Here is a 288,358-nt window from a genome sequence, read left to right as displayed (position 1 = left end):
AAAGTTGTGCAAGAATAGAAAGCTTTACAATTAGGTGTTGTTATGGCTGAATATTATTATTCACAGACATGAATATTAATAATTTTTTTAATATTTTTTGCTAAAAGTGTGATTGCTGGATTGCTAAAGCCAACACAAAGTGTGTGCAAATTTTAAATCTCTAACATTAATATGAGGTGCTTTTTGGGGACTTTGAAATCAAATATGCTCTTTGGAGACTTTGAAATTAAAAGGACATATGTCGAGCAGTTGTTTTTAATTGCATAATAAAAGCATACCCTGATTGATATTGACTACAAGTGATGGCTCTTTTGATATTGCAAGGATGAAATAAATATTGAAGAATATAATACTTGACTCACCCAAACCCAAACTTGACCCCTAACCAAAATAATATTAGCAATATAAAACTTCAGACATAAATGTGGTAAGATTCTAGACCAACACCCCAACAAGTCCCAAATGCAAGGGGGTAGTGGTTTAACTTTAAAAAATGACCTACACTTAATGAGGCATTAATGATATCCCAGGCTGCATTCCATGGCAGGTGCACACCCAATATTTTTTCTAAAGAAATTCGTGTGCACACCTGATCAGTATATAGTGCACTCAAATTAAAAAAAAAAGCCAAATTGTGGCAGGATTTCCAACCTAACGTGTGTAAAAAACATATTTGCAGACCTGCACATTTTTTCTACATGGCATCAGCCGGCTAATATATCTGATCTAGATAATAGGATAAAGAACCTACAAACAACTTACCCCTTGCTGGTTACAGGATAAATGCAATCCAAATCAGCATGAGCCCTAATTGTCTCTAAAACACTTTTTTTTTTGAACAACTGATATAACTGCAGGTCTTATCTTTTAATGCATTTTAAAAGGAATTCTAATCTGTTGTTTGTAAGCTTGCCTCAAATGTGTTGTAAGATGATTAATCACCTGCCAATTTGGTAAACTTTATTTGTTTCAAGTTTTAATCAAATGGTCTTGGGCAGGTCAATACATGCAATGCCAGTTGCATATGTTTGCTCAAGCTTAATCAACTAAAAATTTCCAGGGCATTTTTTTAAAGCAGTGTTGACAACAAAACGTAACAGCTTATTGGAAACAGATTTTGCGATTTTGCATATGAAGGAAACGGTGAGCTCTCTTGTAATTTTGTTTGTTCTTTACTATAAAGTGCGTTTGGTCGTGCAATAAAACTACCAAGATATAATGAACATTTAGTCGGCTCATAACAAAGAATAACCCTTGATGTCTAAGATTAGAGCAGCAGGTTAACCTTTTACGTTTATGACATATACACATAGATGGGGCAAGAGTGCAAAAATATTGGTATACCAGTGTTCTTAAGTCTTTTTTGTAGGCCTCGTTATCTTTAAAGTACTTCGTGTTTACTGTGATAAACCTGAAAATAAATAAAAATAATTAAGAAAAAGTTTTAAGATTATACATATATTTTTTAAAAACTATTTTAAAGTTTAGGAACTGTTCGAAGCCACTAATTTTATACGGCAGGAAAGTTTGGTAGTTTTGTTTATTTCAGGCTTAGTTGATGACTTGACTGCATAATCTTTTTTTCTTTTAGCACTAGTGAAATTTGCACACTAATTGCTCGCGTAACTTTTTTTTTTCAGAATTCAGGCTGTCATAATACGCTCTACCCACCCACTTTCGGCGCGTATGGTTAACAGTAGAGATTGACCGATTCCTATACCCGTTTTTTTACACTTTTATCAACTGATGACCTATACTGCTACCATTTTTTTTATATATATCTTGGAAATGTCTATAACTTTAATTAATTGAAAATAAAATTCGCATTTGGGCTAAATAGATTTGCTTTACACAGAAACACAAACATAGAAAAACCAGGCCAAAGTTTTCGTTTTGTGAAAATTTTATGTGAAAAGTGTAGTTTAGGCCTTAAACGAAGAAGCATGGTCTGGTACATGATCGATATTCCCATGCTAATATCATACCTGTCTTTTTAACTGAAAAGGTGACTATGGTGATTGCTCGTCGGCCAACATAATCGCCAGCATTTTACCATACTGATCACAACAACATAACAAATATATTTAAACATCAAATGTTTTGTGCAAAACGGGCTAGGTTTTTTCTTTAAAAACATTTCATGAAAAAATTGTTTTTAATTTATTTGTTTAGGAAGCATAGTCCCACAAATCACGCAAAATTGGAGAAGCAGTGTTTTGTTGACAGTAATAATATATTATTGGTTGATTTACAACCTGCGACCACGTCAACCACCCTTCCTCCTCGTGCTGTCCGACGGAATCGGGGTAACGTCCTCGATTCTTCCGATTTTCATTCCAGATCTAGCAAAAGCACGAAGGGCAAAAAATTGGCATCAAATGCTCTTCACATTAAACTGAGAGCAACTGGCGGCACACGAACCAAGACTCCAGGACCCGGCGCACAAAGTGCCCTTCGTGCTCTTGCTAGATCTGGAATGAAAATCGGAAGAATCGAGGACGTTACCCCGATTCCGTCAGACAGCACGAGGAGGAAGGGTGGTCGACGTGGTCGCAGGTTGTAAATCAACCAACAAATAAATAAAATTTGGAAAAAAAAAAAAAATAATAATATATTAAAAATCGGTTTTATTTGTGTTTGCTTTTTAGATCGCTTAATACTTATATATGTTTATTAACCTAAGATGCCATTTTTGAATAAATTAAATTCCCTGAATGTGCCAAGTGGTTTCACCATTATTTTGGAAAAGTTGGTAATTGCAATTTTGCAAGAACAGCCATCCAATATTGTGGACTTTTCTGCAAAACTACTTGCTGACTTGGTGCTGGAAAGAAATGGTTAGTTAAAATATAAATGATCAAAATCTATATACAAATTTGTGACATATTGCTATTACCAAATACAAAAATAGAAACATGAATTTAATATTAATTTGTGTGCCAACTGATTTAAACATGTTTAAATATCAATATGCAAACATATGAAATGCATGGTTTTGTACACATTAAAATATATACATATTTAACACCATAAAACTCACTGTGATGTGAATAAAGTTTACAATCTAATAATTGTTATTCTTAAAACCTATATTTCTTGTTTTTAATTTATTTTTCTGTGTGGGCGGGTTATCATAGTGCAGTGGTTTCCAAACTTTTAGTGCAACGCATATTAAATATTGTGAAGATGTTATGACCCAACTCACAGACATGTAGTATACCATAGGCGCCGAACTTTCAAAAATCCAGGGCGTTTTTTAAAAATCAGTACAAAATGCTTACTTGTCACGAATCACTACCAAAACGTAACACTATTTGGGAAACCGGTTTAGGGCTTTTCTGTTTTATTATTGAAACAATCCGTTGTGTCTCTCGTAATTTTCTTCGTAACGAATGGCAAATACGCACTCTAAAATGATGAAGAGCAACATGTAGTGGCGATCTACTCATTTCACAACAAAGAAATGATTTAAACGATGATCTTTGTCAGTGAACAATATAATACGTCCGCGATTATTTATTTGCACTACTGAATAGCCAAACGTTTAAGTTATACTTGCGAACAAAGTGGTAACATAGATAAAAATGTGGCGATCGAAGCGAGCGCGAAATTTTTGTTGTCTGCCCGTATTTTTTTCGATTGCCTGCAAGATTTTTTACATAGGCTTCATCGTTGCGGTATCTTTAAAGTACTGAACGACAAATTTGTTTTATGTTGGTTGCGATAGGAAGCTTGTGCTTTGGCATTGAGCGACCTAGCGTCTTAGCAGGTTTTAAGACTTAGGAATTGTTACGTCACATGATGCAGTGTGTAAAATGGAGTTCGGCAACCTTTCTTTAGACGCGTGTCAATGCTAAGCCTAAAATATCTTGGCGGGCCCATATTAAATTTTAACTGTCGATTTAAAATGGGTCTAATTAAAATAAGAAAAAGCAGTTGAACTCTATTTAGAAGTGCGACTTGGTCAAATTCCAGGGCGTTTTGACGCCCTGCCAGAAATCCAGGGCGTCTAAAAACGCTATGCACACCCACGTTCGGCGCCCATGTAATATACAATTTAGGTTTGAATTTAGTCAATTCTTAGCAAGCAGTTTAAAATGGTTTGAAAAACATGTTGTTTTTTAACCAACTTGTGAACAAAATATGTATGAAATGCTCTAATCACGCAAAACACGAAACAAAATTGTGTTTATTTGGTTAAAATTGGCATAACTTTCATTTATTTAAAGCAGAGGTTCCCAACGTGGGTGGTACCGCCCCCTTGTGGGCGTTGGCGAGTTACAGCGGGGCGTTTGGGTCTGTTTCTAATTTGGGGGGCGCTGAATGCACATAAGGGGGCGTTACATAAAAGTGCTTATAGGCTAAATTTTATAAAAAGTTCACATAACAATAGTAACAAACAGGACTGTAGGTAACTGTTAACCTTAAATGGCAATTTTCGTACTGCGAACTTGTAGTAGTTTTCCGACCATTGTTACGTAATAATTGACTTTCTTACGTAAGGTTGTTGGTTGTGGTTGCGCTCACAGTTTTATACGCGGCAAAATGTTTGTATATTTAAAGCAGGGGTCGCCAACTTACGGCCCGCCACCTCTTTGACAACTAGACACGAGTCCATTTTAAATGCTTTTTGACTATTTTAACTGAGTACAGGCAAAAAGTTTTTCGCGCTTCGCGCGAATGATCTAGCTACGTCCAGTTTGTTTACGTTTTGATGCTGTCTTTGGAATAAATTAGCGCTTTTTTACCGTTGTGGACAATCGGAAAACGTATTCAAAAATATAAGACATATATTTTTAACGTTTTTTTATTTTTTTGGCAATGTAGTGAATACTGGCACGAAATTGAAAAGAAATGTTTGTATACACCAAAAAAATCGCGCTCGCTTCGCTCTCCAGGACTAAGGGAGCTTAGCAAACACTGAATTACACTCTCTATAAACACTAAGGTTATCACGTTTCCCCAAACTAGTTTTATAACACTTTTCATTAGTAGCATGAATAAAAAAAATCCGAGATCCGCCTGATTCACAGTTGTTCTGACATTCCAATAACGCAATTCTTAGTTAACATTTTGTGCGGCCCACAGAGGCCTTTTTGAATTTGATTGGTTCCCATGACAAAAAAGGTTGCCGACCCCTGATTTAAAGTACTGGTGCAGAAAGTTGAATTTTTCCTGGTAATGACATAACCTGGTGAATTAATGTATCCATAAATTCCTTTAGTGAATGTATGTTAGACAACCTAAAATGTTAGACAACCTAAAAAGACTGAAAGCTTATCAAAACGAAAGTGAAGACAATATGATGTTAGGCAACGATTATTATAATACTTTATAAATACTGTAAAGCAATATGAGGGGGACGATATGAAATAATATTGAGCCCAAGGGGGCACTAGTGTCAAAAAGGTTGGGAAACACTGATTTAAAGGATAAATAACACTTTAGGCTCATAAAATATATTTGCATAGTCCTTAAAATAATGACATTTTTGTTTAATTTAACAGAATGCACTTTGTAGCTTTATGGCCTTAAGAGTTAATGAATTTACTTCAAACACACAAAAACATAGTGAAAAACATATCGATGTGCACACAAAGCTCACCAAGCTTTAACCCTTTAGTTTTTTTATGGGTCGCTACCCATACTTTGGGAACTGTTGTCATAGTGGGTGCAACTGACTCACTGAGAAAGCATAGGACTGTGTGGTTATGTAACCTATGTTTCAGAAGGTTAAGCAAATAAGCACAACTTCTAATGAACTATGTGAAAGTGGTATGAACCTATCATTTTAGATACATTTGACTTAAAAGACATCATAAGTTATTGTTACAGTTTTGCCATATACTTGTGGGTCGTGTGATAGCAGTACATTCACTGTACTGTGTTTAAAAAATGGTGCGGCTAAGAGCATAAGTACAGAACTTTCAAAATTCAAGAGCGTTCTTCTTAAATCAGTAGAAAATGCAAAACTTATCAGTAATCACCAACAAAACGTAACAGTACTTGGCAAATAGATTTAGCGCTTCCGTATTTTATCATTGAAACAATGCGTTGTGTCTCTCGTAATTTTGTAAGAATAAATTGCAAATGCGTGCTCGAAAATGATGTAAGACAACATATAGTGGCAAACTTCTCATCTCACAAAAAATAAATGATATAACGTTTAATTTCTATAAAACTTGTTGGCAAAAAAAAGTTATTTCATCTTTACTTCTTCTGTTTTTATTAACTGTAAATATTTTTGGCTTGTCTAATGGACAGATGTTTTTGTTGCAAGGGAGGGGCGGAGGAATATGCCCGGGAGAGCATGAGTCTCTTTATTTGAAGTATTGCGCTTGCAATACTTCTGAAACATCAAATTTGTTTTATGCTGCTGGCAATTAGAAGCTTACGGTTTGGATGAGCGAAAGATAAAGACACAATGTGATTACCTAGATAAAGAAGTGCTACATATATCTATTCTTTTCCACACATTGAACACAAAAACTGCTCCATTTATTTGTATTTTCATCAGACTCTCCTAACATATTGCAATTTGTGACACTAATCTTCCTATACCACCAGTATGCCTAAGCCTACACAAGAAAGACGACAATTTGTGAAAAAAAAAACAGTTCTCCATGCACAAGCTATTCACATATATAGGCCATTCCTTTTTAATCCAGTGTTGAACAGCGACCCGACTATCCCAGTAACAAATAAAGCAGGGATACTTGGTGTAGCCGCCTTGATGTCCTAAGAGAAAGTTGACCATTTTTAAATCTATGCATATCTTCCAGTTATGCTCACTAAAAGAAATTCTTCAGGAGCATCATTACACTTTGGTAGATTGATATTGCTCCTTTAAAACGATTATGTGGCCATTTGGAACACAGGCAAACTTATTTCCGTTGTGAAGTAGCACACATTTCAAACTTTTTCGGAGCTGTCAATGAATAACCTTCATTCTTCTGGTTTATATTCAAGTAGACCCATAGATAAACAAAGTCCTTCAATATTATTACAATACAGAAAAAATCTTCTTAGGATAAAAACTGCTTTAACATTTCTCTTCTGACCCGGTAAAACATTATGTTTGTTGCTGAATCAAGAATGTTACGGAGGCGAGAAGACAGGACTTCAGACACTTCTTTAGATAAACCTAAATCACGAACTAGGTCGTTTAGCTGATCTTGAGTAAAAGGCTTCGGTTTACTTTGCATTTATGAAGATGCTGAAAAGTCGGTGTCACTGCAGTTGCTAGTATTGGCATCTTCGTCTTCCACTACATCCAACACCGCAGCTTTATCCGAAATCAAATCTGGCAGGGTCATAAAAACGGGAACAGGAATTTCAGGGCAGTGATCAACTGATCGTAAAGCAGAGTCAATATTGGGGTAGTAGCATGACTTCTTTTCGGTTCCAACCTGATACGTCATTCATGCAAAAATATCAATCATCATGGTGATTCTTAGGCTCAGTATGTTACTGCTTTATGGGAGAGAGAGAGAGTAATCTAAGCCCTGTTTCACCTCCCAAACGAGACATTTGTACCAGACATCTCAACATTAAGGCAAAATTAAATAGCTGCTTCACATGGCTTCAGCTTTTATTAACTCGTTGCTCACTAGCATACATTTTTCATGGTATATAGGTAAAAGCCATATCTCAAAAACTAGAGCCAACTCAGAAAAAGTAATGGCATTTTCGGACTCAGAGCCCCTCATATACCCCTAAATCGATCTAATATATCATGCCTTTTGAAAAAAAATTTTTTTGTTGGCCTGTGTATTGTGTAATGTATTAAAGTTAAAAAAAAAACAGGTTGACAGTTCTGTCTATTTAAGGCTCAGTTAATGGGCTGATGCAGATTTACCAGAGGAGGTTTTACTTTGATCAAATTCTAATTAGCCTGTAAGCTTTACCAGTTGACCTATATCAGTTTGGCAACCTTTTTCTAGACGCCTGCCAAAGCCAAACCTAAAATGTTTTGGTGCCCCGTATTGAATTTTAATTGACAATGTATCGTTTACAATAAAAAACGTTCTGCACATCTGTCTCGGCGTGGCTAAGAGTTTTTTTTACTTTTAAAAAAACATTTTGGGACGCGACTAAAAAAGTTTGCCGACCACTGGTGTAACCCAAGAACTATTGAAATCATTTTCAAGTCTCTACACCTTCCATTCGTTTGCCTATACAAGAAATTTAAACAGGAGTTTTATGTTTTTGCATTTATAAGTGTGTAGTGAGTTGTTCTTGCGTAGTCATAATCATAGGAGCTTGGCCAACTCTTCGATTTTGGTTGGTCTTTTAATTCAAGCTGAGTAAATGGATTTTGATAGGTTTGTTCTTTGCATTTCATATGTCTTGTTCACTTGGTTTGGTATCCACAGATTATAAACATTATATTTTAATACAAGGACCATGTTGTTTTTAAACATCTGGTGCATTCATTATGTTCTTCTTCTTGAGATTTCACTAATTTATGGCTTAACAAATGTCAACTAGAACACTCTTTAAAGCTAATTTTACTGAAAACTTTAAATATAATTTGCTAAAAATCAAGAACTGATGGAGAAAAATGGTTAAATTTTTGAATTCAACATCAAAAGTACATTAGAACCATAATCACTCGGTAACATTAAAATGTACATTGCACAATGTATTCCTTATAAAAACACCAAGGAGCCTAATGCCGAAAGGAGTAGTAGTGTTTTGAAACTAACAAATTGTGCATTTATTTTATTTTTTAAGTAAAATTCTTTACCCAAATTTTTAGTGATGTACCAACTTGCCTAACTGACTGACTAAAAGGGCTGATAACATGTGTTCCATTGACATATTTAAAGATGGACATATAGTATGCATCCATATAAAACGATTACCTTTTCAAAAAAACTGGTAAATACCCTACTACGCCTGATAGCGTGTGGCATAGCGCACACCTGTAGTGCATTAATTTTGATTACAAAAATCTATTCAAACTTCTATCTAAAATATTGTAGCTGAAAAAAGTTTGCAAACCCCATGGATTTGAGAAACCGTTTTTTAAATTTGTGAGTTAGTTTAAAGAATATTGCTATCTAAGTTCTCAACTTAATTCCTAACTGCAACCAAAATCCCACTTATAACTATGAGCTATCATGCCATTCAAAATAATATTTCTGGAAATTAACACTCCGTTTCAGTTTTGATCTAATGTGTACATGTTTGAAACATTTTACTTGACAAGATGTTCAGTTTTAAAGCCTCTAAGATGTGTAAGTTTCTTACACTTCCTTGTTACATTTGACTTCAAAACTGAGGAGCAGACCGTCAAAACACCCGTCCTTAACTTCTTAAGCTCTAGGCAGAGTAACTTCACTGAATTAATATTGCTCATTGAGTATATTCACAAATCTCAGTACACACGATAACATAACAGATCTAGTATAAAAGCCCCATCCAATTAAATTGCATAAAGTAGAATAAATTTGCCAAATGCTAATCCCAACGTTTGTGTATTGTGATGACACTGATGTAATACTTGGTTAAGTATTGGACTAAAATTGGTAAGGTTACATCGTTTGTAACAAAACCTATATTTTGCTTCTTCAATATAGTTTAAATATATATATGTTCATATGCGCCAATATAATTATGCCAGGCAGAATCTTGCCAGCCTTCTGGTGACCAGCATTTTAGGTAAAAATTCTTCGGTTTTTTAGTCAGGCCCCTAAAGTTAAATGCTGTGTTTGCCCAAGGAATGTATCAACCTAGCCATGTTTAGGTGATAAAGAAGGCTATTAATGAGTAATTTAGCTAAGAAAAAAATGCACCAAAGGAGCTACATAGATAATCTCTTTTGGGGTGAACTTGTGTGCAAACATGTAGCTCGACACCAAATTGAAAAGCTGAAAATAAATTCTTGGTTAAATTGGGAAAGTTTTTAATATAAATTGCTTGAAATAACAATATTTATAATCCAATTCAATAGAAATTGTTTGCCGAGGTTAGAATCACAGTGCCCGATTGCATTCCAGTACCTTCCCGCCAAAGATCGTTGGCACGAAATGCGTGTCCAAAAGTACGCCAGTGCTGTGTACAATGAAAAATAAGGCATTTTTTGGGTATATATCCTTTTATATTGCAAAATATTAGCATAAAATTTGGCAAAACAAATTATTGGTGTGAATCTTTGGCGTCCACAAATTATAAAATACAGTTGTGACATAGTGCAACATGCCTTAGTGTGCAAAGTGTCGTTGGGCTGAATAGATTTGATTAAAACAAAGATACAATCATGGCAAAACAAGCCCAAAGTTCTTGAATTTATTTTTAATTAAAACAGCCAAACATATGGTTTAAACCAGGGATGTCCAACCCGCAGCCCGCCTGATGTTTCTGTGCGGCCCACCACTTATTCTTACTTTCAGTAGCCTTTATTTAAAACAATTGTTTCGACTATCATCAAAACGTGTAGAACGCGCAGTATTTGATGTAGGCCTACTCTTATATTTTTTCTGAGACTATTCGCATTTCAACATCCACTAAACACTTGTGCACTCATCATTGTTAAGCAAGATGTGTGTTTTTGCAGGCCTTTTGAAGGAAATATATCAGCGCAAAGGTGTTATACAATAGCATAATACGGCATTTAGAAACTCAATTTTTTGCGCTTCGCGCGATAAGACCGACCAGGTTTTTTTTTAAGGTTTGGTTTGGGTGACCGCTAATTAGTTTTAAGAGACCGCAAGTGTTTCATTTAAATACCAAAAAATAGCCATATATATTTGCTTAAACGAATTATTTATTAGGCTACTGGCAGTGCACAATCACAGAACAAATTTTTCAGGTTCTATCTCATGCAACAAAACAGATTTTCCTGTCTTTTACACTCAAAATATGCCGCCTTAAATAATGCCAAAAAATATTCTCCCACCTACGAGAAGATTCAGTTAAGTTACGTCACAAACAATTGTTAAAACTAAACGTCAGGTTGAGTAAATACGTTTATGACATCATAAGCTTCATAATATTCAGTTTAAGTCGGAGAAGAGTCCAGAAGGAATAGAATTAACTCGAATCTAGGTTTCGCAAGAAAAGCAATTATTACCTTATTTCTGATTTCAAGGGTTACTTTAGGACAAACATTAATCTCTAAAGATGCGGTACAAACCTAGGCATTTAAACTACATACAATCAAGGCAACATAAAATGAATTATTCAACAAGGCACAGCTTAAATGATTGTGACAGCGACCAAACAGTCTGCCCAACACGGCCGCCAAGCAAGTTTGCATAATCAAACAAAGTGTGCTTGTTGGCTTGTGCTTGTTATGTTTCCACATGTAAAAAACTGATCATTATGCGCCATAAATCAGAAATAAACATTGACGAGTATCGAAGGTGCACTTCTTTTGTGAATAACTCTTTGATTCAGCTGTTAGCTGTACCTCCACTTATTCTTTTTTCCGGACATGAACTATTGATTGTAGGCTATATTCGTATTATCGACAAGACATAGCGAGAAACAACCATTACTTTTCTACTGTAGTTGCATGTCCAAATTTTGGTAAACCGCTGGAGAAATTTGGGGGACCGTTTCGGTCCCCCAAAACACCTTAAAAAAAATTGATTGACCGACATTTACTTGTATATTTACACATGAGTTCACTCTCGAAGAGCGGGTGTTTATAAGTTAAGTTTTTTATGACGTCACGATATGACGTAACTTACGACGTCACCCCATTAATTTTATAGGTTTTGCGGCCCATCGAAATTTTAAGTGGCAATGCGGCCACCTTCAGCTAAAAGGTTGGTCATCCCTGGTTTAAAGCTTAGGTGGAGAAGCATGGCCTGGTACATCAATATGCCCATTTGAATGTCATACCTGTATATTTAACAGGAATGGCGACAAGTGTGATTGCTTTTTAACTCAATATCGGAGTACTTGCCAAATCATAGTAAAACTACAAACACACAACATTCTATGATCATAATTGAGTACTTTTTAAATCTATATGCTTCTAGTACTGGATTTCCTCATTTTCTTCCTTTTTTGATGTATAAATACATTTTTTGGGCACCAATTTATTTTGCTTTCTGGCTAATTCTTCGGCCGTCATAGTCGCCAAGTCACCAGCATCCTGCCAGACACTCACCACACTGGCGAGTTTTGTTTTTTTTCAATTTTATTTCAATATCAACCCTGTATAAGTTAATGCATTTTTTTAGTTGTTTCTTACACAGTTGTCAAATTCCATTATCAAAACCAGTATGTGATATGATTGTAGAACTAAAATCTGAAATATGTTTATTTAGTATACAACAAAGGTTCCATGGTTACTAATTTGGACTTTAAACATCAAGCAAGTAATGAAGATGATGAGGTACTTATAAAACTTTTTATTACATTTCATCTTGGACTTATAAATTTCAATAAATTTACCACTTATATATTATGAGGTTTTGCCATCACAAAATAGCATTTACAAAAACAAAGCATTTATTTTTTTAAATCTATTGATAGTGTTTTAAGTATCATATGTTTTCGTGTCTAATTTTTTTAAGCAAATTTTTGCTTAAATTTTAATGTATTACAGTTAAGCCTGAGACCTTGAGGTCGTGGTAATGCACTAATTTGGACCTTTAGGTAAACTCCCGGTGTAGATAAATTGAAAATATTCGCTAAAAATTCACAAAAGATAACAAAAAATATGACATAGAATTAATAACACTTGACCCACCTTAACCCAAATGCTAACCCGAATCCTAACCCAAATAATTTGCAGTAATTTAATAATCATTTGAACGCTGGGAAAAAAAAGCCCAACTCGGGTAGGCATAAGATAGTTTCGCGTACATAGCATTGTTACTTCACAAATTTCAATTATTAAATCAACACACATTATTTGGGTTAGGGTGCTGGTTAGCGTTTTGGGTTGGTTGGATCAAGATCAAGTATGATTAAACGTAATCTTCTTATGCACATTTGTTAAGTCAACTTTGTGCACTGTCCAAGACACCAAAGTCTAAAAGTCAGACTTTTTTATCCTTTGGATGCTCTAATTGTTGCTTGAAAATGCACTAATTTATGATGGATAGGGTGTTTCAAATCTAGAATATGAAATCTAACATTACATATCCAAGTATGGTAATGGTGTTATTACTATTTTTTGTGGAGTTAACAGGTAAATAGTGCAATTCTGTTCTGCATATAAATACTGCTAGGATATTGTTTTAAATTTATGGTCCAAATGATACCTAATAAGCAACACCATATGTATGTCCATGTATTATGTAAAAATTCAATGTTTTTTGTTGCACTTTTAATAATTAATTAATGAGTGATCAACTAATTGTCTCAAAAGTAAAACTAATTTTCATACAATGGTTATTTTATGCAAGTGTTCACCAAAAAACACAGAAGCCTCACTGCTAAACAATGTTTAGAAAAATATTTTTTTATTTATTAGCAAAAAATATCAGGCTTGACCTAAGCTAACTGGGTATTTAAACAGTTTAATATATTAATCTATTACTGCGTATAGTAATAATTAAAAGGTAACGTTGTAGCATTGTCTCAGAAATGTAAGATATTTATTGTTTTTCATTATACTTTTATGCAGTCTTCCACCCAATGCAATGATATAAAACAATGTACTATTCACGATTCATTCATCCAATTTGCTCTTAAGTGTGTCATTTAAATGCTTTGTATTGAACAAGTAAATAAAGCTCTATTACTATTTAATTGTATGTTGCATGTGACTGTTATATATATATTTAATCCTTAATTTAGCAACTGTGTCAAACACTTATATTCCAGCGATGTTTTACATTCAAATTAATAATGATAAAGGTAGCAGTATGCCACTGTTCTGCTGATGAGACGTATTAACAGTTTTCTATTATCTGTGTTTGTTATAAAGGAATGTGATATTGAGGTTTAATTATATCATACAAAACAGTGAACATGTACATTTTCTGTAAACAAAGTTACTCAGTATCGTTTTGCTATTTTTATGTATTATTGAAATGATTTGGATACACCCCATGTTGAAAACCAAAACCTTTGTTTGGCACTAGGGATGTTCAAAGTAGAATCCAAAGGTATTCTAGAATAATAGGTTTCGAATCTAGAATAACGAATCCAGAATAGCGAATCCTAGTATATTTTTATTAAATTATTTAACCTAGATTTTGTTTGGGGAAGGGATTAATCTTAATCTACCCTACAGGGCCCACAATCACAACAATAAATCGCCCAAACAATTTTCTAACATGTGTACATTATAATAAAAAAACTCTCTCATATGTTTAACATTCTTAACAACTGTCATCTGAAGCTGTTCTGTAAACTGTAATATGTCAACTGTCCAGGTTGTGTCCAAAACTTATATTTTTGCCAATAGTGAGAAAATGTAACACTGCACACAGAAGTCTTAAGCAATTCGGTCCTGATTTTGAAAGCATTGTTAAGTCTTATTGCTTCTTTTTTGACTAACATGATCTGTTATGCAGTCAAATGATGTACTGCAAAGAATACAAAGTTAATATTGACATAACGAAATCTTGACAATTACGTTTTGTTTAACTGCATAACTTTCCTGAATATTGGCCTAAAGTTGACCTTAAATAACCCCATAGGGCATTTTGTGGACGGGCAGCACGTTTTGCAACGCTATGTTACTTTTGCATCTTAACGCATTTAGGGAAATTGCAAACTCCACACCAGACATTACACGTTAGCCGCTCGCCCAATAACGCTTGATTGACACTTAATTATTAGACGAACGTTAACGCGAGACGCGGTAATTGGTCGCCCGAAAAAACGCTGACACTTGCACTACGAGGTTGCATTTAAAGCAAGCACTATAAATTGGTCGCCGCAGCGACAGGCCAACTTACCACACCCGTTTGTACAATTAGGCGCAACAATCCGCGGTAAAACATTAAATTATATCGGTTCAAATTACCCGAAATAAATGGCAGAATTGGATTCAATATTCTACTTTGAGCATCCCTATTTGGCACACAAGCCAATAAAAATGAACAGCACAGCTGCAAACATATTTAGCCCACCGCTTACAAGGGAAAAACATTATGCAGGCCAAAATTTGATTTAATGGCGATCAGGGATACATACTGGGGGCGCTATGTGCCACCCCATCCGTCAGAAATCAGTGCAGTTCTAAGCAAAAAGAGCTACGACAATCAGTGCATTCAAAGGATCAAAAAGTCCGACTTTTAGACACGACAATCAGTGCATTCAAAGGATCAAAAAGTCCGACTTTTAGACTTTGACGTCTTGGACAATGCACTAATTTGCATTAAGAAATGTGCATAAGAAGATTAAGTTTAACAATACTTGACCCAACCAAACCCAAATGCTAACCAGCGCCCTAACCCAAATAATGTGCGATAATTTAATAATTATAACGCTTCAGGCCCCAATACCTCAATTTGTGACGTAATAATCTTAAATACAATGGACGAGAAACCATCTTATGCCCATCCGAGTATGGGCTTTTTTCCCCAGCATTTAAAGAATTATTAAAATAACGCACATTATTTGGGTTAGGATTCGGGTTAGGGTTTAGGTGGGTCAAGTGTTATTAATCCTATCTCATACTTTTTGTTATCTTTTCTGAACTTTTAATGAATATTTTCAATTTATCTACGCCGGGAGTTTACCTAAAGGTCCAAATCAGTGCATTGCCAGGACCTCAAGGTCTAAAAGTCTAGACTTTTCTGCCATTGGATGCCCTGATTTTCGTAGACCTTTTTGCTTAGAAATGCACTGATTTCTAACGGATCGGGTGTATGTGCAATGTGCATTGGCATGCATTTGATAGGTAGACATGGGATTTTATTGTACAGATGTTCAGTTTGGCATTTTATTTTAATTTATTTCTGGCCTTAACTGGATTTTGTTGTACTCCCGACTCCCGTATGACCCCAAACCCTTAAATTTTAACTCCAGCAAAATTAGCTGTGATCGGTCTCAAACAAACCGGAATGAAAAATCATTTCTAAAAATATAGTTTTTTTAATTTTATTATGTATAATTTTAAAGTTAACTTCATTGATAAAAATCATAAATACGCAAAATTGGTTTCTTAGCCTCCTTTTTAGCTTATTATTATCACATTTTTAATCAATTTAAAAATCATTTTTTTGTTTTTTGAGAATTAGCAACATATTGCATGCTAGATTTTTGGTCATACTGACGTCACAATTGTTTTGCATCTTTAGGAAAAAGTGAAATTCATTACATTGTAGAAATCCTAATATTGAAAGTAAAAGCAATAAAATTCAGTATAATTACTTTATTTATGGCGTAACAAATCTAATCAGTTCCAAAACAATTAAAAATGCTTGTGATAATTTAAGCTTAAATTGCAGAAAATAATTAGGTGTCTTTTTAGGAATGTTTTCGCAAAAGTAAAGCTATTATTAATACCAGGTTAAAGTGAGGATTAAAAATTTAAGATTAGACAAGATCAAACGAATTTTAAGTTAGTATTTACAATATTGTGTTAGTATTTAAAATACACCCACTATGTGCGATCAGGATTACATTTAATGATTATTTTAACATTTTACTAGAAAGTGAGATCTAAAAGTATACAAGCATGTCTGCCCCAACAAAAGATGATAATACATTGTTGTAGAGTAGGGTTGGCAAGCCTGTCAATTGACCGGTCAATTGACCACACTTTATTTGACCGGTCAAATACTTATATTGGATTTAAATGTTGTAAATTGTTTAAGAGTTGTTTTGTGATTTAAGTTTTTAATAATCTTGATTGTAATTTTTTTAAAGAATTCACATATAAAATGGTAGGGTTTACCTGATGCAAACACATGTTCTGTGGTAATCACAAAGTGTTTGTAATAGCAAAGTAGATTTATTTTGTTTAGAATAAATGCACGTGTATGATGAATCGCGTTTGTCATAAAAGAAAACACTAGTTCCAGTGGTGGGATTCAGCCGGTTCGCACCGGTTCTATAGAACCATCCCACGAAATTTTATGAGATCAGCAAACCGGTTAGCAGCATTACTGGTTACTGTCAACAGATTTTTGCATCTTATCTGATACTCCGAATTTTGAGATCCAAGTAGCTCACGTGTTTGTTTTTTTCATAATGTACAATGGTTAAGTTCTCAAGTAAAAGTTATACATTGTGTTAATTTTTTATAAGTATTGTTTTTTCTTTTGTGATTGTTTGTCTGAAAATCGAATTGCTACGTCATAAGTACAAGTCAAAAACGCTGCTTTTTAATGTGGCTGTTATATAGCAGTGATGGGATTCAGCTAGTTCGCACCATTTGCTGGAACCTGGGGTTGCACCCAGTTTTTGCAACTACTTTAATCTCAAGAATAGGTTGTTAGATAGTTTGGTTTATGAGAATGTGATAGGAAAAGAAGGTTGTCTTCATAAAACGTTCTGTAGTATATATAAAAATTATCTGTTTACTGCCTAAAATAAGACTTTTTGTAACAGGACTGGTTAAAAATGTGACTTTTGCGATAGAAACTGCTAACAATAAAAATGTTTCCCGCCACTGGGTATACCACAATCTTTTTTACTGATGCATTTATTTGTTGTAAAATTTCGTTAATTTGTTGGCTTTTACTTGGTGGAACTTGTTGGCTTTACTTGGTGGTTGTAGTAATGGTAATAGTTACTACAATACTGCTATAGTATTGCTTGCAAGATGGGCATTGTTTTGCAAAAATTCTTATTGATAATCAAAAACTAATTGTTTTTGTTTTGCAAACTATTGTACTTAAGCCAAAATGTTCATATATTTATTTAAAGTTAAAATCAACGTTTATTTTTAACTTTAATTGCATTTTGATAGCGCTATAGTATTTGACCAATATTTGACCTATTTGACGAGTATTTGACCGGTCAATTGACCGGATTTTATTTGACCGGTCAAATGCCCAACCCTATTGTAGAGTCTTTGTTGTACATGTCAAGTGAGAACAATAATATCATGATAAAGCAATTTGATTAAATTGTAGATACTGTTGTTATTCAGAAAGAAAAGTCATAGCTGAGATGTAAATAGTGAGATAACATAGTTTAGCTTGTTTTATTCATTTTAAGATAACCTTTTTCGTTTTTTCGTAAAGCACCATCCAATTCTATTCATTGTAAAAGTGTATTCACAACATGTGCTGTTGACCATATCGCCCATAACCCTACCTCTACTACAGAATGCTACTCGTTTCATTTTTAACTACTACACAACATTTAGATTGTGACAATGATGCTATATGCTGTCAAGATTACTCCTTCAGTCCTAGATTCGCCAAATGCTGTAAAACAAATTCCCAGATGGTACACTACTGTTCCTACCTTAAGAAATAGCTGCAGAGTATATAGTGAAGTTTTTTCATATATGACCAAATACCTGCTATTGTTTTCGATGTCTTGCAAACGAATACAATGGGCTATCCCAGAGGAATATGGTGAAACATATTTCTTAGCATAATTGGTGGTTTACATGCATAGAAAAAGTGTGTCGCACTTTGCTTTGGGACCTGTTAACTGACTCCGGGTGGATAGAAATCTTAGATGATTCCACAATATCCAGTTTTAGCTGAATCATTTTAAAAGCGAATAACATATCCACAACCAGGCATGTGCATCTAGTCATGGCAGCATCCCTATATTATTTATTGCAAGAAGCATATGTAAACGATGACGCCCACATGCCCATTTCCTTTTTCAAACATTCAAATCATTTAATAAATGAGAATGGAAACAAACAATGTTTCGATTATGTACGCAAGTTTTAATTGAACAAAAGAGTCTTTTTGAGCAAAACTCCCCATACGATCAAATAAGATTTGAGACAAAGTCTGATTTGAAAAGTATTATGTTTTTTTTCCAAATCCACATTTCACATTTCCCAATGTGTCCCAAATCTAGTTTTAAGAACATGCCTTTTCGAACAGTGGTTATCAATGTTATTATTCTGGCTGCTTTTTTGTGTAAAAAAAATTCAAATCAAAGAGCTGTGGATAGAATTTGGTGTTGGAAAGGAAAAACAGTTTATTCCTGCCTACTTGTTTTCCAATGTTATGACTAAAAAAATGCAATAGCTCACCTGTTTTCCATTAGTTTACAGGGTGTGACACCACAAAATAGAAATTGTTTTTTCGCTCATTATCCCAACCATCCTTCAAAATAACAGAAGAATAAATATGTGTGATCGAAAAGTTTGCCGCTCGTGTTTATTCAAAAGTGGCAACGCAACTGGAGTAACTGATTGAAGAAAATAAATGCTGCTCACAAAGGGGTTGTCTGTAGATAGATTACCTCATCATCAGCAGCTTTATTAGACCACAATAAAACCGCAACATATCAAGCTGGTTACATTTGGGGACAGTCAACTCCTCAGCAATTTTACCAGACGCTTCTCAATGGTTAAAAAAGATCAGTTGGTTCCATTTTGGACTGAATTGCCTTCAGCATATAAAACAAGTAAATGATCATTTGTGGATGCATCAAGGGCTGCTCACCTTTGTGCAAATGTAAAAAGTCTTGTTTAACGTTAAGACCAGTGTATTATTTACATGTTAATAGTTGTTTTAGGCGCAATTTCTTTTTATATATTTTTTTTTTTTTGCTTCTTTGATTATCACTTAGTTAGCCCTTATTTACTTCACACAGTTTTTCCTTTTTTGATCATTTAATTATATGAAATGGAGAAATCTTGATGTATCATGTAAAGTTGCCTTGGTTAATGGTTATAGCTTGCATGCGAATACAAACCAAAAGCACATAAGGGATTTTTAAATATTATAGTCTGCATTAAATGATCATATGTATTTTGTATGCTTAAATCATAAAACGAAAAATTTAACTTCTGCTCTGAGGTAATTTTGACACTATGTCTAATTTCGAAAACCGATGACGTCACTATGACATCATAATTCGACAATAGTTGTACAACAATTCCACAACACAAAAACGCAAAATAAAATCTATAAAAGTATTTTTGACAGGTTACTTATAGCCATACTACAGAAGTTTGCTTATCTTCACGATCACTACTAGCACAATATCACTATAGTTCAGGGATTGGCAACCTTTAGCCCGCGGGCCAGATCTGGCCCGCCAATGTAATTCATCTGGCATGCGCCTCTTTCAGAAACTAGACACAAGTCTATTTCAAATACTTATTTAACTACATAAATGCAAAACATTTTCGCATGTTGCTCGAGTGATCTTTCTACATCCGGTTTGTTTACGGTTTGATGCTGTCTTTTGAACAAAGAAAATGCCAGTATACCAAAACAAATCATGCTCCCTCCGCTCGTCAGGTGTGCCCTGACTTGAAAAGGTTGACAAACGCTGCACTAGACTAACTATTAAAGTTACCATGTTTCCATTATGTAGTTTTATTGCGCTTTTCATTAGTACCGGAGACCTTTCTGAGTTTAGTTTTGGCCCGCAACTATAAAGGATTTTCGACCCCTGCTATGTATGAATACCTGGTAAAAAAGTCTGATGTCAAACTATTTTAGATTAATATTTAGTTTCCATTCAGTGTTGCACAAATTGTTACATAATGACATTTAATATTATATATACTTCACAACTTGCAAACTGCATTGTTGTATAAATAGCTTAAGTGTAGAGCAGCTCTACTGACTCTTCTTTGATACTAGGTGATATATTAGAAATAAATTAAAAATGTTGCAGCAATATTTTAGATATAAGTGTCATATTATATCATATCCTGCTGTTTCTCGTTGTTTGGTATGTCCAAATATTAAATTTAAATAATGTGTCTAAATATAACCCGAGTCCGACTCCAGCCAAAAAATAAACCTGAGTCCCGAGGCCAACTTCGGTCACATGTACGAGTCCTGAGTCCGGCCCGGACTCTACAGCCTGTATTTCACCAATTTACGTAACTAAAATAATGTGAATTTTCAGCAATCCACCTATAGGGGTGTTGTGTAATTCATACATTCACTCACAATACATGGTTAGAAAATATTCCACCATATAATATTCCACCTTTACAATTTCCATTTGGCGGTTTAAAAAAATTTGTTTTAAAATTTGGTACTACGCATGTCGGAGACTCGGGTAGTTTTACAAGGTCTTACTCGAGTCCCGAGTCCGACTCTGACTCCGCAGCGTTGGTCGAAATACACTCAAGGTGTCGGAAAAGTGTTTTTTTATTAATTGATTTTTTTATTCTAAAACAATATATTTTAAATTATACACTAAGATTCCAATGAGCTTTCAAGGACCCCAAAACTAGGGTCACATCCATAGTCAAACAAATGCATCAGTTGCTGCTATCCTAAATATAATATAATAAATACCATTGTATAAAGTTTAGAGGGCTACGCTGCTGCTTTAGGAGTAACATTTTTACAACATATTAAACATTTTTCCGCAGACAAAGACAATATTGCAGAAGCCCATATCATTTGAAAGGCCTGCAGTTATTGTACAATCAGCATATAGAGGATATACAGTGAGAAAACAACTTAAAAAAAAATTGTAAGAAAAATTGTTTTGATTTTAATACAATATGGAGAGAAAATTTCTTTGAATATTTGTGAAATGTTCTCATTATTATTACCTGTTTACAATGTTTCAGTGTTTATCCAAGCAGGCGGCATGGATGCCGCATGAGTTTGCCCACACCTAAGGCTAGTTGTTTTTCTAGCCTGGCCTTGCTTGCAATTCTCATTAGGCTAAATGATTTCAGTAATAACTATCACAGATCTTAAAATAAGTTTTTTTTAATTATGATTTAATGTATTGCTTTAGTGTCTTGGCATCGTCAGTCATTTGTTTTCGAGGTTTTACTGATGACAAATGGAACATAAATCGGTTTATCAAAAAGACAACTAACAATAAAAATGACGTTGGATAGTTTTTGAGAATGTTGACCAAACAGTTTGGTCGATACAAAGTCAAAATAATCGCAAACAATTAACAAAGACCTAGAATATTTTAAAAATAGGAAATGGGATAAGAAAAATGCGAAAAACCAGGCCTAGGTGATTAGTTTTGTACTGTATATGTACTGATTCTATTTGAATAAGATTCATTCAAATTAACGAAAATAAGATATAGTAATATAATCTAAAAGTAATAAAAAAATGGCACAACTGAGAGGTATTTTATTAGAATTGAAGGAAATGAAAAGCAAGCTTGATTTGCTGGAAAAAGTCCAAGAAAGTGTAGAATTGATAAAAAACAGCACAAGTGAAACAAAAATCGAAGTAATGGAATTGAGAAATGATCTACAAATAGTGAAAAAAGAACTTGAACAACAAAAAAAAGCAAAACTAACGAAGATATCTACGTACATATGCTTATAAAATGGACAAATTAGAACAATATGGTAGGCGACAAAACACAAGAATTTATGGAATAGAAGAAACAAAAGATGATAGAGATGATGGAGAAGAAAACAAGCAATTCACATTGCGAAGAAGCTTTCAATAAACCTTACTTTAAATGAACTTGAAAGAGCACATAGAGTGGGGAAAAAGCGGGAAGGTAAAGATCGACCATAATTGTGAGATTTAACTCTTTCAAAAGACGACAAGAATTTATGCAAAAAAGGAAAAAACTTCAAAACAAAAAAGCTACATAAATGAAGATATGACAACAATCCGGTACAAGATCTTTCATAATTTGAAACAGGGGCGTATCCAGAAATTTAAAAAGGGGGGGGTCCCGAATATGTGATCGATTTTGGTAGATCCATGTACGGGACCACGCTAAATTACAAGCATGTCTTTGGCCACCTTCCATACTAAACGAAGATCGTTTTCCCGGGCGTTATTCGACTAGCATAACATAAAAACGCCAATTCAATAGTTCTAAAATCAGTGTTTTTAACCTTTTTAAGTGAGGGCACACCTGACGAGCGAAGCGAGCGCGATTTTTTTTTGGTATAACGGCATTTAATTTTATTGCAAGTTTGTCCGCGACGCACTTGGCAGCCCTCCATGGCGCAACGGTAAAGCAGCGCTGATCTAGTTCAAAAGATAGCATTAAAATGTAAACAAAACAGATGCAGAAAAGTCATTCAAAATTTTTCGCACTTACGTAGTTAAAATAGTCGAAAAGTATATGAATTGGTAAACTGCAAGAAACATCTGCACCGTCTAACTCGATATTATAAGCGAGAAAAGGCGGAGACCGCTTGATTTATTGTTGTTAATTGTCGAACACACACTTGCTAATCAGCCAACCTGAACAAATAACGAAATGCGAGAGAAAAAAAATATCCCACGTTTACGGTCGATCAAACAAACGAAAAACGGCGTTTTGCGCTCGATCTTCGTTTTGCATTAGCTTAAGACGCGTGAGTCGTGACCCAATTACATTAAAAAACTAGCAGCTTCGGACGGTGAGTTTAAACGTTGACAAAAACGAACAAAAAAACGATATTGTCACTCACGAAAAGGGGGGGGGGGGTCCGAACCCCCCAAACTGAACAAAAACAAGCATAAATTAGAAAAACTAATCAACCAGCTCAGCATAAAACCATCCTTTATTTTATTAACTGAAACCAGGCTATCTAACCAGAAATTGTATTTTAATACAAATATCGCCGGGGATCAAATGCACTTTAAACATCCCAATACTAATGCTGGTGGCATGTGCATCTATTCCCAAAGTAACATACCTGTAAAACAAAGGGAAGATTTACAAATCGTTATATACCTCTAGAATGTGAAAATTTATGGTTAGAAGTACGATCACATAACAAAAAAACTATTATTTCTGTAATCTACCGGCACCCTGAGCCTGACTTTTCAGCCTTTCAAAACGAATTTACAAAAAAAATCGAAATCCTAGAAAAACAAAATACAACATACTACATTGGAGGTGATTTCAATATTAATCTATTAAATACTAAAACAAATGCAATAAAAAAAAAAATACTCATAGATAAACCAACAAGGTTTGAACAACACTGTAAGCCATCACTTTTAGATCACTACTACACAAACGATATTGAAAGGCAAATATTACCAGTAATATTACAACGTGATGTATCAGACCACCTGCCAACAGTACTCATACTACCAGACCCACAACCAAATAGACAACAAATATATACAAAAAGGGATTTAAAAAATTTTAATGAAGAATATTTTCTAAATGAACTTCAACAATCCCTCGACAATAAATTCTACCAATTAGAAGATGATGTAACCTTAGAGGAAGAATTTATAATGTTTATAGATACATTTAAAAACATATTACGAAAACCTGCCCCTCTGCGACCCTTAACAAGAAGAGAAAAAAAAACTAAAATGCAAACCATGGATAACACCTGGCATACTAAAATCAATCAAAAGGAAAAACAAAATGTTTCACAAATACTACAAAACAAATGACACTGAATAGCTCAAGGCATACAAAATATACAATAACCAATTTACAAAAATAAAAACTATGTCAAAACAACTATTTTAACAAAACAAAATAAGCAATAAAAAAGACACAACAAAAATCTGGAAAGTAGTTAAAGAAATACTAAATAACAAAAAGCCTAAACAGGAAATAAAAAGTTTATTACTAAATAATGATAATGTTACAGATCCTCAAACAATTTCTAACATACTTAACAAATACTTTCAAACAGTTGGGGAAACACTGGCCAAACAAATTCCATCTTTAACCAATCAATTTACAAAATACCTAAAAAATCTACAACAAAACTCCTTTTTTTCTTTCGGCGACCACAAACTTTGAGGTCTCAAAGTACATTGCACTTTGAGACCAAAAAAAAGCAGAAGGACCATACGAAATACCAGTGAAATTTTTAAAACTGAGTTCAAAAGTCGTTGCGCCATACCTAATGTACCTGTTTAATAAGTGCATAACTTCTTTCTTTGTACCACCATGTTTAAAAAAGAGTCATATAACCCCAGTTCCGAAAGTAAAGTATTCCAATTTCCTTGCTGATTTTCGCCCAATAGCAATAACACCAGTACAAGGCAAAATATTGGAAAAGATTATTCTTTTTCAACTTACCAAATTCTTTACTGAAAACAATACAATTACACCAGATCCGTTTGGATTTGGCAAGAACCACTCAACCTCATTAGTAACTGCAGCCCTCTATGAAAACATACTACACCCATTAGATCAGGGTTTCCCAAACTGTGGTCCGCGACGACTGCACAGGTGGTCTGTGGCGATATGACAAGAAATTAAAAAGTCACACATATGCAAAAGTTAGTGAAACGAAGTTATAAGTGAGTAAAAAGTTTGTTGTAAGGCTAAGATGAGAAACGAAGTAAAGTTGTAGGATAATTTAGTTGTGTGACTATACTGCCATTGACTTAGTTGTTAAGTTCAGAAACTTAACTTTAATTGTATTGCGGTCCGAGAAAAAATAAATTACAAATAGTGGTCCGTGGTTCAAAAAAGTTTGGGAAACCGTGCATTAGATAATGGACAACATCACTGCACTGCATACATGGACATATCTAAAGCATTCAACAAGGTAAATCATTCAATACTACTCAAGAAGTTAAAATATTATGGAATAAGAGGGGGGCCTTTAAATCTTTTAGAAAGTTTTTTAACAAATCGCCTGACACAACAATCACCCGACAATGCAAATCACAATACTTACAAGTGAAATGTGGCTTACCACTAGTTTCTATCCTATGTCCAATATTAATCCAAATATACACAAATGATTTACCAAATGTCGCAGACATGTCATGTAAAATGTATGCTGATAATACCATATTTTATGCAGCCTCTTTCAAATCAAAGGACCTACAAAAACAAATACAACATTAAATAATTAAAGTAGATGATTGGATGAGGACAAATAAACTATCAATAAATTATTCCAAAACTCAATATGTAATAACACACAATAAAAACCTACAAATTGCAGAGTTTTCACTTCAAATAAATAATATAAAACTCCACAGAAGCAACTCAGTTAAATATTTAGGAATTATCATGGATGACAAAGTCAACTGGTCACAACACATTACAGCAGTATCATCCAAGATCTCACAGTCCATTGGGGTACTCTACAAAAGTAAATGATACCTAAATAAAAATACACTATTATTGTTATACTATGCCTTTATTCACTCCCACCTGCAATATGAAATAAATAAACTGGGGACATGCTAGCCAATCACACCTTCAGCATCTACAAGCACTCCAGAACAGAGCATTGAGAATCATATCTGGGATCAGCAATTACAGTCATATACATACAAAAACAATCTTCAAAGAAAACAAAATACTACAAATACAAGATATAACTCAACTGGAAATTTTTTAATTTATGCACCATTATAAAAATAATTTACTTCCAGCCTTATTTCAAATTTTTTTTAAAACCTATATCTGAGATCCATAAGCATAACACTAGACTAGAAGACGCCAATAATTATTTTGTTGAGAAAATACTTAGGATCTCGGGTCAAAAACAACTCAAATATATAGGACCTAAAATATGGGCCACCTTACGTGAAAAACAAAAAAATCTCACCTTTAAACATTTCCAATAGAGTGTGAAATCGCAACTGTTGCAAACTTAGTAAATTCAGCTTTATCATTTTCTTTCGATTTTGTTTATATTCTCACCTTGACAACTAAATGTAAACAACGGAGCAGACGCTGCCCAAGAAAACGAAGCAGACACCTGCACTTTTTGTTTTCAATTATTGTTACTTCCAACATTGCCACTAAATTTCTTTATTTTTGATCGGCAGCTTGACTCGATGACCAAAAGGTCTTTTCGCTGTCCTTGTGATATTCTTTCTGTTATTTTGTTTTTTGACGTTTGCAAAATTGCACAAAAATAAATTGAATCTGAATCTGTATAACGTTCTAATGTAGTTAATACGGCAAACATGTTGTTGGATCAGTGGTGAAAATAAGACACAATGGTCCAGATAGGGTTGTAAAGGGGTGGAAAGTTTCGGGAATTTTGGAAACTTTCCTGGAAACTTTCCGGGAATTTTGAAGGACCCTAAATAATGGGAATATTAAGAATTTTAAAAACCATATTAAAAACCGATCTTAAGCATTTCTAGACGAGCAGAAGGAGATGCTAACCGGCAGCAACTAGTACAGGGGGTCAGCAACCTTTTTATGGTCGCGGGCCTAAACCAAACTAGAAAGGTCTCTGTTGGCCGCACAATAAGTTAACTAAGAATTGTGTTATTAAAATGTTAAAACAACTGTAAATCAGGCGGGTATCGTTTTTTGCACTTAAAGATGTGTTTAATTACATTTAAGAAGGCAGTAAAGTGTTGGCGCAAAGCGCGAAAAAAAGCGTTTGTTTGTTGTAAAATTGGAGTTCACACGTTGTTATCCATACTACTAAGTGTAATAAAACTACTTTGAAGAAACGCGATAACTTTGTTGGTTAATCTAATTCAATATTTGCTAAGTTTTAAGTCTGGGCGTACCTGGCGAGCAAAGTGAGCGCGATTTTTTTTTGGTATACCGGTATTTCTTTATAAGTTTTTATTACACTGCCAAAAATAATAAAATGTTAAAAAAGGTCAAAAAATTTTAAATACGTTTTCCGTTTGTCCGTGACGCATTTGTCAGCTTTCCACGCCGCAACGGTAAAGCACTAATCTTTTGAAAAGACATTACAAAATGTAAACCAACCGGATGTATGAAGATCATTCGCGCGAAGCGAGAAAATTTTTGGCGCTTACATAGTTAAAATAGTCAAAAAGTATGTGAAATGGACTTGTGTCTATTTTGTCAAATAGGCGGCGGGCCGGTTGAATTACTTTGACGAGCCTGGCCGTAGGTTGCCGATCCCTGATCTAGTACAACAACTTTGTAACTCTCAAAACAACAAATGTTAAAGATTTAGCTAACGTAAGCTGAGGATATTTTGGCCCAGACCCGTCAGTGTTGCTTTTGTTTGTAAAAAAACAGATTGGTGATGATTCATTTTTGCAACCATGTGTTTGTATGTTCTGAAGTATTTTAGTTATACACAGTACTTTTAATCTAAACAGTATTAAGGCCGTTATTTTCCTGTTTCAATATCAAACTAAGATTGTTTTAAAAGTTTCCGAAAATTTCCGAAAATTCCTGTTAATTCCCAAAATTTCCATGGAAAGTTTCGTCTCTGAAAATTCCCGGGAATTTTGCAACCCTAGGTCCAGAACATTGTCTGGGCAAACGATTTGCTGCCAGAAGGGCTTTTCGGTAATTGATTAGTTTTGGAGAGGGCGTTCTAAATGTTTTTTACAGGTGCGTCGTACCCATAAGCACGCCATATCCTGTTTTTCAAAATGCCATCCCGTCTTTTCCTCCTTAAAAAGACAATATTTTGTCGTTCCGTGTTGACAGTAATTCCAAACTAAATTTTATTAAATATTAAACTGAATGACAATTTCAAAAAGCTCACTATTTTGTTTTTGTAATAAACGTTTTTGACTTATCAACCTTTCCGAATTTCCCCCTTATATAATTGTTTTGTGCCTTGTGTCCCCCTCAGATATTAACAAGGTGTTAATACCAAAAGCAATTTGGTAATTGTTCCTTATAAGTAGGGCAATTATTTTTTAACTTGTCAAAAAAAGTCAAATTTTGTCAAAATTTACATGTTAGGTCAAAATTTGTCAAAATTTTTTCAAGTCAAAATCGTTTGAAAAATGCTATTAAATCGTTTACAAAACTGAAAAAAACTACAGTCATCTTTTTGAACTTGACGTTCATTAAAATTTTTATCAAAATAATTTAGTTTTGACTTGTATTCAACGACGTTTTAAGTCTATATCTTCATTAGAGCAATATACGGTATAGCGAGCTGGCAAAATTAACCACTAAAAGCCTATAGGATATCGCATTAGGTATAGCTTGAACTTTGTTTTTGCTTTAAATAGTTTAGTATCTTTGATTTGGACAAATGTAATAAACAGTATAATAGGGTTTTTTCGCTTGTTTTTTGCAATTATTTTTTCAATTTTTATATTTCGATAACTAGGTTTATGTTAACTTTATGCAATTTTTTTCTGTTGTATTTCAACTGTTTACACAACATTTTTCTCAAATAACCAGCGTCTTGTTTTTCTTCGGCATTTTTATAGTTGTTTGTATTTTTGATATGCCAAAAATCTCAACAACCTTTTGAGAGTTCTGTATAATCCCAACAAAATATTAGATTTGTGAACCACCAATCGTCAGTAAAACATCTAAAACTTGTGTTGACCACGCCAGGACACTAATGCAGTAGTACAAACAGCAATAATGTTGTTTAAATCAATGTATTTGTATTAGGTCAAAATTTTGTTGAAAAACTGTATTTTTAGGTCAAAATTTTAATTCTTGAGGTCAAAATTTTCTATTTTTTATGTCAAAAAATCGCCCTACTTATAAAGCATTATGAAAATACCAAACTAAACCTTATCGCGCGAAGCGAGATAATTTTTTCTTTTATTTGGGTAAAGTTAACAAAAAATTAATTTAGGACACATGTAGTAAGCTCAGAAAAAATACACATTGCTGGTGCTCAGAATATTAGTTTTATCACTTAGATTATTTTCTCCTTTTTTAAAATTGTGTTAGAACATAGCTTTAAAGCTGCATAAAACATTATATATTGCATTGATCTTGTTTGAAATGGTGTTACTCACAATATGGCATGCGAAAACAAACCCTGGTGCCAGCCTCTTGTCATGGAGAAAAGATGTATGAAAAATATTCAAGGCACAAAACGTACAATGCTATGCACAAAGACTTTGAATTAAAATATTTCTACAAATTAGGACAAAAAATATAAAATGAAAAAGCACGAAAATTGTTTGCACTTACATGTTAAAAGATGCAAAAAATGTAGTTTTCTTTAAAGCCATGACCTTGTGTCCAACCTCTATGAACAACTTAGATCTCTGTCAATTGTGCCATATTACTCTGACCAAACACAGCCCAAATCGACCTTGAAAGTCCCAAATATAATTTAAAGGGGCCTAGACACAGAGATCTGTTAAAATTAGTAGCTCAAAAACTTGCAAATCGCAAAATCACAAACCATATTTCGCAGTTACTCAAGTAAACATGCACATGTAATTTTAAGATAAAGCATAGGACAGCATAAAGGCAGAACTAACACCTAGCATAACATGTAAGCAGAAAAATTGCTACACAAAATGGGAATATTTGTAGAAGTACTCCCCTGGCTAAGATCCACTGTTGTAAATAGATTTTTGGTGCAATTTTACTGTTTATTTTAATGTAATTGGTTGCTCAGTACAACTGTGATAAAATCGATTAGTCAAATTCAATAACATAATAATTTTAGTTGTCTGGTTATGTCCTAATCTTCTATTGGTGGATTGTAATTGCTTGAGATGTTCAAAGTAGAATATCGAATCCTTAGATTTGAATCCAAATGGGTTTGTAGCCAATTCTGCCGTTTGTTTCGGGTAATTGGAACCAATATAATTTAATGTCTCACCGCCGACTGTTGCGTCTAAATGTACAACACGAGTGGCAAGTTTAGATAAAGGCCTGTCACTGCGGTGACACATTTATAGTGCTTGCTTTAAATGTAGCCTTGTAGTGCAGTGTCAGCATTTTTTCGGGCGATCAATTTATAGTGCTTGCTTTAAATGTAGCCTTGTAGTGCAGTGTCAGCATTTTTTCGAGCGATCAATTAATTTGCATCTCGCGATAACCTTCGTCCAATTAAGTGTCAATCAAGCGTTATTGTGCGAGCGCCTAACGTGTAATACCTGGTGCAGAGTTTGCAATTTCCTCAACTGCGTTAGGTTGCAAAAGTAACATTTCCTAGTTAAACATGCTGGCCTTGGACGAAATGCACGACACTGCTACAGGGTTACTTAAGGTCAACTTCAAGCCAATATTCAACAAGGTTAGGCAGAGCGTTTGTTGCCAAGTAATGGTTATGGCAATTGTAATGTTGTATTCTTTGCAGTACATTGTTTGACTGCATAACATGTTAGTCAAAAAACATGTTAGTCAAAAAAGTAAAACTGACACAAAACAATGTTTCCACCCCTGATTGCTGTAGACCTTTTTGCTTAGAAATGAACTGATTTCTAACGGATCGGGTGATTTTCAAACAGGACAGAATTACTGAAGAGTTCATTGTGTAGTGCTGCATTGTATTCACTATATTGGCAAAATATTAAGTTTTGGCAACAACGTGGACATGTATTACAGTTTACACAAGTGCTTGTTAAACAATTAGGAAATTATTTTTTTATTACAATATACACAAGTTAGCAAATTGCTGTGGGATTTATTGCTGTGACTGTGGGCCATAGAGGTTAAAGAATTTAATAAAAATATACTAGGATTTAATATTCTGGATTTGTTTTTCTAGATTTGAAACCTAAAATTCTAAAATCCTCTGGGATTCTACTTTGAACATCCCTAGTAATAGCACATCTAACATTATACTTTGTTCATAAATTTTTCAAATTTATTTTATTGTTACCTTTGTTAACCATTTTGTTTTCTTCTTTTAGACATGATGAAAACGCTGCAAAAATAATCCAAAAGAAATATAGGAATTACAAATCAAAACAAAGGGGGAACAAGTCTGCACCATCCAAGGTATCAACTTATATACAAAACTTAACTAAACAGATTAAAGCTACCACAAAAGCAGCCAAATTAAACGATTACAAAAATGCTTTCAACTGTGCATTTCAAAATTAAAAAATGATATCACTACATGTAAAAGGGCACCTAATCATATAAGTAGTTCAATAGGTAAAGGAAAAGCAGTCACTTACAATTCAAATCAATCTAACATATTTTTTCTACAATTGGACAAAACATGGCAACGGAAATTGCAAATACTACAACTTCATTGAAATAATTTCTCAACAAACAAGTTCCAAACTATTTTTCTTTCTTGCCCCTAGATGACAATCAAGTTATTTGTTATAATAATCAGTTGTCTGAAAAAAGAAAACAGAACCGTGTGACATTTTTGCAAATATATTAAAGGCAGATGTCTATATAATATCACCAATCTTATGTAACTTATTTAAGAGATGCATGGAACTTGGTATTTTCTTTTAATGTCTGAAAAGGGCTGAAGTTGTCCAATGTTTAAATTCTCAATTAGTCACTAATTATCAACCAATTTCTTTATTGTCTATAACAGGTGTGGCTACCCTTTGTTTGATTGCGATCGCTTGAAATATTCTCAAAGAATCACGATTGACCACTTTGGTAATAAAAAAATGCCTTTTTAGTGTAATTAAATTTATATTTCCACCTATTAAACATGATCAGCGGTAAGATATTGCACTGAAAAGATGAGAAGAATGTTTCCCATTTACTTATTATTTCGTAAAGCGACAAACTCCGCTCAGCCTCATTCCAATCCAGCATTAAATTTGTTATGTCATAAAACGCTTCATTAGGCTTGCGCTGACACAACAATTGATCATTTTAATGTTTTGCATGTCCACAACAGTTCCTGTAATGACATAACCAGTATTTTTCCACATAATGAATCCTATAGGCAACTGGTATGATAAAAGATAGTAGCCTACGGACCAACACCTTCTATAACTACAATACTTGTGCTCAGTGTATTTTTTTAAGGTGTTTTGGGTTTCTCCAGCGGTTTCCCAAAATTTGGACTTGCAACTACAGTAGAAAAGTAATGGTTGTTTCTCGCTATGTCTTGTCGATAATACGAATATAGCCTACGATCAATAGTTCACGTCCGGAAAAAAGAATAAGTGGAGGTACAGCTAACAGCTGAATCAAAGAGTTATTCACAAAAGAAGTGCACCTTCAATATTCGTCAATGTTTATTTCTGATTTATGGCGCATAATGATCAATTTTTACGTGTGGAAACATAACAAGCAGAAGCCAACAAGCACACTTTGTTTGATTGTGCAGCAAACTTGTTTGGCGGCTGTGAAGGACACAAAGGAGACACATTTCTGCTTGAGAAAAAGCGCGTCACTAGGAGCACTGATTAATAAATTAGGACACTAAAAGGTTAACAAACTTAATATATTTTTTTTAAAAGATGTCTGTTTGGTAAAACCTGACAGAGATGTACAAGTGCCCATCCTTTTGGCCAGGGTTTCTGCAGCTAGGGTGCTGCGAACAATGTGTTTAATTTATTTTGATTGCCAACTTAACAAAATACATTTCTTGTTAGTTTCAACAAAAATCACCAGGCAAGCACCTTGGCTTACTCGGTCCATAAGGTTACCAAACACTGCATCGGAGTACACCACCAACACGCAATTCTTGAGCTTCAATAATACACCTGGAGGTTCCTAAACTTCCAAAGGTGCTTAATATCCCTAAATATCCCTTTCTACAAGGTTACCCTGGAGAAAAGCTGTTTTTTATATCAATAATATGTAGTGCCCAGTGTTTTCATTGTATTATAGTAGACATTACTCTTAAAGATGCTTTAGAGCCCATTTGGGATTCCTTCTGTAAACTTGCTAGGTTGTGCTCTTCAAGCCCTCTGGCAATCAAAGGTGCCTTTGGTAACAAACTGTTGTCAGTTTGTTTCATGTAACAAACCCAGTGAACCAAACCTGCTTTCAGACAACTGGTCCATCCTGTCTAAACACTGTCTGGGCCCCTTCCATTTTTTTTATCCTGTTGTTAAAATATAAGATCACCTTGCATATACTTGTTAAGAGTCATTTTTTTTTAACACTCCGCAGCAACCAAAGCCTTTCAAGCTTGGAGTGCTGAAATGTGGTCTCCAATTGTTGTACTTTGTTTGTCTTATCCACTGAGTGCTGAAAACTTATCTGTAAACACAGAAGGTAAGTTGGCATTACGACCAAACACAATTTGTGATGGGCTAAACCCATTTTGACAAGGCTTTGTCCCAATCACAAGCAATTTCTCCTCTCACTTTGTGTAGGATTTCAGTCTGAATTAGATTGTGGCATTTACATAGACCATTGCTTTAAGGTGAGTATGCCACTGTGGTTGTTACCTTTACATTGGAATGGCTGCACATCATGGAATATTGTTACTAAATTCACACCCATTGTTAATGAAAAAGTTTAGGCGCACCAAAGAGAATAAACTATAAGAAGGTGTTCTACTTTTTATAATTACTGCAACGCTAAGTAACGAAATCGTATCTATCATATGAAAATACCATAGATTATGTTGAACTTCTTGGAGATCTGTGGCTACCACATCATACACATCTTTCTGCCCACCTCTGACTATTGGTCTTGCAGCAGGATTCTTATAACACTTGCACACATCACACAATAGAACAACCTCCTTGATGAGACAGGACGTTCTTGGACTTTGACAGTTGGTATTTTCAGTAGCCTCTGCAGATTTTCGATTGAAGCGTGCCCAAACTGTGAATGTAAAAAATTTCAAAGCCAATGTTAAACACAAACTGTCTTTGAATAAGCTGTGTCTATCATTGCAGATTGAAATGTTTTTGCTAAAAAATGTATTTAAAACAACACCAAATTAATATTCTCTTCCTGTGTGTTTTCTGTAACATTTAACAAATATTTATCACTCTTATGTGGACATTGATTTGCCCTATGGATCTTGGAGTCCCCTATAACACATATCTAGAGTTTTACCAAATTTATCTATTCTAGGGGAGTCAATTTTTTTTTGTAAAACAGGTAGATGTGTTAAATTTATGCAGATTGCTTGTCATAGAATTTTTCTCTGGTTTCTTTATGGGATTGCAAGGTACACGAATCAAGAGGATTTGTAAAAATTTGTTCTAAATTTTTTTTTGTAGGACAACTGTTTAAATTCCAATATATAGTCTGCCATACTCATATTTTTAGTTTCAGCAAACCTTGTGAAATTTGTGTATCCCGAGTAGGCTTCACCAACTGTCTCCATTTAAAATGTGATGTCAAGGTAATGTATCAGTTGGTCCATTGTGTTTTCAGACTAAAGATCTTCATGTGTAAGTTGTGCAACAGCCTTTTCAGCCGTTGCCTAGTCCTAAACCTGGCTTTCCAACAGGCATTACAAGTTGCCACATTTTACATTTGTTTTTCCATGAGGATTATGGCGTATCTTTTTTTTTGAAAGTGTTGTTGCCATGATTTAAAATATATTAACCACCCTCTGCTACCATTAAAGGCTGATGTCGACTGAAGTCTTTATTAGTTAACAGCTTATAAGCACAATGATGGTTGTAACAACTTGGTTCCTTAATTTGAATAAATTTAAAAAAAATGAACCTTACCAACACTAATTATTAACAACACTTAAATGTAAAACTTCAACTTACACCGCGACAAAAATAGCTGTTAACACCAACAAAGTAACATCTGAAATGAAGGATACAAAGGAGACACGTTTCTGCTGGAGACAAAGTGCGCCTTTAGGCGCAGTGTTTAGTAAAATAAAACACCAAATGGTTAACACGTCCCTTCAGCCTGTAATATCTTTTCAAATTCGAGCATTGAAATTTAATATAAAGGGTCATTTTCTTTCCTCAGTAATCGCCATTTTTCGGAAAAACACTAATCCTTCAATTGAAAGATATACTGAATACACAAATAGCAAAATTTGTACATTTATTCAACAATAACAATCTTCCAATTAGGGATGTTCAAAGTAGAATCCCGGGGAACTCTAGAATATCAAGTTTGGAATCTAAAATAAAGAATCCAGAATATCGATCCTGGTATATTTTTTAATATTTGTTTAACTTCTATTTTGTTTAAGGGGTGGGAGATTAATCATAGTATACCCTACAGAGCTACAGCAACTGTAATTATTTGCAAAACACTTTGCTGACATGTGTATATTGTAAATAAAAACTTTCTAAACAACTGTCATTTGAATTAATTGTGTAAACTGTAATGAATTATTATATATATAAATAACAGAACAAAAATATGAAACATAAAACAAATACCAGGTTGTTACCAAAACATTATATTTTGCCCATATTGTGAGTACAATACAACACAGTAAACTCTTCAGGAATTCAGTCCTGTTTTTTAAAACATTGTAGTGTGTCACTTCTAGTTTGCTACAAACCTGAAATATTATGTAGTCAAATAATGTACTGCAAAGAATACATAATTACTATTGCCAGTAGTACTTAACCAATACTTGACAATTACGCTGTATGTAACCTCGCTGGATATTGGCTCAAAGTTGACCTATAGTAACCCTGTAGTGCATGGCATGTTTTAAGATGGAATGTTACTTTTGCAACTTAACACATTGAAGGAAATGGTGAACTCTACACCTGACATATGCCGCACTACATGGCTACGTTGAAAAGAGTAATTGTTTCGCAACTGCTGCAGGCCTTTATCCAAACTTGCCACTCGTATATATATACAATTAGGCGCAACCATCCAAAACGAAGAAATTATATTGGTTCCAAAAACTTCCAATAAGCCTGCATAAACGGCAGAATTGGATACAAATCAAATTTGGATTTAATCCAAGAATCGATATACTACTTTAAAGATCCCTACTCACAATGGAATCTAAAAATAACTATACTAAAATCACTGCAATGCATTATCACAACACAAGACCAGCATCTCTAAAGAATTATGTTTTTCCAAATGCTAGAACAAAAAAGTGCAGAAAACATTATATTACAGTGGGTTTTAAATATGGAAATGACCTGACAAAATGACATGGGATTGTGTGAAGGATGCACATGTATACCGGAAAAATATGTTATTCTGTTTGTTTGTAAACAGTTCACCACTCCTGGCTATTTGTTTTTAAATCCCATTAATTGAAATGATTGAACACACTTTTTGATTGATTGATTGATTGCTCTGTGCTTGATTGACTGATTCATCTATTTCAAATCTTCCTTTCTCTTTTCTACAATTTTGATGCCATGCATTGTTATCATCACAATGATACCTTTTTTATTTCACGAAGTATAATTTTATAATTTTTTTTAATAGTCCGCCATTCATTTGTTAGTTACAAAATTTATTATTTTTAGTTGAGTTATTGTTGCATTGCATTTGTTATTTCCCTGTTATGTTCTGCCTTAAATGGCTGAAATCCTTATGGCACAGCTGACTTGACGGTCTCTTGGGCCCTCGCTGTATTGGCCAAGATGAGAATGAGAAAGCAGTTTTGTATTTTGTTGGACATTTTGTTTATTATGTTTTCCTTATTCTTGGCAAAATAAATTACTAACTTTAGTATTTTAACTGTAATTTATATTTTGTCTATAAAAATAAATGACCAAAAACGATAATTATTTCACTTTTTATTTTGTTTTTCAGTTGGAGGCTAACATGACTGAACAAATGGATCATCGTAATTCATCTGCAGTGATAATACAATCCATGTACAAGGGTTATTTGACACGAAAAGAAATAAGACATCATAAGTAAGGGGTTTTAAACAGCACCTAGCATTACAAAAATATTTTTTTTAAATGTAGGTCTATTTAGAGTGTTAAAACTTTAATAAAACTGGTGACCTGATTAAATTTTTAAAATGCTCTATCTCAATTGTGGTTAAACTAAATTTAGGAATATATTAACCTATGGCCTTTTATTCACTATCACATAGTATGTTGTTCCATCCTTTTCTAAGTTTGAGGAAGCGTTATGTTGTAGTCAATGATTTAAATAATTATTGTGATTTTGAGTTGTAACCTAAAAGTTATAGTACGTATACCATTACATCTTACAAAGGCCAAACAATTCCATCAATTATCTGGCGAGATTTTAAAAGCACAATCTTACTATAAAGGTCTGTAAACAGACTGAAAACATTGAGGGTTTTGGGTTTTTCTTATAGCTTCACTATAAAATAAGTGACTTTCCAAAAAACAAAAAAAACAGGATAAATAATCATCTTAAGGTCTCAGTGTCTAACAGACTTAATGACTTTATAACCTGCTCTCATGTCAATCAATCATGTGTAAAAACATAATTCAAATTGCCTATGGGCTTCAAATGGGCTATTTTTTAATGGAAGGAGCTCACAAAAGCGGCCACGTTATTCCAAAGAGTTAAACAGAAAAATTTTGTCCGAGACAAAACAATGTGTTCTAGTGCGTTGAAATGGCGATCTCTATCTTGGTAGTATGTGTTTAGCTAAGTGTAGTGCACTGCCCAGTATTTGGCTGAACACAAAACACAACATTGTATTTGCCAATTTGTGTAAAGAGACCACATCTTGATGCCTTTTTCCTGTTTAGAATGACATAACTTCAGGCTGCTCATTGCCTTGTTTTGAGAGTTTATTTTTATTGTCAATATGATAGATGTTACTTACAAAAGGCTCAACTTTTTTCTTCTGTTGGAGACAATTTACGTTATGGAACTTTAATTGAACCTAACAGAAAATGGTAGTCGATCAAATGCTGCTTCATGTTACTCTATTGTGGGAAGTATTTAATCAACCCTTTTGAGACACAATTAAATTTTAATTAAATATCAAAAAATATAATTGTGCTATAAAGATTGCTCACAGTGCCAATTTCAGGTCTTTTTAATTATTAACCTATTTCAAAAACCTTGCTGTGACGGGATTCCATAGCTTAAATGTATATGTTAAATGGTTTACCTGAATCATCACAAACTACACCAATGTTAAATGAAAGTTTCTAAATAAAAGTGCAAAAATATGCAACCCTAAAGATCACTGTAGCTTCCACTCTGCTCATTGGAACACTGGCACAAATCCAGACTTGGCATTTGCAGCGACCGCCGGTAACATTTCGCTGCACGAACGGCGCGTGCTTGAAAAGTATCCACGGTCATAACATCTACCATCTCTGATAACTTCAACAAACCTCATGGAAACAGTAATGTGCAAGCCGGTAAAAAGATAACTTTCGAGCCGATTGAAAACGATATCAAAGCCGACAGGAAACGATATTACCGCATTACCAAAGAAGAAGCGAATGACCTCCCATCCCCAGACGTATCCAAGATAAATCAGACATACCAAGACATGTGCAACCTACTAATAAGCGCGGCCAAACAAACTGTTCCTTGTGGCTTCCTGAAGACCTACACGCCATGTTGGGACAAAGAGTGTTGTCGCCTTTACAGCTCCTTTCTAGGCGCCACTCTGGGTCCAAAGATGGACCAAGCGGCAACATCCCTACTTGCCTGCCTCAATAAAAACTGACGTACCCGATGGGCCGAGATGGTGGAGTCCATTGACCATACACACTCTACTCGCAAGGCATGAGGACGATAAACAAACTTACTGATCGGTTTACACCCTCCCCACAGAAATGCCCCATTTCAGCAAACGCAATCGCATCACAACTTGTGAGAAATGGAACCTTTGAACAAACGGACCGCAAATCCTCAAGACTTGTGGCCAAGGAAGTGTTGCCTTATGGAGGACCTGTAGTGTAGATTCTAACCTCTCAGGGGACTTCACTCCTGCAGAACTGTCTGTGGCCCTCAAACGCGTCAAGCCAGGAAAAGCCCAAGGCCCTGACAATATCTGTCCAGTGTTCAAATGCCGGAAGTGTACTGAGGGATTGGCTACGTGCCGTCTTTAATTTTTGTCTGCGACACCTCAGAATCATAAAGATCTGGAGAAAGGCAACAGTAATTGTGACCCTAAAGTCCACAGACGATACAAAGAGCTACCGCCTCATCCCTGCGTTCCCTTTAATATCCTCGAGCGCCTTATCCACTCCCGCGTCGAGCCATTTATCCACAACTTCCGTGCGAACAGGATGGCTTCAGACGTGGACGATCTAATGTGGATCAAGTCACAAACTCGCGCAAGATATCGAAGATTGTTTTGAGGCCAAAACAAAGGCTGGTGCCGTATTCCTTGATCTCACGGCAGCATATGATACGGTATGGCACTGCGGCCTCGTCTGCAAACTGCTGCGCACGCTTCAAGCACATGGTTCGCATCATGGAACTTGTACATAACCGTAGCTTCGTCCTCAAGACCAACTCTGGACAACGGAGCCGGTTACAACGCCTTAAAAACGGCGTTCCCCAAGGATCAGTCCTGGCTGCACTCCTTTGTAATGTCTATATCCACGACCTACCTGCCACAGGCTCTAAGAAATATGCATACGCGGACGATCTAGCTATTCTACATAGTGACAGAGAATGGCAGCGCTTGGATAGGACCCTCAGCCGGGTCCTGTCGCTTCTGTCCGACTACCTCCAAACTTGGAAACTTAGGCTTAGCGAGGGAAAACTGTGTCGGCGTCCTTTCACCTCAACAACTCGGAGGCCCATCGCCAGCTGAGTGTTCACATTAACCCCTAAATACCTCGGCGTACAGCTAGACAGATCACTCACGTACCGCCAACACCTAGAAACAATGCGTAAAAAGCTTACATCGCGCGTTGCGCTTGTCAGAAAGCTGACGGGCACTGGATGGGGAGCTAGCGCAGACTGCCCCCGCTGAAGTGCCTCAATGACGCCATGCGCATCATCTTTGGAAGCCTGCGCCCCACCCCAATAGAACAACTACCGCTACTATCGGGCATCCAACTCACAAAGCTACGTCGAAAAGCAGCCACTTTGTCGATCAGTCGTCATGCCCTAGACGAACGCCACCTGCTATACCCACAACTACTAGGGCCGGTTGACCGGCCTAGACTGAGGTCAAGACATCCTTTTGTACCGGCCGCTTGTAAACTGCTGCAAGACAGTTGGGACAAAAGTGTGGCCGAGTGGATGACTACCAAGTGGGAATAGGAGTGGGAAAGCAGAACCACCCCTCTTCATCCATACATTCCCAATCCTACCGCAAAGCCCCTAGGCTTTCGACTTAAGCGGCTAGCATGGATTAGCCTGAACAGACTGCGATCTGTGGTCGGCCCTTTAAATTATCTATGCATAAATGGGGCCTTGCTTCTTCTGCGGTGTGCGAGTGTGGCGCGAAGGAACAGACCGCTAACCACATTATTTCGGAATGCCCTATTTATCGACCTCCCAACGGGATAAACGGTCTGATTATTCTGGACTGCGATACTAAACGCTGGCTGGTTGAAAACTACCCAGACATATGAAACTGGAGACAAAAAACGTCCAAAAGAAAGAAGAATCAAAGATATTATTCAGATACTCATAAACCTCTTATGCGCACCTACATACAGTACGATTCTACGTCATGTCTGAAAATTTGAGAATTTTACGATGTACACTTTTTCTGTAAAGCTTCAGACAAAAATCAGTCTATAACATTTAACGGCAAAAACAAGATATGTCCCGAAAATAAATTTTCGGCCAATCTAACTAGACGGAGGTGCTGTGTTAGCGTACTGTTATGAATAGCGTTACTTATCAGGTTGCTTTCAATATTTTGTATTTGACTTTGGTTTGTGGTTTAGTATAAACGTTGCATGTGAAGCAAGCGGGTTAATTATGAATTCTCATTAATTGTCTTTGCCTGATGAATTAACCTCACTCCTTCAATCAGTATTGCTGTAGTCTGATGGCAAATCCACAGTTTTTGTTGGCTGGTGTTCAGCTGGCCTGGCAGCAAGCCGGTCACACCCGCTCAGTGTATTGACTAGACGAGACTGGTTATATTGATATAAGCTTTCGCATATCTAAGTTAAAGGTTTGCATGAAAGAGAAAAGGCGACACCAAAAAGCGGAAATGATTTATAACCCGGAGCCTTTTTGGCAGCCGGGAACTGCAACAATAACGCGTTCACACTGGTGAAATACTTTTATCTATAACGGAAATATGTGTCACACAAAAACATTTATCATATGTGAAAATGCCAAGCGGTTGGTTCGCAAGCGACGGGATGTTTTGGTAAAGGGATGCACGATTTACAAAATCGTCAATCATTACATTGTGAAGAACACAACTCAAATAAACGTCTTAAATACTCAATAAAACATCTTAAATGACCCCAGTCGCTACACATGTTCTATAGTTACCTTAACTTGTTTCTGCAAGCAAAAACAGATATAGGCCGAAAATTCCCGGCCTTAACTTATCTCAGATGGGATTTTCTTATACGTTAGTTTTATAAAGACTATTCCAATTTTTTTATAGAATCTTGCAATCGAAATATTCTATTTTTTATTAATTTTTATATTTACCGCTTTAAAATAAAAACCCTATTCCCAGAGACAGTGACAAACTGGCACTTGACGCCTAAAAGCTTTACCTTCAAGAAAACTTTTGAGCTTTTTCGACTTATGGTCCAATCTGGCGACATAGTTCACGAACGTCATATAAATGAAGCTTCTAGCAATGCTTCCCTGCGTTCTTTGATGGGTGAAACTTTATTACATGGCCTTGCCTCTTCATGTATTACCGCGACAATAAATTCAAATACGGCGAGGTATTTGGGGAATGATCGAAAATATATTTGATAAATAGAATTTACGTAGATATTAAGTTGTGCAGGCCTGGTGTTGATATGTTTGATTGGAGTAACATGCGAAACAGGTGCAAACAGAGAGGTGTACACTGCCTCCAGATTTCTCATTTAAATCTGCGGCGGTAAAATCTGTTGTTTAGTAAGAGCAATAAGTTATTTTAGTAGGATAAGCCTCTTTCTAGAAGGCAAGTCGCACGCGCCCGGTTTTACTAAGACGAGCCACTTCACACAATGAACGTTGCACGAGCGGGACAATAAAGCGCAGCAGGATGCAAGCCGCTTCGCGAGCTGAATAAAGAAGCCATATGAACGCAATCTGTATTGAAGTTTTTCTGCCGCTAGGTTGGAGTCGAGAGCTACAGAGAGATAAAACCATACGTCACAATATGTTAGGTTTTTTGTCCCCCAATCAAAGGCCCTCAGGGGTGTGGACTCCTAAACCTCCTATATGCACATACATGCCAATCTATGCATGTCTGAAAATTTGAAAGTTCTACGATGTCTACTTTTTTATAAAGCTTCGGATAAAAATCATGTTCTTCGATTCACCGCGAATGCAAACAAAACACATCCTGTGTTATATGGGCTGAAAATTTATTTTTTGGACATATCTTGACCTTGTTTTTTAGTTCTTAGCTATCTACTCGTATCTAGCGGTAGCAATAGGTCCAATTCAAGTTTCGTTTATATTCGCTTGTAATTTTTATTCGCTAGAAGCAACGAAGCGACTTGTATCATGCTGTGCGCTTTAACACCTGTTGTTCACGATCGAAAGGTTACGCAAATAATGCAACTAGAATCAGAAAAAAATGCCGTTTTTTGGTTTGAATTGGCAAAACTTTCGATATAAAAGGTGGCGTACTAGACAAACAAAAGAGTTATGGATATTACTCGAAGCAACAGATTTGTAGTCTGTTTTAACAGTGATTGCACGAACCAAAGCATGATAAAAAAAAAGTAAAATAATGTATTTTTAGAGTAAAGGTGGCAAGAATATAGCAAACCATATGCGTTGAAACCATTTTATGTTTGTTAGCCAAAATTTAATAACATGGCCGTACTCATTATCTACATAAAGTCTATTTATCAAATATTTTTCGAACATTCCACAAATACCTCGACGCATTTGAATTTATTGTCGCAGGAATACATAAATCGTCAAGACCATGTAATAAAGTTTAACATATCGTAGAACGCAGGGAAGCATTGCAAGAAGCTTCATTTATATCAGGAGCGGGCAACATACGGCCCGCGGGCCGGGTCCGGCTCGCGATGGGATTTTGAGCGGCCCGCAGACAGTTTCCGGTGTTACATGATAATGTGGCGCGTGGCAACAGTCTGCCGCAATCCCCCACTACTTGCTTACTACGTCAGATAATAGTGATTGTTAGCTATTTTTTAGTTATTTGTTTCGGGTTAAAATTAGAGGACTCCAGCCATAAGATCGAAATAAGAACAACATCAACGTCACACAGTTCAGAATAAGATCAAAATATGACTAATACCTAATAGTCGTAGCCTAATACCATCTAAATCAGAATAAGTTATAAACCCGTCGCAATAAGACCTAAATGACCAGAATCAGGCCTATAAAACATTTTACCTAACCCTAAACCCCATCCCTAAGTACATCACTAACTTCTCTAATAATGTCAATGTCAACTCTTACCCACCAATAACCCCAAAGAGGGCCAGAGAATCAGAGGCTAAAACAGCGGTGTCATAACGGCGTCCTTTAAACTATGGCGCCCAAAATTCGACACCACTACGACCGATGCCATACCCATGGCCCCGATCGTCCCATACCCTCTTCCTACAGTTTCAGGTGCTATTTAGGCCACATTCCCAAGAATTTAGGACTTATTCCGATAGATTTATGTCTTATTCAGATGATTAAGTTCTTATTCTGTCGTGGGTATTACTGCGTATTTGACTTTATTAAGTCGTTGGTGTTAATACTATGGCATTATTGATTTTTCTGCTTTAGGTTTTGTTGCTTCTTATTGTGTGTTCCCAAATTATATTTATAATTTACAATCAACATTTTCTCTTGGATTTTGCCAAGAAACGTAAAGTTGCAAATTTAACAAGGATTGGGTGCCTAAGTACCGGTACTCAAGTAGGCAAGAAAGCTGTATGTTTGCTGTGCGATGAAAGTCTTGCCGTGTGCGACAAAACATGTAGGCTATGGCAGTACAATTAATATAGCGATTAGGTATCCGGCCCGCAAAGTACTTCATTTCCAATACCAGGCCCGCCGACTTGAGAAGTTGCCCGCCCTTGATTTACATGGTGTTCGACAACTGTGTCGCCACATTTAACCGTGCATAGTCTTTACCAAACTAATTTAGATGAAAAAGAATCCCTTGGCAAACTACCGCTTTAGCATTCAAGCCAAGTTAAGGCGGAATGTTTCGGCCCATACCTGTTTGTGCTTGCCGAAACAAGTTAGGGAAACTATAGAACATTGCTCCGAAACCAGTTTTCCGCAAGACCATGTCAGGTGTGTCGCGATATTCTCGGAGATGTGTTACTTTTTTAATTTTTTTTTATCAATCGATTTAACTCGAAAAATTTAAATCTTATTAATGAAAATATTTTGACCTTGATATGTAACGACTTTGTCAGCAATAATTGCTTTACGATTCAGCATCGTGAATAAATTAACTTGTATCGCGGAAGTAATATATTGTTCCATGACAGAAATCAGTGCTTAGATCATTTCTTTGTTGTGAGTCCGTAAACGTTTTATACCACGTATTTGCTATGTGTTACTAAGAAAATTTTGAGAGACGAGAGACACATTGTGTTTCAATTATACGACACAGAAGCGCTAAATTGGTTTCCCATCAAGTACTGTTACGTTTTGTCGGTGATTACTGACAAGTAAACATTTTATACTGATATCAAAAAGACGCCCTGGATTCCGGCGCCTATCATTGGAAATTGGCAGTTTGTGATCGGATAATTAGTCTTGGTAGCTGTTTCGAAAAATTATTTGAGCTGAAAGTACAAAGCACCAATTTCTTTGAACGCTATAGTAAAGCTCTCTGTTCTGTAATCAGCAAGGAGGTACAATTTTCAGAACTTTGATCGGCTTCAGAAAGTTTAGGAGGTTTCAAAATCGCAAAATCAGAAGATAAAGGAATGTAATACGTACAATTTTCGGCGCCTTCGGTGCGTTTCATTATAAAATCGCTTATTTTCCTCTTGACTCCCTCGCATTTTTGCTGATGTTGTTAATCGACATATATTTCGTAGGTGTGCCGCCGAATTGCTTTAGCCCTGTTGGTGTGCCGCAAGTGAAAAAAGGTTGCGGAGCACTTCTATAGAACATGCAACGTATTTGCTAAACCACAAACCAAAGTGAAATTAATAGTATTTAACAGTAACCCTGGTAAATAACGCTATTTATAACGGCCCATTACCACTTAAAATGAAATGAAATTAAAACTAAACCTGAAAATATACCCCCGACAAAATATACAACAGTCGCAAACCCATCAAGTTGCATTGGTAATTGATTTACATCGTCGGTAGAACGCCAGTATAGTACCACTTAGGATTTAACTGGTAAACAATGCGTTTATTCCAGCGGTTTTCACTGAACCCATTTCACACACACTCAGTGGCAAACAGTCGATGGACGACCAGCGCCTTTGTTGTTTTATAATAGGCTACACGCAAAGGAAAAAAAAACATTACATGTTATAAAATTTTTGTTTACCGAATGTGTAGCGCCACGTAGTGCAATCTTTAAGGTTAAGACTTAGGTGTAAATGGTTCTTAAAAAAAAAAAAAAATTTTGACAGAGTTCGCAGAATATAGCTTTTATTACAGCAGTTTTACCGTTAAGCCATTTTTATTTCCAACGGGTTACGGGTTTGTCTGACGTGGGACGGGAGCTTTTTTTTCAAAAGGTTTTTATATCCGGCTATAAACAAAACTTATTCGAGAATTATGTTAAATTTCCGATTACCGAAAGTGTATCCTTTGTAAGCTAGTGCAGCTTAAAGAGGGATATATGTTGAAGGCCGTGTGTGTTAGGCTACAACCTCTTTATTGAACCTTTAACGTAAATAAAAAATAACGTAATATACAAATGAATTATTTTACTTTGTTTAACCACGCAAAATCCGGGTTTATTTGGCAAATTATCGCGCGTAAATAATTTTATAGAGCAGGCGTAATAATTTTATAGAGCCGGTACAACTACATTAGTCCTTCATCAGTTAGAAAATATAGTTAACCTGGGCAACGCCGGGTATTTCATCTAGTATCTCCTAAAGCAGGATTCGTTACTTATTGGCGTTGTACGCCAAGGTTCTTGCGAAAAAAAAACGGAATGCGAACGAGTTACACTGCTTTAAAGTTATGCGCGCGGGATTGTTACATTTAACTACGTGTGGACTATGGTGTATTTTAGCGCAGTGCTTGTCAACCTTTTTCGGAATGGTACACCCGTTTTACGTTTACTTAAAACTTATACACCCCAGTCCACGCAATACACCGAATCTGTAGTAATCCTAATCGGAATACGGATTAGCAGGGATACAAGTATGGGAAATCCGTAGCATTTCTTTATACAAAGCGTTGCTGATGTTGAATTTTTTCAGTCAGTTGTGCGAACCGAGGCAGTAGCCTTGTTTCGAGTGCTCCTATCATAAGCAGATAAACATCCTTGATATAATTTCTTTTTTGGTTTCAATTTCAACAAGAGCAGAAAATCTTTGCTCGCAAAGGTATGTCGTGGGAATACGAACAAGGATGGAAATCGCTTTTTCACTGAGATTTCGGTAGTTAGGAATGTTGAGAAGCGATACCAAAAATTCCACCCGATCTGTTAGAAATTAGTGCATCCAAGGGCAGTAAAGTCTGACTTTTAGACCTTGAGGTCCTGGCAATGCACTATTGGACCTTTAGGTAAACTCCCGGCGTAGATAAATCGACAATATTCGCTGTGTTTAAAAAAGATAAGAAAATGTGAGATACCTGAACTCAAACGCTAACATTTAATAATTATTAAAACGCTGGGGAAAAAGCCCAAACTCTGGGGGCAGAAGATGTCACACATTGATGTATTGGGACCTAAAGCGTTTATGAAATTATTAAATCAACGCACAATATTTGAGTTAGGGTGCTGGTTATCGTTTGGGTTCGGGTGGGTCTATTATTAAACTTCATCTTCTTATGCAGATTTCTTATGTCAAATTAGTGCATTGGTTATGACCTCAGAGTCTAAAAGTCAGACTTTTTGATCCTTTGGATGCCCTAATTGTCGTAGACCTTTTTGCTTAAAACTGCACTTCACTGATCGGGTGAAAAATAAGTATAGTTTTTAAATGTTTAAACTCTGCATTTCCAAATATGATCGTAGTTTAATAAGTTCACTGGTTAAGTAGCAAGTTACTCTTCCAAATGCGGCTCGCGGAACCAAAATATGTGGCCCGCGTGTGCTTTGGTTTTTGACCCGCACCACAAACATTCAGTTGCAGACTTTTGAAATTGCTTCAGGGCATCGTTGCAACCATATTTTGCTCTAGTCAATGGGTGGGCAATTGTTTTTAGCTGCGGGCCGCATGAGAAATTTAAAATGTTATGGCGAGCCGGGTCAAAAATGGATCTGAAATACACGCAACATGACGTCAGAAAGCTAACGAACTTGTTATATTACGTTTGGAGTTATGCGAAAATGTGCAATTTAAGTCGAATTTAAAGAAGGCCACAAGACGTCGCGCGAAGCGCGAAAAAATGTCGACTATGTTTGTTTTAAAATGAAAAGTTTAATTTAGATTTAGAGGGGGGCGTGAAGCATTAGGAACAGACAAAAATAGTACATTGGTTGATACATTGGTGTCTATCAAGTTGTGGGGCGCTTTGACTCAAAAGTTACGATTGTGTTACTTGCGGTATAACGGCCATATTGCAAATACGATATAAATCGCGAGAAACACACAACATCGCAATGACTAAATTAGGTTAACAAAAATATATTTTCAGAGTTTAGAAACGTTTGGTATTTCGCTCATATTTTCAAGATGGAATACTTTCGATGCGCTAAAAATATATAAGGATTTAGGCTAAGTTTGTTTAATTTTCGTTTGAGAGAGTGCCACAGCAGAGGACGCTATTTGTCTGTAAAGTTGCCGAAAATATACGAGAAAGCCACAAGAGATTTGCGCGAAGCGCGAAACCATTCCGTTTTAGTATTCAAAAAAGACTAAAATAGAATTTGGCTGGGTCACGACAAGATGCGTCCCTGGAAAAAGTGAGTGTTTACGATACAACACAACCAAACATGTAGAAACTCGTCTTTATTTTCGCTTAGCCTACGTATTTTAATGAAAATAAGCCGCGGGCCGGATTATACTGGTTGGCGAGACGGATCCGGCCCGCGGGCCGTATGTTGCCCAGGTCTGCTCTAATGTGTCACAAACTTTGAATTCAAGTATCCTTTAGTTACTATTTTGTGCTGGCAAACCTTAATCGTGTAAAGCAAAAACTTCAGATGCTTACTTTAACATCGTTTACGTCGTTTATGTCGAATAGCCACAAAGTCACGTCAAAACAACAGGTTACTGCAGGTCAAACTGGTCGCACGATATGATAATATAATAGGAATATTACCTCACAATGGTCAGCGAGAGGCAGCAAAGTAACGCAACTGCTATCAGATATCTATAGTCATCGGCCTATTGTCATGCTTTATCTGGTACACCCTGGGGTGTACGATACCCCTGGTTGAAAAGCACTGTTTTAGCGTACAGGTTTGTATTAATGAATATACTGTTGCTGCCAGGCATTATATTAATTATAAAGAAGGTTCTTCCGACAATTATTTATTCTGTAAAAAGTTTGTATTAACTTATCGATTTCTATTTTTCATATTTAACTATGTTTTTCCTAGAGCGTGAAAAACCTCTTCCCACCGTAATAACAGGGTTATAGATTGTTTTGGGGTTAAAGTAAAAAGATAAATAAATATAAAATACATTGTTGGGTGGAAGGAAGTTTGGATTTAGCGTGATTACGCAAACCTGAAAAATGTAATAAAACTATAATTGTTAACAAAAGTTAATTTTAAAACTACAAAAGATCTAAGTTAACAATATTTTTTAAAATTTACAATGTTTTTTAAATAATAAACTTTAATTTAAGGAAGGAACAAGCTGCTGCTCAAGTTATCCAGAATAAATACAGATATTACAAGGCACAGCAAACAAAAAATGAGGATATCAAGGTTTGTCACTAAATCTGCTAATCAATGTTGCACTGAATATGTTAAAAATGGAAATCACTTTGACCCTTGCAAGACAAACGTCGACCTTAATTCCTGATCAGTAACAGCAAAATAATCTAGCAAAGCTAGCAATTCAGGTCAGACACATTATCCAGATCTTAAAAGATATATATATATTTCGCCAACTAAGGCATCGTCAGTATACCTTAATTCGAATGAATCTCAATGTTGCACTGAATATGTTAAAAATGGAAATCACCTTGACCCATTCATTCGAATTAAGATATACTGACGATGCCTTAGTTGGCGAAATATATATATATCTTTTAAGATCTGGTTAATGTGTCTGACCTGAATTGCTAGCTTTGCTAGAATCTGCTAATCATTGAGATTTATCTATAAATATGAGATTTATCTATAACTTGACTTAGTTTGTCCGTCGGAAGGCGTTCTGTTCACGTTTTGCAAGAGACTAACAATAGAAAGGAAAACAAGATTTGCCGTAAGTCATATCAAGTGGCCTCGCTTCTTCAAAAAAGAACTAGACGAAATACCATTTTATTACCAGTTTAATTCTAACTGGTCAAGGCTACTGGCGTTGTCCCGGCGATGTTAAATAATTACCGAACCACTATGCACGATAATCCGCAAAGTCTAACTGTATATTGCGTGGTTAAACGAAATATAATAATCCACCATTCTATGGCCTCTTTGTCACTATTGCATTTCACCTTGTAACATATCCAATATCCATGTAAAATTGCTAGCCTCGTGTTATCCAATGATTACACAAAAAGAAAATGGCGATTACCCTGTAACCAAAAAGTAGCCTATCACTGCGTAACAAATTAGTTTAGTCTAGTTATTCAAGACAAACAAATAGAGATTTCATTGGGAATTCCCTTGTTAGTATGTCTAGCGCGCTTAAGTCGAGTATCAACTCAGACACAACATACAACATTTGCTCAGAGAGAACACAAAAAATTGAATTTGGTTAAATGTTAAAACCCAAATGCATTTTTTTTAAATCATCGGCTAATAACACGCGGCTGCGATAAACTTACACAGAGATGGTACATCACATATCAGGGATTAAGAGGTCACAACTGTTTCGCACAGCTTAATCGCTTTGATTAAAATCAGACCACGCTTGACGCTTGTGTTTTCCCTGTTAATAATGGCATTTTTTCCGGTCGCTCATTTATTTAGTCAATTTTAATCACAACACACAATACTACTTTATGTTAAATACCCTAATATTTTTTTAAATAATCTGCCATACCATGCGGCCTCAGCAAGCTTACCCAAAGATGGTACCACGCGAATTAGTGATTAAATGGTCACAGCGCGATCACGCCTGTGCTTTACTGACCTATTTCAGACACAAAACGCAAAACTGCTCTTTAGGTTATATGTTAATTTTTCATTTTTATGCACTGTTTTAACCAAATGCAAAAATTAATGGGAATTCACGGAAACAAAGAATAAGATCTTTAGAGCCACACAGATAAGTCAGATAATTAAACACGCCATGCCATTATTGCCTTTCACACAGGCTATAAGGTGTTACTCTGATTGTGGGGCGTCAAACAGATTTAGGGACGATCAGCGCCTTTGCTTTTCACAGTGTAGGCCTTTCGATCACCGCGTGAAGCCTAAAAACACATCACATGATTTGAAATTTAGTGATACGTAGTGCAAACGTAAAAGTAAAACGTTACGCCATTTGAAAAAATATTTTATTATTATTTATGCCTCTGACAAATCTTACGCTAGCCGTAGCATTAGTCTTTGGTTATATGCTGATTGTCACATTTATCTTTCATAGTCATGGGTGTAACACGAGCCTAGCAGTTTAACATGTTACATCGTAATGTTCAAGAGTGATTAAGATTCCACAGCATGATTGATTGTTTAATTTTTTTTTAACAGATTAAGTTTAGGTAGACTTCGTACATTATCGTGGTTATTGTTGGTGTATTTTTTTCATTTAGAATTAAACTGGTAAATACTCTATTAACTAGGACAACGCCGGGTATTTCTTACCTAGATATAACTTGCGTTCGTTTCTCCACGGGGGGTGCGCGAGACTTCTCAAAATACCACTTGACGTAACCGCGCAAAACTTTTTGTTCAGGTTTTTTATTCAAGGGCTATAACATGTGTCTAGATCAGTGGTTCTTAACCTTTTTTCTACCGCGACCCCTTTGGTAATTGCCCTGTGCCTTGCGCCCCCTTGGATATTATATAATTATCATACTAAAAGCAATTCGGTATATTACAATATATATTTTACCGCCAAAATTTAAATGCGCGAAATCCGGTGGTAATGTAAACCTCTAGCGTCTATTCTCTATGTTAACAACTGTTTCGCATGTTGTTCCTACTAAACATATTAACTAAATGTTGGTTAAGCTATAAGCCCTGTTAAACCTTTATTGTTGCTTTACATTAAATAAATTGATTAAATATGGAGGGTGTGTTGATGAAGGAAACGAAGAAAAGTATGCTTTTCTTCGAAAAACTTTTTGTTTTGAAACAAAATATACAATAACCGCAATCCCGCCTAAAAGTATTTGTTTAGCGTTTTTCTTAAACAAAATTGGGTTTATTTAGTTGAACCAACTCTGCTAATGACTGAAATAAGTCACCCTGTGTGATCACGTCGTTGTTTAAACTGATGTCGTACGCCATGGATCATTTGGCTTATTGGTCAATCCACATCTGTTTAATACCACTTTTTGCAGGACAAACATATTAATCATCTGTACTACTTGCGCAACGAGAAAGCTGTTATTCGAATACAAAGTTTGTACAGGGGTTACACAGTTCGAAAGAAAAAAAATACGGGTTAGTTATTAACTTTATTCATATATCACTCTAATTATAAAATAACATATTTTTAAAAGAAAGTTATATAATTGGCACTCGCTATTTATTTTTAAGTACAAAATTATACAAAATACCAAATCTATATCGCTATAGTTCTCTCATTTGTTTAGGTTCAATTAAGGACTGATTTGGCGATCGAGAAAGTGAAGATAACAAACTAGCAACTAAAATATCGAGACTTTAAAAAAGTAGTAGTACTAGCAATGTTATGTGTTCATTGTATTCTTGCAGTAATTAAATACGTTGTTTTAAATCAAAAAATTGTATGAAAATGTTTAACCTTTTATTTTGTTGTGTATTTGCTTCTATGTATTGTTATACCTTTTGCTTTTAGAAATACTTCACGAAATACATGGCGTTTACCAGGTTAAATAGGGTATTTGCCAGTGTAAACTATGTCGCCTAATACTTATGTGATAACAAAAGTGCTTGCACTGCTGGCATTGTCCACGTCGTCATTTTAACATAGTGTACGCTCTGATGGCACCTATTTCAATATGACCGAATGGGAACGCCGTATTGCGCAAACCAGTTACACATCGAAGAGCTTTGTCCTTTAAGGGACACTTTAATTAGAATGTACATGAAAAATACTTTTATTACATTTTTGGCATACATTCATCAATACTATGCGATTTTCTTAATTATTTGAATTTACGTAAGGCCGGAATATTACATGCTGTCTTCCAAAAGTTAGATAGATTAAGAAACCTTCCCCAAAAAAGGAATGACGTAGGTTAAGTTATAGAAAGTTTAATCAAAAGCTTTATTTTTTTAGTATGGTATCGTTTGGAAACCAATATCAGTTTACAATTTAACATAATTACTAATATAGGCTATCACGTTATTTAACTGTAGGTAATCCCTTTAATAGATATGTAAGTGCGGTAGGCCTAGTTTTTAAAAGGTAGATCCAGTGGTGGGATTCAGTCGGTTGGCACCGGTTGTACAGAACCGTCTCACGAAATTTTATGAGATCAGCGAACCGGTTAGCATTACTTCTTACTGTCAAAAGATTTTGCATCTTATCTTATACACCGATTTTCAAGTAGGCCTAACAGACATCATTGTGATAATTTTATAATTGTAATAATTTTCTTTTTGTGATTTTTTGTCTAAAAATAGAATTAATGCGTCATAAGTAGCATGCAACTTGCGTTGAGAAGACGACTGCTGCTTTTTTTAGACGGTTAGCAGTGATGAGATTCAGCAGGTTCAAAGAATATGCTGGACCCTGGAGTTGCACCCCGTTTTTGCAACTACTCTAACAGAACGGGCTAAAAAATGTGACTTTTGTGATAGAACCGGATGACAAAAAAATTGAATCCCACCACTATGGGAAGATCTGAAAAAGTTAGTATAATTATTACATAATAGAAATGCTATAAGATTTGTGCAGAAAAAAACATCCGATCCCGAGCCATATTATATAAGACATTAAAAAACTGAACATAAAAGCCAATCACAATGCAATGGATGTAGGCCTAATGCACATAACATTACAAATTTGCGCAAAAAAGTTTTTAGTTCCCCGACAAATCCGCCATTTTCCTCAACTTTCCACTCATTGGTCTAAATCTCTTCGAGCTGAGCTAGGCGTGAAATTGGGTTGGTAGGCCTACTACGGCTGCGTTGAGTCTATGGTTTACAAAAGTCACATGATTAATCAGCTTTTTATTGTTTTCTCCAGTTTTGCCTGATACATTAAGACTCGAAATACCTATTATTATATGATACTTTTATGATGGCTAATTCTTTTTTATCAGACATTTGTCATTCACCGTTCTTAAATAATTCTTTCAATGATGCAGTCAAAAACTAAAAAAAGTAAGATAGCGAATGAAAAAAAAATCATGTTCAATGGACAGACAAATATTTTGTAGCTGAAGTATTTGATAACATATTTTGTCTTGTATGCCAAAAAATAATTGCAGTAGCCTATGCAAGGAATACAATATAAAACGTTATTATGACGCAAAACATGAGTCTGATTATCAAAAATTAACTGAAGAGGAAAGAAAAACAAAAATAAGAAATTTGATGAAAGCAATTAGTTCACAACAAACAAATCTCAATAAGCATCTTGCTAAAACTGACAGGTACAAGAGTCAGTTACCTCCAGTGGTGGGATTTAGCCGATTCGCACCGGTTCTATAGAAACGTCGCACTGAAATGTTTGAGATCAGGGAACCGGTTAGCATGGAACACACAATAAGACCTAAAAAGCAACAATACCTAAAGCCAAAAAAATGTATAAAACCAAAGTATTTAGATCAACGACATAATAAGGGCAAATACGCAGTAGGCTAATATTCAGTACAGAATAAGATCAAAATCGTCTATATAAGAATTAAATCTGCCGGAATACGTCCTAAATGCATCGGAGTATGGCCTACATTGCCAAACTGTTGGTAGTGGGTTGGGACGATCGGGGGCCATCGGTCTGGCATCGGCCGTTTTGTTGACTACGTTTGGGCGCCCTAGTTTGACCGGCGCCGTCAGGGCGCCGCTGTTTTGACACCGGATTTTTGGTCCTGTTTGGGGTTATTGGTGAATAATGGGTAGGGTTAGAAAATGGGTTACTGCTGAAATTATTAGAGGAGTTAGTGATGTACTTAGGGGTGGGTTTGGAGTTTGGGGTTAGGTCAAGTGATGTTTAGGCCTGATTTTGACCCTTCTTTTTCCGACAGATTTAGGACTTATTCCGATTTAGACTGTACTATTACCATTAGGTATTATCCTGTTTTGGCCTTATTCCGAATTGTGTTTTATTCTGACGTTGGTGTTGTTCTTATCTCAGTCTTATAGCTGGAATCCGTATAATGCACCGAATTAAGTTGAAAAATGTTACATTTGCGTGTTATATCCCATTAATTTTGTTAGATCGGCATTCGAACGAAAAATAGCAACTATAGGTTTAGGCATTTTGTCAGGTAAGAGGCTATTTACCCGGATCACTAAGTGGGTAAATCGATATATGATTACAAGAAAGTGTATGCTTTCTCGAGTGTGCCAGGCAAATAGCCAAGAAACTTATTTAATTGCGTTAGAAAATTAATCCTGAAAATAATGCAATACCGCTAATCGGAAAATTAAAATAGCCAATTAGTTTATTAGTTTTTCTATAAATAGATATCTAAATATCGGAATATGTTTAAAATAAAACCTAGCATATTGTCTTACAGCTTATATACCTCTGTTTTTAACAGAATAAAAAAATATTTAAAATCCTGCTGTTGCCGGACTCCCTGCTATAAGATTTGCAAGATATCTTCACTGCATCAAATGCATTATTTAAAGGAAATTATAATTTAACAAAACAATTGTTCACCATTGTTTTTAAGCTACACTGTAAATGTGAAAAATAAACTTCCTTTATTTTAGTTTGAATTTCGGTGTTAATTTACATTTTTGAAAATGAGCCATTTTTAATAAAATTATGTGTTTATGTGAAATTATAACAAATGTTTGCAATTATTGTGATTTTGTAGTTATTTATAATAGCCTAATTTGTTTATTTCAGTTGAAGATTAAAACTTGCCAATATAAAAATACTTACCAAAGACTGTTAAGAATTGTAATTATGTGCTTGGAAAAGAAAAAACAATTTTATTTTTTATAAATTCCATTCTTTCACAAATAATAAAAACAATGCACAAAATAAATAATAAAAACAAAATGCAACACAAACATACAGAAAAAGAGGAAACCAAATGACTACAGAAGTGGTGTGGGATAAAATCAGTTGCAATAGACTTTGTTGACAACAAGCATAGCTGGCAAGGTAAACGCATAAAAATAGAAACTTCAGCTTGGTGTAGAACAGTGATTCCCAAACTTTTTTTCTCGCGTACCATTTTCAGCTTTTGCACAGTGTTCGTGTACCACCTAAGAACAGGTTAGAAATACATTGATTTAAATAGCTTATTGTTGTTTGAAGTACTGCATTAGTGTTTTGGCGTCTTCAACCACATGATTCCCAACACAAATCAGTATATTTTTCGGGTTTAAGTAAAACTCAAAAAAATACTTACAACAACTATAAAAATGTCAAAGAAAACAAGACGATGGTTATTTTATAAAAAAATGTGATGTAAACGGTTGAAATGCAACGTAAAAATAATTGCAGAAAATTAACAAAGACTTTTTTTTTTTGAAATAGGAAATGGATTAATTGCAAATTAGAAGCAGAAAAAGACAACAAATATTGTTCAAGCCGTTTGTCCAAATCAGAGAGGCCTGGGTGGTTAATTTGTAAACGATTTACTTCTCATATGTTAAACCAGCTAACAATTGGCGTTTTATTATTTTGAACAAGATAAGTGTTACGTCATAAACGTGCGAAACCTCAAATTAAAGGTAACTAAAACGCAACATTGCAAATTACACAATCTGAAAGTTTTAAAAGTTGGGAGTTTTCGCAAATTTATACGTATGCTGAAGTTAGTCGCGTACCACCTGAAAGACTCTCGCGTACCACCAGTGGTACGCGTACCACAGTTTGGGAACCACTGGTGTAGAAGAAAATTAACATTGACCTCATTTGATAATTGTTTCCTGGTGATAGGGTCTATACTATTTGTTCCATTACTTGATGCTTGCTTTGGTCACACCCTTTGCACGGGAGTGTTGTGCTGTGCAAGTTTCACTGAATTTAGCCTTTAAAGGGCAAACCTATGCCAATAACTATATAAGTCTTCAGAAAAAATATGCTGCAATGGTTGACTAAGAACAGAAGACACTGCGTGATTAACCTTCAGAGATCGTCCATAAATTCAGTTTCCAAAGTTGCTTCATTTTTAGACAAATTTCATATAAAAAATATTCACCCTATTATCAAGTTGTAAATCCATTGATTTATAATCCGGCTGTGAAAAGACGGGAAAGAAAAGTTTGCTTACAACACACACAAAGCTTTTATCCATTACCAAATTAACAAACCAATAATCAAGAGTCTATTCCAATGGACAACAGTGTTTTTTAACGCATTAGGTCTCCTCATTGCAGGCTATAAACCGGAACAGTTACTTTAAAATTTAAATGCTTGTTCAACCAATATTAAAAATCAAACATTTTCTTTATTTTCATTACACTTTACATTAGTTACTGATCTTATTATTTGCATAGTTTAAGAACGACAAATTATGATTCTGACACGACACGCTAATATCGATTATATTTCGGCCATTTTTTGGTAAATTTTATTTATTCTGATCTAAAATGTTTAGTTTGACCATAGAATACTAATTACATAGAAGGCTCACTGGGTCTCGTCACGCATGAGTAACACTGACACGATTTGTTAAAAACACGGGTTTCGGCGGCAATTATAGGTAGAGTATTCATGTCGTTTGTTGACCTGCGTATTTTATTCAGCGTTTCAGTTAATGCACGAACTTTTCTAATTATATCCATGTTTATTTTGTCAGTTTAATATAATTTAACATGACAAGTATTGGACTGACAAATGAGGTAATAGCCGAACTGCTTAACGTTACACCTGTGCGGTAACGAATCTGGAAACACACAATAAGACCTAAAAAGTAACAATACCTAAAGCCGAAAAATCTATAAAACTATAGTATTAAGACCAACCACATAATACAGCCAAATATGCAGTAATATCCAGTAAAGTATAAGATCAAAATCGTCTGAATCGTCGCGGTCACCTACACCTGTCACATAGTACCAAGCATACCAATACATCACTAATTCCTTAAAATTCGGTAAAATAATCACCAAATATTGCCATAAAGACAATTTTAAGATACCTCTCCCATAAGCCGTAATGCAAAATTTACGCACTTTTGGAACCTTTCAAGATGGCGTAATTGTCAACCACTAGTTTCTCTATCCAGGTTTCATAGAGATCAGTGACTATAGTTTCATAGAGATTAGTGATTGTCACTTGGGAAACAAGATGGCGTCCATGTCGCTATAACGAAGAGCGAGTTAACTGCGCAACTTGTGATTTCTATAGAGACTTTGAGTTTTTTAATATGGACAAATCCGAGAATTTTGATAATTAAATACCAGGCCAGTGCTGATAGAGCTTTTTCCACTTTTGTTAAAGGGAAAATGGCAAAAATTTCCCTGATTTCGCAACACAACATGCTTCCATCAATGAAACTGAAAAATAAATCTGCTAGTGCTACTACATAGGCGGAAGAGTTCTACGTTTCCTATATTACAAAACAGGCTTTAATTCTGAAATTGAAAGGAGAAAACCCCAGCAGTATTTAAAAATCGTTGGGGTACTGTCAGGGGCGGATCTAGGGGGGGGGGGGGGCGATATTGCCATGCCCATATATTTTTTACTTAATAGGCAGCTTATTTTCGCGGTTCCCTAGGTAGTATGGCCTATTTTCGCCAAAATAAGACATATTTTTAAGCTTTGTAGTGGTGTACGAGCTTATAGCGCCATATAATGTATATTTCAAAAAAAATGGTAAAAATCGTTTTGCGCACTCGCGCAAAGCGGCGTTTTTCAGATTTGCAGAGACGGCTTAAGTGACCGTAAGTTGACCGTAAGTTGACCTCGACTATATAATAACTAAATTAAATCCAAGTACAATTAAAAGCTTTTTTGTTGTTAATGCACATCTGTATCAGAACCAGCCTGCCAATATACTTCATAAAAAAACGTATTCAAAACATAATCGACAAATATTTTTTAACCATTTTTTTTAAATGTAACAAAAACTAGAAATTAAAAGAAATACCGGTATACTAAAAAAATCGCGCTCGCTTCGCTCGCCAGCTCTGCCCCAAATGGTTAACAAACACTAAAATAGATTAACTATCAAATTTATCGCGTTTTCTCAAAGTAGTTTTATTACACTTTTTTAATAGTAGTAGGGGGATGATGACGTGTGGACTCGAATTTTAAACCAAGCAACGCTTTTTTTAGCGAATTTGCGCCAAGACTTTACTGCCTCCTTAAAAGTAATTATAAACACGTTTTGAAAGTGCAAAATAATCCGAGGCCCACCTGATTCACAATTGTTATAAAGTTGTAATAACAGAGACCTTTCTGAGTTTGCTTTTGGCCCGCGACTACTATACACAAAGGTTGCCGACCCTTGTGTACGGATTTGAATAACTTATCCAATGTTAGGATTAACTCTGCATAGAGTTTTGCTCATTTCAGCAACCTTATTTGGCAAAAACCAACTACAGTAACTTAAAAATTGAGAGAAGTGTCATGGAAGAACCACAGCTGACCGCAGCAGACAATGCTATGGTTTTATTGCGACGTGGCCTCGGCGCTTTTTAGGTGGCATGTCCGGTTGCTCTCGCCTTTTTGGGAAAAAGCAAGTTGTGTAGACAATAGACATGGTAGCGTCTTTCAGCGATATTCTTCATACCGGGTCAAACTATAGGAAACCGGCCCACTGTAGAGGCTAACCTTATTACTTTTTCGTGCTTTCAAAAGGTCTATTTTTCACGTTATTTTGCAGGAGTTAGTTTATTCGGCCAGCCGATGTTATTTTTACCTGAATTATGACATCACGCAATGGTATACTTTTGTGACGTCATATCTGAAAAAATTGTGACGTCATATCTGAAAAAAATTCATGGCCCTCCCCAAACTGAAGATCCGCGCCTGGGTACTGTATAAATAATGTTGCAAAAAATGTTTTCGTGCAGTCCAAGTTAAATGTAAAATCCGTACTGAAGTTTTGCTTTCACAGAAAAAGTTAATTAAGAAATGTTTTCAAAAAATTGCTAGTTGATATCAACCAAACGCATTACTATGCTTTTTCAATCTTGTCTAATATTATTAAAAATATGTTCGGTCTGGGGCAACGGTGTCCAACCTGCGGCCGAATAAACATGTGTTGGGACCGTGTCCATGCTGGCAGGGCCGGATTAACCTAAAGGCTAATAAGAAAATTCGGCCCTCATTTTTTTAAGGTTAAAGTTTTGTAAGGCTGATAGTGATACAGATCCAGTACCGGTACAGTACAGGCGCCGCTGTTTTTGCATTGGAATTTTGGCCCTGTTTGAGATTATTGGTGGGTAATGGGTGGGGTTTGAAAATTGGTAAGGGTTAAAATTATTAGGGGAGTTAGTGATGTACTTAGGGGTGAGGTTTGAGGTTAAGTAAAGTGTTGTCTAGGCTAGGTCTTATTCTGACGGGTTTTGGACTTATTTCAATTTAGATTTTAGACGGTACTACGACTATTATGTATGGGTCCTATTTTGGTCTTATTCAGAAGTGTGTTTTATTGCGACGTTAATGTTGTTCTTATTTCGGTCTTATGGCTGGAGTCCCTTTTAAGCATAGATAGTGATGTTGTTAGAGGTTTAAATGTCGATGACATCATTCATAAGCTTGGTTCACACTAGACGCGTCTGGCGTTAACGTAAAACGTTTTTCAAATTTAGGCTGCGGAAGTTGAAACAGTTCAACTTTGAGACGCTTTCGGTTAGGAGCGATGAAATTTGCCGTTGAAGCTGGCAACCCTTTAAGTGGGAACTGAACGACGCTAGCGTTTTGCGCCAGACGCTATAAGCGAAACGCGTCTAGTGTGAACCCTGTAAGGCAAGGAAAATGTAATTTTAAATATAGGCTACATTGTAATAGGGGAGATGTGGGACCAGTGGATCATAGGAACCAGTGACTCTGGAGCTTTTTTACTCTTTTTATTTAAAAAATATATTTGAAGATTTGAGACAATAAAACGATTTTTAAGGCAAAAAAGTAAAATTATGTCATCTAATAGAATTTGTATTTTTTTCTAGAATCTAGAACAGGGTTTCTCAACCGTGGCCCTCCACCCCCTTGGGGGGCACGGAGAGCTCATTGGGAGCCCACGGGCATAACTTTCTAGCTAGGTCGTAGTTTGCAAAACCCAACTACACAAGTGTCTTTATTTATAAAGTTTGCCTGTTAACTTAAATTTGTGATTTTAAATATGACCTTTCGTGTAACTTATGTAACTCATTTTTCTGACACGTTCTTTGATTTACTCGCAAGTAAGGATGTTCAAAGTAGAATATTGTATCGTTTTATAACGTTTTATCGCAACGTTTTACAACTTATCCTACGTTTGCGAGTGGCAAGATTGGATAAAGTCCTGTTGCTGTTGGCGAAACAATTACTGTGTTGCTTTATATGCAGCCATATAGTGCGGCGTTAGAGTTTTTTCGGGCAGCCAATTACTTGACGATAACCTTCGCCTAATCTTTAAGTTTCCGTCAAATGCTGTTGGGCAAGCAACTAACTTGTAATGCCTGGTGCGGAGATTTCGCAATTTCCTTAAAGAGTTTGCGAAAGAACATTCGATCGTGAAACGCGCAAGGTATGCTACTGGGTTACTCAAGGTCAATTTTAAGGACAATATTCAGCTAGGTTATGCACAGCGTACAGCTAGGTTATGCACAGCGGAAAGGAATAATCTAGCCTAGTAGTGGGCCATGACGCTGTTTTCTGTGGGCCATAGAGCTCTGCATACAGCGATATCAGATATCAGGTCATTATGAACGAACACATAAGAGTCTGACAAATAAATGCCTAATGTTATGTTGGTGAAATTATTTCTTTTTACATTGTGTTAGATTTCTCGCCACCCAACGTGTGGTACGGATCTCGGGAAGGTTCTCTAAACGTCACAATCGCCTAGCTTACGTATTATTCATTGTTACGGCAATTGTTTTGTTTGCGAGCGGTAATTTTGCCTTGATTAGGACAGCGCTCCCACTGCTCCGCAACCGGTGTGCCGCGACGTTCCCGTAGGTGGGGGTTACTTGTGTTTCCAGGTACTTTTTAATCAGTCGAATTAACGCGAAAATGAATATCTCATAAATGTAAGTATTTTGACCTTATGCAATGTGCCAGGTGTAAATTTATCAACTTCAATAATATTTAAAACTTTTTTAAAACATATGTTACCTTCCATCGTCATAAATCGAATACTGACTTAACAAACAGGAACTCCCAGAAGTATAAAAATACAACAATTGCTTTCAAATTTTACACCAACGTGTAAAGCAGTGGTCGGCAAACTTTTTTTGTTGCTGCCCAAAGCACTCTTTTCAGAGCTACTGAAGGCCCACTACGTAAACCACTACGAAACAATTGCGGATTGAGGATATTTAATTTGAAGATTAAATATTACACGGCGCCTTGATGCCAAATTTTTTCGTTTATATATAATTAAAGTTGGCAAAAAATATAGTTCGGCTCTCAGGGCCACATTTGACACGTAGGCCGTAGGGCTTTCCAAGCTGAGCCAATTTAAAAATTCTATGCCACACCAACTTTTAAAACAAAGTGCATTGAATGTACGACTATCACGCAGCCCACAACTACATGATAACACTAAACTATTCAAAAGTAACTCGCGGCACACTAAAAATGGCTCTGCGGCCCACAGTTTGCCGACCACTGGTGTAAAGGGAGATTAACCATGCGCTCGAAAACAATATAATATCATTGCAAATATATTATTGGTATTTTGTGATAATATAATTATTGGGAGTTGTTTCGAAAAATGTCTGAAACTACAAAATACAAAGCACCAATGTCCGGTTTCATTTTCCAAATGCTATTAAAAGCCCTCTGTTTTTCGTCAACTATTGCAAAGGAGTATATTTTTTAGGACTTTGACTGGCTTCAGAAATTTTCAGAAAGTCTGTAAAACCGCAAATCAGAATATAAAGCAATGTAATACATAAAATATTCGGCGCCTTCGGCGCATTTCATTATAGACTGCTCCTTTCTCTATTGGCTGCCCATGATATTTGCTGCCCCGCTTTATATATTGAGCTACTCGCCTGGGCGGTCCCAAGCCACGCCATAAAGTATCGGGCGACGTAACACATTTGAAATAATGTACAAGCTTTATTAATTATATGGGCCGAAAATTTATTTTCGGGACATGTCTTGTTTTTGCCCGAAAATGTTTCAGACCGATTTTTGTCCGGAGCTTTATAGAAAAAGTATACATCGTAGAACTTTTAAATTTTCAGACATGGCGTAGAGTGGTATTAAGGTGCAATGTCGAGGTTTATGAGGCTGCACCCCTAGATGCCTTTGACTGGGGGGCAAAAACCTGAAATATTGCGTTTTAGCTCTCTGTAGCTAACGACTGCCATCTAGCAGAAGAAAAACTTCCATACAGAATTCGTTCATATTCGCCTGCTTTGTCCAGCTCGTGAAGTGACGAAGCGACTGAACGCCTGCTGCGCTTTATTGTCCCGCGCGTAAGACTTTCATTGTGCCGCGTCCAAAACTGGGCGCGTGCGACTTGCATTTTAAAAAGAGGCTTCCCTTTAGTAAAATTACAAAATGCTCTTAAGAAACAACATATGTTACCGCCGCGAATTTAAATGCGAAATCTGGTGACAATACACCACTCTCTCTTCCCAGTCGGAAATTTTTCCCCGTTTATCCCCGGGCCATCACGGAAAATATTTATATCCGGCTAAAGGTATATAACCCTGACAATAATCGGTGATATATGACATATTTTTCTGGGTTATTTCTGTCGAAGCTTCATAATCATCGGCGCTTCCCAGAATTTTGGTGATAAATGTGGTTTTCGTAACTTATTCGGCGATTACCATATTTTCTGGGAAAAATCGAACCTAACCACAAAGTTTTTTTTTTTACTTTGTAGACTCGCCTATTTTAACAGTTTCTTTGCTAAACCAAAATTTTAACCTATATCATACACATATGTAATAATGTTTTGGGGGTTACTATTTTTACTTGGGTATAAGTTAGCTGTTATAATCTTTATAGTTTTCTTGTTTAGGCAACATATTTAGCAAAGTTAAGAAGGTATATTTAGATATGCTGAAAAAAAAGATGTTAATTGATAAAATTTATTACATTAGTAAAGGTTAAGTTGCCTGAACACAAATCTTTTGGAAAAGTACTATTCGTACCAACGCTATACACATGGTTTCCTACTGAAGGCAACAATACTGGCTAGGTTACCCGCTGATTCAACTTCGCGCCGACCTTTACCCGCTCTGTCCTTGCAATTTATTATATTGCGTTTTTTTTTTATTTACAAACGGCGCGCATATTTTTGAACTCCAGACGTCCGATTGGCCGATATACGGATGACATCACAATCGAGTTTGAACGTTTATTGTTAAGACAATTGAAATCACAAATCAGTTGAAAGCTATAGGGCAGCTGAGTGTTAGACTTTTTCGTCAGTTGTTGTTTTCTTTTTTTACCTGCCCTAAAATTTTTACCTTAGCCCTAAAGATCAGGTTAGCTATCAAATATATGTTTAGGATAGTGTAGGCTAAGCTATATTTGAAGTTTTATATCAGAATAAAAAAATAAATTCATTGAATAAAATAACTTTTAGCAAGAACTAAATTTGTATCTAAACAAAGTAGGAAACAAGCTCCATTTTACATCTGTTGACAAGTTTATTTCTGTGGCAGGTGCACATCCCAGATTTTTTACGCAATCTAAAGTCACATCTAAATATTTGTATTAAGTGAGCATAAAATCCTGACTAAATACCTGGAAATCTTAAAAAAACTAAAGATATCGACATAAAGTGCCAATAAATACCAACACCAACATGGCCTCTGGGATTAAAAGCTGATAGATGTTAAAGATTTTCCTAATTGGGGCGGCTGCTTATCAAAATTTGCAGGTAAGTTAGTTAAATATCATACTGTATAAGGTGCATGTGATTTTTATTTATTATTTCATATGTTGGGCTCTAATGTTTTGCCAATAGTTTTTTTTTTAATTTTGTAAACGAATTATGTGTATTTTTGACTGATTTTAACTTAAAATAATTTTGACTTTTCAAAACATAATAATCGTCCTACTCATTAGTTACAAGCTAATGTTTTAGGTGTTCTCCTGTTCATAGGTCACAAAGACCAAACTGCATCTGTTATCGACTCTAAGGTGCAATAGACTGGGATGGTGACAGAGGTGCAAGAAGACAAGCCAATTCCATTGCTAATAAAGAAAACACAGAACCTGTGATGACCACTCCCTGCGAATCAAGTCCGATATAGCGAATCAAGTCCGATATATTGACTGACTCATTTTCAGAATCTATATTTCTGACAGTGAATAAATCATACAAATGGAACCTTCAGACAATTATTGATGTCTTTTTAAACTGCAGTTTGTTATTGCCTTGTACAGTTTCTATTTCTGTGTTTCTTTCCATATTTTTAACGTGCATGAATAAAAGCTCAATGTAAATTTACCCATGGTGTTTTGCAGATTTATAGTCGTAATTTGACAGGATGCCCAACCATATTTAAACCTTATGGCCATGACTGGGCCATGTACCTGCCGGTGTTGAATTTCCGTGCTTACATAACCGATTTATCACTGAACATATGTAGTTGGCCCTTGCAAGGCGAGGGGATAAAACAGGCATGGCACATGAATAATTTTCCGACTGGGTTTGCACCAGTTTAGCATGTTACCAATCCAACATATCAACACCAGGCCTACACAACTTAAAATTGTTTGTTGATATGTTGGAATAAAGCAGCATACGAAACAGGTGCAAATAGAAGATATTCTCCAAATATGTTTTTTCAAATATTCTCTAACTCGTATTTCATTTTATTGTCGCGGTAATACACAAAGAGGTAAGGCCGTGAATAAACTTTCACCCACCGTGCAATTAACGCAGGAAAGCATTGCGAGTAGGGATGTTCAAAGCAGAATATCGCCGATACATTTATAATGCTTTAAATGCGGAGTCAGTGCTTTTTCGGGCGACCAATTACTTCGCGATGAGCTTCGCCTAAAAATCAAGTGTCAATAGGGTGTATTTACCGCCGCAAATTTAAATGCGTAATCTTGAGGCAGTCTACGCCTCTCTGTTAGCATCTGTTGTGCATCTTGCTCCAACCAACATACCAACATCAGGCCTAAACATCTAGCAAAACTTTCGATTTAATAGTTTGCGTATTAGGCACATAGTGTTTTTCATATTGTTTGAAACTACAGATTTAAAGCCTGTTTTAACAGTGATTGCTCGGACCTAGCCATGGTAAAAATTTACCGAGTAAAAGTTTGCAAAAGTATAGCAAACCATTGGCGTTAAACCATTTTAAGTCTTTAAGAGAATGATAATATTTGCTTTTCAAACACGTAAGCTGGTCAAAATGTAATAAAATGGCCATACGCATTATCTACGTATACGTAAATTCAATTTATCAAATATATGTTTCGATCATTCCCCAAAAGCCATATTTAAACCCCTTTCGCATCAAACGCATATTTTAAGTGGGGAAGTTTTCGGCCCATATCTGTTTTTTCTTGCAGAAAAAAGTTAAGGAAAATGAAAAACAAAATATAAAATATAAAGTACACAATACAAAATATTAAAAAAAAAAAAATCAAAAAAAATTAAAATTAAAATAAAGTAAAAATTGAAAATAAACACTAAGCCCTGAAAATATACCCCCTGACAAAATATACAACAACCGCACCCCCGTCTAGTTTATTTTGTTATTGAAACTTGGTGCTTTTCATTAAGCGTTAATGGGCCAACGCCATTTTTTTACTAATTTAGTGGGCCATGAGCAAAAAAAGGTTGTAAACCCCTGATCTAGCCGAATGTAGTGACAAAACAAAGTCGAATACAAAAACTATCTCGGCGTTGCACAAAAACAAGCTTTGCACTGACAAACTAAGTTAGTTTAATTTAAAATGACTGATTTGTTAAATAATTATAAAGTAACTGCATTTATTCAACTTTTCTCTTCTTACATTTTGAGTTAAATGCTGTGGTATGTTGAAGGGTAGATTAAACTTCGCGTTACGACCTCTAAATCCTATTTTACGACGCAAATAAAACCTGCAGATAAAAAACGTCAAAAGTGACCCACTGGTCCCACATCTTCCCTACACTATGAGTCTATGACACTTAATTACACTTATTACATGTTTTTATATTATTTTTGTGTTATTTTGCAGTAAATAATTTCAATTTTTTCGTGTATGTATTTTTACTACATTTTGTAGCTTCGTTTGCAAATTAGGCCCTTTCCTGGTAAATAGCCTTAGGCCTAAAGTACTCTTAATCCGGCCCTGCGTGCTGGCATGCGTTAATGGTTGATATGCTAAATGCACGTTAGAATTTTTTTACGACTTTAGGGAGTGCAGTTAAATTTAGTGAGCTAATCTCTTTCGCTACATTGTCAGTGAACATGTTTCTTACGTGCGCTATAAAAACTTGATTTCATTGATTGATTGATGCACAAAGAAATCAGTGTAAGAAATATACCTGGCGCGATACTGTCTTTAGACATGTTCAAGGCCTTCGACACGGTAAACTGGGACTTCATATATACAGCCTTAGCTGCTTTCGGGTTCGGGGACAAGATTATTAAATTGATCGAAAGTTTTTACCAAAATCCTTCGTGCGTAATTGTCAACAACAACTTTTTATCAAAATCGTTTAACGTTGAACGTGGCGTACGCCAGGGAGACCCTCTCTCTCCAACTTTATTTGTCCTGTGCATTGAATGCCTTGCCACTGCGTTAAAACAGGGCCGCCAAAACGGCATAACAATAAATGGCAAAGAATTTAAAGTGTCCCTATTTGCTGACGACACTACAATATTTCTATCGGGTAGTGATCAGGATTTTACAGAAGTCTTTCGGATTATCGACGACTTCGGCGAATTGTCAGGCTGCAAGGTCAACATGTCCAAATCAAACGCCTTTTTTATCGGAACAAATCGTGAAAACTGTTACAAACCCATAGAACAAAGTGGACTTCTATGGCCATCAGGTACTATCAAATACTTAGGCGTTGAAATTCCCACTAGCTCGAGCAACGATGCCAAGCTAATTGAAAAAAATTTCACACCACTTCTGAAAAAAATTAAAATAGTATCAAATATTTGGTCCGCGAGGGGTCTCTCTCTTCTCGGAAAAATAACAGTTATCAAGACCCTCATGATTCCAATCTTAACCTTTAAAATGAGTGTTGTCCCGGTTAATATACCCAAATGCTTTATCTCAAAAGTTAAACGAATCCTCTTTACATTCTTATGGGGGTCCAAATGGGAGAGGGTGAAAAGAGAGACTTTGAGTGCGAGTATTGCAAATGGGGGGCAGGAATGATCAATATAGATAATTACTTGTTAGCCTTACATACGAAATGGATCTCTAAACTACTTGACGAAAACGCGGAAGCTGATTGGAAGCAAACCGAAGGCCCCTTTATCCAAGGTAACAGATTAGAAGCGCTTCTTAATGGGAACATATAGGAACAAACAATGCAATCACAAGGCGTATACTTCCTATGCGAACGTTACGTTGCGCAATAACGGCGTGCAAATAACTCTTGGAAATTATAGATCCAAAGTCAAACAGCCGTCCGGTTTGGCTAAACAAAAAAGTAAAATTCCGCTCAAATGTTTTTTTTATGCCATCACTTATAGATTCCAATATAATTTTTCACCAAGATTTATTGAATAGAAACGGCGAGTATCTACAATATGACACATTAGTAAATAAATTTAACTTTACACCTAACAACACAGATTTTGTCCAATTCATAAAATTAACATCGAGTCTCCCAGAAGAATGGTATTCGGGTAGCGCAACAACGTCCCATTCATATAGAACCCCAACATTAAAATTATTTATCCAGCAGTATAACTCCACCAAATCGGTTTACGAAAAAATACAAACAACAATTCTCTTTCCTCCAAAAGCTCAATTAAAATGGCACTGGACCTTAAATTGCGGGAGGGCACGTCTGCCATGGGAGAAAATTTACCGCAACCTCTACAATTCAACAATCGAAAACAAACTGAGAAGCTTTCAGATAAAGTTTAACTTGGGCTCAATTGTTACAAATGACTCCCTTTATTCGTTTGGTAAAACCGAATCTAACCAATGTACTTTTTGCAAAAAGGCCACGGAAACCCTGTACCACTTGTTTTAGTTGTGTCCTGTTACGTGTCTATACTGGGAAACCGTGAGTGCGTGGTTAAGTACTAAACTACGAATATCGTGTGTTTTTTCCCGCGAGCAATTACTCTTTGGAGTGCACAAAAACGAACCGTGCAAAATATTTGTGAATTGTGTCCTTTTATGTGCGCGATATGTTATTTATCAATGTAAATATGCCGACACTGTCCCGACTATGTTACGCTTTTTACTGTTGCTATCTTCTACGCAAACTTCCGAGCGATATTCGGCTTTAAAAAGAGGAAGTATGACAAAACACAAAAGTAAATGGTCGTTAGCTGCTTGAGAGCTTCACTATTTTGATTTGTTTTTCTTGTTCGTTTTTTTTCGCTATCTATTTCATTAAAAAAAAGAAATCAGTGTAAGAGATGTTTAACAATCTGAATGGTGATGTCATGTCATATAACGAAATAATAAGAAATGATGATACATATGTAACGACTGAGCAGGCGTGTTTTATTCGAGTTTTTGAGTAAAATTATGGCAAAACTATGGGACAGGTTGAGCTGTACGAATAAGCTTGTGTGAGTGCATCTTAAACTGGTATTGAGCAAATTGAGAGAGAATACATGGAGGAATAAATGGCCACACACACAAAAAGTTGTGTATTTTGTTAATACCGAAACACATTTCTGGTTATCAGATTGGCTAAAAGCAATGCGAGCAGGGGTGGATCCAGGGGCGGATTAAGGAGGGGGCTGCAGCCCAAGGCCCACCAAAAAAATAGGCCCACACTAGCAACTTAATAAAACCAATCGAAGTTATATTTGTAATACAGTTATATTCCAGAGATATCACCTCATCTTGTCTATTTTGATGCCATATCAGACCGCAAGCTTGTAACGTCAGTGCGTATTTGTTAATTCACACTTTAAGCTACTATGCGAAAACAATACTAAAACAAACCACAACGAGCTATACCAGGTTGTTACAATACCTGAAAATGAATGTTTTGAATATTAATTGCGTTTTTTTATCAGCATGTCGTAAAGGTAACAAGCCTTAGTAGGCCATGTTCAAATATTTTTTTTTATGCAGAGGAGTGTTACAAAAACATGTTAGAATGCGATGAAAGTATTAAAGATGGACTGATATTCAGATTTCATGCTAAATTACATATAAGACTAAGAGATGGAGAATTACAAAAGTGGTCGGGAAAAGCAAAAATCTAGAAAAAAGGCAGGACAAAATTGAATAAAGTTTTCGCAGAATCAAAGAAGGTGACCGACTTTTTTATGAAAAAAAAACGAAAATTTTAAATAAAAAATTAGGTCCAATAATGATTTACCTGATTTAATTCTTTTTTCACTTTAATACAGGTGGAAAACATCTTAATTGATATCGATTTTTTACTTCGGAGGCTTGTATTACCGGCTATCAATTCAAACGGCGTTGTAGGTACTAAGTCCTTATTTTGGTGTTAACAACTAAATAGCAAAAAATAAATTTTTATTGGATGTGCCTATTCACCTTAATCAAAAATTCATAATGGAACGGATAAAACTAGTCCGGCACTGCAGAACAGCAAAATGGCTTTAAATGGGGCATCAAATTTGCTTCAGTATCTAATGATTTTGTTCAAACATTAAGGTCCCGACATCAAGAATTTGATGCAAGAGGTAGAATATTGAATCGTTATATTACAGGAATTTTAAGAAAGGTGAAAATTAAAGTGCGTTGGTGAGCGAGAATAAATCTGAAAACACACCACTTGACAAACCGATCAGATTTAAAGAAGATTTGTTTTTGCGTTTTTAGTTTTTGCGTTTTTAGTTTTTGGCGGAACTAGATACCACGTCTAACCGTAATATTAAAGAGAGTGCTGAAACCTTGCTTCAGTATTACCCAGATGATCTGTAAAAAATTAATTAATTTTCTGCACTGCTAAAAGAACACCATTTTAATGTCGAAAGTAGAAAATAAGCTGTTTAGATTTATTAAGGAGAATGAGTTCATGTTCTGTGTTACGTGTTTATCAACACAGTAAACACATAAAATTGTTAATTGTCATAAGCATATAATCTCAAAGTTCCACTATCATTAGGAGTTATTACGAATTGTTAAATAGGTTTTAAGACGGCGATAATTCCAAAGTGTTTTTGTATTTCGAAATTAATGTAGTTATTATCTGTTCCTTTCTATCTTTTTCGTGTACATTACCAAGACTTTATTTCGGTCATTTAGACTTTAGAGCATACAATGTTAATGTACCCTGTGCGTGCGAGCAAATTCGCTGCCCGAAGCAATGGTCACTCGGGCGAGATAATTGGGCGCCCAGTGCCGTGTACTGTTTATTTAGCAATTTCCTGCTGGCCTCGTCTGCAGGTCTTTGAATGACTGGTGGACTTTGGTGTTTCTAAATTACCAACTTGGCCAGAAATAGAATTGAGCGTGATGACTTTGCTGAATTGTGTTGCTTTTTGTGCTATATATTTGAGAACGATTCGGTTCTAATATGCCAGTTTTGATTCGTGGTTATTGCAGTAACATGTTATGATTTGACAATAATATTGTAAGATAGATTTGTGTAATGCCGATATTAATGCTAACTCTTGTTTGTGATAGTTATTAACGCTCATCTTTTACACTTAACCCAATATATACTAAAGGGGTACATTTGTGGTGTTTGATTATTCCTAAGGACAGAATAGTATTTATAATTGCCCGGATAGGACTCACTCAGCGACTTTAGGTTTTGTTACTTATTAAACGAAAATAGGATAATATCATAAGTTCCTCAACATAACTAAAAAGTCGCTACAGTATGCGTTTCCTAAAGTATTTGATGTAAGAATGTATGTTTGTCTGATGATTACCAATTGTTCAGGCGAACGTTCATTTTCAAAAGATTCAAGAATCAAATGCGTTCGTCTATGGGCCAAAATAGGTTGCATTCCTTAGCTCTACTCTGTAATAAAAACGAGATTTTAGAGAAAAAAATAGACAGCGCTCAAGTTATTAACAGCTTTGCTTTATCTAAAGCTAAAAACATGTTAATTGAATCTGTTTGATAAGTTAATAAATCTTATCAATTAACATGAAGTTATTTCATGTTAATTGCGGTTGGAACAACCAACAGAGTGAAAAAAGATCAATAGGCCTCTGACTAATATACAGCCCCAAGTCCATAAAAACCCTAATCCGGCCCTGGGTGGATCCAGAAGGGGCACCTGGCCATGCACCCTAAAATATTTTTTTGGCAAATTTCTATGCAAATACAATTTTTTCGCGCTTCGCTCAAACTTCTATCTGTCTTTATTGTGTTTTAGTCCCTTTGAAGTAACTCCAGTAATATCAAAAGTGCTATGTATATCATGGCATATAGCACCGCATTACTAATAAAAAGGACATATATGCCTGTGTTTATAACAATATGCGAATCTTTTATGTGCCTAAGCCCATTTCGATTGAATTCAAAGTTTTGCCAAACCTTAACCTAATAAACGCATTGTTTTTTCGCGTTTCGCGCGATTAATCTGCATTTGCGTTCCATAGTTTCCCACGAGATCGTTAGACCAGTGGTCAACCTTTTTAATAAGCGACCCCAATTTGAACAAAATGAAATGAGAATTTATATTGCGACCCCATATTGTTTTCAGATATAAATACAAATATTTTAAATGATGCTGGAATTACGTAACACTTGCGAATATGCATAAATTATACACAATTCCAGAGAACTGTGGCTACACATTTGCAACAAAATGATTGCCTTTAGGAAGTTTTAGTTAACGTATGAAATTGAATTTTACACACGAGTAATTTGTTTCAACAATACGTCCAGCGTGATGGTTGCATAGTGTCCACTAGTGTTTGCAAATGCGGCTCCACTTTTGCAAGCATAATCGTCATACTCCACTTCCATACGATTACGATGTTTCGTTTTTAATATGCTCATTGCGCTGAACTCCGCTTCACAAATCCATGTGGTTAAAAATAGAATGAGTGCCTTAATAATATATTAGACCAGTGGTTCTTAACCTTTTTTCATCCGCGCCTTCCTTTGGTAATTTTCCGATGCCTTGCGCCCCCCTACGGAAAGCAATTTTTAAATTAAATATCACTGAGACAACATTAAACTGGTGAAGGGTATTGTTGGTCGCTTGAAGCGCGAAAAAAATGAGTTTTATTTGGTTGAATATAGGCTAAACCTTAACTCAGGAGGCTTTTCGCATTTGGCACAAAACAAATTGCTCATGCTCGACACAAGCTGATTTTGACAAACGTGTTGTGAGGGCATTGACTCCACAGTTGTAAGACTGCGATGTCGAGCGCAAAAATTAAACATTGCTTTATCGTATTTCAAAAGATGCGACGACACACAATAGAACAGCAATACTGCTAAAATATGGATAAAAAATAGTTCGAAAGGTGGATAACTTTTATTGTTTAACTGTAAGTAAAAAAACTGTAATTAAATAGGGCAGTTAAACCTTTGATGGTATGTGTATTACTAATAGACAGAAAACGTGCAATGGCACTTAAAGAGACTTGTGCTAAAAAAATAAACAAAACTAGAAAACGGAAGATTTGCGCGGAGCGCGAAAAAACCTTTTTGAGTAATTTACGATTCCGCTATCATAATTAGAATATAAAGTGCAATATTCGCTGCGCTGAATCAAAGAATTCTATTTTTTTAATTTCGCGTTATTTAGCTGCTCTTGAGAGCTTAAAACACCAATTTTATGTAGGAGGTGCACTCAGCAACGTTTATTAGTGTGACGTCGTTGCAAAGAAATACATAAATTGTACTAAATCCGCAGGAATATGGTGAGTTATCGCGACCCCATAAAACTTTTAGACGACCCCACTTGAGGTCGCGACCCACAGGTTGGAGACCACTGCGTTAGACAACAAAATGTTTAAGATTAATTATTTTATGACGCAACGATTTGAGTGGAGTCATCCCTAAAAAAATTCAGGCCGTGAGAAAAAATAAGACTGTCAATGCGGCCGTCAACAAATAAGACTGTCAATGCGGCCGTCAACAAAGCTTAAAGGTTGGGCACCCCTGGTCTAGGGGCCACCCGCTTTACACATCTGTTTGACAGATCTCAAGTGTTGAAGCGTAAAGTTAAAAAAAAAAAAAAAGGTCAGGGTGTATCATTTCGTCAGCAGTTGGATTCGTCACCAAAATCTACGGTTTGAGTGCTAATTTCAAACTACATAACTGCTTATAAAGCCACAGTATCCAGTTTAATTTTTCTTAGTTTCCGAATATGCTTATGGAGCTATGGATTTCAATTCTGGAATATAAAAAATGGAAACCTGGACAAAGGGCGACTCCTTGACGATGGGGTCCAGGCTTATGTATTACATTCTCCCGGCAAACAACCTGGTTTAAAGTTTATTATGCTCTTCAACAAAACAATATTATAAAAAACATATATAAAAATAACCTTTGTCCTTACAATTTTGAATTTACTAATTGTAGAAAAATATTTTAATTACACCAAACTTCCCTCAGAAATTACATTGCCAAGTATTGAACACTTCACGTCCCTTGTTACATTAGGTGCGAGAGCCCGTTGGCTAAATTCCCTTAAATTTGGATTTAAATTACAACCCTCTTGCCGGACTTGTCCAAAAAATACCTCGAAGACATCCTGGGATAGACGTCTCAGAATAACATATATTGCACCATTAGGCAAAGTAATTTTTGTAATAGCAACTAAGGATTTAGCAGTAAAAATAAACCCATTTTTGTTGCATTGGAAAGCCTCATTTTTCCTTGTTCTGGTGCCTTAAAACTTTTTCCATTCTGTTTTTTATCTTGCTTCCACGACTCTGTCCCATTTCCCCAAAATCACCTGCTCTAACCACTTTAATCTCCAGTCATTAACATCATAGAATGTCTGGTTGCAATTTGTTTTAATATAACTAGGTGCAATTTATTTTAACAAATAACCTATAATGACATTTATTACAGACATTAAAACTGATTAACCTACTGTATACTGTAGTTTTTAAAACATACAAACAAAAAAAGTGTGCATTTAACGTAAATTCCTAAATCATTGCTCACTATAAACGATTGATTTTCTAATATTAGGTTGCTACCAAGATCAACAAACCCCAAAAATTTAGATCAGGGGTCGGCAACCTACGGCCCGCGGGCCGGACCGAAGTATTTCATCCCGCCCGCCCGCCGTCTCTTTGACAAATTAGACAGGAGTCTATTTTAAATACTTTTTGACTATTTTAACTGCGTAACTGCGAAAAATTTTCGCGCTTCGCGCGAATGTTCATTATACCTCCGGTTTGTTCACGTTTTGATGCTGCCTTTTCAGCTATAGATCAGCAATTCTTTACCGTTGCGCCGCGGTAGGCTGCCAAGTGCGTAGCGCAAAATAGGAAAAAGTATTAAAGAATATTGGATATATATTTTTAAACTTTTTTTTTTTACTTTCGGCATTGTAATAAAAACTTAAATTTAGAAGAAATACCGGTATACCAAAATAAAAATCGCGCTCGCTTCGCTCGCCAGGTGCGTCTTGACGTTAAACAGTTAACAAACACTGAGCTAGATTAACTTTAAATGTTATTGCGTTCCCTCAAAGTAGTTTTATTACACTTTTCATTCGCTTTGCGTAAACAATTTACTGCCTCTGCAAATGTAATTAATCACGTTTTTAAGTGCAAAAAATATCCCAGGTCGCCTGATTCACAGTTGTTCTAATATGTTAATAACACAATTCTTATAGTTATCATTTTGTGCGGCCCGCAGAGACCTTTTTAAGTTTGGTTTGGCCCGCGATTGGAAAAAGGTTGCCGACCCCTGATTTAGATGATGAGGCTTGAAATACCAATTTCCTACAAACTCAAACTTTTACAATAAGCATCACTTGATGGCTGTAGTCATGTCAATATTGCCAGGTAGATGTAGGTTTTTCAAAATACCATCGTCATCAAAGCCAACATTTGGCCTTGTGGTATTTCTTTTGAAACATAACAAATAAATTAATAAATAAATATCTATGCATGTATGTATATATATGTATATCTACTTTTATATGTATATATAGCGACAGTTAAAAGATATCCGTATATATATATCAGTCATCTGTACATAAATTATATCCATGAACTATTATACATGAAAATCAGTTGTTTATCTATATTTGCGGAGTGTTCTTGAAGATGGAAGAACAAGAATGTCAGTTTCCTGAAGCATTTGGATGCTTTTAGTCCTTTAGCATAGATAAGTAGCCAATACCTATATGTGTAGCATTTAACATGCAATATTCACGATTTTGCCTAATTTGACGTCACTATCCAGCTGGCCGTTGTCCACTAACGCGTGCCTTAGAGCAGTGTTTCTCAACCGTGGCCCGCGGCCCCCCTGGGGGGGCACAGAGTGGTCATTGGGGGGCCACGGGCATAACTCTCTAGCTGGGTCGTAATCGTAATATTATAAAACCCAACTACCCAAGTGTCATTATGTTCAAAATTTTCCAGTTAACCTAAATTTGTGTTTTTTTATTGTGACTGTAATCATTTCTTGTACACGATCGTTGTATGATTTCTTCCTCGGAGCCTAAAATTCGAATCCGAATTGCAATCGAATCCAATTCTGTCGTTTATATCGGGTAAATGGAACTGATAAAATTTGTGCGTTTTATCGCGGAAAGTTATGCCATAGTCGCACATACGCGAGTGGCACGATTAACGCGAAAGTAAGTGCATTTATTCGTTAGACTTCGTTTAATGGCTAGAGTAATAAAACAAGAAAAACATTAAATACCGGTACCATACTTATTTTTTAAAAGCAGGGGGCCACTAGGGTTAAGAGGCTATCAAAGGGGGCCACGAAGCATAAAAGGTTGAGAACCACTGGTTTAGAGCGTTTGCAATTCATTATTTTTATTACGTCTTATAGACTAGCGGATTGAATCTTATTGTGTACTTCTGAGATAAATATACTCAACGAGCAGTCATCTAACGAGTGAACTGTCTCTGTCTAGAGTACAAAAAGTTAAGGACAGGTATTTTAGCAGCATGTTCCTATTGTAGAGTCAGATACAAAACGACGTGTAAGCCACTTACGCAGCCTTCGGCTCTCATCTCAAGAGCCAGCGTATTCTTACCCGTTACTACAGCCCTCCCATTCGCTAAACTGGTGACCTCCTCGTTATTCAGAAGATATCGAAGAGCCGATCACTGCAACTAACAAAAACTAGCAAATCTCAGAAAAGCATACAGACTAAAATTTCGACAACCAGAGAGAAGACAATCAATCGACTCTCCCCGAAAAAGAAACATCACCCTTCCAACAGTCCCAGGGTCGATCCTCTCGTGCGAACAGACCCCAGCACTCCTCAGCAATCCCGTGCATCGGCAGTGCGTGACGTCAAGACGGATTAACTTAACGAATTATTCGGACCAGGAGCGGAGCCAACATCGTACGATCTCACCCTCAGGGAAACGAGGACGTTCGATTTTCTTCACATCACAACTATTAAATTACTAAAATAAATAAGGTATTTTTGCTCTATATAGCTGATCGCAAGTCGAATTTTCAAATATATAAATTGACGAATCTTTTTGCAAAAGTATTTGTAAAGTAAATAAATCGCGCAAAAGCAATTAAAATAACTATTGTTTGCTGTGTGTTGTGTGCTTTGTATGTTGTGCGATGACTGTATATTTGTAGTCGCTGTTTATTACGCGCATCGCTGTTGCGGTAAGCTAATAGACTTTTGGCTATCACGAAAAGAGCATCGGGTTCTCGACATAATTTTATAGTTTGCATTAAGCAGAGAGATAGGGCGGTGAATAGTGATCGGCGAAGGGTCGTTATTTAGCTTGGGGATCAGAGTTACCCCACATTGCGCTTGACTTTGACTAATTTACCAGTTTATTCAATATACATCCAAGCATCGTAAAACAAGGATTTTATCTCTTTTCAAAAAAATTGATACAATTCTACCCGCAATCCATCAAGGCCCGGGGACTTACTCAGAGTTGATTGCCGCTAGAATTTCTTCACGCGTGATTGAGCGTTCGGTCGATTCTTTCTGTGTCGCGTCTAGCCTCGGAAGATGCATCGATAGGTGTACGCTGATTTGTGCCTTAGTATATTTAGAATCGCATCGTTTTTTATATAAATTGGCAAGTTCTTTTAAAATATCATTTTGCTTTGTTTGGATTTGATCACTTACTTTTAGGGTGGTGGTTGATTGATTTTTTTTGGACGTGGCATTTCTCTAAATTTAGAAGGTACTTGGAGTTTTTTTCACCCTTTTCTGCCCAGCGCGCTCTGCTTCTAATAATTGCATCTTGTGTACGTTTTTCTATCAAGTATCTAACTCCAGTTTTAACTCGGCCAACTTATCGCATTGAATCGTGTTGGATTGTTTTGTCTGCGTAAATTCCCGTTCTATGCCTTAAATCGCCCCTTCTAAATATTGCTGCTGTCTGTGGTTTGCTCGTTTTATTTTGGCCCCACGGATTACTGCTTTAAGTGCATCCCAGCGAATGTGTGTACTCACACCATGTTTAGGATTGTTGGCCTTTTAATGTTTTCGTTATTTAGCAACAGAGTTGTGTTTAGTTTCCAGTATCCTCTGCCACGAGGAGAACTCGAGACTGTCAACGAAAGGGTTATTCCCCCCTTGTTTATTTCAAAAACCATAGGCCGTATGTGTGCTGTTTCAATGTTTTATCACAACTAAGTCTAGTTAAAAACGTGTGGGCACGATCGCTCTGTGATGTAGGCTATGCCCGTTTTAAGGGTAAAAATAACTGGCCGTACTGATCCTCACCTAATGCCGGCCGGACAGCACACATCAAACGATAAAGCGATGATATGTCAATCAAATACTTTCGTGAACGTTTCAACGATATAAGTAAACTTTAAAGGTAGGCTACATTTGTCAAATGTAGAACAACTTCTGACACTTGTTCAAACGCTTGCCAATTCACGAGTCGTACATAAGCTGTTGAAGTTAAGGGAAGTTCTACACGGCGCTGAAAGGTAAAGTGATACATAAGCTATCGTTATACAATATTCCTACTGGACAGTGAATAGGTTTGATAAATTACATGTTTCTTAGGCGCTTTTCCTATCTGCAACCTTGTAACGCTGTAGCATAGCACAAGTAACGTTCTAAGAAAAAGTGTTCTCTCGATTTTAGGTAGCGATAAAGTAATGGTGCTTTTGTTTAAAATATTTTTATAACTATTTACTATTTGTTTAGCTTTTGACTTAGCCTTAAAATTGCAAGAATGTTTATTTAAAAACTGGTTTCAATATAGGCTATGTCAGGTTACGCATGTGGTGTTTCAAAACACGCAGCTGCGGTTCCTTATCTGAAAAACGCCATCCTTAGCTGCAAACCATGCAAACTATATTTGACCCACCTGTAACATTTTATTGTCAGTGCTATCTATAATAAGTATGTTGAGTATTTTGCATTTAATAATTAGTTTTATTTTTATTTTAGTCTGATAATTAATTATCTATCGATAAAGGTTCACAACACCAGACGAAAAAAAACGTACACTCTACTCACTGGGAAATGACATGGAGGATATCCGCTCCATTCGGTAAAAAAAGTTACCTCATTTTGAAAACATCTTTGTTGACGAAGCAGGGACTATACAGCTAGTTTAAAAAGAGAGTAGTTTAAACATGCTCGGGACTGGATGTTATCTGTTGTTGAAGATGTGTTACTTATCTGGTGCTAAATATTTGTAAACTATTATCGTTTGTTGAAAATAATTTGATTAGTATTTATTTTATCTACTATATATTTAAAGTGTTCTTTAGGTGCGTTTGTTTTTTTAGATAGATCAAATGTTTTTAGCCTGCTCCGATATGTTGTGTATTACAGTATTAATTGTAATTACCACAGGATTACATCCAATACTAGGTAAGTTGTTGAAACAAAATGTGTATTCTATATGTTTTTAATTTTAAAAATGGCTTATGTCCGATATTTAAGAAGGCCTAATTATCATTTTCTTTGTCTTTAGCGGTGCAGAACGCTACTCGATATGAATCAGTGTCATGTACTAGCGACTTGCTGCAACATATGTACCAATTTCCGACATATCGAGGAACAGCAACAAGCTTTACTACGACGGCTGGATCGGACCCAACTTTGTGTTCTGAAATCGCAATAGCTTCAAACAGAAAATATTTTGCTTTGAGCATGGGCGCTTGTTACATTCAAATAACTGGAATTTACAAGTACGTCTTGTATTACATTTTTTATTAAATTAGATAAACGCTTCTATGTATAGAACCTTATTGTTGTTGTAATTCGAGAAGTTACCCGTAAATCTTTTTTTAACGAAGTTACCACTCGGACGCGCCATTACTGTGCTCATTTGGAGGTTCAACTACAAATACCTATGAAAATCTGCTTTATGGTAAGAAAATAAATCGTTTATGTTAAAAAAGTCTTGTAAAGGATAATATTTCGTCGAAAAATAAAAACTCGTAAACCGCCGACAAATAAAGGTATAAACCAGGGTGGTCCACGGTTGACTGCATCGCGGGCCACAATATTTCTCGCCTATTCTTTGCGGGCCACATAAAGTAGGCTACATGCGTACCAGGAGCCGATCAACGTTTTTCGTTTGGTTGGGGCCGGAAATGTTTAAAGATAACGTCACAAAGTAGCACCGAAAGACAGATACGCTCCAGAAACTTGCTTCTGTCGTCGAACTTGTGCGCAAATAAAATCGAATGTTATGAGACGGGAAAAAATGGTGTGCGCGAAGCGCGAAAAATTTGCGTATTTGACAAAAATTTTAATTAGAAGACTGCATTTTATAAGGTTCGCGTAAAAGAGATGTTGCATACTACACAATCGCTAAATTACAAAGACGTTATCATTTTGCGCAAAAAGGTTTAATTAACCAGATCAATTTGGCTGAAATTGCATCTTGGAAAGGGTCACGGCGTTTAGTCTCAAGTCACGGTGAAAACTGTAAAACAATACTTTCTAGCAGCGCGATAAATTTTATCGTACATTTGCTTTAAAACGCAAATATAACTTATAAGTTCGCAAAACAGCGATTTTAGAAAGAAAGTTTCATATAGGACGCACTTCTCTCAAACCGGTCTAACACATCCCAAAAATTAGGTGTTTTTGCCACCCCCTGGATCCGAATTCGGTGAGCGAGATGAAACTGGTTTATTCAATGGTATAAACGGGAAAATGTGATCATAACCAAACAATTGCAGTATGCTTACTGTTCGTTGGATACTTAGATTTATTTGAATAAACCCTCAAAGGTATGCATTGCAATAATTCAATAGTGCTTTGCGGGCCACGAAATATGATGTCGCGGGGGATGTGGCCCGCGGGCCTGGGTTTGGACCACCCTGATATAAACAAGTGTTGTAAACATTTTGAAATGACTTAAGTCTACGACAAGTCATATGTAAATAAACTTAAGTCCAAGTAAAGTCGTTTTGAATAAATAACAAGTCAAGTCCCAGTCAAGTAATAACTAAAGCAAGTCAATTCCAAGCAAATGCTTATCATAAAAATTGCACGTTAAGCTATTAAAATTGGGTAAACTCGTCCGATTAGGAGCAATACCTTAACTAAAAAATGCCAAAAAGGCAATAGAAGGAAAGCAAATTGTTTTATGTGCAAAAATTAGGATAAATAACCCAATTTTACGAAAAAAAATTTTGTTGTGAAATGCGTCGACAGCTCAAACAAATTAATGTTTCCTATACCCTATTTTTTAGTGTTACATTTTACAGACGCTCTGAAAATTTCAACCCTTTACATTTAAGTATGTGGTTTTCAAACTGGGGGTCGGGATCGTCTGGGGAATAGCAGAAGCATAGCTCAAGTCTTATAGCCTTGTCTAATATAAATAGAAACGGTGGGTATTTGGCAATCGAAGGCCTGTAGTGCGACACTCGATAAACTCTCTGTATCAACACCTACTCCGCTTGAACAATTCAGAGAAAAAGGATAATAAAAAACATAGAAAAAAACTGACACTATTTACTTACGAGTTTATGCGAAGTTTTTTTATGTTGCGTCGTACGCGCACAATATATTTTCTTGTTTGCGATAATAAAAATCATTAAATAAACCTCTTGCAAAGTTTCAAAAACATTCTTATATCTAGATAACAAAAAAGGTAAATAATTTTAGAGGCAAATAAACACTAATACCATAACACTTTAAGTATACCTTAGTCGTATAATTTTAACTTATAGTTGATGCATTTTTTGGTTATTTTAAATTTTTACAATAGAAATATTAAGAGAAGAACAAGTTTATTATATCATGATCCACCTTTGTAGTTTTTAATCATTATATAGTTTGACACTATTTGCAACCAATTTTCTTATGCAAACAAATCTAAGCATTTTAGTGACTACTTTGCCCATTTTACTGCAATTTCAACATAACAAAATAGTTCTGTAACAGCATTGACACGACACCCACTGTGTAGTCGACAATCGTGTATTATATGTAGTCACTTGAGATCAATGCAACCAATTTCGCTAAAATCTATACACACTTTATTGTTATTTTATCTACTTTGCCGTTTGATATAAATGGGTTGCATGGGTTGCAGTTAGCGATATTATGCATAGCTACAGGCTTAGATAAACATTGGTCGCGAGCCATATACTGCTTTTTATGTATAGTGGTAACAACACAATACAAAGTCGTTGCCAATTTGTTATCTGTGGCTCTTGACAGTTCCACAAAGTACGTTAAGAGGAGGAGACAACGCACTTGGTCTCTTTCTAGTTGACTACCCCGATATACAAGCTTAAACAGTAGGCTACATTTTGTAATTATAGGCTAACAGAAGTTTTGTAAGCAAAAGAGCTGTAGCGGTAGCGTGATTTTAAAATTTTATGAACGCCGCCTGATGTGGGTTTGGCGTCCCTCCCCAAATCAAGAAAAGACTCACAACGCCCCCCTGTAACTCTTTAACGCAAACACGGGGGCGCTAACCCCGCGTTGGCAAACACTGATATAAGTTATTTTTAGCTATTTTTTTAATTTATGCAATCCGAACCGGTACGATAACAATACGAACAAAAATGTTTGTATTAGTTACCACTGGTGTCTCAGGGTTAACGATTTGTTACAAATGTTTTGGCTAATTAAACGTCACCCACTTGTTTTTTCTCTTGGATTAAGAATGATCGTTCGTGCCCCACGCAACAAAAACAACGTGAAACTTCAATGTAACTTTGAACGTACACGCATTGGTGTTTCTTTACAACTTGTTTTAACCCTCTTTAAAAATTATATAACAGACAAAAGAAACATGACACTACAATTTTACTTTTCCTGTTACGCAAAAATGAGCACAAAAGTGACCTTATCGCAAATATCCGGATATAGGAAGTATTTGATGAAAATAAGTATGTCATTTTTCTCAGAAAGACTTTCTGTACGCATTAGAAAATTAAACATCAGAAACCATGCGTTACAAGACCTGCTGAATTGACATGGACCGACCATGGAGGTCATTTTAAAAATTCTAAATGGCGGGTTACCTTTCCCTAGGCCAGGGTTTCTCAACCGTGGCCCTCGGCACCCCTGGGGGGCCACGGGCATACCTCTCTAACTAGTTTGTAGTATTACAAAACTTCTTCAGTTTTGTTGAGTAATTGGAACCGATATAATTTATGCGATTTATCGCGTAAAGTTTGGATTAACGCCGCCTGTCGCTGTTGCGAAACAATTACTATGCTGCTTCGAATGCAGCCATATATGTGGCGTTAGAATTTTTTCGGGCGGTCAATTACTGTTCGATAACCTTTGCCTTATCAATAGGTGTCCGTCAAATGCTGTTGAGCGAGCAACTAACGTGTAATGCCAGGTACAGAGATTTCCTTAACGGGCGTTAAGTTGCAAAACAAACATTCTGCGAAGTTAGCTAGGGGTTACTCAAGGTCAACTTTGGGCCAATATTCAGCGAGGTTATGCACAGCGTAATTGTCAAGTAATCGTCACGCATTAATGGTAGTAATTACTTTGTATCGTTTGCAGCATATTATTTAACTGGATAATTAACATATCACATTTGAAATGAATAACTAAAACACAACATTGTTTTCATTGCACTCATTGTGTGGGCAAAAAATAAGTTTTGGCAACAACCTGTCATTTTTATTATGCTTTATGTTTTTGTTTAGTTTTAGTGTAGTTATGCGCTCTTTACACAAGTGGTAGTTAGAAAGTTAATTATTTGTAATTTAATTTTCGATTACAATATACATATGTTGGCAATTAGATTTGTCAATCCCATAAAAAATACAAGTTAAATATTTTATTTAAAATCTATTGGGATTTTATAGGACTCCAGCCATAAGATCGAAATAAGCGCAACGTCAACGTCGGAATAAAACACAGTTCGGAATAAGACCAAAATAGGACTAATAACTAATAGTCGTAAAGTCTAAATCAGAATAAGTCCTAAATCCGTCGAAAATGGTCAAAATCAGGCCTATACAACCTTTTACCTACCCCCAACACCCACCCCTAAGTGCATCACTAACTCCCTTAATAATTTCAACCCTAACCTATTTTCTAACTCCACCCATTACCCACCAAAACCACCAAAATGGCAAAAAAATCAGATATCAAAACAGCGGCGCCTTGAAGGCGCCGTTCAAACTAGGTCACCTAATCTTCGACACCAAACGACCGATGTCAGACCGATGGTCCCCGATCGTCCCATACCCTCTCCTTACAGTTTCAGGCGTTATTTCGGCCCTTTCGGCCTTATTCCGACGAGTTTAGGACGTACTCCGACAGATTTAGGTCTTATTCAGACGAGTCAGTTCTTATTCAGTCGTGGAGATTACTGCGTATCTGGCTTTATTATGTTGCTCTTAATACTATGCTATTATGGATTTTTGTGCTTAATAGGTATTGTTGCTTTTTAGGTCTTATTGTGTGTTCCCATTTGATATTCTGGATTCGTTACTCTAGATTCGCAACCTATTATTGTAGAATACCTTTGGATTCTACTTCTCTATACTCGCCAGTTAAACTTTCTAGAATTATTGCTAGGAGTATTATGGGTAGCTTATCGCGGAAAAATAATAACCTTCGATCGGCGTGAAAACGTCCTGCGTTACAAAACACAGACTTTCACTTTTAGACTGCAATGAAGCCGCCACATGATAACAAAAGTGATGGCGCCAGTTTTGTCTATTCAAGTGTCGTACTTATTACTCAGCAAGAAGGCCGTAGTAATGTGCGTTTAATTCGCAACTATAACTAGCTTTGCGAAGCTGATATTTTCTGATCTTGCGTGCATCAAACGAAATCAACAAATCGTCTCGACGTATGTAATGACATTCGCTTAGCTCAATACAAAACATAGACGTATAAAAAAAACTTGGCAAAGTACGAGAGTGAGCTTTGCAATGACTATACTAACTAAGTTAATTTAAAGTAAAATAACAGATTTGATAATTTATTAGAAGGTAAGTAAGTGAGCGTATTTGTTGGACTCCGTTTAATGGCTGTATTAGTTACTAACGTGGATAAGTAAAACTAGTCAAACCACGTAAATAGAATGCTATGTGTTTTTATAAGCAGGAGGCCACGAGGGTTGAGAGCATATCAAAGGGGGACACGAAGAACGACTGACGAATAAATGGTTAAGAACCCTTGCCTTAGCCTATAATAGGGTTACTATGGAAAAGAGCTACGTTTTGTCATAAACCGAACAACCTATAATTAATTGCTATGCAAAAATGGTTCTAAAACTTTTCTGGCTTGCGGCACACACAAATAAAAAAATAATTTCGGGCAAACTTTCTAGAAAAACAACAATCGCATAACTTTACAGTATATCTTTATATTATAAGTTTTCTAATGAGATATAGTGTGAATTTAAGTCTCGCATACTTGCCTCTATGCTTATTTGTAATATAAATAGGATATCTTCAAAAAGTAGAAAAAGTTTATAGTACACTTGAGAATATTATTTACAGCGTATTTAGATTTACGTTAAAACACGGCTTCCTTTGAGTATCCATATGTCCGTGAGTTACATTACAAGGATTAGGTGTTTCGTGGTTGAGCTTTTAAAATTACCGAGCAAGATTCCTCGACCTCCTAATACAAATACCTATCAACTATTTTCTTTTACAGAAATGCCAACTTCGAGGCAAGTTGTTTCTGGTAAGTCTGCTGCTTGAACTTATATGTCAAAACAATAGCGCTATTATAAAATCTTACTACTGTGTTATACTTGCTTAGTTCCAGTGGAAAGCAAAGACTTCGTTGTCTTAAATGAAACGTCATTTAATTACATTCTTGCAATCGAAATGTGTAATTCGATGAATAAAGACTTGGCTGAATTAAATTCTGCACAGGAAATCAATAAATTAAAACAAGAAGTGCAACGCGAAATAAGCAATTTAACTAGGATGAACTTTTGGATTTACATGGACAGAGCAAGTAAGTTGGCCTATTTTTACGCACAATATTAAGTGTTTAAAAATTTTAATCAAGCAAATTGACAACTTATTTTTTACAATGACAAGGTTTATTGTACTATATATTGCTAAGTACTTATTTACTCACAAGGATAAATTACACCATACCTAAAGATAGATCAACCTCCAACTTTACCCAATGGCAAGACATAAGCCAATATACCCCCTTTACTGAAAAAAACCCAAATTATTTACCTTTACTGAAAAACCAATTATTTATTTTACCTCTTATGAATGGGCGGATTCAGAGGGCCATTAATCTTATTATATCACGATTTGGGAGGACCTTTCCAACCAAAAGGGACTGTGCGTGATTTTTTACTCTTTGTGCGAATATTTAACGTCGTTTTTTAATACCTACATAAATATCGAGAGTTTAAGAGCCTTATTCAAAGCACATTTTTGTTAACTTAAATTAGATAATATAAAAGAAAAAAATTACGTAATTTTAACCTTATAAACGCAATTTCGCGCTTAGTGCACGCTTTTCCTCCCTGATGCATTTCTTTACACACAAGAGTTTTACCGAACTAGTCCTTAAAGCAGGGGTTCCCAACCTGTGGTACGCGTACCACTAGTGGTACGCGACGGTTTTCCAGGTGGCACGCGAGTACCTTCCGTTTTTTTCACAAAAACCTGGATTCACAACTTTATATTTTGTTGATCTGTTTTTTACAAAAAAAATTCCCTAAAGCCTATTCATTGTTACGTAATTATTCCTGTTGTATCGTACCATTACGATCTTCTAAAGACAGGTCATAGCAATTGTCGACTAGGAGCACAGTATCTTTGTAAAGCGTACAACGCTGTTGAACAGTGGGCGTTAATTATGTCAAACGATTGCTCTTGATAGATATCATCTACTGATTTATAGCTTATTTACAAATACCATTGAATAATGCTAGTTGTAAGCTAAAAATAGGCAAAAATATGATTCGATCAAAATAGTTGTTCTACAACAGTGGTTCTTAACCGGGGGCGCCAAGCAAATTTTAGGGGGCGCAAGCTCTATTCCAATATTTAACTTTTTATAATTTTTTATCAGTTCCATGTTGCTTTAGTTACTAAATCTGCTTGTATGCTGTCTTATGCATAACATCAAAATTACACATGTTTAGAAAAGTAACTGAAGAAACACGATCATAATTTAGCGATTTGCGAACTTTGGGGCTGTGTTTATTCAGAACAGTATGATATGGTTGAAGAAGATCTAAGTTGTGCAGCATGCCATCCTCTCCACAAACTGTGTTTTGCCAATTTTAACAACAAAACTACAAAAAATTTTGCAACTACGAACAACTTTTTGCGCATCACTAATTGGGGGGAACTCCGACTTTATTGCGCCAATTTGTAATGTTATTTGCAGTATATAGCCTTTGCATTGTGTGCCATCACCCCTTTTAAAACACGATTAACGCAATGTTTTAATTTTTACAACATGTTTGTCAAAATTAGCTCGATGAAAACCAATATATCGAGCACGAGCAGCTTTTGTGTGTCTCGAAAATTAAGGTTTAGCCAATACAAACCAAATAAACGCAATTTCTTTCACGCTTCACACTACAAATTTCCTTTATTATTGTTGTTTAATATCTAAGGGTGGCGCAAGGCACAGAACAATTACCAAAGGCGGGCGCGGTAGAAAAAAGGTGAGAACCACTGTTATACAAGAAGTGGTACGCGTGGCGTTAGAAAACGTCCAAGTAGTACGGGATTGGTAAAAGGTTGGGAACCCCTGCCTTAAAGGGTACTTGTTTAACGCGACACGTTATGACGTATTTTTTTGACGTCGTCTCTTTTTTCATGCCCTAACGAACATCCTGAATCCGCTCTCTTCTTTTGCTTTGTGAGGTATACGAAGTTAATATTAAGATATTAAATCTATACAGCGTTGAAAAAGGTTGAGGAGCATAGTTATGTAGTAACACTTATCATTATACCTGTTAAGAGAAAAAACGTATTTTGATTCTTGCAAGGGATGAAGTAAAATAATTTTCTTCCTGAAATGCATGAAATTGTTAAAAGGTGACGTCACAAAGTTACGTCATAACATAACGTAATTTAAAAGACTTCCTGGTTAGCGTGAACACACTAGTCGGTACCGGTAGTCCGTATGTACTGAAAGCGAAGTTATGGTGTATTTAGGGCATAAAAACGCATAAATAAATTTGCTTACTGTTCATCTGCTAATCGTTTAGTGGTACGAAAACCAATCGTACAAATCAGAAACGGTGCCTTAACTTAAGAGACTGAGGCATCGATATGTTAGAAAAGTCGGGCGGTAAAACCATTCTGCATGTACTACAGGTTTCATACTACTCTTAGACCAGGGGTGTGCAACTTTCATATACTGACGGGCCAATTTATATGTACCCTGACTAAACCGCGGGTCAAACGCATTTTTAATGGCCAGATTTACCAGTGAGCGACAATATATACCAAACAAAACTGGTGCTTTTATCCCAGATATATTCGCAGATAAAACTTGAGAAACTAAGTTTACCAATAACACCTTTTTTAGAATGTGCCATAAAACTACTCACCAATATTCGCGTAACTGGCGTAAAACTAAAACTTTGGGCCACTTGTTTTCGCCGTGCCGACCGCATGTGCCCGCGGGCCGTAGTTTGTACACATGTCTTAGTAGACCATACCTTTTAAAACAAATTAGCAATATTTTGACTGTAGGTGGAAAAAAAATGTTTTGGAGAATATCGGAAACTCCAGTTCCAGTAAGTGGTCCTAATCAAGATTGGAAAACTGGATATCCATCTAACAATTCTGAGCAAGAATGTGGTGTAATGTCGGGCCAAGACAATCTTCAATGGATAACAGAAAGTTGTTCTACGTTTAACGTTTTTCCTATTTGTCAGAGTAAGTTTTGAAGTGATACATATAATTAAATTTTCATTTATATAGAAATAGCGCGACGCACGCAAAAACTGAGTATCGATCAATTCTAAAGAGAATTGCTACTCTTTTATGCAAATATATTTTTATTCAATTCACGATATATTGTGCTAAAAAATAAGCGGTGGGTCTTTAAACTCCATTCAACTCGTTTGCTTTTAACATATAATTTTACGATATGTTTTATTTTAACACAGCTAAATATGTTTGGTGCTTCTAGGGTACCGTATAGAGTTGCGATTTATTATTAATACAAGGGTTATTAAAATAAACGTCTCGACGCTTTTGGTAATTGGCTTTATGTTTCCAAGAGGGTCACGAGATAAATTAAACAGAAAACATAGCCCTAAATAATCACAAGTTTAAAACTTAGAGTCTATACTATAACGGGGTATTAGTAAGACTGGCTGTTTTGCTACTTCTGCTACACAAGTTTATTTGTTGTTGTTTCTCGTTAATTTTCCTTTTCGGCAAATATTAAACTGCCACACCAAAATAGTCCATTTGTACGCATTGAGGATCGCGTTTCCCAGACTGTAAACCACTGCTTTAGAAATTAAACAAATTTGCAAAACAGATAAACCGAAGCTGCCGCAAGCTGAAAACGCGGAATGCCACAACGGTTACCACCTGTCTGCCTGGGGATCATGCATCGGTACAAAACTATACCAAAATAAACATTCTATTTAGTTTTTAACAACCTATTTTAATTATTTGTAAATAGATATTGACGAATGCAATACAAAACCATGTGGCATCGGATGGTGTTATAATACCAAAGGTTCCTATTATTGTGACTGTCTATCAGGTTCTACTTTAAATGCTACGAGGTAATATGATTGTTATCATCCGTAGACTAGTAAGCATTCCTATTAAAATTAACCTTATTCTAACAGCAACATTTGCGAAGATATAGATGAATGTCTAAACGCATCAAGTTGTTTGGGAGGCAAATGTAGCAATCTGGTTCGCTCTTATGAGTGTGATTGTCCCAAAGGTTTTTATTTCAATGCCTCTTCTCGCAATTGCGATGGTGAGCTCAATATAGTAGACCAAGCGCAATATAAAGACAAATACGCCTTCTTGTTATTAAAAAAGCTTCAACTCATTCGTATTTTATATAAAAGTTTCTGTTCCTATGTAGTCCGGACTTCACAATAAAGTTAATGCAGCTTTTTATAATAAAGATATGTTTTCAAAAATCAGATTTAAATGAATGCGAAACAAATCAAGCCCTTTGCCATTCCTTTGCGGACTGTACAAATCGCATGGGAGGATACAACTGTGAATGCAAAAAATATTTTGTTGGTGATGGCTTTCTTAACTGTACACGTAAGTTAAAACTCGGGTGCTTCTTTTACACTAGTATTGCCTATAGGTAATCAAATAATAATAATATTTTCTCGTAACAGGAAACCTAGTAAATTGCTCTGTTTGCTATGTACTAAAACACACGTATTGGTTAAAAGGTATATTTTTTAAACTACATTGTTAAAGCAAGTTTGTGCGAAAATTTATCGGCTTTACAAATGCGATTTCGCCATTCTAGTGGTTCTTAACTTTTTTTCTTTCACGCCCAACTTATGTCCGCAGTAATAAATAAGCATCACAGTGCACCACAAGCAATTCTGTTTTTGTTAATTACATTGGTAATATAATTAGAATTTTTTTGAACGTGGTTTAATTTCTCTTAAAGCGTACAACCAGAGGCGAATATAAAATGTGATTAGGGTGGACTAAGAAATATTTTAAAGATGATGTTACAATGTTACATTGCAACGTTGCGTCGAAAGACAAATAATAATAAAAAAGCTGTTGTTTTCGAGCGAACTCGAGCAAAAACATGCAATTAAAGCTGTGTTTGAATCGCGCGAAACACGAGAAAAATTGCGTTTGTTTGTTTAAATTGTCCTAACGTTGAATTAGAAGCTGCCTACCGAATTGGACACACATAAAGATTTACACTTTGCTCGATTTAATGACATTTATCGAGATCATTTTGACAAGCATTTTGTAGGGGCAATAAACTCACAGCTGGCAGGTTCCATAGAAACCACGTAAAAAGTTCGCAGGAATCGAAAAAATGCATACACTGTGTTTAGCTTGTTTAAATTGTATTACTCACAATAAAATGTATATAGTCCTCCTGCGCTAGCCTGCTGTGACATAGGAAAGGTAGCAGAAAATTAGTTTTCGAAATTGGGATAACTTTTGTTCAAATCATATTTTTTTCTTATTTGGTCCATCGGGCGTCAGTCGTCATTTGACCATTGACATCCTGCCACATGCATGCATCCTTTGCAAAAATAATCAATTCGTGGAGACTTTTATTCCAATTTCCCTCAAGGGTTCAAACGTTGTCCACTTTGCTTTCGGTCTTTCTCTGTTTTCTTTGTCGTCATTCCATGCACTGTTTCTCCAATTAATTCTTTGTTTTTTTGACATGAGAAACAGACCCGCAACTTCACTTTAGAATTTTACGCATCAAATTAGATCTTGTATTTCTGCTTGACAGTTGGCAATTAAGGTTGTGTCTTCTGCATAACGGATGTTGTTCACTACCAACGCCCCAAATTCAGCACCACTATCACACCCGTCCAGAGCGATACACGTCAGACGTTCAGCGTAGATATTGAAAAGAGAAAGCGACAGAATACATCCTTGGCGCCTTGTCCGGAGTATCTATGATTAGTGCGGACCGTCGCTGATTGGTGCTGATACGTATAGTAAATAGGCCATGTGTTAGGAGGTCCATTTCCTTTAAAAGCAGCCTCATTTGCTCAGGCATTGCAGTGTCAAAACTTTGGCTTAATCTGCAAGGCAGATGTAGAGTGGTATTTCGCTTTCGCGATATTTTTTGTTCGCAGCGGAGGTTCGCAATCATATCACGACATGATCTTCCCTTTTAAACCAAGCCTAATCGTTTGACTTATCTCTCTCACAATATTGCTATAATCTAACCATTATGATGTACTGTACAGCAGAATCTTTCGGTTTAATGACAAAAAACGATTTAGACGAGTCTGGGCCATTCTTTGCTCAATCAAATTAGATTACATATTTTGTGTATTTTTTATTTTTATCATTGCGTTTTTACCTTGTCGATCAGAATGTATGGTTCATGACCATATGGCTTCAGATTAGTTTTATTGTTTTGAGCTTTTTTCTGAGAGAGTGTTTCGCAATAATCTATTCTATACTCTCTTTCTGCTATTCGCGGGCCTTGTGGTTTTAGTTTTCCTTGTGGTTTTAGTTTACAGCGCTTGTGTAGCCTACGAGGTCTAATGTTCTTGTCCATTTTCTTATTGGTATTGAGCGTTTCGCGGATTCCGTAATAGGATAACTTTGGTATCTCTCTTTTGGGTAAATTAAATCCATGCAGCATGGTTTTAGTACTATACACCAAATCCACAATGGCCTATTCAGTGGATGTCCTTTTTGGTGAAGCTCTCGTCTAAGAGACGAAGGTTTTTGGTAGGACATCGGCCATATTGATCGACTAAAGGCACCCTGCTCCATGTCAGTCTGTTGGCACATAGGTTGCGTCTGTGAAGTTACAGGCAAGACTGGATCGGCAGATATATTTCTTGGTATCTTTGCTTGGGCAACACGGTACTTAGGCTGTGGTAGCTTTGCTGATTCTGACAGCAACAACGGGATGAAAGCAGGAGCGGCCTGCCTTTCACCACCAGGCACTAGATAGTCCATCGGGGCCAGGTCACGGAAATAACGAGCGGAGCTGCCGAAATTTTACACACTGTCGGTAAGAGTTCGATTATGGCTGCAGGTTGCTTGCGAGTAGTGTTGCATGTCATAAAAGAGCATTCAAACTTTACACACATGAAAACAGGAATACAGCTTGCAACACGACAGTCAGGCAAAAAAGAAAGACCACATGTCTCAGAAAGTTAGTTCACAACGATTACAGCACCATTGTCTTATAGAAATCGGTAATTACTGGCAAATACGATGTAACATTAATGGTTCATTAACAGTTTGTGATGTAGCCTTGTACACTTTTTCGTATTGGTACACCCCATACATATTTTGGTGCACCCTAGGGGTGCTTGAAGAGCACTACTCTAAACTGCACTGTGGTTTTCAGTTTTATAATATGACGAAGGTGAGAGAACGGTGCACGAATTTGGCAACAGATAAACACATACAGTTCAAATCCGAGATCCAAAAAAAGCTCAATTCAAATTATAGCAGAGTCAGGCGTCTACATCATACAGCAGAGAACAAGTTGAGATTATACAGTAGATCCAACATTGAGATTTCTGAAGTTCACGGTACCTAGGTGTTTACCATTACGTCAGTTTAATAGTCTAAACCAGTGCTTATTAAAGATTTTTAGTGTTGTTCATCCCTAGCATGTATCTCCAGATTTCATTTACCCTTGTCTCATGATATGATAAAACTATCTTGTCTATATATAACAGCACACCCAGAATATCCGCCCTGCTCACAAGCTATTATCCATTGCTGGCGGTTCACCCTTATTCACCCCTTTTGGTTGGTTCACCCCTGCAAAAATTTTATTCACCCTGGGGTGAACCATTCACCTGATTAAGAAACACTGGTCTAAACATTTAATCCTTTTTAAGGAATGACAATAAACAAAATTTAACCAAAACACTTTGCATAACTAGACATGAAATAAATTGCAATTAGCTAACAATGAACGAGCATATAAAAACCTAGACTTAGCCGATGCCAACAGATCACTGCACTAAACACAAAGACTGCACTACAAAGGGTGTGCAAATCCAAATCACACATAATTTTTCCGACTAAACATAGCCTAAATTGGTCATAAAAAGGAGAAAATACAAATCAAAAGTAGCCTAAACACCAAAAAGATGTCAAAAATATAGTAGCTTAAAAACTCGTAAATCATAAACTATTTCTTTCAGGGGCTGCTTAACTACACACATGTATCCTTTTGTTGTAGAATATAGGACAGTTTAAAACAGGCTTAACAGCAAGCGGACAGGGCAGGACCATTTAAATCACAATATACAGGCTTAACAGCAAGCGGACAGGGCAGGACCATTTAAATCACAATATTATAAAACAACTTGAATAGATTTCGCATCCCCTCTACGAATTGCTTCGCGCTCCATGGCTAAGAAGAACCAACACAGCCTCAGAGTGCCATCTGTTTTATTTTAATTAATTTAACCTATTACAATCATGTTATTATATAGCACAATATCTAAATACCAACCAGAACAATGGCCAATAATCTTTAACGTATTGGCTGATTGCTTTCATTATATATTTCGATTACTGTGTAACTGGGTGTTTTGGGGAAATATTCCAGGTTTTGACTTTGTCAAACAAACAAAAACTTTTTTTAATGTATTTAATTTAGTATCTACGAAGGCTGCGCAAAGTTTTCACATAACATGTCTGCCGAACGTTATGGAAATTACTGTTGACGCTTGGGTTATTAAAGCATATGGACCAATGACGTTACGAAACACTTCATGTCAAGGAGTTGGCAAACTGAATTCTGCAAATCCAACATGGAACTATATGATCGTGAACGATCTAAGCTCCTGTGGCAACTCTATATTCGTAAGTTAGAACATTTTATAAACAAATTTTCATCTTACTATCTTACATTTATCTTTATTGGAAAAGTGTTTCTCAAAATGTAATGAGCATACTGCAAAAACTTAAGTCTCAAAAGGGGCAAAATAAGTTTTTTCGGCCCGCGATCACCAGGCCAACAGTTCCCGACCTTTATGAAAAAGTTTGGTAAACTATGATCTACGCCAGTGTTTCCCAGCGTATGTATCACGACCTAAAGTTGGGTCGCCTGATAATTCTTCTGAGTCGCCTGCCCATATACAAAATTATAGACAAAGTTTAAAACAAATGATTAATATTAGGAAAATCGTAACCGCCACGCTTGGCGCATAGCACTGTTACCCTACAGTTACAAACAAAAAAAATCCTCCAGTAAATAAACTTCAACACGTTTATTGAAATTCTTGTAAGTAGGTCTAATACAGTAAGACAGACCATATGTTCCCTAAACAGAAATAACACATTTAATACATTAATCCCATAATAGCATTGATAATATTAGAATTTTAAGGCAACAGTTTTTATACATTAAGTTAATAGGAACTGAATGTGACTTGATTAGTTACTTTCCATTCCGTGTGTCAACTGATTACATAATCATTTTGCATTAAACTTAAGCCACTTTTTACCTTCATAGCTGGACTTAATACCTAAGAGTCCCGTAAACAGTGAGTAAAACCTAATCTTTGTCCCATCGCGTCAATTAACGTGGACAGGTTTGTGCTCTGAAATATTTTTTTAAGCTTTCATATTGTTCTTTTTTTTGCGTTTCGTATTTCGTCCATAGCTGGTGTAGCCAACTTATGTTTGATTGCGATCGACTGAAATATTTTTTAGAAACTCGCGATCGACTGGTGCGGTAAAAAAGTCACAAGAGCACTAAATAAACAATTTGAGCGTTAATTGCATTCCAAGCCAGCGATGGCGTTAATTTGTTACGTTAAAGAACTCTTTATTAGGCTTGTCCAGACAACAATTGGTCATTTTATTGTCCGCTAGTGTGCGACAGCTACTACAATGACGTAACACACATTCGACGCAATCGAGCGGTTGATCGAAATCGACATGTTGGCAACCCCTGGTCTATAGTAGCCTGCTGCTTCGTCTGCGAGTTTTAGCGCGCTCGGTAAGGTAGCGTCACAAAACATAAATTAATATTGGAAGTATTTACAAAACATTTAATTATACGTGCATTGTATAATACCAGAATAAGGGCGGATCCAGCGAGGGCACGGGATCATGCCCATCAAACTGTTGTTGGCCATTTTTAAAGTAAAGTAATTGAAAAAATCCGTTCTTCGCGCCTTTTTCATGGCTGTTTATAGGTTTACCCCAATTAGGAGAAACTTTTCAGTCTATCGCGCCGTGAACAGATCTTAAACTTCGAAGTTTAACAAGATCAACGAAATATATGTTTTTCTTAGAGCAAACCTAATATGATGTTTTTGTCATAAAATACAGCTGTTGGAGTAAATGGTTTTCTGCTTAAGTTTGGCAAAACATCTCGATAAATTACCCATTTTTAAAAGTCTGGTAATTTGAACCTAACGAACGAATAACACTTTGCGCTTCGAAATCCATTTCCAATAAAATCCATTTCCTTGCACAAGATTTCGACCAAGAACAGCCAATTTTTTAAGGTTACACTTTTTATGACGTAACTTTGTGAAGTCGTCTCTAAAAATTTTACAACCCTTAAACCAAAATCTTAGATCTGCTCCTCATTAGAAAAGGCTTGGGTCGCGAGATTAACCCAATTTAATGTTTTCCTAAATTTTGCGTCCCCTTGAAAAAAGGTTGGGAACCACTGGTTCAGTAGGGCCTAACTTAAATTCAATGTAATTTTTTTAAATAAACTGCTTTTATCTTGTTTATTGTGATTAGTCATGATGAAGTAAACTGCTCGTTCTTTTGGCGGCTGTCTTTAAAATCAATTTTTTTAATTTGGCATCAAAACTAAGAAAGGTTAATGGTGGCCACGAATATGGTGTCGGTTGTCTATGACGTAAAAAACATTTCTTAGAATAGCGACAACTAGAAAGCGACAATAATAAATGTAAAACCTTAACAAAACCGGCTTCTACATCTAAAAAGATATCGTTTATTCTAACAAATAGGCTTGTAGTCTTCAGAACAGCAGAATTAGTCAGGTCAAAATTTGGAATGGGGTCAAGTTTTTAGACCCGGGGTGCACGTTCAAAAATTATATCGTTTATTATAATAACAAATAGGTTGATAGGTTTTAGAAGAGTAACATTAGCCAGGTATAAATTTAGAATGGGGCCACATCTTGACTTACCCTGAATGTTGTGTTACTTAGCTTAAAATCGGGCCGCTGCCAAACAGCGATTTAATTCACACTGCAAGAAAGCAAATCTCGTACTAGACTACTAATGGAAACAAGCAATAATACGTATTTACATCGAAATCATTTTATATGTTTATCATAAAAGATTTAATAGGATACATCAGAGAAAATATTATATAGATTAAGACTCAGGGGTCGGCAACCTTCCGCATGCAGTGTGCCAGTTTATGAATAATTTCAAAATTTAAACAACTCGCGTGTCCGAATCCATCTAAATGTGCGATTTCGTCAGAGTCCCAAGTCTGGTTCCCACTGTACATCCTGTATTTCACCCACTTAAGTACGGTAACTAAAATAAGATGGATATTCAGCAATCCACTCATATGGCCCATGGAAAATATGCCACGATAAGCTATTCGACCATACCAATTTGCAGTTTGCTTCCTTATTACTTTCGAAATTTGCATGCACACACGTCGGACTCGGGTAGTTTTACTTAGTCTCGCTCGAGTCCGACTCCGTTGGCCTGCCGTTATCTGCTAATGTACGAATGACGAATGATCTGAAATCTAATTTACGTTTCTTGGGAGACGCCATTAAACCAAATTTCATGAGTAAAATTCTGGGCGCTGGTCCAGAATCCTACCACATTTTGTTCGGGGGTTTATATTTCTAACAATATATGGGTTAGGGTAGCGTTTGAGTTTGGATGGGTCTAGTATTATTATTATTATATTTATTCTTACATATTTACGCCTTCCTTGTAATTTTACCTTTGACACCTCGTTTCGTTAGTGGTAAAATAAATATGGTAGGATTGTTTGACAAGCGCCAAATTCTGTATATACCGGTACCCAAACCCTGTTGAAAATAAACGAACTGTCACGAACACAATACTGTGCTGCCCGCTATTTTGGAATATACTTCGACGCTTTTCAGCCGATACCCAAAAGTGTTAACTGTCAGTTACTCTTTTAGCTTAACGCTTTTATGAATATAGATCAGTGGCTTTAACGCAGTACACATCACGCCACTTTTTAGGCATTGTGTCGTAATGCGAACGGTTAGTTGTAAACAACAAGTTTAACGCCCACAAAAAATAATGTTAAAATCAACAGTTAAGACACTAATTTGTGACACGAACACTGCAAATCGAAATTAGTGATTTAATAATAATGTTAAAGATGTAGTAGTGATGTAATGGTTTCACTTTGTTTGTGCGCATTAATTATTTGACGTGCCCTGAAAAATCATCTCGCGTGCCACTCCGACCCCTGGATTAAGTTGTAAAAAGTTTCATTTTAGAGAGTTCCATGCGACGAATAGTTTCCCCAGTTTTCATGCGCACGGCCTTTTGGTATGAGAAGACTCAAAGAAGGTTAGAATAGTGAAAACAATATGAGGCATGACCTTGTGTCCTGATGATTTTCACTGGCAGAATGGATCCGGTCCGTGGGCCGTAGGTTGCCTACTTCTGTATAAAACAGTACAAAAATCTAAACAAATTTTGGTACCGGTATTAACAAATATCGTTTTGGATATTGTGCATGTATTGGCGATATATTTTATATAGTACGGTTAAATCCCGGACATATAAACAGATTTTGTCATTTTCCCTGACGCAGATTTTAAGATTAATTCCCTGGCATGTCAGGGAAAATCCTGACGTATAACAACCTTAGGCGAGATACCCTGTAGGGGGGTTGCCAACCTTTTTACGATCTCGTTCCACTTGGACGCTCTGTACTGCCACGCGTACCACTTCTTGCGGAACAACTAATTTGCTCGAATCACATTTTATTTATTTTTAGCATAAAACTAGCATTATTCAACGCTTTTTGTAGCTTAAGCCTTAAGCTATAAAACAGTAGATGATATCTATCAAGAGCAATTATTTGACATAAACAATACGCTTTACAAAGCAACTATGCTTAGGGCTGCCATATTTTCAGCATTCAAAACGAGGACATTTTTTGCCTGCAAGTAAAACGAAAGTAGAGTTGTTACGTTTGAGAAAAACGTGCCATATCCACAAGTAAAGCATTCAGCTTCGAAATTATTACGTCCTTTTCTGAAACAAGGATAGTTCTTACGTAGCTCATCAGTAAACAAAGTTTTCCTCTTAAACATTATAATTTATGGCTTATTTTGCTTTATGGTTGTCTAAATTTAGAGAATAATGAAGAAAAATGAAAGCATCTGCTGAGCACCACCTGTATGCTATAAAATAGACCAGTGTTTCTTAACCTTTTTTCAGCCGCGCCCCTTTTTGGTAATTTTCCTATGCCTTGCACCCCCAAAAATGTGCTAATGTTTTCGTAAACCCCTATGCCTTGAACCCCATTATTTTTTTTCAATTAAATATCACTAAGACAACTTGAAAATAGTGATGTCGGTCGCGCGAAGCGCGAAAAAACATAGGTTAAATTGGCGCTAAAGTACAATTTTACGGGCAATTTGTTGAAAAACATTAGGGCAATTTTTTGGAAAACCTGTTTTAAACCAGCATTTCAGCATGTTTCATGGCTACAGTAATTTTCGGAAATAAATACAACGTATCGCCTAAAAGTCTTGTTGAAGGAATAAGGAACTAACTCGAAATGCAAAAAAGAGGACATTTAGACACTTTTGAGCGTCCTCGGAGGACCATTAGGTTTTAAAAAAAAGAGAACAAATCCTCCTAAAAGAGGACATGTGGTAGGCCTAACTATGCTCCTTGTCGTCAATTGACATGGCCTGTATTTTAAAGATCGCATTGTTTCGAAACAACAGGAATAGTTACGTAACAATAAGAATGGGCTTCGGGGAAAATTATTTTATGTAAACAAAATATAAAGTTGTGAATGCAGGGTTTTGTGAAAAAAACGGAAGCTACTCGCGTACCACCTGAAAAACCTTCGCGTACCACAGGCTGGGAACCCCTACAGTGTAGGCAGTGGTGCGATTCAGCCAGTTCGCACCGGTTCTATAGAACCGTCCCACAAAATTTTATGAGATCAGCGAACCGGTTATCATTACTGGTTACTGTCAATGGATTTTTGCATCTTATTCCATATATTGATTTTTGAGATCCAAGTTAGCTCACGTGTTTGTTTTTTTCATAATCTGCAATGGTCAAAGTCGCACGTAACAGTCATACATTGTGTAATTTTTTATAATTGTAGTAATTTTCCTTTTGTGATTTTTTGTCTGAAAATTGAATTGTTACCGTATAAATGCAAGTCGTGAGACGACTGTTGCCTTTTAGAGTGGCTGTTAGCAGTGATCGGATTCAGCCGGTTCGCACTTCGCAACATTCGCTGGAACCTGGGGTTGCATCCTGTTCTTGTAACTAATTTAATTATTCCCGGAAAATATGACTTTTTGTAACAGAATCGGCTGAAATATATGACGTTTGAGATGGAACCGGCTGACAAAAAAATTGAATCCCATCACTGCCTGTATAGGCCGTCGCGGATCTAGGATTTTTGTTTGAGTTGACGTCATAACGTGGCGTCACAAAGTAACATCTAAATGTGACGTCAAAAAGAGTAACCTTAAGAACACCGCATAGATCGTTTATTTAGATAAAGTTTTAGGCTGGAGAGATGAAATAACAGTTTCAAAAGTATACTTTCAATACGAAACCAACATTTACAAAGGTTATATCGATACGTTCAAAGCTATAAAACTCCTTTACATTGTTTAAGTTGCCCAAAACTTTATTTTCGAGGATGCAATGAGATGCACGACGCCTTTGGGGTAAAACAATTTTATCCAAACGACCTAAGACAGGATATAAACATTACTTAGATATACGTAGTTAGAGGGGAAAAAGTAGGAAAAAACATATTTTTAGGGCTGGGGGGCATGGCCAAAACTTTTTTTAAACATTTGTTAAGTTTAATCGTCGAAAGCCGTAAAATTTATGGGCGATAAATCAATCGCTATAGATTTATAAATTAACATAGACTTGCCATATATGATTAAATCGTGGTTCATTTTTGACAGGCCATCTCGCAATGCAGAAAGCCTTCTTTTATTCAATCATCCAATAAAACTGTGGTCGTTCCATTTTTACTGCTAAATTTTTAGTTTTACGATATTTTTGTTGATAAGAATGTTGACAGATCATGTTTCAGATGTACCAAATTATGTTTGACGCAATATACACATTTCAAGATTCATGAAAATGCGAATTAAATAGGATAGTGATCGGCATACAAAAACCAAATGTTACATGCTCTCGCCCCAAGAGTAGTTCAGGGCTCCATAAGGTTTCCTACCATGCCACTATAAGTCGTGTAACTTGTTTTCAATAACAAACGTGCGGTAGCTGTTAAACTGCCTTTAAAAGCATTAATTTTCGCGACACTTTCTTGCTAAGCGGAAGGAAGTATTTAATTATTTCTCGCATATTTGCTTCTAGAATCTAAACACTCAGGCGACTTTGTCGATTAATCATTGTCAACCGTAGCAAAACAGGAAGTGGTATTAGGAACCAAACCACCCTTTTTAAATCTGCCATGGGTCCACGAAATACACCAGACAGTGCTTCTTAAACTTGGCAATTCGAGTATCGCACCCAAAACTTTCTAACACAAAGTCGAATGATAGAAATACTCCAACTGTACATGACAATGTTGTTTTCTGCGTATGGTTTTCAAGCTAAGAAGGCAACAAAATAAACCTATTTATAATAAAGAAACGTATACCTTAATAAATTTGGCCTTAGCAAGGACCTAACACATTGCATTCGCTTTTGTGTATTAATAATTTTTCAGCAAGCAAGTCAAGCCGAAAAATACAAGCTGCGTTAAAATCCACACACACGACATCGTCTATTCCGCGATCGCCACTTTACCAATTGAAATAGGCATACGAAAAGAAAAAATAGCTGCAGTTGGTGGTTATCGTACAGGAATAGAGAACCGTCTACATCAGATTTGGGCAAACTATGAACCGCCAAGCAGTTTAATCCGGCATGCAGCTCATTTTCAATAAAACTTCTTTAATCAAAAATAAGCATTTAACATTTTTTCTTAAATTAAGAACATTTTATCGAATAAATTGCATTGCATTCTCACCTATTCCTACTCCAACCAACTTGTCAACAAGAATATTTACAGCTTTCTATTGAGTGAATCCACATTTTACATTATATGTGTTTCAGTTTCCGTGGAAGATCAATGTTTTTGTATTGGGGTGAGTTGAGAAAATTTCAGAGATGACGTCAAAAAGCGTGACGTCATGAAACACATGAAAATCAGGTTTAAATACGTTCAAGACAGGCAAAAAAGATCGTGCAATTTTACTTTTAACACTATGGCCCATAATGCAAATGCTGAACGCATTTATTATTTGATGCAGCCACAATGGTGCAAAGAAAGAGATACCCTATTACAAGGGTGTTCAAATGATTTCTGCCATGATCCACCACAGCCAAACCTGACAACATAATGATCCACCAAAAACGATTTTTGAAGTCTATTTGTATTGTGACTGCAAGTTATGACGTCATCCCTTAAATTCCTTGCCTACACTGGTCCACGAAAAGCAAAAATATTTTTCAGGGGTCTGCAATAAAAAAAGTTTAAGAACTCATGGATTATAGGCTATTTCAAAGTAGGCCTATCGTAATTTAGTCAACTTGTGTAGGCTACTTGTAAGTGTAGGCGTAAGGATTTCCGATAAAAAACGATATTTAGTGTTGAGCACGTAAGTACATTTAAAAACATGTAGCCTATGCGCACCGAAATAATGAGGCAGGTTAAATTATTGAAAATCAATTTAGTAGGACAAAAATTCGCAGACGGCGTGCCGGAATTTTTGGCGGGTTTTATATTGTCCGAGAATAGTTCTTATTGGTGGACACAAAAATCAATTTGGTAGGACGGAAATTTCGCCACACCGGCGAGTGTTAATTTTAATTTAATGCCAACCTTGAAGATTGATTAGTTTTTTGTAACCGTATGTGTAAGCGAACATAAGATATTAGCATTTAATTAATACGAACCATGTCCTGTTATTCCTAATGCAATTTTCTTAAATGTTTGGGGAATTGTGTTAATACAAATCTAATAGTTAAAAAGTATAGAATTTTGAATGGTGGAATGAAGGCGAAAAACTGTGTGCTGTGCTTTCTGGGTACCACCAAATCTTGCTAGGTGTGCCGTAAGTTTATTAGATTGTGCAGCTCCTCAGAACCACAGATGATTGGCTGCCCCAAAACAGAATTGATAATTTTTGCCCCAATCCGAAACTATTACATAAACAAAAAAATCTGACTCCGTAGCCCTGATTTGTGGTATTATATATCCTGTCCCATATTACATCTCCAATTCCATCTATCGCATGGGTACTGGGTTCTGTGGGTATAGTGTTAAAAAAGTTGTTGTTTTATAAAATGTATTTATAGAAAAAGGCTGTGGTGTCAGTTTGCAGTTAACAACCCTGTAAAATATTATTGCCAAATTTAAAAAGAATGGCTAGCACAGTTTTTTGTCAATAATATAAGTAACTCAGATTCAATATGAGCAACTCACCCCTGTGACAGGTTTGTCAGCCCAGTTCTAACTAAAATCATGAGAATTGCCATACATAAATGTTAATATAAAATTAGAAGAAGTGCAATCACCTTTTATTCTCATCAAATTCTTCTTTGAAAAGAGTCAACTCAAGTTGTTGTGACATTTTTGGCGCTGGTCTAGAATTCTGCGACATTTTTTACAGTAACGAAACGACTTGTCAAAACTCAAATTGTAAGGAAGAAATAAATATAGGAGTAAAAATATATATTAATAATATTTGACCACCCAAAGGCTAACTTGCACCCTAACTCAAACAATGTTAGCAATAAAAAACCCCAGATGAAAATGTGGTACGATTCTAAAACAAGCGCCACACTTTTGACAAAAATATTGGCTAATATTTAACCTCTGGAATGTTATGACAGATAGTGTTTTTTTATTTTTAAAAACACTGAGAAATGCTTTTAAAGCATTGGTTCCCAAACTTTTGGTTCTCGCGTCCTTTTTTAGGTGTACCGGTACTAGACGAAATACCCGGCGTTTCCCAGCTAAATAGAATATTTACCAGTTATTTTAACTGGTTAAAAATTAATTACACCACAATAATCACCATAATATGCGAAGTCTACCTGAATTTTGTCTGGTTAAACAAAATGAAACAATCCAACATACTGTGGGCTCTTTATCACTATTGCACATTACGTTGTTACATGTTAAACTGCTCGCCTCATGTTTTAGCCCATGATTATGAAAGATAAATGTGGTAATAAGAATATACCCAAAGAGCAATGTTACGGATAGCGTAAGAACTTCGTAAGAGGCATAAATAATGCAAACATATTTTTGCAATGTCATAACAAATTTGCTTATGCCTAAACGTTTGCACTGCGTGTCACTAAATAGAAATTGCAAAAGTCATATCATATGTCTAAAAAAAGGTTAATCTAATGCTTCCCCACAATCAGAGTAACACCCCACAGCCTGTATGAAAGCGGCATTAATGGAATGGCGTGTTTAATTATGTGACTTATCTGCGTGACTCTGAAGATCTAATTCTTGGTCTCCGTAAATTCCCATTAATTTTTGCGTTTGATTAAAACAGTGTAAAAATGAAAAATGAACGTATAAAAAGCAGTTTTGTGTCTGAAATAGGTCACTAAAGGAAAAGTGCGAACGCCCTACCGGCTTCCACATCTAAAAAGATATTGTTTATTATAACAAATAGGCTTGCAGTCTTCAGAACAGCAGAATTAGTTAGGTCAAAATTTGGAATGGGGTCAAGTTTTTAGACCCGGGGTGCACGTTCAAAAATGATATCGAACAAATAGGCTGATATGTTTTAGAAGAGTAACATTAGCCAGGTATAAATTTAGAATGGGGCCACATCTTGACATTAAATAGTAATTATTATTTTTGGAATGAGGCACCACCTCTCGAAGCCGAAGTTTCCACAATAGGCGTAGGCCCAGTGGAATTAAGTGTTTATAATAGTTTAAACTCGGTAACAAAAAACTGTTCAATCTTCTTAATAACGGATTTTAAGAGCGAAAATCCAACGACTTAGGAAGTAATAAAACATAGTAGTGTGACGTAACAGTGAACGGCATTTAAACGAATAACTACTTTCGGGCCGCTTCCAAACAGATATCGTTTATTCTAACAAATAGGCTTGTAGTCTTCAGAACAGCAGAATTAGTCAGGTCAAAATTTGGAATGGGGTCAAGTTTTTAGACCCGGGGTGCACGTTCAAAAATTATATCGTTTATTATAATAACAAATAGGCTGATAGGTTTTAGAAGAGTAACATTAGCCAGGTATAAATTTAGAATGGGGCCACATCTTGACTTACCCTGAATGTTGTGTTACTTAGCTTAAAATCGGGCCGCTGCCAAACAGCGATTTAATTCACACTGCAAGAAAGCAAATCTACTACTAGACTACTAATGGAAACAAGCAATAATACGTATTTACATCGACATCATTTTATATGTTTATCATAAAAGATTTAATAGGCTACATCAGAGAAAAGATTATATATAGTTTAAGACTCAGAGGTCGGCAACCTTTCGTATGTCGTATGCCAGTTTATGAATAATTTCAAAATATAAACAACTCGCGTGTCCGACTCCATCTAAATGTGCGATTGTCATTTCTCCCTGACGCAGATTTTAAGATTAATTCCCTGACTTGTCACGGAAAATCCTGACGTATAACAACCCTAGGCGAGATACCCTGTAGTATCGGTTTTATAGAACCGTCTCATAAAATTTTATGAGATGAGCGAACCGGTTATCATTACTGGTTACTGTCAATGGATTTTTGCATCTTATTCCATATATTCATTTTTGAGATCCAAGTTAGCTCACGTGTTTTTTTTTCATCATCTGCAATGGTTAAAGTCGCACGTAACAGTCATACATTGTGTAATTTTTTATGATTGTAGTAATTTTCCTTTTGTGATTGTTTGTCTGAAATTTGAATTGTTGCGTCATAAATGCAAGTCAAGAGACGACTGTTGCCTTTTAGAGTGGCTGTTAGCAGCAAGGCTGCCACTCCTAGTGGTTTTTGAAATAATCTAGTGGTTTAGTGTTTTTCTTGGAGAATCTAGTGGTTTTTATAACCTTGAAATGGAGTAATAAACTTTAAGTTATTTCCCGGCTTCCATTGTTAAAAATGGAAAAGTGAATGAAAAATTCCCTTTTAAATCAAATGTAAAAGCCTGATCATGTTTGGTGATCGTCGATGGCTCGATGCTTGTTATTAACAAGTTTCTATACTGATTACTGTTAGTGTCGGGCAGCAGACTATATTTAGAAGTTTGTACAGCTGTAGTGCTGCACTGTAGGGTGTGAGCCTATTTAATCACCGCTTGCCAACCAAAGGTGCTAAAGGGAGAAGAGGGGAGTGAGAGAGGGAGCAGGTCTAGGTAGGGTATATAGGTAAAGCTGATAAATTAGCCGGCAAAATAAAAATTCCTTTTTCAAAAAGTCGACCTTTAGGGAGGAATTTTTGGCAATTTCTAGCTAGGATCCCCAGGGTCAGTTATACTCATTTATAGTGAATACTTTGCAGTTCAACTGATATCATAGTCGGAGTGTGACATAACTCCACCACGAAAAAACATGTTTTTATCGCCTGTTTTGCCGTGAATTAGTTGAATAATGACAATTTAAAGCCTGACTGAAACCGGATAAGACTGATAGATATACAGCAATATGCCAAGCTTGCTATTTAAAGTTGAAACAACCAAACACAAGTGGCGTTTAATGTACCGTACAAAGACAGTGTTAAGCATAAAAGAATAATACTGCCAAACTCAAAACCACTGTTGCTACATTTTTTTAAGTAGGTGCCTTAATATTCAACAAAAAACGGTAATAAAAGCGGAGCTTTTATTGTGTATATTTAGCAAATAGTATACCTTTAATAACGCAATTATGGCACACAGACTTAAAAAATAGTCTGTTTTACATTGATTAAACGTCTGGAGACGTTAAATCAACATAAAAATGGCAATATGTCGTCGCAATAACAATCTAGTGGTTTTTCTCAGGATCTAGTGTTTTTTTATGGTCCAATCTAGTGTTTTTTTAATTTTGAGAGTGGCAGCCCTGGCTGACACTCGTAGGGATATTACCCTACGGTAGGGTATTTTTGCCTAAAGTAGGGAGTAGGGAATACCTACGGGATAAATTGTACTTTGTAGGGAAAAGTAGGGTAATTTTGGTAAAAAAAAAATTATGGCGATCAGACACTTGCAATGGAGTTATTTACCAAGTAGGCCTACTATCAAATTATACAGCTTGTTCTTTGTTTTAAATTTAAGATTTTCCCATTTTTTAGGACGACTTATTTAAAATTGCATCATAAAGGTTAATGATATTATGCGTTTTTGCCCTTTTTAAATAGCAACGGTGACGCCCGTCTGAAATCCTACCACAAGGAATATATTTGGGTTAGGGTGCGGGTTAGCGTTTGGGTTCGGTTAGGTTTAGCAATATTATTCAATATTAAAATTTAACACATCCTCACCCAAATACTAAGCGCCATAACAGCAATTTGAGAATATAATCCAGCCCAACTGGAACCCCGTTTCAACTTGGGCGAACTTGGCGTGCCGAGATTGTTTTTGGGCTTCATGTTTTTTTGTATAAATTTAATCCTATAAAAATGTCGTAGCAAATATCCGTCATTCCGCATCATTTTTAAGGTTTTGGTCTATTTCCTATTTGTTGAAACAGGCTATTTGCCCGGCTCGCCTGTTTACCGAACTTCGCACTACTGTAATCGGATCTGCAAAATTGCCTCACGATTTATTGCTAAAGTCGTTTACAGTAGTGCAAATTTTAAAGTTCGTTTACGACTTACTGTTAACGGCTTTAGCAATGAATCGTATGCAATTTTGCAGATCCAGTTACAGTACGGTAGTGCGATTTTGAAGTTCGATAAACGGATGGGAAAACTTCGGCACTGATCTGAATCTTACCACACCGAGATAATATTGTGCAGAAGAAGGAACTAGCCGTTTACCGAACTTTAAATTTTGAACTTTGGGGACCGGCTCATTTTTCTAAAAATAGAAAATTAAAAAAAATAACTTCAAAAATTTGAAGTACGGCAACAGATTGCCAGGCAAATTGCCTCTTCCTATTTTGTTTTTAGCCTACTTACGTCAATAGAGTCGTTATAGATCCCCTAGATCAACCCGCCATAGCGTAGGGAAAACGTAGGGTAAAACTTGCATATGTGGTAGGGAAAAATGAAAATTTAGAGTGGCAGCCCTGGTTAGCAGTGATGGGATTCAACCGGTTCGCTGTTCGCAACATTCGCGGGAACCTGGGGTTGCATCCTGTTCTTGTAACTCCTTCAATTATTCCCGGAAAATATAACTTTTTGTAACAGAACCGGCTGGCAAAAAATTTGAATCCCATCACTGCCTGTAGGCCGTCGCGGATCTAGGATTTTTGTTTGTGGGGGGCCATGAAAATGAGAGAGTTGACATCATAACGTGGCGTCACAAAGTAACATCTAAATGTGACGTCATAAAGAGTAACCTTAAGAACACCGCATAGATCGTTTATTTAGATAATGTTTTAGGCTGGAGAGATGAAATAACACTTTCAAAAGTATACTTTCAATACGAAACCAACATTTACAAAGGTTATATCGATACGTTCAAAGCTATAAAACTCCTTTACATTGTTTAACTTGCCCAAAACTTTATTTTCGAGGATGTGATGAGTTGCACGACGCCTTTGGGGTAAAACAATTTTATCCAAACGACCTAAGACAGGATATAAACATTACTTAGATATACGTAGTTAGAGGGGAAAAAGTAGGAAAAAACATATTTTTAGGGCTGGGGGGCATGGCCAAAACTTTTTTTAAACATTTGTTAAGTTTAATCGTCAAAAGCCGTAAAATTTATGGGCGATAAATCAATCGCTATACATTTATAAATTGACATAGACTTGCTTACTAAACATATATGATTGAATCGTGGTTCATTTTTGACAGGCCATCTCGCAATGCAGAAAGCCTTTTTTTATTCAATGATCTAATAAAACTGTGGCCGTTCCATTTTTACTGCTAAATTTTTAGTTTTACGATATTTTTGTTGATAAGAATGTTGACAGATCATGTTTCAGATGTACCAAATTATGTTTGACGCAATATAGACTTTACAAGATTTAGGAAAAAGCGAATAAAAAGGGATAGTCATCGGCATACAAAAACCAAATGTTACATGCTCTCGCCCCAAGAGTAGTTCAGGGCTCCATAAGGTTTACTACCATGCCACTATAAGTCATGCAACTTGTTTTCAATAACAAACGTGCGGTAGCTGTTAAACTGCCTTTAAAAGCATTAATTTTCGCGACACTTTCTTGCTAAGCGGAAGGAAGTATTTAATTATTTCTCGCATATTTGCTTCTAGAATCTAAACACTCATGCAACTTTGTCGATTAATCATTGTCAACCGTATCAAAACAGGGAGTGACATTAGGAACCAAACCACCCTTTTTAAATCTGCCATTGGCCCACGAAATACACCAGACAGTGCTTCTTAAACTTGGCAATTCGAGTATCGCACCCAAAACTTTCTAACACAAAGTCGAATGATAGAAATACTCCAACTGAACATGACAATGTTGTTTTCTGCGTATGGTTTTTAAGCTAAGAAGGCAACAAAATAAACCTATTTATAATGAAGAAACGTATTCCTTAATAAATTTGGCCTTAGCAAGGACCGAACACATTGCATTCGCTTTTGTGTATTAATAATTTTTCAGCAAGCAAGTCAAGCATATATGGGGGCTGAGTTAAAATACAAACACATGACGTCGTCTGTTCCGCCATCCCCACTTTACCAACTGAAATAGGCATACAAAAAAAATACCTGAAGTTGGCGGTTATCGTATAGGAATAGAGAACAGTCTACATCAGATTTGGGCAAACTATGAACCGCCAAGCAGTTTAATCCGGCACGCAGCTCATTTTCAATAAAACTTCTTTAATCAAAAATAAGCCTTTAACGTTTTTTCTTAAATTAAGAACATTTTATCGAATAAATTGCATTGCATTCTCACCTATTCCTACTCCAACCAACTTGTCAACAAGAATATTTACAGCTTTCTATTGAGTGAATCCGCATTTTACATTATATGTGTTTCAGTTTCCGTTTTTAAAGGGCCCGCGGAAGATCAATGTTTTGTATTGGGGTGAGTTGAGAAAATTTCAGAAATGAGGTCACAAAGCGTGACGTCATGAAACACATGAAAATCAGGTTTAAATACGTTCAAGACAGGCAAAAAAGCGGTGGCGCGAAGGGTTAAATAAACAAAACGCCCAATTCAACATGATAGGATATGTGACGCATTTCGGTTTGTTGATTAGAGTTCCCTCTAAGGTGCGCAACTGCGCAATTGCGCAGCCACACCAGGCAAATTGCGCAGTAAAATTTGTCTTTTGCGCACTTACATCATTCTAAAATTAAAACTAAACCATCTTTACTTTTTGCCACAACAGTTTGAGCACTTTGCATAGGCCATTTTTTCATTGATGCTCGTAGCTAAATGCTATAAACAAACAAATCCGCATTTGTGACGTAAGACATGTTTTGCGGTAAATTGCTTTGTCTAATTCTAATCGTTTTTTATCATCCATGCGGTGTATGTTTTTTTTATCTCACGTAGAATTAAATGTCTACACAGGAAAACCAAAGCGTATGAGTTTGGAATAGGCCTACCATATGTCCTCTTTAAGGAGGATTTGTCCTCTTTTCTTTACAAAAGTAAATGGTCCTCTGAGGACGCTCAAAAATGTTCAAATGTCCTATTTTTTCGCCTTTCGAGTTAGTTGCTTTTTGACAAGACTTTTAGGCGAGACGTTGTATTTATTTCCAAAAAATTACTGTTGCCATGAAACATGCTGAATTGCTGGTTTTAAAAAGGTTTTCCAACAAATTACCTTACCTTCTTGATTGTTATTGCAAACATTGCGCCAGAAAAATTGCAACAGAAACTCACATCTAAAAAGCCTATTAATAAAGCAAAGGCGTGACTTTTGTAGGCCTATCAGTGTCTCTGTGTCCAGCATTATTTCCAGCTTTCCAGAACCAAAGAAATGTTCAGTGAACTGTTAAAGATCGTGCAATTTTAGTTTTAACACTATGGCCCATAATGCAAATGCTGAACGCATATTTTTGATGCAGCCACAATGGTGCAAAGAAAGAGACAGCCTATTAGTTGGATCAGTTTCGAGCATCTTGACGGTTGCATATAATTTCAATGATATTTCGTGTAAACAATTTCACGATCTCGTTAAATTGATCATTTTCTATTGGCAAAAGTTGGGATCCGCAAAGTATTCATGGCCTGAATCTGAAAAATAAATTTGATTTGTTGTTTTTGTGTATGTTTTTGCAACTTTTGCCTGCAACTACCAAGGAAATGTGAAACATCATCAAACTCAAACTCGGGGATCATGAAACCGAAATGCATTTTAGGGACGTATAATTAAACATAGCCGCATTTTTACGTGATTTCTGTGCAGATACAGCTGTGGAGTCAATGGCCCTAACAAATTGACAATATCATCTTGATAAATGCAAATGAGCGAATAGTTCGCGATTCTTGATTGTGTGCTAAATGCATCACACATCCTATAACCTGCTAAATTAATCGTTTTGTCAATTTAACCCAAACAATCAGATATTTTTTCAGGCGACCTATTTTTTTAGCAGGGGTTCTTAAACTTGGGTCCATAGACAGGGGCGCCCGCAGAAAATTTTCCAGGGGGGGCAATCAGGGGCGTAACCAGAAAATCAAAAAAGGGGTCCTGAATTTTCGACTTAGGGCATTCCCCTATTTTTCGTCTGACGTTATTGAATAATGACGTCATATAACAGTGACAGTATGACGTCATAGAATGGTGATTGCGAGACGTCATAAAAAAACTAATCAGAAACAGCCAAATACGTCCAGCAAAACACGTGCGTCGTCGACAATCCTGTCAGGCGCCAGCTGCGAAACCACAGTGTGCAATTGTTATATTCAGGCGAAAAAACAAACCAAGACCGTGAAATATGTGTGATTAATTGTGGTAGAATCTTACATAACCGACTATCAACTCGACCCGCTGGACCAATTTACGTGGCCCGCACAGACTCCGTCAAGTAGCCCATTCGTTGTAATACTTTTCAGTTTTCACTGTTTAAGAATATATTTGTAACGGAATAATTGGCATTTTTCAATTAATATTGCGTCACACTGACCGAACCTCTATTATTGCGTCATAGTGTGCATTGTAGTAATTAAACTGCCTTGTTCTGCTGGTAATGATTCAGCAGGGTTGCCAGTCAAAAAAATCCAAATGAAATTTGGCTTTTTTTGTTTTATATGAAATTTCATGAGTGTTATGTTAAGAAGAGATCAAACTAACACAAAAAGAGAAAAATTGAAAAAAAAATTTTACTAAAAGCGACAAAAAAGTATTAAGAAAGAAAAAAAAAAATTTAAGAAAAATTGCCACAGAAAGAGAAATTTAATGTACAAGCATTGCCATTTATTGCATTTTTTAACGAAAAACATAGGCTTGTTAGAGTTTGTAGTAGATTTGGCTTTTCAGCTTTTTTTATTTTTGCCGTCTGACAACCCTGTGATTCAGTTCAGTAACGTGATCTTACTTTATGGGTGCAGTGTTTTGAATATATATATTAATATTTCACAGTTTTTCAATAAAAAAATTGTTAAAAAAATGTATGACTTGTGTTGTCTGGCCCGCAGCACCATCATAACTATACATTATAGCCCGTTGCGATAAACAGTTGCACGCCCCTGTTTTAAATGGTATCAAATGGGACGAGTGCACTTGCAGTCTTAGGTAGGCTTGTTGATACCGATTTCAGTATTGTAACGCTAACGAAATCACTTTATTGAAGCAATCACGATAAGTTTTAAAACCGTGACGGTACAGCCCACAGTGGCAGCGCAGCAAGCTGTAAAAACGTAATTCTCATCTGCACAGCGCAACATTATGACGTCACAATGCACAATTCAACTTTAAGCATGCAATCACGTGAATGAACAACTAATCGTAAATTGTGATGACGAGCGCAAACACGTTGGAATTACGTTAGCGTAATGTCACTTTGCTTGTATAGGTCGAGCCTGAGTTTGGCTTTCCTTCTTTTGACCCACAAGTTAGGCCTATGTACGGCATAGTTTACTATTAACTCGAAGTTTTTAGCGAGAAAAAAAGTAAGAAGGTTTGACTTAGCGCTGTCAATTGTCGAATACACTCTTGCTAATCAGTCAACCTAAATAAATAACGAAATTCCAGCGGAGGGCAAGTGCCCCCCTAGTCCCCCCGTGGGGGCGCCCATGTCCATAGACCCCTTGGGGGTAGGGGAACTAGTTTTAGGGGTCTATGAAGCTCGAATTGCAGTATTAGTGTATATTTGAAAAGTCATCAGTTTTTCAAAGAAAAGTGTTGAATTAAAAATAAAACGTTTTTGTACTGAATTAATATTTAGACTCCATTGCGCTTTCACATTTTTTGGAGCGGAAATAGCATATTTTTGAAGTCTATTTGTCCCTTAAATTCCTTGCCTACACTGGTCCACGCAAAGCAAAAATATTTGTTAGGGGTCTGCAACAAAAAAAGTTCAATAACTCATGGATTATAGGCTCTTTGAAAGTAGGCCTATCGTAATTTAGTCAACTTGTGTAGGCTGCTTGTAGGTCTAGGCGTAAGGATTTTTCATAAAAAACGATATTTGTGGTAAGCACGTAAGTACATTCAGAAACATGTAGCCTATGCGCACCGAAATAATGAGGCAGGTTAAATTATTGAAAATCAATTTAGTAGGACAAACATTCGCAGACGGCGTGCCGGCATTTTTGGCGGGTTTTATATTGTCCGAGAATAGTTATCACGGAAATTTCGCCACACCGGCGAGTGTTAATTTTAATTTAATGCCAACCTTGAAGATTGATTAGTTTTTTGTAACCGTATGTGTAAGCAAACAACATAAGATATTAGCATTTAATTAATACGAACCATGTCCTGTTATTCCTAATGCAATTTCTTAAATGTTTGGGAAATTGTGTTAATATGTGTGCTGTGCTTTCTGGGTACCACCAAATCTTGCTAGGTGTGCCGTAAGTTTATTAGATTGTGCAGCTCCTCAGAACCACAGATGATTGGCTGCCCCAAAACAGAATTGATAATTTTTGCCCCAATCCGAAACTATTACAACTCTGTAGCAGATTACCTGCCAACAAAAAAATCTGACTCTGTAACCCTGCTTTGTGGTATTACATATCCTGTCCCATATTACATCTCCAATTCGATCTATCGCATGGGTACTGGGTACTGTGGGTAGTGTTAAAAAAGTTGTTGTTTTATAAAATGCATTTATAGAAAAAGGCTGTGGTGTCAGTTTACAGTTAACAAACCTGTAAAATATTATTGTCAAATTCAAAAAGAATGGCTAGCACAGTTTTTTGTCAATAAAATAAGTAACTCAGATTAAATATGAGCAACTCACCCCTGTTGACAGGTTTGTCAGCCCAGTTCTAGCTAAGATCATGAAAATTGCCATACATAAATGTTAATATAAAATTAGAAGAAGTGCAATCACCTTTTATTCTTATCAATTTCTTCATTAAAAAGAGTCAACTGAAGTTGTTGTGACATTTTTGGCGCTGGTCTAGAATTCTACCACATTTTTTTACAGTAACGAAACGACTTGTTAAAACTGAAATTGTAAGGAAGAAATAAATATAGGAGTAAAAATATATATTAATAATACTTGACCACCCAAAGGCTAACTTGCACCCTAACTCAAACAAATGTTCTGGTTAAACAAAATGCAACAATCCAACATAGGCCTACTGTGGGCTCTTTATCACTATTGCACATGACGTTGTTACATGTTAAACTGCTCGCCTCATGTTATAGCCCATGATAATGGAAGATAAATGTGGTAATAAGAATATACCCAAAGAGTAATGTTACGGATAGCGTAAGAACTTCGTAAGAGGCATAAATAATGCAAACATATTTTTGTAATGTCATAACAAATTTGCTTATGCCTAAACGTAAACGAAAAGGTTAATCTAATGCTTCCCCACAATCAGAGTAACACCCCACAGCCTATGTGAGAGCGGCATTAATGGAATGGCATGTTTAATTATGTGACTTATCTGCGTGACTCTAAAGATCTAATTCTTGGTCTCCATAAATTCCCATTAATTTTTGCATTTGATTAAAACAGTGTAAAAATGAAAAATGAACCTATAAAAAGCAGTTTTGTGTCTGAAATAGGTCACTAAAGGAAAAGCGCGAACGCCCTCTGACAATTTAATCACTAATCACGTGTTACCAACGGCAACATTGTGTGTTTTTTTTAAAAATGGAGCTACTAAACACACAACCTTGGCTAAACACGTCTCGCATATTTTACGTATTGTAAACCCGTGACATATGTCGATCCAAAATTACTTACAAACGTAAAAAAATTGTAGCACTAATTGTTCAAATTGCGCGAAATTCAAGCAAATACGTAATCCCGCGAGGTACCGTACTGCATTCAACGAAGAAAAAAATCCCGTAGAAAAGTAAATTTGTTTAGTGTTTAAACCGCTGCAATAAACGCGATATTTTGCAAACTCATTCCAAATGCTGCCTAGTTTGTACTCGGTTAGGGTTGCTGTGCGTTGTCTGTGTAAATTTCCTAATGCCCCATGAAAGAATGTTAAGGAAAACGCTGCAATAAACGCAATATTTTGCAAACTTAGGCTCCATTTACGTGGTTAAACAAACTGGTTCGTTAACTTGAATTATAACATGTGATGTTGTGATGTGCTTTTTACGTAATCCCGGTACCATACTTATTCGAACGTAAGAAAAATCTTGCTTGAAACTGGAAATTGGTTATGGTACTACCAAAACCGCTGCAAGGACTAAATTCCCAACGGCTGAGCACGTCAAACATCTTTTAATTTGAAAACATTAAAATTTATTTTTCATTAGGGCAATATACCTAATTTGATTTTTTATGTCAAGGCAGGTAATTGCGCTTAAAAAAAGGTTTTGCGTGGTTACGTTTAGAGGTTTACGATATGTCGCGCGCGCCCGTGGAGAAGCGAGCACACAACGGGGAGTCGCCGGTTTTTTTGTTAGTCGACGACGACGATGCTCTGCCGGCGACCGACCGGGCGAACATGCTGACGACTGACCCACAAACAATCCATTTTATATATATAAGTAAATACATAATAAAAAACACATTTCAAATTTTAATTTGGGAAAAAATATAGATAAAATGTTCGGATTTAAGTATGCACAACAAGCTTAAGTTACGGTTTGAGCACCTAGTTGGGACCACTGTTTTAAAGGGTGGATGTTTTTTGTCATTTCAGAACAACGGCACCCATATAATTTATGTTAATGTTTTAACCAACAACCAATCCGTTATTTCCTATAACCATGTTTCGGGTGTAACCTTCCAAGCAAAGTGGAGTTGTGTTTTTAAGACAAAGAACTTGAAATCATCGCTTTCTACTCATATCGAACGCAAGTAAGATGTCGAAAACCTGATTTTAGGCCCTAGTTTTTGCTTTACAATACGTTTTACCGTACAACATTTTGCATTGTTTGGCCTGCTAAATCCTAGCTAAAACCGGCATTACTATCATTTTGTAAATCAAGTTTGGGGCAACAGTACCCAAAAGAGAGGCAATATCTTTATCAAAAATTAACAATTATTTTAGAAAAATTCTTTTATAAGATGTTTGAGGAAACAAGTGTTGTTATGTTCTATAATGTAATTAAGGTGGTTTAATATTTAAAAAGGTTCTATACATTTGCGTGTTAGGTATTATACAACAAATAATTGTTTTTTATCACATTTTACATTTATTGCTAATAAATGACCAACTTTGACAAAAATTAAAAAGCCCCAACCTTCTAAGCTATGGCACAGGTTCTCAACCAATGGGTATTCCCACCAAATCAGCATCATCTTGATGAAGAAGTTCCGATACCTAAGAAGACAAAAATTAAAACGAACTTAAAATAAATATTTTGATAGTAAAATAAATAAATAAATTTTGCATAGTTTTTACCCAAAATTAATTTTGCATATTTTTTGCTTTCAAGATGCTTTGTTTACAAATTTTTTTCTGCAGACTTGATGTTCAAAAGTGATAAGGATTTAATATAAAATATTTATTTATAAATAAAAACTCTTTACAAGTATGTCTAAAACCTTTTTAACTTGAAGACCCACTTTTAACACAGCGTCCTTGTTTTTGGTAATATTTTTTTACCTTTGATGAAAATTTGCTTTAGAGCCCAAAAATGCAATTTAGGTTTTGAAATGGTTTGAAGCCAACTCCAAAATTTTGGAAGTAATATTGATATAATTTTTTTTTTTTTAGTGAGGTAAATTAAATGGTTATTTATGTTTATTTAGAGTTAAACTATTATTTAAACAAAAAATATTAATTTTTAAGTGGTACTGGATTTATCGACTTTCAGCTTGGTAAACCTAACAAGGAAGGATTGTATCCCAAGTCTGTCAGCGGAATTGTTAAAACCCATTATGGAAATACCATAGTGGGTGGGTCATTAGTAGATTCCTCCTTGTATGGTGGTAAAAAACCAGTTGGGGTAACAAATGAAGGTCGACCAGCAGTCAAAGAAGGCCCAAAAATCCCTGGTGATCCTTATATGTCTGTAACATTAGCAAATGGTTCAGTTGTTCATCCAGATATGTCTGAAGAAACCAAAAAAATATTGCTGCAATACAAGCAGCATCCTGGGAATGGTATTAATGTTAAAAATGAAATGTAAGTATGTATAAAGCTGCTAAAAATATTTTTAACCTAATTTAAATCTGTTTATAGTGCTAATGATTTTGAAGGATTAAATGGAACAGGGGCATATCCAATTAAAATACTTCCTTTTACTGATGACACTTTTTTACAACTTCAAAGAAAGACTATGTTTACCACCAAAGACATACTCTTTTTACGGGTAACTATAACTTAATGTATTTTATGAAATTGATGTTTCTATTCAATGTTCAAGTATGTGGGAAATGTTTTGGTTGGTTGTTGCATGTATTCGTATTAGCTATTTAGGAGCACTTTTTCAGCCAAGTTGCAGCCAGTCAATTCAGAGAAAACAGTTGTGAATTCTATACAGGTGTACATAATTCAAACTTAGCCGAGTAAAAGCTAGAAATTTAACTTAAAACTAACAAAAATTTGAAACTGAAAAGAATTAAAAAATTCCTAATTTTTTTTACTTGACAATAAAAAATGTCAAGTAGGCAGTGTTTCCTCTAATTTTTCACTATGTGTGAAGGTGCATAAAATTTTGCGCACAAGCCGAAACTAAGTGCGCAAAAATTCCAACAAAAAAAGTGCCCAAATTGGATACGAGGAAAACCTTTTTTTTTGTCTTCATTTTTTTTGGTCTGGCAATATCCGGGCTTTTTCACTAGTAATTAGTTTGGAACTCCCGTTTTTATATTTTTGGCTTGCTTTGTCCATCGGATGGATGTTTTCGTTGCAATGAAGAGATGGAGCAATATGCGAAGGAGAGCACGAGAGGCTTCGGAATAATCTTAGTTAATTTCTCCTGTGACATAAAAATTAGTCTCTTTATTTGCAGTATTGCGCTCGCTTGAGACGCGATTTCGCTCAGTAGTATGTGAAGTGGGCTTAGTCAAGCATAGCACCGTGTAACCGCCCAATGGTCAACATAAATTCAAGCTACTCCTTTAGGTGACTCAACGTGCAACATTTTTTGGGGTATATTATAATTTTGCATTGTAAACTGTTTTACCAAAACAATGAGCCTAAAAGTTTTATCTTCGGACAGACCTAACATTTAAAGCGTTAAAAAACAGAATAAAAAGACCTTTTTAGCAAATCAAAGCATATCGCAGATATTTCCAATAATTTTGTTTGAACAAGTTTAAAGCTATTACAACGCGAGGTTTTTCATATAAAGTAAATACTTCCCTATAACACAAAACATATAGTGCAAAACACAGATACCTTGAGCTGAACTATATCTCCAAATTAGGACAAAACAAGTTGTAAAACGAAAGATTCAAGCGTATCGCAAAAAATCAAGTTACTGAGAACCCTGGCCTGGTGTCTAACCTCTATGCACAACTTTGATCCCAGTCAACTGTACTACCTTGTTTAGACAAACTAAGCCCTAATCCGCCGTTAAAAGATGCAAATATGAGTTGAATGAGCCTATAGACACCGAGAACTAATCAAAATTATTAGCTCAAAAACTTGCCAATCACAAAATCACGAACCAAATTTCGCAGTTACTAAACTACCATCCGATCTGTCAGAAATTAGTGAAGTTCTCAGCAAAAAGGTGTACAACAATTAGAGCATCCAAAGGATGGAAAAGTCTCACTTTTAGACTTTATAGTCTTGGACAATGCACTAATTTGACTTAAAAATCCGCTTAAGACGATTAAATTTAATAATACTTGTCCACCCAAACGCCAACCGCAGCACCTTAACCCAAAATGTGTGACATAACGATCCTATATAACCTGGACGAGAATAATCTTATGCCCACCCAAGTTTGGGCTTTTTCCCAGCGTTCAAATAATTAAATCAGCGCACATTATTTGAGTTGGGGTGCTGATTAGCGTTTGGGTTCGAGTGGGTCAAGTATTATTCATTCTATTTCACTTTTTTTGTCTTTTGTGAATTTTCAGCGAATATTCTCAATTGATCTATGCCTTGAGTTTTGTTTGTGCATTGCCTCAAGGTCTAAAAGTCAGGCTCTCCTGCCCTTATTGTCGTAGACCGTTTTGATTTCTGACAGGTCAGATGAAACTACACATGCATGTAATTTCAAGGTAAAACATAAGACACCGAATATAGACAGAAATCACACCAGGCGTAACATGTAACCATAAAAACGACTGCACAAAACATAAAATATTTATATCAGTACTTACGACGCCCTAAGAATTTTCCGGCGCTCTATTTAGGGGGGGTGCCTCCCCTAGTTAAGAACCAATTTGGGAACTTTTTTGTCCGTACTTAACTCGAATAAGCCTAATTTGGGCACTTTTTTGGTCTTACGTAGCTCGGATAAAACTAATTTGGGCACTTTTTTGGTCATACGTAGGTCGAATAAAACAAGGGTTGGGCATTTGACCGGTCAAATAAAATCCGGTCAAATACTCGTCAAATATGTCAAATATTGGTCAAATACTATACACACTATCATAATGCAATTGAAGTTAAAAATAAACCTTTGATTTAAACTTTAAATAAATATATGAAAGTTTTGGCTCAAGTACAATGGTGTGTAAAATAGAAACCATTATTTTTTGACTATCAATAAGATTTTTTGCAAAACTATGCCCATTTTGCAGCAATACTATAGCAGTATTGTAGTAATTTTTACCTTTACTACAACCACCAAGTTAAGCCAACAAGTTTATTACCGAAATTTAACAACAAGTAAATGCATCAGAAACTTTATGAAAATGTACACCTTTGTTCACCTACGGTCAGCAACACAATTGAAGTTAACACAATATGGTAAATGTTCCATACTACATGTGATATTATATACACTTTTGCTTAGTGGTGCTACAAATCACGAAGGATCATTCATAAAGTTTTTTTTGTCAATTACAATAACAAAAAAAAAATCAAAGTGATATTGCTAGATGGAAGCAAAGCTTGACTATCAGTACTCGCGGGCCAAGGGCCTGCAGTTGGGCCACACTGTTTTAGGCATTTGGTGCTTCTAAATTTCTAAGTAGCCTCAGATTGTGTTATACCCCAACTAGTGTTTCCTTTTATGACAAACGGATTCATCATATAGGTGCATTTATTCTAAACAAAATAAATCTACTTTGCTATTACAAGCACTTTGTTATTACCACAGAACATGTGTTTGCATCAGGTAAACCCTACCATTTCATATTTGAATTGTTTAAGAAAAGTTACCATCAAGATTAATAAAAACTCAAATTTACAACATTTGAATCCAATATGAGTATTTGACCGGTTAAATAAAGTGCGGTCAATTGACCGGTCATTTGACAGGCTTGCCAACCCTAAATAAAACTAATTTGGGTACTTTTTGTTCTGTGATTAGCTTGAATAAAACTAATTTGGGCACTTTGTCCGTACGCAGCTCGGATAAAACTAATTTGGGCACTTTTTTGGTCATACGTAGCTCAAATAAAACAAGGGTTGGGCATTTGACCGGTCAACTAAAATCCGGTCAAATACTCGTCAAATATGTCAAATATTGGTCAAATACTATACACACTATCATAATGCAATTGAAGTTAAAAATAAACCTTTGATTTAAACTTTAAATAAATATATGAAAGTTTTGGCTCAAGTACAATGGTGTGTAAAATAGAAACCATTATTTTTTGACTATCAATAAGATTTTTTGCAAAACCATGCCCATTTTGCAGCAATACTATAGCAGTATTGTAGTAATTTTTACCTTTACTACAACCACCAAGTTAAGCCAACAAGTTTATTACCGAAATTTAACAACAAGTAAATGCATCAGAAACTTTATGAAAATGTACACCTTTGTTCACCTACGGTCAGCAACACAATTGAAGTTAACACAATATGGTAAATGTTCCATACTACATGTGATATTATATACACTTTTGCTTAGTGGTGCTACAAATCACGAAGGATCATTCATAAAGTTTTTTTTGTCAATTACAATAACAAAAAAAAAATCAAAGTGATATTGCTAGATGGAAGCAAAGCTTGACTATCAGTACTCGCGGGCCAAGGGCCTGCAGTTGGGCCACACTGTTTTAGGCATTTGGTGCTTCTAAATTTCTAAGTAGCCTCAGATTGTGTTATACCCCAACTAGTGTTTCCTTTTATGACAAACGGATTCATCATATAGGTGCATTTATTCTAAACAAAATAAATCTACTTTGCTATTACAAGCACTTTGTTATTACCACAGAACATGTGTTTGCATCAGGTAAACCCTACCATTTCATATTTGAATTGTTTAAGAAAAGTTACCATCAAGATTAATAAAAACTCAAATTTACAACATTTGAATCCAATATGAGTATTTGACCGGTTAAATAAAGTGCGGTCAATTGACCGGTCATTTGACAGGCTTGCCAACCCTAAATAAAACTAATTTGGGTACTTTTTGTTCTGTGATTAGCTTGAATAAAACTAATTTGGGCACTTTGTCCGTACGCAGCTCGGATAAAACTAATTTGGGCACTTTTTTGGTCATACGTAGCTCAAATAAAACAAGGGTTGGGCATTTGACCGGTCAACTAAAATCCGGTCAAATACTCGTCAAATAGGTCAAATACTATCATAATGCAATTGAAGTTAAAAATAAATCCTTTGATTTAAACTTTAAATAAATATATGAAAGTTTTGGCTCAAGTACAATGGTGTGTAAAATAGAAACAATTATTTTTTGACTATCAATAAGATTTTTTGCAAAACCATGCCCATCTTGCAGCAATACTATAGCAGTATTGTAGTAATTTTTACCATTACTACAACCACCAAGTTAAGCCAACAAGTTTATTACCGAAATTTAACAACAAGTAAATGCATCAGTAAAAAAATATTTTTACTCCTCATCACAAGTTTGTCACTCTGAATTTTTTCTAAATCAGCGTGGTCCTACATTTTTTCATCGCGGGCCAAAAACTATTTTTTTTTATCTAGCGGGCCAATGTTTTTAAATAGCGATTCTTAGGCTTATTACTTTATACATAGCCTATGCTTATGGCATATATACAAACTTTATGAAATGTACACCTTTGTTCAGCTACGGTCAGCAACACAATTGAACGCAATTTTGTTAACGCAATATGGTAAATGTTCCATATTACATGTGATTCGCAGCTCGAATAAAACTAATTTGGGAACTTTTTGTTCGGTACGCAGTTCGGATAAAACAAATTTGGGCACTTTTTCGAAACTTTCTTAAAGTAAAAATGGGGTACCTAAAGTATTATATGTAATAATCTTTGCAAAATAGTGATTATGCTAAAAGTGCAATAAAAAATACTTTTTTAACTATGAAAGATTTAGGAACTTCTTATATCTTAATGCATTTAACCTTCTTCTTATTGTAATTAGAACAAGAAATTTGTTGGTTAATTTTATTACACCCCGCTGAGACATTTTGGGGTTTGTCTGTGAATCATATTGTAGTATTTGATAATGAAAAATTGACAACAATATTATTTAAAAGTTTAGCATTTGAAGGAGCAAAAGCAACTCAGTCAAGTTTATTATGTAACATTACGCTTGTAATGTTTGTTTTTCATAAATACATTTTTGGTATAAATCCAGACAGTTTTGTCAAATACTGAAATAATCTATTTAGCAATCTACATTTGGCCATATTTAATTTGATTCTAATTGACCCTGGTTTATGTATCAAATGCCAAAATTCACAGGTCATGTTTACAAGTTTTTGAAAACTAAAGGAGGGGTTGCGACTACAAAAGAGTTGCAACATTAGGCTTAAGGGATTGGTTGTTTAAAATTAAGAATCTGTTCAACCACATGAAGAAACGTTCCCAAAAAGAAAATCAGGGAATAAGAGGCGGTTCTCTTAATGGAGTTACCAGTGTAATTAATAGTAATAATTTGATCTATAAAGTTAAAAAGATGAGTATCACAAAATAAAAATGTATAGAAATTTTAATTTCAATATATGTGCATATTTTCAGCTAAATCAATAGTAAGAAATACCTCACATTTTCATATGGTAAAAAATTTATAGGAAACCCTGGTAAGTCTATAATGCTTTGGTGCTTCAGGTTGCCTTGTTGACAACTGACATAAGACTGGCAATAGTTGCTCAAAGATGCTGGGGAACTCCTGAACCCAATCCTCTCAGTCAACCTTCAGTGCAGCTCATTGTTAATGGGTAATTTTATTGTTTCGCGATTGGCATTCTTTTTTACAAACTTAGCTGGCTAGAAGAATGAGTTAATTTTGTAAATATTGTCATTATTTTATCGTGTTTATGTTTTTGAAGGTGTTCTGTCCCACAGATATTGCAAAACTCTGTTAAGATCTTCAGAAATGGCGTGGTTAGGACTGCAGATTTTCAAACTCAAGTTTTCAAGTTTAATGATGCCAACTCAACTTACATTCATTGCAAGGTTGACATATGTGATTTGACTAAAGAGAACTGCAAACCGGTACAAAAGATTTAAATTTTCAATTTGCTATGTTTTGCCTCAAATGCTATATATCTGTATCTCCTTATTGTACGTCTTTAAAAAAATCTTATCAGGATGTACCTCTGATATTTAGAATATTGTATTTGATAATATACTTTTTATCTATTTTAAATGACTTCAAGCGAAGTTACAAATATTCCTACTTTCAGTAGATATCTGCTGTTCTACGAGATACTGTATGGCTTGATGCAGTTTAGGCTGGCAAAAAGTGTCATTTGTTGTAAATTTTAGTTTTAAGCACTTTTTGGAGGTAACAAATTAGAAAAAACAATATATTTATACATAATGTATATAAAATATACCATAAATAACAAAATGTGGAACCTCTCTCCTGGGGTATTTACTCGAAGGGTGAGGTCAAATTGTCCAAAACTGTAGGTAATTTCAACAATATATTAAACATGCAATGATATTAAGGAGAAGTCTGAAATTTTTTACATATGTTAGGGAAGCCTTTATTAAAGCAGGGGCCTTTTCCTAGTACCAAACTCAAAGGTCTGTACAGGCCAGTAAAATTAGATGTGTCGACTGTACGCATCTACTAAATAACAACTGTAAAGAGGTCTAACTATATCTTACGCTCAATGCAGTAGCAAGATTTGTGTAAAAAAATTTGCTTTTACGTAGTTAACATAGCCAATGAAGTATGAGGAATGGCCTCCTGCCTGTTACGTCACGCTTGCGCCGTGACGCACATGATATTGGTCACATACAGGTCAGCAAACAAAACACGACTGTATTAATTTTTCTTTAGAGAAATGTCCGCCATATTTGCCACTTGATTCTGTGGCAACTCTGCTTTTATGTGCTTTTAAATCGATGCGCAACTGCTCTTCAGTATTTTTTGAAGCCGAACGCAATTTTTCAAATGCTAAGAGAAGTTAATTACTGTATTCTTTTAACGAGCCTATTTTGTCATTTAAGCGTTCTATTTCTGTAACGTAATTTTGCGAGCGGTCTTTTCTTCCCAGCAAAGTGTCAGTCGCTTCAATTTTAACAGCACTAAGTTTGTTTAATGATGATAATGCAATAGTTAATTTCTCCATCAGCGCCTTTACCATTTCAAACAAGATATTAAAATTTCAAAATTCAATTCGCAAATCTGCAAATGGTACGCCTGCAAAAAATCAAAAAATCTCACATGCAAAACTCTGTCACAAATAAACTGTCACAAAATTATTCTTTCCTTTTACAAAATTATTTTCAAATACTGGAAAAACAACAAATTTTGCAACAATGCAAAATAAACACTGGGGCACCATTAATGTTACGACTTATGTCCTATATTAGTTAATTTTAATAAGAAGCTTAATTAGCAAAGTCTGCCTATTTAAAAGTGGACATAAAACCGCTGTGAGTCTTATTGTTTTTCGTAACTAATCTGCTCAATGCTCTTTAATAAAACACAAGCAACTCAATTCTACTTAAAAAATTTATATTACATGCATAAACATTATTTTTATTTTGTATATTAAACTTACACACAACATGAGTAATAAAATTAGTATACTTAAACTTAACCGATGATACTTCGACAACAAGCAACTGACGTAACAGTGCCCAGTTTGTAAAATATGCCCCGGCCAAAGAATGAGCCAGAAAACCAAAGAAATTGATGCAAAAAAAATTATTCAACAAAAAAAAAATTAAAAAATTTTTAATTTTTAAAATTTTTTTTAAAAGATCCATTTCTCCTTAAAAAATTGTTTTTTCTACACATACTTAATCACATATATTTTTGAAATGCAGAATATGTAGAAACATTATGCACTACAGTTGGCAGAAATTAATTTTGTTGTGTCATTCTTAAAAAAGTTACGGAATTGCGAAGCATGTTGTTTCAGTCGCCATTCTTGTTAAATAAACAGGTATATGACATTCACATGGGCCTTAAGAGGATGTACTAGGGAGCTAGGCCGTGCTGTTCCATATAAGGTTTAAACTACAATTTTGGCTATTTTAATTACGTAAACGCAAAAAAATTTAGCGCTTCGCGCAAACTTTACCCTTGTTTTGCTATGATTCTGTCTCTGTTTTAAGCAAATCTATTCGGCCCATAGCCACTAATCATACTATGGCACGTTGTACTTGACTGTGTGACTCTAAACAGGGTAAACAATTCCTATTAACTTTGATTATAAACATCATTATTTCAAGCAATATATATTAAAAAATTTCCTCTATTTAACCAAAGAACTGTTTCGCGTTTTTAATATGGTTTTGCGCTGCATGTTTGCTCACGAGTTCGCCCGAACACAGCTTATCTATGTAACATTGTTGGGAGTAAAAAAAGCAGACATGTGCTACCCAGGCCCCAGTTTGTACTTTAGTATGTTCCTTATGTATATATTTGTTTAAGTCACAAAAAATTTTGGGCTTTCGGCGCAACATCTTGTAAACTGATTTACTTGTTAACAGCCATGTTTATCACTTTAACATGGCAAAGTTTGTACATTCCTTGGAAAAACACATCATTTAACTTTAGGGTCGCGACCAAAAAACCGAAGAATTTAGGCCAAAAATGCTCGTCACCGGAAGGCTGGCAAGATTCTGCCGGGCCGAATGCCATAACCCCCAAAAAATATACAACAATCGCACACTCATCTAATTTATAATACATTAACCGATATTTTTCAAGAGCTAATCGTAGTTTTTGTACATAAATTAACAAATTTTATTTCCAATAGTGAAATGAACTATTTTCTTTTTTGCCCTAAATTTATTAGCACATCTTATTTTTTGTGGTTGCCCCCCAAATGATTTTCCATAGTCCAAAGTGATGTGCTTGTATGATTTTGTCGTGTGTTTTCAGGTCACTTTTTTTCTAAGATGGCAAACATGCCTCAAGCATACCACCATATAAAAATAATGTTTATAAAACGGTAAATTTCCCTCTTAAACTTACTCAACTCGAACGCAAAATAGAAGAGTTGAAAACTTTGTTACAGCATGGTTAATAGGCTTCCATAAAAGTTTTTCAGGTATTTATTATTCAGGTGGTATTCATTTGTTGTGAATTCATTTTGTGCCATTAGATTTGTGATCAAGGACTACAACGAAAACGCAGAAGTGTTGATCATTTTCAACCAAGTGGTAGAATGAACAGGACTGTTCATTTTGGACCTTACTTTGTGGAGCAAGATCACCACAACACAAGTCAGTTCATATTGCTATATCAAAAAAAGTGTAGCAATAAAATATTAATTTACTACTGAAGACTTTCTAAGTGTAACAATATGGACCTTTCTTATTATATGGGCCGAAAATTTATTTTCGGGACATATCTTGTTTTTGCTCGAATTCTTTTATGGTTTTTTTGGTTTGTTTCAGACCGTTTTTTTTCCAGAGTTTTACAGGAAAACTATAATTTGGAGAGACTTCAAATGTCCATACAAGATGGAAGCGTATATGTAGATGAGCCTTTAAGGTTTAGAAGTCTATTTACCTGGGGGCCTTCAGCTAGGGGTAGAAATTGGAAACAAAATATGACGTCATCGTAAAATTGTTTTTAGCTCTGTACTCCTACCTAGCGGTGGAAATATTTCCTGAAAAAAGGATCTGGTTAAAACGACACCGGTTATACCGACTGTCTCGCGTTAATACGCGACAAAGGAGAACTGTTTGAGCAGTGAAACAAATTCCTTCAAGGGAGTACATTCTGCTTTGAAACGCCAAACACAAGTATGTCAATACTTACAGCCAAAACCTAAACATCTTCCCTGCCATCGGCTGTTATCTGCAATTACGAAAAATTAATTACAGAAAAATTGAAAAACTTTTCGCTTGCAATGGTAGAATATAATGGGCAATTATAAAACAAATTCAGTCTTTAAATATATTGCCACAAATGTTTTGTGGTCTTGAAAATTTTGTTAAGCACCAACAGGTTTAACGACGAACCTGGTTTTTCAGCCCCTGTAATAAACAAGTCCTAACAAAACAGAACTTATTTAACGGGTTAAGCCTGTGTTCTTGGTTTTAAAAAACTAAATAAGTTTGCCGCAATCTTACAAGTGGAACATACTAAATGTTTTATAAATGTACAGAGCGAAATATTTTCATTTTTACCTAAAACATACAGTTCAAAAGTTATGTCAAAAGTCTAATATTAGATAATAACAATATATGTTTCGATCATTCCACAAATACTACGCAATATTTGAACCCCTTTCACATCAAAGCCAGAAGTTAAGTGGGTAAGTTTTCGGCCCATATCTGTTTTTGCTTGCAGAAACAAGTCAAGGAAAAAAATATATAATATATAATATTAAATATACAATACAAAATATAAAATATCAAAAATTTAATAAAAACACCAAGCCCTGAAAATATACCCCCTGACAAAATATACAACAACCTCCCCCCGTCTAGTTTTATTTATTTTGATTGCTTCGGGTACCCAACATAATAACATTTATTTGATTGCCATAAACTAAATCTGCTTTAGAATAGGTAGAACAAAATACTATTATTTACCTGTTCACTTAATTATTTACATTTGACACAGTCTCTATTGGGCTCTTATTTTTCTCACAGCAAAAAAGAGGCTTAACACTTGTTAATGAAAAATATTTAATGTGTTTACAATTTGAGCAATTATGTGGATATCCTACGCCATGTGGTAATTTCAAATCTCTGTCAGTAAAAGAGCAGCATCGGTATTATATTTTCAAAATATGGTTAAATTGTGCTTCATACTCAACTGCTCTATCTACATACTCAACTGCTCCTTATCACCTATTGCCAGAATTTTATATTTTGTTAGAAATATGAAAATGAATATGATTTATATATGATATTACATAATAAAAAATTATCACAACCACTTTAATTACCGCGGTGCATAAAATCTTGAGTTGACCAAAAATGATTTTTTGTAATGTGGGCTCTTCACTAATTTTTAGGCCCACATGCATTCTCATAGTTTTGCTTTGCTCAGGCAAGATGTTGTAGAGCAACAGTGAGCCACTCCAGTTAATACAATTATTTTACAGACCCATACTTTAAGTCTAAATTATTATTATGACAGGAGAGAAATGTCCTTGTAAAGTTTATGATGTTGTCTGGTCCAAGTTTCACTTTGTGGGAATGACTTTACAAGTAGTTATAGATAATTTTTTTATAAGATCGTTTAAAGTTTTCGGGAAAAACGGAATTGTTTTGATTTTTCTGGTTTGTATTTGGCCAGGGATCTATAAAGTTGTTTTCACCAGTAAAAATGCCTACTTTAGAAAGAAGTGGAACAGGCATTGAAGTGTCCTGAGGTATAGCATTCCTTACTGAATCTAAGGGTCAAAATGCACCAACCCGGGTCAAAGCCTGATCAGATCAAATATTGCTGAGTAAGCGATCAAACTAGGATCATTTTTATTTTGGTATATAGCAAGCCTAATCCCCAATCAAACCATGATCAAACTTGCGTATTTGACCCGAAAGTTACACCTGTCATGCAGGTTTAAATCAAGGATCAAATGACTAAACGTTGACAAATTATGTACTTTTTAACAAAGCTGATTATTTTCTTATAAAATAAAAACCTAAAAGCTCACTGAAAATCTGTATTGCTAAAATATTACGTAAACTAAAATTTTTAATGTAGTCCATACCTTGATCTATGGATAAAATGGTTATTGATGTTCCAGCACTAGACGCTGTAAATCATTCGCTTAATTTCCTTAATTGTATATACGAGTGGCAAGTTTAGATAAAGGCCTGTCGCTGCGGGGACACATTTATAGTACTTGCTTTAAATAGCCTTGTAGTAGAGTGCCAGTGCTTTTTTGGGCGACCAATAACTTCACTTCTCGTGATAATCGCCTAATAATTATGTGTTAATCAAGTGTTATTAGGCGAGCACCTAATATGTAATGCCAGGTGCAGAGTTCGCCATTTCCTTAAAAACGTGTTGGCCTTGGACAGAATGCCCTACAGGGTTACTTAAGGTCAACGTTAGGCCAATATTCAGCGAGGTTTTGTACAGCGTAATTGTCAAGAATCGGTTATAGCAATAGTAATGTTGTATTCTTTGCAGTACAGTATTTGACTGCATAACACAGAGTTCCCAACCTCAAGGGGGTCGCAAGGAGTTGTCTCGGGGGACGCCGTGTAATATTTGAAAAAAGAAACTTCAAAAAAAAGCAACCGCCAGTCTAACATGTGTGTTTATGTGGCTTTGCTTCAGTCATCCAGTCATGTTTGTCACCATTACACTTTTCAATTAATGAATCAAGCGTAGCTTCGGTCAACAATGTCTGATGAAAAAAGTAGAACTGAATCGCAACAATGTTTTAAAAAACAGGACCGAATTGCTGAAGAGTTCATAGTATAGTAGTGCATTGTACTCACTATATTGGCAAAATATTAAGTTTTGGCAACAACTTGAACATGTATTACAGTTTACACAAGAATGTTAAACATTTGGGAGATTATTTTTTATTACAATATACACATGTAAGCAAACTGTTTTGCGATTTATTGCTGTGACTGCCCTGTAGGATATAATAAGATTATTCCCCTCCCAAAACAAAACCGAGGTTAAATAATTTTATAAAAATATACTAGGATTTGCTATTCTGGATTCGTTATACTAGATTTGAAACCTTAAGTTCTAGAATCCCCTGGGATTCTACTTTAAACATCCATCCACAAGATGCATTAATTTTAACACAACAAATAGTATAAGGATGTGTTTTGTTGAAGTTGCTTTTTAATATAAAATATCTTTTATACCTTCAACTTTATGCAGGTGAATTATATTCAGCAAGTGGCGGGCCTCCACCTGTTTAAAAATGCTCTTTTCAAACGTAGGCTGTTTCTTTTTAGCCCTTGTTTTGAAGTTCTTGCAGAGAATGGGGAGCTGCCTTATATTCTGTGGGTCATTTGTCGATTTAGCATTAAAGCTCTGACAAACTTTTTCCAAGCCTTATTTTTGCAGCAGATGTTACACAGTCTGTTTTATTGCATTTTATAAAACTTTTGTAATTGTCCATTAGTTGGACAAGTAATTTTTAAAAGTCAGTAAAGTTGGTTGATCGGGCATATTTGCTTCAACATTTCCTACCTGACAAGGTGTAAGAACAAAATTTAAACCGGGAAAGTTCCAAAATCTCCATTCTATAATTTATTTTGATCAGATTAAACGCGGCTCAAGTGATCTTAGTTTGGTGCATACCAAGTGCCTCAAACGATCAAACTAGAATCAGTTAATCTTACTTTGATGTGATTCATATTGATGCATTCGTCCCTAAGCGTTTTTACTTTTCAAAAACCTTGTTTTACATTGAAAAGGAAAAAAGACAGTCCTGGATTTTCTCTTTTGGATCTCTAGATAGTATGGTCAAACAGGTTGAAGCCTTTTTCCACAAACTAAAATTCAAATATCTCGCTAATAAGTTCACAGGCCACCTAGAAGAGCTTAAAGTTAGCCAACAATAAAAAATTCGAAACAAAAATTGTATATTTAATTAATTTGTTTAATAGTACAGTAAAAAAAATGTTGATAAGTTGATAACTTGAAGCTATGACAATTAGGCAAGCCTATTATCAACTAGAACATGCCATAATTTGTTATGGATTTTTTTGGTGGGTAATTTACAGGACCTAAAATGCAAGTGATCTTACCAAATCGATATTTAACAAACTTCTTAGCCCCTGTAAAAAAACTCACAAATAGTGTTCATCAGTCCCGCCATAAACCTTTCCCACCAGCTAAATATATTTTTCACACAAATTTTTTTACGATTCAATACAGACTACTATCATAATATGTGCAACCTGAGGCAAGAATAGGATTAGCCTTTAATGAAAATTTGCTCTCGCCAAAAATGTTGGCACATCATCTGCGAATTTTCATGCTACCAAACAAATAGTTTTACCACATGCATTATGCTTGTTTAATTGTTTTGTTGTCCGCAAGCATGTATTGTTAGCGGTTTATGCAATAATTGGCCTTTAGTCTGTGGTGCTTAGCATAGTTTGATACAAGTTTAGACCATTTGATCTGATACAACAACCCATTGGGTGTCATGCACTCGAAAAATACTAACCCTGAAGAGAGTACCTTTATGTCTAACTTAAAAAAAAGAACAACAGCACTAATTTTTAAATTTTTTCAGTCTATGGCTTTAGTAACTACCATAGCTGTAAAATTCATTTATCTGTATTAACTAATAAATACCCAAAATTTGACTTTAGTTTGCCAGCACTTTTAAGGTGACTTTGGTGGATGAGTAATGCATTTGGCTATCGGTCTAATTTTGCATACACATTTATCGCTTGGGGCCTGACTTAGGTACACATAATTGGCCCATCTGTATTGAAAGTTGCACACTCCTGATTTAGTACAGGGAAGGCGAACCACTGACCCGCATGGCGCGAAGTGACCAATAACAGATGTTTAATGACATTCTTGTCTCTCTAGAAATACCTAAATGTAATCACCCCCCTATGATTATTAGGGTGTTTACACCTATAAAACAACCATAAAAAATAAAAACTAACAAGATATATTCTGGAAATGATTTTTTGGACATAAAAAATATCAAAAAAAACAACACCTCTTCTGAAAATAAAAATAAATTACAGGGGTTTAATAAAATATAGGGGGAGCAGCAAAAAATTAAAATAAACCTAATTTTTTTTGTATAGTAGGCATAAATTGAAATTTGAAATCAAGGTGGCTTACATTTATTTTCCTGAGGTGTAAGGTATTATCCCCCTTCATGGTAAGGTGAGGGTTATTTTCAGCCAACACCTGTTTTTATGGCAGAAACAAGTAAAAGAAAAGTAAAATATGCAATATCCTGAACAGGCAATCCTAGTATTAAACATATTTAACAATAACACCGATTTGTAAGGACCCACTGGCATATCACCCCTTATATAACCACTGACAAAAACATGACAAAACTACCCCCTAGAAAAGTCTCCATGACAACATATAGAAAGTAAACATTATAGATATTTTCATTACGTTGAGATTGTTTAGTACTATTAGCTGTTTCATTGAAAAATAAAACAAGGTAACATCATAAATTGGTTGTTTGTAAAGTAGGGCTATTTTTTTCATTGTTTTTTTAGTTTGAAGCTATGTAGATTGGTGGTTTAGGAGTTTTGCCAGGTGTTAGGGTGTTTACGTCACTACAAAGAAATATTTAAATATTAAAAACATGGTATAATGTGAGACTATAATTTAGGGTAAACATCAGGGGTTGGAAGTGTATATTTTTCTGTGGAAAGTTTAATTAATTTTGCAATGTATTTGTAGTTTGGGTGAATTAGGTGTTTTTTTGAGTTAGATAAGCATGTTGAGGGGGTGGGGCATTTTTTTGAGAACTATAAACAATCAAATAAACATAAAATACATTGATACGAATTAAAAATTAATTTATTGCAATATGGAATGCTTATTTGACGATTGAAGATGTTTATTAGCGAGGGCAAAAAACAGAAGATGGGATAAAACCACCCGATCCGTTAGAAATCAGTGCATTTCTAAGCAAAAAGGTCTACGACAATCAGGGCATCCAATGGCAGAAATAATGTGCGTTATTTTAATATTTCTTTAAATGCTGGGGAAAAAAGCCCAAACTCGGATGGGCATAAGATGGTTTCTCGTCCATTGTATTTAAGATTATTACGTCACAAATTGAGGTATTGGGGCCTGAAGCGTTATAATTATTAAATTATCGCACATTATTTGGGTTAGGGCGCTGGTTAGCGTTTGGGTTTGGTTGGGTCAAGTATTGTTTAACTTAATCTTCTTATGCACATTTGTTAATGCAAATTAGTGCATTGTCCAAGACCTAAAAGTCGGACTTTTTGATCCTTTGGATGCACTGATTGTCGTAGACCTTTTTGCTTAGAACTGCACTGATTTCTGACGGATGGGGTGGATAAAACACAGGCCAGAAACTCTAGGTGAAAAAATGCCAAAGCATCACATGATTGCAATTTCCAATATAATTTTTGGGTTGATTTATAACGGTTAGCTTGCTATATGTGTTGTAGTATTAAGTTACAGATTAATGTTTTGTGCAAGACTTTATCTAGCATATTGAACCACTCCTACGTTTCTACGTTTAGTTGCAATTTTTTTCATTTATAGCAATGTTTTGTTGATTAATTACGTCATAACTTGAGTAATCCATATGATTTAACAGTATATTTTTACGCTTATTATTTAATATGTGACTAATCTCAATTTTCTATATGCATTTTTATTTTTGTAGTCCATACGTAATATGGATGACGTCATTACGTCCTTTTAGACATTATGTATTTCAAGGGACTTATTTGGCGGTGTTTTCGGCACTTATCCCGTAATGAAAATCGAAAACTTATGTTACAACTTGCAATTAACTTTTATTGGACGAATGGAGGTAGTTTATGTGCCTTTGGAAAAATAACAGCGGCTCTCTGTCCTGTGATCGGTACATGCGAGCAACTGTGTAGTTCCAGACGCTTTATTGCTGCAGTGTCGCGGTCTTTCTGTGCTTGTTGCGTCGCGCAGCAAGCAACGGGGTTGGAAAGACTGAACAAAATATTTGTGCATGGTCTTTACAAAAAAAACTTAACAGAAAATTTATACCTCGGCTAAATTTAAATACCCTTTTGTATCTGTATAGGTGAAGGAAGGTAATTTTCGACCCCAGAAATAGCGGTATGATATTCGCATGGGCATATCAAGGAGGTACCAGGCCATGCTTTTCCACCAAAGGCCTAAACTATATTTATGTCTACGCGAACTATAAGCCAGTTTAGCTAAATGATACGTAAGCCGTAATCGTTGGTCGAACCTTACTGCAGGCAAGTTGTTTTTGTAGCCTGTCCTGCTTACATTATCGACAGATTCGGTGAGTCTGTAATGGCTTTCGGTGTACTAATGATACGTAAGCCGTAATTGTTGGTCAAAAAGCAGCCTCAGAAGAGCTAGATCACAGTTGTTAACACATGTGTGTGCATGTTTCATTGAACAATGGTATGGTACTGTAGAATACAAGCATTGGCGTATGGTTGATTCTCGACTTGCTCGTCTCTGAGCCTGTGTAGCTCATTTGATAGAGCGACGGTCCCAGCATGATCGGAGGTCGTGAGTTCGAACCTCACTGCAGTCTAGTTGTTTTTCTAGCCTGTCCTGCTTGCATCATTGGTCGACAGATTCGATGAGTCTGCAATGGCTTAAGTTGTACCAGTTTAGCTATGTTTGTGTTTCTGTGCAATTTATTCATCCTTAAGGTCCAATATATGCTATGACAAATTGTGCTGTGTTACTCATGACCTCACAAAACATTTTCTATTTAATTGGATTGGACTATAAATGTCAATATTTCGAGGACTCTATAAATAGTATATATAATATACGAATCTCTGTTATGAGCCTAATGCGTCATGCCGTCATGTAGTTCTTTTACCTTGAAACTTTCTGATAATTTAACCAAATAAATGCTATTCGTGCTTTGTGCATTTAAACTGGTTTTGGGTTGCATGTTTGCACACGATTTCCCTCAAAACAGCTTATTCTATGCAAACAGTGTCAAAGAAAGAACAGCATCCATGTGCAGTGCACCCCATGTTGAACTTTCGCCATCCCGTTGATGTATTTCTTAATATCAAAAATATTTCTTCTGGTCTTCGGCGCATCTATTATAATTATATTCCTTGTTGAATGAAACGTTCAACATGGTAAAATGACAACCAGTTAAAATACAGTCCATTTCTCGTTCCATTTAAACGTCATTAAGCGCCGTAGTTAACAGCTTATAATCTCCGCCAGCCACGTCGTTATACGTTTTGCGATTCCGCGAATGGCGTGGCCCAAGGGCAAATCGCGCTTTACAACAGATTATTAGTATTATTTATAAGTGTAATATGTATTATTTATGAAGGTTAAAAATATTATACATTATCTATTGCCCCAGTGGCGTATCCAGGGGGGCGGGAGTTCTTACCGCCTTTTTGTAAGTGATATTATCGTTTTTTGTTCGTTTTTGTCATGGCTTAACAAACTATTCGAAGCGGCGTGCTTTTTAAGTAATTGGGTCACGCGTCTTAATCTAACCTAATGCGAAACCAAAATCGAGCGCAAAACGCCGTTTTTCGTCTTTTGCTTGGTCGAACGTAAACGCTGGAAGTTTTTCTTTTTCGTTATTTGTTTAGGTTGACTGATTAGCAAGTGTGTATTCGACAATTGACAACGCTAAGTCAAACCTTCTTTCTTTTTTTCTCGCTACAAAAAACGTCGAGTTATACGCAGTATGTTCCTCGCTATTTCGGTTTTCTGCGCTAAAAATTTTGGGGTGGGGGGCCAAAAAGTTTGGACTTTTTTGTTTAGCTTTTGTCATTGTATTAACTCCTGTAACAAACACAAAAACAATGCTAGCAAACCTTTTCGAGCAGCAACTGAATGAGTGTTAAACGCAATACCCAAATTCATGAAGAGCAAAAACTGTCTAAAAGTAGTAAAACTACATTAATGTATAGCAAACGTAATATTAACTATATCGTTTGTGACGTAACAATGCATGACAATTGAAGGTGTGGCATGTCTGTGATCGAATGTTATGGTACTGCTCATAAGTGCTAAAAAAACAAATTATTAAGAATAATTTTTTATAAATTTTTTTTGGGGGGGCCATGGCCCCTCAGACCCCCCCCTGGCAACGCCTATGGTGTAACATCAATATTTGTTTAACTGAAGCAGTTCTTAAAAGGAGGTATAATGGCGACTGTCGGTGCGTATCAAAGTCTCCATTTTTAAGTAATGATGATTAACGCAAAATTATGCTCTTTAAAAACTGCGCTGCTGATAGTCGAATTATGTGTGATTCTACCACAATTAATCACACCTATTTCACGGTCTTGGTTGTTTTTTTGCCTGAAGTTAACGATTGCACACCGTGATTTTGCAGCTGGCGCCAGACAGGATTGTCGACGACGCACGCGGTCGCTTTTGCTGGACGTATTTGGCTGTTTCTGATTCGTTTTTTTTTTTCACGTCTTGCGATCACTATTCTATGACATCATAATGTCACTTTTTTATGACGTCATTATTCATTAACGTCAGACGAACAAAAATTCTGCCAGCCTGCTTAAAAGCGCCGGGTAAAATCGTAGTAACACATGTTTCAAAAATGCGACGCTTATCAGTCACCTATTACAGGGGTCAGCAAACATTTTTGGTTAAGGGCCGGATCACTGAAAGATCTGCCATTAAGGGCCGAATAACATAAAGGACTTCCAATCGTGAACCGGATATAAAACTTCGTGTCCACTTTTATTAACTTGATTATCGTTAAATGAATGAAATATAAACTGCAATGTAACAAGAACTGTAGTTAAGTATAATAAATTGTCGAACAGTCAAACGAAGTTCTTCAAAATATAGTTTGGGATTGTGTCCTTTGCGAGCCATATCTGGCCCACGGGTCGTTTGGTGACCCCTGACCTATTACCGTATCTTACTAGGTCGTTGTCTTTTCTTATACTGCTCGTATAAAACATTAATCTAATAATGCCATTACTAAGTGCAAAACATGTTTTCGTTTCAGATTTATTTCAATCTGTTGACCAAGTTTCCGTCGCTTTAGCTGTCATTTTGGCTCTTCTATGTGTTATAGGCCTTGCGCTCCTGTGCTGCATCTTTTGTGCCAGAAGAAAACACAGAAGGCGCAAACAAAAACGAGTACTGATTTAAAACAACAGTTTTTCATAAACAAGTAAACGGAATAAAAAGCTAAACAAACACTACATTTTTTAATTTGCAGTTTTAAATGGTTTCAATGTAATAGACAAATAGACACTTTAATTATTTTCATTCGTAACAGAAAAACTAATTAACTGATTCTTGAGTAAAATGTGTGTACTGTACATAAAATATATATCCAGTTGGTAGCGATGGTATTAATAACACGCCATCTTTATTTCGGGAAAGGGTTTATCAGTCCAGTGGTTCTCAAAGTGGGCGATATCGCCCCCTTATTGGGAGCACTGGTCTGAGATGTATTATTGTCTGAATTGAAATTATTGCCATTTTTACTACGTGAATAGATTTTTTTTAGCTTCGGTTCGCTAAAACTATTTTCGGTTATAAGGAAATCTATATAATAGTCATTTAATTGAATTTTGGCTACATAGCCTATTTGTGCGCACGACTTAGCTAGAAACAACAAGTGATTTCAAGATTAATATTTTATGACGTCAAAGAGGGGGGGGGCGACAGTGCATATAAGTTTGGGAACTCGCTTCGCAATGTTTTTCTCTGACTGTTTGAGTGTTTAATGTATCGCAAATAACCAGGAATAAATACCAACAAATGTTTGTTGTGGAGTATGTCGGACTGTCGGTTCTTACTTTCAGGTGAAAAATTATATTTAACGAAGCCGAGCTAGAAAAATCTAGCCTTTAAACTCACGACCACTGCCATACTTGACCCGTATACCAACTGAACTATATACACCGGTCAGAGGTGACAAATCCAGAAACCACCAAACACCATTGCCCTGCTGCTTCGGTTCGTATGTGCAGTACGGGAATCGAGCAGAGGCGGATCCTGGATTGTTGTTATAGGGAGCATGACAATTTTTTATCTTATGTGCATGAAACGAAGTCCACAAATCGTCTCGACGTATATAATGACATTCGTTTAGCTCAATACAAACAGAGGACGTATACAAAAATAACTTGGCGGAGTACAAGAGTGAGTTATTAATGCAGTAACACAAACTTTATCCAATGTAAGCAAAACAAAAACAAAAATGAAAGGCAATGAGGGCACGATTTTGAAGATGTAGTAGAAAGATCAGCATTTTACGCAGTGGTTTTGAATGGCTTCAAGTAGGACAAAAAAAGCTTGCCTGGCGAAATGCTGCTCATATCTAACAATCGGTACTGGTATGTAAACAGCAAATGTAACAAGTTTAGGCTACTTCTAACCATGGCTACGGAGTCGGTTAAAACCCAAATCCGACTCCAGCCAAATGTGCCGATTTCGTCGAGCCCAAGTCCAGCAATGTCTCGACAGTCTGTATTTTAACCATTTTCGGAATTAAAGTAACGTGGATATTCGGCAAACCACTCATAGGGGTGCCAAATAACTCATCCACCAACAATGCGTGGTTGGCAATATTCTACCACATGTTATGTTCCATCGGTAGTATTTTTAAAAATGTGGTGTTGCTTAGAAACATTTTCTATTTTACTGTGTAATCGATACAAACAGAACAACTTTCGGCATGATACTTATTTAATATCAAAGGGGCGCAAGGCACGAGGCATTTTACAAAAGATAAGCAATAAAAAAGGTGAAGAATCACAGTTTTATACTATGAAAGTCATTCGAAACAATATAGTAGTGTCATATAAGCGCGGAAGTGCGATTTAAAAAAAAAATGAAAAATCATTGTTTATATTAACCTAATGATGTAAGAGGCAAACTTAAATTTGACTTTCGGCATGACCCCCCCCCTAAAAACTATATTTTTTGCCAAATTTAACTCCTAAAATATAAAAAGCATTTTCGTGATTCGTGCGAAACTTTATTTTACAGGAATTGTTTCAGTACTGGGGTTATTCAACCGTTTTATTTATCCTGCCGCTGCCGCTGTGTGGACTCCAGTCAAGGCTGCCACTCGTAGGGATATTACCCTACGGTAGGATATTTTCGCTTAAAGTAGGGAGTAGGGAATACCAACGGGATAAATTGTACTTTGCAGGGAAAAGTAGGGTGTTTTGGTAAAAAAGAAAATTATGGGGATCAGACACTTGCAATGTAGTTATTTACTAAGTAGGCCTACTATTAAATTATGCAACTTGTTATTGGTTTTAAATTTAAGATTTTCCATTTTTTAGGACGACTTATTTAAAATTGCATCACACAGGTGAATGATATTATGCGTTTTTACCCTTTTTAAATAGCAACGGTGACGCCCGTCTGAAATCCTACCACAAGGAATATTATTTGGGTTAGCGTTTGGGTTCGGTTAGGTTAAGCAATATTATTCAATATTAAAATTTAACACATCCTCACCCAAACACTACGCGCCATAACAGCAATTTGAGAATATAATCCAGCCCAACTGGAACCCCGTTTCAACTTGGGCGAACCTGGCGTGCCGAGATTGTTTTTGGGCTTCATGTTTTTTTGTATAAATTTACTCCTATCAAAATGTCGCAGCAAATATCCGTCATTCCGCATCATTTTTACTGTTTTTGTCTATTTCCTATTTGTTGAAACAGGCTATTTGCCCGGCTCGCCTGTTTACCTAACTTCGCACTACTGTAACCGGATCTGCAAAATTGCCTTACGATTTATTGCTTAAGTCGTTACAGTAGTGCAAATTTTACGACGTACTGTAAACGACTTTAGCAATGAATCGTATGTAATTTTGAAGATCCAGTTACAGTACGGTAGTGTTAATATTGTGCAGAAGAAGGCACTAGCCGTTTACCGAACTTTAAATTTCGAACTTTGGGGACCGGCTTATTTTTCTAAAAATAGAAAATTAAAAAAAATAATTTCAAAATTTGAAGTACGGCAACAGGTTGCCAGGCAAATTGCCTCTTCCTATTTTGTTTTTTAGCCTACTTACGTCAATAGAGTCGTTATAGAGCCCCTAGATCAGGGGCGTGCAACTGTTTATCGCAACGGGCTATACTGTATAGTTATGATGGTGCTGCGGGCCAGACAATCGAACAACATTTACAGTTTTTATTGAAAAAACGTGAAATATTAATATATATTCAAAACACTGCACCCATAAAGGAAGATCATTACCAGCAGAACAAGGCAGTTTTACTACAATGCACACTCTGACGCAATAATGAAGGTTCCGTCAGTGTGACGTAATACAAATTGAAAAATACCAACAATTCCGTTACAAAAATAACTTATTAAAAATAAGAAAAGTATTAAAAATGAATGGGCTACTTGACGGATTCTGTGCGGGCCGTAGGGGAGAAGTGGGACCAATGCACCAGTCCTGCAATTTGCCCCTTAAACAATTTAAAAAAAATTTCAACACATTTATGGAATCGAGATTTTTCCAAAACGTATATCAGGTGATTTTTGTCCTCTAGCTTTTAAGGATTCATAGTAATGACAAGTATTCTAATTTGTGAGGCTAAACTAAATTTTTGCAGCTGTCTTTAAGTCGCGCTATCTCATAGTGTTTACTTTTTAGAAAGTTTTAGTTTAGTAACAAGTATGTCATAAGCTTACTTTAAGTTATGAAAGTGGTTGTTTAAACAAGACAAGGTAGGTTTGGATTTTCTATGACAAAAAGTAAAATATGGCGGTGATGGGACCTATGCACCACTACTCCCCGGGACCAATGCACCATTGGTGCAATGGTCCGTCTGGTTAGTATTTATTCTTAACCATTGTGAATATGGGTATTTTATAGAAAAAATGCCGACATTTAAGAAATATAACCTTAGGTATAAAGGGGCAGTTTTCGGACTACCAACTAAAATGTGCTGTTAAAGATGTTCTGGAAAATGGGACACCATTACGTAAAGTAGAAAGAAATCGTGGAGTCAGTTACTTGACCTTACGAAGATACGTATCCAAAGTGCGTAGTGGAGAAAAAAGTGCTGAAACAATTAAAAAGTTATCCATGACGCTCTAATAGTGATGTTAATTTTCAATGTCAGTTCAACAGTGATGATTCAGAGACGTTCTTTGATATTAAGGATGAACAAAATTCAGCAGACCCGGAAACGACCAGCACTGTTCCGAGTACGGTCGAAGATGGAGCATTTGTGGTCGCACGAGTATAGTCATCTCAAGAAAAATTTAAGAATTTTATAGCACAAGTAGTATATGGACCTGATTTTGACAATTACTATGAGGTAAAGTTTCTTAAAAGGTCAGAAAAGGTTTAAAGTGGCTTTGTGTATCCTGAATATGAAGACTTAGTGTGTGTGATGCTGCCACCTTCACCTGTAGCCCAGACCAAGCGCCTTTCTGGTATCCTGAAATTTTCTATCGATTTATCGCATTACAATATTGCTTAATTTTTGTGATCTTTCGTAACATAACACCAATTCAGTTTCAAACATGGCTGTCAATGTTGAGCTGTGTCTACCCAAATGACTGATATAAAAAATACGGGTCTGAATCATGGGCGTAATCAGGAGGCCATGCCCCCAAATTTCGAACTTACATATTCAGAACATTACGACATGAGGCCCTAAAATTTTGCCTGGCTACGCCACTGCTGCCTCTAACATTGTAAACGTTTTAATTCTTGATCGCTTGACCCTTGAAGCCATTGTCTCAATATGGTGCATTGGTCCCTTGCTACACCTTTCACAAATAATATAATCAATTAAAAAACAATCAAGCCATTTAGTTACGTTTGTATGCTGTACATATTGTAGAAATTTAAAAAAAACTTTCGTTCTAAGAAATGTGGTGCATTGGTCCCACCTCTCCCCTATGTTGCACGCCTCTGCCCTAGATCAACCCGCCATAGCGTAGGGAAAACGTAGGGTAAAACTTGCATGTGTGGTAGGGAAAAATGAAAATTTAGAGTGGCAGCCCGGACTCCAGTCCACTATCTAACGAAATTCAAGTTAGTTTTGCCACTTTCTACAAAAATGCAAGTTACGTCTTTTTGAGGATTTGGGTTGAAATGAAGTGTTTTCATTATGCATTATTTTTATCGTAAATTTGCTTGCTATATGTTGCGTTTGTTTTTTTATTTGAGTTATTGCTCATAGTAATCAGATGAGCTTATCAATTTAATTGTTTAAAGTTTAATTTGATTTAGACTTGTGTTGTTTTACAAATGAGTCGGCTTGGACTTAAATGACTTGTTTACAATACTGGTCATTTGTGGCGTCATAACTAAAACTTTTTTTGATTCCCTCACCCAAACAAAAATCCTTGACAATACGCACGAGTAGTGCTGAAACACTTCTTAAATTTGGTTTACGCCAATAAATGTATGGAGAATCATAAAGACATTTTTTATATGCATAATTGGTTCAGAAAGGGGTCCACAGATTTGATTTTAGCAAAGGGCAAATAGCTAAAAGATGCGCCACGGGTTCGCGTTAATAAAGTAATAAAAACGTAAAGCTATTTAACGCAACACAGAAATACAACGTTTTCCAATGGCCGTTTAAAACAAAAATAGTCCAATGCATTACAAAAATTAAGACAACAGAAAGAGAATCCATGTTGAATAAAACAATTTCGAATTCTGTCCGTTTATACAAAAGAGGAAAAAAGAAAACTATAACAATCTTCTACTGCAGTGGTTCTTAAAATTTTTGAGACACGCCCCCTTTACAATTTAACAAAACTTGCGCCCACCTTGTTTCAAAATAAAAAAACATGAAGCAGAACAGCGGTTTATTTCCAGGTCAGTTGCATTAATGCCAAGGATGTAACTGTTTTTTGAATACCAAATCTTTAATTCGAGGATTAGTCGCAGAGAAATATCACTTCGCCCTGATGTTTAGTCATAATTTATACAGAGTTTATCAATTTCTCGCCCCCCTTTTTAAGAACCACTAAACAGTAGAATTTTAATAACCAACGGGAGTTAAAAATAGATTCCAAAACGTTGCAAAACCACAAAATACACAATAAGCTATTAAACAAACCCACCATTTGGAATCATTAACTAAACTTTTATTGAAATTACTGAACACTACGTATCCGATTGAAATGCCAGCTAATCCACCAGCAAAGTGCGCCGCAAGTGAAACCTGTGGAGTCTCATTTGCTACCACAAAACGACGATATAAAGAAAAACCAAGATCAACAATCGCTAAAAAATAAACTTTAGAATAACACCCAATTATAAAATTCTACAAAAAAATGAATAAAATTACCTATGGATAATACGAAGAGCAGATGAAGGCCATTAAAAGCAATCTTTTTCCAATTCTGTGAATAAAAATGGTCAAATGTTTAGAATGTTGTAAAAACAAATTTGGATTTGACAAGAATCTACAATATTGAGGAAAATAAAGTTAAATTATTAACTGCGAGAGAGTATTGTCTCGCACCCCAAAATACAATGCATACAAAGTCATGCACCTATTAGGTACAATTTGAAAACAAAAATGGGATAAATTCAAGCTTTTGAATCTCTGTTTAACAACATATCAACATTTCAAAATGTCAATACATGATCAGTTATTAAAAATGAGTTTCGCAAGAATTTTCTGAGGACATGCTCAGGGGCTCTTATACCTCAACTACAACGTTATTTTGTGACATTAAAACATGCCTTACAGAATGTCGAAACAAACAGAAATTACACTCTGAAACTCATATTATACAAACTTTAAGTTATAGGTATCAAGATATTGCCAGCAACCATAAGAAATAAGCTATCACAATAGTTGAAACACTCAGCTGCTTGGCAACCAAGGGCGACGGAAAAAATACCCAAGCATTTTTTGAAGTCCACTAGGAAAAAATGCCCCTCCCAAACTATATTTTTACAATGTTTTTGTATGTTCCTAGGATTGCATTCAGCTAAACGGTGCCATGTGTCTACAGAGTATATATTAAAATATAAATGCCATTATATGGAGCAATATGTAGGCCTTTTCACCTTTCAATTAAAATTTATGTCACTTTAACCCAAATAAAAGCATTTTTGTTGCTTTTTTTGGGTTAAAGTGACAATCGCAAATTAGACTGCAGTTCAGCAACATATTTGCACATCAGTTTGCTCAGGAACATCCAGTGTTTTTAAGCCCTTAGCTCATACCTTTGTGAGGTTAGCTCTGAGATATTAAACAACCTTTTATCTAAAGGTATCAAAAAATTTTATATGCGGCTTGCAACACTCAGTCTTTACAGTTATCTGGCCCTTTGTGAAAAGTTGCAAACCAGGATTTCAAGAATTTAGAATAAAGAAATCAAGTATACTATTATTACTACTACTAAATTTGGGAGGAATTACAATATGCATTTAAGCTGTCATAACACAAAAAAAATTCATTCACAAACAATCCTGACAATAGGTTCAAAATAGTAATTTTACAGAAATCGTAATGCGTAAAGAGACAAACCAAAATACATAAAATACCAATTTTGCCTAAATAAATAAGTTCAATACAACACAATGAATTCTCAAAAAAAAGGTCGCGTTTTTTGTTGTAGGTGGTTTCTTTTCAAGAGACAAACAGAGCAACGTCACTCACACTACTCTCTCTCAAGCGAGAAGCCAGGCGATGGGTAAAATACAAAGAAAGTTAAATGCTCCCAGACAGAACAAAATTAGTCTCTTTTTATGAGAGAAAGCTGGATAAATCAGCGAGCATCTTAAGTGAGTGCGTCCCAAAATTGTCATGGGTAAACAATTTTTATTTTCAGAGGTAATTTTTTTTATGTATGATGCAGTTTAGTGCCAGAATTACTTTTTTGCTTAAATATCACACAAGTCTTTACAATTGTTGCTACAACCATTACAAAAACAACACACATACTTTACTTTGGTTGCATGTTAAATTGTCACAATATAAACACACATCACATGTTACAAAAGTTATATTTACCTACAACGTAATATGCAATAGTAATAAATAGCCCACGTCATATTGAATTGTTTTATTCTGTATAACTATGCAAAATTTGAATAGATTTCGCAAACCATTGCGTTTATTGCAGTTGTAATTGGTTTACATCCCTGGAAGAATGCCAATAGTCCTTTACCAGAATTAAACTGGTAAATACTTCGTCATTGTGGCAGTTTTAACAGAAATCAATTTTCATCTTCAAACAGGAATATTTTTACGTTGGATCCAGTTTGGTAGCACGCAACATTGCTTATTGAGTTACATATTTTTTTACATTGTACAAAAAACTGTGTACAAAGAGTAATTTAATCTCAATTGTTTTTTTACAGTCAAGTTTCAAGTTTTCAAGTTTTATTTTTCTCCCCATCCACGCTTAATACAATACACATGCAAATAGAAAAGTAAATAACGTTACCGGATTTGGGGAAGGATCAGCCTTGAACCACAAGTGGTTATACAAAGATACCGACCCTTTCAATTTTAGCAATATATAAGTTTGAATTGGCGAAGAAAAAAAAGTTACGAGGAAATAATCGTATCAACACAATTAAGACTTTTGCAAAAAACTAAGTAAATAAAACACAGCTACGCACATAGCAATAAATAATACATACATGTCATAAACTGAAAAAAAAAAACATCAGTATAAACGAGGCGTGAAATTACCGAAATACCCATGCATGGAATATCGCCCTACGGCGACCACTGGACAGTAATTGAATTATTAATCACATGGAACACGGTTGCAATCAAATGGAGATTTGAGATACAACAAAGGCAAAACACCCTGCGGAGAAAAAACAAGGGACCACATGGTGTCAGGTAAAACAAAACAAAAACAACAACAACTGGATGCTGGTTTAGCAATTTACATGTGATGTTCAGTAGTTGTCCAGGTATGTAAGTTTCAATTCACGTTTAAAAACAAACATACTTTTGGTTGCAATTGTATGCGGTATACTATCCCATACTTGTACACATTTGTATCTTAAAGATTGTTGGCCACGTGTTGTGGAGATGCGAGGAACATAGTAGTTTTGCTTAAGGGCTTTTCTTGTACCATATTTGTGGACTTCTGTCAGACGAATGAAAAAGTCATCAAAGACCCTAGGTAACTTTTTACTTTTAAATTGGTGCATAAATTTTGCCAGTTCCATATCATGCATTTCATGTATTCTTAAGATGTTTGTTTGGTTGTATAATTTATTTGTTGAACACTGGTAAGGGCTATTGGTTATTATTTTTATGATTCTGTTTTGTAGCTTTGTAGCACGACTATCTGCTGTAAATTTGTTCTTATATTTTATTTCTAAGTATGTCTGAATTTACATAGTGCTTTAATTTGGCAAGTACTGCTGCTGCTTTGACGAGTTTGCCACTGAGGGATTTTAAATGAGGAACCCAAGACACTTTTTCATCAAGGATAACGCCAAGATATTTAATGGATTTAGTTTGTTCAAGGTCAGTCCCAATTATTGTTATGTTTAATTGTGTTCTTGAAGCAATTTTGTTGTTTGAAAATACCATATGTTTGTTTTTTTTAAGGTTAAGACAAATTGATTTGCTCTCATCCTCAATTGAGGGTTGACTTTTTTATTTCTTTATTGATAGACAGCTGGAGTTTTGCAAAATTGTGGTCAAACATCCACAGACAAGTATCATCTTCAAATAGACGAGTTTCAAACCTTTATGCAGCTGGCAGATCATTGATGTATATCAAAAATAATAAAGGGCCAAGGTTGGAGCCTTGCGGAACCCCACATGTAATGTCACTGTAACTTGATTGCTGCCCTGAGATGTATGGAGCTTGTTTTCTGTTTGTTAAATAACTTTGAAAAAATTTTAATATGTGCCCCCGAAATCCATAATGTTGCAATTTTTGTAAAAGTATTTTATGGTTAACAGTATCAAATCCTTTGGCTAAGTCTAAAAATATAGCACAAGTTGTAAGTTTTTGATCCAATAGAAAAACCAGCCTGTCATGGATTTCTGCAATGGCCAAATTTGTAGAATGGAATTGTCGAAAGCCATTTTGAAATCTTGTTAGTATAATATTTTTGAAAATACAGGCAATAAGGATATTGGTATATAATTACTAACTTCTTTAGAATTTCCTGCCTTAAAAAGAGGAATTACTTTAGCAATTTTCAAACAATCTGGGAAAGTGCTTGATGAAATTGATTCATTGAAGAATGTGCACAATATTGGAATAAGGGAAGGAGCAGCTAACTTGATTAAATAAATGGGAAGGTCATGTGGACCTGTTGCTTTTTTTGGATTTAACTCTTGAATGGTATTGTAGACTTCAATTTCGTCTATGTCATAAAAGGTGAATGAGTTCGAACTACCATGTTTAAGATATGATAGTGGTGATTTATCAAAGGGAACAATTTTTAAAGCTATGTTTTTACCTATGTTTGAAAAGTATGAGTTAAAAACATCTGCTATGTGTGTTGGGTTTGTTATTGTAATACCATGTTGAACTAACTGATCTATTTGCTTTTGTGCGCTTGTTTTGTGTGTGACAATTTTATTAATAAGTTGCCATGTTTTTTTTACACTATTTTGATTTGCAACAAATATTTCTTTGTATTAATTTTGCTTTGCAGCTCTTATAATAGTTTTAAGTTTTTTTGTCTTTCTCACTTATATTGCCAGCTTGCATACATTGCATGTATAATTTGTTTTTCTTTTTAATTGATTTTAAAATCCCTCTAGTTAGCCATTGGTTTGTTTGTAAGATTTTGGGTCGTCCGGTTGATTTTTTGTAGGGAGCATGGTGATTAATTATTTGTTGCAAACTGGTTATGAGTATTTCAAATTTTTTATATATTGGTAGATCGTCTAAAATCCATTGCAGACTCACCGAATCTGTCGATCAATGATGCAAGCAGAGCAGACTAGAAAAACAACTAGCCTGCAGTGAGGTTCGAACTCACGACCTCCGGTCAAGCCGGGACCGTCGCTCTACCAACTGAGCTATGCAGGCTCAGAAGGGAATGAGTCGAGAAACAACCATACGCCAATGCTTGCTCAATCTGTTAGTACAAGCAACTTCATAATTAAGGGGATCGCCAGTATCATATCATAATACAATGAATCATCATTGATCGACAGATTCGGTGAGTCTGCAATGGCTTTTCGTTATACGTAAGCCGTTATCGTTGGTCAAAAGCAGCTTCAGAAGGGCTAGATCTCAGTTGTAAGCACACATATATGTGTGTACATATGTTTCATCGTCTAAAATGTTGTTTTTTATGCAGTGCACATCATGAAGATATGTTGTTGGATCCAAATTATTATAATCCCTTTTTAACTTTGGGTTGGTTAGATGTATTGGGTGTGATTGTTTTATAATTGCAAATGATGGTAAGTGATCCGAAATATTACAGATTATTAAACCTGGTATTATTGTATTAGATGTGTTGTTAGTATATGATCTATAGCGGACATTTTTTGTGAAGGTGCTGTATGTTATGGGATTTTAATTAACATTCTTGCATTTAGGCTTGCTACAATTGAGTTGTATTGTTGAATTGTGGAATTTGTTTCAATACTGTTGATATTAAAATCACCCATTATGTAAAATACTCTCTTTTTTGTGTTTAGTTTAAATAGGCAGCTTTCAAAGTGAGAAGAGAATGGTGCATTGTTGTGTCCAGGATGTCTATACACAACACCTGCTACTACACTTTGAAGGTTCAGCTGTATTTCAATCCATAAATTTTCGCATTTGTCAATCTCAAGGGAATAATGTGAGGCATTGTTGTACTTTAGTGTACTCCTTATGTATAGACCCACGCCTCCCGCATTTGTTATTCAGTCATTCCTGATAAAGTATAATCTTGCAAATTTATGTTGGTAACAGAGTTAACATCCAATTTGGTTCAGATATGGCAATAACATCTGGCTTCACAAAACTTGTGAATAAAAACTCTTCTTGTATGTGAAGATTACATGACAGACTTCTTACATTGAAATGAATAATTGTTAAGTCATTGCTGGTCGTGGTCCTGGTAAGTGTCCTATTCATCATGGAAAAATATTTTACATCCTTAATATTTGTCATAGTATGGGGTGTTTTGCTTTTGCACATTGTATGTTATAAATGTATTTTTTATAGAAAGGTTGCAATAGAAATACAATATATGCATGCAAAAAAACTACAAGTAAAGAAGTGCATTAATGACAAACGTGTTAAAAATGTATACATACTGAATTTGATTTTGAAAGACAAAGAACTTTTCCATATCATGATTTAACAGTGGTGATGGGAATGTTGTTGCTCTTCATGTCTTCTTGTGTGCGGATAGCGATGGTTGGGGATGTTTGATTTTTTTGGAGAAGAATCACTCCATTTTTTGTCCACAGGTATTTATATCCATGTTGTCTTTTACGGAGCAAGCAGTGGTGAAATATTTTTTGTTAGATTTTGTGAGACTTTCATTAATCAATATAAGTGGCCGATCTGCATCTTTTTCAGATGCTCTTGATGTATACAATTTGCTTTGATTACTAAAAACTTCATCACGTGTTTTTCGACTGGTGAATTTTGCAATAATGGCAGGATAAATTTTCTTTTTTGGGGTTTGTGGTCCATCTTTGAAGGATCCAAGCCTATGGGAAATGCTGATGTCACATTTCCTCACAGAAACTACAACCTGCTTTGCCACAGCTATAACAATGTCATCAGTGCACTTATTTGGTGTGGGTGCAACTCCCTAGATTTCCAGACAGTCCCTCCTGCCATATTGCTCCAGCGCGTTGATATCTTGTTTGCATGTTGTCTCTTGTTTTATATATTGTATTTCTTTTTGTAAATGAGTTTTCTTTTTTAATTGTTTTTAGTTCTCCTTCTGTACTAATAAGTTTTTTTTCAATAACATCATATTGGTTTGGCAAAAATGCTTGACTCTTTTTAATAGCCTGCAGCTCAGCTATTACAAAATTGAGTTTTTCTTTGACCTCACCTTTGTTGCTTTTGACTTGTGCCATCAATTTGACACAAAAATTTATAATTTTGACCTTTTAGAAATACATTTATTTGAACACCATATTGTTGTTTGAAGTACTGTATTATTGTCTTGGCGTTGTCACTTGTCAACCACACGTTTTAGACATTTTACTGACAACCGGCCGAACACAAATTAGTTATCTTTTCAGGTTGTGCAAAACTCATGAAAATGCTTAGTTGATATTTTTGTCATTTCAAAAAAACAAGCAACAATAAAAATGCCAAAGAAAAACAAAACGCTGGTTATATTATAAAAAAAAGTTGTCCAAACAATTGAAATGCAAATAATTGCTGAAAATTAACAAAGACCTACTATATTATTAAAATAGGAAATGGGATAATTGCAAATCACAAGCGAAAAAAATACAGCAAATACTGTTCAATACATTTGTCGAAATCAGAGATACATAACTATATAAAGAAAAAATGAAGTTCGAGCTGAACCCAATGCAATAAACTAGGCCTGGTTAATTCTGCAGGCTCATGCATACCGTATATTCCTCTTATAAAGATATTATACAGTTAAAATGTTGTTGAATGTACTTCAAACCTAAATTTTTTTGATAAAATTTAACAAAATCAAACAAATTAAAAAAGCTGACTACAGTTTGTTTTAATTTTTTTAAACGATTTACGTGCATTTTAATCGATTTTTACTCAAAATAATTTTATCCTAACATAAAATTTTTTTAACTTTTTTTTGACAAGTCAAAAAATAATCGCCCTACTTATAAGGTAAGATTCTTATTGTGGGAAAGCTTCAACCCAGGGTTTCCCAAACTGTGGTCCGCGGTGATATGACAAAATTGAAAAGTCACACATATACGTTGTACAGTAGGTACCCTTTCAAAGATAATTACCGCTTATTCACAACTTAATGATTTTGAAAGCTATTGCTATCCAGTATATTAAATCTTACTTGTTGCGCCTTTGTTGTAGTCAAAAAGTTGTTTACGAAAAATTCTCATATTCCTCGTCTATGACGTAATAATATTTTATAATCGCCATTCGGAAAAATACAGGTCCAGACTTTCCGTGGACTCAGACTTGTGAGTTTGCCTTTCACAAATAACGCTGAGAATTGATGATTTATGCAGAAAGAAGCAATCGCATCCATCCCATTGATGTTGTCAGTTTTGTAAATAAATAAAATTCTGATTTGTTTATTTTTTGCTTTGTAGTGCGGTCCGTGATAAAACAGATCACAAATAGTGGTCCGTGGTACAAAAAAGTTTGGGAAACCCTGAGTTAACGCGTTTCAGACATAATCAGTGGAAAACAGTCAGGGGATGACCAGTGCCTTTGTTGTTTTACAATAGGCTTCACATATCGGCTACACAGAAACGCAAATAACACATTATTTAATATGAAATTATTGTAGGGACCATGTGTTGCAACGTTCCAATTAAAGACTAATAAAAAAAAACTTTAACTATTTACCATGATTATGTTGGAAAGATATCCTCCTAAAAGTGCATAAACTCCACCAGATGCTCCAACCAAATAAACATAAGGATCAAATATTGAACTTGCAAATGAACCTTCATGACAAAGTCGATATTAATAAAAGTGACACAGAACTTTTCTTTAGCCAGTACATTATTACGCCCAGAACATCATTATGTTCAGACAAAATCTTAAAGGAAATAAAATCATTACAACAAATAAAACATCAGTTATCAAAAATATGTTATTATTGTTTTCTACATGTAAAATTTTCAGTTTTAGTCCATCCGTTTGTACACAAAAGGGTTTGACAAAAATGTATTAAGCAGGTGATACGAAACAGTGTAGGTGTAGGTTGAGTGGATTCATACAAAATTAAAGAAAAAAAATTTCAGTGATCTCTTGCAGGGAATAGTAAAAATACTTGTTTGTTAAATGTCAGTGCTGAAAGGATAAAACAATTCTATAATTTTATCACAAAATAGATATCCATATTTAAATTATGTCGTGAAATATTTCAAGTAGTAAGTGTTGATTTTATTATGGATCAAAGGCTATGTTTAGACTCGTGTGAAATCACTGAAACAGTAAAAAGCTAAAAAATCACGAAAAAAAGCCAAAAAGTCAAAAATAAAATAGGATGAAACATTTTTGTAGAATCAGTTTACTTGTCATCAGATGCATATTATTATGATGTTGCATATTACCAAGTAAGTTAACTTTTCGCCTTTCATAATTAAGTTTAGGAATTTGTATGCAAGAAACCTTCTACTGAATCATTTACGATTATATCATCCCATGGTCATGGAACTGTACGTAGAGCCAGGTTTTCCATATTCCAAAAACTGCGGAGCGACACAGAAGCTTTGGAAAGCCATACCAGAGGTGTAGATATATTCAATCAAGTTTTTAAAACTGTAGGCATTTAAAAGACATACTTGTCAAGTGAACAGATTCTGCAGTTGCAGATTTTTTTGTGACTTCTCTTTCAGGGACTAAAAGCTTACAAAGTAGAAATATAAAACCAAAAATGGTAATTTTGAAAGTTTACTGCAACAGATGATTTTCTTTATACAAAGTTAACTAAACGTTTCTGTGGACTTAACTCAAAAAAATCATGCAACTGACTTCTTAGGTATCAAACAGATGCAATTAGAAGTATAGGAAAAATTGCTTTTAAGTGACAGAATCTTTCAACCAAAATTAAAAAATAACTTAAGTGACTTTTTGGTAAAAGTAAGAAAGGAATACCCAATTATTTTAGAACTAGCTGTTGATAAACTCTTGCCCTTTTATACAAAATATTTCTGTGAAGCGGCATTCTCAAGATTGGCAAACATTAAGCTTAAATGCTCATACTCTTTAAAAACTGTTGAGGAAGATCTATGTCCTGAATTGTCTTGCATAACTGGACATATAGTTTAAACGAATCATTCACATGAATAAGTTGTAGCCTTTATAACATATTTTTGTACTTATTTTTTATATTAACATAAGTTATAGGCCAGTGGATGTCAAATGGTGGAAATTTGCTCCCTTTTGGAGAGATTTTTTATTTTTAGGGGGAAATTTTTTTTAAAGAGGAAGCGGGAAGGAACAGTTAGTATAAATCTCAAGTTGTTTAGTGTTTCAAACTGCAGTGACTGGTGTTGTAAATATTATGTTAGGTCCATAATCATCTATTGTTTCTCCACAGTAACAGCCATTCACAAAGTCTTGGAGTAGACCATTGCTAGACAAAGACCAGAGTGCCAAATCTTGCTATGTGTGCCATAAATTCATTAGATTATTTTATTGTTACACTTGCACGTAGTTTCACATTTCCTAGTTATTGTCTAATAGTGAGAGTTATTTGTTAAAACTCTTAGTGTTCTGATCTAGCATAGTAAAGGGTTTCAGAGGCAACTCCCAAGATTAGCGGGGGCTTTTTACACTTTTGCAGGTCTGTAAAACCAATGTTCCCAAATGTTCTAGACGTTAGCTGCTCTGCTTAACTAGAAATCAGTCAGTTGTTCAAAATAACATCAACCTGTGGTGTTAAATATTAGATTCACGATGGCCAACCAACTCAACTCAACATAAATTTGCATAAAACTATCAACATGAAAATTATCATTTCTTAAGTAAACAGAACTTAAAAGCAAGCACATTTTTATAGTGCAACCTGATAAGTTAAAGCAAAAAGTTAAAATTAAATAAAAGACAAAGTTAAGTTAGTTTGTAAAGTTAAATAAAATAATAAGCTGTCTAAGTAAAGTAAAAGTAGCAATTATTAAAGTGAATAAAACAAGTTTATGCAGATTAAATTCAGCCTATTTAGGTCTACAGTAAAAAAGTACAGCAAAAGTCAATGTTTTAGACTGCTTATTCTTAATATTTAGACAGGATATTTACTCAATTTTTGGACCGTATTTTGCTGTTAGGCTACTAGATGCAACCAGAGCAATACATTAGTCCAAATCAGAGATACCACAACTATCTGAAGCCAAAAAATAAGTTTGATCTGAACTTAATGCAAATAACCAGGCCTGCGTTTTTAATTTTGCTGGATCGCATATACTGTATACTGTTCTAATAAAGATCAAATACAGTTAAAATGTTATTGGATGTCATTCAAAGCTTATTTTTTTTTTTTTAATTTCTTATATTTATTTTTTTTTTGAGATTTTGACTTCATATAAATTTGACCTGACTTGAAAATCTTGACAAAAAACCCGCATTTTTAAATTGCTTGCAAGTTTTTAATATGTATATGCCTTATTGTTGCGTTAACTATAAAGTACTTAACAACACATTTGTTTTATGTTTATTGCTATTGAAACCTTGTGTATGGATTAACTTATGGACAAAGTTTTCTTATTATAAGAAGGGACCAAACACCACAGCATCTTTAGGAATTGTTACGTCACAGTAAGCAGTCCGTTATACGACATATTAAACTATTTTTATCAGCCTATAAGCTTGACCTACATCAGGCTTGGCAACCGTTTCTAGACATGTGTCAAAGTCAAACCTAAAATTTCTCAGCAGGCCAGTATTCAATTTTAACTGACCATGTTTTTGTATTCAATCAAAAATGGGTTTCATTAAAATAAGAAGATGACGGTTAAATGCATAAAGATATAAACAAAGTTCTGAACTGCTGGCATATCTTTAGTATAGTTTTTCCAGAAGTGGAGTTTGCACACTAATTGAGAGTTTATCTGGTCATATTTTAGCGCGTTTTGACGCCCTGTCAGAATTTGCATATAAAACTCTTTGCACACCCAAGTTTGGCGCCTATGGCTGTATTAATTCACAAAGTCCAATATTATCTGTTCCTTTAAAGGTGACCTTTTGGGTCAATTGCATGGCATTGTATAAATGTTACAATAGTTACATTAACATTAGTATATGGTCCAAACACATATTAATATTATGGCGGACTTCGAACAATTTTGGGTCGTAATGTACAGTAAGCCGTTTTGTGATTAGCACAATTAGTCAACAATACTTCAGTGGATCTTTCTTCAATCTACCTGCAAGAACCCCTGACATATAAACTGTACAGACTCTGGAACTTTTGTGAACCATTTCAAGCATTATACCAATAACCAACTGAAGAATGACATTTCCAAGGATGTGTTCTATTCTGAAACAGAAAGAGATGTTAGAAAAATTATTATTAGTAGTAAATTTATATGTCCCCCGATTAAATCATGCCACAATGCAAAAATAACGGACATAACGGTAAACATAAGGCCATATTCTATGCCATCAAATCAAGCTGCAATGCCCAGAGTATATATCACTTGAGGAAAAAGCAGATCATTTTATGCATGACAGTACCCTTGCTGTTGGCTATGGGCAAGGACTTAGCATGTGTTACATTAAAAAATGGCCAACAAGGTGCAGGCCATTTATTTATGCAGATTATAGCTTTTGTGATGTTTTGAAACCAAAAATAACAGTAGAGGCTTATAAGGTAACAGAACAGGTTTAAGTTTTGGAGACAGCAATTAGTTAAATAATGTGATATTTAGAACAAATATGATGCCTAATAAGTAATCACTATAGGAATGTTTTATTGAGGCTAAAAGTGACTACACGTTAATCAATCACCCAATAACATTTGATTGACACTTAATGATTACGCGAAAGTTATTGCATGAGGCGAAGTAATTGGTCGCCCGAAAGAGGCTGATGCTGCACTACAGCAAGCACAGTAAATGTGTTGCCACAGCGACAGAACTTTGCGAATGTACAATTAGGCGCAACCATCCACAGTAAAATGTAGAAAATGCAAAATGAAATTTGTGGGATATTTTTTCATGCATGAAACCAATTTGGCCCCAAAACTAGCATGGCAAAAATACAAGTTGGCATAGGACAAGAAAATAAAAACCACAAAATCCTAATGTTTTTTACCACAAATCCTAATGTTTCTTCTTGAATAAATTTTACACTACAGTTTTACAAACAAATCAACATTTATAAAACATTTACATGTCAATATTTTATTGTAATTTCTGAGGGTATGGATGAATTTAAAATACCAAACATGGAGATATTATTTATATTGCATACTAATAATACCACCTCTATGTGACATTAAATACTTTTAATATTAAACGTTTGGTGGCTACCTAAACCATGTTATAAAGTACTTAGTAACCTGTTCAAATATCTAAACTTACCCAGCGTGTAAAAACATGTAGGAAATAAAACGCCAGACCTCTTTTCGCTTCCAAGGATCATATATCAGTGGTGTATTGACAAGACCTTGACTGATTGTTATCCATTGATTGTGTTCTGCTTGGACCCCATAATAAATAAACATCACCAACTAGAATAGTCATTAGAAAAAGTTATTTAAAAAAACAGAGATGTCCTAGTTTGCTTTTAACATGTAAACAGCAATTCACATTGTTTAATTCAAAACAAACATGTATGAGTGTAGTTAAATCAATTTGAGGTTAGTCTATGCTTACCTAATAATAAACAAGGAGGGGAAATGTAATCACACTCACATAGAGTATATAAATTTGGTAGTAAGTGAACCAAAAAAATTATGAATTTAAATACTGTAGAATTAAAACTATTAAGCAAGTCAAACTCAGACAGTGATAATTAAAAAAAATCTTTCTGATAAATTTTGTCCTACCATTCTTCAATAATGACCAGAGTTTAAAACAATCACATAGTTACAAAAAGCAGTGGTTCTCAAACTTTTTTTTTGAAATTCAGATAACCTAGGTGTGACGTGTCAGCGGATTGTTAAACTTTTAAACAAAAAACACTAGTTTTGTTCATGAACTAGTTTTGTTCATGAACACGTGCTTGATTTTAATGTAGAACAGTGGTTCTCAACCTTTTTAGCATATGGACTGTTAAATTTCAAAACAAATTTTGTGGACCGGGGGACCAAAAATTAAAATCAACCCAAAATGTAATAACAACGAAAGTATGCAACTTAAAAGCAAATAACGGAAACTTCAATGTAATGAGCAATTTGCTGCTGTCTTTTTGATATGATACGAGTTATATGTGGTTCTATTGAAGTTTTTCAAGTACAACTGGTCTTAAAGTTCAGAACTTAACGAGTTCTAGCCTAATTTTAAACAGTTTGGCACAACACTTGCAGCATTGTGACGTACAATAAAGTCCAAAGTAGACCATTAACTCTATGTTACGTCACAATGCTGCAAATTACAGAACTGGCGAAGTTCTAAATTTGATGGACAAGCAGCCTTCAACATCTTGCATTTTGCAATTAAGATATAAAATTGTTATATATTTGACCGACCGGCAGGAAAGTTGACGCGAACCGGCGGTTGAGAACCACTGATGTAGAATGCTCTGCACTAACGCAGTGAATGTCACGCCACTTTTGGGGCATTGTGACGTAATACGAACGGTTAGTCGTAAACAACAAGTTTAACGCACACAAAAAATAATGTTAAATTCAACAGTTAAGACACATATTTGTGACACGAAATGGAAATGTGTTCAAACATTTAGTTAGCGCTAGTTTTAGTGATGTAATAATAAAGTTAATAATGTGGTAGTGATGTAATGGTTGTACTTTCGTAAGGTGGTATATCTTGAGCGTTGAATCAATTGGCGTGCCCTGAAAAAACATCTCACATGCCACAAGTGGCACGCGTGCCAGGGGTTGCCGACCCCTGATCTAGCGGGACTCCAGCCATAAGACCGAAATTAAAGCAACATCAACTTCAGTATAAAACACAGTTTTTCCAAAATATAACTAATACCTAATAGTCGTTAAAAACATTTAAATCGAAATAAGATCTAAGTGTTGGAATAAGACCTAAATGACTAGGCCTTTACAATCTTTTGTCTAACCCCAAACCCCACCCCTAACTTCATCACGAACTTCCCTAATAATATCAACCCTAACCCAATTTCTAATTCTACTCATTACACGCGCCTAACCCCAAACAGAGGCAAACAATCAGGTGACACAACAGCAGCGCCCTCACCCCGCCTTTTAAACTAGGGCGCCCAAACGTCGACACCAAAACAGCCAATGCCAAAAAGGTGTCCCCCAACCGTCCCATACCCTGTCTATACAACCCTGTCTATTTTGGGCATTATTTTGGCCATTTAGGTCCGATTCCGATAAATTTAGGACTTATTCCAAATTAGATGTTGTTGCTTTGTGGGTCTTATTGTGTGTTTCCATCAAGCTCTAGCCCACTTATTGTGTGTTTTCATCATTTACAATATTAAAGGCCTATTTTATTTGTTTTCTTTCTTATTTGGCTTGTCTCATAGAGAACATCTGACTTTAGAGAAGAAATTTGTGCGAAGCGTGAAATATTTCTCCAACCCCTATTTGATAATGTTGACCAACTTAAATTCTTGAGAATAAAATGCAATAAATTACTTTTTTCTGTTGAGCCACTTAGAGTATAGCAGAATGCTGGCGACTTACAAAAAATATTTTTATTATTTTAAAAAGTATTCAATTTTGATCATAGAATTTTTGTGTTTGCAGTTTTACTTTGATTTGGCAATTACTTCTATGTTGAGTTAAAAAAAATTAAATATGATAGTCACCATTTCTGTTTAATAGACAGGTGTGACATTCGCAAGAGCATTTTTAGGATGTACAAGAACATGCTTCTCCATTTAAGGCTTAACTTATATGTTTTGGATGTTTTAATTAAGCAAACACGAAAACATATGTAAGCGTGAACTTTGGCCTTGTTTTGCCATGATTGTATTTTTGTTTTAGGCAAATCTATTTAGACCAGTGGTTCTCAAACTGGGGTCCGCGGTCCTTTTCGGGTATGCAATTTCCTGGGATCGCAAAGTACACAATAAAAAAACAACGTGAAGATCCTAACGAAAACATTTTTTGTGCAATAAAATTATTTAGGCCACTTTTCCAAACCAAGCTTAACAAACACAATAATAATAACTATGCCGTACGTAGGCCTAATTGTGTGGAAAAAAGAAAACTAATCTCAAGCTCGACGTATACAAGCAAAGTGACATTACGCTAACTTAATTGCAACGTGTTTGCGCTCGTCATCACAAGTTACTATTAGTTATTCATTTTGGTGATTGCATGCTTTGGATTGAATTGTGACGACATATTATTGCGTTGTGTTAATGAGAATTACGTTTTTACAGCTTGCTGTGCGGACACTGTGGGCTGTACAGTCATTGTTTTAAAACTTATGGTGATTGCTTCACTCAAACTGATTTCGTTAGCATTAAACTGATTTCGTTAGCGTTACAATACTGAAATCGGTAAATCGGTATAAACAAGTCTATCTAAGACTGCAAATCCACCCGTCCCATTTGATACTATTAAAAACACTGTGTTATTTTGTGTATATTTTTAAGGGGACCGTTGCGGAATTTTTTTAAATAAGTTTGGGAACCACTGATTATAGGCACTATCAATACCACAGGCACTATGCATACCATAGGCACTATGCATACTATTGTATGTTACGCTGTGTCACAACTGCATTCAATAATTGTGGCTGCCAAAGATTTGGATCAATAATAATTTGTTTTGCCGAAAATTTCTGCCAAAATTTTGCGATATATAGTTATATATACTCTGAAAATGCCTTATTTTTCATTGAGCACAGCACTGGCATACTTTAGGGCAGTGTTTCCCAACCTTTTTTACACTAGTGCCCTCTTGGGCTCAGTATTGTTTCACATCGCCCCCCTCATCTTGCTTTACAGTAAAGTATTATATTAATCGTTGTCTAACATCATACTGTCTTCACTTTCGTTTCGATAAGCTGTCAGTGATATTTTAGGTTGCCTAACATACATTCACTATTGGAATTTATACATACATTATTTCACCAGGTTATGTCATTACCAGGAAAAATTCATATCTTTCTGCATCAAGACTTTAAATCCTTTTTTAGTCGCGGGCCGCAACCAAACTCATAAATGTCTCTGTGGGCCGCGCAAAATGTTAACTAAGAAAAATGTTAGAACAACTGTGAATCAGGCGGGCCTCGGATTTTTTTTATTCATACTAATAATGAAAAGTGTAATAGTGTTTGTTAATGTTTTGAAGTCCGGCGCACCTGGCGAGCGAAGCGAGCGCAATTTTTTTGGGGTATAACGGCATTTCTTTAAAATTTTCTGCTAGTTTTTATTACATTGGCAAAAAAATAAAAAATGTTAAAAAATATATGTCTAATATTTTTGAATACGTTTTCCGTTGTTTGTCCGCGACACACTTTGCTGCCTTCCACGTCCCAACGGTAAAGAAGCGCTGATCTAGTCCCAAGACAGCATCAAAACGTAAACAAACTGGACGTAGAAAGATCATTCGCGCAGCGCGAAAAAATTTCGCCCGTACTAAGTTAAAATAGTCAAAAAGTATTTAAAATGGACTCGTGTCTAGTTGTCAAAGAGTCGGCGGATTGGCGACCCTTGCTTTAAATATGCAAACATTTTGCCGCGTATAAAACGGTGAAACGCAACAACACCCAACAGCTTTACATAAGAAAGTCAATTATTACGTAACAATGGTCGAGAAACTACTACAAGTTCGCAGTACGGAAGTAACCATTTAAAGTTAAAAGTTACCTACGTCCTACAGTCTGTTTGTTACTATTTGTATGTGAACTTTTTATAAAATTATGATATAAGTACTTTCATGTAACGCCCCCTTATGTGCGTTCAGCGCCCCCCAAATCATGAAAAGACGTAAAACGCCCCCTTGGAACTCGCCAACGCCCACAGGGGGGCGGTACCGCCAACGTATGGAACCTCTGCTTTAGGGCAAGCCTTTCATGCCAACGATCTTTGGGGGAATGTGCTGAAATGCAATCAGCACTGTGTGACTAACCTCAAAAAAAAATTTCTATTAAATTGTATAATAAATATCGTTATTTCGAAGAATATATATTAACAATTTCTCCCAATTTAAGGTTTTTTTTTATGTGCCTTTCAATCTGATTTTGAGCTGCATGTTTGCATACAAGTTCGCTCAAAAACAGCTTATCTATGTAATTATGTTACCCCAGGTTGTACTTTAGCATGCCCCTTATGTACTTGTTAAAGTCACAAAAAAATTTGTGCAGCTTTTTCTACCTAATTTACTCATTAATAGCTTGTTAATCGCCTAAACATGGCAAGGTTGATACATTGCTTGCGTAACTAAAAAACTGAAATCTTTTTGCCAAAAATGCTTGTCACCAGAAGGCAAGATTCTGCCAGCCTGCCATTTATATTGCTCTTTCCAGAGTTGGGGGGAATGGGTAAATATCGCTCTTTCCAGAGTTAGGGGTTTGGCAAAATAATTTTATCAAAACTTCCAGGCAATAAATACATGTACCAGGGTTAATGGGATTGACAAGGTCAATGGGATTGATATGATGTCAAATTATTGCTGAAGTGCTGTGTGTGATTTTTTCCAAAGAGGTCAGCAAATATCATATATCCTACACATGAGTTAATTTCCACAGATATTTTGACACATTTTTGTTGCGTTCCCAGTTGAAGCCTCAACACAAAATTATTGCCCTGAATAGCTAGTGTTTAGCCAGACCAGTACTGTTAAAGACGACACAAACATAATCCCTTTTTAATGTTTTATATCTTACATTCACAGATTGTGCTTGAAAGACAAACAAACAATAAATAACTGTATATTTGTTTGTAATAAACTTGTTAAAATATGCATTTCGCCATATAAATGGCATCATCAGTTTGTCTGTACAAATAAATAGTAAAAAATTAAAATATTAAAATGTAAATGTAAAATAAATTAATAAAATACATAAAATATTAAAATGTAAATGTAAAATAAATTAATAAAATACAGGGCAGGGTTTATATTAAATCAGAATTTGCCCTCGCTTGTCCAATCAGCACTTGCCCAGGTAAAATATTACTTGCCAAAAATGCTGGCACATTGTCTGTGAATTTGTTCCTCCCCAGTGGCATATCTAGGGTTTTGGGGTCCGGACGCCCCTTCTTTTTGTAAGTGCTAATATCGTTTATTGCTTGTTTTTCTCTGGGTTCAACTCACTGTCCGAAGCAGCAATGTTTTTTATGTAATTGGGTCATGTTGCGTCACTGTTACGTCACGTACGCAACATGTAATTAACTTACATGTGGTTCTATCAATCAAATTAATATCTCGTCTGCTCAGCTGCGCCTAGCTAAATCTGGCGAAACAATTCCTTTGGGATTGCCAGGCATGTAATGGTCTCAACGCTAGTCAGACAGACACAAACTGAAAGTCTTGAATATGACCGGCCTAATCAGCAGCGACGCTTTACAATTTGTGTGAGTTTACTGTGGACATGTTAAGTTATCGGTTGTAAGTTTTCAATTATTATCAATTGTCGGTTAATGTTTGTCATTCGTAATATGTTAGAATAATCGGAAATGTAAGACCATGGTGTTTTGTGTACATCAATCGATTCGTTTGGCAATAATTATAAATACTAACTTTAATGCATTTAATATATCTTAATTGGAATCGAGTGGTATGTCTTTTGTTACAAGCTTCAAACAAGATTAATCTAGGAAAAAAAACACAAACTCACAACGGTCGATGTCCTCAAATAAATAGGCAGAATTAGCTAGTAAAGCTTATTAATAAAATTAACTAATTAGGACATAAGGTCGCTACAGTCATGCATCTCATAAGCTATTTAAAACCAAAATTTGATTAAGGCCATACGATATTTTGGACATTTTTTTTCCTTAGAGCTTCGTCTATTCTTTCAGATTGGATGATTAACAAGTGTACATTCAACACATCAGTGAATAGAACAGTTTATTCCACAGCAAGGAAACAGAAGGCCATGTAAACAGAATATAAAAAAAAACTTCGAATGTCATGCGCATTTCAGGGTCTCTAATTTTATGAAATGATAGTTACAAAATTCTTCTTAATAAGCATATTTTAATATCATGTGATTTGTGTGCAACTACAACAATTGATTTTCCCTCAATAACATATTGAATTTTTGTTGACTTGGCACACAGCTGCTGTGCAGGTGTTGCAAAAAGAGTGGCATAATCACACCCAGGAAAAAGACTTTGTTTTGATTACAGGTGGCGAACAGCGCGTTTGTGATTTAGCATCGTCGCTTGCATGAAATTTAACAGTGCTGCTGATAGTGCAATTATGATTGTACCAAAATCATCACACATATTTTGCTGCCATTCCTATTGAATAAATGGAACTTTTTACCATGTGAGTCGCACTTCGTTTTTGGAGTTGTGTAAGTGTGTATCATTATTAGTTTATGCGATAATTGGCCCCAAGTCTGTAACACATAAGTCTAGTCGGACTTATGACAACCCATTTTAGCGGAAAACACTGTCTGGAAACAATCACAGAAATCGGCACTCGCATGAGTGGAGTGTGCAACATCTCAACCCGAAAGTAGATTTTTTGGATCAGGGGATCTAAAATAAGCTAAAACAACAGAACTTGCATATAATGTTATGTGCCTTTGAAATAATATTTTTATATTACAACTGTAATGGTAAGTTACTTGTCAGACTGTATATTGCATATAAATGAGTACTGATTTGGATGTTAGAGTAATAATAGTAATTCATTTTTAATTATTTTAAATAAGCAAAAGTGTCAGCCAGGTGAAAAGGTTTGAGAACCACTGCTTTATGTAGAATAACAATCGTGGTTGTTTATAAGTAGTCATATGTCTGTTTGTTATATAGCTTAAAGTTCTAAAGAGTGTACATTGTCAAGGTAAACGTTTTTGTAAGCTGTCCTTATTATAAATGCTTAGTATTTTTTATGATGTATTCTCCTTTTTATCCTGAAGCAAAACACCAATATTACAAAAAAAATGGAAATCTACTCATCATTAGAGCATATAGCACGCTATTCACAAAGTTTATTGCAATTCTTACCTCAGCCAAAGAAACAAACAGAATAAAAAGAGGTGGAGGATTGCAGTTATACTGTTTTAGATAAACAAGCTTGTCATCATCAGTAGTTAGCACCAAGTTTGCAAGTCGTTTGTGCCACTTGAAACATGCCCCAACTGTTTTTGAAACAGTCCCTGCATAATAAACACTCTAAGATACAATTCAGGAACACAACTATCTGGGTACAGAGCAATACTTTAGTTTATAATAGTTCAACCACATTTTTTTAAAACTATTCATATATATAAAGTTTGCATGTTATCTAAATCAGTGCTCTTCAACCTTTTTTGGTTTGGTGAACCCTTAAAGTTGTAACAAACTCATGCACCCTGTTTACTTACAAGGTAAACTGAGGTAAAAAGCAGTATAAAAAATCTTTATGCATATTAATATCATTATGTTAATTAAACCGAGCGGATATGTCAAAGTTTTTAAACACTGTCGTTGAGAGTTCGATTTTGACTGCAGGCTGCTTGTGAGTACAATTGCATGTTATAAAACAGCATTCAAACAAACTTGAGAAAATAGCAAAGAGAACATTTAATGACTGTTTTATCAATAAAAATGTGAAGTATTATTGGTTCATTAAAAGTTTGTGATACACCCTTGTATACCTTTTTGTACTGGTGCACCCCGTTCATATTTTGGTGCACCCTAGGGTGCACCGTGCACACCGGTTGAAGAGCACTGATCTAAATATTGCAACAGAAGAATTTACTGCTGATTCATTACTAAATAAGTGCTGTAAACTAAAAAAAATAGTCCCTTGGAAAGCTATTATGTTCATCATAATGATGTTATTCATATTCCTTTTGGGCTACAAAATTCAAAATGCTTGCAGAAAGTCAAAATATTTGTTTTATATTACAAAAATAATGCATGGAAAATACTAGTAAGTAGATGATTTAAGGCAGGGTGGTCCAAGGTTGACAGCATTGCAGGCTGCAATATTTCTTGCATATTCTTTGCGGGCCACATAAAGTGCTGCATGCGTGCCAGGGGTGGATCAATGATTTGTGTTTGGTCGGGGCATAAAATGTTTAGAGATGACAAAAAGAATTTGATGAGCGATAGTAAACTGGTTTATTCAATGGTGTAATCCAGTGGTCGGCAAACTTTTTTTATCGCGGCCCAAATTAAAATTTTCAGAGCTATTGAAGGCCCATCACATAAAGTCACTTCGACAGCAAAAACAGTGTTGAAATAGACGGGGGTGCGGTTGTTCTATTTTTTGTTGGGGGGGGGGTATATTGCCAGGGATTAGTGTTTATTTTTATTTTATAAAATAAAGTTTCGTGTTAGTGGACCGTTATAAATAGCAATACTTACCAGGGTTGATTTTAAATATTATTAATATCAATTAGGTCTGTGGTTTAATAAATTTGTTGCATGTTCTATAGTTTGCTTAATTTGTTTCTGCAAGCAAAAACATATATGGGCAAAAAATTTCCCCACTTGACTTATGGCTTAGATGTGAAAGGGGTTCAGATACGGTGAGGTATTTGGGGAGTGACCGAAACATATATTTGATAAATATAATTTATGTAGATAATGAGTACGGCCATGGTATTACATTTTGGCCAGCGAACATGTTTAAAAAGCAATATAATCACTCTCTTAAAATAGTTTAACGCCTTATGGTTTGCTATACTTTTGCCAACTTTACTCAGTAAATTTTTACCTTGCCTTGGTCCGTAAAAACACTGTTAAAACAGACTTTAAATCTGTTGTTTCGAGCAATATGCAAAACTCTTTTATGAGCCTAATACGCCACACCTATATTAAATTGAAAGTTTTAACAACTTAAACCAAATAAACGCAGTGTTCCTAAAGATTTATTTTTGTATGACGCCATGTTATGACATAACTTTGTAACGTCATCCCTAAAATGCATTCAATTTTTCAAATACTGCGAGTTTTTTTTGGAATGATCGAAAAATATATGTGATAAATACAACTTACGTTGATAATGCGTATGGGGTACAACATGGTATTAAATTTAGTCCAGCTAACATGTTTAAAAAACAAATACTGTCATTCTCTTAAAATGGGTTAATGCCTATGGTTAACATGCCTTGGTTTGTGTAATCACTGTTAAAACGGACTTTGAATCAGTTGTTTTGGGCAATACGCAAAACTCTTTTGTGTGCCTATTACGCCACACCTTTAAACAAAAGTTTTGCCAATTTAAACTAAATAAACGCAGTGTTCTTAAAGATTTAATTTTGTATGACGCCATGTTTATGGACTGTGTAACGTCATCTCTAATAATGCAGTCAACTTTAGTATTTTGCTTGCTGCGACCCTTGTACAATTTTAGGTTGTGTAGGCCTGGTGCTGATATGTTTGGTTGAAGCAATCTGCACAACAGGTGCCAACAGAGAGGTGTACACTGCCTCCAGAATTCGCATTTAAATTTTCGGCGGTAAAATATGTGGTGTTGTAAGAGCAATAGGTTTTTTTACTAAGAGAAGCCTCTTTCTAAAAGGCAAGTCGCATGCGCAGCTTATTTCCCCAGTGACAATAAAACACGCAGCATGGTGCCAAGTCGCTTCTTCAATAAGCGAGTTGAAAAAAGCAATCCAATATGGACGAATTCTGTATTAAGTTTTTCAAACAACAGATGGGAGTCGATAGCTACAGCGAACTAAAAGATGACGTCATATTTTTGCATTTTTGTCCCCCAGTCAAAGGCCCCTAGGGGTTCAGCCTCATAAACCTCTTATGCGCACCTACATACCACTTTATGTCAAGTCTGAAATTTTGAAAGCTCTACGATATATATGTACACTTTTTCTATAAAGCTTCTGACAAAAAACAGTCTGAAACATACCAAGCAAACCATAACAACCAAAAAAGATTAAGAGCAAAAACAAGATATGTCACAAAAATCAACTTCTCGCCCATATAATTCAGGATATTTGTTTATGTTGGATTAGAAAGACATCACAAAGTTACGTTTTAAAACAATTTTTCTTACAAACACTTGTCGTTCTCGAAAGAACTCTTGCGCAAATATGAAGACAAGATCCAGTTTAATTGCACATATGAAAAAAATTAGGTTAATTGTTGGTTTCAAATTGGCAAAATTTCAATTGAAAGGATACATGACGCATATGGCACATAAAAGCATTTTAACATTGTTGAAATAACGGCATATATAGAAAAATTTAACAGAAATTAGACTGTACAGTTATGCTTCACATGACGAAAGAAATCAAAGAATATCGCTTTTAGACTGATTATCGCTTTTGCTGAGTACATGAAAATCCTTACATTAGACCTCACAAGGAGGCCTAACGTCATAGTTCAAGTAATTTAAGTAAAAATGTTGTTCTCGAACCAACCAGTGTGGTATTATGGAACTGAAGCAAATTGCATTTTGAGGAAGTCTAAGTCCACACAGCGTTATGTTGTTGACATCAAGAAAGGGTGAAGTATAACACAACCTTGATGCCGAAACACTGTCATGCCATATTGAAAAACAAACGAAGAATATACGCATAAAGCGCAAAAAATTTTGCGTTTGCATATTGTTAAAGTTGGCATAAAATATAGCATGAACCACGATGAGACAATATAGAAAATCTTAGCCACACCAACTTTTAAAATATAGTGCAATGAATGTAGTGCTATATGAAAACAGTAAACTTTTAAAAAGTAACTCGCGGCCCACAGTTTGCCGACCACTGGTGTAACCTGACAAATGTAATCATAACCAAACAATTGCAGTATGCTTGCTGATCGTTGGTCATTTTTGTTTCTTTAAATAAACCCTCAACTGTACGCATTACAATAATTTAACAGTGCTTCGTGGGCCACATCGGGCTCGCGGGCCTGGGTTTGGACCACCCTGATTTAAGGCATAAAATATAGTGAATAACCTCTTAGACATGACAATATATGTTAAAACGTCATAAATTTTCCAAAATACTAGGCTTTCACGTATAAAATAAAGTTAGTTGTTACAAAATATTCAATTAAGTGAAACTTATTTCTTACACATAACAAAAAATAACTTGAGGGGCAATGGATTTTGCCATGCAGATGATGAGAAACCATCAAATACTAGCAGAACAATGTAAACTTTACGTTTCAGTTTTTTACAGACTTTTGTTTAGTTGAAATAAAAGCATTGAAAAACATTCTAATAAGCAATATCTGCATCGAAAAAACATTCATAAGAGCAATACCCCTAAAATGCAAGGACTAAGCATGACATCAAACCCAGATTGAATTTTATAAATTTTTAATGCTTATTGTTATATACTGTATTAAAAAAAGTAATAAAAAAATTGTACAAAAAAGTTGCAATGAAACATGAACAACTGAAATTTCAGTTGTAAACACACATGTGTGTTTATGTTTCATTGCATATGATATGGTACTGTGAATCCCCCTCAATTGAAGTTGCTTGTACTAAACACATTGAGCAAGCATTGGCGTATGGTTGTTTCTCGACTCGTTTCCTTCTGAGCCTGCATAGCTCAGTTGGTAGAGCGACGGTCCCGGCTTGACCCGAGGTCGTGAGTTCGAACCTCACTGCAGGCTAGTTGTTTTTCTAGTCTGCCCTGCTTGCATCATTGATCGACAGATTCGGTGTAGAGTCTGCAATGGCTTTCGGTGTACAAACAAGTTATAATTTAAACAAAATATTAATTATGAAATTACCAAATGCATATCCACAATGTCGTTTAACAAAATAATGATGGGCAAATACATTAGTTGACAAAAAAGATAATTTTTTTGCCTTAAAAAACATATAAGCTCATTACTATTGGCCTCTGTCGCTATGACTTTATTAGTCATAATATATTACCAACTTTTGGTCATTTTTCTTTCTTCCCTATTATATAACCGTTTAGATCAGGGGTCGGCAACCTTTTTCTAGTCGCGGGCCAAAACCAAACTAAAAAGGTCTCTGCGGGCCGCACAAAATGATAACTAAGAATTGTGTTATTAAAATGTTAGAACAACTGTGAATCAGGCAGGCCTTGGATATTTTTAGCACTTAAAAACCTGTTTAATTACATTTACAGAGGCAGTAAAGTGTTGACGCAAGGGCGAATAAAAAGTGTAATTAAATTACTTTGAAGGAATGCGATAACATCTAAAGTTAATCTAGCTTAGTGTTTGTTAACTGTTTCAAGTCAAGGCGCATCTTGCGAGCGAAGCGAGTGCGATTTTCTTGGTATACCGGTATTTCTATTACATTTTTAGTTTTATTACATGGCAACATCACAACACAAACAAACCGAATAGCGCGAAAATTTTTCGCAATTACGTAGTTATATTAGTCAAAAAGTATGTGAAATAGACTCGTGTCTAATTTGTCAAAGAGGCGGCGGGCCGTAGGTTGCCGACCGCTGGTTTAGATATGCTATTCTGACTAAAGATAGTATATCTAAAATGACTAGTGAAGTTCAAAATAGAATATCGGATCCTTAGATTCGAATCTAAACTCGATTTGTATCCAATTTTGCCGTTTATATCGGATAATTTGAAAATAAATAATTTAATATTTTACCGTGTAAGGTTGCGCCTAATTGTACATATGCGAGTGGCAAGTTGAGATAAAGACCTGTAGCGCCGTAGCGGTGGCGACACATTTTTATTACTTGCTTTAAATTCGGCATGTATTGCGGCGTCAGCGTTTTTTCAGCCAACCAATTACTTCGCGATAAGCTTCGCATAACAATCAAGTTTCAGTCAGGGGTTATTGGGCAAGCGTCTAACGTGTAATGCCATGTGAGAAGTTCGCAATTTCCTTAAATGCAGTAAGTTGCAAAAGTAACAATCCCTTGTAAAACGTGCTGGCCTTGGACAAAACGTGCTATGGGGTTTACTCAAGGTCAACATGAGGCCAATATTCAGCAGGGTTACACACAGCGTAATTGGTAAGTTATAGTAACACATTACTGGCAATAGTAATTTTGTATGTTTTGCAGAATACTATACTTGACCGGCCAATTAACGGAGCACATTTGTAGTAACCTAAAACACAACAATACCTTATAAAACGAACCTAATTTGTAAAAAGTTTAGTGGGTTGCATTTTCACTTACTATTTGGGTAACACAACCTGGTATTTTTATTATGTTTTTGTGTGTAGTTATGCATCACAATTTAAACAATTGCTTTAAATGACAATTGTGTAGAATGTAAATCAGTTGTAATTTAATTTTTCAATTACTGTATAGATATGGAGTCAAACCATATCAAATGAACACACCCATAAGACATGACCTCTTTCTATTTTTATTCAAATTTAGCATGAATAAAGTAGTTAAATAGAGTAGGATTATAGAGTAGGATTTACCAAATTTCAGCCTAATCAATGCAGAAATGTAGGAGTAATGACTTAAGAAAGTTTTTGCATAACTTCCACATGATGGCGTAGTTTCAACATTGTTTTGTTAATAACTTTTGACTGGTAAATGGCAAGAACTTCTATAATAAATCAAAAGAAAGGTAAGAATATATAGCATTCTACTAATTTGGTTATAAATATTGCTTTGGACCAGAAAAAAATGTTTAGGTGATTTTATACTAGGTTAATGACTTCTTTTTCAAAAAACATTAACATTTTTGTGGTGTTTTGTCTCATATATTTAAAAAAAATGTTACGTATCGGTGGTATTAAAAAACTGAAAGTTGCATTGTAGAGAAAAAATAGTTATAAAGAATAGGGAAAAAAGTTATGCATAACTTAGCCAAGCTTGTTGTGACCCATTCAGCAAGCACACAAATAAATATTCAAATGTTATACAAATTTTTCTGAGTTTTTGTTCGAAACATACATCTTTCAATCTGGTGCCAGGAAAAAAAACTCTGTCTTCATTGTCGCTTTTATGTTTTACAAACTGTATCTGCCTCTAAAAGTTTTGTTACAGCAGAAAGTGAATCACAGAGTTCTTCAACCAGTATTGTTTCAACAACTGACACAACTTTATCATCTTGGACTGACAATTTTTTTTTGGGAAACAGCAGTAGATGTTGTAAATTCGAACATGATGTTCAGCAAGAAAATAGTGGTAAAGAGCAACAACAAAGCAAATACTTCAAAGAAATTATTACACAGCTGAAAAAAAGTTTGAGAAAAGCAAAAGATATGAAAACTACAAGTTTTGGCTGTGGTACCGCAATCATGGAGCATTAGGCAAACTCAACACAAATTTAATGCACCGAAAAAAATATAGTGAGCAAAGCCAAAGAGAATTTTATCCACTCCAAAAATTTGTTTGACCTAAAGAAGGGGTATGCTGAAAGTACAGCGGGGACTGGAGTTGCACTTCTCTGCTGTTCTTACTCTAACAAGGTTACATAGATCAGTGCTCTTCAACCTTCCGTTTGGTGAACCCTTAAAGTTGTTGTGATGAACTCATGCACCCTGTTTACTTGAAAGGTAAACTGAGGTAAAAAGCGATATGAAAAATCATTATGCACATCAATATCATCATGTCAATATTTAAACCAAGAGGAGTTGCCGAAGTTTTACACACTGTCGGTGAGAGTTAGATTATGACTGCAGGAAGTTTGAGAGTACTATTGCATGTCATAAAACAGCATTCAAACTTTACACAAAAAACAGGAATACGACTTTTTTTTTGGACCAATTTCTGCGGTTTTCTGTCAGATTCTTCGGCCGACATACTCGCCAAGTCACCAGCTTTTTGCCATACTGCTTCATCGCCAAACAACAATCACTAAAAGAAAGTGAAGTGTTTGAAACACCAATAATAATTGCAGACTTTGCAGAAAAATATTCTTTTATTCTTCAACTTGTTGTTCAAGGCTTTCATTGGACAAATTCTCAGGAAACAATCTCTCCATTTGTAGTTCACAAATTTAAAACAAGCAGACAAAATGCTCAACCTTAAACATAAAACTTTGTAATCGTGTCAGACACCCTCAGACATGACACTACCAGAGTTCATTGCTTCAAGCGAAAATTCTTAGACTTTCTTAAAATAAAATTCCAATTGTTAAAAAAAGTAGTGTACTTTACAGATGCTGCTGCAGGACAATATAAAAACAGAAAATAACTTCTAATGTGTCACAAACATGACTATGATTTATATGCTGAATGGCATTTTTGCAACTTCACATGGCAAAGGACCATGTGGTTGGTTGGTTAGAACTGTAAATGGATTGGCTACTTCTGCAGAAAATTGGAAAACATAATCTACAAACCCCAAGAGAGCTGCATAATTGGACCACCTCAAATGTCCGCGATATTAACTTTTCATTTCTTTTTTCAAAAAGGAAGTTGAAGAACAATGTACATTGCTAGAAGAGATTCAAATTGGCTATTCCAATTCTTTTATTCCAGAGGAATCTTGCCAGGCTCAAGGTGTATGAATTTTTGGCATGTTTAGATATTTAATCGAAAGGTCCTGGTTTGTGACATTCCTTACAAACAACAAGGGGGTTTGCTACTTGCAAATACAACAACCAATGGTGGTTTATTAAAGAATCCGATAAAAAGAAATCAGATACTTTTCTACATCCAGTCGGACATTTCAGAGCTTTAAAATATCCAACAAACAAAGATGAACTTCTGGTTCCTCGTGACAATATTTTGACTGAAGTTCATCCATCAACAGCCATTGAACGTATTTATTAATTGACCAGCAAATGTAAAGCAAAAAAATTGACTACAGAAATGTGTAGTGAGATTTTGTTTCGTACTTGCAATTTAGTTAGTTCCATTAAAGATAGGTTCACAAGTGGCAATGTATGTTATAGATAAATATCCATAATTTAATAAATGCAAAGAACACCATTCCTATTTTCCTGTCAGTTAGTAAACAAATATAACTCTTTCCACTAAAAAAAAATTCGTAATAAAATTTTCCATTTTAACCGTTACGTTTTGTTTGATTTTTACCACATGAAGTTTATGTTACATACTTATGCTTAAAGATCCTTTTTAGGCCTTCAAGGCACAAAATTACCTTTCTAAAGATAACTTACATGTTAATCTAGCTTTTGTATAACATAAGATATGGCTGTTTTTATGCTAAAACAGCGCCCTCGAGTAAAAACTACACATATTTTTAAAACCTAATTAACTTTGCAAATATACAACAGACTAGAATAAAATATGGCACACACCTTTATATTAAGGTCCTTTACATAATATTCTAATTTTTGTTGGAATCTGGGAGGGTCATGTCAAAAAAACAACTTTTTTGTGTTGATTTGACATGGTTTGACGACTCTATGTCAAAACAAGCTTTTACAATAATGGCTGTTTTGTTGCTAAAGGCTATATATTGTGAATATTACATTAAAAAATAGAAGGAAAATATTACAAATACATTAGGATTCAATATTCTGGATTTGGTATTCTAGATCTGAAACCAATAATTCTAGAATCCCTTGGGATTCTACTTTGAACATCCCTACCCGTGATATCCAACTATGTAAGTTCATCCAACTGGAGAATTCAATAAAAGGTCCCAGACGCAAAAATATATATAGTTAAATAATATACATATGTTTTTTCTTTCTGCAAATCCCATATATAATAAAATCTGACAAAATACAACGATTACCAGTGACATTTTTGGGAAGTTCTTGGTCCCTTCCCCATGATGTATCAACAAAAACTGGCCTATTACCACTTAGTTTACTGGCCCATTTGTGCAGCATTGCAACATTGCGGAGTGTTACAAATGGTGCAATACATAGTAGTTTGTGAAAGAATTTAAAATTATATTCTGTAAAATACCCCAAAAGTCAAAAAGACTAATTTTAGCATACCAATAAAAACGCATGCAATTTGCATTAGTTTATTCAATAAACTTCATAAGCTTTTATCCCAGTCACGACAACAACAAATTGATAGTTGTAGCAATTTTTGACAAATTTAATTAAAAAGTGTCCATCACATATATCTTAATTCATCTGCTATTGTGTTGTATTTTTGTTATATAAGTTTGATTATGAGAAAAACTTTCCACTAAAATGGACCAAATTTATGCAAATCATTTTGTTTTAGTAGTAAGCAAATAAAAATGCCTAAAACTGTTCTACTCACCATCTATTATTGTTTCATTTGTTTCCACAGAATTATTAATGATGTCTTCTCTATTATCTGCGGCAGGTGAGAACATTTTGGAATGTTACAACTCTAAAAACTTGTATAAAAATCAGCATTTAGTGGCATACAATTTTTATATTATTCACATTTCACATAAAAGCCGAGAAGAGACCAACATACAAACTCATTGCTGCTACTACTAGTATTTTATGTAAAAAAGTTACCACTATCTTTAAAACTGGTCTTGTATTCTTAGAAGGATTGTTACTCATTAGCATCAAAGTAAAATTCTAAACAGAAACGAAAACCACACTGTTATATAGATAGCAGATTGCAATCATGATTCTAACAAAAAACTCTTAGGGCACTCTCCTAAAGCGTGGTTTCTTGAAAATTTTGGGCAATGCACCTTTGTTTATTGTAATAAAAAAAAAATTAGAATTGATTACATGTTTAATGCATGGGTTATTTGAACCCATTTTGAATAAATTATAATAAATACCTACATAATAAATTACAAAAGGTATAATAAAAAAATATCAGAAATTTTGCCGTATAGTGGAAGCACAATAAACTCTGTATAAACTAAGAATAATTTAAAAAATGCTTTATAGAGCACCATTCGGTTTTAGTTTTTCTTTTACAAACATGTTTTGTTTAGCAGTGAACTGAATAACTGTGAAAAATACAACGTTACCTCTGCTGGCAATTAATCGTTTGTAACCCTTTGAATGCTGACCATAAGTTACCTCATAGCTTTTTGACCCAGACCAGGGCTCTTATAATGAGAGAATCAATAACTATTATAATTTTTGATGAAATGCTGCTTAAATTACAATAACTGCACCTGGCATTAGAATAACATTTTTATATGAAACATAGAAATGGTATCGCAATTAGCAAGTAATCGATCAGCTAAAAATTGCAGTGTCGCAATTTTTGCTCCCAGTGGCATCCTAAAATGAAATTTTTAATTGCCAAACGTTTAACCAACAAATAAGGATAGGCCTTGATCACACCTTTCCAATCATGCTGCACTTTATGCCACTGATATAGGGGATAAGGGTTTAAATCGATGATAGCTAGGGCGATTTTTTGTCTTCAAAAATGATAAATTTTAACCTGAAAAATTGAAATTTTGACCTTAAAATATATAATTTTGACAAAATTTTGACCTATTAGAAAAATTTTAAATTAAACACCATATTGTTGTTAAAGTACTGCATTAGTGTCTTGGCGTCATCAACCACACATGTTTGATGTTCAACTGATTACCAGTCGAATACAAATCAGATATTTTTTCGGGTTTACTCAAACCAATGAAAATGCTTAAATGATATTTTTGTCATTTCAAAAAGACAAACCACTACAAAAATGCCAAAGAAAAACGAGACGCTGGGTATTTCTGAAAAATGTGATGTAAACAGAAGTACAAGGTCTAACAGAGACCTAGCATTTTATTGAAATAGAAAATGATATATATAATTGCAAATCAGAAGCGAAAAATGACAGCAAATACTGTTCAATACATTTGTCCAAACAAAGTTTGAACTGAACCTAATTCGATAAACTAGGCCTGGGTGGTTAATTCTGCCGGCTCGCATATACCATATATTGCTGTAATGAAGATACAGTTCAAACATTGTTTGTCGAAATTTGTCGAATAAAATTTTAACTGAACTACAATTTTAAAAAGAGGACTTTATATTTTTAACTTTGTAAGCGATTTATGTGCATGGATGTGAAATAATGTGAAATAATTTAAACAAATTTTGACCTAACATGTGAATTTGGAATCGCCCTAATGATAACCCATATTCATATTCATAGCCGATCGCAATAATCGTTAAACGCCTGTAGGTCGCACAGTTCGTTTAGGAACTGGACGAAATTTTTGCACTGCGTTTAAGTATAGCGTGCATGACCAATGAAAAAATAAAATTTAAAAAGTCTTAAGGTTAAACAAATTTCATATTCATAATTAAATATGTGCAATATCGCGATGTTTGCTCCCAGTGGCATCCCCTTAGAAGAGGGGTTCTTAAAATTTTTTTACTGCGGACCCCTAAAATGTTTTTGGAGCTCGCTCGGACCACGCTAGGCCAAAAAAATTTAAAATGAAGTCATAAATTTACGTCACAATACAAATAGACTTAAATCTGCTGATTTCGGTCCAAAAATGTGAAAGTGAAATGAAGTCTTATTACAGTCAGTGTAAAACCGTTCTATTTTTAATTAAATTATTCTCTTTGAAAAATTGATTTACTTCTAAAATATACACTAATATTTCAATTAGGCGTTGATGGACCCGCTAAAACTAGTTCACGGACCCCCAAGGGGTCCATGGACCCCAGTTTAAGAACCCCTGCCTTAGAATGAAATTAAATTTTCAATTGCGAAAGTGTTTAATTTAACCAACAAATTGGGGTAGACCTGTGTAACACCTTTCCACAGATGCTGCACTTGATGTCACTGATATGGGTTTTAATCAGGGGTCGGCAACCTTTCATAATTATGCAGTGTGCCACTTTATGAATAATTTCAACTCGCATGCCGAACATTTTTCTATGATTGGTTTTGCACTGGCAACCTGGACTCCGAAGCCTATTGAAAACCCGAATCCGACCCCGGCCAAATGTGTAATTTCATTGAGTCCCAAGTCCGACTCTGGCCAAATGTGCAATTTCTTTGAGACCGACTCCGGCCAAATGAGCAATTTCATTGAATCCGAGGCCAGCTCAGACTCTACAGCAGTGGTCTGCAACTTTTTTTGTCGCAGCCCAAAAGACTTTTTTCAGAGCAATTAAAGGTCCACTACGTAAAACCAGTAAAAAATAAAACAGTGGCGGATTCAAGATATTTGTTTTTAAGGTAAAGTATTATACGGTGCCTTGATGGCCAAAACACTGCCATGTGATGTAAAACATACTATAAAACGAATAATATACGCGCAAGCGCAAAAAAATATAAAAAAAAAATTTCATTTAGTTAAAGTTGGCAAAAAATATAGTTCGACAGGTACTCAGGACAACATTTGGCACATGGGTCTGAACCAGCTGAGACAATATAATAACTCCAAGCCACATGTATTTTTAAAACAAAGTGCAATCAATGTTTGGCTATCACGCGGTCCACAACCACATAAAAACAATAAGCTATTAAAAAGTAACTCACAGCCCACTAAAAATGGCTCTGCGGCCCACAGTTTGCCGACTACTGCTCTACAGCCTGTATTTCACTGATTTACGTAACTAAAATAAGATGGATATTTAGCAATTCACTCAAAGAGGTCATGGAAAATATGACACCATTTGCTATTCCACCTTAACAATTTACAGTTTGCTACCTATCAGTTTCAAATTTTGGTACTACGCATGCGACATGTGCACACGTCAAATTCAGGTAGTTTTACCTAGTCTTACTCAAGTCTTAATTCCAACTTCGCAGCACTTCTATAAAGATACACTACACTATACTGTCATTACTGTGCCCGCTATTTTGGAATATACTACAACGCTTTTTAGCCGATACCTAGAAGACAGAAACTATCAGTTTTGCTTTTAGCTTGGTTTCACAGTCGCACACAAAAACACATGTGCTTACTTTTATTGTAGAATGCCCTGCTTTAACGCAGTAAACACCACGCCAATTTTAGGGCCTTGTGACATAATACGAACGATTAGTCGTAAGAAACAAATTTAACGCCCACGAAAAATAATGTTAATAACAACAGTTAAGACACTAATTTGTGACACAAACTGAAAATGTTTGCAACCAAGCGCTAGGGTTAGTGATGTTTTAATGGTAATGATGTGATAGTGATGTAATGGTTGCACTTTCTTCAAGTGACATAACGCGCGTTAAATCATTTGGCGTGCCCTGAAAAATCATCTTGAATATAGATTTTTGAAGTTGCGTTATTAGAAGTTAAACCAGAAAAGGTAATATTTAAGGAGAAATTTAATGAACTTTTCAGCACGAAATTAAGAAAATGGTTTTGAATCAGGTTGCTGTACAACTTTTTACGGATAAGGAGACGCAAGGCTTACAACGAAAGCCTTTAACAATACAGATGAGTATTTATTGTAATTGCAGATAATAGACCGATTTTCTCAATAAAGTGCAGTAAATGTAACAAATGGTTCCATAAAGAATGTGGTAAAACAAATACTCCTGAACAAGCAATTGAAAATAGTGATGAATTATGGTTTTGTAATCAATGTTAAAAGAAAAAACTTAGACAACACTTCGGTAAAATTATTATATAAACCAATTCATAGTAAAAAAAATTTGATTTAACCAGAAAAATAACCCAAATTTAAAAGTGTGTTTGTTAATTACTGTTATAATTCGAAAATAAGCATAGAATAAGCAACCAAAAGGAAGTACGCAGCTCAAATTTTTTTTGTAATATCTCCGGAAATAAGCAAGATATCGATCAGAAATTTTTGCACATCACTCAAAGCAACTTAACTTAGCCAGCAATCAGACTTTGTTTTTTAAATATTAAAATATTAATATTCATATTCATATTTATGAATATTAATATTCAGTCATATTCGGCCTTAAAATTCAATGTGCCCTGTCTACTCTTCAAATTGAGATATGGCTCGACCGCCAATTATTCAGGGATAAGTTATTAATATTCGTTCAAAAATTCATAAACGTCGAAAATTTCAAATCAGGCCAAAAAGCAAAAGTTCCATAACTCGAGAAATAAACAGCATAATGTATCTTTTATATTTGAAGAAACTATCTTCCGTAAGAAAATCCAGTTAAAGCATTTCGCGGTCGCTCATAGTCAACCTGGATTATTCCGGAGTTAAAACAAAATATAGGCCTATCACTAAAATACTATTCCTGCCAATTGCGATCTCGTTTTATAAAATAAATTTTCATCATTGTCTTCATACTGTTTTATAATGGTAAACAAAATTTATTTGATTTGTTTGTTTTCTAGTTTGGGAATTTCCCTAATCTTTCGGTGTTTTTTATGGTAGATACTTAAACGTCCATTGTGAGGTTCCAAATCCAAGAATTATTGGAACGCTTCCTATTGGCTGAAATTTCATGACGTCACAGACAACACGATGAAATGTAACAGACGATCAGCTGAGCGGCCGCCAGCCGTACTAGGTGACTAGGTCGAAAATTTATTTTCTTCCACGAGAAAAATACCTGACGAGTTGGTATTTGAACATTTTCTTGTAAATCTTTTGATAGGACACGTCAAACGTCTGCGGTGCTGGCCACCTCCACAAAAATAGCATTAGCCAAAAGCCCATAGAAGTAACTGTCTTGTCCATAAAAGCATACTGCTGCTGCGAATACCTCAACTAGTTAACACTAGTTTAACACGTTAAAATCTTTATTACAATTGCGATGGATCATGAATAAAAACATTTTTTGGCGCTGGTCTACAATCCTACCACAGTTCTAAAATCAACGCACAAATTTTGAGTTAGGGTTAGCGTTCGGGTGTGGGTGGGTCAAGTATTATTATATTCTTTGTTTAATAATAATACTTGACCCACCTTAACCCGCACCCTAACCCAAAATGGTGTTTCGTTGTGGTAGGATTCTAGACCAGCGCCCATTTTTTTATTAAGGCCTTTTTAATTTTAAGCCTATTTTCAACACATTTTTGATACTGTTTAAATTAGACTTTGGAATAAAATCAACAGCTTTTAATATTGAACAGTAAAAAAATGAAATGTACTAAGTGCCGTATTATATTGTTCTAAATACAATTCTTTTCACAAAAATGCTTAAAATGTGAACATAACTAGCATACAAACTGATCATACTTTCTTTATTAACCAAGATAATAACGATAAATAATGTGACGTAGATTAAAAAGAAACAGAAATATTCACAGAAAACTTCACAGAATAAATAGTCTTGAAAATGATTTTAAACGTTGCATGCACATTCTCCACCTTTTGGCAATTTGCAATTGATATAATTGAAAGAACACTTTTATTTGAAATAATTCATGTAACAGGATATTAGGCTATCAATTGACATAGGCTCCACGACAGGCTTTCACCCAAGACCTTGGCTCAACAGGAACCGCCACTACCAAATACCAACTGAGCTACATCGGCTCCATGGAAATGAGTTGAGATACAACCACACCAAATTGCCTGCTGCATTCTGTTGTATGTACAACTTCATTGAAGATATAAAAGCTAACCATAGGCATGTAGAACTTAGTGGTAAAAACAACAGAAATGCGTCAAATAAACACAAAAATAGAACTTTGCAGTGTTATGAACAATTCATTCAAGTCCCAGTCATGTCATTTGTAATAATAACTTAAGTTCAAGTCAAGTCTTTTCAAAAATAACAAGTCAAGTAGCAGTCAAGTCAATACAACACTAGAAAGTTGAAATTAAATGCATAAGATTACAAAATAAATAATATACTAGAACGTCATAGTTAAGTTTAAAAAAAATACCAAAATCTAGGTTGAACTTTTTTAGCAAGTTATTCATTTTTACAATTATTAACATGTCAATGAAAATTAATAATTTTACCAAAAGGAAATTCGTGCAACATTACAGTACTATATTTCACGATTTGTTAGTTGTGACTTAAACCCTTCACTTTGCTTGACATTATATGAATATAAGCTTTTATGAAAAACTATACCTGTATAGCTTTAGGTAATGCGTCCACAGTTGTGTCTTGATTAGTTAAATTATCCCTGATCAGCGTCAGAAACTAATGTAAAGTGTAATGAAAATAAAGAAAATGTTTGATTGGTGCTACTGGTTTAACAAGAATTTAAATTTTTAAGTAACTGTTCCTATTTAAAGCCTGCATGAAGGAGACCTAATACATTAAAAGGCAGTGCTGTCCATTGGAATATATTTAATTATTGGTTTGTTAATGGATAAGAGCTTTGTGTGTGTTGCAAGCAAACTTTTATTTTTCATTTTTTTACAGCTGGATTAAAAAATCGATGGATTTACAACTTGATAATAGGGTAATAGAAACAATATTTTTTATATGAAATTTCTCAAAAAATGAAACAATTTTGAAAACAGAATTTATGGACGACATATCTCTGAAGGTTAATCGCACAGTGTCTTCTGTTTCTAGTCAACCTTTGCAGCATATTTTTCTGTCTAACAAGACTTATTTAGTTATTGGCATAAGCTTGTTTCAAAGTGTAAACAAAATGGAATTTGCACAGCACAACACTCCTAAATTACAAAGTGTGTGGCCAAAGCAAGCATCAAGTAATGGAACAAATAGACCCTATCACTAGGAAACAATTTATCAACTGAGGTCTGAGTGCAATGTTAATTTCTTCCACACCAAGCTGAAGTTATATGTTGTGGGTTAACCTTGCCAGCTATGCTTGTTGTCAACAATGTCTATTGCAACTGATTTTATACCACACCACTTCTGTAGTCATTTGGTTTCCCCTTATTTAGTTTGTTTGTGTTGCATTTTGTTTTTGTTATTTATTTTGTGTATTGTTTTTATTATTTGTGAAAGAATAGAATTTATAATAAAATGAACCAAAAAAATTGTTTTTTCTTTTGAACAGTCTTTGGTAAGTGCTTTCATATTGGCAAGTTTTAATCTTCAACTAAAATAAATTACAAAATCACAATAATTGCAAACATTTGGTATAATTTCACATAAACACACAATTTTATTAAAAATGAATTTTCAAGAATGTAAATAAACACCAAAAATCAAACCTAAATAAAGAAAGTTTACTTTTCATGTTTACAGTGTAGCTTAAAAACAATGTTGAACAATTTTTTTGTTAAATTATAATTTCCTTTAAAAAATCCTCTTGATGCAGTAAAGATATCTTGAAAATCTTAGAGCAGGGAGTCCGGTAACAGCAGGATTTTAAATATTTTTACTATTCTGTTAAAAACAGGGGTACATCTGCTGTAAGATAATGTGCCAAGTTTTATTTTAAACATATTCAGATATTTTGTTATCGATTCATAGGAAAACTACAAAAATCATTGGCCATTTTAATTTTCCGATAATTGCATTATTTTCATGATTAATTTTACAACTCACTTAAGCAATTTCTTAGCCGGGTAAATAACCAAAACTGTACATATGCGTAATTCCGATAAACAAGTCGCGAGGTTGTATTTTTTATAACGGCTAAACCAAAGAGATTATAACCATGAGGACAAACTGTGACGTAGCCCATTGTTCTAGTTTCGACAGCGTTCCGCTCTAGTGCGTAATAGTAAAACGAAACAACTGGGCTTGACTTGCATGAGGGTGAGCTAAAATTTTGTAGCAGCCAGCTTATATATATTAAGGTGCGACATTTCTGACAGGTTAAAAGTTATGTTTGAATTAGGTGTCAAACTTGCACTGCCGAGTTTCGTGTAAACACACTTAAAAAAGCCTGTAGGGCATGCAATATCAGCTGACCATAAGTAGGCTACTATATAATATGGTAAGACACTCGTTGGCGCGCCAACGTCGTCCAGTTAATGACTGCGGCAGCGTACAACGCGTTGCTGTAGAATAGACCAGTGGTTACATTTTGTTATTATTACTAGTAAGCCTTTTGGTACAACTTTTTGTGTTCGCTTATATAGCACAATAAACAAAATATAACAATATTGTTTAAACATATTTTTATTGCCCCAGTTTCGTTTATTTTAGCATTACAGTAAATCGTTTAAAGAAAATTAGAGTAGGGATCTTGTAATATATTCAATTATTCTTTAGTTTTGGTGTTAACGAAGCGGGTGATTAACATTACACATTTTGGTACCAATTAGTGGATAGGGTTCGGTGAACACAAACTTAGTGTGTAATATCAAAGAGATTATAACCATGAGGACAAACTGTGACGTAGCCCATTGTTCTACTTTCGTCAGCGTTCCGCTCTAGTACATAATAGTAAAACGTAAACAACTGGGCTTGACTTGCACGTTGGTTAAGTAAAATTTTGGAGCAACCAGCTTATATATATTAAGGTTAGACATTTCTGACAGGTTAAAAGTTATGTTTGAATTAAGTGTAAACTTTCATTGTCGAGTTTCGTCTAAACACACTTAAAAAAGCCTGTAGGGCATACAATATCAGCTAACCATAAGTACTACCGGTATATAATATGGTAACACACTCGTTGGCGCGCCAACGTCGTCAAGTTAATGACTGCGGCAGCATTCAACGCGTTGCTATAGAGTAGACCAGTGGTTCCAAACCGGGGTGCCGGAGAGGAATTTACATTTTTTTATTATTACTAGTAAGCCTTTTGGTACAACTTTTTGTGTTCGCTTATATAGTACAATAAACAAAATATTACAATATTGGGCGCTGGTCTAGAATCCTACCACAGTTCTAAAATCAACGCACAAAATTTGAGTTAGGGTGCTGGTTAGCGTTCGGGTGTGGATGGGTCAAGTATTATTATATTCTTTGTTTAATAATAATACTTGACCCACCTTAACCCAAACGCTAACCCGCACCCTAACCCAAATGGTGTTTCGTTGTGGTAGGATTCTAGACCAGCGCCCAATATTGTTTTAAGTTATTTTTATTGCCCCAGTTTCGTTTATTTTAGCATTACAGTAAAACACTTAAAGAAAATTAGAGTAGGGATCTTGTAATATATTCAATTATTCTTTAGTTTTGGTGTTAAGAAATATTAACATTACACATTTTGGTACCAGTTTAGTGGATAGGTTTGGTGAACACAAATTTGTGTGTAATATTGTTCATTTAAAAAAGGAAAGCACCAGATTATACAGCTTTCTAATCTGTTAAAATTAAATGTAATAATAACCTTTATTATTTTACAACCAGTTATCCAATGAAGTTTAAACTGAATAAAGATATATATATATATTTAAGCTGTTTACAAGATGTCACCTACTTCTATACATGGGCTTTGATATATTCAACTACAACCTCCAGCAGTTAAGCTCCAAACTTTTGTTATCAGCTATTAGGGAGAAAAGATGAGAAGCACTCGAGGTAAAAATTACTTTTCGCCAACTTACATTGAAAATGACAAAAAATATCCATTTCAAACAGGACTGCGGAGTCGGTTAAAAATAACCTGAGTCCGACTCCGGGTAAATGTGGCATTTCGTTGAGTCCCGAGTCCGGCCCTGACTAAAAAGCCTGCATTCCGCCAATTTACGTAACCAAAATAACATGGATATTCAGCTACCACTTACAGGGGTGTCGTATAACTCATTCATAATACATGGTTGGAATAATCTCTTTGGTAATATCATAGAATATAGTATTCTATGGTAATATTGTTTATTTAAAAAAGAAAAGGAAAAAGAAAATATAAACCATAGGACAATCGCCGCATGGAATGGTATAGACCGGTGGTGTTCAAATGGCGGATCTCGATCCGGATCTTTTCAACTTTTTGTGCGGATCCTCCAATGTAGTCTTGAAAAAAAAAACGTTCTACGGTATTTTCAAGTGGATACTAATTGTCAGTGTTGATGAATTTTGTAAAATATCAAGCCCGCCGCCTCTTTGACAAACTAGATACGAGTCCATTTCAAATAGGGGAGACCGGGGCGTAAAGTATTTTTTTTTTTTTTTATTAATAAAATAGATAGCGAAAAACACGAACAAGAAAAACAAATCAAAATAGTAAAGCTCTCAAGCAGCCAACGACCATTTACTTTTGTGTTTTGTCATACTTCCTCTTTTTAAAGCCCAATATCGCTCGGAAGTTTGCACGGAAGATAACATCATAAGAAAGCGTAACATTGTCGGGACAGCTTCGGCATATTTACATTGATAAATAACATATCGCGCGCATAAAAGGACACAATTCACAAATGTTTGGCAAGGTTCATTTTTGTGCACTCCAAAGAGTAATTGCTCGCGGGAAAAAAACACACGGTATTCGTAGTTTAGTACTTAACCACGCACTCACGTTTTCCCAGTATAGACACGTAACAGGACACAAATAAAACAAGTGGTACAGGGTTTCCGTGGCCTTTTTGCAAAAAGTACATTGGTTAGATTCGGTTTTACCAAACAAATAAAGGGAGTCATTTGTAACAATTGGGCCCAAGTTAAACTTTATCTGAAAGCTTCTTAGTTTGTTTTCGATTGTTGAATTGTAGAGGTTGCGGTAAAGTTTTTTCCATGGCAGACGTGCACTCCCGCAATTTAAGGTTCAGTGCCATTCTAATTCAGCTTTTGCAGGAAAGAGGATTGTTGTTTGTAGTTTTTCGTAAACCGATTTAGTGGAGTTATACTGCTGGATAAATACTATTAATGTTTGGGTTCTATACGAATGGGACGTTGTTGCGCTACCCGAATCCCAGTCTTCTGGGAGACTCGATATTAATTTTATGAATTGGACAAAATCTGTGTTGTTAGGAGTAAAGTTAAATTTATTACCAATGCGTCATATTGTAGGTACTGGCCGTTTATATTCAATAAATCCTGGTGGAAAATTATATTGGAATCTATAAGTGATGGCATGAAAAAAACATTTGAGTGGTACTTTACTTTTTTGTTCAGCCAAAGCGGACGGCTGTTTGACTTTGTATCTATGATTTCCAGGAGTTGTTTACACGCCGTTATTGCGCAACGTAATGTTCGCATGGGGAATATACGCCTTGTAATTGAATTGTTTGTTCCTATGTTCCCGTTAAGAAGCGCTTCCAATCTGTTACCTTGGTTAAAGGGGCATTCGATTTGTTTCCAATCCGCTTCCGCGTTTTCGTCGAGGAGGGTATAGATCCATTTTGTATGTAAGGCTAACAAGTAATTAACTATATTGATCATTCCTGCCCCCCCCCATTTGCAATACTCGCACTCAAAGTCTCTCTTTTCACCTTCTCCCATTTGGACCCCCATAAAAATGTAAAGAGGATTCGTTTAACTTTGGAGATAAAGCATTTTGGTACACTAACCGGGACAACACTGATTTTAAAGGTTAATATTGGGATCATGAGGGTCTTAATAACTGTTGTTTTTCCGAGGAGCGAGAGACCTCTTGCGGACCAGATATTTGATACTATTTGAATTTTTTTCAGAAGAGGTGTGAAGTTTTTTTCAATTAGATCGGCGTCGTTACTCGGGCCAGTGGGAATTTCAACGCCTAAGTATTTGATAGTGCCTGATGGCCATAGAAGACCACTTTGTTCCATGGGTTTGTGATTGTGACTGTTTTTGCGATTTGTCCCGATGAAAAACGCATTTGATTTGGACATATTTACTTTGCAGCCTGATATTTTGCCGAAGTCTTCGATTATTCTAAAGACTTCTGTAAAATCGTGATCACTACCCGATAGAAATACTGTGGTGTCGTCAGCAAATAGGGACACTTTAAATTCCTTGCCATTTATCGTGATGCCGTTGTAAAGGCCCTGTCTTAAAGCAGCGGCAAGGCATTCAATGCACAGAACAAATAAAGTTGGAGAGAGAGGATCTCCCTGGCGTACGCCACGTTCAACGTTGAACGATTGTGATAGAAAGTTGTTATTGACAATTACGCACGACGGATTTTGATAAAAACATTCGATTAATTTAATAATCTTATGACCGAACCCGAAGGCAGCTAAGGCTGCATATATGAAGTCCCAATTCACTGTGTCAAAGGCCTTGAACATATCTAAGGACAGTATCGCGCCAGGTATATTGTAATGCTCGGCGCAGTCGATGATATCGAACAAAAGACGAATATTAGTGCCTATGTATGGTTTCGGAAAAAAAACATTTTGCCCAGGCGAGATAATGTCGTTTAGTACACTTCGGACTCGGGTGTTAACTACTTTTGATGCAATTTTGTAGTCTACATTTAATAGCGTTATTGGTCTAAAATTTCCCGGTTCAAGATGGTCTTTATTAGCTTTTGGAAGTAAAGTTATTACTGCTTCTGACTGTGAAGGTGGCAGTCTACCCGTATTTACAGTATGTCGCCAAGCTGCCATATAGAGGCATTTGATATTGTCCCAAAATGTTATATAGAACTCTGCTGGAAAGCCGTCTAGCCCAGGGGATTTATTTTTACCCATGTTGCAGAGAGCAGTGAAGAATTCCGCTTCTGTTGTTTCCGATTCTAATATTTTTTATTGTTGTGCCTTAATTTTTGGGAGATCTAATGTTTTTAATTTTGAAGCGATTGAGGTTTTGTTTAATAAATTTCCGTTTTGTTTATAAAGTTGCTTGTAAAATCCGACTAGTCCAAAATGATGTTTTGGTCAGTTATCATTTTATTGTCGACCAACAGTCTGTTAATACCCTTCTTTTCTCAATGTATTTTTTCTAAGTTTAAAAAGTATTTTGTATTTTTCTCGCCCTCCTCGGCCCAGCGAGCCCTACTTCGCGTTACGGCGATTTTGGTTTGGCGCAGCATTAGTTGGTCAAGTTCCGATTTAAGTTTGGACAATTTTTCGTACAAGGGGCCTAATTCTGTTTTATAATTTTTTAAAATAGCGTCTTGCGTCTCCCCAATCAGTTTTTCCAAATCGTTTTGCTTAATATTTGACCTTCGTTTTAGTTCGGCCGAGTATCTTATAGTTTTTCCCCGAACCACTGCTTTCAAGGCGTCCCATCTAACGTGAGGATCGGTTTCGCCTATATGGTTTTCTGCTTTATAATAAGTAATTACCTTTCTTATATTTTCCTTGTAGTGCTGGTCATTTAATAGTGATGTATTAAATTTCCAGTAGCCTCTGCCGAGTGGTGCTGGGTTAATGTCAGTTCCTAGAGTTACCATATTGTGGTCGGACATTATGCCGGAAACTACGTCTACAGTTGTAACGTTTTCGACGAGAGTTCTGCCCATTAAAAAAAATCTAAACGCGATGATGCCGCTGGTAGTTTTTGAATTCTTGAGAACTTTTTAACAGTTGGAAATTTGTAGCGAAAAATGTCTGTAAGTTTGTAATATGTCATGTATTGTAATATGTCATGTATTGCAAAAGGCTTTCTCTTGCTTTTCGGTTACGATGTGTTTTACTTCCGTTTTGGTCTAGGTCTAGGACATTGTCGAGAACTAAATTAAAGTCACCTCCCATGATTATCGGGGCATCGGAAAAAGCTGTCAAGTACAGCGAATAAATTGGCAAAAAATTCTGGATCGTCCTTGATCGGCGCGTAAACGTTAACAATTACTATTGGGGTTGCATTTATTGTAATATTAACCATTAAGTATCGGCCTTGGTCTACCTGTGTGCCTGAGATGGTATAAGACAGTTTTTTGTCAATAAGTATGGCCACCCCTCTACTGCTTGAGGTGCCGTGCGCCCAAAAAGCTTCCCCTCCCCATTCCATACCCCATAACTTTTCGTGCTTAGCACTACTGTGGGTTTCCTGCAAAAAGGCAACGTGACATTTTTTACTAAGTAAAAAATTAAAAATCGACTTTCTTTTCATCGCAATGTTTAAACCTCGAACGCTGTGTGAAACAATATTTAAAGACATAAAAATAATATTTAAACGCGTTCAACACCAATATCAATGTCCCACTCGTACTTCATGCCACAATCACATCTAAACGCTTTATTGGGACCCATAAGACAGGAATGCTTCTTCCCGCAACTACAGTTAACTATCTTATACTTGCAATGGGTATTACTGCACGTTTACACATCGTTACCTTAGGTAGCGGGTTAACAGTAAAACAATTACAGACAACAGAGTACCTCTGGCATTGTATGCACTCAAGCACATCTTTTTTCGTCTTGTATTCTGGCTGGAGCTCCTCGCAGCACGGCATCCGTCTCAATAAATCTTTTTGACGTTTGGGAAAGTTTGCTTGTTTGTGACCTTTCTCGTCACAATACTTGCAAGTAAACACTTGCCCATGATATGTCACGTAAAATTCACAGTCTGCCATCCTAATATAGCTTGGTAAAGGGTTTTCTTCGACGTCCGTTGAATTCATTGTCTAGATTCTCATTCCGGTTAGCAACCCAACCTTGTCCTTCCTGTGTGTCACCTTTTCAACTTTTCCATATTTTGCCGATATTTCCTCTGCTATAGTTTCACTGGGGAAAGGAATAGGCACCCAACCAACTGCGATGTTAATCTTGTAATTTTCGTATAGTTTAACAAATTTCACTGATTCTGCTGCGCAGAGCTTCGTATAAAGTTCCAAGACATTTTGTCTATTGGTGCAAGTTATGTCGACGTTTTGGCCTCGCATTTCTGCAATTCCAACCAATTTCTTCTTTTCAGAATTTCGTCTCTTTTCAATAAATTAACTGCCCTCATACTAAGACAATTCGGCCTTTTAAAGCTGGCCGCATTTTTATTTACTGCCTGAGCGTAACTTGCTCTGCTTGCCATTTTTCGCTCCGCACTTCACGAGCGCCAGACTGGGAATGAGGGGGGGCGTAAAGTAACACGGGTCGATTGTAGCCACCCATTGACACACTAGAATCACGTGATTAACAATGCGCATGCGCCTTTCGGTTCATTTCCTACGTAGAAAGTTTGAGCAGGCTACGTGCAGTACAAACAAAGTTGTGAACAAAAACATATATTTCAGGTCAGAAAGTAACTTTTTTTCTTTTTTTAGTTTTTGTTAGTGTTGTTGAACCATTTAACTTTAAAAATTGAAAAGCATACAATCGGATTTAGCAATTATTATAGTTTGTTGTTGCATACTTTATGAACCAGCGAGTTGACTGGGCAAGTGGTGAACGAAGGTAATTAATGGCTGACATGGGCCTGGGTCGGTTGTAACAAAATTTAAGGGGTTGGGTTGTAACATTTCAAAGCTGTTACAACTGACCCCGGCGAAACAGTATAATGTACTAAATCTTTAAATATTTTCAGCTATGGTGAGAAACTTTAAACGAAAAACTGACAGAGGTAATATAAATTTAAACAACCCAAAAAAGAGGTAAAAAATAATTTAAACAACCCAAGAAAAGGCGAGCCACGCTAACTGATTCTTCGGACGACGAAGAAAATTTATGTTTGATATGTATGGAAAATTTCCAAAATTCTAAAACAAAAGAGGTTTGGATTCAATGTGTCAGATGTCACTTGTGGGCCCACAAAGCATGCACCCCCGACATGAATTATTCGTATTTATGTCACCACTGCCACTCGGATGATGAAAACTAATTTTTTGGATAACTAGGATAACCGTACCATGCGATGTTGTCTCATGTGTATGCACAATTGCACATATGCTACGCACAATGTACAGTAGTTTACGATACGTTAAAGAACGTATTATTTTTGCTAACATTTTTCGTTTACCTTCGAGTTGCCAATTTGTTATCAGCACCAAAAACAAACAATTTTGTTTAAGCTAGTTTAGTAATCATGCCCATCCGAGCCTGCAGTTTCAGCTGTAGGCTTGTTGAAATTAACAGTTTATCGAAATTTGTTTGAGTAGTAATCTTGTCCTTTTGCAACTCCTGGTTACACCCAGGCTGAGACCTACAGCTTGATAGTAGCCCTTTTGCTCGCAGGCTAACACTTTCTGTTACATTTACCTTTTGAGTTTGACATTTCGTTGAAATATAAAAATAAAAATACATTTCCAATGTGTTTATGCGGTTGTTTTCATTTGTTACAATTTGCCCCATCAGGTGTCACAACCGACCCGTGCACGTTTTTGTCTTATTTAAAGGGTCACAACTTTTGCTGTGAACAAGATATTTTTATAGAACCTGTGGCAACTTATTGCTAAAAGATTGTATTTTTGTATGGCGAAGGTTTTATTTTATTTATTCCAAAGATAAACAAGTTATTAGATAATAGGTCAAAATTGTATCAACACGCCCCGGTCTCCTCTACTTTTTGACTATTTTAATTACGTAAGTGTCAAAAATGTTAATCTTTCTACGTCCGGTTTGTTTGCGCGAATAATCTTTCTACGTCCGGTTTGTTTGTTTGTTTACAGATGAGTTTCGACGATGGCGAAATTGTCGTCAACATAGCAAAAGCCCGTTCCTCGACAGACTCCATAAACATATTGGCAACCACCACCGATATGCGAGAACCCATGGCTGTGCCATGTACCTGCTTATAGAATAACCTCTGAATATTAGGTAGTTTTGCTCAAGGCAAATCCTTAAACCAGAAAGTACGTCATCCGGTGTCAGCCATAACCCTGTTAGAGGCAATTTACAGTGCTAAGTCCATCGCCGACACATTGATAAACAATGAAAGCACGTCATATGAATTTAACACCTCAGTGTCGGCTACTGGTTGTTCATTCAGCAACACTTGTATAAACTCCGACGAGTTACGTACTGTCCACCGCGTATTGCCCACTATGGGTGATAATATTCGTGAAACATGCTTAGCTAGGTTGTAGGTTGGTGTTCCATCAAAATAAACGATTGGACGTAGTGGCACACCTTCCTTATGCAGCTTGGGCAACCCGTATATACCATCCGTATTGTGCAATTCAAGAAACAGCACATCGGATACACAGTGCTTTTCTTTGTGCAAAACAACTACAAGCTAGACGGGGGTGCGATTTTTTATTTATGTATTTTTTTGTTGCGTTAGTGGACCGCTTTAAATAAACGTTACTTAATTATCAGGGTTGCTGTCAAATAATATTAATTTGACTTTGGTTCGTGGTTTTGTACAAACGTTGCATGTTCTATAGTTTTCTTACAGATTGCTCCAATTTTGACTAAGTTGTAGAAACAATACAAAATCAAGGCTCACATTCTTCAAATTGAAACTTTTATGTTTATATTAGATTGTCTTATTTGTGTGTAGTTCAAAAAAAGGAAAAAAAGGTTGAGAAGGACTGAACTACAATCTCCACTCCTCCAGCTATTCTGTTCCAAGCTCCGAGGCTAATTTGTTGCCCTGGATTGAAGTTACTCGGTAATACCCTGTTTTTGCTACACATTGTTTTTCTTTTTTTTTGCGTGACGTTAATTAATTAATACTTTTAATATCGCACGATGTTTTTAAGGGGGTAAGTAGCAACTATATGATTTCGTTCAGGGTTTGTAAACTTGAAAAAGGTTAACCACCACTTAATTACCCCAATTTATATCCCATTTCCAAACTACATTTTAACCCAACCCTTAAAATTCAAAAACAAAACAGTCCAGTGCCGAATCGCCTTATTGCTGTCCATACTAATTACTATTGTGTTTTTATTACAAGTTATGTGTGTGCTTCTGCTGGCCACGGTCTACTGGATAAGATTTGAGCTTCACAAAAACGTTTTTAATTGCTACTTTGAACTAATTGCGCTTGTTCTCGTTACGCTTTTTATTACGCTATACATGTAGCTTATCTGTTGTTAATATATGTTTTTTTGTTTAGATTTGTGACTCTTACTCAATAATTAGCTCACACTTTTGTTAAGAAGTGCAACCAATTAGAATCAAAAGTATGCTATGTAAAACACCAAAGGCTAGTCAGCCAAAAAAAAAATCTGGGAGATAATTTTTCGCCCAAATAAAAAATTTAACCACCGTTTTAAGACCGGTCTATTTTTTTGACAATATTTTTTGACAATATTTAATATTCGCCATAAAAATCAAACTAAAAATTTCATCCTAATTTTTACGGGTAACGCAGGTACAAACCTTTCAAACTATGGCTCGCTTTGTATAAATTTGTTGGGGAGTAAAGGTTTAATCCGGCAAAAACCCATATTAGGATATTCATAACATATCGCGATAATTTTTCAAAGTCATGCTCATTGGGACTCTTAATAGATAAATGTAAAATTTAAAAAACTTTAATATATAAAAACAAATTTTGTCCTTAAACAAACTAAGCCTTTCAAAATCAACGTGTTAAAGTTTTGTTCGATTCTGTGAGCATACTTGAGACCTACATTTTCGCGATATGTAAGAATATTAATATCGGTTTGGAACTTTAGACAATCCACAAAAAACTAGTAAAAGTTGCTATTTGACCGGGTCACTATTTTACGCTTTTCACCCATTGGTGACTTTTCTTTGGAATACACGCTGCAGAGTCCTAGCCGGTTTGGGACTCCGGTTATTTTTAACCGACTTCCCAGCAATGCTTACAATCGAATATATTAAACATATACGGGTGTGCAACAAAAATAGTCTCCAGGTGTGCTACGACTTTGTCAGCAAGTATAACTTCCACGCGGTACCATCGAGTATTGTCGATAAATAATCGTGTATCGCGAAAGTATACAACTGTACATTTACAGACAGCGCTTAAACCTAAAACCAACACTGGAGATCGCCATTATGTTATCCATAATCGTTTTAGAGCGCAATTTGTTAGGACGAAATTACGAGAGATAACGCATTATCTTTGTTTAGTTGCAGCAGTTATGGCTTGGACGAGGCACAACTTGGCTAGCAAAAGGGTTTGAAATTTTCAGTCTTGTTAGTACTTTGATGTGTTTTTAGGCACTGATGATGTTTGTGGGAGTTAAATATATATTTTTATCAAGTTTCGTACTTGATTTGATCTATATCAATTGATGTGCAACCAGAATTTTTGTTTTTCACTATTCGGATTCAGGTAGATTAGTTTATTTATGCAAGTTCTGAATATACATATATATATATAAAACTTTTATCAATAAATATAAACAGTTGCAAAAACAGAAGTGATAAACAACACAAACGTCTATAAAAACATATTGGTGTATTGGTAATGATTTGGGTGATTATATTTTCACCTAAAATCAGAAAGTCTATAACTTAAAATTTTGACTTATCAGGAATACAATGATTTAAACAACGCATTGATCTATGAAGTACTGTATTAGTGTTTTTGCGTCGCGAGTCACTCGTTTTTGATGTTTTACTGACGACCGGTGAAACACTAATTATTTATTTTTTCCGGTTTAAAATGCAAATTTCTTAAAAGTTGTAATCGAAATTTTTGGCAGATAGAAAAGACAAAAACTATAAAAATGCCAAAGAAAAACAAAAAGCAGGTTATTTTTTAGTACATTTGTCCAAATCTGAGATTTACAACTATACAATCAAAATCGCAGTTCGATTAACCTAACGCGTAAACGTGTATCGTATATGGCTCAAATACAAATATATTACAGTTAATATGTTTTTGGATGTAATTTAAAAACGAATTTTAATAAAATTTTAAACCGAACAGCAATTTAAAAAGCTTATTACAGTTTTTGTTAATTTTGTAACGATTGTTGGTCAATTTATAACCGATTTTACCTTCAAATAATTTTAACAAATTTTGACCTAACGTGTAAATTCGGCAAGTCAAAAAATGATCGCGCCTGTAATGATAAACGTCTGTTGATATTTTTGTTGACCATGTATACTTCGTGAGGCTTTATACTTAGTTTATAGCTTTATATTAAATAACGCCAAAACAGTTAAACAACAATTAATTTTCTGTTAAAATTGGTGGTAAGAATTGATTCGAAGGCTTACAGATCAAAAATTGGTATTTGTCAATTACAGAATAACCTAATAGCACGGGGATTGTAATTACAAATAGGATACTTTCAATACCTCATACAAATTTTATCTTGAAACATTTAAGTTACAATAGCAAAATTATAATTGCTTGGCAACCCTGGAAGTGGAGGTGATTGGTCAGGTATTGGTATGTTTTCCAGGTCAAGAAGTCGTAGTTTCATTTCCATGGTGAGTAAAACATCAATGTCCGACTTTGCTTTATCGCTAATCATCTGCAGATAAGATCACAGATTATGCGTTACCAACAAAAAATATATATATTAGTTTATTTTCCCTTAATGCAGTTTTAAAATATTTGTTTTAGCTCAGCCAGAAAAGAGCAGCTATGTGTTTTCAAACAAATAAGTGTATTTTAATAAAAAAACACAGTGGTGTACCATTTTTATTGTTATGGACCCTTTTGTGGTTTAGGTGAGGAACCCTTTCAAATGGAGTTTACTATCAATAAATAACAGAAGAAATTTAATTGTGAGCAAAATTAAATTGAATGTTATTATACATTCGGGATACTGGAGAGCAAGGAAATTAACTTCGATCGCATTAAAATAAAACAAAAAATAATATTGCAAAACAATCTTGCAGTTAATATATTGTAAATTAGAAAATGCTATAATAATTCTTTCATTTGAGTTGCAAATACAGTAAACTCTAAATATATTTGGCTTGGTTTGTCCGCCGGCATACATTCTATGGCAGGGGTTCTTAGCCTTTATGTTTTACCCCTTTAACAAAAAGTGTTCCCTTTATATAAAGTAGTACTCATTTATTAAAAAACGAAGGCGACAAATTACATCAGTTATATTCAGTGCGACGGCTGCCCTTGTTTTTTGGCAACAAGTTGTACATCTGGTAAAGTAGTAGATAATACACAACGAATATCAGATTCAACATGTTAAGAGAGATAGCCAAGTTTTGTATGCTATAGTCAGGGACGTGCAGTTAGGTGAGGCACTGCCTCACCTGCCAACATCTTGCAAAGCAAAAGTTATATCAAAGAGATGGTTATCACAGAACATATTCTACTTGCTAAAGCATAATTAACACTGCACGTTTTTAGGTACTTTAATCTGTCTGGATTGCTGTAGTCGTACTCCTCTCCGGCAAATTTTACGTTTCTATACATAAAGCGTGCATTATTTTTTTCTATTTCTGTTGCGTCCAAAATCGTTGAAATACGCGAAGAGAGGCAGTGCCAAGCAGTGCCTCTTTTTAGATCACAAAAGTTCCATGCATTGCAATACTACGAAGTGCATGCTACAACGTGATATACAATAGTGATAAAGAGACCAAAGCATAATAAATTGTTTCATTTTGTTTAACCACCAAACATTTTTTGTAGTTATTCATCGTCGGAAGAACGCCAGTTACTTATTTACTAGTTAGAATTGGCAACAACGGGTTAACTAAAATAGGTAATATACTCTATTTAACCTGAGCAACAATGATCCTTACTATAGACCAGAGTTGGGTCAATTGTAATTTGTAATTGTTATTTGTGTAATTAATTGCACTTTTTAATGTTATTGTTATTGTAATGTAATTGAGGCATTTTCATTTTGTGTAATTCTAAATTGCTAAAATTTTGGCTCAATACATTGATATTGAGAAAATTGAAGTTTCAATAATGTTCCACGTTGTTTATTTTCTTAGGGAAGCGATGAGACATAAACTATTTTCTGTAATTCAGAGGCAATATAAAAACTTTATTAAATTACAATATAGGCTAAAGCTAAATCTTCACGTGACCGTTGGCTTGACAGTAGTGTGTATGTGTATTCTATACCAGTGCTCTTCAATCGGTGTGCACGCTGCATCCTAGGGTTTGAATGCTGTTTTTATGACATACAATAGAACTCACAAGCAGCCTGCAGCCATAATAGCAATCTCATTGACAGTGTGTAAAACTTTAGCAGCTCCGCTCGGTTGAATTGACATGATGATATTGATATGCTTAATGATTTTTCATATCGATTTCAACCTCAGTTTACCTTTTTAGTAAACATGGTGCATGAGTTCGTCACAACAACCTTAAGGGTTTACCAAACCAAAATAAGTTTGAAGATCACTGGTCTATGATGCCCTGCCGAAAGGCATCCCTTCATTGTAATTGTAATGTAATTGAAACATTTAGGGGAGTAATTATACCTGTAATTGCAATTGAACTGAATTAACGTAATTAATCCAAGTCACTACATACTACACGGTGTTGTCAGATTGGTCGTTTCAAGCTCAAACTATGTTTTTTTGCCATGTTTTACTGTACAAACGTAAAAGCAACTTTCTGACATTATTTCTTTGAAATGTCATGCTTTTACTTGGGTTTTTCTACTGTGAAACGCTCATAAACGGAGTTGGTAAAACAAGGTGGGTTTAGATTTTTAGGTCGTTGTTGAGATTTAAAAATCGGTAGAGATAACGTGGAAAGATAAAATGTATTAAGAATCAACTAAAAATACCTTTCACCTAACATTTTATTTTGTTTTTACAAAAAAACAACTTATCCTATATATATTTCACTAGACGAAATACCCGGCGTTGCCCAGGTTAAACAGGGTATTTACTTGGAAAAATAATATGCAGCCGTTTGCAATAAGCGCGATATATCGTGTGCATTCAGGCAATGCCCCAGAGTAAATACTTTCTCACAATTAAAGTAGGATGCGGCCCTTATGAAAGCAGCAACAGTATTAAATCTAACTAATCTCGCAACTTTAGCAAAACAGCAACAATTACGAAACAAATGGTATAGTTTAAAAGTACCTAACCAAACAGCGATTCTGTCGCATTGTTTAAACTGTACGGAAATAAAGCCCGTAGTTCAGCTGCGCTCCTATACAAACTGAAAGCATTTAACAAACATAACTGTCTTTAGTTTTACAGTTGTTACTGAACAGCGATCAACCTTACTTTGGAACTTAGTATAATCCGACAAAATCTATTTTACAAAAATCAAGCACGATTAACGAACTGTTTTGAAAATTTACAAGAATCGCACAGCGGGGTTAATATTTGTAATCTTGCAACTTTAGCAAAACTGCCGTAAGCGCTAACCTAATCGGCTTCAATTTAACGACATTTCGTGATATGTATATCGATCGGGAATCACTAACAAACCTGAACTTTATTTTTTTTACTTAAAACGACTAAATACCCAACGGCTAAGCACGTCAAACATCTTTCAGGTAAAGAAAACTTAAGTTGTAGCAGCCATTGTTCGCATTGCGTGGTTTTCAAGCAAATATGTAATCCCGGTATACTGCGTCCAACGTAAGTGAAATCTTGTTTAAAACTAAAAAATGGTTACTATTAAAACCGCCGTAATAACTGCGATATTTTGCGACCTCTATATACCTAAATTTGCGCGGTAACATACTCCAAGGAGTTCTTAAACATAAAAGTCTGTTAAGCCAATACACTTAATTAGATTTTTATGTCCACGCAGGTAATTGCGCTTGAAAAAAAGTTTTGCACGGTTACGTTAGAAGGATGGAAGATAAATGTGGTAATAAGAATATACCCAAAAATTTAACGGATAGCGTAATATCTTCGTAAGGGGCATAAATAATGCAGACATAGTTATTTAAGAGTCATAACAAATTTGCGTATGCCTAAACGTTTGCACTGCGTGTCACTAAATAGAAATTTCAAATCATGTCATATCGTAAATCGGTTAACCTAATGCTTACCCACAATCAGAGTACACCCCACAGCCTGCGTGAAAGCGGCATTAATGTGAAAGCGGAATGGCGTGTTTAACTATGTGACATATCTGCGTGGATTTAAAAATCTAATTCTTTGTCTCCGTAAATTTTCCAGAAAAATTGTTTATTTGGTTTAAACAGTGTAAAGATGCAAAATTAACGTATAACCTAAAAAGGAGTTTTGTGTCTGAAATAGGTCACAAAAAAATCATTAATTCACGTGTTACCAGCATTGTATAAGCTTGCTGAAGCCGTATATTATAGCCGATGATTAAAAAAAATTGGGGTATTTAACAACAAACAAATTGCAACGTTGTGTGTTTTTTGCATAGATTCGGGATCCCTATAAAATACTTCTATCTCAGTAAGAGCAAAGCCTTTATATGATTTTAGAGGCGCTGACAAATTTATAATAAATGTAATCCTATTTTAGAGGAGGTGAAAAAATAACAATCGTGTGAGCACAAGAGTCAGAGTGTGTGACAAGCTATAGCTTAGTTTCTGTAATGGCACTCATTTTGCAGTCTTTCGCAGGAGACCACAACGGTGGTTTATTTTTCGATTTTGCTTTGACCTAACTCTAACACAAGCAAAAATTATCTTATACGATTCTGTTGGACCCAGGTTCGAAATAAGTGCTTTAGAACAATGTAAAATAAACCGCCAATCATTAAGGCAATAATAAACCTGTCTAAGGAAAATCCTATTTTTGAGTGTTTTAACTGTCAGTTATTAATTTGTTTAACTGAACGATTTTCCACAATAAGACTATCACCTTATAAGGATACGGCCTGTGTGACAGCGGCATATAAAAGACGTGGTATAAAAGTTTGCTGGAGCCGCATGGTACAGTTGAAATGGTGTGTGTTGTTTCTTTAAAGGTAACAACCCGTGATATTTATCGATGAATTACTAATAAACGTAAAACTTAAAGTTGTAACATCAATTGCTTTTTAGACTTGATACTTTTAATCCGGGCACCGAACTGCTTTATACGTAAGAAAAAGCCCTAAAAAATAGCTTACCCGTGACCAGTTTGCGACAGCACTCGCTTGAGATAAGCGACTTTCTCTCATAGAAAGAGACTAATAATGTCTCGTTGACCCCCTGCTATGCCCTAACATAACAGATTTTGGTAGACGAATGTATATAAAGACTGGTGGAGCTAACTCTATTTTTAAGTATATAAAGACTGTTTAAACTGATTCAAAACACAGTAGTTTTGTGAGAACCCCGGCAACCTTACTTTTTTTAGAAAGGGTGATGGAAACGAGAAACCCATGATAACTTTTGATCGATTATGTTTCCAGGTATTGTACTATTTCTGATTCTTGTATTTGAACTGTGTTTATATGGATGGGGGTGGTGAAACAAATGATAAATTGAATATATATACACGGCGGATAAGTGGGGTTTTAACTGGGTGGACAGGATTAGGGCATTAATCTGTGTGATAGTAAAAAAATCAAATTCTCATCATCATAAACTAAAAATACTTCCGCAACATTTTTTTATTTTACCAGATTTTTATGGCCACGCAGTTAATTGTGCTAACTATGTTTGAAAATCTTGGTTGATAACCGTATTTGTGTTATTAAGGCCCGGTGGACAAATGGTATTTCACTGTTGACGACTCAACCGTACCTTATATCAGGTAAGAGTAAGAAAACAGTTTTTGTTTGAAAATTAATGCGTGGTTACGTAAGGGATTTTTGGCGTAAGAGGTGCCACCACCAGGGCGCCACTGGGGAAACGAGCGCACAGTGTGATGTCTCCGCTCCTATTGTTCAGCGGGCGAATTATTTCGCAAGTTCAAGAGAAGCCCACTGAAGAGAAGAACTTCCTTATTCAAATAGATTAATAACTTTGGTGGGGATAAAACAATATTTAATTCAGACAAGGGATTGTTAGACATTATTGTATTGGACCTTATACTTTTGTATTGTCACTACTTGTCTCAACTAGGGTGGTATCAATAAATAGCAAAATTATTTTACAATTGAAGCCATATTTTGCGATTCAATTGGGTGTTCTTTCATAAAAAGTATTAGGCATTCCTAAATCAAATTCTTACCGGCTTTCCAAGAAGGGAGTTGATTCCATCAGTCCACATTGACCACTTAAAAAAATATGCATTATTCAAAACAAAAATCTGCATTGGTTATCTGAAAATTTATACAAACAAGAGCACCTAATATACTAATAATGACCTATTCAATTAATTTAGAAAGGTAAATATAGAGCAGTAAAATAATAACTTAATATTTTTAGATATTTATTGTAAAAGATGTAAGATGTTTGTGTTTGCAGTAATTCATTTTGATGACAAAGTTCTCCACACAGTAACCTAACCTTGACTTTATCTGGCGCAACAAAGTTAAGAGCCTCGTCTGGATCATAGAGGATTGAAAATGCTAGTTCGGTTGTGCTGCGATGTGCCCTTGTGTTCTTGATATGTGGACAATGCTTTCCAACTACCATGTCACGTACATCAGAAATTGACACTAAAATAAACATTAAATTGTAAATTAGTTTCGTTAAAGATTTTTTCAATAAATAGTGAAATGTTTGTTGTTTTAAAACCTGCAGATTTTAAACCTGCAAACCTAAAGTTTTTAATCAAATCGATCTTAACTCTCAACAAAACCAGGTTTTCTAAAAGCTGCTATATGATGTTTATCTGAAATGTTTACAGATAAACCTGTACTAAACCATAAAACATCATACATAAATCTTATATGTATGGAGTAAATTCTGATAGTGCAATGTTGTGGTTGAGGTATAGTATGCAAAATAGGCTTGTATATGTAGACCTTTTGAAAAATGACATTTAATTTCTTGAACTAACTTTATTTAGAATTCAAGTAAATATAGAAAAGTGGTTCCCAACATGGAGGTCTCAAGAGGTAGTCGCATACATTATTTGTCAAAGAAAAAATTGACAAAAAAACAAACAATATAAACTAAAAAGTTAGCAGGTAACGGAGCAAGAACTATTCCAAGTTTAACAATCAAGCTGACAAATTTTGCCTAATGAACTAGTTGTGTTTATGACATCACAATTACTCTTGTTTTCGATGAATGGCATTGTCAAAACTAAATAGGAACCATTGTCATTTTACCACCGAAGATCCGTTTAGTGACACCTGATAAAACTCTATGTAACAACATTTATATCCAATTAAATTCTCTCTAACAACATATTTACCACAGCTGAAAGGCAAACAAGATCATATAAAAACATACATAAAAAATACTGCCTCAGATTTTTTTTAATCAGTACTAAGATTACTCTAGTTTTAGATTTAAAAGAAAACTTGACGAGTTTATTGAAGTCAATTTTGTATTGCTACATCATACGCACACAAAACAATTTTCTTCCTGTGGATAAACAAAGATGTTATGACAGGAATGGAGGTTGAAATCAAAACTTCTGTAGTTATGCTTGCTAATGGCCGTAAAGCCGCATATTCTTGCCAAATTTTGAATATTCTGTCTAGAAATTTTACCAATTGTATATATATATATATATATATGAATTTGGGTGAGGGGGAATTAAAAATAAAAATGTTTAAGGTAAGAAATGGTCAGCCTTATTTTTTTACTAGGAAGGATAGTTATGACAAATGAATACTTAAAATTTGAAACAAAAAACGGTTGGTTGTATTTATTTTATGCTTCGATAGAAAATTTCAAGTAGTTTGTACATTTTGGTGATTATGGGCCAGGGGTTGGAGGTGTATTTCATTGCCATAAAATAAATATTAAGTGTAAAATAAATAAAAAACTGCATCATTTTTATACACTTAAACGAACTCAACTTTTAGGCGATTCACTTATGTAACAAGCAATTGTTAAGCACCCTTAAAGAGGAACCCCAAAGACACTATCCATATGTTAAAACCATTGCAAAATTATTAAAATGTATTTTGGCATTTTCTCTTCAATAGTTCCTTGGATTGCACTGCATAAACTTACCAAGGTTGTTGTTACAAACAAAAAATACTTTACTAATTAATGTTTGGCTTTCATTGATTGGTTAAACTTCATGAACTTTTACAAATACTTATTTTACTTTTTTAAACTTTTGTTATATTTAATCACCCAAGTTTTAGTTTTGAAACAAGTTTAAAACAAACTCAAATTCCAGTTAAGTAGCCCTTAACTATGCCCTAAATAAATTGTAGACTAATCAATATGTCTAATGAACACATGCAAAAAGTTTGACAAAATACAAGCTTCATTGCCTTCATCAACTCTTTGCACTCCATAAGTTACCTTGATTGGTGTCTCAAAAGACAATCTACCCATTAAATATGAAACACAATTTTAGGGTTTTATTTTCTGAAGGCCATATTTTTCAAATCTGTAATGTCTTTTGATCCGTTATAGTACAAGCTAACACAAATAAAAACATTACAACGCTTGGGCCCTTCGCACATTTGTCCATAAAACATATATTGCTCAGTTAAAAAAAAATGTAACTATTTTTAACACTAAAACACTTTTTAAAACAGTTTTTTTTAAAGCTTATTTTCACTCTTAAGTTTTAGTGTGGATTGTAAGTATGCCGCCAAATTTTTTTAAGACGAATAGGAGAACTACTGGGCTAAGGTAAACTATTCTATTTACTGATGTGTCAATGTACAATTGGTGAACAGCTAACCTGAATGAATAGAGAAAGGCACTCTACAGAAAAAAAATTTTAAAGATAGTGATTGATTTTGGTTCGTATTAGTTATGAGTATGACTGATTATCAAACTACACTTTGCACTTCGAAAAGGGAGTTCTGGGTTTACCATGGTAGACAGAAACGAATAGAAAGCTAATACCAGCACTTACAAAAATGGGGGAGGGTAGAGACCAGGGGCCAGGAACCTTTTTAGCCAAGGGATCAATAAAAGCGAAATCATTTAGGTTGGCAAAAATAATCATTTCAATGGAGATAAGCACAAAAAATGAATTGGCTACGTTAATACAACTTGATTATGGAATACCACTAACAAACAGGGCCTTATGACCAATAAGAAAGGCGCAGAAAAATAGTTTAGATTTATCTGTAAGCAACTTTTTTAAACGATCCAAACAAATAGTACCAAGTAAGAGAAGAAAAATCTACCTTAAATAATTTGTAGTTCTCAACTTTTTTTTGTGGACCTCTTTGTTGCGCTTAAGCAGTCACAGATGTCAAGGTTTTTGTAAATAATGTGTAAGTTTATTAATGGTTTCAAATCTAATGTTTCATTCAATAAAGTGAATAAACTGAAATAAAATTGTTAATAAATTGATTTATTAAATTTATAGCAAATGTACACAACTGTGTGTCGCCCAACTATATATTTTGCATTTCAATAGTGTATTAACTGGGCTTATTATTATAGTATTACATTGTTCATAAAGAACGATTGATGCCCTTTGCTGTATGTAGACTTCTGGAGTGTCAGTATGACTTTCTGCAGAATATTTTTTTCAATGTCGCCATTATTTAACTGTCATATTTCATTAATCACGCTGAAAATCTTGAAAACTTTTTTACAAAAAATGGTTAAAAAAAAGAGTCACAAAAACCTGCTTATCATTGTGCCAATTTAACACAGAACCAAAAAGTAAGGTTGTGTTTATTGTGTCTTAACATGACCTTGTCTTTACTCATCATTAAATAGGTTGGAGTGCATTAAAACTGAATCTAAGTTCAAAGTACACCCAGAAAAATATGCAAGAATAAAAAAGGAAGTAACTGAAATGGAAGAAAGCAGTTTAACTGTCCCAATTAAATCTAACAGTGCAACCCCAAACAGTTAAATTAAGAATTGTGTGAAATTATAAAGAATTTAAACACAATGTTTATTGGTGATATGTATAACCTTCCTAATTTGAGGACAGGTGTTACGTGTTTGTTTAACACTGATTTGCTAGATCGCTCAACAATTTTTTTCATGTTTAGATTTGAAAGTAGCATTTTGACAGAAACCTATTGCGCCTGAAGACAGTCATAAAACGTCAACAAGACTTCCTGAAGGCCTTTTAAAGTTTAATAGAAGCCCTTTTCTGTCCATTATACTCAAAAAGTTTCCAACATATGATAGAGAGCATGATGTGAGTATTAAATTTATTGTTTTGTTATGTTGATGATTTGTTAGTGTTTTTTTTTTTTAAATAATACCATTTATTAAATTTAACAAACTTTTTCCAAGATTAGGCGAATTCAGATTAAAACACTAAGAAGTACATGTATGGCAGAAAAAGTGTGATATTTTAGGGCATGTAATAAGCCCGAAAGGTATTCAACCCAATCAGAGAAAGTGCAGGCAATTTAAAAAAATCTTAGACTATTTATGATACAAAATATTAACGTGTTTTTTTTAGGAATGCTGTAGTAATATGTGCCTAATGTTCCATTGTTGACATTGCGGCGATTGTGCCATGTTAAAAGGTAAAAAAACCCAAACAAACTGTTGCATTGAAATGGAATGATAAACTAAACATGTCTTCAAATAACGCTAAGGAAATTTTAATAAATCATCTGCTGTAATCTTGACTCAACCCAGATGCTAATCTATCCATAGTACTAGATGCCTCGTCGGTCTCAGTTTGAACCAGTGGTATTCCACATATGATAAACAATTGTTGGCCTTAGTGTTTTATATAAGTCAGAAAATTCAGTTGGTATAATACCATAACCCATAACGCAAGTTTTCGTCAAAAAAGGGTTGATGGTAGTGATTGCTGGGCTAGACACCTTGCCTTCATTTTTAAATATATAACCGACTTAAAGACATATCAAAAGTGTTTAGAATTTTATGCTCGATTGGCTGTCTTGAACTTAAATTACTAACATTTTAGGCACTCAGCTCAGATAAATGGGGAAGAAAAGGCACTTGCCCATAAAAGGACATGGCAGGACAACTCCTGATCGATTAACAGCAAGCCAAACCTTTAAATTTTTGTTATTTTGCCTGCAATTTCAAATAAAAAGTCTGATTGTAGCATTTAACTTTTTCCACCATACAAACACCATCCTCCATAATTAGTTGCAATTTAAGAAAAGTATAGTAGTCTCATGAAACTTCCAATAAAATATTTTGCAATTTCCACAAACTTTTACTAAAGGACAAAACCCAAAGTTTATTTATCCTATATACAAGAGCTCTTAAGAGAGTTCCCTGACTCATAGAGTGTTTTTTTGTTAAACAATCTGAACACATTTAGGGGTTCCACAAACACTCAATTAAGTTACAACATCAATTTTGCTAATATCTTCAAATTTCATATTGTTGTTTAATTGCAGTATTTTCGAAATCCTTTGTATTATTTTATAAAGTGTATGTATCATTAATGGTGTAGGCGTGGCGGAGTTTACATGTAATCCAAACAAATCATATTATACAAATAGTTGTAACACGCAACAATTGTGAGGCAAAAATACTACTCTTACGATTTACATCACAGATTGGCCCACACATCAACCAAGCAGAAACAGTTGAGTTGCAGGTTGCTGCAGTGGGGTAGTGGGGTGGTTGAGTAACAAAAAAAGACTTGATTAAAAGTCTTGATGTGTGGCACGAACTATGCAATCACAACTGGTTTTGACAGAAATCAACATGTTGCTGGACGAATGTTTATGTCATACCAGCTTTGAGCGAAAACCTGCATGTGATGTCATATCTAAAAGAACTTTCATGCAGTCGTATCCAACTTGAACCGCACATGCCAAGAAGAAAGTTTTACATCGCAACTTTAGTGACAATTACTTATGTTCATAAACTTAAACTGAATAATTATAACCACAAAAGCACCGGCACTAATAAAGCATTTTAGCCTCTTTCACGAATACTGCTATCTAAACAAAAACAAATGAACATAATTAGAAATAATGCCTCTATAAAATAGGAGGATACAAGCTATACCTGTGAGTTAGCCTACGGTAAATCTATCAAAAACTTGTGTAATATTGTAATTGTTTTTAGGCTGCCAAGATAAATTGTGAAATTCCTTATCACATATTCGTATGTCCATTTAAGGGTATAATGTTATTTCTTATGACAAGTAGCTATAATTTGTGTTTCAATTGTGTAAACCAAGAAAAGGGGTAATTCCAATCATAAAATTTATTCAGTTTTCTTGTGACCCCAATTATTAGTTGGTTTGCATACAAACAAATAATTTTTGCTTTCCCCAAAACCTTTCATGGCTCACTGCATCTCCGAGAAAAAATATATAGATTGCGGCACACCTAATAGAATTTTTGTTAAGTGGTTTACTGAAATGTGACTTTAAACAAAACTGGAACAATATAAATCCACTCTAACGTAGGAAAATATAATTTTATTTATTGTGCTCTAAACTAACAAAAAGAGTTGTATCGAAAGGCTTACTGATAATAGCAAAAATCAGATTCCTAAAGATTCCCTAATATCTCGCAGCGGCCTTGTGCATTAGAAATTACACTCAGGGTGTGTCGACACAACGATAGCAACCACTGCCATACTGTGTAATAACTAGGGTAATATTTCTAGACTTAGCAAAAATGTCAAAATTTACCTGTTGGGTAAAAGCTTTTTCAAAATTATTTCAAGTCAAAATCGTTTAAAGAAATGCACAAAATTAACATAACACTGTCATGGGCTTAACATTTTATCATTTATTTAAATTTAGTTTCAAATTACACCCAACAACGTTTTAACAGTATTATGTCTTCATTGGATCATAAAGGCATAAGCGAGCAGGCAGAATTAACCACACAAGCCTTATTTATCTCATTAGGTTTAGCTCAAACTTTGATTTTGCTTTAGATAGTTGTGTATCTCTGATTTCAAATGTAATGAGTAGGGCTGTTCAAAGTAGAATCCCAAGGTATTCTAGAATAATAGGTTTTGAATCTAGAATAACGAATCCAGAATAGCGAATCCTAGTATATTTTTATCAAATTATTTAATTTTGATTTTGTTTGAGGAAGGGATTAATCTTAATCTACCCCACAGGGCCCACAATCACAGCAATAAATCGCCCAAATAATTTGCTAATATGTGTACATTATTATAAAAAAAAAATCTCCCATATGTTTAACATTCTTAACAACTGTCATTTGAAGCAGTTCTGTAAACTGTAATATGTCAACTGTCCAGGTTGTTGCCAAAACTTATATTTTTTCCAATGGTGAGTACAATAAAACACTGCACACATAAGTCTTAGGCAATTGAGTCCTGTTTTTTTAGGCATTGTTTGGTCTTAGTGCTTCTTTTTTGACTGACATGATCGGTTGTTGTTATGCAGTCAAATAATGTACTGCAAAGAATACAAACTTACTATTGAAATAACGAATTCTTGACAATTACGCTGTGCATAACTGCATAACCCCGCTGAATATTGGCCTAAAGTTGACCTTAAGTAACCCTATAGCGCATTTTGTAGACGGCCAGAACATTTTATAACGTAATGCTACTTTTGCAACTTAACGCATTTGGGGAAATTGCGAACTCCACACCACACATTACACGTTAGTCGCTCGCCCAATAACGCTTGATTGACACCTAATTATTAGATGAACGTTATTGCGAGACGCAAAGTAATTGGTCGCCCGAAAAAACGCTGACACTGCACTACAAGGTTACATTCAAAGCGAGCACTATAAATTGGTCGCCGCAGCGACAGGCCAACCATTAGGCGCAACAATCGGCGGTAAAACATTAAATTATATCGGTTCCAATTACCCGAAAAAAACGGTAGAATTGGGTTCGAATCCCATCTGGATTCGAATCCAAGGATTCAATATTTTACTTTGAACATCCCTAGTAATGAGCATTATTTGCTGTGTCCTTTTACAGAAATAATCGCACTACCTATTTCGATAATACTCCAGGTCCTTGCTAATTTTGTTTCTTTTTTTAATTTCAAGTAGGCTGTTTACACAACAATTTTCTAAAATGACCACATGTCCTGTTTTTCTTGGAGGTTTTTATGGATGTTTGTCTTTTTGAGAGGCCAAAAATATTAACTAAGCTTTTTAAACAGTTTTGCATAAACCCTTTGGCATGAAAAATAACTGACTTCTGCTCCACCGTTAAAATACTAAAAAAAACAAGTCACTGAAAACACCTTGACACTAATACATTACTTCATGCAACAATATGTTTTTTAATCAATGTATTCCTTATTGGTCAAAATTTATTATATTTAGGTCAAAAAATATTTCGCCGTAGTAATAATTTATGTACATACTTGACATTAATTGAAAATTAATAAAGTAAATGAAAGCTGATGTATATACTCAATTATCTTAACGAAGATTGAGTATTTGTAGCAATACTTAGGTATTTTGTATTGATTAGCAATATTCTTGACACTGCACAGCAGTTTTTATCTTGTATGTTACCCAGCCATAATTCTATAAACTAAACTAAGACTGGAAAGGCATATTTACCATAGACTAGAAACCAACCACAGGCAGGGTTGCCAGATTGGCTTTTTTGACAGCAAATTTTACAAATTTGGCTCTTTTTGAACGTGGTTGGCGTCAGAAAATTTAGTTATCTTTTTGGCTTTTTTTCTGGCTTTTTTGTAAACGCTTGCTAAAATTAGTTAGATTTCATAGGCCTACCTTTATAGTTTCAAAACTTTCATTTTAAAATATGTAGGCCCGTACTTTGCCTGACTTTTAAAACTCAAGTGTAGACATAAAAATAGATGTTTTTTAAATTAGTGGTTCCCAGACTAACTTCAACATACATAACAATTTGTGAAAACTTTCAACTTTTAAAACTTTCAGATTGGGTCTTTGCAATATTGCGTTTTAGTTACCCTTAATTTAAGGTTTCGCACATTTATGACGTAACACTTATCTTGTTCAAGATAATAAAACGCTAATTGTTAGCTGGTTTAATATATATGTAGTAATGAACTGATAACAGCAGTGTAGTATTGATGTATGTATAATGATATTTCAATCATAATGACTGACTGTAAAAATAGAGAAATTGTGCAAGAATTAAATTTAGTTTAATTTAACTATTAGGAACATGGCTAAACGAAAGTACAGTCAGGCTTACATAAAGTACGGGTTCACAGCTATTGAACACAATGAAGACACTCTTCCGCAATGTTTAGTTTGTATGAAGATGCTGGCTAATTCAGCTATGAAACTTCAATGACATCTTAACAAAAATCATTCCGAAGCATCAAAATGAGATTTTCTTTCAGCGATTTGGCGAGTATAGGAAGCGTCAGTGCTTCGACAAGACAGGAACAATTTTTTACCTAATAGCCCAAAACCAAAAAACACATACCATAGGAGAGTCCCTTGAAATGCCACCGGCAAAGATGTTAGTAAAACATGTGTACTTGGAAATGAAGCGGCTGTGATGCTAAAAAGAGTTCCCCCCCCCCAACAATACGGTTAAGAATCGAAGAGGAAATTTCAGTTGATATTGCTGACTAAGTCATTTCAGGAGTGAAAGATTTAAAGTATGGTTTTTTTATTCAATTGGACGAGTCGACAGATGTAACAAATAACGCCCAGGTACTTGTGTATGTCTGTTATATACAAGACATTTCTGTAAAAACTGAATTACTAATGAGCAATAGACCTTCCGTTACAGCAAAAGTAAAGGATATTTTCGAAGCTTTGGACAATTTTTTATAAACTTGACTGGGGAAAGTTGAGGAAACAAAGCTCATGTAACAGCTGTAGCACCAAACATCCCTTTTGTTCATTGTTTTATTCATAGATTCGCTATCAGCATGAAATTGCTAACACAAAATATGTTATCATGCTTGAACCGAGTGATTAAACTAGTAAATTTAGTCAAACAAATCAAAGCTTTACCAATCAAATGATGCGTGTTTATGATAAAGCCATCAGGATATCTGAGCATGCCTACTTAACACGAAAACAGCTTTTCGAAGATAACCAACCAGTGAAAGACGGGGGAGTGACTTTATTGCTACCACTTAGTGCTATTTATATTGGCTAATGTAGGTTTAAATGTTTTTATGAAGACTACTAGAAACTTTTATAAAGTTTTAGCCTAAGTTCATGCCTATGAATAAAGCAATAGAGAAGATATCCAGATCCAATGTATTTTTCGTGGTTTGTGCATACTTTTTGCATGATTTCTTTGCAGGCAATCAGTGATGAGGGCCCACTAACTATATCAATGCTAATATTTAAACTGCAATTGGTTCCGACGATGCCAACATTTGTCATCTAATTGTCATGACAGCGGGCTATTGTGAATGCCAAAATACTACTTCACTTAGCAAGAAAAACTTACATTTTTCTGGAAGTGACTCTAGTGGGTATGTGGTCATGCTTTCATCAGTATCTCCAAAATGTAAAAACTTGTGGTTAGGCGAAAGTCGACAAAACCAGCGTTTATCTAACAAAATAAGTGTTTTACTGCAAAAAATATATATAAAACAACTCAATAAACCACTAACCTCTGAGTCTTTTGTTTGATATTTTGTGAAAAACAGTGCCCTCTTCAAGAAAGTGTAGACGCTGCTGCCTGATTAATTCAACGACTTCTGGTTCAATTTTTTTTTGAAGCTCCCTACAAAAACATAGATATTACAAAAGGTAAACTAAGAAATTTTAACCATATTGCATAGACACATTATTTGTACAGTTATTTTTTTTGATTGGCAGTTTGCTACATTTTAAGGCAGTGATATTTAAAGCCTAATTTAGGAAAAGGGTAAATCCCCAATGAAAGAGTTTATCATCATACCTTATTTAAAAAAGCATTTAGCTGGTAAAGGTATCGGAAAGAAACCAGTGGTTTTCCGTATAAAAATACTACAGAATGCAAATTTCTTGTAATGCCTATTAAAAAGCTTTATTCAATGAAAAACAAAAAACATACAATACAGGCTGAGCTTGTGCATCATACTGCTCCTTGTCTTCTCTCTCCTGGTTGCGCTTTTTGAGTATTTCAGAATAGCTTAAGCTTTGCAACTTTTGCTTAAAAGAATCCAAAGATGGTGGTTTTCCATTGAGAGCAAGCACTATTTGATCTTTTACAACGCTCATCACCTATCAATTATATAACAATACCATTAAATCTATGTTGATGCTTAGTAAGTTTCAGCAAAAAACATAAGTATTTACAATAGGGGTGTTGTATATTAACTAACACCCAATTATCAGTCAGTTGCCATTAAGCTATTTCTCTGATTCCTGTTAGTTATAAGATTAATCACAAATATTAAAATTATGGTTGAGGTTTTGGAAACAAACTTTTGTGTTTCAAATGTGAATTTCAAATTACTTACATTTCAATATATACCTTTCACTTTACTTGTTCACCTCCAGCCATCATGACTGTCAGACTCGTTCTATTTAATTCTAAATATTTGTTAGTCCATCTCTTGGAGCTGGCCAGCCTGTTATGATGGACTGCCTAAGTTTTTCAGCCATAATTCTCAGCAGGTTGGCAGTAGTAGATTAAACCTAACATTAATTGCGCACCAATAACTATATTATAAATTCCAAATACTATGCTGTCTCAAGATTTTTTGCCACCATAAAAATAAATAAAAACTGCAAAGAGCTTTAGAAAATTCTTTGGAAGTCAGAAAATTTCATTAAGTTATTCTTTTAACTTTATTTTATTAACGAGAGATTTTCTGTTAGAATAGAAAAAGGCCACTGTTATACCATTATACAAGTCGGGTAGCAAATCTAACATAAAAAGTTACAGATGAATTTTCTTGCTGCTTTACCTTTTAAAGGTATTTGATTCACAAGCACTTAACCACTTTCTTGGAATCAAATAACATCCTTAATCCTATTCAGAATTAGGAAAAAAACCCTTATAACTGTTACTTTATTGTATATTATTACACAAGAAATATACTCCTGAAATGATAATTTTCTTTACAGTCTGGATTGCACAATAGTATTTTCCAGAATTACGCAGCTTGGGGTTAAAAGGTCATTTTTGGATTTCATGACATCTTACCTTACGATCTAATATACTGTCAACTAATGCTGGATTGCCTCAAGGTTCCATTTTAGGCCCTTTGTTATTTCTACTTATGTAAATGATATTTCGGCTAATCTAACTTCAAATGTATCGCTTTTTGCAGGTGACACAGCTTTATAGTATCCTTCTACATGTTTCTACTAATCTTGTAAAAAATCAACTCCTTCTGCTGGAAGACATACTGAAATTCTTTATAGAATAGCTAACATCACAACTGTAACTCCTTATATTCTGATTGCTATCAGGCATGTACAACATTACAGTTTCGCCAAACCTACTCAGCAAAAAAAATACTAAAAGTCAGCTACAAGTGGAATGAAGTTTTGATTACTACAGAAACTCTTTCCTCTGCCACTTAAAATCATATTGCACCAATTTCCACGAGCAAAGTACCTGGTATAAAGAGAAACTGGCTGATGTCCAATAGATTTAAAGGCAGGCACGTCCTTGTCCAGCGCAACATTTATGCCTCATTTCAATTCTCCCTAATTGGCTCAGCAATGAGAGAAATGCAAGTTTTGTTGTGGATTTTCATTTCAAAAATATGTTTGTTCTTAAAACTTTGTTTTACAACTAAAGAGATAAATATTTACTAGCCAATGCAAACTGTATTAAACATTCCACATTTAAAATGGTTCAGGATTGCCAAAATATTTTTGTTCATTGTTGGTCTTTAAAACTACTAGTCATATTGCACAACTTAAAGAAATCAACTTGATGAAGGCGAATAAGAGTGATTTTACGACTCGCCCCGAAAATTAGTCTGTTAGGCAGCCTAACTAAGATGCACCCAAATTTGTGTTGGCCAGTAAAATCAATGAACATCCGTAAGATAATAATTGATCTAAAAAAGAGATAAAATCCCAATCCTGTGATGCCATTCATTTATGTGGGGAATGAATATTTATATTTAAAATTTTAGACCTTAGGACTGATTGTTGTTCAAAGCAGTGCGCTTCGCAAGCAGTCTGTTGTTAAAAACATTTTTTTAGCTTACCCTAAACAGGTGTAATGGAAATCAGTTTGTCACTTGGGTATACACAAAAGTCTTTTAAAAACTATCTTATGTAAATACATGTTTGGTTGTCATACTTCGTTGATATTTTGGGAATTTAAAAATGACAAACACCTATGAAAATGTTTTTTTTGAGAAAAACAAAGATATCCACCCTATTAAAAAGTACTGAGCAACAGTTTAGTTGAAATAGAGGGCAAACAGCATGGCAAAAAATTGACAAAGATTTAACATATCTTAAAATAGTGAAATCGACTAATTGCAAATGATCACATAAAAAGACCCAACAAAAACTGTTTTAATATAATTTAAAGTTTCCAAGACTCTATGTGAACTCAACCTAATGCGATACATCATGAATTAGTGAGCAACAAACAAAACACGTTAGCAGAACTACAACTCCTACAGCACCCCTAAAAAGCGTTTTTTAATAATTTTGACAAATTATAACTTTTTTTAAATAAAAAAATATTCACCTTTAGCATCAGGTTTGTTTTGCATGTAAAAGGCAGCTCTAACGAATATCTGCCTTTAACAATGAATTGTAAAGCCTCCTGGAATCCCAAATAAACAATGCAAAAACCAAAACTTTTGCAATAAATGCTCATTAAATTATTAAATGTTTGTACTAAAGGTTATTTGGTTGAAATTCTATTCACAGTGTCTTGGTATGAATTTGCAGTTCATTTACAAACAAATACCTTGTCGAAGTCATCTTTGATCGCACTCATTTCTTTCCAGGTTTTATTTAGCAGTTGAATACTGATGCAAAAGAACTCCTCAAAAGCATGATCATGGGTAAAAAACATAGGATAAAAATCTTGTCCAGTTTCTGTGGCTGTAAAGCAGTAAAAAAACACAGTAGAACAGTTAAACACCTATAAAGAACTACAAAGGTTTGAACAGATCTAAAAAACACTTTATTGAAACCGATGATGCTGTCTGCTTCCTAACATTTTTTGCAGCGACACAAATTCTAAGGATAACTATAAAAGTTTGGCTTTGGTAACCCAATTCTCTTCACTGAACTATTTGCAAGCTTAAAGTTAACAAAACACAAAAAAATATACCATAGAAAGTTGAATTACATTAATATGGGTTAATTTTTTGTATTTCTTATTGGAGCACTGTTCAGAACCAATCACACTGAATTCAAACATGCGAACTACTATTTTGATTGACCCAAACAAATCAAACAGCAAACTAATTTAGGATTGCAACCCCCAAGGGCTAAGAAGCCCTGCCCTAAAACAAATATTCAACTTTTGTAAATCATATAATATATACATTTTTTTAATTGAACAATATCACAAAGCTAGCAACCAAAGTTATATATAGGCCATTTCTAATATTATCTATTTTGGATAACTAACAGCTTTTTTTAATAAGTGTGCTTCCAAAATTAAGGCTAGTAATGTTAACACTAGCCTTTTTCTATAAAGCTCTTGACCAAATTACATCTTAAACATGCTATACCATAACTATATTTTCCCAAACAAAAATTTTTATTTTTTTGGGACAAAGAATAATCCAGTAAACATGAATGGTCAACCAATGTATCACGGTGGGTCATTTTTCTAAAATGTTTATATGTCATAAAACCACTGTTACTTTAGTACGAGATAAAAAAACTTACGTTGTTCACCAATCCTTAAAATTTCACAAAGCATTTTAGTAATACAAATTGAACTTTTTCCAAAAGGGCATTCATGTTTATCATCTCTGGAACTATTCTCCAGTACAAGCTGCAATTTTTTAAAACATACTTAAAAATTGAAAGTGCAGTCGCACCTTGTCAAAAAAAACAACTTACATAGAACTTAAAAACATATCATTTTGCTGTAGTTTTAATATTTATTTTATCTGTATGTCTTTGTACTTACTCTAACATAAGTATCTTGTTGATTTCTTGCAAAATAAATCATTACGTCTAGCGCCAACACACCAGGTGGAGTAGTTTGAAAGTCAAGAATTGGGTTGTTGAATTCCTGTAAATAAACTTGAACACCTTTCACATTTCCTTGATTTACGAATAAATAAAATAACTTACATCAAAACCAAGCTTCTTAAAGTCACGATCACTGAATGGTGCATTTAAATGGGGTCTTTTTGAAATAGGAGAAGTATGGCTGCTTGAATCAAAGGCTATGTTTCTAAGTTCAAGTAATTTTTCTCTTTCCTCCTAATAAAACAGGGTTGTTTTAGGTTAAAATAAATTTTTAAGTCGTATGGTGTTTACCATTGTAAGTGAATGTGTAATTCAACATGTAACTGAAAGTATTGTTCCGTATCTTTATATATACAAAACAGAAAGTTTGTAAGCTGTGTGTTCGCCCGGTCAGTCGGTCGCTGGAAGAGCAACGTGTTCGACTAACAAAAGGACCGGCGACTCCCCGTCGTTTGCTCGATTCCCCACAGGCGCGCGCGGGTAAACCTTTTAACATAACCGCGCACAAATTTTTCTCAAGCGCAATTACCTGAGTGGACATAAAAAATCAAATTATGTTTACTGCCCTAATAAAAAATAAATTTTAATGTTTTCAACCTAAAAGATGTTTGACGTGCTTAGCCGTTGGGTATTTAATTCTTGCAGCGGTTTTAATAGTAACCAATTTTCAGTTTCAAGCGAGATTTTACTTACGTTGGAAGAAGTATGGTACCGGGATTACGTAAAAAGCACATTACATGTTATAATTCATGTTAACAAACGTGTGCAACGTTCGCTAAATAAAGCGGAGTTGTCGCAGTTTAAACAGCAAGCAATTTATATTTTCAGCGGGTTACGGGTGTGGCTGACGTTGGACGCAGCTTAATTTGGCATTTAGTGCAAAGGTTTAGCAATCACTAAACCACTTTTTTTAAACATACTTTGAATAAACATCAGGAAACCTACACGCACATCGTACAACAAACCTTCCCAACAATATTGTGACAGTGATTGAGGCCAAAGCCTAATGGCTTCTTACAATATGTTTAACCACGCAATACTTGGCAGAGTTTGCAAAATATTGCCTTTATTGCAGCAGTTTAAGCATTTTGTTTTTTCAATGAGGATTTTTTTCACGTTTAACGCAGTTCAGCATGGGGATTACGTATATCACGCTATCAAGCAGGTCTAAACAATTGCTGTTACAACCTAAAGTTTTACGTCTCAGAATTATTCTCAATTGACCATTGTTACGGGATTTCGTTACTTAAAAGTTGTATGACATGCTTACCCAAGTGATGTGTCATATAGTCGACTATTTAGTCGTACCATTTGAAAACATCACGCAGCATTGTACATTGTATGCATGTTAATGCAAAATATCGTGTTTATTGCAGCGGTTTGAACACTTAGCAAATTTACTTTTTAAACGGAATTTTTGGTCCTTGGTTGCAGTTTGGCACCTACCGGGATTACGTATTTGCTTGAATTCGCGCAATTTGAACAATTGGTGCTAAGACTTTTTTACGTTTGTTAGTAATTTTTGATCGACATATGTCACAGGTTTTCGTTACGTAAAATATGCGAGACGTGTTTAGCCAAAGTTGTGTGTTTAGTAGCTCCATTTTTAAAAAACACACGACGTTGCAATTTGGTTTGATGTGAAATATATTTTTTTTAATTATCGGCTATAACATGCGGCTTCGGGAAGAAGGTTATACAATGCTGGTAACATGTAATTAGTGATTGAATGGTCAGAGCACGTTCGCGCCTTACCTTTGGTGACATATTTCACACACAAAACTGCTTTGTATACGTTAATTTTTCATTTTTACACTGCTTAAACGAAATGTAAAAAATAATAGGAATTTAAGGAGAACAAGAATTAGATCTTTAGAGCCACACAGATAAGTCACATAATTAAACACGCCATTCCAATAATGCAGCTTTCACAAAGGCTGTGGAGTGTAACTCTGATTGTGGGAAAGCATTATGTTAACCTTTTTTTAGACACACAATATGACATGATTTGAAACACATCACATGATTTGAAATTTCCATTTAGTGACACGCAGTGCAAACGTTTAGGCATAAGCAAATTTGTTTTGACATTACAAAAATATGTTTTTTTTATGCCTCTTGCGAAGTTCTTACGCTATCCGTAACATTACTTTTTGGGTATATTCTGATTACCACATTTATCTTCCATAATTATGGGCTATAACATGAGGCCAGCAGTTTAACATGTAACAACGTAATGGTCAATAGTGATGTGATATAGAGCCCACCGTGCGGTGGATTGTTTCATTTTTTAACCAGACAAAATTCAGGTGGACTTCGTACATTATAGTGATTATTGTGGTGTAATTAATTTTTAACCAGTTACAATAACTGGTAAATATTCTTTTTAACCTGGGCAACGCCTGGTATTTTGTTTAGTTATGTATAAAATGAGCCGAGTAAATACTTCTCAGAATTAAAGTAGGGTGTGGCCCTTATGAAACCAGCAACACTATTAGGCCCCACATATTTGACAAAGGCATTGTGTCCATAACAAATGCATATTCCCCAGGTCAAATCATTCTCGAGTATAGGTTAAACAAAATGTATGATTTCATCAAGCTGTGGCCTATTGATAACTATATTACATATTATGTTGTACCCGGCGTCATTTGCCTGACACTCGATCCGTTAAAAATTAGTACATTTCTAAGCAAAAAGGTCTACGACAATTAGGGTATCCAAAGGCAGAATGGTCTGATTTTTAGACCTTGAGGTCATGGCAATGCACTAATTTAGACCTTTGGGTAAACTCCCGCCATAGATAAATTGAAAATATTTGCTGAAAATTGACAAAAGATAACAAAAAATTAAAGAAAGAATTAATAACATTGACCCACCTGAACCCAAACGCTAACCCGAATCCTGACCCAAATAATGTGCGGCAATTTAATAATTATTTGAGGGTTAGGGTGCAGGTTAGTGTATGGGTGGGTGAAGTATTAATAAACTTAATCTTCTTATGCACATTTGTTAAGTAAAATTAGTGCATTGTCCAAGACCTCAAAGTCTGAAAGACGGACTTTTTGATCCTTTGGATGCACTAATTGTTGTAGACCTTTTTGCTTAGAACTGTACTAATTTCTAACGGATCGGGTGTGCTTGAGCCGCGTGGTATTGGCGATGACTTAAAAAAGGAATTTACCATGTTACTAAAAAGTAATGTTACGTATAGCATAATATCCTGGCCAGAGTGCGTAGAAGTATGTAAAATGGTAAAACATTTTATAATTTCCCCGATCTTGCACTACAAGCTACACGTTTGGCAAAAGAAATAAAATGTTATATTATGTTTTTTTGGGTATTTCGCAATGATCGGATATCTTATAATGGTAAAACAGCAATGGAACTGGCAGCTGGTCGTTCCTATGCTTTTAGCTGCTGATTATGTGTGAAAAGAAAAATATTTCCACTGCTGTGTTTAGCACTTTTCTAAACTTTTTTTTTCCTTAAAGTTATAGCAGCCATTGCCGTAAGTTGTAGCAGCCATTTGTCGCATTGCATGATATTTAAGCAAATACGTAATCCCGGTACCATACTGCGTCGTAAGTGAAATATTCTTGTTTGAAACTGGAAATTGGTTACTATTAAAAGCGCCGCATTAAATGCGACATTTTGCGAACTTTACATAAACATAAATTATGGAAACATTCAAATTTATTTTTATTAAGCCAATATACTTAATTTGATTTTTATGTCTACCCAGGTAGGCTAATTGCGTTTATTTTGTGCGGTTACATTAGGTTTTGCACGATTACATTAGGAGTCACATGCGCGAGTGCACTTTGACGCCGCTGTCCTTTTGTTAAGCGACGGTTCACTCCCTAACTCGAGCGCCGCTCAGTGTGACGTCACTGGTCTTTTTGTTTGGCGATGATTAACTTTCTTTCTCGAAGGGTCGCCGCTTCTTCTCATAGCCCAGGTTCTCGCTCTAGAGGGAGCGGTATGAGCGACGTTGCTCTGTCTGTCTCTTTAATATGACATGCCAGCGACCGACCAGGCAAATATATCGCGACAGGCATCAGCCGTCTGTCGGACAAACCATGACATTTATTATAAGAGATATATATTTTGCGAGCAATAGTGTCTGACCTGATCTGATAGGTTTGCTAGAGTATTCTGCTCTTACTGATAAGGAATTAAAGTCGACATTAATCTTGCAAGGGTCAAGGTTATTTTCATTCTCACATATTTAGTGCTAGCTTTGTTTTAGATTTCCTTCATGAATTGCTGCTAACAACTTGGTAGTGACTGTGTCTGGTTAATTTCATAATTTGTAATCATAGTAAATATGGGCAGAGGTTGTATTTTTTTTTCAGAAAACTGCACAACAAATAATGTATGAAAGCTCTTGCTGTGTGATGATGGAAAGAACTTTGCCAAAGAAGCAGTTTATTCAATCCAATTAAAAAAAAAATTCCAATACCACAAGGAGCAAAGACATATATCATATATCATAAATTGGGTTGTGGTTTACTTTCAAGGCAGGAAATTTCTAAATTTAAAGGAAAATTTAGTAGAAATGAGCACTTTATTAAACTAAATTTCTCCATAGACAAATTATGCCTAAAATTGCGGAACAAATTAGCTTTCCAAGTTTCAATTCAAATTTAAAATATCTCTCTGTTTCTTTAAAGACACACTTTGTGGCAGTACAACGTCAGTACAGTATTGTCAGCATTAACTTTATTTGCACATTATGTGGTCATTAAACTTTATTTTGATGAAATACGCCTGATGTAATTTGAGGGTTTAAAACTTGTAAAACTATGAATACGTTTTTGAGTTACGAGGTAATCTGTGAACAGATAAATTGTGTGTAGTTTTTCAGCCTGTTATGTCATAACTGTTTAAAAGTATCATCGTTTAGGTTGTACTGTGGCTTGGGATAATTTCATCTATCTTGTGTTGTTTCCTAGATATTTATTTAGTTTTGTTAAATTGGCGTTTCAACACACGAGCTATTTTATTTTATGTAAGGGTTACTTAAGGTCAACTTTATATTCGTTATGGTAAATAGTAAATATTCGTTATGGTAATAGTAACTTTGTATTCTTTGCAGTACATTATTTGACTGCATTACAGATGATGTTAGTCAAAAAAGAAGCACTAAGACCCAACAATGTTTTAAAAAACAAGATCGAATTGCCAAGGAGTTCATTGTGCAGTGACAGTTTTGCATTGTACTTATTGGCATTTGGCATATTATAAAGTTTTCAACAACCTGAACATGTATTACAGCTTACACAACTGCTTCAAGTAGGGTATATTAAGATTAATCCTTCCCCCAAAGAAAATCGAGGTTAACTAATTTAATAAAATATACTAGGATTCGCTATTCTGGATTCGTTACTCTAGATTCAAAACCTATTATTCTAGAATACCTTGGGATTCTATTTTGAACATCCCTAGTACATATCTAATATAACATGATTGCAACCTTGTTGTACTGTGCCACCTAGAAATTGACTTGTCCATATACATTTTTCAGATTGACTTTTCATGGCCACGCATACACAGGTAACTAAAGTTAAGGTTTAAGCTTTATTTGCATAATTACAACTTTTTCTACCAAAAAAAAAAAAATGTATTGTGCAACAATGAAGGAACAATGGAAAATTGACTGAACATTTAAGCTTGAAAGGTAACTTAAATAAAACAATAAGAATTAATTTAACTGATTTTGTTACCAAAGTGTTGTAATACAGATAAAGATTATCTTGTATTATAGCATTTTTTAAGAATGTTTTATATTACCATGTTTTTCTCTGAATTGTTCAAGTGAGGAAATATGTTGTTGCAAAGAATTAAATTGTGAATGAATGATGTTGCGTAATGAACCCATTTCTGTCACAGAATGGGTATCCTGTGCTCGGCATCAAGGTCTATGAAACTGTATAGACTTTGCTTTATATTACACGGGGCTGAAGCTATGCTTCAGTTATTCATTGAAAATAAGAGTAATGATGATATCATAATCACAACTGGTCCACAATAGCTTATGTCATTAACACAAATGTTAGAGTGTCGGTTACTACTTCTACAGTTCTATTAAAGTTTCATTGTAGTTTAGAAAATGGTTACATTGTAATTGTAATCAATTACCGGCAAACTACTATGCAAAACTTTAAATGTACTGTGACAACGCATAGATTACAAAATACAATTTGAACGCAATATACCTGAACATTAGAATCCAATTTAGTCATCATCCGTTCTTCAAACAAATTGAATGTTAGTACTTGTAAAACATGAAGCTGGTGAGCCATTTCGGATCCAATTGACTTTGGGGTGCGAATCACATGCTAAAATGAATATAGCACAAATGTGTATGTTTGCTATAAATATATGAAATATAACAAAAGGCAACTACTAAAATCTAGACATACATTAAGAATCACTGTTCTGAACTGCCGTTGGGCCATGGTGTCAGAAATGTTCTGAAAAACAATTAAAAAAATTACATTTTGCAAAGAAATTCAAAAACAACACAATTTTTTGAAAAAAAAGATCCGGGATGACTACAGTAATTTTACAGAACTATGTTTCTTTACCACATTTTTTTAAATATCATATTACCAAAAAGTAATTGTGTTATTGATAGAAGTACAATTTATCAAGATAATTATGATCAATATGTTAATTAAGTCCATGTTTATTCTTATCAGTATTTTACCTTTGTTATTTATCTGTTAAAGATAAAGAAGTCTCTAAATCGGAATATTTTAACAGTTAAACTGTGCATGAAAAAAATGTGCCTAAATTTCTTAATATTTTTACTACATCATACTTTTTGTTAACTGTGTATAAATAAATAAAATTCTTTTAAAATTGCTTTACTAAAATGTGACCAAACTCATAAATATTCATGCTGCACTCTTTAGAAACTGGATAAATTGAAAAATCATTAGCCCAAGGAAGCACAATATAACTGTGATGCTGGCTTCTTCCTCCTATGAACATAGCAATACTTATTGTTGGACCTAAACATAGCCCTTTTTAAATAATTTTTTTTTTAAATCATAAAAATTAACACTCTATTTGACTTTTTGTGTTGCATAATACTGAACAGGTTGATATAATGAATAAAAACTGAATAGCAGCAAAAAATAGCTTTTGTTCATGTGGTTTGTGTAGCAGCCAGGTCTAAACATCCCAACACATTGACGATGGACTTGAAAAGGCTTGTCACTGGAGCACTATTTGAAGATTTCAGTGCAGCTTATGACACAGCAGATGAACAGCGACTAATTAACAAACTTTTTTTATATGACAACATAGTTTAACATACTAGATTCTTGTATAAGTTGAAAAAAGATTGATAAAACAAGCTGTTCAGGGAAATAAAAGAACAGTCTTCCATGAAGAATTATTTGGGTACCAACACTATATCTTACTGGCGTAATCAGGTGTCACTATATAAAGACGACAAGTTTTTGCCCAGCCGACAAGCTTTTGCACAGCCGTGCTTCAAAGTAAAAAAATTTAAACAAAATTTCCTACAGATGGACACGATTGTGCAAAAGCTTGTCGAGAATTCAATACAATTTGTCTTTATATAGTGCCACCTGATACCCTATTTAGAATTAGAAAAATACAGCCATATATAAAGATATGTCTATCTGACAACTTATGCTATGCTTCCCAGATGTTACATAACAATAGTAACACCATTATTATCGGTCATTTGTCAATGTGCCAAATCTTCTAGTTCTACTATCATAAAGTTTATTCTGAAAAGTCAATAGGATTTTAGGGAAGAGTAGCCTTTGCATTTGAAATTGAAAATGTGTTTGTATCTAGAAAGGTTTGTTGCTCATGGGCGTAGAAGTAAAGTAGTACAAAAGAACGAAAAACACGCACGGTTATATAGGGCGTACTTGACTTCTAAAACAAAATAATTTTGATTGAAAGTTATTGGTTTTAACAGGTATCTTTTTGAGATAGATTAAATTAACACAACCTAGAACTTATAGTTATATCTATCTGAATAAATAGAGTGAAATAATAGCTTTTATTTAATAAACTCAGCAAGGTTGTAACACCAGGAAAGTTTAAAACTACTTAGATCATGTTAGGTATTAAATTGCATTATGATGCAAAAATCACAGCAAGAGCTGGACCACCGACAACCCCTATTTAACAGGAAACACGTAACCTGTCTATACAATCCAGACAGTGTTTCCTTAGATCATTGTGCAGGAAGATGCAAAGCCAAGAATGACTTATATCAGTAGAAAGTCAAACGAATTAGCCCTTTCCAATACCACATAGCCAAAGTCTTCTTTTTGGCCATAATGAGGTATGAAGCATGTGGAGAACCATAAACAGCCTACAAACTAGTGCTTGCCCCTCGAGGGCTAATATGTTCAAGAGAGGCTATACCAGTGGTTCTCATCCTTTTATGCTTAGTGGCCCACTTTGGCTCTCGACCCTCGTGGCCCCCCTGTTTATAAAAATACCAAGCATTGTGTTAAACATATTTACTTGTTTTGCTTCTTCACGTTAATAACAAATACAGTGATTAATCAAGGAATAAATGCACTTCCTTTAAAAATTGCACAAATACAAATTTTAATTTAAATTAACTTAGTTAGTCATTACAAATCTTGTTTTTTGACATTGCTTGGTTATTTTTTATGTTCGGCTCTGTTTTGCACTGAGCCAAGCGATGTCACTATATTCGTCGTGAGGATTTCACGAATTTCCTTTCATTACTGCGTTACTTTTCACCTACTTAACAAATAAGTTGTGCATAAACCGCTGAATGTTGGCCTAAAAATGACCTTGAATATTTTAATAACCCTGTAGCTATGCGTTTTACGATGGAATGTTTCTTTTGCAACTCAACGTTCTTTAAGGAAATTGCGAAACCGTTGCACCTGGCATTGCACACTAGTTGCTCGCCTAACAGCATTTGTCGTACACTTCATGATTAGGCGAAGGGTATTGCCAAGTAAAAATTAGCCACCCAACAAAAACCCTGACGCCACACTGCATGGCTACGTATGAAGCAGAACAGTAATTGTTTCGCCACAGCGACAGGCCTTTAACCAAACTTGCCTCTTGCGAACGACCAATTAGGCGGAACTTTCCGGGATAAAACTAATAAAAATGATCCAATATTCCAATTTAAACATCACTACTGATGAGTCAAAGCACGAGTCAGAAAATGGGTTACCAAACGTTAAAAGGTTTACAGTCATAATAAAAAACACAAAATTAAATTAACTGGTGAATTTTGAAAATAGTGACACTTTGGTTTTCTCAATATCTAGCTAGAGAGTTATGCCCGTGGCCCCCCAATGATCGCTCCGTGGCTCCCAAGGGGGCCGAGGGCCAGAAACCCTGGGCTATACAATACGGACACTCATCAACTTCCTGTATCTGAATCACAGACAATCATGGTTTCTAACAAACAAGCTAGACACTGTGATCTAAATGCAAGTACCATATGACAACAAAAACACAACTTTATATTTTTGCGATTTTTACAAGAAGTTTCTTTAAAACTGATGTTGACAAATGGGGGCTGTGTGTTTTTGTTTCAATGTTTGCTGTTATTGTTTCCAGGGTCATATTGTGCGGTGTCCATATAGTCCAAAAGATATTTTACGTTTTAGTGCTTTAGAAAGCAAATGTAGCCGGAAGTTCAGTATCGTTCATTGAGCATTGTGCAGATTTACAGGGCAGTCAGTCATGGGTCTTTGTCAGAGAATTGTAAATAGTGTCTAACATTTTTTATAACAATATTCTTATATTAGGATGTATATACTATCAATAAAATAACCTAATTTTTTTATTATTTTGCCCTCTGCCATCCTAAAAGACTCCTCTTTTTACAGGAGGTCAACGTTTGTTTTTTAATTAAGCATAAATGTTTTGTATGTGTATTAACAACAGAATCTGGCCCTCCAACAGAACACATAATGCCGACGATAAAAGTTCTAAAATTTATTAATAAAAGCTTGAGAAGCGCACCGCTCCGAACAAAAATCAGTCAGCAAGGTGTAAAACTTTAATACAAATATGCATTTCATAAATGTTTTTTGTCATTTCTTTAATAACCTGAAGTTTTTTCATGTTCATTTTCGGGCCATGCAATTAATATAGATAATTTCATTTTAAATCAATATACTTTCCAAACGTATTTTTCAAAAGTACATCTAGTCCAACAGATAATAATCATAACCATAAGTACAAAACATACAGCTTGGGCTAATGACACTCTTTAAATTGACTGCATTCATTGTTGCACAACAAATACACATGCAGCACTGCAAATCTAATGGTAGTTGGCCACCCGGCTGCCATTCGGTTCGTTTAGCAAGAGGGAGGTCAGAGGAATCAGAACGGGCTTATCGCGAGTCTTAAGTGAGAGGCCTTGCAATACTCCACATAAAAGGAGTATCTCTGCTTTCTTAGGAAGTGAGAAGAACATGATTATGATGATTGCCTTGATAGAGTGTGTGGCAGATTTGGTAAGTGCAGCACAGTATAGCTGTCCAATGGTACAATCAATTTTCAATTTTCAATAAACATGTAATATCACGGAAGTCAACAATTACTTTTTACTGCTACAACTGTCCATAGACTTATAAGGGTATTACATTTGTTAGTGTTTCTCTACCGATATATGTCAGAGGTTTTCATTGTGGTAGGAGGCTATTTGGAATCATGCCTTGTTTCTAAACCTACCTGAGAATGATTCTCACAATCAGAGTTAACAATACACATAGTGATAGAATCAAGTGTAGATATGATACAACTTTTGAGCTCTTTCAAGCTTGCTTTTAGAAGCTCAAATGGTAGGGAAGTGGTTTGGATACCAATTAGCATGAATCTAACTCTATCACAATCAGCTTAATCACTATTGGACGCTTTTTTGGGCAAAATATCTATTTCTATAAGCTATTTAAAAATATAACTAGTATTCTACTAAAATCCTTATTGACTGCAAAAAGCTGGCAGAATTTTAACTTACATTTCAAATGTAATAAAACTAATAGGATTTTGTAACACCAATCACATTTTACTTACTCTACGTCCACCTAGTTTGGTTTTATCAGAGGGTCCTTTCATAAATAAACTATTAATGAGTGCAATCGTATTTTGTTGGATTTCTGTGTTGGATCTGAAAAATAAGATAAAACGGATTGTGTTCACCAAATAAAAGTTAGCTCTTGTGATTTGTGCATATATTAGTTAGGCCCAGGACTGTCAGACTCGAAAATTAATAAAAACAACAATAAACTGCTTTGAAACCATGACCACACCAGTGACTGTTTAATTTCTTATATTATTAAAAATAAGGGGCAACTTGTGTCATACATTAGAAAATGCTGAATGAATACAAGACTGAAAAAAAATACATAAACCAAAATTTGAATACTCAACAGAACTAGTGCAACTGCCGGTCTCTAAAAAGATTTTTCATTCTCAGAATTTCCTGGCTGTATTATTAGAAGCGTATAGTAACAAAGATTAATTTATTTATTTTTTCTGATGAGTGCTTAGTCACCATTCTGAACTTAGGAAGTCAGTTGCATATTCATTTCAAAGTCGCTATTACTAAATCATTTGTAAGTAAAGTGTTAGTAACGAATTGTTTTATATTAATTGTAACAAATAGCACAGAACAACCTCATAAAACTTGTGCGAAGCAGAAAAAAAGCAACTAAATGTGCAACAAAAATCATGTAATACATACCTATAAAAAAACAGTACATTTAATATGTGTCCCATATAGTGGCTTTAACGCAACACTATAAACCCTTCATCAATTCATTCTGTATTTTAAAACATTTTTACTGTACTACAAACGTGATGTGTCATACAGTCAAATAATGTGCTGCAAACACTATTTTCAGTAATGCGTAACCAATACTTCACAATTACACAGTAAATAACCTCGCTGAATATTGGCCTAAAGTTGACCTTTAAGTAACCCATAGCAAATTTTGCAAGACTTGTTACAAAATTTGGATGCGCTAATCGTCTGAAAGTTAAGTTTGTTTGAACGTACAACATAGGTTTTAATTTTATACCTGTGTAAAATGCCTACATTGGAGTATATTTGTTAAATGGCTGTGAAGAATCAATAGAGAAATATGTAATTGTGAAGAAACAATAGACTTAGATTAGGGGCCTAACAGAGTCTTTATAATACTAATCATTACAGTTAAATAAGCAATTTATTTAATATAACTGACTAAATAACTACCTTTTTATCCATTTTTCCTAAACAAATCCTCCTAGGAACAAATTTACTTCCTAAGGGAGCCAAGTGGCTTCTTTTCAGAACCACTGCATTGGTCGCTGGCCGAATAATACTTGATTGACACTCAATTATTAGGCCAAGGTTATTATGAGACGCTAAGTAATTGGTCACCCCAAACAATGCTGACACCGCACTTCCTTTGCTGCAAGAAAGCACCAACAATGTGTCGCCGCAGCTACAGGCTTTTATCTAAACTTGCTACTCGCATATGTCAATTAGGCGCAACCATCTACAGTTAAAAAACAAATTATATACAAAATAAACAGTAAAATTGGATATAAAATCCAATTTGGATTAAATGGCAAAAAACTAATTTAGGCGGGCATGGTATTTTAAGTCCTGGAACCTACGCATGCAAACAAAAGAGCTGCAGGTTGTCCACACAATGACCTACATAAATAATTTCTGTTAGTTTTAATGTTTAATATTTGTTAGTGTGTTAACGATACTTATTCTTTTACGAAAAAACACAAACCTTTGAAGATGTGATATGAGATTCCCCACCACAATGGCATCAGCTATTTCATGATACATTTGTTGGCTAAAAAAACATGGAAACAAAAAATGTAATATATATTGAGCATTATGGGTGTTTAAAAAAGTATCAAGTATTTCAAAAAAGCAGGTTTTGAGAGAATGGTAACAAATTAAGATCCTGGTATATTTGTATCAATTTATTTAAACAGCCTTTTAATTTTTTTTCATGTGGGGAGGCAGGGTTAACACCTCCAACAATGACAGCATATAATTGTAAAATCAATCTGCTATTGAAATTCAGATCAATGCCTGTTTGAAAAATCACTCAGGGTTGAGCTTTTGCAGTCACTCGTTCACCAATTGATGCAATTACAATACACTCCAGGCGAGAGTAAATTAACACCCACTCGCCCTACCTTGAGTAAAAATTTTGTTTTAGCCGTTGTTTTACCAACCTATGATTGGTTGTTGATTACTAACCTATGTTTAACTTCAATGACTGAATGCCAATTATTTTGTTAAAGCGTTTTTTAGGCCCGTTTACACTACAGATGCACTGGGCGTTAAAATCACTTTAAAACGTAGCGTTTTTCTATAGCTTCAATGGGCTTGAGTTTAGCAAAGCGTGAAAATCGCTCCAAAGCGTATTTTTTTCAGCTGCAAGGGGCTTTAGTTTAGCAAAGCGTAACTTTAAGCTAGCTGCACGGGGCTTGAGTTTAGCAAAGCGTGAAACGCTCGCCACAATAGAATTTAAATGCAAATTAAGCTTTGCTCAGCTCAGTGCAGCTGTGGTGTAATCGGGCCTTTGGAGCAAAATTACAAAACAAAATTAGAGTCTATGGTATCAGGGCAGCACTATGACGTAGACTGTCACAGAAAACAAAGCTTTATTACTTTTTCCAGGACTTTTGGAATAACTATAATTTGATAAATTGGTTCCAAGGATTGATTGGGTAAATTATTGGTAATTTGTTCAATTTGTTTACTTGTGGGCAGGAGGGTTTACAATAAAAATACAGTTATTTTGTTGAGCACCATATTTTCATATTTACATTCCATATTTTCATTCATGCAGATAAATAAACACGCTGACATATAATTAAATACATTAACTTTACTCCAGCCACCACACTTGAGTATAAAAAAACACACCCAACCCCTATCATTTCCTTTATTACATAATTGATTTACATTCACACACCAGTAAAAGTTACATCTGTCAAACAGAAGTTGTTATTATTATGAGTAGGGCGATTATTTTTTGACCTAAAAATAATTTATTTTGACAAAATTTGACCTGTTAGAAATACATTGATTTAAATTACCTAGGCGACAGTATTCACACATTTTTTTATACCGTATATGAAGATATAATGCAGTTAAAATGACTTTGAAGACAAATCAAAACTAGATTTTTTTGATAAAATTGAACGATAAATTAAAAAAAAACTGACTATATTTTTTTTAATTTTGTAAACGATTTATGTGCATTTTTATTCGATTTTGACTTAAAAAATTTTGACAAATTTTGACCTAGTGTGTAGATTTTGACAAAATTTTGACTTTTTTTGACAAGTCAAAAAATAATAGCCCTAATTTATGAGTTATTTTTCTGTGGGGTGATTTAGTTAGTTTTCAAAGGGGATTGGTCCTTTTGTTGGTGTGGGGAGTCAAAATCATTTTTTTATATGCAATATTTACTTGGCGGGTGTAGAATATGATTTTGGGGAAGCGGAAATTTGGGGGTAAATTTGTACTGGGTAGGAGTCTAAAAAATTTTTTGGAGTCTAAAAAATTTTGATTGTAGAAAAGGTTTTAAATTTGAAATAGTTTTAGCTTAGGACTGTTATTTATTGACTGGGGGTGGGGTGAATATTAAAATATTTTTCAATACAAGTATGTTTTTTCAGGGAGGTACAGATGTTGGGGATGTTTTTAAAAACAAAAAATGCTTTTTGAAAGAATATCTAAAATTAGGGACGAGTAGGTCAAACAGGGTTAGGAATATTTTATGTATATTTAGAAATTGACCATTGAAAATTGCATTATTTTATAAGGGGACACTGACAAATCACTTTAGCAAAACTGTTTTAAGGAAACATACCACCACCCCACCTGGCAAATTACACAACAACAAACCAGTCTCATTTTTCTTGGCAAATTACACAACCACAAACCAGTCTCATTTCTAATAAACATCTATAGTGTTTGCTTTAAATGTAGCCAGTAGTTTAGCATTAGCGGTTTTTCAGGAGAGCAATTGTTCGTTATTGTGTGACGGCTAACAGGTCTTGTCAAGTGCAGAGAATTTGCAATTCCCTCAAGGTGTTAAGTTGTAAAAGTAAATTTCCGTCATAAAACATGCAAAGTACCCAGGGGCGTATCCAGAAATCCAAAAAAGGGGGGGGTTTCGAATTTTCAACTTAGGGAATTCCCTTTTTTTCTGTCTGACGTTAATGACGTCACAATATAGCGACGGATATGACGTCATGAAATAGCGATTGTAATGACGTCATATGCCTTTCATGGCGCAACGGTAAAGAAGCGTTGATCTATTTCGAAAGACACCGTCAAAACGTAAACAAAGCGGACGTAGGAAGATCAAAAATTTTTTGCACTTTCGTAGTTAAATGGCCAAAAAGTGTTTGAAATGGACTTTTGTATAGTTTGTCAAAGAGGCGGTGGGCGGATCCGGGCCGTAGGTTCCCGACCCCTGTCTCACACCGACATTTGATATTAACGCGGACAGCAAACAGCGAGAAACATCAGCACCGCCTAACTCGACGTTTTTAGCGAGAAAAAGGCGGAGACCGCTTGATTTATTGTTGCTGATTGTCGAACACACACTTACTGATGAGCCAACCCGAACGAATAACGAAAGGTGAAAGAGAAAAACTATCTAGCGTTTACGGTCGACCAAACAAAAAAAGCAAAAACGGCGTTTTTCCTTTGATTTTAATTTCGCATTAGCTTAAGACGCGTGACCTAATTACATTAAAAACATTGCCGCTCAGAACGGTGTGTAAAACTGACAAAAATGTACAAAAAACTATAATGTCACTTACAAAAAGGGGGGGGGGGGGGTCCGAACCCCCCCCTGGATACGCCACTAAAAGTACGCTATAGGGTTACTCAAAGTCAACTTTAGGCCAATATTTAGCAAGGTAAAGCTGGTCTTTCTATGATGTTTTATGTTTTTTTACACATATTTAGTACGGGATTCGACTTTAAACATCCCTACTAATAAGCGATATGCACACTATTCACATATGTTTTTATTAACTTTGCTGATTCTGACTACATAATTGCAATTTTTTGCTCAAATATTAACAATAACTATTCTCGATTATATTGAACACATGACTATAATGCCTATATAAATATGGAAATTTATAAGCACCTGTTTACTACTGCACACTCCAAAATTCCAAGTGATCGTTGGAGTATTGTTGCATCTGTGTCACTGGTTTTGTTTACAAGATTAGCGATCTGCAAACATTAAAAACATGAGAAAATTTATTATATTAATGTATTAAACTCCTTTACAGTACCTAATATTGTAGACATTTATAATTCCATGTTTAAGGCAGTGGGTTATATACTTGGGGCGTGATTGGATGGCAAAGGGTGCGAGAATTGCTCGCTGAGAATTTAGAGTCGACTAGCAACGTACCAGTAAATCTGTTACTTTTTCATAAATTTTGTTCGCATTAAACTCTGCAATAAGGATACGTTTTACACACCTTAATGTATGTCAAGAGCTTAACCTATTTTCATAGGTGATAAAAATGTAGTATGCTTGTTTCTAATAGTCAGTTATACAGACTATCTAGACCAAAGGTATCCAACCTAAATTGCTTTAAGGGGCGGAAAAAGCAAGCAGATATACTAGATTAGTGGTTTCTAACAAGATAATCATAAAAAATTTCAAAAACTAGATTTTATAAGCATGTTTAATTTCTTGAAGATGCACAACCAATGGGCCGCCTACCCAAATGTTTAAAGATGGCGTCAATAACAAGAAGCCTGCATTTCTCAAGCCAACTTGTGCACAAATCCAAACTAAAGTTCAGTAGTTTTAATTAAAAACACTTTTTATTTGGAAATAGATGTCATGCATTAAGAGAAATAGATTTATTCTTTTTTTCAAGATGAGGTAAAAAACTTTAGTGAGGGTATAGAAACAAGTAAAAAGCGTAAAAATTGTACTTTTATATAAGCTTTCTAATAAGGTTTTACCCACAATGCAATTATCATTTTGCAGAACATAGATTCGCATAAAAAGGCTTGAGTCTCTCCGGCGCTTTGCATGTCACATAAAAAAGTTGGAAGAAAAATACTTTCAGGAAGTGGAATGACTTCTATCATTTGTTTGAAAGATTGAAAACATGCCATGGTATGCACAAAGCGTTTGACATGGTGTCAAAACTAATAGCCGCATTTATGTGCATCGAAGTCTGTAGATTGCTGATTTTCTTATTCCGTTGTTGTATTTTATAAACACATGTTTGTGTTGAGCTAGCCCTGATCATATTGTGTCGCAGCTATAGAATAAAGCACCAACTGCTTTAAAATAATTTTTTGTCAATATTAGCCTAAAAAGCACACCACCTAAACCAAAATCAGCCAGCAAGGTATTAAAGCTTACAATACATGTACAAAATACGCATTTCGCAAAGTAAATGGCATCATTTTTTCTATTCTATACAAAATAGTAAACAAGAAAAAAAAACAGCCTAGAGGGCAGCAATATGTGAATCATTGACAGAACAAACATTCAGGCAAAAAAGGAAATCTAATGACAAGCAAATGGTGGAAGGGCAAATGATAACAACATGTCAGCAAGGAAACAGCATAAAACTCTAAACTGAAAATATGGCGGCATAGCGCATAGGCTTCGGTCAGTTTGAGCAATTTAGCCTAACACTCGAGTTTGCTGGTGTCGAGCTTCCTAATGAAATTAACCATAAATAATTCAGCAATATGCTGGTGTTTCTCATGATAACATGTTGCATAATGGTGGAGCAGCACTGCTTTGCCATGGTGTAACGTCTTTTTTGACATTGAGACCCTTTTGTCGATTGCTAATTATGCCGACTGTGGATTCTAATTTTTATTATTAATTTGCGCTTTTTAACTTTAAATATTAGTTTAAGGCTTTCAAAGCTTTGGCATCTCAGGACAAATTTCATTATGTAATGTTTTTTCACTTCTCTCATTTAATGGACCACTTTAAAATCGGCTGGAATCAGCCTCGTGCGTTGTTTATGCGTTTAATTTGACTTTTGACCAGTTATCTCCTTTGCTCTAAACAAACCTGCCAATCTCGCGCCTATAATTACCGCACATGACTCATCGCGATGTATTGCTGATTATGATCTGTCCACCCATAACCGGCCGCGTTGAATCGCTAATCCTGATCTGTCCACCCGTGACCGGCTGCATCGTACCGCTAATTTTAATCTGTCCACGGACGGTCAACGTATCGATCACGTCTTTTGGGTTTTTTTTCAGTTTAATCGGCTTAAGTGTTGGTGCAAAAAAGGTCTACGACAATTAGTGCATCGAAAGGATCAAAAAGTCCGACTTTTAGACTTTGAGGTTTCGGACAATGCACTAATTTGACTTAACAATGTGCTTTAAAATATTAGGTTTAATAATATTTGAACTACCTAAACCCAAACGCTAACCAGCACCGTAACCCAAATAATGTGCATTGAATTAATAATTACATAAAGCTTTAGGCTCCAATACCTCAATTTGTGACATAACAATCCTATGGTACCATAGATGAGAAACTATCTAATTATGCCCACCCGAGTTTGGGCTTTTTCACAAGAATTTAAATAATTATTACATTAACGCACATTATTTGGGTTAGGGTTCGGGTTAGCGTTTGGGTTAGGGTGGGTCAAGTGTTATTAATGCCATCTCACACTTTTTGTAATCTTTTGTGAATGTTCCACGAATATTTTCAATTTATCTATGCCGGGAGTTTACCTAAAGGTCCAAATTAGTGCATTGCCACGACCTCAAGGTCTTAAAGTCTAGACTTTTCTGCCATTGGATGTTCTAATTGTCGTAGACCTTTTTGCTTACAAATGCACTAATTTCTAACGGATCGGGTGCTTTATTAATGGAATTTTTGGTGTGTGGTTTCCGGGCAACGCCTCTCACAGCAGTTGTGCATCGCGTGAGAAGTAGTTCCTGAATGTGTATATTTAGGAGCGGTTGGACACCTAGATTTCAGTAGATATTTGAGGCGGGCTTTGTGGTTTTAGCAGACAGAACGCTAGTTGTTTTATGTTATGTTATGCTATTGTCTGTGAGTATTTTCGTTCAAGTATAATAATCGTTTGTGGTTTGGTAATAATATTCAACTCTATCATCTAATAAATTTGTACATTGGGTTAAGTGTGTGGTCTTTAATATAAACTCTTATAATTAAGTTGAATTAATACCCGAATAAGAACTCACTAGCAGCTTTAACTAGCGTTTTGATTGTTTTTCAAAATTACTATAGAAAGCCGCAAAATGATTAAAGAGGGGTTAAATGTAATGTATTTCATGAGCGCTATGGTCTTACCTGAAGCCCTCAGGTTACTAGCTTCACCAACTATTCGTTTGTGTCCCCCATGATGACCACTAAGCGCATATTTGCTGCACGGTGTTGACAAACCGACTGCTTTGCCAACGGTGTGTGCTAGTTGTTGGTGGTGCATAAGGAAATTGCGGAGTTTAAGCGACGTCTTGTACATTACTTTAGGTTGTGGTTTAAGCACCTTTTCTTCCTTAGAAAGCCAATAGGCAAATGGAGTAGCCATGTGACAACACGGCCTGTTGACTTGTGTTTAATGAGCCCAAGTTTCTTTGTCCAAGATTTTTTTCTCATTAGGGCTGTAATCTGTGTAGTTCTTCAATCGCTCTAAAGAAATATCTATTTTTTGCTGTAAGTGAAATGTTGTACTGAGTTGTAAATCATCCAACCCAATACGCTATTGGCTGTCCTTTGTACACGAAAGCTGACAAAAGTACAGACAGATTAATGCGTTGAGTGGTATCGAACCTGACGGATATGCAAATGATGACATCAATAAAATGCAAGATTTAAGCCTTGCCTAAAACAACTGAGATCGTTTCCACAATGTAGTGCATGGAATATTATCTATTAAAATATGATTTGTCACCTGTGACCCTCTGTTTGACGTTAAAAACTCCTGTTGTACTGCCTAAGAACATTATACATCGAAAACAGTGTAATATCTAAGAGGCATTTACAGCCCACAGTGTCAACCTGGAGTGTAGCTCTAAAACTTGGGCCAGGAAACGCCTTATGAACCGTCTGTTAACGCTTGGATGCAGCACTACCACATTCTCTGCCAAAATGTAAATATCAACTGCCTTCTTTGGCTACAACATTCTTCCATTGGATGAGCTCAGTGAAATAGTGCTATTCATTAACTATGTTCAGCAGTGTGCAACACTGATGGGCCTCAGTAGATGGTCAATCAATGCTGTATAAAGGGAGTAGTAGGTGTTTCCAGCTGACTGAAGCAGATAAGAAGGAATATTTGTTATGTGGCAAGATGTTAATTGTTTTGGTATAACAAGCTCATGCGTCTTAAACAAAGGGTAACATATGCATAGTTTTTATTGCAGAAATGTTTGGAGGATATCCATGGAACTTTGCAAAATCGGCAACCCTTTATCTTAATACCTGCACTGTCCTGCAGTGTGGTAGAGAAGGGCTTCAGAAATTTCATCCAAGTAATACAGCTTCTTGATATAATTGTCGCAGGTACATTAGTTCATTTAACATATTGTTCACTTTTTTCTTATCCATGTCTAATTGTTTAATCATATATGTAATCCTTGTTTCAATGTGCTGTTGTGAGGAGAAACGGTAATTTTACTGTCTTGATTAGACCAGCAAATCACAATTTTCCTCCTGCAAACTTCATTTTTTTAATTGTTAAGAATTCTAGTGAGTACAGGTGATAAGTTACGTATTCATATTTTGCTAGCATCCCTAAGGCACAGTAATTATTGGTTTACATAGGAGTGGTAACTGTATTCTGCGTCCTATAATAACTGTGCATGCTTATTGGTTTCTGTGTACAACATTACTTCGTGCCCATGATTAATAAAGAATACAACAGACGAATTGGCAAAGAGGATGGGAACGTGAAAGATAAAACCGCTGTCAAACTATGTAGAGCTTAACTGTGGAGAAGGTTCTTGAACACATAAAGAAACTTCAGTAACAACAGGAACTTCAGCTATGCCAGCTGGAAACACAGGAGCCCAGCCGCGCTACGCCTGCACCACCACATCGCACAAAAGGATGTTAGATGAAAAGGAACCACTAAAGCATTTTAACGTCAAGTAGTTTAATGGAACTTGATACCAAGGCAAAAAAAAGAGATTCTTGTCTGCCAAAGCTTGGAAAAGACTAAAAAACAACAACAGAAGCCGGATTCGCATTACCAATCCTCGAAAAAGCATCCATTGCTAGTCATAGAATCCAATGCAACAGCGAAACTGCAGGAGCAGTGAAAGGAATCAACTGTACCTTTTCAGAAAAGTTCTAAATTTAAATATCCTTGGTTGAGACAGTTTCAAACAATGTGTTACAAACGTGATCTTAATCTTAAGAAAGCTGTCTGAAAAATTGGCGAAAGTATCTCGAACTATTCAAAGTAGAAAGACTCGGTTGCTTCAAGGGTTTGGAACTAGCAGCCAAGTTTAAACAGGATGAAATGCCGGTGTACTGTAAACCCAAAGCTGTCCCATTTGCATTGCAGAAGAGATTTAACTAAGCGAACGACGAAGTAATCGCGAACGGCATCTGGACGCCAACCCAGTTCAACAATTGGGGAACCGTTAAAACCTAGAATGAGGCCAAGTAAGCAATTTAGAAATTAGCTAGTTGTTTAAGCCTGCACTATACAGTGTTGTCCAAGCAACTTTTTGATTTGTTTTTTATGAAGGCCTCTGGGACTACCAAAATTTAGGCTTAATCGTAACAATGATCCCGTACCTGAATCTATATTAAAAAATTGGTGGATTGACTGTAAAATTCAATTAACATAAACTGATTTACTCTGTTGTGGATCCAAATGTATCGCTTTTGTGCTTGTGGGGCTAACAATATAGATAAGGCCCAGACAGGGATCGTTGCCGCTGTCATGGCCCTAGGGGTGGCAAACTCCAGAACTTAAAACTAACCTTCTACTTTTTTCAACAAAAGTTTTTTTATATACACTCTAATTATTTATTTGCAACTCAAGGTTGTTACATACAAATTAATTGAACACTACTGTCGAGGCTGAATATGACTATTACTTGAACAAACTAATGTTAATTGATATAAAACAACATTTTGTATAATTTGCCAGTTTTACATATTAAGCCTTTTTGAATTTATGTTCATATGAAAACCCTGGCAATGCAGATCATTCTAACAGTGAAAGGAATTGGGCTTTGTGCTGTAATTTAAAGAAAGAGTATTATTTTTGCTTTTATTAGATTTTTCACATGAATTTTTTAAACCAGAGACAAGCTAAAATAAATTTATAACTGTCAACCACAAATACCTTTTTTATAAATTCAGGAGTAAGAACTGATTCCCAAATTACAATACCATGATCCATTAACTCCAGAAAAGATGTAAGTGCATAAGCCAAAGAGTCACCCTAAAATAAAAACAATTCAAAGTCTTAACATTTGAAATGACTTTGGATAAGACCATCGTACAAATATTTCTTACTTGATAAGAACCTTTTTCAACAGATGAAACGAGCCATTTAACTCCTTGTTTACGAGCGAATTCATCAGCAAATGTTGGATCTGATGAAATGTGAGAAACCTGCTTTAGGGCTGCTATCTTTTCTTCTGGAGTATCAGGCTTTTTTAATTGGCGTAATATTCTTTCCACTTCTTTCCACTAATGATAATGCAAAATAAATATTACGCTTAAAATTTATGGATATCTGAAAAAGATATATCAAACAAAAACAGATAAACATTCAAATAACTATGTATATAGGGCCTTGAACTTCTTGTTTTTAAAAACTAACCTGACACGAAAAGTGCTACTAGAGACAAAACAAAGTCATTGTTCCAAAGTTTTATGTATGCTTTTGGTTTTATTGTATTTAAATCGGTGTTATAGAGGAAAAGGTATGCAATTTCTTTAAAATTTGTGAAATGTTAAGGATATGTAAAAACAATTTTTAAAAGAGGTATATACAGTAGTTATTATTGTTTACAACACAATGACAAAGTACACTTTTGGTTTGCATAAGACCTATTTATATCTACATTAACACAATCCACAAAATACTTACAGGAGCTGTGGCCAATCTTAGCACCACTCCATCCTTAACTTCATCTCTTGTCTAAAAAATATTGTTGAATGGGTTTTCAGTTTGACCACAATTTAATCAAACTAACAACTTTAAATACTTCAAGTCGCTCAGTTCAACTTTATCAGAAAAATTTTTGTCAGAAACTACCTTTATGAGATGTTGCTTAATTTTTGTTTAAATATATATATGCTTAAAGCAAAATTAATCAACCGTTCTTTCAATATGTGATTTAAAAAACAAAACATATTGACCTATTTGATCCAAAACCAACATTGGTCGTAGTATACGGTAGGTACAATATAATTTTACAACAGTAGAGCAAAGTTAAAACCTTGTTTATAAGCAACTATTACATGTATAAATTTAGTTCCTAGAATTCTTTGATGGTATCAACATCACCTTAGGACTATGTAATAAATTACTTTTACTTGCAGTTTTAGAATAAATGCTGACCAGCAGTTAATGGCTGGAACACTGGTTTAATGAGGAAAATATTAAAATATATTTCTTTTTAAGAGTCAACTAACTACCAATTTATACTAGACCAGTAGTTTCCTAGCGCTTTGTTCTCATCAACTCCTTTAATTTTTTCAAAAACATGCTAACTACCAATTTTACAGTATTGTGTGCATAAACCATATAAATTACAACTATACCGAAATTGGTAAACACTTTTTCAAAATTAGGCAAAATTATTCCAAAAGTATGCAAAACTATTAAAATTATGGTGAATGCCTTTTTGTGCCATAACAGGGCAAGTTATTAGTAATTTTAAGAATGATCACACATGTTGGCCATTTTAGTCTAATCAGGAATAAAAGATTGGCCTATAATCTAAAAAAATGAAAAGTTTAAACGTTGAAAAACAAATGCAACATGATACCAACAAGGTTGTTCAAAGTAGAATCCAAGAGGAATTTAGAATATTAGGTTTTGAATCTAGAATAACGAATCCGGAATGTCAAATCCTTGTATATTTTTTATTAGTTATATTTGACTTCTATTCTATAGGGTCGAGGGGGCAGTCATTATATAACCTACTTGGCATACAGCAACAGTAATTAATCGCAAAACATTTAGCTAACATGTGAAGATTGTAATAAAAAGCAATCTTCCAAATGTTTAACATTCTAAACAACTATTTGAAGCAGTTGAAACAAACAAAAACATTACACACAATACAAATACCAGGGTAATCAGGTGACACTAAAGACAAATTGTATTGAATTATTGGCAAGCTTTCGCACAACCGTGCTTCATCTGGTCAGGTGATAAGCTTGTGGAGAATTCAATACAATTTGTAGTTTGTACTTTACCCTGATGAAGTACGGTTGTGCGAAAGCTTGTTGAGAATTCAATATATTTGTCTTTATATAGTGCCACCTGGTTAGAGTGATTAATATGAGGAAATGTTTTTTGAAATGGCATAACATTTTTCTATAGTGTAAAATGTTGAACTTGTGGCGCTTCAAATTAGGTAAATTAAATTTTTTAAATCATGCAAATATATTTTTTTTCTTGGTAATAGGAAAGTGTATAGCCAACATTTAAAGAAAGCAAAGACGCTGGTTGACCTTATGCTGTTTGCAGCTGATTAATTATTATTTAAACGGGTTGACCAAATCCCGTCCAGTAGATGTTTATGAGCTTTAGTTGACCCTATGTTATGTGTTTTTTTATTTTCTTTGGTAATTCCTAACTTTCTATTGTAATTTATTATGCTTGACTATTAAAGTAATACATCATATGGTTAATAGTTTGTTTTTGTTAAAAGATGATTTTTAACACCAGATACAGAGCAGGTAAATGAATTCCTAGAAGGTAAAAAACTAAAACATGACTCAAAATACGAATTTAAATCACTCCCTCCTCTTGCTGTGTATGCACATTCAGTAGCATAATGGCAATTCTACAGTCATCTCTTTATTGCATGATCCTATCTCATCAATTCTCAATCTTTTTTTTAAAGCAAGTTTTATTACAAAACCTCAAAACAGTTGCTCACAAGTTCAGATTAATTTGAATTTACCAACATTAGCTTAGTTCAGGAATACTTTAGAAAAGAAAAAAAACAAGGTATTCGAGAGTAGTAGTTTGGGGTGTAATTATATTATTTCCTGAGACAAAACAGCAAATATTGCAAAATAATTTGCTGACATAAATACTTTGCAATAAAGAAACATTACAAATGGGTCAATTTTCAAAACAAGAAAGCTGTAAGGTATTTATGAAACTATGATTCAACCTTCAAAACCAAACATAGTCTGTTGAGCAATCCTTCTACAAAGAAAACAACATTACCAATGACAGTGCTACATTGAAATAACTTGACAAGTGCGTTGCCTTTAACCACGCTTGATATTGGTATGACTAGGGATGTTCAAAGTAGAATAACAAATCCAATTCTGCTGTTTATTTCGGGCAATTGGAACCGATATAATTTAATGTTTTACCACCGATGGTTGCCCCTAATTGTACATACGCAAGTGGCAAGTTTTGATAAAGGCCTGTCGCTGCGGTGATACACGCTTGCTTTATAAATGCAGCCTTGTAGTGCAGTGTCAGCGTTTTTTCGGGCAACAATTACACGTCTCGCGATACCTTCGTCTAACAATTAAGTGTCAATCAAGCGGTATTGGCCGAGCGACTAACGTGTAATGCCAGGTGCGTAGTTCGCAATTTCCCTCAATGCGTTAAGTTGGAAAAGTAATATAACATTGTAAAACGTGCTAGCCGTCAACAAAATGCGCTAAAGGGTTACAACTTTGGGTCAATATTCAGCGAGGGTATGCAGTTATGCACAGTGTAATTGTCAAGTATTCGTTATGGCAATAGTAACTTTGTATTCATTGCAGTACATTACTTGTCTGCATAACAGATGATGTTAGTCAAACAAGAAGCACTAAGACCGAACAATGTTTTAAAAAACAAGATCGAATTGCTAAAGAGTTCATTGTGCAGTGACAGTTTTGCATTGTACTTAGCCGCAGAAATCTTAGAAAAGGCCAAGAGCTTTCTGCCACAGTGGGTATCCTAGAGATATCAAATTGGCATTTGGCATGATATAAAGTTTTCAACAACCAGAACATGTATTACAGTTTACACAACTGCTTCAAGTAGGGTATATTAAGATTAATCCCTCCCCCAAACAAAATCGTGGTTAAATAATTTAATAAAAATATACTAGGATTCTGGATTCGTTACTCTAGATTCAAAGCCTATTATTCTAGAATACCTTGGGATTCTACTTTGAACATCCCTAGGTATGACCCAAGCAGTTTGTCAGCGGCAAGCGCGATGTACCATCAAACAAAATACGTTTTGAACATAAACTCTTTAAATAAAACAGAAAAAATGTGTTATTAGGTGACCTGTCATTAGATAGAGCCCATCGCATAATAAATTTTAAAGGCTATCGCAAGTGGAGTGCGATGGCACCCTACACAACAAAAGTAAAAAAAAAATATGATTTTAGTTCAAAGTATATTTTTTGCCCCCACCTTGTTGTACCTAGCAAAATGTTTTACTGCACACCAGGACAAATTTAAATTTAAATTGCTTTTATTTTCTAAATCTTCAGTAAAACATTTATACATGTAACATGTACATTGGGGTGATGGCAAACAAATAACACTGGCCAAGACGATTTTTGGTGTAGCAGGGTTAAAGGTGCCTATGCAGCCTAATAGACTAATCCTGGGTTGCTGAGTACGAATCACACTCATTTTTCTCCATCGGGTCGAGGTTGTAAGTAATGCAATATCACTCGTAATTTTAGATACCAACTACAAATAAATATATTCCCAAACCCGAACCATATTAAACGTTGAATCATATGAATAGCTGTCCATTGGCTGATAAATATTTGTTTCTTTAGTTGCAAAACAAAATTTTTGATGTACAAATAAGCTTTTAAGCTAATAACCCCCCACAAAACTAGCATTTTTCTCATTGCTAAGACAATCAAGGCATACATAGTGCACTGAATGAAGGTGAGCTTCCCTTAAATGTATTGCATGTAAGCACTGGCTCTTTATCTTTACATAAGGCATTTGCTCTTAAAAATTTGCAGTGGAAATTGATTAAAAACATTTGTAAGTATGGCAGTAACGAGTTGCTGTAGTTATTAAAACTTCCATCCGCTTGTAGTTGATTTTTATTTTTAGGTTTTGCGAAACTGTAATGTGTAGTTCATGACTGATATTACTTTCAAATAATAAGTTGCAGTTGTCGTTACGCAGGCAGGCTATTCAATAAAGAATTTAGGTAAAAGGGGGTTACTTTTGAAAATGATTTTTATGGATTCTGCTGTGTATGTGAAGAGTATAAATTTAAAACGATCAGGAAACCAATTATAAATTTATCCAAAAAAAAACGGCTCATTCCAATGTAAATTGGGTGATCATAAAACATTGAATCTTGTCACCTTTTATAGGAAGAGATATTGTTTATAAATCGTTAATAAAAAACACTGTCGTAAGTCCAAAAATGCCAATTTTTTTTGATTGATGTACTAATAAAATTGTTGCGCATTTTTTTGTGAATAGTGTCGTACTCTAGCTTCCTTAGTTCTTGAGATATCAATTTCTTAAAAGTGTAGTAGATGCAATTACTTCTCATAAAACTGTTTAAAAGTATTGTATGTGTCCATTTATGACAGTTTTGGGATTTGTGTTCATATTTTTAAAAAGTCGACTATTTTATGAAATATCCAAATTAACGAATTTAGTCGAGCTTAGCAGCTTAACGAAGTGTGAAACCGTCAAAAGCTACTTTAAAATAGAATAATCAATGCTTAAAACAGGTAATGAGAAATTTAACCCGTACAACTACTTTTGGTGTGTAGTACCTAATATCATATTATTCTGTTGTGTCAACAAAGAATAAGGTTTCACCAAACCAAAAAAACAACATTAAAATGCGTTTTTCTCAAAACCATGAATATCGTCTTACGAAATACATTTAAAAAAAAAGGATAAGAACCACTGCTTTAGGAAGAAAGTAATCTCCTGCAGACAATAAAATGTAAATCGTGTGATTTTGTATCAAATGATCTTAAGAGTGGATCCTTCATTCATTCGAATTAAGAAACTGATGATGCTTAAAAGGCGAAATATATTTGTCAGTAAAATTTTACGAAATGATTTTATGCTTTATATATGTTTTTATAACAGTCTTAATTTAACACTGGTCAACAGCAAATTTTAAACAGAAATGTGATGAGTATACATGTTTAAACTAGTACTTTGTTGCACTACAGCAGAAAAATCAAAACAGATAACTATATGTCAGTATACTTAATAAGTTGTATTTCCTATAATAAATCGAACATTAACCTAAGAAATGGCAACTTGCCTATCCTGCTTAGCAAGTAGCTAATCTACCTCTTTAGCACGGCAAACACAATAAAAATCAGTCAAGCAAGGCAATGCCACCATCAGGGCTGCGGAGTCGGATTCGGGACTCAACGGAGTTGGTTTGTTTGGCCGGAGTCGAACTCGGGACTCGAGTAAGACCACGTAAAACTACCAGAGTCCCGAGTCCGATGTGCGCATGCGCAGTATCAAATTTTAAAACTGTTAAGGCGGCAAAATGTAAGTTGTAAAAGTGTAATAGCAAATGGTGAAATATTTTTAAACCATGTAATGCGGGTGGATCAATTACGATACCAATGAGTGGATTACAGAAAATCCACCTTAATTTAGTTGCGTAAATGGGTAAAATACAGGCTGTAGAGTCAGCTGGACTCGGGACTCGGGTGTTTTTTTTGTGGCCGGGGTCGGACTTGGGTTATTTTTAACCGAATCTGCAGCCATGGCCACCATGTGTCAGTTAAGTGTGCTAACTAAGCTTGTAAAGAGGCTTATAAATGTACATATTTTTGTTATGTGTTGTGATTTAAAATCTTCTTATCACAATCCTTTAACATCAAGTACAAAATTATAAACATACCTGTTCGGTAATGTACTGATTAGAGTCAAAATGTTGCAAAGCAAAGACTTCATGATTGGGAATATTCCACCTATAAAATAAAAAGTACAACAATTAAATCCACACCAGAATTTAGTCAACATAGACTCTATGGGAGTTTAAAGCATTTTTAGGTCCAACCTACAAAAAAGTTTACACAATAATGGTTAGCCCTTATAGTTCAGTCGTGAATTACTTTTAGTGGGATCCTTGGTTAACTTTAAATAATGACATTTATTTAAGGTCAACTGTCTTACTTAACAACTCAATTTTCAACAATATAAAATTTCTAGTGTTTTAATATATATATGGCACTTCAATATGCATAAAAACTTTAATATGCATAAAAACTTAGTTTAACTTGAAGTGATAAAAGACAAATTTTTCGTTATTAATAGTAACTCCTAAGTATATTGATTCAGCCATCAGGTGCTTAAGAATTATTACTTTAGGTTTTGCTTACTTCATATTTTTCTGTTAAATTTTATTACTGTTGCATTATGATCACGGGTGTTTCGTCATGGGGTGTCTGGACGTCTTGACACCCCCCTTTGAAATCTCAATAAGCAATGATCACAAAACTAAAACCATGATTGCTACGATGTTACATCGGCAACATTGCACCTGGCATTCAATACACGTCGGAGCTTATCACCGCTCTTATCTGTGTTTTATTTAGCATTTCGTCTGTCACAAACTCAGTAATCTCAAACAGGATTAATAATAAAAAGATATTTTATTGGTGAAACAAACCGACTTTTCAACAATGTAGAAAAAAGGGGTGTAAGCTATAACATGCATTTTAAACAAAAATATTTAATTCTTCTCAATTTTTTTAAATGAACTCCTGTATAACATCATCCACGTAATACATTCATTATCATTAAGCTCACAGGCCTGAAGAAATGACTCAGTTTTCACTGTTGCTGTTTTATGATATATTCGAGTGACGCATGATCTGTTAACAACGTTATCTATTTTACATCTCCGTAGTTGGGTTTTGACAAGCTGGTTCAGCGATGAACCTAACGCCTTTTCCGGTGCAAAAAAAACACCCTGTTTGCAAAATGCACTTTTTACTATATCACTGTAAACAAGCCACAGATACACTTTCAATCAGGAGGCATAGAAGGACACATTACAGATTTTGTTGTTTTTTATTCTTTCTAATCTTTGGGAATAAAAGTCTCAACTGGCGTCAACAGATTTAACAAGTTTCCGCTTCGTCTCCCTTGAAACACTAGGGCTATTGAAATTTCCAATGTCATTTGGAGCGAATTCCAGAAGATTGTTAAGGTGACACTACAATTACCATATTTCTGGGCTCGTTTTTCACTAAGAAACTTTTTTTTAAATAAACACTATCCAGTGGAACAATATTACCGAATCCACGTTGTGCAAGTGATTTATTTTATATTAATCACCTATATACTTTTGCCTCCCTTCACGATGAATCATTTAAAACGTTGAGGAAGTTGATGATTAAAACATCGGCAAACTACACTTCCTGCTAAACTGATAACAAATGGTCATCTTACCATAACTTTAGCAATAAGCAATGTTTTCGTACAATGTTTTGGTTTGTCAAAAATCAAACTACAAATATCATCAAATTTGTTGATAAGCATCGTTAATTTTGCTGACAACAAAGTACAACAGTTTGTGAATGATATGTCACACAGGCTGTTCTGACAACAAATTCCTTAGCGTTCGGTACATTCAAATCATGTGACAACAATGCGTTATTTGGTCAACAAGATGTTGCATTTTTCTGACGTTACATAATTTTTGTTATGGCTTTGCCCTGGTAGGAGTTGTTTACACCACACTCCCATACCCCCTACGTGCTTTAACTTTTTGATTATGTGACACCCTTTGAAACGGTCATGCTACAAACCTGGTTATGATGATGTATATTTCAATTAAGTAGTCCAATAATGACTAATGTGCTATTCTGTAATAGTTTTAACAAAATTTACAACGCACTACATGATATATATTTAATTTAAATAGTCCAACACATAATAACTTCTATGGTATTCTGTAATAGTTTAACAAAATTTAAAACCTACTACTTCCAAGTAGGTTATATTCTACAATAATTAGAGTAACGAGTAAGCCAATAAAAAAGTATTTTTAAATTTCTATACCTAGTTACAACACAGGTATCCTATTTTTTTGTTCACCATCAAAAACATTATGCTAACAATAGAAAAATGTATGTTTTTGTCCAGTCAATAAAACTACAACACAGGTTACGTCAACAAAAATCACATAAAAAATGAAACCATGTTAAATATCTTAAAAAAACATGAAGGGTTAAAATACAATGACAACAAGTGTGAACAATCTATAAAAAGTATCTATGAAAATGTGTGACAGTTCCAAAGCTGTTTAGCTTTATAAATTATGATGACACTAAAATATAAATGGATTCTTTTTCCATTCAGGTACCATGTTTTGCTACACTCCTACAAGCTTTCTCAATAATGACAACAAACAATTTTCTGTTTTGTCCATTTTTTTATGAAGCTTTTCTGTTTTTGTTTACTATATCTGAGCGTACTGAACAAGCGACCAGAAAGATTTATCAAGCGACCAAAATTTGGGTCGCAGCCTATCTGTTGGGTAGCTATGCGCTGTACTACAATTTATTACTCTAAAACATTAAAGCAATTAGGTTTTTGAAATATTATTCTGAATAACAAAATAAAAGCATACGCCTAAACAGATTCGTTAAAGTTGTTCAGCACATAACATTTAATAACTGACAGGGTTGCAGTTGTTGTATATTTTGTCATGGGGTATTTTTCAGGGCCTTATTTTCATGGGTGATTCAATAATTTTTACGCTTTACATTAAGTTCTACTTTGTCTTGTCTTGTTTCTGCAAGCAAAAACAAATATGGGCCGAACATTTCCTGCCTTCACTTCTGATGTAGATACAAATATTTTTACAAAACAAAAATGCCTATTGATTTAACCCCCTCCCACCAAACCAAATAAAACTTATTTCCCCCCTATTAATAAAAAACCTGCAATCCATTAAAAAAATATTTTTGATTCCCCCGAAACCAAAGATAAACGATAAACAAAACTAACATTCTCCACCCGGGAGTAAATATTTCATTAACAAAACAATATTCTTAAATTTTTTTTTCAAACGCTCTTCAAAAAATGCTACCCCAATCCTTGGGCCAAATCCACAAAAATATATAACCTTCTTCATCATCTTTTTTTATCCAAATTCAAATTAGCTTTTTGTATTAATTTCCCACAAAAGCACCCGATTGTTGGGTTGTTTAGGCCTAAAAAACAAACAAGTGATTCGTAGTATCATTTTTATGGTTTACTAGCGGTTTGATTTACATAAATAGCATATTGGCGAACACTACAAAAGGGAGATATATTGCTAGATATTACTGTCGCTAGGTAGGCGTAGAGAGCTTCAAATAACTTAACGTCACACATTTTTATAATTTTAAACCTATAAACCAAATTTACATAATAAACATAAATTTTAAAGATGAAAGCCGAATATGTCAAGTTTTAAAGATTAACTTTATGAGTACCAGATTATAGACCCTCAAAACTTTTGAGGCACAATTAACAAAATCCGTTTTTAAATAAGAACAATAAACATGGTAAAATCAATTAAAAATAAACGTTTTCGCGCTTTGCGCAAAAACACTTAACTTAAGCTGCTTGTTTGCGGTCTGTTTCGCGTGACAACAGCAAGTTTCTTAAAGTTTAAAAACGTTATGACGTTTCCGGCCTTTTTATGCCCCTTAAACCATCATGTTGTTTATCAGAGATTATGTAAAAAATAAGGCAACCCTAGTAAATAGTATTCCCCAACAGATTTTGTTTTGTTTACTTGTGAATATAAAATCATTATATCATCTTCGTTGTATAAATAGATGACTGCTTTTACCAATATAGTCAAAATATTTTGCGGATTTTCAAAAATTACATTGCCTTCTTAAAACTGTGAGATTTTTGTCTAGAATTCATTAGACTGTTTCTTACCGTATTCCGTATTCGTTTATTAAGATAAAAATTTAGAATGCGCACACAATTTCAAGATGACGTTATACATTCCGATGAACTGGTTATACTGCAAAATATAAAGGCTTATGGTAACATATTAAACAGTTTTCACAAATGCATATGACATCCGATGGCCAGGGAGACTTTTAGGTTTTGTTTGTATTTGTTTGGCATACTGGCTTCTGGCGTTTTAAATCAAAATACAATGCTTTGTCATTTATTAGCGCGAAACAGCCTCCACAACATTTTCCTTTGAACCTATTATGGCTATCGAAATTATAGTCAAAACAGCTGTACCAAATATTAAGATTGTACTAGACTTATAATGGATCTTGTTCAATATTCGACTTTTAACATAACTTATGCCAGCCTTTGCGTTTTAAATGATAATCCTGGTAATGGAGATTGTAATGTTTTTTTGAAGTGTGTGTTTTGGCTAAAAGTGAAAATATTTTGCTCTTAACATTTATAAAACATTTAGTGCATGTTCCCCTTAATAAATTGCGGCAAACTCGTTTAGTTCTTTTAAAACAGGAAACGAAATTTCCAAGACCACAAAAAATTTGTGGCGTTATATTCAAAGACTGATTTCATTTTATAATTGCCCATTATATTCTACCATTACAAGCAAAAAATTTTGCAGTTTTGTGTAATTAATTTTTCCAGTTAAAATTCAAAATTGTAATTCTTCCTAATCCTTGCGAATAATTATATTTTTACGGCAGTGAAGCAATAAATAAACCTTGTTGGGTAATCGTAAGCGCGTAAAAGGTTCCGGTTCTGATAAAGCGTAGCCTAATTCGGTTTGATTATTATGTTTCGCTATTCATTACGTATTTTCGTTCCCATGAGGTGCATTGGAGGTCACTAGAACCACATCACTGCAGTTTGTACGCGACAATAAAGATAAATTAGATTGCGTTACGCGGTGTCTGTTTAGTGCGGCCAGGCAAAAGATAATGCAGCCAACCAAAGATCATTTCAAAACAGAGCAGTAGAAACTCCCCCAGACTGCAGCTGCGAAAAAGACATCAAACGTTTGAGCGCCCAACCGTGACATAATGGATGAAAGACGCTGATAAATTGTATTTTTGTTTTAAAAATGATTTTCCTAAAATCCTAAGACTGCAATTGACATATTATTGTGAAATTAAATTTGAAAAAATTATTTTTCAATTAAAAATCGTTTTTTAAACGTTTAAACCAAAATGGGCAAGTTTGTTACAAAGGGCCGCATGAGATACAAAGTTGACTTTTGTAAATGTTATAGAATTGCGCAATGATTCCATTAAAACGAGCTAAATCATACTAGGACTACAACGTTATACAATGTTAGCTTTTAGTGTAGAATCCATAACATATCGTAGTACGTGTTTTTTAGAGTGACGTTATACGTTTCAAACAATTGATTATATTATGGTTTGCCTAATGCATTAATGATAAAAAAAAAATACACAAATCTAAAGGCTTATAAGAATACAATGGTCAGTTTTCATATTGCATATATCAGCCGATGGCAGGGAATATGTTTAGGTTTCGGCTGTAAATATTGACATATTTGTGTCTGGCGTTCCAAAGCAGAATGTAGTGTACTCCTTTGGCGGAATCTGTTCGCAGCTTTAACAGTGCCTCTTTGTCGCGTATTACACGAGACAGTTGGTATAACCGGTATTGTTTTAACTAGATCCTTTTTTTAGGAAATATTGCCACCGCTAGGTAGGAGTACAGAGCTAAAAAATTTTACGAGGACGTCATATTTTGTTTCCAATTTCTACCCCCAGCTGAAGGCCCCTGGGTAACTTCTAAACCCTTAAAGGCTCATCTACATATTAGCCTCCATCTTGTATGGACATTTTAAGTCCCTCCAAATTACAGTTTTCCTGTAAAACTCTGGACAAAAAACGGTCTGAAACAAACCAAAAAAACCCAACCATAAAAGAATTCGAGCAAAAACAAGATATGTCCTGAAAATAAATTTTTCGCCCATATAATTTAGCAATTCATGAAAAGAAAAATGGTTATTATTTAAAACTTTTCTCCAGCTTGCCATTGGGGATAAAACAGAGTTTATTTTGGCCAGTTGAACAACAATTTTTTATAATTGTTGTTCAACTGGCCAAAATAAACTCTGTTTAGATATTGTTCCACATTGTAGCATATATAAAAAATCATATATTGGACACCTAATTCAAAGTCATTGCCAGAGTCTTTCAATGTCAAAAATAGTCTGGGATATAATTTAGTATAGGGATCTTGTTAAACACACAGGCTTTCGTCTCTCAAAAGCTGTTTTTCTTGCACATATTATTTAGTACTGTTTAATATTTGCCTAAAGGGTGCTTCTGGTCACAAAAATTTAAAAAGCATTAAGAAAATATTTGTCTTGCATCCTGTCACATTCTGTGTGCGATTTAAAGACCATGTTTAAGGTGGGTGTCAGGAAGGGCCCATCTATTTGTTTTTCCTTCTAACCTGAAAATCTATATATTGGGCCTCATTTGCCTAAATTGGGCGGAGTTTTTAGATAATACTTCAATAAAATGTGGTTGTTTTCTGTGTTGCATTCTAGTATATATTATTTGAAATCAATGTTAACGAATTCTTATTCATAATACTTCTGTTTGGCAATATAGTTGTGATTTTACTGGCATATTTTAATATACAGATACCTAGGACACACGCTTCAACCATACTAAATAATTAGGTTGATAAAGTAAGATGGTAACAGTTATGATGAATCACAATATAAAAAAACAAACCAGCCATCTGCAAATGTTATATATGTTTAAGCTTTAAAATCATGAGTTTTCTCACCAAAACTAAGCATATTGTGCACCAAAGATAAATAACGCTATTTAGGCCATTAGTTACCTTTTTCATTGCATTTTTATCTGGGACAATGGTTTCCAAGACAAATATTTCACATTGTTTTTCAAACTGTTGCTTAAAGCGACATATAGGACTACAATGTCTGTTTCCAAGGTTGGCAACAGCGCTTCCTAGCCACATACATCAAAAAGACACCATTTTTACCATTTAAAGGCCATTATATTTTTAAATGTGTTTCATTGTGACTTAACCAGCATAATTAAATAGACTTTGGGGGATTGTAAAAACAGGGAGTTAAACCAACAAATTTTTTTTTAGTTTGAAAAAATCAGTTTGATTGTATCACCTTAACTAGAACTGCCGAAGAAGTAGTCAGTAAAAAAAACAGCAATCTGGCAGGCACACAGAAAGGCATGCATGCAAACATACAGGTGGTCATTGAACATACCTTGTACAAAAATCTCGGATGTTTTCTTGCAAAGTGAGTTTCTAAAAACAAATGTTGTTAAATGTTACAATAGCTTCATATCAAAAAATAATTGAGGTTAAGCTAGCAAAACATTTATTTCAGCTTTATTTGTGATACACAAGTGTGGTTCTACGTTGTTCTGTCAGGAGGTAGGGATTGTGTAGTAATATTGCCATCAAAACTTTTGTCTTAGTTTTAAGTTTGAATAGTTGTCTTACGATAACATTGAAATTACCATAAAATATTGTAAATAGTGACCACAGCCCAGGTAAATTTTCTACGGAAAAATAATTTTAGCACCAAACGCATATATAAAGTCTCTGTTATCCATAAAACTAAAGTTTTAAATGTTTTTAAAACAGGACACTTTTTGGTTATAATACCACAAATAAAACCAATTTGGGACCTTTTTGTCAGTATGTAGCTCCAATCAAACTAATTTGGCTATTTTTTTGTCCATACGTAGCTCCAATAAAATACTATGGGCACTTTTTATAGTACGTAGACCGATTAAAACTCATTTGGGAAATTTTTTGTCGGTATTTAGCTCTGATAAAACTAATTTGGGCACATTTTTGTCAGTACGTAGCTCAATTGAAACTCATCTGGAAACTTTTTTGTCTGTATGTAGTTTGGATAAAACTAATTTGAGCAATTTTTGTCGGTACTTAGCTCAGATAAACAAATATGAGCACTTTTTCAAAACTTTAGAGAAGTAAAAATGGGGTACCTGAAGTATTATATTTAATAATTCTTGCAAAATAGTGATAATGTAGGCTTCAATTACTGAAAACTATTAGATTCAGTCGTTTCCATACATTTTTTATATTCTCATGCCCAGGGCGATTATTTTTTACTTGAAACATGAAAAATTTCGACAAATTTTGACCAAGAAATAATATTTTTTCAAAAAATAGATCCTATTAGAAATTGAAACAGGAACGGAATAATATTAATCATACAAATAATATGGGATAATGTAAAAACCAAAAAATACACAGCAAACACTGTTCAATTCATTTGACCAAATTAGATATATAAGACTAGCCCAAGAAAAAACAAAGTTTGAACTAAACTCAATGCTATAAACCAGGACTGTGGGTTTAATTCTGCTGGCTCACGTATGCGTATATTGCTCTAATTTATAAATACAATACAGCTAAAACATGGGTTCTTAAACTTTTTTTTACCGCGGACCCCTAACATTTTTTTTTTGATTCGCGTGGACCAGGATAGGCAAAAAAATAAAAATGACATAAATTGACGTCACAATGAAATAAACTCATAAATCTGTTGATTTCCGTCTAAAAAAGTAAAAGTGAAATGGAGTCTAAACACAGTCAGTGCAAAACCGTTTTGTTTTTAATTAAACTCTTTTCTCTAACAACAGGATTACTTTTGAAATATACACTAATATTTCAATTAGGCCTTCACGGACCCCCTAAAACTAATTCATGGACCCCAAGGGGTCCATGTTTAAGAACCCCTGAGCTAAGATGTTGTTAGATCTTTTTCAAAACTATTTTTTATATAGAATTTTAAACAGTTTTGACTTCTTTTAAATTTTGACCTAACAAGTTAAAAAATAATCGCCCTACTCAAAATATTAGAGGGATTAATCAAGGAAAGGTGATCAAAAATACCAAAATGTGTATAAATAGTTTGAAAATGGTTTTAAACAAAAAGTGGTAAACTATTTGTTTTTTAGCACTTATTTAGCCTACTTATATGAACAGTGAGCAATACTCAAATAATATTTGTGCAACCTTGCAATCTTTGACCAACCCGATTTAAAATTTTTAAATATCAACTTAAAATGTGAAATATAGTTATTATCAGGGGCGTATCCAGAAAATCAAAAAGGGGGGGTCCTGAATATTTCAACAGGAATTCCCCTATTTTATGTCTGATGTTAATAAATAATGACGTCATAAAAGAGTGACGGGTATGATGTCATAAAATAGTGATGGTAATACAGTAATAAAAAATAATTAGACAAAGCCAATTTACGTCGAGCAAAAGCGAACCTTAAGATGCAAAGCAAACACGTTTTTTGAAAACGCTTAGTGTGCAATCGTTAACTCAAGGCATAAATTAAACCAAGACGGTGAAATTTTGGTAAAATCATGTTTCGACTATCAGCAGCACAGTTTCCTAAGTTCTATGTACAGGACAACGCTAAATTACAAGCACGTCTTTCGCCACCTGCAAAACTAAACGAAGATTGTTTTTCCTGGGTGTTATTATGCCACGATTAGCAACATCTGCTCCGAGCTGTGTGCCAAGTCAGCTAAATTATAAGCATAATGCTCATCAGCCAACCTGAACGAATAACGCTAGTGTATTAGCTTAATACACTTGACCCCTTTAGTATTAGCTTAATACACTTGACCCAAATACAACATTACCGCTTCGGACGGTGAGTAAACCCTGACAAAAACAAACAAATACAGTTAATTTTACTTACGAAAATGGGGGTCCAAACCCCTAAAACACCCCTTGGATTATCCACTGGTTATTATATATTTTTGAAGTAAAAGTAACCAATGGAAAATTTTTGAAATCTTGACTTCAGCAAACCGTTAAAATTTAAACAACCCTTAACAATATTTTCCAATATTTTATATATTTTTTACACCAAATGTGCAAAAGGAAACAAAAAATATAGCAAGTTTACTTAATATAGTGAACCATTCCATCCCCAACCAAACAAAATTACTTCTGGGTTCAAGAAAAATTGTGTAAAAATTATGATGGAATTTTTAATATTCATTAAAATATTACTCTTAAAGCGACAATAAAATTACCACAAATACCTCACTTATACTTAGTTTTAAACTGATGGGTACACTGCCATTTAAACCTGATCAAGGTGCACCAGTCTTCTACAGTGCTAAACGGCCAGGCTTGAACAGAGTAAGATAAACTGTATGAAAAATGTTGGCCTGGCCTTTGGAATCGCATTTAACTAGGTTTAAGTTGTTTACTAGGTTTAATTTGTTTGTATAATGGTTTCAAACGACAACCAGCTCCAGATGATGGATGTACAGTGCATCTCAGTTAAGTTAACATTTTGAATCGGAGCAGTTTGTGCACACTTATATGGTGGGCGCCAACTTAATAAAAGATCATATCAAACTGTTTTTAATGAAAGATCATATCAACTGTAATTTTTGTGCATTAAATACAATGAAAATACAATAGAAAGTGATGTTTTTTAAAAACAACTTGTATAACCTTTTATAGGAAGAGACACTGATTTCTAAATAAACTGATATGGGATACTGTCACAATGTTGAAGGACAAAAATTGATGTCTAGGAGTAAAAACCAAATGGTGCCTGTTTATTGACAGCTCTAAACACAGTTCTGGAAAATTCATTGAGGTTTGTTCACATGGCCATTCAACAAGCCTCAAAGAAAATATGACAAAATTAAACTTGTATACCCAAGGTATGCTTCTATCAACTCAAATGAGTTGTATGCGTTCTAAAATGGTTAACTTTTTACTTAGACAGAAAAAAAGATATACATTTTTTTTCGAAGTGTCAGACCAAAAATCACCTGATAAGAAAAACTGATTGAATTTTCGAAATCAGCGCCAGAAATGAAATTAGTTACAAAAAAAGCTTGAAGCGTTTTGGTACGATAAAAAAATGTTTTGTTGGCCAGTGAAATCTATGTCATCATAGTATGTAAACCAACAACATAAAAAAGCCAACCACGCAGTAATATCATTATGGCAGAATAAAATCTGAAATTGTTCTAAAAAGGCATAAATGAATAAAATACTTCCAAAACTGAAGGGGGAGAGGACATCAACCATTTTGGTGTTGACACTATGCTTGAACATAGACACTGGGCGCCGCTGTTTTAGCACCAGATTGTTTTGGCATTTTTATAGTTGTTTGTCTTTTTAAAATGGCTAAAATATCAACTAAGTATTTCATAAGTTTTTTATAAACCCGAAAAAATACCTGATTTGTGCTCAACCGAAGTCATTAAAACATCAAAAACGTGTGGTTGACGATGCCAAGACACCAATGCAGCACTTCAAACAACAATGTGTTGTTTTAATTAAAACAGTTTTTTTACATTTTTAAAACTTGTCAGAGAATATCATGTTTAACACTTCCACCAAATCAAATACCAAAATTAAAATTTAAGTTGTTATGTGTTTAATTAACACTACAACATTATCACCAATTGCTAATTATGCCGACTGTAGGTACTAACATTCAATATTAAATCGCGCCTTTAGGGCTTTTGAAGGTTTTTGCATCTCGGGACATATAGCATGATGTAATGTTTTTCGTGTTCTCTTTTCTCATTTAAATAGACAACTTTCTAAAATGGCTAAAGGTCAGCTTTGTGCGCTGTTTGCTTGTTCAATTTGTTGTAGACCTTAGACTTTCTGTGTAGACTTTCCAAGAAATGGCCCACCACGTAGACTTTCCACGAAACAGCCAACCATGTAGACCTTAGACTTTCCCTGAAGCAACCCACCACATAGACCTTAGACTTTCCGCGTAGACTTTCCACGAAACGTCCCACCCTGTAGACTTTCCGGGTATTTTTTCCTTCTTTAATCTACTTTCGTGATTGTTAAGGCATGCCGAGGGTTCCGGCAATGCCTTGGGCAGGAGTGGTGGGTCGCGTGAGAAAAAGTTACTCATAGTGTATATTAATGGGCGATTGGTCGCCTGTTTGGGGTGGGCCTTGTGGATTTAGCGAATAAGACGTTAGGTGCAATATGCTATGTCATTCCATTGTTTGTAAGTAATTGTGTCCAAGTATAACAATTGTTTGTGGTGTGGTAATATTCAACTCTTGCATCTAATAAATTTGTACATTGGGTGAAGTGTTGTGGTCTTTCATATAAACTCTTATTACTTATTAAATACCGAATTTATTCTTATTAAATATTTAAGTTATTTAATACCCGAATTAACAACTCACTTGCAGCTTTAACTAGAGCAGGGGTTTTTAACCTTTGTTTGCTCATGGCCCACTAAATTAGTAAAAAAATGGCGGTGGCCCATTTAACGTTTAATGAAAAACATCAAGTTTCAACAACACAATAATTTAATAAAGCTTGTACATTATTTCAAATGTGTTACGTCGCCCTATACTTAATGAAGTGGCTTGGAACCGCCCAGGCGAGTAGCTTAATATATAAAGCGGGGCAGTAAATATCATGAGCAGCCAATATAAAAAGGAACAGTTTATAATAAAAAGCGCAAAGGCGCCGGAAATTTTACGCATTACATTCCTTTATCTTCTAATTTTGCAGTTTTACAGACTTTCTGAAAATTTCTGAAACCATTTAGAGTCCTAAAAACTGTACTTCCTTGCAACAGCTGACGGAAAACAGAGGGCTTTTGATAGCATTTGGAAAGTGAAACCAGACATTGGTGCTTTATATTTTGCAACTTCAGATATTTTTCGAAACAACTCCCAAGACTAATTATAAAATGCCAATAATATTTTTACAATGATATTTTTTGGGTTTCGAGTGCACAGTAAATCTCCCTTTCCACGTTGGTGTAAAATTTGAAAACAATTGTTCTATTTTTATACTCCTGGTAGTTCCTGGTGGTTAAGTCAGTATTCGATTTATGACGATAGAAGGTAACATAGGTTTCAAAAAAGTTTTAATTATTATTGAAGTTGATAAATTTACACCTGAAATATTGCATAAGGTCAAAATACTTGCAATACAACTGATTGAAAAGTACCCTGAAACACAAGTAGGCCTACGGGAACGTCGCGGCACACCGGTTGCGCAGCACTGTCATAAACCAGGCAAAATAACTGCCCGCAAACAAAACAATAAACGTAACAAAGAATAATACGAAAGCAAGGCGATTGCCATTGTAAAAAGAAATGATGTTACAAACATAGCATTAGGTCGAGGTTTTTGTCATTTATCTGTTGGACTCTTATGTGTTCATAATGACATGACTTCCATGGCCCATAGGTTGAAAACCTCTGAACTAGAGGTTTTGGTTATTTTCTAAAATTACTATTTAAGATGTAACACAAGTTACATTCCAGTCTACTATATTAGCAAAGTGTAAAAATATAAATTGCAACATGTGCATAAGTGCAAAATAACATAATGTTTTTTTGTGAATACAATGAATTACATGTAAATACAATTGAGATACATGCAACATACCAGATTGATTTCATACAACTGTGGTGACGACCCAGGTGCTTCAATGGCCACTTTTACAACATCACGTTTTCCAGTTTGTGCAATTCTTGACATAGTTCCCTGTAAACAATTTTTCATATAAAATATTTAGTTATATACCTGCTAATTTGTTTGTAGAATTGTAATGTTTTAACAAAAACAGAATATAAATGTAACTAGGTATGTACGACTAGAAATAAATAATAAAAATAGTTTGTCATGAAATTTATCTCAGAAGCCTAAAACTTTTATTTTTTGTTTCAAATGTTATTAAACAACAACAAATTTCATACAATAACAACAATAGAAACAAAAAACCAACAACATTTTATTCAATGAATAGTTTTTAAAGAAGAATATGTTGGTACTAAGTTTCAGATAAATTAAACACTTTGTGTTTGTAGCAAACTAAATGTTTATAAAATTATGCAGGAAAACAATTAGTCTTTAGAAAATTCAGTCGGCTTAGTAGTTTTAAGATAGAAATAGATTTTGCGTAAAATGACTTAATTAACTTCAGTCTTGAAGAAATATAAAAATCAATACAAATATAAATGGGTTCCTAACAACTAATGTAGCTGTGGCCGTGGCTGTGGGGTCTCAAAAACATATCTTGTCCAAAAGTTTAAAATAAAAGATGTGCCATTCAGGTACTTTGACTACTTGCTTGCAAAGTTAAAAACCTAGCTGAATTGTCCTAAAAATGGTGAACCTAGCCTAGTTGTGCTCTTCATACAGAATTTGTTTCACAAAGTTGACATCAAACAGCTATTTCAAATTCTCCAAACAGGTACCATCTTGTTTGTGATAGGAGAGCTTTTATAGTAGGAGAGGAAGGAGGTAGACTAAATGGTGTTTTTAACCTTTCCTTCAAGTTAACCAAAACAAATTTGCGCTGGGGCTAACCACTTTAGCGCATAAAACACAACTTAGATATGCCTAACAGAGACATTAATGTAGGTTTTACCAATTTGTTGATTTTTTAGTATAATGAGTTAAACATTTTTTTTATATTGTGTAAACAGGAACTTCTATTGCAAAATCTTTCTACATAACGGAACAAACTATTCTATTCGCCGATGTGTCGCATGTACATGCTCCTGAAGGAGTTTGGATTTCTTAGACACAGTAGAAATAATAAAGCCCATAAAAAGTAAATTTTCTTACGTTTCTAATAACTTTATTCATTTTTAACATGCTGAGAAGGCCCGGATATATTACTTCGGTTTTTCTTTTTCATTTCAGTTGTACACATATAAGGTTTGACAATAAACTGATGTTCCCAAAGTGCACAAATGTCAAGTGAAACAACATTTCTATTTCACCCATGTCACTTCGGAAGTAAGTAATCTCCCGCAGACAATAAAATCTAAAAGAAAGACTCTTGCTTTTGTATCAAATGATGTTAAGACTGTTTACAAAAACAGGTATAAAACATAAAATCAATTCTTTAAATATTTCCAAAACAGCCTACAGATTTTTAACAAACATAATCTCCTAGGCGAAACCAGTGTTTTTCAAGCTTCTCCAGTCACAAAATTTTAAGCATTAAAATTCCCACTAGGGAATTTGGGTCAAAATATTAATCGCTTACTGGTTGTCTGCATATATGTTGTTGCTGCATTTGTCATATATGAGATGACCTGAGAAAAATAAAGTTCTTGTATAGATTTAGGCAGCAATGCAGAAAGTGGATGTACGAAGAAATTTCTAGAAAAGAAAAAAAAGACAAGAGCTTTGCACTTGTATAAAAATTATTGTGCAAGTCTAGGTCACTTGATTGAGCTGATTGTGACGCCATTTTGTTTGTGTGCTATCATGTGATTTAGATGATGCTAAATTTTTCAATATTTTCTGGAAAGTTATGCAGGCAGTTAAAAGCCCGCATGGCAATTGCTATATAGAGAAGAATTCAGAAGAGAGCGGTCGATGTAAGAGGGCCTGTGTAGTGTGTAGGAAGATCAGTGTATTGTGATTTATTGTGTTCTGCTAGGTTATTATTAGTCATTATTAGTAGCAAGAAGTTTCGGTTTGAGTGTGAAGTAAAAGAGTTATTATTAAGTGGGATTATTGTATTATTACGACAGAGAGACTTTCAGAATACTTAGAGTTCTGTCAAATGATTCTTGGAAACCAACAAAGTTAAAACAGCATTTACAACATGCTAACTCACAACGTAAGGATAAAAGTAGAAGCTTTTTTGAGCGTCATGCTTGTTCTTTGAAAAAGATGAGACTAGGTTCTATTGGGACATACTATGAAGTAAACACAAATGCAGTTGAAGCATCTTACTATGTTGCTTTAGAAATAGCGAGGCATAAAAAGTAGGGATGTTCAAAGTAGAATATTGAATCCTTGGATTCGAATCCAGATGGAATTCGAATCCAATTCTGCCGTTTATTTCGAGTAATTGGAACCAATAAAATTTAATGTTTTACCGCGGATTGTTGCGCCTAATTGCACAAACGCGTGTGGTAAGTTGGCCTCTCGCTGCGGCGACCAATTTGCAGTGCTTGCTTTAAATGTAACCTGGTAGTGGAGTGTCAGCGTTTTTTCGGGCGACCAATTACCGTGTCTTGCGTTAACGTTCGTCTAATAATTAAGTGTCAATCAAGCGTTATTGGGCGAGCGATCAAGGAGTAATGTCTGGTGTGGAGTTCGCAATTTCCCTAAATGCGTTAAGTGGCAAAAGTAACATTACGTTGTAAAACGTGCTGGCCGTCCACAAAATGAACTATAGGGTTACTTAAGGTCAACTTTAGGCCAATATTCAGCGAGGTTATGCAGTTATGCGCAGTGTAATTGTCAAGAATTCGTTAAGTCAATAGTAACTTTGTATTCTTTGCAGTACATTATTTGACTGCATAACAGATCACGTTAGTAAAAAATAAGCCCTTGGTGAACATTTGATAAAACCTTGTGCTTAAAAATAGTTTAACTTGGGCTTGAAAATAAAGATAAGAAAAAAGTTGTTGCCGTTACAGCCCAGAGAAGGATACAAGACATGGCCTTAGATATAGAAAATCGTGGTCAAACTTCTTTTTATCGCGGGCCAAAAACAATTTTTTATTACCTTGCGGGCCAATGTTTTTAAATTGCCATTCTTAGGCTCATTGTTGGCAAATTATACATAGCCTATGACATATATACTAACTTTATGAAATGTACACCTTTGTTCAGCTACGGTAGTTATGAAATAATTTCAACACTAAAATTTTGCAAATTCACCTTGGCCCTTAGATTTTGCAAAAATGGTAAGTTTAAGGCTAGGTCCTATAACAAGGCGAGGAACTAAAAACCAAGAGATATTTTTGAACAAAGTGGTATTGTACTGCATCACAAAGGATGATTTTTTGTCAATTACAATAACAAAGAAACAAAAATTGAAGTGATATTGCTAGATTGAAGCAAAGCTGACTATCAGTTTGCTGGCCAAAAAATCAAAACTCGCGGGCCAACTTTGGTCCGAGGGCCTGCAGTTGGACCACGCTGATATAGAAGATCAAATTATACAAAAGTCTGTTGCATTTGGCTTATTTTTTTTCTATTCAACTGGATGAATCTACTGATGTGGCATCGTGTTCCCCAATTAATGGTATTTGTAAAGTATGTCTATTTCCAATTCAAACGAATTCAAAGAGGAGCTTCTCTTTTATTTATGTTACGAAACAACTACGAAAGCTGTTGACATATTTGAAAAAGTTTCTTCTTTCTTTAAATCCAAAGATCTTTTATGGAAAAACAGATGTGGGTGTTGCACAGACAGAGCTCCAGCTATGTTAGGAATTAAACCAGGATTTCAAGCTCATGTTAAAAGCCAAAGTCTAAATGTAAAGGCATGCACTGTATGATTCATTGTTATGGAGACAACTGACTCAATGAACCTTAGTCTTTCTCTTTCTCCAGGGAATGTCAAATATTGCAAAACATTTTGATTTTGTCAATTTCTGTTTTTTTTTTGGATGTTCCAAAAAATAAAATCATAACATATCATGTTCTGGTTTCTAAAACGCTTCCTGCTGCATTACAGGAAGTTTTTCATCAAATAATAAAATGGTTAACTTTGTTATAAGACGGTCCCCTAACCAGTGGTGGGATTTAGCCGGTTCGCACAGGTTCTATAGAACAGTCTCGCGAAATATGAGATCAGCAAACCGGTTAGCATTACTGGCTACTGTCAATGGATTTCTTTATCTTATTCCATACATTAATTTATGACATCCAAGTAGCTCACGTGTTTTTTTTTCAAAATGTGCAATGGTCAAGGTCGCCCGTAACAGTCATACATTGTGTTAATTTTTATAATTGTAGCAATTTTCCTTTTGTGATTCTTTGTCTGAAAATTTAATTGTTGCGTCATAAGTACAAGTCATGAGACCACTGCTTCTTTTTAATGTGGCTGTTAGCAGTGATGGGATTCAGCCGGTTCGCAGTTCCCAACATTCGCTGCCTGAGGTTGCATTCTGTTATTGCAACTATTTTAATTATTTTACGGAAAATATGACTTTTTCTAACAGAACCGGCTGAAATATATGACTTTTGTGATAGAACCGGCTGACAAAAAATTTGAATTCCACCACTGCCCCTAACTACCAAATATTTAAGCATCTGTTCACTGACATGGATGCCGGCCATCACATACTTCTTTTTCAAACAAATACTCGATAGCTTTCAAGAGGAAATGTTAGCTAGTCAGTGTTTAACTCAGAAACAAGCTTTGAATCAAATCATAATTTGATTCATTGTTGAATGATGATAGATGGATTAGATGTCTTGCTTGTTTGGTTGATATGTTTGATCAATTGAATTCGAAGATGCAGGATAAAAACACCAAAATAATACAACTTAATACGCTTTGGAAGCTTTCACCAGCGAGCTAAATAATTGGAAGTGAAAAGTGAACAATGTTGCATTGTTTCAAAAATTATCACCAGTTCTGGTTGTTGATAGCAAAGAACAAGTTCTTCCAGATTTGGAAAAATATTTGATTTTGCACCATCTAAATGCATTGGAATCAGAATTCATTCTATATTTTTCTGAAATGGATGATGGTGAGCTTGATTTTATACGAAATCCATTTACATTTTTGGTGGAAAAAGTTCCTGATAAATTGGAGGTTAAATTTTTAGAAAAAATTTCAGGGAAAAATCAAACACTGAATTTTGGCTACGGATGTGTAATTCCTATTACAAATTGGCAGAGAAAGCTATTCAAAGTATCCTCCAGTTTGTCTCCACTTATTTATGTGAATCAGATTTTTCAACTCCTTTGCAAATGAAAACAAGACAGAGAAACAGATTGAAAGTGGAGAATGATATTCACTGAGTATTTGCTCTATCCAATACTCTTCCATGCATTTATGAGTTGTCCGAGACAAAAGCAATCACAAGCTTCACACTGACTGTTAAATGCATTGCCTCGTATATTTTGAATATATTCTTTAAATAAAATATTTTTGATTAAAGTTCATGATATATAGTACAAAGATGAATATTTGAGGCCATAGAGCTTGCGATCAAGAGTTTAATTTCTGTTCTAAGAATTATCGGTACATTAAAATATTAATGTGAATAATATTTTAGCAAACTAAATTTGTAGGGGTTATTAGATTTGAATATTGACTTAAAGGGTGGACAGGACAGACAGGTTGGAAACCACTGGTTTAGCGGAACACCAAACTAAAAAGACAAAGGTTTCAACAAATGACTTCCATTAAAAAAATACACAACAACCTTAGAAGTGTCAAAAATTGTAAAACCTGGAAAATTTATCTGGAAAAACCTGGAAAATTTCCCTTCTTTTGAATTAAAATGAGATTCACTGTAGTTCTTATGAAATGTAAACTAATAAACTTTTTTGATGTCCTGAAGCTGCTCCACAAAGTAATGGTTTCATTGTCAAGATAATAAAAGTCAGTTCTTTAGTTTAAATATTGAATGCCTAATTATTCAACCAAAAGCTATCTGGCATGATACTGTTTAATATATTTGTGAAATGACACAGGATCACTTTCATCTTAAACATCAACCAGAGTAATAAGGCTAAACAATAATAAAAATATACTTATAACGATAAAAACAACCGTATTACAAATGGATAGAATCTGTTTTGAAAGAATTTTGTTTTTAGTTGGATGCCTTGTAGGTAGTGTTCACAGGTGCTTTATAAAGATGCTGTCACTTCAAATTGGTGTAGAAGTACACAAAATAAATGTTATCTGTCGAAAATTAAATTTTAATATAGAATGCTGATTGAATAAAAGGGAAATTTTTAGTTAAAAAAACTGCAAAAACGGCACAAGGTTCACAGAAAAATCAGGATGGTTCACATACATCTTCCAGGCCTTGTCAGTGAAAATTCTGAACTATTTTATTGAAAAGTAGTTTATAACCCAGTGCTCCGCAACCTTTTTCCACTTGCGGCACACCATCAGAGCTTAAAATATTCTGCGGCACACCTACGAAATATGTGACGATCGACAATAGACAACAAAACCAAATATCTTGAGCTACCCAGAAAAAAGGATTTCGTTATTCTAGATTCGAAACCTATTATTCTAGAATACCTTGGGATTCTACTTTGAACATCCGTAAATACGACCCACTTTTATTTTAATAGCACTATTTGATGTTGACATAGATGGATATGAGTTTTATCACTCTGATGGTACAACAAATGCATTCAATGTAAACGCTTTAAGAGCTGTTTAACCCAGTATTTTGTGTCTTACATTAAGTGTGGCCAACTTTTTTTTGATTGCAATCGACATAATTATTTTCAAAGGTTCACGATTAACCAGTTCAGTAATAAAGTCACAGAAAAAAACGTACATTGTGCTTCCACTTAACATCTAGAGCGGTAATTAAGTAATTATTACATAAAAAGATATACTGCGGTTAGCAGATTTAGCGATGGTAGCTGCTGTTACGGGTAAGTAGGCGCAGGCTCTTAAGGCGAGATCCAACGGCCGCCTATGGTCTTTTGCACGTCTTTGTTAAGCCTGACTCCAGAAAACAGGCTGCTAAATAACCTGTCCTTAACCACTTCTTGAACTCTAGATGGGTCACTTCACTCAATTGATATTGCTTGGTGAGTATATATTCACAAATCTCAGTACATACAATAAAATAGCGCGGTGATTTAGGGCGCTAGTCCGTAATTTGTATCAAGTATAATGAATTTTGAAGCTCAAAGCATTTGGCTTGGCGCCTGGTCTCACCTCAGTCAACGCCGGTCACATGCATAGTGACAGCAAACTAGACAATATAGAGTAATATCGCATGACAAATGCTACGGCGGGTGTCTGTATACATTAAAGACCAATATATCCATATATAACATAAGAAGCGACTTGCATGTAAATACTGTCAATCCATGTGAAGACCTTTGGCTGGAAGCCAATTATACAGGTAACCAAAAACTATTATAGTTGGGGTAATCTACCGTCACCTAAAAAATAATTTTTAAGACTATGAAATATCTATGGTAAAATGTTTAGTCCAACTTCAACAATTAAATTACACATATTATATATGTGGAAAAATTAACGTAGGATAATTATATAGTCCAAAAATTGAAAAAACTACATTAATGGAACACACAGCATAGCACAAGATGCAACTTTGCAATAAACCATAGGTGTCCAACCGTTTGTGTTTAGGGCAAAATTTGATTTCCAAAATTTTTTGCAGGCCACAATTCAATAAAGTTACAATAATAATAATAATCTATTACAGAAAACAGCTTCAAAAATCATGATTTATTTTAAAACAAAACATTAACGCGAAACTTGGAATTGCTTATTACAAACAAGACTTGATATTTGGCTCAAATGAAGTTGTGGGAATTCGCAGAGAATCCTTCAGGTGACTATCAGATATCAGTGACCTCGCAGGAGATTTAGTGCAATTTATTCTGGAGAAAACTTGTTCACAGGTGACTATCAGATATCAGTCGCAGGAGATTTAGTGCACTTTATTCTGGAAAAAACATGTTCACACAAATATGTGCTTGAAAAAAGTGATAACATAAACATTGCATGCTTGTACAAAAAATGGGTACTTTTCTCGAGAGACATAATTCTTGTAAAAAATTATCAAAGAGCTATGATTAAATTTATCATTTAAGCTGGATTCACACTGAAAGTCAATTAACTCCATTTGCATTGATTCCGGTACATCATCTGGTCTGGTAGGATAAGGACACTAAAAAACTTTAAAACTTGACGCATTCTTTTTGAAGTCACAAAATCTGTTTCCGAATTCTATTATCAGTTCCGAAGTGAGTTTTGCATACTTCTTAGTATCTTGAACCTTACAGCTAAACAAAGTAGGAAAGTGGGTAAGGTTTTGTTGTTCATCTGTTTTTCCCACAGAGATAATTTTACTAGAAAAGCTTTCACATGATCCATGCAATTGCTTAACTGTCCCCCTCTTTAAAGACGTCAATTAAGTTCAATAAAGTGGGACGATATATCAACAAGAAAAGTTAAATGGCATACAAAATTTGCATCCTTAAACTCAGATGACAAAGAGTTCTTTCCATAAATTGTTGTATTTCTTCCTTCAGCCTAAAATATCGCTCTTAAAACATTGCAACGACTAAGCCAACATACTTCGTAGTAGTAAGGAATGTCTTCAAAATCTGCTTCTATGCTGTGTAGAAAATCTTAACATTGTCTTTGACTTAGGCCTTTTTGTAATAACTTGACTAACCCATGTCGATTTCCACACATAGATGCGGGCTAATTTCAGACCCTTCAAAGTTATCATAACAGCTTCCAGTAAGTCACTGCTTTTGGTGGTCCCTTTCAGGGGGACAATGGAAGCTAATTCTTTTGTAACATTGAAATGTTGGTCAACCCCACGCACAAATATGGCTAACTGAGCGGCATCTTTGATGTATGTGCTTTCATCAATCGCCAAGGAATAAAATATAAAATCTTCAGCTTTTTGATGGCTCTATTTTATGGAAGTCCCTAACTCTCCGACTCGTCGCGCAATGGTTTGCCTAGAAAGACCTAATTTTTCAAATTGTTCTTTCTTGTCATGCTCATGGTATCAGCACCCCGTAGTAAACATTCTTTGACAAATTCTCCATCGGAAAATGGCTTGCATTTTTTCGCAATCTTTCCGGCCACAAAATAACTAGCTGCAACAACAGATTCTTGTTGAATGGAAATATTGAAAAAAAAACTGTTTGTTGTCCAACAAGTTTACTTTTCAAATTGGCAACTTCTTCTGTTCTATAGTGATCTTTAAATTTGTCATACGTTGGTGCATGAGTAGTCATGTAGTGCCTTTTAATGTTATAATACTCCTTTAATCCAGAAACTGATTTGTTGCATATTAAGCAGATTGACTTGCACAAAAAGGTACTCTTCGGTCACTCCACCTCTCCTGAAATACTCAGTTTCCAGTCTTTTATTTGCCATACTAAATATCAATCAAAGGCAAATATCACAGTAAATTTACTAAAATGTTCCTTGAGGGGAGATATCTAAGATGGAATAGTGCTAGATGCATACTTCGTCTTATTGCTTTTGTTTAAAATATGCTTAAAATGTATATATAAATTGTCTTACGAATAACCATTATTATGTCATTTATTTTCTGCCCGCTGCAGCTGCTTGTGTTCTAATGATTTTTTGCGCACATAAAGATCTAAGCATCTGTTGTTTTACCACTTGATTTTTTTTGGTGAGAAAAAAATTGTCATCATATTTACTAGTGAGAATGAACATGAAATGCGGAAAGTTCAACGGACCACTTCGGAGGCTGAACGGGTTGGACGCATCTACAATAAACAAACCGACCAGATATAGTTCACACAGTAAGCCATCTATACTCAATCACTTTTACACAAACACATTACACCAAGTAGAGCCAGCAATCCTTAGGGTTGGAGTACCTGATCGCTTGGGCCATTATTTTTTCACCTGAAATATGAGAAATTTTGACCTTAAAATTTGAAATTTTGACCTAAAAATATATTTTTTTAACAAAGTTTCGAACTATTACAAAAACATTGATTTAAACAGTATATAGTTTTTTGAAGTATTGCATTAGTGCCTTGGCGGTGTCAACCACACGTCTTTGATGTTTTACTGACTATCAGTCGAACACAAATTAGTTATTTTTTTAGGTTTATGCAAAACTCATGAAAATGCTTACAACAACTATAAAAATTCCTATGAAAAACAAAACACTAGTTATTTTAGAATGTTGTGTAAACAGTTGAAATACATCACAAAAAAAACTACAGAAAATGAATGCAAAAAAAAAGCAAAAAAGATCAATACATTTGCCCCAATTAGAGATAAAAACTATATGATGCAAAAACGAAGTTCGAGCTGAACCTAATGCGATAAATTAGTAACACAAAACTTTTTTTTTGATAAAATTTTAACTGAACGACGATTTCAAAAAGTTGACTATAGTTTTTATTTTTATTTTATAAACGATTTAGGTGCAACTAATTTTGAAAAATTTTAACCTAATGCATAAATTCCTTTTTTGACTTTTTTTGGCAAGTCAAAAAATAAGCGCCCTAATGATCACCTTCTTATTCTAATGAAAGTACACATCAAAGTCCACAAATAAATCAAACACCACTATTTATTCAGTCAAAGTGGCACATGCGAAAAATTTTAAGGCAGAACTAAACAAGACCTTGAAAAGTTCATATCATTCATTAATATATTCACATGTACTCTAAATGAACATTCTCCATTAAGACCATTTTCCAGAAGAGAAAAAAAGCTTACAAAAACCCTGGATAACTAAAGCACTACTTATATCAGTTAAAACAAAACTAAATTATTTCGAGAGTGCTAAAAATGCAAAAATGTAAATAAAATTGATAAATACAAAATGTATAGCAAAAAATTAACTAAAATTAAACAAATAGCAAAACAACACTACTTACAAGAAAGTAAATCTTCAATCCAATCTTGGTCAACCATAAAAAAATAATTATCAACAACAAAACACATAAAACTAGTATAAACAACTTTACACAAGATTGAAAGCTAATCACAGACTGAAAGGAAATAGGAGACAAATGAACAAACACTTTTCAACCATTGAGCAAACTTTGGCAGACAATATTGAACTAACACAACAACATTTTAGTAATTTTTTAAACATACCTGCTCAAACTCCTTTTTCTTTGCACCTAGAACAGAACTTGACGTAAAAATACAGATAAAGCTACATGATAATAAAACATCAGAGGGCCCGCAACAATTTCCAGTACGGGTTACTAGTATTTTGCCCTGAAGAAGATCACCTGTATAGGTTATCGAAACGTCGGGGCTAAACACAATATTTGTCCCCTTTATAATTATTCTAGTACGGTGTATAAAAATGGCAACGGAAGTTATAACACCATACTTAACTGTTCTATACAATGACTGTATTGTTTCATTTTACTTTCCTCAATGCTTAAAAATAGGTCAAATAACACCAATACCCAAGATAACAAACTCTAATAAATGTTCTGATTTTCGACTATATTATTTCACACAAAAAAAAAAAAATTTTAACTATTTGAAAAAATTCTACTGCAACTAATGTTTAGTTTTCTGAAAAAAAAACACACAGTAATCAGGTGCCAATTTGGGCTACGCCAAACACATTTCACAGATCTCCTCATAGTCAACTTTTATGAAATAATTTTACACAGTGTTGATAAACAAGAATATCACTGCACCATATTTATGGACTTAACAGCTATCAAAAGCTTTTGACGCAATAAACCATCAAATTCTGGAACACAAATTACAAAATTATGGCTTTAGGGGTGGACCATTGAAACAGCTAATTAGTTTTATTTCCAGGAGAAAACAATACAGAAAAGTTAACAGTTGGGGCCGCACCTATACCACAAACCTTAATCACATCAAAGCACTTTTAAACAAAGCAGTAAGAATTGTTACCAACTTCACTCAACCTATTTACAATGGACTCACCATATTCCAAATTCACGACTTGGTAGAATTAGAAATTTTCAAGTTTATGTCTAAATTTGAAAAACAACTCTTACCCTTAGTTTTTAATTCATATGTTTGTCAAACTTTCAACATCTACGGTGATAACACAAGGCAACACAAATCGAAAAACTACTTCCATCCCCAAATTAAAACTGATGCAGGAAATAGCTCAAAATTCTTTGCAGTAAATCTATGGAAACTCATACCCAACACGGCCAAACAACTAGCATACAGAAACTTTGTTTCCTTTAGAAAATATGACTTCTTAATAAAACATCTTAAAACATCAATGTGAACACGTGTGTTGTCATGACAAACTCCGCATGTGAAAAAATCCTATGCAACAAAGCAAAATTCGATTCATGTTGATTCTCTCTCCTTGTTTTGTTAAATTAAACGTGTCATAATTATTGCTGTGCTCTTTTGATCTTCTGTTTTCTTTTTGGTCTTTCTACAGTTTTTTCAGCAGTAAACAGTCTATCGTGTTTTAAAGGGTGGCTGACCTGGTCACCTTGGGGTCTTTCGCCATCCTGCAAATTAATTTCTTTGTTTCTTTGCATTTTTGTGTTTTGTCAAAACCATTAACGTGCAAATAAAATATCCATCTATCTATTAATATTGTTGATTGCCGTGGAGAAAGTTATGACAATGCATCCAACATGAGCACGAAATATAACAGAGTACAAGCACTTCTCAAAAAAAATTGTGCTGTAGCCCAATATGTTCCATGTTTAGATCATATGCTGAATTTAGTTGGTGTATGCGCTGCACAATCGTGCCCAGAAACAGTTCAGTTCATTGACCTTGAAAATATCCATATATTCTTTGCTGCTTCAACACACCAGGTGGTGCTTTCAGGAGCGTTTAGAAAGGAGGCACTGGAGAACCTTGCGAATGACCATGGGCAAAAGGCAAAATATCGACAGCAGGCAAATGGTCTCCTCATGAAAATGGAGTTGCTCAAAACTTGAATCTAAAGTGTTTTTTGGAATAGCATTCTCAAGCTTCTCTTAAAGCACAGCAGCAAAATCTCAACATTGCTTCAGCGTTGTGTTCCCCTTTAGCAGGATCCCTAGAGACTTTTGAAGAAAAATTCGCTAAGTTTGCATCATCAGAGGCGCAGAAGATGATTCAAGTGTGGGATTACGACAATAAGAACGATTGTCCTAAATTGAAGACGCAATAAGGAGGATGTAGACAGTGGACGTTCAGTTCCAGATGCACTGTATAATCACTAATCAGTCACGTTAGACAGATTCTGGGTGGGAGTTTTCCTTGTAGTAATGAAAAGTTTTTAACGATAAGTAAGACGACTTTACTTTGCGTTGTCATTTGTCGAATAAACACCCTTGTTAATCAGCCAACATGAAAGAATAACAAAAGGCCAAAGAAAAAAGTATCCTGCGTTCATGGTTGACCAAACAGGAGACGAAAAACGGAGTTTTGCGTTTGATTTTGGTTTCACATTAGCTCAAGATGCGTGACCTAATTACATTAAAACCATTCCCGCTTAGGACGGTGAGTAAAACCCTGACAAAAACGTACAAATAACGATAATATCACTCACGAAAGGGGGGGGGGGGGGGGGGGTGGGGGCGGACACCCTTCCTTAATCATGGGCTATAACATGAGGCTAACAGTTTAAAATGTTACAACGTAATGTGCAATAGTGATAAAGAGCTCACAGTATGGTGGATTGTTTCATTTTGTTTAACCAGATAAAATCCAGGTAGACTTCGTACACTATTGTGGTTATTGTAGATGCAATTGATTTTTAACCACTTAAAATAACTGGTAAATATTCTATTTAACCTAAGCAGCGTCGGGCATTTCGTCTAGTCTATAAAATATTCAATTACTTTTCGGTAATTATCTGTACATCAAATCAATTTGCTGCAAGCCCCCCACTTAGTTTATCCGGCACTGATATGAGCTGTTGATCCTCAGTAGGTCATAAGTTCGAACCTCCCCACAGGCTGGTGGTTTTTCTAGCCTGGCCTTGCTTGCATGAAAATCCTGTATAGGCCAACTTGTACAAAGCTTTTATGGATGCATCACATGTACTACATTTTGTATTGGGTGATTTAATATGAAATCACTTATTAGGACTTACAAAAAAAGTAGGGGAAGACACCCAAACCCAAAGATATGCCACTGAGCTCAAAGGCAAGAGTAAACGACTTAGAAGTCTGGTTTGGCTTGCCCAGATCAGAAACATGTTGTGTTAAACATCTTAATCCAGAAGCCACCTTCCTGCATATCATTAAGTAGAAACAAAATGTATATAAATTCAAATTTTCTTGATAAAAGTTTATTTAATTACACCACCTTATCAAAATCTTGAATTTGAATGCCACCAAATTTCCCATCTGGATGAGAGAACTGTCCGGCAGTTGATTTTACAGACATTTAGTACAAAAATTGGATAAACTAAAATGAAAACAATATTTTTTTAAACCTTACATAAATAAAATAAAATGTTTAAGTTAACATGTGTTCATATGGTTTTCAGATTGTTTTTGAGGGCAAAGTAGAGTTTTCTCTCTATTATTTTTACCATGTGCGCAGGTGCCCAACATTTTATGCACAAGCAGAAATTTTGTGCGAAAAGGGCTTGAACTTTAAAAAAAAAATTCTTAACTTTCTTTTAGTACGCTCACATCAATATAAAGTCAGAGGCAGATCCTCTAGCGTAGGGTGGTCCAAGGTTGACAGCATCACGGGCCACAATATGTCTTGAATATACTTTGCGGGCCACATAAAGTGCTATGCGTGCCAGGGGCACACCAATGATTTTCGTTTGGTCGGGGCATGAAATGTTTAAAGATGACGACACAAAGCATCATCAACAAGTAACGTATTTTATAAGGGTAGAATGTTTTTAAGTAGACAAATTTTGCTGAAATTGCTACATGGAAACGGTCAGGGCAGTAGCCTTTAGTCGCAGTTAAAACCTGTAAAACAATACTTTCCAGAAGCGCGATATATTTTATCGTTTATTTACTTTCAAGTTGCAAAAATAGTAATTTATATATGGTCATACTTTTTATGTTTTGTTCATATTAAAATGACGGAAAACAACGCAACTATAACTTATAAATTCGCAAATCAGCCATTTTAAAAAAGTTCCATATAGGACGTACTACGACTTTCAAACCTGTTTACCAAACACCAAAAATTAGGCGTTCTTGACACCCCCTGGATCCCAACTTGATGAGCGATAGTAAACTGGTTTATTTAATGGTGTAACCGGAAATACAATCATAACCAAACAATTCGAATATGCTTGCTGTTCGCTGGTCACTTATATTCCTTTGATTAAACCCTTAAAGGTATGCATTACAATGGTTCAACGGTGGTTGCCGGCCACGAAAAATGATGTGGAACATCCTGCTCTAGCGACACAACAGATCACCCATCTGATGGCTGTGTAAGGTTAACTGGCGCTCTTTCACTATTGTACGTGAAAAGTTATGCAAAAAAAAATAATAATAATACCGCTTACCACAACGCATATTGATTGGGTTAGGGTTAGCGTTTGGGTGAGGGTGGGTCAAGTAATATTATGTTTACTATTAATAATAACTTGACCCACCCTCAACCAAACGCTAACCCGCACCCTAACCCAAACAATATGCGTTGTGGTATGCAGCATTTGAAGAAAAAATTTTTTTTATTAATTTTTACGTACAGTAGTGAAAGAGCGCCGGTTAACCTCCGTTCGCGTTAGCTACATTTTTTGCTCTTGTGCGCTAGGGTTGTTTAGTTCTGCGAATTTTTGAAAAGTTTAGCTAATCGGATTTTTTCCCATAGTACGGACCTTAAAACTAGGATTGAACAAAAAATATTGAAATTGGGTTATGATTTCGTACTGCTCAACGCCCCCAGCCCAAATTTTAGCAGTTAAAAATCATCAAATATGAGAATACCCCTATTGTGAAACTTTTTAATTGGCTCTACTGGAATGAATTAAGTTCCGTCGTTTCTTAATCGGTCGAAAGAAGTTGTTTTCAATCCGTTCGCCGCTTAATCTGTTCGTTTCGACGACGGCCGGAATTGTTTAATGTAGAATGACCTGCTTTAACAAAATCACGCCACTTTTGGGGAATTATGACTTAACACGAACGGCTAGCCGTAAACAAAACAACGAGTTTGGTGCGGACTCCAGCCATAAGACCAAGATAAGAACAACACCAACGTCAGAATAAAACACAATTCGGAATAAGACCAAAATAGGACTAATACCTATGGTATTAGTACCGTCTAAATTGTAATAAGTCCTAAATCCGTCGGAATAAGACCTAAAAGGTCAAAATCAGGCCTAAACAGCACTTTAACTAACCCCAAACCCCACCCCTAAGTACATCACTAACTCCCCTAAAAGTTTCAACACTAACCCATTTTCTAACCCCACCCATTACCCACCAATAACCCCAAACAGGACAAAAAATCCGGTGCCGAAACAGCGGCGCCCTGACGGCGCCGGTCAGACTAGGGCGTCCAAACGTAGTCACCAAAACGGCCGATGCCAGACCGATGGCCCCCGATCGTCCCATACCCTCTACTTACAGGTTCGGGCGTTATTCTGGCCATTTAGGCCTTCTTTCGATGAATTTAGGCCTTATTCCGATGAACTTAGGTCTTATTCCGATGAAATTAGAACTTATTCCGATGAATTTAGGCCTTATTCCGTTGAATTTAGGCCTTATTCCGATGAATTTAGAACTTATTCCAAAGAATTTAGGCCTTATTCCGTTGAATTTAGGCCTTATTCCGTTGAATTTAGGCCTTATTCCGATGAATTTAGAACTAATTCTGATGAATTTAGGCGTTATTCCGACAGATTTAGGTCTTAGTCAGACGATTTTGATCGTATGCTGTACTGGATATTACTGCGTATTTGGCTTTATTATGTCGTTTGTCTTAATACTATGGTTTTATAGTTTTTTGGGCTTTATGTATTGTTGTTTTTTAGGTATATTGTGTGTTCCCTTTGGTGCAGAAGGAAAGATAATTACATACATTCGTAAGAATCAGATACTAATTTGTGACAGAGGCCAAAATATAACATTATTTGGGTTAGGATGCGGGTTTGGGTAGGTTTAAATAGTAATAGTTGGCCCACCCTCACCCAAATATTGTACTTCGCTTTAATAATTGTCTCAACGCTGTGCTAGGCCAGTGCCAAATACAGTTTTCATTAATGTTTGGTACATCTTATCACCTTCTTTTGTCCACTTTGCCTTGTATATAGCGTTGGCCAGCAAAAACAAGCTTAACTTTCCTGCACTTACATTCTGTGTGCCAGGTAAACTGAAGCACAATACAGTCAAAAACGTACTTAATCAGCAAACCTAACTCTAGTAATTCTTGTGTTATTTTCAATTTTAGGTTAATAAAAACGAACAAGCAGCAATAAATTGCTACCGCAAGGAGTAGCCTAAGCCGAAAAATTGGTTGTGCGTCAGAGGTTTACTGGAATATTACGTAATAATGCATATCAGTGCAGTTTGTACACTCAAGCTGGATTGAATTTCGCGCCATGTAATTACGACGCTGGAACGGATTACTTTTCAAGCCGGCTTGAACCTTAATCTAATCTGCCTGAGAAAGGTGCATAGAAACAGGCTTGTTGGCTCTACTTAAAGAGATTTAAACCAATGAGTGGGAAAATGGCGGATTTGTTTGTCGTCTGTCACACTGTGATGCATATGAAGACACAATGAAGTTTGAACATTGGAGGTCGTAGTTTCGTTTGTGCCTTAAACAGCTTCTGATTGGTACAGGATTAGCCACATTTTTTGCCTGCGATCGCCTAAAATAGTGCTGAACAGATTGGCATGGCTTCAACTCTGATTTAAGTTCAGGCTAGTCATATTTAGCAGCGGTCTAGAATCCTACCACAGCGAACATTATTTGGGTTAGGGTGCGGGTTAGCGTTCGAGTTTAAGTAGGTTAAGGTTAAGCAATATTGTTAAATATTTACAATATTACTTGATCCGCCCTCCACCAAACACTAACCCACACCCCAAGTATTGTGCTTTGCTTTAATGATTGTTTCAATGCTGTGGCAGGGGCGCCCGCAGAAAATTTTCCAGGGGGGGCAATCAGGGGCGTAACCAGAAAATCAAAAAAGGGTCCTGAAATTTCAACTTAGGGAATTCCCCCTTTTCCGCCTGATGTTAATGAATAATGACGTCATTAAAACAGTGACAGTATGACGTCATGGAATGGTGATTGCAAGAAGAGATAGAAAAAAAACAGAAACAGCCAAATACGTCCAGCAATAGCGACCACGTGCGTCGTCGACAATCCTGTCAGGCGTCAGCTGCGAAACTACAGTGTGCAATCGTTAACTTTAGGCAAAAAAACAAACCAAGACCTTAAAATATGTGTGTTTAATTGTGGTAGAATCATACATAATTCGACTATCAGCAGCGCAGTTTTCAAGTTCCATGAACGGAACTAGCGCTCAATTCTAAATTACAAGCAAGCCTTTCACCACGTGCAATACTAAACGAAGATCGTTTTTACCGGGTGTTATTATGTCACGATTGGCGCAACATCTGCGCCGAGCTGTGTAACAAGTCAGCTAAATTACAAGCTGTGGTTGAGGGGAAATGCACCCGATCCGTTAGAAATTAGTGCATTTTTAAGCAAAAAGGTCTACGACAATTAGGGCATCCAATGGCAGAAAAGTCTAGACTTTTAGACCTTGAGGTCCTGGCAATGCACTATTTTGGACCTTTAGGTAAACTCCCGGCGTAGATAAATTGAAAATATTCGTTGAAAATTCACAAAAGATTACAAAAAGTGTGAGATGGCATTAACAACACTTGACCCACCCTAACCCAAACGCTAACCCGAACCCTAACCCAAATAATGTGCGTTAATGTAATAATTATTTGAATGCATGTGAAAAATCCCAAACTCGGATGGGCATAAGATAGTTTCTCGTCTATGGTACCATAGGATTGTTACGTCACAAATTAAGGTATTGGAGCCTAAAGCGTTTATGCAATTATTAATTCAATGCACATTATTTGGGTTAGGGTGCTGGTTAGCGTTTGGGTTTAGGTAGGTCAAGTATTATTAAACTTAATCTTTTGAAGCACATTGTTAAGTTAAATTAGTGCATTGTCCGAGACCTCAAAGTCTAAAAGTCGGACTTTTTGATCCTTTGAATGCACTGATTGTCGTAGACCTTTTTGCTTAGAACTGCACTGATTTCTGACGGATTGCGTGAATTATATGTAAACGCAAAAGTTTTTTGTGCTTCGCGCGTATATTTGTAGCATCACAAGCAATAATTAATGTATAATTTCACATGTAATGGAATATTTATCGTATTGCGTAAATTTAAATGTGTTGTTATTTTTAGAGTTTTTGTCACTCTTGTCGTAACGGAAAATTTTTAGAAACTTTTTAAGCACACCGTTTCTAACCAAAACGTCCGACTGACTTAAATGACACATTTCCGCTGGGAAACAAAGCGGACATATTTCACTCGCTACAAGCTCGAGGCTGTATACATTAGGCAGTGTTTACTAAACATTAGATGTTAAATCCTAGTCTTACATTGGTGTAATTTCCGTAAAGTTAAGGCTTTTTTTTTATAACTGAAGCAAGCGGGTTAACTATGAGAGTCATTAAAGTCTTTTTGCCCGATGAATCTTCCCTACTTCTTCAATGGGATTGCAGAGTCTGATTACAAGTCCACACAGTTTTTATTGGCTGGAGCAAGTAACATTTTACAGCAGTCTATACTTCTCAAAATGTGCGGATGTTTCACCTGGCGATTACTCATATCGTTCGTTCAAATGAAATCTTGAATGACGGAAGCAGCTCAAAGCAAGGGAACTAGGTTGGCTTTTTAGCTTACCGGGTGTGATATTATCACTAAACGGCGCATTTAAAAATGGTATACAGCGCCAAAGCGCGTCACAGCAACACATCAGAAAATACCCAATACAATAAATTCCAAATTATCCACTAATTGTTTTTATGACGCTACATAACCATATAAGGAAAGAATTGTAGTTTCCGTGTTCAGGAGAGAGTTAGAAAAACACCGAATGGCTCCGCCCTGTATCACGTGTATGCCATGCAATATATTATAACAAATACCTATTGATTGCGTAATATACTGAAGTTGGTTAATTATTAGCCTCATTAAACTAATTTTGCCTCGTGAATTAACTTCACTTTGTTAAAGGTAAAGTCTTATTCAGATAGAATTGTTCATCTTCTGCTTCGTATTAAGCCTTAGCTCAAAAAAAACAGCCACTCGACTTTTTGCTTCTTGGTTACTGGACGTACTGGGCTATATGGATATAAGCTTTCGCATATACAAGTTTAAAGTTTGCATGAAAGAGAAAAGGCGACACAAAAAAGCGAAAATGACGCGAGAGATCATCATTCCCATAAAGCTGGCGCTGAGGGGTATCAAGAGGAATCTCGTTACCATCAAAGATTCGAAAAGCAGAGAGTACCTCAGGCTCAGGGAAACGTTCTTCGAGATTGCAGAGCAGTGCCTCACAGTATGTTTCTGTGGTGAATCGCAGCAGTTTAAAATCATCTTCAAGAAGTGTACTTTGAGATCTTGGTAAAATTTTTGAAATCATCTCCCAGTCAAGTTTTAGGCTGTTTAAAACCTGATCTGAATTGGCAATGCTCCTAATCTCTTTTTTGCATATTGAAAGTGCCGACTGCATGTGAGAAAAGTGAAAACTACCTTTTTGAAACAATAATGATAACTTGTTGAGAAGGACCAAAACAGCATTCGGCAAGTAAAGGGAGAAAAGAAAGCGTTTGGAGCAAATTAAATGAAGAATTCCAACTGCTGTGCAATCTTTCTTCTCGGTAGCAAAATATTGGAGCGTAGCGTGTACAGCAGGCAGTTCTGCTTTCATTGCGATTACAGCCTGACCAAGAGATAGCCAGCCAGTACGCCAGGCTTTAATTAATTTTCGCGCAGACGAATCAACATCAACAGTTTGCATTTCTTGTAGATTTGCGGTCTTGAGCGGCGAAATTGAAAAGTACTTCCACGTCTGGACTAAGCCACGTTCGCAACCCTGGATGTGTTGTAGCTCCTTTACCGTGTCCGTACATGCCAAGGCTAAGCGATGCGCATGGCAGTGCACTGTGTAGGTAATCGGATTTTGTGCAGTCAATTTCTGTGAGAGGGAATTTCGGCGGCCTATCATTGCAGCAGATCTATCGCATGCAATAGCGACATGTTTACCCACATCAAGACTGTAGTCAGCAGCGACCTCTTTCCAGAGTCGGAATAGGTTGGCAGCAGTTGCCCCGCGAGCGTCAATCCGACGGATATCCAAAAATGCAGTTGCCTGGCGTTCCTTTTTATTGACGTACTGAACAAATGTAATATATTGCTGCAAAGTAGCAATATCGGTTGTCTCGTCGACCATGGTAGCCCAGCATAGGCTTTGCTTGACATCAGCAACGATGCGATCAGTCAGATGGTCGGAGATGAGCAAAATAAACTCCGTCACTGCTGTTGAACTAATATGTCGCAGGTCACGAAGCCGGTCATTGTGACCAATGCGGTCAACCAGTGTTTGCAAGGAAGCAACTTTTCGATTCGCTACTTCCTCTTTCAGTACCCAGTAAATTAGGTGTACTCTCTCAGCCACTGTTTTGGTTTTATTTATTACACGATCTTGATACTTTGTGTGAAATAGCGAGACACGTTGGTTCTGTTCCAGTTTAACTGCTTGCTGGTGTTGCTCCGAGCTCAGATGCATATCCAGACGAGAGGGGCGCTGAGGTCTGGCGGGTACGCTGGTGTAAACATCAGCAAACTTGCCTCGGCCAGTGATAGCTACTGGATGCTTAGCAAACATATTATGCCTCCGTCAGCATGAAGGGTGAACACGTTCATTCGAGCATTATCAAAACCTTTCAGTTTAATCCACGATTGAAATATCTTGTTGGATGGTGCAGCTGGAACAGTCGTCGACGATGCAACAGGAAGAATCGACTGCTCTTGAATATTTTTAGCAGAATTGCGGTTATTCAGTAAAACACACAATCAGAACTTGTGGTGCTGTTGGCAGATGCGGTTTCGGGGGTTAGAGCAGCAGTACGTGTTTTCGGTTTACCAGAAAAGAACTGCTTTATACTAAGGCGACAACCAGTTTATTCAGCGATCAAAACGAAAAGGCAAACGAGCGGTGACAGCGGGCATAAAAAACGAGAGAAGAGAAAATAAGAAAAAGGTTCACTTCGTGTACACGTATGTGGGAAATTACAGGGCCGCTACATGACCCCCTCCCAGAAGTGAACCTATCAAAAACGATCAGGGGGGTGAATCACACGACCAGCGCGCGTTTGTACGAATGTTTGCTCCAATTCGTTGGGCAAAGCTGGTCCCCGATATATTCCGCTTTTTCGGGAAAACCTAAAAACCTTGTTTGGAACAAATCTCTAGATTTAGCTTTTCGACATGCAAAACAGGCTCTAGCCAATGCAACTCTTCTGCACCACCCGTTACCTCAGGCCCCGACTGCCCTCACCACGGATGCATCGGAATACAAAATCAGCATTTCGTCCATTAGTGCTGATGGCATTTTGTCGCCTAAAGGGGGCATCTGAAGGAGACGCTGCGCTCTCTGCGACTTTGTTTGAGTGAACATTTGGAGTAAACGCTCCTTCAGACTTGTGTATTTGTTGTCGTCCGGCGGATTGTCAAAAATGTCTATTAATCGGCCAGCAGTATCTTGGTCCAAAGCGGAGACCACGTGGTAGTACTTTGTGATGTCCGTTGTAATCTTTCGTAAGGCGAACTGCGCCTCGGTTTGCTGGAACCATACTTTCGGCTGAGCAGTCCAGAATGTCGGCAACTTGAGAGCGACTGCGTGTTGCGATTCTATGCTCATGCTTCCGTTAGCAAACGAACTTGCGGGGTCACCAATAAGGCGACAACCAGTTTATTCAGCGATCAAAACGAAAAGGCAAACGAGCGGTGACAGCGCGCATAAAAAACGAGAGAAGAGAAAATAAGAAAAAGGTTCACTTCGTGTACACGTATGTGGGAAATTACAGGGCCGCTACAATACTTCGATTGTTAGGTTTATCAATACCTATACAATGGTAAAGTTGGTCGGGATATTTACCATCACAATCAGGAATACAGCAATGTTTACTCATTTTCAACTAGTCTATGAAAGTAGGAACAAAAGTTACTTTGACCAAGGTAGTGAAATCTTGCTCATGGTTTACAAATACTGGACCAGTAAATAAAAGTCATTGTTAAAGGTAAGTAGGTCTACATGAACACATGTAGGAAATTTGTTCTTCGCAGATGACCAGTCTGTACTTCAAAGCACTTATCGCAAAAATCACCGAGATCTCCAGTGCACACAACTTGCCTAAAAAAATTTTGGGCATGCGTTTGCCACACCATACAGACTGGGCCAACGAAATCTCGTTACTGTTGTATTACTTTGCCCACAATCCAAATAAAAAGTAACTATATTGTATTTTTTTCGTTCGTGTCGAAACAATGTAAATATTTTGGTCTTTAACTAACTTTATAAACTGCAATCCTAATAAACATATTACAAAATCTAATGAATCTCGCAGACTACAACCAACGTTAATTGTTGCTTTTGGTAAATTCAGTCAAGCGTGAGACGGCAGACTTAAATATACAACAAATAATACAGCTACAATGGGCGGGGGAATTCCCGTGTCCATGCCTGTGATATAAGCCTTGGGTTTATCAGAGAATAAGCGTTTACGCTGCGACATTTCCACCTGAAATAACTCACAAAAACTTAAAATTTTTAAGTTAAAAAATAGAAAGAGTATTTGAGAAATAGCCTATTCTAAATTTTATCGCAAAAACAATCTTTCTATCTCAAAAATACTCAAGATAGCGACTGTCACGTCTTCCTTTTCTTTTACCAGGAAAGAGATCGCTGATCAATTGACGACTGAATAGTTCTACTTCTGAGATCGCTGATCAAAATCTTCAGAGAACTGGCAAAAAGGGCGATGTAATCTACAATAGCACTTGCAAATAACGCCTTAAAACTTGATAGCAACTGTCAGCACTTCAACGTATTTCTTAATTTCTGTCCTTCCTCTCTTTTACATTCAAAATATGCCGCCTTATATAATGCCAAAAATATTCTCCCACCTACGAGAAGCTTTGGTTAAGGTACGTCACAAACAATTGTTAAAACTAAACGTCACGTTGAGTAAATACGTTTATGACATCATAAGCTTCATAATATTCAGTTTAAGTCAGAGAAGAGTCCAGAAGGAATAGAATTAACTCGAATCTAGGTTTCGCAAGAAAAGCAATTATTACGTTATTTCTGAAAACTACATACAATCAACGCAACATAAAATGAATTATTCGACAAGGCACAGCTTAAATGATTGTGACAGCGACCAAACAGCCTGCCCAACACGGCCGCCAACCAAGTTTGCTGCACAATCAAACAAAGTGTGCTTGTTGGCTTCTGCTTGTTATGTTTCCACACGTAAAAACTGATCATTATGCTCCATAAGTCAGAAATAAACATTGACGAGTATCGAAGGAACACTTCTTTTGTGAATAACTCTTTAAATCAGCTGTTAGCTGTACCTCCACTTATTCTTTTTTCCGGACGTGAACTATTGATCGTATTCGTATTATCGACAAGACATAGCGAGAAACAACCATAACTTTTCTACTGTAGTTGCAAGTCCAAATTTGGGGAAACCGCTGGAGAAATTTGGGGGATCGTTTCGGTCCCCCAAAATACCTTAAAAAAAACACTGTATGACGCAAAAAACTTAACAAAGCTGGCATTAAATAAGGGTGGTAAACTTGCAAATTTTGAGCAAATAAACGCAATTGTTCGTGTTTCGCGCGATTAAGATACGTTTTGCGCATAAAAAATAGGTGTTTTTAAGTTTTTATTTCATGACGTTATTCCTGAAAGCTTGGATTTCACCCCACAATCCTGGATCTCCTCAAAGAGATTTAAACCAATGAGTGGAAAGTTGAGGAAAATGGCGAATTTGTTTGGTCGTCTGTCACGCTCTGGTGCATATGAAGAAACAACAAAGTTTCAAGGTCGTAGAGTAGGCTCGTAGTTCTGTTCGTGCCATAAACAGCCTTTGATTGGCACAGGGTTAGGCACATTTTTTGCCAAGGATCGCCAAAAAAGTGTTGAACAGATTGGCATGGCTTTTCAACCCTGATTTGAGTTTAGGCTAAGTCATTTAGCCGCGGTATAGAATCCTACCACAACGCAAATTATTTGGGTTAGGGTGCGGGTTTGGGTTAGGGTGGGTCAAGAATTACTATTCAATAATGAGTTAATGACTATAATAATACTTGACCCACCCAAACACTAACACTTACCCTAACCCAAATCTTGTGCGTTGATTTAATACCTGTGGTAGGATTCTAGACCAGCGCCCAAAATCGTACCACAACGAAGCGAGCCGAAATTAAAATATTCAAAGAAGAATCCTACCACAATTTTGTCTGGGGGTGATATTGCTATTTGGGTAAGGGTGAGTGTATTTTTATAAAATTTATTTCTTGTTGCAATTTTTATTACACAACTCGTTTCGTTACTTTAAGAAAACTATTAGGATTCTAGACCAGCGCCCAATTTTTTTCTCAAGAAATTGTTTTAATTCCAATTTATGTAAATAGTTTATTGTGGAAATCCCTCTTAGGCTCCAAGTTGACTACATAATCAAAAATGTGTCTTGGCCCTGTAAAATAGTTCTTAAATAAACGCTGTTGTACCAATAGTATGTATCAGTAGACTATATCCTAATGTTACTCTTTGTGATAGAAATACTCGGATCTTCTCAATTATATTTAAAAACTACATTAAAAAATTATGTCACAAATGTGCTGTCTGCCAAACTGTGACAATAGAGCACCTGTTGTGTCTCTATTTCATGTCCCTTGCAAAAAGTTTTGTAAAAATGATCAAGTTGAATGGGCTACTAACCTGGAAAAGATTATATTAGGATTTCGGAACGACTGCCATATCTTGGGTTTATATAAACGAGATGCTGTAAGGATTTGTTCTAGTCACTTTCATTCATCTGATATAATATCAAGTAAGCAATTTTTTTTCTCAATAATTAAAAATTTTTATCAAAAGAAAACTATTTGGTATGTAAATAGGAGTTTAGACATTTGCTCTATGGTGATCTTTTTAAGTTATAAAATTAATTAATAATATTTTTTTACTATTATCTAGGAGGAAATAGAAGGGAATTGAAAAATGGAGCAATTCCAAAATTACAATTGCCAATAAAACAAATTGGTAACTCAATACCCAAAGAACGACCTGCTCCTAAGGCGAGAAGCACTTTGCCAACTATTTATAATAATTCGTTTGCTAATCTTGTTGGTAAAACCCAAAAAATCCCCTATGGTTGGAAAAAGTTTGTGGATTCTGAATTTGTTTCATTTAAATTGGAAGATGACCATGATCAGTTTAAGTTTCATGTTCAAGTCGACATGAACTTAAATTTGTATGCCAGTTATTATGGGTGGGGTGCATCACCAGAAAGTAATGTCAGACTTATTGATGTTACAAAAACCAATATTTACGATGTTTTGTACTCTGTTTCGGAGTATAAAATATGTAAAGGTGTCACTCTTGAGTCTGATATTACTGCCCACTATATAACAGTGGCAGCCGACCCATGTGGACCGAAACTATCACCAGAAGTTTCAATAATTGCTAAACGGTGAGCAACTTTTGTAATTATTCAAGTCTTATTACATGTAAAGAACCAACGGACTGATGTTCCATTAGATCTTCTGCATGCAAGGTTTTTGTACAAGGTGTGGACCAGTGTTCGACTTGCAAGGAGGTTGATTCGAAATTTATAATAAGAAAACAACGCAGGGAGCGGTATGAGAAAAAAGTTGGAAAGACACCAGTCCAGCGTGTCCAGTATGGTCACAATCTTCCATCAAGGGTGCAGAGCACCATAAATTTAAAAGATGCTAGGTACAAGCTGCAAAATAAAACCAGAACACCGTTTTAAGCAAACTTATACAAATCTAAAGGACATGCTAGCCAGTATAATGATGTCTTTAGCATGTTTTATATTAATGCAAAGGTACAGCTTGTGTATTTTATGTATTTTAATAGAATCGAACGCTTACATGAGGAAGTCCAGAATTACCTTAGAAAAGAAAATGAATTAGTTACCGTTGAAGAAGACTTGTCTAACGATTTCAAAATAATAATGGATAAAGGTAAAGATGTAAAAAGTTGCAGTGAAATTACATTCCTATTAAACATTTTATTCTACACTATTTTAGAAAGGCTATTGTTTAAATTGTTGTATATGTAGGTAAGACAGGAAGATAAGCACGAGTTATATCTTTTAACACTATAGTATATTTTATATATACAAGATTGGTTTAGCATACTGTTCCCCAGTTAAGTGTACAACACTTTTAAAACCTTCCAAACATTTAATATTTTTATTAGCTCGCAAAAACAATGAACTCGATGAATTTCATCAAATATTTTGGAATGAACAAATCAAACTGCAAGATAGGAAGTTGAAAGGAGAGCGTTATCATCCTGAAATTATTAAGTAAGTATGCATTTTTTGCATATTTTTATTTAAATAATTTCTGTAGTAATCTGTAGGCATATATTTATAGATTTTGCTTAAGCCTTGCAATTAAAAGCAAGTCCGCTTATGAGGAGCTGAGGCAATCTGGCTTACTTCGTTTGCCTAGTTCTCGTCTTTTAAATGATTACAGGTACCATATTCAATTATATATTTTTTAAGAAAAATATAGGTATTTTATAAACAAAAGCGAAGGTAGTCTAGAATCCTGCCACTTTGTTTTTTACAGTAACGAAACATATTGTTAAAAATAAAATTACAAGGAAGAAACAAACATGATGATTAATATAATAAATAATACTTGACGCACCCAAACATTAACTCGCATGCTAACCCAATTAATGTCAGCAATATAAACCTCCGGACGAAAATGTGGTAGGATTTTCAGTCTATTTAAAGGTATTATGTTTGTTAAGAAATGTCTTTCGGACAAAGCCTGGCATTCAAAAGCACGTTATGGATGAATTGGATGTCAGAAGTCAAAAACTTTTACCGCACCAGCGATATGTTGTTATTTCTGTAGATGAAATGAAGAGTAAGCATTTTGTAACTGTTCTAATTAAACAAAACATTTGTTAAAAATTTTATATTTTTCCTAGTTAAAGAAAACATTGTGTATGATGCAACAACAGATCAAATGGTTGGTTTTGTTGACCTTGAAACACGTTCTCAAAATACAGATGTTGCAGCATCTCATGCATTGCAGTTTTACATGCGCTCCATAATGAGCGATTTTTCAAGGCCGTTGGCATTTTATCCAACCCATAACATCAATGCATGCCACCTTGCAAGTATGTTTTGGGAAGTTGTAAGAGAATTAAAAGCGTGCCATTTTTCTGTTTTAGCTCTAGTAGCAGATGGTGCTTCTAGCAACAGAAAAATGTTTTCACTGCTTAATAATTTAAAATTGGAAATTCCTTACAAGTGTTGTAATGTGTACAACCCAGATGTTCCAATCTTTTTAATATCTGACCCTCCGCATTTATTAAAAACAGCTTGTAACAACGTAAGATCAAGTAAGCCATCAGGTACCAAAATGTTAAAATATGATCAACATTTTATCTTGTGGGACCATTTTTGTCGTGTTCCAAGTTTATTTAGTTCTAATGAGCTAAGATGTTGTAAGTTAAACACGGGCCACTTTTGTTAAAGTCTCTTTGATCTCCTCCTGGTCTTCAGTAGTGCGCTTTTTTTGAGTAGCGTACGTGCTTATTTTCTGGTTTGAGCAGATGGTAACCCTGCTTATAGCCAACAAAACTCGACTGAATCTATGACAGAATCAGATATCAAAAGAATGAACAATTTTCGACAACCTCAGCACCTACCTTGAAGAAGTTAGGTAATTCGAGGCAAAGACTTAATGAGACCTCATAATATTCTTCGTATTATAGAATTTTTACATTATGGCGTGGCAGTGTTTTGGCCATCAAGCCGCGTTTATTATTTCACGTTTTTCAAATACATTTTAAATCCTCCACTGTTTATGTAGTCGTTTCACGTAGTGGGCCTTCAATAGCTCTGAAAAGAGTGCAACAAAAGTTGGCCGACCACTGCTTTAGTATATTGTTTAGAAACACACCTTTTCACTTGGCTGCTAATCATC

The 288,358-nt window shown here is 35.1% G+C and overlaps 7 protein-coding genes, 1 non-coding gene and 2 pseudogenes across 8 annotated transcripts; 3 read left to right on the top strand and 7 right to left on the bottom strand.

Moving 5' to 3' along the window:
• The first annotated feature begins 2,652 nt into the window (after positions 1–2,652).
• LOC146168211 (uncharacterized) lies at positions 2,653–52,711 on the top strand. The gene is made up of 8 exons (XM_083388985.1): positions 2,653–2,837; positions 12,285–12,352; positions 21,407–21,510; positions 31,485–31,572; positions 37,231–37,337; positions 49,452–49,533; positions 52,281–52,383; positions 52,536–52,711. Exons 1-8 carry the CDS (start codon positions 2,684–2,686, stop codon positions 52,550–52,552), a joined length of 723 nt encoding a protein of 240 aa, XP_083245111.1. The 5' UTR covers positions 2,653–2,683; the 3' UTR covers positions 52,553–52,711.
• LOC146168212 (uncharacterized) lies at positions 6,946–8,839 on the bottom strand (annotated as a pseudogene).
• A 27,196-nt stretch (positions 52,712–79,907) lies between the features above and the next one.
• Positions 79,908–139,143, top strand: LOC146168210 (uncharacterized). The gene is made up of 19 exons (XM_083389184.1): positions 79,908–79,918; positions 80,160–80,244; positions 80,348–80,564; positions 80,673–80,746; positions 86,485–86,514; positions 86,593–86,793; positions 89,520–89,705; positions 90,319–90,396; positions 90,466–90,571; positions 90,638–90,774; positions 90,948–91,073; positions 95,119–95,324; positions 117,083–117,240; positions 118,178–118,513; positions 118,571–118,700; positions 124,519–124,628; positions 124,740–124,905; positions 127,983–128,103; positions 138,495–139,143. The coding sequence occupies exons 2-19, from the start codon at positions 80,169–80,171 to the stop codon at positions 138,638–138,640; spliced, it is 2,604 nt and encodes an 867-aa protein (XP_083245310.1). The 5' UTR covers positions 79,908–79,918; positions 80,160–80,168; the 3' UTR covers positions 138,641–139,143.
• Positions 139,144–143,893: 4,750 nt separating this feature from the next.
• LOC146168207 (rhomboid-related protein 2-like) lies at positions 143,894–177,130 on the bottom strand. Its single transcript, XM_083388807.1, has 7 exons — positions 175,401–177,130; positions 165,338–165,489; positions 157,627–157,775; positions 156,469–156,581; positions 152,945–153,045; positions 144,790–144,844; positions 143,894–144,725 (listed from the first exon to the last, which is right to left on the bottom strand). Exons 1-7 carry the CDS (start codon positions 175,474–175,476, stop codon positions 144,481–144,483), a joined length of 891 nt encoding a protein of 296 aa, XP_083244933.1. The 5' UTR covers positions 175,477–177,130; the 3' UTR covers positions 143,894–144,480.
• Positions 149,405–149,479, bottom strand: Trnaa-ggc (transfer RNA alanine (anticodon GGC)). The gene has a single exon. It is a non-coding gene; the product is annotated as a tRNA-Ala (tRNA).
• LOC146168208 (uncharacterized) lies at positions 150,742–151,485 on the bottom strand (annotated as a pseudogene).
• A 17,711-nt stretch (positions 177,131–194,841) lies between the features above and the next one.
• Positions 194,842–273,565, bottom strand: LOC146168206 (engulfment and cell motility protein 1-like). Its single transcript, XM_083388957.1, has 22 exons — positions 273,436–273,565; positions 259,098–259,196; positions 252,897–252,937; positions 245,553–245,622; positions 239,580–239,630; positions 239,000–239,176; positions 238,827–238,925; positions 232,631–232,719; positions 229,229–229,294; positions 227,514–227,607; positions 222,863–222,913; positions 222,656–222,778; positions 216,537–216,668; positions 216,370–216,474; positions 216,123–216,231; positions 215,188–215,324; positions 212,350–212,519; positions 211,925–212,037; positions 211,759–211,863; positions 201,841–201,992; positions 201,563–201,607; positions 194,842–195,999 (listed from the first exon to the last, which is right to left on the bottom strand). Exons 1-22 carry the CDS (start codon positions 273,514–273,516, stop codon positions 195,847–195,849), a joined length of 2,262 nt encoding a protein of 753 aa, XP_083245083.1. The 5' UTR covers positions 273,517–273,565; the 3' UTR covers positions 194,842–195,846.
• A 5,848-nt stretch (positions 273,566–279,413) lies between these two features.
• LOC146168205 (protein FAM200A-like) lies at positions 279,414–280,976 on the bottom strand. Its single transcript, XM_083386236.1, has one exon. The coding sequence runs from the start codon at positions 280,974–280,976 to the stop codon at positions 279,414–279,416; it is 1,563 nt and encodes a 520-aa protein (XP_083242362.1).
• A 651-nt stretch (positions 280,977–281,627) lies between these two features.
• On the bottom strand, positions 281,628–282,011 carry LOC146168204 (uncharacterized). Its single transcript, XM_083386235.1, has one exon. The coding sequence runs from the start codon at positions 282,009–282,011 to the stop codon at positions 281,628–281,630; it is 384 nt and encodes a 127-aa protein (XP_083242361.1).
• Positions 282,012–284,139: 2,128 nt separating this feature from the next.
• Positions 284,140–287,905, top strand: LOC146168203 (uncharacterized). Its single transcript, XM_083386233.1, has 8 exons — positions 284,140–284,203; positions 285,357–285,852; positions 285,921–286,118; positions 286,263–286,369; positions 286,608–286,716; positions 286,787–286,888; positions 287,172–287,290; positions 287,355–287,905. Exons 1-8 carry the CDS (start codon positions 284,140–284,142, stop codon positions 287,903–287,905), a joined length of 1,746 nt encoding a protein of 581 aa, XP_083242359.1.
• Positions 287,906–288,358: the final 453 nt, after the last annotated feature.

This window comes from Ascidiella aspersa, chromosome 1 (genome assembly GCF_963924565.1).
Source record: "Ascidiella aspersa chromosome 1, kaAscAspe10.2, whole genome shotgun sequence".
Taxonomy (NCBI): domain Eukaryota; kingdom Metazoa; phylum Chordata; class Ascidiacea; order Phlebobranchia; family Ascidiidae; genus Ascidiella; species Ascidiella aspersa.
This window is presented reverse-complemented; position numbering and strand designations above follow the sequence as displayed.

Bases quoted from the DNA above. Each gene is read 5' to 3' on its own strand.
- LOC146168211 (XM_083388985.1), top strand. From the start codon at position 2,684: ATGCCATTTTTGAATAAATTAAATTCCCTGAATGTGCCAAGTGGTTTC. The intron at 12,353-21,406 runs GTACTTATAAAA...ATTTTTCCGCAG, and splicing joins CAAGTAATGAAGATGATGAG to ACAAAGACAATATTGCAGAA. The intron at 49,534-52,280 runs GTTTGTCACTAA...CACTTTTTGCAG, and splicing joins CAAAAAATGAGGATATCAAG to GACAAACATATTAATCATCT.
- LOC146168210 (XM_083389184.1), top strand. From the start codon at position 80,169: ATGTTTTTAGCCTGCTCCGATATGTTGTGTATTACAGTATTAATTGTA. The intron at 86,794-89,519 runs GTAAGTTGGCCT...TTTTGACTGTAG, and splicing joins GATTTACATGGACAGAGCAA to GTGGAAAAAAAATGTTTTGG. The intron at 128,104-138,494 runs GTCAGTTCATAT...TTTTCGTTTCAG, and splicing joins GCAAGATCACCACAACACAA to ATTTATTTCAATCTGTTGAC.
- LOC146168207 (XM_083388807.1), bottom strand. From the start codon at position 175,476: ATGTTCTCACCTGCCGCAGATAATAGAGAAGACATCATTAATAATTCT. The intron at 157,776-165,337 runs GTAAGAATTGCA...TGACTATTCTAG, and splicing joins TGTTTGTTTCTTTGGCTGAG to TTGGTGATGTTTATTTATTA. The intron at 153,046-156,468 runs GTAGATTGAAGA...TTTGTCATGAAG, and splicing joins TATGTCAGGGGTTCTTGCAG to GTTCATTTGCAAGTTCAATA.
- LOC146168206 (XM_083388957.1), bottom strand. From the start codon at position 273,516: ATGTCTGTAAAATCAACTGCCGGACAGTTCTCTCATCCAGATGGGAAA. The intron at 238,926-238,999 runs GTAAGAAATATT...TTTTTATTTTAG, and splicing joins TTGAAAAAGGTTCTTATCAA to GGTGACTCTTTGGCTTATGC. The intron at 216,232-216,369 runs GTAAGTACAAAG...AAAAAATTGCAG, and splicing joins AACAAGATACTTATGTTAGA to CTTGTACTGGAGAATAGTTC.
- LOC146168205 (XM_083386236.1), bottom strand. From the start codon at position 280,976: ATGTTTGCTAAGCATCCAGTAGCTATCACTGGCCGAGGCAAGTTTGCT.
- LOC146168204 (XM_083386235.1), bottom strand. From the start codon at position 282,011: ATGAGCATAGAATCGCAACACGCAGTCGCTCTCAAGTTGCCGACATTC.
- LOC146168203 (XM_083386233.1), top strand. From the start codon at position 284,140: ATGGCGAATTTGTTTGGTCGTCTGTCACGCTCTGGTGCATATGAAGAA. The intron at 285,853-285,920 runs GTGAGCAACTTT...ATGTTCCATTAG, and splicing joins GTTTCAATAATTGCTAAACG to ATCTTCTGCATGCAAGGTTT. The intron at 286,717-286,786 runs GTAAGTATGCAT...ATATATTTATAG, and splicing joins TATCATCCTGAAATTATTAA to ATTTTGCTTAAGCCTTGCAA.